Raw genomic sequence first — 288,358 nt, 5'->3', positions numbered from 1 at the left:
GGTCGTTTACTGAGAGAATTCTCAGTTCTGACAGTGCGGGGATTAATCAGTGATGGGTACTAAGTAGTAAACTAAGCAAACTAAACACAAGGTGATTTTTAAGTCCAGAAATGAGAAAAAAGATGAATGAGAGAGAAATGTAATGGAGTACCCATATGATTCATCTGTGACTAATAATCATAAGAATGTAAACTCTGACTCTTGATTTAAAGGGTGGTTTGACAGTGTTGCGAGGATGATGCAGGGACAGGACTTCTGGGGAGGAGCATGAGAGAGCTAAATCTACAGGTGTAAAAAGTAAAAAGTAAATAGGCAATATTTAAAGCAGAAGAAAAAAGAAATAGCAATAAAAGTATGTTTCTAAGAAATATGGAAGTATCAGATTAAACACCTAATAGAGTTGAAAGTGGTTGTGATAGTTAACTTTATGTATCAACATAAAATTAACTATCAGATATCTTTGACTCAGATATTTAGTCAAAGATTATTTCTATGAGGGTGCTTTTGGATGAGATTAACATTTAAATCAGTGGACTTTGAGTAAAGCAGGTTACCTTCCATGATGTGGGTAGGCTTCATCCAATCAGTTGAAGGTCTTCCTAGAACAGAGACTGACTTCCCCAAAACAAGAAATTCTGCCAGCAGACAGCCTTCAAACTTCAACTGCATCATCTCTTCTTCTCTGGCTTTCCAGGACAGCCACTTACCCTGCAGATTTTGGAATTGTCAGCCTCCATAATGGCATGAGCCAATTCCTAAAAATGAATCTCTTTCCCTCTGTAGACACACCCTCTTTGTCCTGTCTTTCTGGAGAACCCTTACCAATACAGTGGATGTCACCTGGAATGGGAATGGGGGTGAGGCACCCAGCAGAAGATAGATTTTTTTTGTTATGAACCTGGTTGACATTTCTGATCTTTTAGACTATGTATATTTGTTACCTTGAGGGAAAAGGATTACAGTTTAAAATGGTTAAAAAGAAAAAGATGATATGCTTTATAATTAGGTGGCCCTGGTTTAAATTCCACCTCTGCCATTTCCTGGCTGTGTGACCTTGGACAAATCTCTCTGAGCCTCAGACTCCCCACTTGTAAGACGGGTCCTGGTAGGATCATCAGGAGGGTTAAATAATCCAATAGATGTAGAGTATGGCTGGCGCATACTCAGAATGAATAAAGGATAGCAGGAATGACAAAGTTACCTTTCCTTTCATTGGCTTCCCCTGGCAGGAACTTGGGTGTTCCTTTCCTTTCGTCAGGATTATTGTTCCAATAAAATACACTGGCATAAAAATTCATTCTCTTGGAAAAGAGTATTTGCCCTTTTAATATTTTATCCCTGATGTGTTTTAGAAGACAAACGCACTTCTGTGTTCTAATTAAAACTCCTTCCAGTGCAGCGCCTGACCCCATGAAGCGAGGTCAGGTCCTGGAGCTGCTATGGATCGATGGCCCGTGGACACCCGCGTGGGGCTGCGGCGGCTCAGCGGCTTCCTGCCATCACTTGCCGGCGCACAAGTGAAATCACTTGCATTGACCTAATGTGTACCTGCTGCCACTCAGAAAACCGAATAAAGACGCGAAGTGGTGGCAGCATGAGAAGCCAGGGAAACGGGTGCTCTCTGGCTGCGTCTCTCGGGTGACCGAGTCCAGGGAAATGCGAGACTGGAAGGGCATTTGCGACCCACGAAGGCGTCGTCCTGTCGGGAAACACGCCTGCCTCTCCGGGGGACGGTTCTTCCCCTGCTTGTGAAATCATCAGAGGCTACCTGGGGGCTAGGATGTCCCTCAGAGGGGTCTGCAAACGCCCTGAAATTGTCTGCAGGCTTTGGTGTGAGCGTGCCTGTGTCTGGGGGGACTTTCAGAAGAGTCTGTGCCCCTCAAAATGTGGCATTGCCTTAAAGAGCTGGCAGCTTCCCCTCTGGGTTCCCTGAATATCACCAGAGTAAATAAGCATGGGGAACTCTGAGATATCGTTGCTGGGATTGGCCGTGGGTGTTGATCTATCCATAGCCCCGGAAGCCCCAGGTGGAAGGTCAGTCCAGCTGCCTTTCTGCTCCCCTGGACTCTTCCCTGCAGCCCCAGCCCTGGACCCAGCCTGACCCTGGGGGGAAGCCTGCCCCCAACCTAGCCCTTCCTCAGGGGCCACCTGTGCCCCGCACAACCAGGGAAGGGAAGTGGGGGAGGGGAAGCCACACTTTGGGGTTAGCACGTGCCCGTACTTTAGAGCATCCATTTACTTCTTACAACACCTGTGACGTGGACATTATTGTCACCGTTTTCTAAAGGATGAAACTAAGTCCCAGAGACTTGCCCAAGATCATTCAGCTACCCCACTGTTGGGTCAGATATGAACTCAGTGCTGACCCCAGAGCCAAGGCTTTTACTGCCCCATGACACACGAGATTTTTTGGGATCCACAATCTACATACTGGCTGTTCAGAACCATTGCATTATATCTGTGATTTCCCCACAGCCATGTTTCCTCATACATTTCAGTATTTACACATCCTGCTTCCACTGTCTAGAGTTCCCTCTTAGCCATTGTTTTCTTGAGAAAAATCTACTCACCCATCGACACTCAGTTCAGTTTTCCTCTGTGCTCTGAAACCCTCTCTGGCCTCCGCCATCCTCCCTGCCCTCCCCGCAACCGCCAGCTCCCGCCACAGCTGATTTAACTCAGTCCTTCTTTCTTCTCAGCTCCCAAAGCATCGCACAAGTACTTTTATTAAAGAACACAGCATATTGGTTGTTCCTTCTCTGTCCTTTTCATTAAAATGGGAACTCCATGAGGAAAAATGCTTTTGTCTTTTTCATCTTGGAAAACAATTTTAAAAATCATATGCAGTCTTCTTCTAGCTATTCAGAACTATTTGTAATTCCCCCAGTGCCATAAGCCTTCCACACCTCCCTGCCCTCTTCGGAGCTGTGGCCCTGCACTGAATACAATACCTGGTACATAAAATGTGCTCAATTAAAGTGTCTGGAATGTTAGTTATTGGAAGGATGGGTTGTTTCCTGAACTATGCAATATCCCTGCTAATCATGTTTCCTTGTCAGCCTTCTCAAACATGTTCTGAATGAGGCAGGACCTTTCCAAACACAGCATATTAGCTCCTGAAGTAATCTCTGCCATTCATTGGAGGAAGCTGGGAGAGATGGAAAGCTTACAGAGCCAGACCTCTCGATCCCTCTTGTGGTGGCAGAAAGAAGCAAGAATGAAAGCAGGAGAATTAGCCTTTCCAGGGAAATGTCCTCTAAACGGAATGGCAACCAAATCGGACAAGATGGATTCAGGGACGTTTTTATTTCTTGATGCAATTGGACAAAACAGCCAGTTTCCATCCTTGTTGCACTCATTTGCTGGGTCTTTATTTGTTGCCAGTTTCGTGGTCCTGTTCCTCTCTCCTCAAAAAGAGATTTGCTGAAGGTTGACTCCCTTCCCATTAAGGTCACCAGAGAGCTGCTGGATGCTGGGAAATAGTAACTTCAGCAGAATGTCAGGGGAGATTTAGTGTAAATGAACTAGGCATTGTGCCCCTCAGTAAAGAGCAGAGCTGACCAAGACCACACATGTGGAGACAGGTGTGGCACCGCAAAGACAAGGGCAGGCTGGACCAGGCCTGGGAGGCCAGATCCTGTTGGGCAAGGAAGAGCCTCCTTGGGAGCCCCAGCAAGTAAGAGGCCCGAGAGGGTGGGAGTTCATTATGGTCCTCCCTACAACCAGCCTCAGCAGGAGCCCCAGACATTCTGTTTTCCATTAATTTGCAGAAATTATCAGCAAAACCCAAGGAGCGATTCATTCAATGACAGAAGAAGAGCAGCGGCAATTTGCAACATGGAGCCAAACAGATACACTCTGCTCTCCTTCAGCGATGTCCCTGAAATGTGCTTTCCCTTTGTCTGGACCGACAGCAGTGTCTGGCCAGACCTCCCACCTCAGTGCCTTCCATTTTCAAAGGGACTTTTAAGTTCTTCACCCTGGGAATGTCCTTTTGTGTGTCACAGAGATTTTCAGGCCACAGGCAGACCACCTCTATGAATGGGTCATGCATTAGGGGGACCTCCAGAAAAGGAAATTAAATAGAAATCCTTTCCAAGTTTTTGCAAAGGTGCCCAGAAATCAAGCTGGTAACTGAATTCTTCCCCTGTTCTTATCTCAAATACAACATGTTTATTGCTCCATGTGTTACATCCAAATGCATAGATTCATATTAGATAAAACCCAGGTCAATTCACTCCTTCACATTTTGGAAAAGGATGTGACACAAACTCAATAACGGTCACTCAGCCTACCACATATCTGCCTGAATGTTAGACATGCGAGCCAGAGCAAGTCACTTTCTGAACCTCATTTTCTTCTTCTACACAATAAAGTGGCACTCAGTGGTCCACAAGGACACCTCCAACTCACTGACATTGTGAGTGTTGCCTATGTGACTAGGGGCAAATTTATTTTCTAACAACTTGCTTCCTTCTAGGTTTTATTAAGATAACGACTTTATGGCTTTATAAAAATCTCTGTACCTTCCTCTCAACTTTGCTGGCAACCTACCTAAAACTGCTCTGAAAAATAGTCTTTAAAAAACAAAAAGAGGGCTTCCCTGGTGGCACAGCGGTTGAGAGTCCGCCTGCCGATGCAGGGGACACAGGTTCGAGCCCCAGTCCAGGAAGATCCCACATGCCGTGGAGCGGCTGAGCCCGTGGGCCATGGCCACTGAGCCTGTGCGTCTGGAGCCTGTGCCTCCGGAGCCTGTGCTCCGCAGCGGGAGAGGCCACAACAGTGAGAGGCCCACATACCCACCCCCCTCCAAAAAGAAAAATAATAATACATATAAGAAATTTAAACAAAATCTGACTGTACACAAAAGAAAAAATATTTTAATCATCCTAAATACTGTTATTTAGATAAGTATCATTAATATTGTTAAACATTATTCTCTACATCTCTTTGTGTGTGTATTCAGATAGAAGGGTAGATAGATAGATGTAAATAATTTTTCAAAAATGGTGTAATATATATAGTCTATATGTTCATTTTTGTAAAAGTATCAAATTTAATATTTTTTAAGTTAACGTGAAAAAGAAATTGAAGTGAAAATGGAAATCCCCTACCACAAGAAATATGTAGTGAAAGATAGAGTGGCAAATGGTCACAATTTCTTTGTCACTTCTCCCACTACTTCTCCATGGCCATGAATCTGAGCTTGGCCTGTGACTGCTTTGACCAATAGAATACTTTGGAAGTGATGCTGTTCCAATTCTGAGCCTAGCCTTTAAGAGAACTAGCAGCTTCTACTTCCTTCTTCTTGGAATCAGCCACCATGCTGCAAGGAAGCCCAAGCAGCTACACAGCAAGGCCAACAAGAAGGAAGACTGAGGCCCCTGGCCAACAGCCACAAGTGAACTCCCAGCCAGCAGCCAACATCAACTTTGCCAGCCAAATGAGGGAGCCATCTTGGAAGTGACTCCTCTAGCCCCAGTTGACACCAGGTGTAGTAGAGATAAACTGTCCCTACTCTGAGCTCTGCCCAAATTGCCAAGTTGTGATCAAACACATGATTGTTGTGTTTTAAGCCACTAAGTTTTGAGATAGTTTGCTATGCAACAGTAGATTACTGAAAAAAAATCCCCCTATAGTTAAGATAAAAAAGAGGGAAAGTTTAAGAATTAAAGTTTCTCAATTATGTATTTCACTTTTAGAATGTCTTGATTGACTCTAGCTATTTAAAAAAAATCCCAAGATTATTTAGTCTTAGTTACATTTTTAAGTGGTAAAACATGTACCATGAGATTTTTTTTACCACATCCCCTCAACTCCTAATTTCATCACTTGGTTGATGGATTTTAACCTCAAGTACTCTGCAAAAAAAAGAGAGAGAGAGAGAGTTTATGGGTACTATCAAATATTGTTTCTCTAATTGTTTTGCTCTCCCAGTCTTTTTGCTTTGCATTTATTGTTATATCAAGCCTTTTCCTTTCTGTCACCTTTTCCCAATTGGTACATGGAGCTAGAATTAAATAATACTGAATCACATAGTGGAAAGTTATTTCCTTTTTATTCTCTTTCAGTTCTATTTAAATCAAGAAGAAAGTCTCAATTCAATACTAGTATATTTTCAACATGTTTCCAAACATATCTACTCTTCCTTTTAACAAAGAGAGAGTATGTCTTAAGTTTCAGCACCTTTAAGAGGCAACAATGTAGAGCTAGAATTTAATCATGTTAATTTATTTTCATTATTTTATTTTATTCTATTTTGCCAAGTTATATTGGTTTTCAACTTACTGAGGCAACATAAAGTTTCCTTTTAAAATAAATTTCTTAGATTAAAAAAGTAAGTTGATTTAAAGAAAATATTAAGTATATAATAGAACAGATGGCACCTGAATGGGACAAAAATCTCGACTCTTAACTCCTTTTTTTGTTGTTGTTATTAAAAATCTGTTCCCAGGCTCTGCTCCACCCATGAGGGTAGGCTGTTACTTGTCGGGGGAGTCCCAGAGCTTGTGCTTCAATGTCAGTCCCAAATCGTTCACTTCCCCACTTCACTCGCCTATCTACCTGAGAATCTCTTTCCACCTCCCCTCCCAAGTGAGAAGCCAGATGAGGAAAGGGGAAGGTGTCTGTGAGCTCAGCTCTGTGTCAATAGTTCCCACACCAGGAGAGGAACTTTGCCTCAGTCCCTGTGCTCTTCTGACTGGCTTCCTGATCCCCTAAGCATCTTGTCTCATTTATTTTCTTTTTTGTCTTCAAGAATGCTAAGTTCCTATTTGTTGCAGGAATAACTAGTGTATGTGTGGTTATGATTGTTCTGACTCCTCTCTTCCTTGTTCTCTTAGGCTGGCATGTCTCCTCCACTCTTTCTGTGACACTTCATGCTTTTCCTCTTCACTCCCTCAGACCACTTTTGTACAGACTGAGAGGGGATCAGACGACTCTCAGGACTCTGTTGACTCCCATTCTTTCCCCAGTAACAACTCTGCCTCACTGAGCTGCACCAGAATCTTCCATTTCTTTCTTTGGCCATCTAATTTTGAAGTTTGTGGCATGAATTTGTAACCACATCATTGTTTATTTGGTATGGGTGAGTTGTTTTGTTATTGTAGTTTTTGCTGGTTTTTCACAATTTTTGCAGAGGAAGAGTCTGTGAGCTTGCTTTTTTAAAGTTCTCTCCTTCCCTTTTTTTTTTCTTTTTTTTTGAAGATCTTTATGATCATTTGAGCTCCATTTGATCTAACCAAAGTGTTGGCCAAGATTTGGGGGCACAAACTAAAAAATCCCTGAATCTCCCCCAAGGTGTTGCAAGGCAATGTGGTTAGTGGAAAGGATAGAGTCTGGATTTTAATCTCAGGTACTTAAGGTACTTAACTTCATCCAGCCTCATTTCTTCACCTATAAAGTGGCTAACTTGGTGCCTGTCAAATAATAAATACTCAGGAAATGTTAGTCCCTTTTTCACTTCCTTCTTTTCTTCTAAACTTTCCCAGTGTCAGGACTGACCAGACACAGAGGTAGTGGAAACCAGCTTTGTTTGTTTGTTTATTCTAGGGATGAAGGATGCAGGGTTTAGTGTAAAGATTGATGTGAAACCAGACTAATCCATGGGGTGGGGGGGGGGGGAAGCCACTTGTTTCCTGTCTGTTATAGAGCCCTGAGAGTAACACATACCTAGGAGCCCTCTGAGATCAAGCAGACTCCATTCTCCTTCCAAGAAAATGAGCCGAGTCAAAGGCATGTGAGAAATAAGACAAAACCTTTGATTGTGGGGATTCCCAAAGGAGCACTGACTGATCCAGCTGAGGCCAGTCTTTGATTTGTTTTAAGTTCTCTAAGCATTTATTCTCTTTTTCTCATGCAAGGTCACACACACATTCACACAAATATGCATGTTTTTACATGTATATACACATTCACACACCACTGTGCACACACATATGAGCACTCACACACACACAGGCACACAGATAGACATACACATTCAACTCACTTTCACATATGTGCAGACACAGACTCACACATACACATACTCTCATGCACACACACGTTCTCCCTCACTCGTTCATACACACATTCCTGTTAAACTCTTTTCCCTATTAAAGGGGAAAAAAATCACTCCTACTCTTAGGCATCAAGAAACAGTATCTCCTCAGTCACAGTAATACACTGAAATGTTATCCTATTTATCACAGTGGCCTGGAAACTAGCCAACTCAATTAAAATGTAGGGACATCCAACTCCAGGGTCTAAAGAAACCAGCCTGGGTGAGAGCAGGAGAGTAACTTATTGCATTCATCCTTCTTACCAAATAACTAAATTTACAGTCTGCTAAATAGATTTGAATCAACACAAAGCCAAACCCCAAATTTTCTATTTGAGTTTTATAAATCTCAGCTATGATCTTTACCACAGGTAATAGAAGCCAAGTTCATTAAAAACACGTGTTAACCTAATTAGACGACTGAGCTAAGTACCCATTCTATGTCGGAGGATGGGTGAATGCACAGGCAAGTGAGGTGGGTGGTTTAATTTCCCCGGGATTGCTGCTGGTAGTGATTTATTTTAGAAAGCCACAGCTTTAATTGTGAATAGCATATGATTTATCACATGTGCCTCATATGCTGTAACGAAAGTATTATTAAGCTCGAAGAGCCCTAAAGTTCCCATGAGCTAAATCAGCAGTAAGCCTGTGTCACTGGGCAGACGATAGGTACCATCTTCTTACCCTGTCATGTCTTCCACTTCATTTAGATGCTCTGTATGGCAGCAGCATCCTTTTTGAGTGCACTCTGGGAATCTCAGGAAGGATGTTGCTAAATCTAATATACACATAAATCTAATAAATACACAGCCGTCCTGGCTGAGCCAACCCAGGTTGCAGAAATGGTGGGCTGGTGACCCCTGTGGCATCTATTTGCATGGGCTGAAGGTGGCAGGAGTTTTGAAGGGCCAGAGGTAGTAGGGTAGCAGAGAAAATGAAGGAAAGGGGCAGTTTCTGTCCCTGCCACAGTCTCCTTACCTTGGCCAGCTCCTGCCAACACTGCAGGCTAATTGTGCCGGAGATCTGATCTCCTATGGAGAAAGGGGTTAGGACAGAAAGCCAAAGGACCAGCTTTAACGAAAGTTCTGGTGAAATTCTGGGCACAACTGAGACTGTGGCAGCCAAGCACAGCCAAGCTGGGAGAGAGGGGTCATTGCCCCTGTTTCTGTAACCACAACATACCAGGGGGGTTTGGCAGGGGCTGTAAAGCTGCAGGAAGCAGCTACAGTGGCGACCTTCAAGGCAAAAGACCTGGTCTCACAAGGGTCACCAGCAGCAGCAGAAGCCAGCAGCCTCCCTCGAGGGCTTCTGCACCATGGGCTCCCAAGCCCATGAGCAGATCAAGCAAAAGAACTCGAGGACCCTCTTTCTGACTACCTGTGAGTTGTCCCTGGAGACTCACAGAAACACCTGGAGGAAACTTCAAGTGGCTGTTGGAATGAAATCCTTCATTCTTCTAGAGAAATTCCAATGTCAATGTCAATGTCACTTCTTTTGTTCCATCCACTGAGAGAAACATGAGACACTCAGACCTACAGTAGACAAATTATCCAAACCTTTATGCTGATACTGTCAGGTGTCTCCCAGTGACCAAGTCCTGGCAAATAGAGTGGAAGTTGGAAAAATATGTGCTACTTTCAGGCCTGGCCCCAAATAATCCCCCATTTGCTATACCCTGTCTCTTTTTCCATCTCTCAGCTGAATGGAGAGGATTCCAAAGACCCAGATAGAGGAGGGCACACAAAGTGGTTCACAAAATGGAAGGAACCCAGCCCCTGAATTTTTCCACAAAGAAAGCTACCAAACCACAAATATTCACACTGGTAGAACACAGGCAAAAAATAAACTTTTATTGTGCTAAGCCACTGAGATTTGGGGATTGTTTATTATAAAAGCTAATGTTGCTTTCCTTACCTACTATACCAGAAAAGTATTATTATCCCTGATCTACAAATGAGGAAATTGAAATTCATAGGGGTTAAGTCAGGGGTTCTCAACAAGCAGTGATTTTTGACTCCCAGGGGAGTTGAGATAGAGCTAGAGATCTCCTATTGGTTCTGTTTCTCTAGGAAACCCTGACTAACACAGCTAACATTTCTGCATTTTTAACGAAGGTAAGACATATATATGTATATACACACGCAAGAGATTGCTACAGTAAAATTCGTGTTCTTCTCTTCCTCCTGAGAACACATCTGGGATACATTCTCCAGTCTGCCTTGCAGTTAGATGTGGTCATATGACTCAGTCTAGCCAACGGAACATGAGCAGAAGTGATGTGCACTTCTTCTAGGCCTCGCCATGGAAAACTCCTATACATACATGCTTCTAGCTGGTTGGGATGGAGACAGCCACATGTTGAAGACAATGCAATTTCTTCAGACTGAGCTCTGCATGACTGCTTGGAGGAGAGTCACCCCAAGAATCTGTTCACCTGCTCCAGATTGTTAAGTGAACAAGAAATATACTTCTACTGTGTACATTAGGGGCCTATTTGTTATACTAGCTAACATATTGCTCTGCAACTTGCTTCTTTCACTTAAAAATATATCTCAGACATTTTTCCATGTCAGTACATACACTGTAATTTCTTAGAAGCCGTGCTTTATTTCCCACAAAGTTATGTTTTGAAATTGAGAGAGAGCTCATATTTGAGAAGTACAGTTCCCATAATGTTTCCATTAAATGATCAGGACATCTTAGAATCAAGGAAATACCACAAATCTTACCTTTTAGGGCTTAACAAAATAATAAAAATTATTGTTGCTGTTAAAAATCCAAATAGCACTGCAGGATTTTAAAGAAAAAGGAAAAGCCTCTGGTATAGCTGAAATGTTCAGACAGAACAGCTCTTCACTTGAAGTTCAAGTTGAGATAGTTTTGCTAATGAAGGGGCAGAATACCCACAATTGAAAGTGCTAGGGCTTGAAGAAATCTGAGATCCCCAACGCATGTAAGCAGGGAAAGCACTGGTTTAAGTAGTCCAGTCATACACAGGTTTAATTCTGGAAACTACTCAGGATATAGTCAACAATTGTAATGAAAAAAAATTTTTAATATTTTATCAGGGTGCTATCCAAATAAAATAAACTTGGAAAAATATCAGAGAGCATTTCTATGAAGGATTTAAGTGTCAAGGCATGAGACAGAGATATAAAATCAATCAATTTGGTGTATCATCTCCAAAAAGATTGAGAATCCCTATTTTTAAGGCCATTATTTCATTCATGTTCAAGAAGAGCTACTAAATTCTTTATCTTCTTATCTCCTGTCAAATTTTCCAAGTTCAATAAACTTCTTTAAATTACAAAGCACATTTAGTAACATATGAGAAATAGAATGCTGGGCCTAGATTCGTGGGTCAGAAGACGTTGCTCTCCTTAAAGGCTTTGGAACTATTATGCACAAAAGGGATTTTTGCAGGACTAACTCCATAAAACATTAAAAGTGAAAAAATAAGCAAGATACACTGAAGTAAAACTTGACCTATTAAAATTAATTTTCTTTATAAAATGCATCTGCTGTTTTCTCTCCAAGGCAGGGAGGGGTTTGTGGCCACTATACAACTCTGTTTTGCCTCTTTTGATGGTTTCTGAGGTCCCCGGAATCCCTAAATTATTCTCTCTGAAATATGTTCTCTTTGGTAGAGCAGAAGTTTTTTCTCACAGAAAGAATTGGTGGTTTAAGAATGCCTTTTTTGGATACAGAATAAAATATTCACCAAACCTTGCCTCCAGATCTCCCTACATCTATTTATGAAAACTTGCCATCAAGTCTTACAATGACAAATAATGTTCCCAGGTGATGGCAAAAAAAACTGATTGACATTATGATTTTTATATTCCCAGTCCAGTTCTTCAAATCCCACAAATCTTTATGTTTGTACAGAAAATGATCCCTGAAATTTTCTTCCTCCTCAATTACTAGTTATACCATAAACATATAATATTCAACTAGAACTCACTATAGAGAGTAGTTTAAAATGTAGCTCACAAGATTTGATAGAGTAAATTCCAGAAGCTCTACACCTAATGTCAGTTCTGATAAGTGAAGAAAATGTAGGTTCTTTGGAAGAAAATGTGGTTTGTAAAGCTGGCTGAACCAACACCTTCAAAATAAGAGAGCCGGCCAGCAACTCACTATTAATAGGCAACATTTATACCCTCAAATCGTGGTTTACTCTGTTGGTGAGTAATGAAAACCATTTGGTTTTTCTGTCCAAGAAATAACAAGTCTTGTTCAAAGAAACTAGTTTTATTTAAAGCTTTGAGATTTAGGGTAGTTTTTTCCCTGGTTGAAAAAGAATAGTCAGCATTAAAAGACTCTTAATTCTTTCTTTACTATAAAAAGCAGAGAACTACTTATTCGCTCAGAGTCCTCTGTGGAACTTGTATTTATTGGAAAGTAGGTAAGAAACTGTCATCACTTCACCAATGTCTAACTTGTTTTTTAAATTTTTTATTTCAGTTATTTAACAAACATATATATATATATAGTGTTTACTTTATGCTAAGCAATGTTCCAAGCAATTTACATATATTAACTCCATTAATCCTCATGATACTTATATAAGATTTTCCTCATTATTTCTTCTTTCCCCCAAATTTAAGATATCAGAGAGTTATTGCTATAGATAGGACTCATATTTCAATGTAAGTCTTTTTGTCCTTTAGGATTACCCCAAGCAGATAGAAATGAAGAAAAATAGAGAGTTAACCTTTAAAATATGATTTGGGGATCAATATCAGTAGATATATAACAAACAGAGAAGTGTCAAAAAGGTAAATATTAAACTCTGATAGAGCTTTTAGTTTGGGAAATTTGTATAAAAATAGGCTAACTTCCAACCATATAAGCTAACCAGCTTATGTTTATTGTATTTAAAAAATCAGAAACTTTTGTCCATAAACCATAAAATGTAATACTACAGATTGTATGCTAGAGTTAACAGAGTGTAGTTAATACAATTTTTACAATGCTTACTTAAGCATTTAGAGAAATATCACTGTGTCGTAGAATGCTATCCTACACGATAGAAGACCAAGGTCCCGCTTTCAGTTCTCCATATGTGTCTTGAGTTGTATCATTTACAACACCTCCCTTAATGAAAATTGAGTGGCCAGATGAATTCCTGAAGTCCCTCCTGTGTAAACCAAGATCTTCTTGCTCATTTCATATCCCAGCTTACCTTCATCCAGCACAGTAGTCCCCAACTATCATTTACAGAACACCAGATTTACACAAAAATAAAGCCTTCTAAGAAAGCATGTTTCAGAAATGCTTCATATTTTGTGGCCTTCCTGGAGATACACAATGTACCAAAGACTCTGAGAAGACCTGCAGTAAATGAACTTGTTGGATTTGCTTAACTGAACTCTAGTGTTCTGAGAACATAGCTGGAACCACTGGTTTATCCAGTGAATTCTGGGCAGCCTGCATCAATGTATGAGGACAAGCACATTGCAGAGAATAGGGTTAGAATTGGCATGTGGGGGCAGGCCAGGGTATTGTTTTTTGGGAGGTTCCTTTGGTGGTGGTGTTCCCTTTTGTTTCTTAGGTGCAGATGTTTGGGTTAATCATACTTCTTAGTTCGTGACCTGTGAGGTTGGGATTTATAGTAAGAAGTACTTCTCTCTCTGTGTATATGTATATATATATATATATATATATATATATATGGTCTTCTCCCCTTTCCTGGCACAGAGCTCCTAAAACCCTTGGAATCTCCTAAGTGATGAGTGATAGATTTCTCTTTTGTTAATAAGCCCCCTTTCTACCACCTGAGTTTATGTTAATAAGGTGACTTTTGGAAAGCCCCTAAGTTTGGGGCTGGTTGCCAGGGAAACCAACCTTGTGATTAGAGGGTTGGTAGTTTCACCCTGTCCCCCTCTAGGGAAGGTACAGGGACGGGATGTTGTGTTAACCACTAAAGGTCAATGATTTAATCAACCATGCCTATATAATGAAACCTCCATAAAAATCCAAAAGGACCAGACTCAGAGAGCTTCCCAGTTGATAAACATGAGGAGGTACTGGGAGAGTGGCATGTCCAAAGAGCTTCCATTGCCCTTTCCCCCACACCTTGCCCTATGCATCTCTTCTGTCTGGCTGTACTTGAATTATATTCTTTTATAATAAACGGGTAATCTAATAAGTAAAATGTTTTCCTGAGTTCTGTGAGCTGCTCTATCAAATTAATTGAACCTGAGGAGGGGATTGTAGAAACTTCCAATTTATAGCCAGTCAGAAGCACAGATAATAACCTGGACTTACAACTGGCATATGAAGTTGGAGAGGTGGGCAGGGAGGAGCAGTCTTGTAGGATCGAGCCATAATCTGTGGGATCTGACATTACCTCCAGGTAGATAGTGTTGTAACTGAATTGAATTGTAGTACACCCAGCTGGTGGCCAGAGAATTTGAGAATGCTTGGTGTGGGAGAAAACCCCACAAATTTGATGGCCAGAAATGAAGTATTGAGTGTAATGTGAGAATAAAAGTACATAGGAAGAATTTTCTTTTACATGACCCATTTCACAATGGTCAAAGTAAGACCCCTCCCTGCTATTTTTTTTTTTTTTTGTGGTACGCGGGCCTCTCACCGTTGTGGCCTCTCCTGTTGCGGGGCACAAGCTCCAGACACGCAGGCTCAGCGGCCATGGCTCACGGGCCTAGCTGGTCCGCGGCATGTGGGATCTTCCCGGACTGGGGCACGAACCCGTGTCCCCTGCATCGGCAGGCAGACTCTTAACCACTGCACCACCAGGGAAGCCCCCTCCCTGCTATTTTTAAAAAATTCATCCCTATTTTAAAATTTACCTTAGATTTATTTTAATTGGTCATGGTAAGATACACAGACACAAAAATGACTATCATGAAGGAAGAAATGTTTGTACTCACAGATCCCTAAAAACAGATCCCTGCATGCCATGCCATGCAGGGCCATACAGGAAGAACCAGAGTAAGTCAGCAGGCAAAGGGAGCAAGAGGACAAGGTGGGCAAGAGCCATTATTGTGGTTTTCGTGCAAAGGCGAGGCAAGGCCAGGTGAGCAGGCTTAGGACTGGCTAGTTTGAATAATTTCTGCAGACGCGGGTTTGAGGGCTGTCTCTTGTAGTCTGGTACCTGGCCCTGGGGTGATTAGGGCAAGTAGACAGTGGCCCTGTGTGTAAGAGCCCTATGAGAACCTGAAAAAGGAGGTGGTTTAGAGTTTGGGCTCAGATTGGTTGATTTGCATATGAAAGGTACACTCCCTGCACTGGCTGGTACTTTGTTTCCTCTCTCTAGGAATTAGCTAGCCCTGGGGTCAGCAAGACCCCAGATATCAAAACATCAGAATAAAAATACATGCTTAATACAATCCCTAATTTTCACTCTCACTCCCTTCCCCCCCATTACAAACTTTTTCTAAAGTATTTGATATATATCCTTGGAATTATAAATATCCTTGTAAAATATGAAGTGAGTTTATGTATATGATTTTAATTTGCATAGACAGTAACAGTTTCTTTCTTCATTCAACACTATGTTTTAAAGAGTCATCTATGTTGCATTATAATCATCTAGTTTTAGTTTGTGGCATTTTAGCTGCAGTATCATATTTCTTAGGCTGAACTTGGCTTACTCATCTCTTAATGGAGGAGTCTTGATTGCTTCCAACTCCTCTCCAGGAACAATGCTTTAATGTTTCCTTACATGAGAATTTCTCTGGAGAGCAATTACTGTGTTGAAGGGCAAGTGGAACATTTAATTTCATTAAGTACTGCAACTTTGCTCTCCAGAGTGGTCGTGCCAGTTTATACCAAAGACACATGACCTGGGAATCCTCATTTCCCCACGTGCACTGACATGGCTGTTTCATGTCATCAAAGAGCATCAGTGTGAGGACTTCCCTGGTGGCACGGTGGTTAAGAATCTGCCTGCCAATGCAGGGGACGTGGGTTCGGGCCCTGGTCCGGGAAGATCCCACATACCATGGAGCAACTAAGCCCGCGAGCCACAACTACTGAGCCCACACACCACAGCTACTGAAGCCCATGCACCTAGAGCCTGTGGTCCACAACAAGAGAAGCCACTGCAATGAGAAGCCCATGTACCACAATGAAGAGTGGTCCCCACTCGCCACAACTAGAGAAAGCCCACGTGCAGCAATGAAGATCCAACACAGCCAAAAAAAAAAAAGATAAAAAATAAAAGGAATTAAACTCTGATAAATGCTAAAAAAAAAAAAAGAGCATCAGTGTGGTTCCAGTTTTAAATTATTGCAACAGTCATAGACAAGCAAGGACAAGATGAGTTGCCCTGCACTCAGTTCTCCTCTTAGACTGTTTCAATTGCTCTCATTGCCAAGAGATTAGATTGTGAACACCGAATTTAACTTCCTGTAGCATCACCTCAGGCTCAAAAGGCTCAGCGGGGTCTCAAGCTGGCTCTGATTTGTTGACATAAACTCCAACAATGGCTTCATCTATGAGTGACAGAATTTATTAATGAAGGAACCAAGAAGAATGAGGGACGTTATTTTAAAGACAATATAGCATCTTCTTGGGTTAGAGAGAAAAACAGTTCAATGAAATTATTACAAAACCAAAGAATAAGAAGGCAGCATAAGGGACTTCCCTGGTGGTCCAATGGGTAAGACTCCATGCTCCCAATGCAGGGAGCCCATGTTTGATCCCTGGTCAGGGAACTAGATCCTGCATGCATGCACAACTGAGTCCACATGCCACAACTAAGAGTCCACATGCTGCAACTAAAAAGAAAGATCCCACATGCCATAACTAAAGATCCTGCATGCTGCAACTAAGACCCGGTGCAGAAGGAAGGCAGGGAGGGAGGGAGGGAGGAAGGAAAAAATATTTTTAAAAAAAGAAGAAGAAGAAGCCAATCTTCTGACTTTAGGAGTCAGATTTTCTCAAGGAGTCAAGGAAGAAGAAGAGTGGTTTTAAAAAACATGCCTCACACTCAGGGCAGTAGAAGATTGAAAATGAAAATAAAGGCTAATTAAACTATAGAAAGAGACAGATTTCCTTTTGAAAAAAACACATAAAACATTGACCAACTTAAACTGGTTTTGCCTTCTTAAATAGGTTGTTGATTAATCAAACCTGGACTTATTTTACAGAAACAGCACTGTGCATATGCAAGAGGGAACCCAGGTCTCCAGGACGATCTCTGAACCAAGAATCTTCAATCTAGGGAACTCAAAGAACAGAACTGGAGATCTTTAAGAAGTACTTCCACAAAGAAAATCTGGCTTCCAGCAGCCTGAGTAGCTCCTAGGGACTAATTCAAGACTAGCCAATCAGCATCCAAGCTTGAAATTCCTCTAACCCCTTAAATTTAACCCCGGGCCTGGATCCAGGAGACAGATTTGAGAGCCTTGCCTCCCGTCTCCTTGTCAGTCGACCTCGCAATAAAGCTCTTTCTTTTCTCAAACTTTGGCTTCTGTGTGGGTTAGTTAGCACGCCTTTGCTCAGTAATACTTTGAAGAAAAGTTGGAATCTCAGAAGAGCAGATGGATTGACATAAAGAGAATGATGGAAATGGGGCAGGGAGGCGGGGAGCAGGGAGTTCTCCATGTTACTAGGTCAGAAAGCGTGGCTGGCACTCAGTGAAATCTAACAGAAGAGATAAGATGAGAGAGAAGACTGGAAAGACTTCGCCAGAAGTAGCTGGGATCTGGGAAACTCTTGAGAAGGGCCCTCTGTAGTGGGCACTGTGTAGTGAGGACAATTGGGGGAATCATCCTGTAGACTGGGACCACTGGACCAAAGAGCTAGGGAAATCTGGACCAATTTTAAGGGAGGAATGCCAGGAATTCACGTAAAACACTTGAGTTTCAGGATGATGCGGTCACTTTGGGAGGAGATGAGATGGGGCCTGTGTCCTGAGGGAATGCACATATTGACCTACAGAATTATTTATGGGAACTAGAGAAGAGTGAGACACGCTAATAACAGAGATCAGGCCTAGCATTGGATGCTGGCCTGACGGGAGACTCTCCTGGCTGGGATGATCTGACAGAAAGGTGAGGATGGTCATGATTTGTGTAATCAAAGATTACATGATTTGGGGCTTCCCTGGTGGCGCAGTGGTTGGGAGTCCGCCTGCCGATGCAGGGGACACGGGTTCGTGCCCCAGTCCGGGAGGATCCCACATGCCGCGGAGCGGCTGGGCCCGTGAGCCATGGCCGCTGAGCCAGCGCGTCCGGAGCCTGTGCTCCACAACGGGAGAGGCCGCAACAGTGAGAGACCCGCGTACCGCAAAAAAAAAAAAAAAAAAAAAAAAAAAGATTACATGATTTGAGCTCAGTTGGACCACATTAATTTCCTATCTTCCTCTCTAGGAGATTTCAAAGACAAAAAAGATAACTATCTTTTTTTTTTTTTGATAACTATCTTTTTAAAATGTCTGACCAAAAGCAAAGAAAAAGAAAAAAAGACAGCATTTAACACCAGCAGGCAGTGCAAACCTTAGGTAGTTAGAGAACAAAATATACCACTTAGGATACAGGTTAAACTTAGAAACTCACTGAGCCTTCCTGAGAGGAGTAGAATAGTAAAGCAAATGAAATGCCAACAGTAGACCATACCTCTATAAAACTTGTAGCAGAAAGAAATGCTGGAATATCTAAAAGCTGGGAGAGACGGGCCTGAGAGCTAGGCATTAGGGGCTTTCCACAGCCGAGGAAGGCCCCGTGTGCCACAGAGTGCAGCGATGAAGCCCTGGGCCAGTCTCAGGTGGTTGGGGGTCTTCAATGGGCCCTGGATCACGGGCTTCAGAAAATCAACCACAGCTTCAGTTCATTAATCTGCTAAAGGCTGAAACAAATGTGGAGATGAAGGAAAAATCTTTCCTACCACAGTGCCTAGAACTCAAATGTTAATTAACCCCACCAACACGTGGGCCCAAGGGCTCCCCTCAACACTCAAAGGCTCACCATCACAGTGTTTTTAAACCCAAGTTCATGTGCCCGAGGCAGAGTAAGGCCAAACAAATGGAAACGTCAGAGTTTGGAGCAGAGAAAGGCTTATTGCAAGGGCCAAGCAAGGGGAATGGGTGGCTCATGCTCAAAAGACCCAAACTCCCTAATGGGCTTCAGGGAAGATGTTTTTATAGGCAAAATTTGGGGTGAGGGCTGCAGGGTGTGTGACCTTCCTCTGACTGGTTGGTGTTGAGGTAACAGAGTGGTGGTCCAGGAATCTCAATCATCAGCCTTCTGGGTCCAAAGAGCCTTAGGTCCACGTGCTAGTGCTCAGCCTGAAATTACCATCCTCTACCTGGTGGGGGCCTTCATTCCTGTAGAAGAACTCAGAGATATGAAGAAAATTTTTCTGCACATCCCTGAGGAGGAACCAGGCCCCTGCCCCATCACTGCACTGTTGTTTCTTTCTGTGTTCCTTCACTCTCCTAATTAGTAACTATTTGAATCTGCCCTTTGGAAATAAGGGAAGGTCTAGGGGGCTGAAAGACTTTTTCCTACAAACAAGAAATGGGGGACATGGAAAGGTTTTTATGCCCAGGAGGGCCCAGAGGGTCCTGCTCAGTCTCAACAGTGCCCAGCAATATTCCAGCAATTCACCATCCCTCTTTGTATTGATCACCATACAAAGCAGACCCCAGCTCACCTGTAAACACCCAGACCCTCATGCTCCTGTGGTTCTTACATTCCCTTCCTTCAGGCTTCCCTAAATCTTCCCCTGTATCCTCCGCCACTCCAGCTGCCCTCAGCCAATAACCCCAGATCCTCTCCCTCTTCTCTGAGCAGATGGGTCACCCTCCTGCCATGGTGGATACCTGGCTCTCCCTTCAGGGTACAGCCTCCCCTGAAATCTTCCCACTGGGCCTAGAGGAGGGGGAGGAGTTCTCCTCATTCATTATGGCCATTTTCCCCACCTCCTCCCAAAAGCCCCTAGCACCTTTTCCTCTCATGCCTGAATAAACTACCCAGGGACTCCTCATACTCACTCCCTCCATTCCTTGAAGAGTTCAGTACTGGGCTCACTGTCTTTCTCTCCACCACTCCTCCCATCATTATCCTTGGAGATTTCCTTCCAATACTCTGGCCTCTCAGCTCCTTGACTCCTCTCCTGCAATGACCTTGTCCTGCCAAACCTCAGCCACCCACTTGCATGGTTATATTCCTTGTCATTACCAATAACTGCACCCCTCCGTGCTTGTAATTGCAAGCATTCTCATCCTGTGCTCACCACTTCCTACTTCCTATTTTTCCACATCATTCACTCTAATCCAACTCCAGAGAGAATTAACAAGATCATGAAAGGTCACTACAGATCCTACAGACTTTAAAAAAAAATAAGAGAATATTATGAACAACTATGTACCAGTTTATTTGACCACTCAGTTGTAATGGAAAACTTTTAAAGAGATAAGATAAAAATGACACAAGAAAAATACGAAAATATCTATATCAAAGAAAAGTAACCCCTAATTAAAATCCTTCCCAAAATGAGAACTCTAGGTCAAATGGAGAATTACTTCAAGCATTTAAGGAGGAAATAATGTCAAATCTACACAAACTCTTTCAGAAGAAAAGAGGAAAAATCAATTGCCATCTCATTTTATGAGGCCAAACATTACCTTGATGCCAAAAAACAGGAAAAGACGGGCTTCCCTCATGGTGCAGTGGTTGAGAGTCTGCCTGCCGATGCAGGGGACACGGGTTCATGCCCCGGTCTGGGAAGATCCCACATGCCGCGGAGGGGCTGGATCCATGAGCCATAGCCACTGAGCCTGCACGTCCGGAGCCTGTGCTCCGCAACAGGAGAGGCCACAACAGTGAGAGGCCCGCGTACTGCAAAAAAAAAAAAAAAAAATCAGGAAAAGACAAAATTAAGCTATAGATTAATATACCTCATGAACATAAAGGTAAAAATTCTCAACAAAATATTAACAAATCTAATTAAACAATTTTTTGAAAGGATAATACACTACAACCAAGTGAAACTTATCCCAGGAATGCAAAATTGGTTTCATATTCAAAAATCAAACAGTGTGGGCTTCCCTGGTGGCGCAGTGGTTGAGAGTCCACCTGCCAACGCAGGGGACACGGGTTCATGCCCCGGTCCAGGAAGATCCCACATGCCGCGGAGCGGCTGGGTCCGTGAGCCATGGCCACTGAGCCTGCGCGTCCAGAGCCTGTGCTCCGCAACGGGAAAGGCCACAACAGTGAGAGGCCCGCGTACCGCAAAAAAAAAAAAAAAAAAAAAAAATCAAACAATGTAATTTACCATGTTAGAATTTAAAAACTCATATGATCATCTCAATAGATACAAAGAGAGCATTTGGCAAAATTCAACAACTGTCCATGATTTTAAAAAACAAAAAACACACTCAACAAGCTGGGAATAGAAGAAAACTTCCCCTACCTGATAAAGAACATCTATGAAAAATCTACAGCTAACATCATACTCAAGGGTGAAAGACTGAATGCTTTCTTTCAAATATCAGGAACAAGACAAAGATCCATTCTTTTTGATTCAACGTTGTACTGGAATTCCAAACCAGTGCAATAAAAGAAAAATAATTGAAGTATATAGATTAGAAAGGAAGAAATAAAATTACTTTTACTTACAGATGACATGTTCATGTACATGGAAAATCCTAAGGCATCTACCAAAAAGTTTCCAGAACTAATGAGTTTAGCAGTGTCACAGGATATAATAAATATTTGAAAATCAATTATTTCTATTAATAGCAATGAACAACTGGAAATTGGAATCTTAAAATGCCATTTACAGCAGTATCAAGAGTATAAGATAGGAATGGATAAAATTAACAAAATTTACACTGAAATTTATCTCTACACTGAACTATAAAACATTGCTGGGAGAAATTAAAGATCTAAATAAAGAGAATTACTATGTCTGTGGATCAGAATATTCTTGAGGTGCCACATCTTCTCAAATTGATCTATAGATTCAACACAATCTGAATTTTAAGGAAGGTTTTTGGTAGAAATTGACAAATTGATTCTAAAATTTATATAGAAATGCAAAGAGCCTATAAGAGCCAAAGAAGTTTTGAAAAAGGAACAAAGTTGGAGGACATGAGCTACCTAATTTCAAGATTCACAATGATCAAGAAAATGTGCTACTGACATTAGGGTAGACATAGAATGATTAGAATATAACAGGATCTAGAAATAGAATTTCAGCCAACTTGGCAAGGTAATTTGATGGGGAAAGGACAGTCTTTTCAACAAGTGGTGCTAGAACTAATGGATATACATATGGAAGGGAAAATGAACCTTGACTCTTCATCACACCATACCAAAAAAAAAAATTAACTTGAAGTAGATCACAGTCCTAAATGTAAACTTTTAAACAATGAAATGTCTAAAGATAACCACAGAAGAAAAATTTTCTCGACCTTAGTGTAAGCAAATATTTGTTAGGAAACAAAAGGCACTAGTCATAAAAAAAATTAATAAAGTGGACTTGATCAAATTTAAAACTTCAGCTCCTCAAGACTCCACTAAGAAAACAAAAAGGTGAGCACTGTCTAGAGTAAGAGAATTCCAAAGGTAAAGTTTACTAAGGCCATAGACTCAGGAAACTTTCCCATCCAATGGAAGAAGATTCTATTTGATAGCTTCCTGGTGTGTTTTACCCTGGCTTTGTTAAATCTGAATTTTACTGAAGATTGACCACTACTTCTCTACAAAGGTATAATGGCATTCAGCAGCAATAATCTGATTCCTGCCCACTCCCCAAACTGGATTTTACACAGCTGGGTAATGAAGCTCAGTGAGGATGACCCCTGAGCTCACTTGCTTGTCTCAGAAATCAGAAATGGAGCCCTTGACTTAAGTGTGGGTCGGTAGGTATGTGTGTGTTCACTTTTGTTTTTTCTTTTTTTATAAAAGCAATGTATGTTCATTATTAATCAGAAAATGCAAATTATCCAAAACTTATTGGTTGCAAGTGACAGAAACTCAGTTTAAATAGCTTAATCAAAAGATTGTTGGATCACCTAACCAGCTCATCCTGAAGCATAATGACCCTAAGAACAGCTGGATCCAAAGCTCCAGTGACAGGTCCAGGTCCAGGTCCACTCTCCACCATCAGCTGTACATCCTTCATTTGGTTGATGAGCTGTATTTTTACCTACTATCCACTGCCTTCTTCAGGAAACCAGTGAGGATAGCCACCCTGAAGTCACACCTTTCCATTTAGCAACTCAAGAGGGAAAAGGCAAGCACCTTTCCAAAACTGTGCACAATCGGGCCAAGAAAAATTAATGATTGATCCTGTCTGAGTCAAGTGCCTTCACCCCTTTCTGCCAGGGGTATGCAAAAATACCAACTATTAATGCAATCTTCATGTTAAGTGAATAGAATGTATATGCCCATTGCCTCTCCCTCCTTATAGAGTACTGTATTGCACTGTCAAGCCTAAACTAGTCTTCATTTGGTCATTTGCTCTTTCATTTGTTCAATAAGCAGCCTGCACTGTGCCATGCCCTGCACTGAGTGCTGAGGATTCAAGATTAGACACAGTCCCTGCCATAAGCTGCTAAACTAGAGGACCCTTCTACAGTTAAAGGAACTTCTACCATTAGAGGCACTTCCATGGGACCAACAGGAGCACCAGTATGGAAATGAATCCTAAAGAAAAAATATTCACATGTACAAATTCTTCCAAGAACCTCAAAATACACTCACTTTTCTCTTGGCTCACAACTGTAGATTGGGCTCTAGAGAATCAGAGAGAAAATCACAATCAAATTAACTGATCTCTCCACCTCCACACAGTTATGTGAGTTTGGATATTTAGTTTTTCTAAGGTATTATTACTCTGGCTTCTAAAGTTACTCAACATCATTTGAAAAACTAATTCCAGCAGGAGTTGTTTGTTAACTAGTATGGACATGTGGGGAGGAATGGTTATTGCAGTCAAGCAGAGCAGGAACTGGGGACACTACAATCATCCCAGAAAATTTCTATTGTATATTTATAAAATTGTCTTTTCTATAATTAGATTGTGTTCAGGAATACAACAAAGATCCCTAGTTGTTCAATTCATAAATACTTTTAACCTACCTGGGTAGTAAGATATTAAAAAAGCTGTATTTGAATGCAGCTCCAAGCTGTAATGTATTTATCACAGCGTGCTGCACAATTCTGCATTTATGTCTTTTGTGTAGATGAAGTTGAATGGATAACAATGAAGACAATCTTAGTGCCAACTATTTTGTGTATATAACTCAACATTTTCTCCAGCCTTGTAAATTAAGTATGGAACTATTAAAGCTAGTATGGAGCCAACATTTTCTGCATTTTTCAAAAGAGATATGATCCTCAACATAGGTACACAGAAGATACAAGCACAAATATAAATATATCCACATTTATATACAATTTATACAAAAGACAAATTGAGGGTCATTTATTTACTTTGGCAAATGGAATGCTCAGCGCAGAATTCCTTAATAACATTAAAGATTGCATTAACTTGGTGCTAAAATTAGATTGAAAATAACAAATTCAATTTTCATGTAGTATCTGAGGCATACATCTGTGTGTAAAGACAGACATACTAGTAAAGATTTGACAATGACATTTTTTTTTCCTGGGAATAGTCCATTCAGAGGGCCACCTGAGCCCCAATCTCCTTTCCAATTCTGTGATGAGCCCATACATTTGCTGATTGCCCTTCAGGTCTTGGATCCAAATTAACATTTGGTTGGTGGCAGTTGTAGGGGAAAAACGTAGCACAGCAGATTGGAAATTTACGAACCTCCTGGAAAAGCTATTTGCTAAGCTCGTGTCAAATCTGCCTGAGAGGCTGTGGCAGCTGCAAAATCGAGGCGCCCCAGGGTACAGATGGTGCTCCTGTCACATGGCCAATGGTTGGCTGGATCCCTTACATCGCAGAGCCCTTCTACCAAGGGAGCTGGGCTCTGCTTCTAAGGCACCTGCACCCCACTCCAGCCACCACCACTGCCATGCAGGGCTGCAGTCTTAACACAGGCACCATGGCAGAGTAGGGTAAGGGCTTATTCTGCTCCTACGTTTACCACAGCACACCATGGCATAGGCTTGGAAGGAGCATGCTCTCCCAGAAGCATCTAGAATACTTAGAAAACTCTTAGTTACTACCCAAAATAGATACCTCCCTCCAGCAATGCAAATCCTTCCCCATCCCACTCAGAAGGTATCAACACTCTAATGGGGCGTCTCTGGCCCCTGCTAATCTGGGTCCATCTGCCTCCATAAGCCTGCACAGAACGTCACCTTTCAACAAGTCCTCTGGCTTCTCCACACAGCTCTGGTTATCCCTCTGCACTGAGTCTTGTCAGTACTTACAGGCTCTCAATTTATTCACTGTCATTGATTCACTTATTCATTCCATATTCATAGAGCACCTACTATGTGATGGGCGCTGGGGATGCAATTATAAGACAGACCTGAACTGGTAAACAAGATAAACAAGCTCCTACATTTAAGACTTTCCATTTAGTCAGGAAGATCAGCAAAGAGGCACATAAGTGATAAGCTAGAGAAGTCAAGATGTTACAGGAAGATTACTAAGCAGACTTGTGAGTCAGAGTCTTCATGGAAGGACTGATGCCTCACTGAAACCTAGTGGGTGTTGGGCAGGTCCAGGGTAGCATGGTGAGGGTGGGCTCAGTAGGGACCCATGCAGAGAGGCCTGAGGGGCCCCAGGGACCATATCCTAGAGAACTGAAACAAGTGCAGAGAGGAGGTGGGACTATAATCATTTGTGCCTCTTTATTTCACTTTTTATGTGCTTTTAAGTTCATGTCTGTCTTCTATCTCATGTACTATTGTCTTCTCTGAAATACCCAATTATTAAGACAGAGCTTAGTAAGCACAGGAAGTGCAATGCTCCATAAAGTGTTATCAAATGGATTACAACTCTTCACAAATGTGCTAAGGAAGAGAGATCTTTCTGTAGCTCCCATATGCTGTCTGTCAGGCTTCCTGTCACTAAGAGACTCAGCCTGGGCACTGGGTGCAGAAGGGATTTCTTAGTGCTTAGAGAACAATGGCCAAATGGTACCCACATCCTTTTTTCTCTGGAATAAGTACATCTGGTGAATAATAAATGACATCCCATCTCCCAGACTTTGAGAGGTAGCAATAACTCATATTCCAGTGCAACAGAAGGGAGGAAGAGGAAAAGAGCAGATTTGAGACATTTTATAATTCATTGATGAACATTTCTCAGGCTTCAGCTTTCTGGGCCTCTGGGAAGGATTCAATACCTGTAACCATGCCATCCTTCTCAAAGCATGCTTCTCTCTTGGCTTCTGAAGCACAACACTCTTATGCTCTCCTTCTTGCTACTCCTTCTCAGTTGTCTTGGTAGGTTCATTTTCCACTCAGCCTTTAGGTTCTGGGAGGACTCAAGGAATATTCCAGGCCCCTTTTCTTGTCTCACTCAATGCTCTCTTCCTTGTGGCACAATATATTTAAAATGATGAAAGGGAAAAACCTACAACCAAGAATACTCTACCTGGCAAGGCTCTCATTCAGATTTGATGGAGAGATCAAAAGTTCTACAGACAAGCAAAAGCTAAAAGAGTTCAGCATCACCAAACCAGCTTTACAAGAAAAGTTAAATGGATTTCTCTAAGCAAAAAAAAAGCCACAACTAGATACATGAAAATTACAAAAGAAGCTCACTGATAAAGGCAAATATATAGTAAAGGTAGTAAGTCATCCATGCACAAAGCTAGTAGGAAGATTAAAAGACAAAAGTAGTAAAAATCATCTATATCTCAAATAGTTAAGAGATGCACAAAACAATTAGTTGTAAAACATGTCAAAAACTAACATGAGAGTAAAAATGCAGTGTTAAAATGAAAATGTGTTTGAAATTAAGAGATTGGCAACTTAAATCATATATGTATACATATATATAAACTCATGGTAACCACAAACCAAAAATCTATAATAGATAAACACATAAAAGACAAAGGAATTCAAACATAACATTAAAGATGGTTATCAAATCACAAGAGAACAAAAGAAGAAAGGAATAAAAAACCTACAAAAACAACCCCCAAACAATTAACAAAATGGCAATAAAAACATACATATCAATAATTACTTTAAATGTAAATGGACTAAATGCTCCAATTAAAACATGTACAGTGGCTGAGTGGATAAAAAACCAAGACCTGTCTATAAGCTGCCAACAAGAGACTCTCTTCAGATCTAAAGACACACACAGACTGAAAGTGAGGAGATGGAAAAAGATATTCCATGCAAATGGAAATCAAAGCTGGGGTAGCAATACTTATTTCAGACAACAGACTTTAAAATACTGTTACAAGAGACAAGGACACTACATAATGATCAAGGGATCAATCCAAGAAGATAACAATTATAAATATATATGCATGCACCCAACATAGGGGCACACAAGTACTTAAAGCAAATATTAAAACATAAAAGGGAGGGACTTCCCTGGTGGCTCAGTGGTTAAGAATCCACCTGCCAATGCAGGGGACATGGGTTTGAGCCCTGGTCCGGGAAGATTTCACATGCCGCGGAGCAACTAAGCCCCTGCACCACAACTACTGGGTTTGTGCTCTTAGCCTGTGAATCACAACTACTGAGGCTGTGTGCCACAACTACTGAAGCCCGTGCACCTAGAGCCCATGGTCCTCAACAAGAGAAGCCCACAATGAGAAGGCTGTGCACCGCAATGAAGAGCAGCCCCCACTCGCCACAACTAGAGAAAGCCCACATGCAGCAACGAAGATCCAATGCAGCCAAAAATAAATAAATAAATAATTTTTTAAAAAGACATAAAGGGGAGGGACTTCCCTGGTGGTCCAGTGGTTAGGACTCAGTGCTTCCACTGCAGGGGGCGTGGGTCCCTGGTTGGGGAACTAAGATCCCACATGCCATGTGGCATGGACAAAAAAACAAAAAAGACATAAAGGGGAGAAATTGACAGTAACACAATAATAGTAGGGGGCTTTAACACCCTGTTTACATCAGTGGACAGGTCATCCAGACAAAATCAATAAGGAAACACAGGCCTTAAATGACACATTAGACTAAATGGACTTAAGAGAAATATAAAGAACATTTCATCCCAAACCAGCAGAATAAACATTCTTTTCAAGTATATGTGGAACATTCTACAAGAATTCTACATGCAAGGCCACAGAACAAACATCAGTAATTTAAGAAAACTGAAATCATATCAAGCATCTTTTCCAACCACAACACTATGAGACTAAACAACAACTACAAGAAAAACTGCAAAAAAAAAAAATCAACACATGGAAGCCAAACAATATGCTACTAAACAACAACTGGATCACTGAAGAAATCAAAGAGGAAATCAAAATGTACATGGAGACAAAGGAAAGTGAAAACACAATGATCCAAAACCTATGGGACGCAGCAAAAGCAGTCCTAAGAGGGAATTTTATAGTGATACAACCTTACCTAAGGAAACAAGGAAAATCTCAAACAACCTAACCCTACACCTAAAGGAGCTAGAAAAGGAAAAACAAAACCCAAAGTTAGTAGAAGGAAAGAAATCATAAAGATCAGAGTAGCAATAAATGAAAGAGAGACTAAAAAATTTAAAAAGATAAATGAAACTAAGATCTGGTTCTTTGAAAAGAAGCAAAATTGATAAACAAAATTGAAAAAACTTTAGCCAGACTCATCAAGGAAAAAGGGCCCAAATCAATAAAAGTCAGAAATGAAAAAGAAGTTACAAATGACTCCACAGAAATACAAAGGATCATAAGGAACTACAACAAACAACTATATGCCAATAAAGTGGACAACCTAGAAGAAATGGACAAATTCCTAGAAATGTACAATCTTTCAAGAATGAACCAGTAAGAAATAGAAAATATGAACAGACCAAGTACCAGTAATGAAATGAATGAAATTGAATCAGTATTTTATTTAAAAGTCCCAACAGGGGCCCGGAGGAAGATGGCGGAAGAGTAAGACGCGGAGATCACCTTCCTCCCCACAGATACATCAGAAATTCATCTACACGTGGAACAACTCCTACAGAACACCTACTGAACGCTGACAGAAGACCTCAGACCCCCCAAAAGGCAAGAAACTCCCCACATACCTGGGTAGGGCAAAAGAAAAAAAGAATAAACAGAGACAATAGGATAGGGACGGGACCTGCACCAGTGGGAGGGAGCCGTGAAGGAGGGAAGGTTTCTACACACTACAAGCCCCTTCGCAGGCGGAGACTGCAGGTGGCGGAGGGGGAAAGCTTCAGAATAGCGGAGGAGAGCACAGCAACAGGGGTGCGGAGGGCAAAGCGGAGAGATTCTGGCACAGAGGACCGGTGCCCTCAGGCACACACCAGCCCGAGAGGCTTGTCTGCTCGGCCGCCGGGGCGGGCGGGGCTGGGAGCTGAGGCTCGGGTATCGGCTTTCAGTCGGAGCGCAGGGAGAGGACTGGGGCTGGCGGCAGGAAGAGAGCCTGAAGGGGTTAGTGCACCACGGCTAGCCCGGAGGGAGTCCGGGGAAAGGGTCTGGAGCTGCCGAAGAGGCAAGAGACTTTTTTCCCTTTTGTTTCCTGGTGCGCGAGGAGAGGGCATTAAGAGGGCTGCTTGGGGAAGCGCCGGAGACAGGCGCAAGCCGCGGGTAAGGCGCGGACCCCGGAGACGGGCGTTGGCCGCCGCCGCCGCCGCCGCCGCCGCCGCCGCCGCCGCCGCCGCCGCCGCCGCCGCCGCCGCCGCCGCCGCCGCCGCCGCCGCCGCCGCCGCGGGGCCTGTGTGCGAGCGCGGGTCACTGTCCGCCCCGCCTTCCGGGGGGCCTGTGCACCCCGCCACTGCCGGAGTCCCGAGACCCGGGGACGGCTTTCCCGGGAAAACGCACGGAGCGCCACGGGCTGCTACAACGTCACGCCGGCCTCTGCCGCCGCAGGCCCGCCCCACACTGCGCGCCCCTCCCTCCCCTCTGCCTGAGTGAGCCAGAGCCCCCGAATCAGCGGCTCCTTTAAACCCGTCCTGTCTGAGCGAAGAACGGACGCCCTCCGGCGACCTACGCGCAGAGGCGGGGCCAGGTCCAAGGCTGAGACCCGGGAGCTGTGAGAGCAGAGACAGGGAAATCTCTCTGTGCAGCCTCGGAGGCAGCGGATTAAAGCTCCATGGTCCATTTGATGTGCCCTGCGTCTGTGGAGTGCATAAATGGACAGCGAATCATCCCAAATTGAGGAAGTGGACTTTGAGGACAAGATTTAAGACTTTCCCCCCTTTTCCTCTTTTTACAGCGAATTATCCCAAATTAAGGAGGTGGACTTAGAGAGCAAGATTTCAGACTTCTCGCCCTTTTCCTCTTTTTACAATGAATTATCCCAAATTGAGGAGGTGGACTTGGAGAGCAAGATTTTTGATTTTTCCCCCTGCTCTCTTTTTGTGAATGTGTATGTGTAATCTTCTGTGTAAGATTCTCTCTGTATAGCTTTGCTTCCACCATATGTCCCAGGATTCTATCTGTCCGTTTTTTTTTCAATAATTACTTTCTAATTTTAATAACGCTACTATATTTCATACTTTATTCTACTTTACCTGCTCTTTCTTTTTTTCCTACCTTCCCTCCCTCCCTCCCTCCGCTCCTCCTTTCCTTCTTTCTTTTTCTTTCCTCCCTCCCTCCCTTCTTCCATTCACTCTTCCTTTTGCTTTCATTCCTCCCTCCCTCCCTCCTTTCTTTCCTTCTTTCTTTCCATCCTTCCTCCCTCCCTCCCTCCTTTCTTTCTTTCTTCCATCCTTCCTTCCTTTCTTACTTCTTCCTTTCTTTCCCTCTCTCTTTCTTTCTTCTACTAATTCTTTCTTTCTACTTTTTCTCCCTGTTATTCTGAGCCGGGTGGATGAAAGGCTCTTGGTGCTGCAGCCAGGAGTCAGTGCTGTGCCTCTGAAGTGGGAGAGCCAACTTCAGGACACGGGTCCACAAGAGACCTCCCAGCTCCACATAATATCAAGCAGCGAAAATCTCCCAGAGATCTCCATCCCAACACCAGCGCCCAGCTTCAGTCAACGACCAGCAAGCTACAGTGCTGGTCACCCTATGCCAAGCAACTAGCAAGGCAGGAACACAACCCCACCCATTAGCAGAGAGGCTACCTAAAAACATAATAAGGCCATAGGCACCCCAAAACACACCACCAGACGTGGACCTGTCCACCAGAAAGACAAGATCGAGCCTCAACCACCAGAACACAGGCATTAGTTTCCCCCACCAGGAAGCCTACACAACCTACTGAAACAACCTTAGCCACTGGGGACAGACACCAAAAACAACGGAAACTACGAATCTGCAGCCTGCAAAAAGGAGACCCCAAACACAGTAACATAAGCAAAATGAGAAGACAGAAAAACACACAGCAGGTGAAGGAGCAAGATAAAAACCTACCAGACCTAACAAATGAAGAGGTAATAGGCAGTCTACCTGAAAAAGAATTCAGAATAATGATGGTAAAGATGATCCAAGATTCTATTTCCAAGATCCATAATCTTGGAAATAGAATAGACAAAATGCAAGAAACAGTTAACAAGGACCTAGAAGAACTAAAGATGAATCAAGCATCGATTAAAAACACAATAAATGAAATGAAAAATACTCTAGATGGGATCAATAGCAGAATAACTGAGGCAGAAGAACGGATAAGTGAGGTGGAAGATAAAATAGTGGAAATAACTGCTGCAGAGCAAAATAAAGAAAAAAGAATGAAAAGAACAGAGGACAGTCTCAGAGACCTCTGGGACAACATTAAACGCACCAACATTTGAATTATAGGGGTTCCAGAAGAAGAAGAGAAAAAGAAAGGGACTGAGAAAATATTTGAAGAGATTATAGTTGAAAACTTCCCTAATATGGGAAAGGAAACAGTTAATCAAGTCCAGGAGGCACAGAGAGTCCCATACAGAATAAATCCAAGGAGAAATACGCCAAGACACATATTAATCAAACTGTCAAAAATTAAACACAAAGAAACCATATTAAAAGCAGCAAGGCAAAAACAACAAATAACACACAAGGGAATCCCCATCAGGTTAACAGCTGATCTCTCAGCAGAAACTCTACAAGCCAGAAGGGAGTGGCAGGACATAATTAAAGTGATGAAGGAGAGAAAGCTGCAACCAAGATTACTCTACCCAGCAAGGATCTCATTCAGATTTGATGGAGAAATTAAAACCTTTACAGACAAGCAAAAGCTGAGAGAGTTCAGCACCACCAAACCAGCTTTACAACAAATGCTAAAGGAACTTCTCTAGGCAAGAAACACAACAGAAGGAATATACCTACAATAATTACAGAGAACAAATTAGTGGCTACCAGTGAGGAGAGGGGAGGAGAGGCAAGCTAGGGGAAGGGGATTAAGAGGTACAAACTACTATGCATAAAATAAATAGGCTACAAGAATATAATGTACAGCACAGAGAATATAGCCAATATTTTATAAATGGAGTATAATCTTTAAAAATTGTGAATCACTATGTTGACACCTGAAGCTTATATAATATGGTAAATCAACTATATCTCAATTTTTTTAAATGTTCTATTCCCAGGAAATGTCTTTGTCACCGTGTCTTCAATGGTTAACACTTACTGATTACTCCCATTCTCTGACTCCAGCTGAAATAGGCTCAGTGTTTGTCACTTTTCAGCTGCTTTGTAGCATCCAAACTCCTTTCTATTCATGGAGAATTCCCCTTCTTATAAGTCTTGGTAGGAAGCAGAGCTGCAATCTGCCAGAGAAGCTGGAGATGTCGGGTAATAAGTCTTCCCCAGCTTACTGAGTAGCTAGGGCTGAGGCCAGTGACCCAGGCTCAGCCAATCAGGGGTTCATTCAGGGACTCAGTCCAGATCTTTCCAAGTGACAAAAGTGAGGATGACACTGTGGCAGCAGCCTCCCAGGACCAGCTCTGGAGTACCAGGATACAAGATGCAACATGCCATGTCAATAGCAGCTGCAGTGGCAATAACAGTATCTTCCCCTCACCTGCCTGCTGGTGATATGTTGGACCAGGTTCTGGACATTGAGCCTTCTTTTGATTCTTTCTGCCCAATTTACAAGCCTGGCTCTGAGGCCTCCTGCTGATTCTGTGAGCTACCCAATATCTGTTCAGTAAATCACTTTTCCACTTAAATAAGCCAGAATTGGTTTCCATTCTGATGGTGGCCTGTCCACCAGTTTCCAACTGGCTCTGTTCTGTCCCACCTTGGTCAGGGATCAAGGCTTTCTAGTTACCAGATATCAGTGGTTTTGAGGTGTGGTCCCCAGACACCTGAAAGTTCCTGAGACAATTTCAGGAGGTCTGCAAGGTAAAAGTTATTTTCAAAAGATTAGAGATATTATTTGTCTTTTTCATGGTGTTACATTTTCACTGATACATAAGCAATGATTGAAACAGCCAGTGCCTTGGCACAAATCAAGGCAATGGCACCAAACTGAAGTAGGAGCATTGTCTTTACCATCATGCCCTCACAGAAAAAAGCCGGATTCACTTAAGAATATCCTTTTTGAATAAAATACTTAGGAGTAAACTTAACCAAAGAGATGGAAGACCTATATGCAAAAAACTATAAAAAATTGGTAAAGGAAATTGAGGATGATTCAAAGACATAGAAAGATATCCCATGCTCTTGGATTGGAAGAATTATTATTGTTAAAATGGCCATACTACCAAAGCAATCTACAGATCTAATGCAATACCTATCAAATTACCCATGACATTTTTCACAGAACTAAAACAAATAATCCTAAAATTTATATGGAACCATAAAAGACCCAGAATGCCAAAGCAATCCTGAGGAAAAAGAACAAAGCTGGAGGCATAACCCTTCCAAACTTCAGACCATACTATAAAGCTACAGTTATCAAAACATCAAGGAATCCAAATCAGAAAAGAAGAAGTAAAGCTGTCACTGTTTGCAGATGACATGATACTATACATAGAGAATCCTAAAGATGCTACCAGAAAACTACTAGAGCTAATCAATGAATTTGGTAAAGTAACAGGATACAAAATTAATGCACAGAAATCTCTGGCATTCCTATACACTAATGATGAAAAATCTGAAAGAGAAATTAGGAAACACTCCCATTTACTGCTACAACAAAAAGAATAAAATATCCAGGAATAAACCTACCTAAGGAGACAAAAGACCTGTATGCAGAAAATTATAAGACCCTGATGAAAGAAATTAAAGATGATACAAACAGATGGAGAGATATACCATGTTCTTGGATTGGAAGAATCAACATTGTGAAAATGACTCTACTACCCAAAGCAATCTACAGATTCAATGCAATCCCTATCAAACTACCATTGGCATTTTTCAGAGAACTAGAACAAAAAATTTCACAATTTGTATGGAAACACAAAAGACCCCGAATAACCAAAGCAAGCTTGAGATGAAAAAATGGAGCTGGAGGAATCAAGCTCCCTGACTTCAGACTATACTACAAAGCTACAGTAATCAAGACAGTATGGTACTGGCACAAAAACAGAAAGATAGATCAATGGAACAGGATAGAAAGCCCAGAGATAAACCCACGCACATATGGTCAACTTATCTTTGATAAAGGAGGCAAGAATATACAGTGGAGAAAAGACAGCCTCTTCAATAAGTGGTGCTGGGAAAACTGGACAGGTACATGTAAAAGTATGAGATTAGAACACTCCCTAACACCATACACAAAAATAAGCTCAAAATGGATTAAAGACCTAAATTTAAGTCCAGAAACTATCAAACTCTTAGAGGAAAACACAGGCAGAACACTCTATGACATAAATCACAGCAAGATCCTTTTTGACCCACCTCCTAGAGAAATGGAAATAAAAACAAAAATAAACAAATGGGACCTAATGAAACTTCAAAGCTTTTGCACAACAAAGGAAACCATAAACAAGACCAAAAGACAACCCTCAGAATGGGAGAAAATATTTGCAAATGAAGCAACTGACAAAGGATTAATCTCCAAAATTTATAAACAGCTCATGCAGCTCAATAACAAAAAAACAAACACACCAATCCAAAAATGGGTAGAAGACCTAAGTAGACATTTCTCCAAAGAAGATATACAGATTGCCAACAAACACATGAAAGAATGCTCAACATCATTAATCATTAGAGAAATGCAAATCAAAACTACAATGAGATATCATCTCACACCAGTCAGAATGGCCATCATCAAAAAATCTACAAACAATAAACGCTGGAGAGGGTGTGGAGAAAAGGGAGCACTCTTGCACTGCTGGTGGGAATGTGAATTGGTACAGCCACTATGGAGAACAGTATGGAGGTTCCTTAAAAAACTACAAATAGAACTACCATACGACCCAGCAATCCCACTACTGGGCATATACCCTGAGAAAACCATAATTCAAAAAGAGTCATGTACCAAAATGTTCATTGCAGCTCTATTTACAATAGCCAGGACATGGAAGCAACCTAAGTGTCCATCATTGGATGAATGGATAAAGAAGATGTGGCACATATATACAATGGAATATTACTCAGCCATAAAAAGAAACGAAATTGAGTTATTTGTAGTGAGGAGGATGGACCCAGAGTCTGTCATACAGAGTGAAGTAAGTCAGAAGAGAAAAACAAATACCGTATGTTAACACATATATATGGAATCTAAGAAAAAAAAAAGAAAGGTCATGAAGGACCTAGGGGTAAGATGGGAATAAAGACACAGGCCTACTGGAGAATGGACTTGAGGATATGGGGAGGGGGAGGGTAAGCTGTGACAAAGTGAGAGAGGGGCATGGACATATATACACTACCAAATGTAAAACAGATAGCTAGTGGGAAGCAGCTGCATAGCACAGGGAGATCAGCTCGGTGCCTTGTGACCACCTAGAGGGGTGGGATAGGGAGGGTGGGAGGGAGGGAGATGCAAGAGGGAAGAGATATGGGAACATAGGTATATGTATAACTGATTCACTTTGTTATAAAGCAGAAACTAACACACCATTGTGAAGCAATTATACTCCAATAAAGATGTTAAAAAAATCATGGTATTGGCACAAAAAATCATAGAGATCAATGGAACAGAATACAGAGCACATGAACAAACCCACACACCTGTGGGCAATTAATCTATGAAAAAATAGGTAAGTATATACAATGGAGAGGGACAGGGATCAAGATGGTGGAGTAAGAAGACAAAGAACTCACCTCCCCCTACAAACACATCAAAAATACATCTACATGGGGAACAATTTTCACTGAAAACCAACTGGAAACCGACAGAAGATATCCTATCAAACCAAAGCTGCAAGAAGGATATCCACATAACCAGGTAGGATGAGGGGGAAAAGGCATCAGAATGGGACTGGCACCCCTGGGAGGGATCTGTAAAGGAAAGAAGGTTCACATGGGCAGAACTTCACCCTGGGAACCCCCTTGCCTGCTGGGAAATCCACTGGACCAGGTAGAGGGCCTAGACTTTACTCACCAGGAGTGTGCAAGTGCTGGCTTGCTAACAATCAGTGCACTGGTGGCTGCCGCCCCGCCATACTTCCCAATCCGAAGGGGTAAATACCTCAGACCACTCCCTCCACACTGCAGCCTAGCACAAGATCAGGGCAGATATTTGGTCTAGCTGCTCAGAGACAGACTGGGATATTCCAGGGTGTGATTCAGTCCAAACCACAGAGACCATAGTCAGTGCACACACAGGGGCAGCAGATAAAACTGGGCAGACATCGTCAACACATGCACCAGGTGGTGCCACATATATGCACAGCAGCCAAGCACTGAATCTTAAGCAGACAGCTCCTGGGAGGGGACTTGATCTAGCTGTGCAGAGACAGCCTGGAGGGCCTGGAGTGTGGTCAAGGGGGACCCACGGAGCCAACTGTCAGTGCTCACGCAGCGGGGGCAGCCATGGAGCTCATTGTCGAAGTGCGCAGGGCCGGGGAATTCCAGCCATAGTGGGCTGCTTCGGTGCATGCACTGGGTGGCACCACAGATTTGCACAGCAGCTAGGCACTGAGGCTCAGGCAGGCAGTCCCTGGGCAGGAGTACTCAGTGGTTCATTTCCCTGAGGGAGTGCTATAGCTCCATCCACTCTACACCGAATCTTTGAGCCAAAACTGGTGCATACAGGTTCTGGGAGAGATCTGGCACAGAGGCAGCCCAGGTCCCAGGCAGCAGCACAGCCACCTCAATTCCTGCAGCCACAGCACCCTGGCCCCCAGCCCCAGCCTATTCCACACCACAGCCTAGCACAAGGTCTGGGTTGAACACAAGAGAGAAAGGCACACGACTTGGGCTGCTTTGGGGCAGAACTGCGGACACCTGCACAGGCAGCACAGAGGTTTACTATGACCACGTGGGCATCACTTGATTCAGCAGTCACCAGCTTTGGGGCAGGGCACACACTCAAGTGCAACAAAGTCTGATAAAACTCAACCATCAGGACTTCTACTCCAACAACTGGAGTTCAGACCCCACCCCTGACAGGGTGGTGATAACCATAGCACAAGGAAAAGGCCCTGCCCCACATCAAGTGCAGGCTCTGAACATCCCAACACCAATCACAATCCCTATCAAGGGGACAATGGCCAGCACACTCTGAGGAAAGACATGGCTGGAATCCATACTAAAACCAGCCTTCACACCAAAAATATTGGACTTATAGTCTACACAGGGACACTCCCCTAAAAACACCCCTCCAAGACCATAGTAGATGTCACTCTCTCCTAAATTCATAGATGCAGAAAGTTAACTAAAATGAAAAAGCAGAGTAACTATTCTCTTTTAAAAAAACAAAATAAATCCCCTGAAAGAACAAATAATGAAACAGACCTCACCAGTCTACCAGACCCTGAGTTCAAAAAGGAGGTAATGGAAATGCTAAAGGAATTAAGAAAACTTTATCGATAGAAATGCAGATCACTGTAATAAGGAACTAGAAATTATAAAGATGAACCAATCTCGAAGCAATGAATAGCAGACTAAATGACACAGAAAAATAAGTGATCTGGAAAGTAGAATAATAGAAATCACCCAATTGGAAGAGCAAACAGAAAGACAAATTAAAAAAAAATGAAAGGAACACAGGAGATCTATGGGATAATATAAAGCATGCCTACCTACGCATAATAGCGGTTCTAGTAGGAGAAAAGAGAAAAAAAGAGACCAAAAATGTATTTGAAGAAATTATGGCTGAAAACTTCCCAAACCTGGAGAAGGAAATAGATATCCAGGTACAGGAAGCACAGAGGGTACCAAACAAGATGAACCCAAACAGACCCACACCAAGACATATAATTAAGATGTCAAGAATTAAAGATAAGATTCTAAAGGTAGCAAGGGAAAAACAAAGAGTCATGTACAAGGGAACCACATAAGGCTATCAGATAATTTCTCTGAAGGAACATTGCAGGCCAGAAGGGAGTGGGATGATATATTCAAAGTCCTGAAAGGGAAAAACCTGCAAACTAGGATACTCTGTCAAGCAAGATTATCATTTAGAAGAAGGAGAGAGACAGAATTTCACAGACATGCAGAAACCAAAAGAATTCAGCAATACTAAACTTACCCTGAAAAATACACTAAAAAAAAAAAAAACCTGAAAGTTTTTCTCTAAATAGAAAAAAAGCAAGAATCTATAGGAGAGGGAAAATAAAAATAGGAAGGGGAAACATATATAAGGATTGAAGATCACTAAAATAAGCCAGGACATAGATTAAGAAACAATCAAAAAAAATTTGTGAAAGCAATTATAATTCTAATTAACAGTAAAGTGATAAACATGAAGATGTAAAATAAGACAACAAAATCACAAAATATGGGGGAGGGGAGTAAAATTATGTAGATCTTTTAGAATCTGTCTGAACTTGTATGACTATCAGTCTAAAGCAAGTACATATAGTCAACATACTTGAAAACCAGGGTAACCACGAATCAAAAACATACAATGGATTCACAAAAACAAAAAAGAAAGGAATCAAGCATACTTCAAAAGAAAACCATCAAACCACAAAAGGAAAAGCAAAAAATAAATAATGAACAAAGAAAAACTACAAAGTCAACTGGAAAACAAGGTTTAAAATGGTAATAAGTACATACCTATCAATAATTACTTTAAATGTCAATGGATGAAATACTCTGGGCCTTCTCTGGTGGTTGAGAATCCGCCTGCCAATGCAGGGGACACGGGTTTGAGTCCTGGTCTGGGAAGATCCCACATGCCATGGAGCAGCTAAGCCTGGGAGCCACAACTACTGAGCCTGTGCTCTAGAACCCGTGAGCCACAATTACTGAGCCCGCATGCTACAGCTACTGAAGCCCACACACCTAGAGCCCATGCTCTGCAACAAAGACAAGCCACTGCAATGAGAAGCCCGCGCACCGCAATGAAGAGTAGCCCCTGCTCACCACAACTAGAGAAAACCCTCACGCAGCAATGAAGACCCAACACGGCCAAAAATAAATAAATACATAAATAAATTTATTTTAAAAAAAGAAATACTCTGATCAAAAGACCATGGAGTGGCAGATTGGGTTAAAAAAACAAGAACCTACAATATGTTGCCTACAATAGACTCACTTCGGGGTGAAAGATGCACACTGAAGATGCCTGACTCTAACGGATCTGTGCCAACGGATCTGCACTGGTGGCTTTGAACACAGTGCCTGAGGGACACACAGGTTGACTGTCTGCATCCCATGGTTGAGGTGAGGCTGAGGGCAGTGCCAACAACTGTGTACTTTCAGTCCACCCAACAGGTGACAAGTGACACCAGAGCACACTTCCCAGTGGAGAGCTTCTGAGGAGGAATACTCAGTGGCTCCTCTCCCAGTGGAAGTGCTCCAGTCCCACTTACCTCACACTGCAGCTCAGGAACATATTGGGGGGTTTCTACCCCAATAACTAGGGAGCAGACCCTGTCCCTGACAGGGACAGAGCAAAGAGGAGGCCCCACTCAACATCCAGTGTAGGCTTTGGTCACCACAGCACCAATCACACACCCTATCAAGGGGATAATGGCCAGCACACACTGAGGAAAGACGCATCCATAATAAAAACAGCCTTCACACCAAAAATATTAGACTCATGGAGACTACACAGGGATGCTCTCACATAAAAACAGCCTTTCAAGACCACAGTAGATAATTGTTTCTCTTGAATTCATAGAGCCTGAGAAGTACAAGTAAAATGAAGAAGCAGAGGAATCACTCCCAATTAAAAGATCAAGAGAATTCCCCTGAAAGAACAAACAATGAAACAGACCTCTCCAGTCTACTAGATCCCAAGTTCAAAAAGGAGGTAATAAAAATACAGAAGGAATTAAGAAAGGCTATCAATAGAAATGTAGATCACTGTAAAAAGGAATTAGAAACTATAATGAAGAGCCAATTAAAATTAGAAAACCCATTTGCTGAGACAAAAGCTGAGCTAAAGGCAATAGACAGCAGGGAATTTCCTGGTGGTCCAGTGGTTAGAACTCCATGCTTACACTGTAGGGGGCACAGGTTTGATCCTTGGTCAGAGAACTAAGATCCCGCAAGCCGTGCAGCCAAAAAAAAAAAAGGCAATAAACAGCAAACTGAATAATGCAGAAGAATGAATAAGTGATCTGGAAGATAGAATAATGGAAATCACCCAATCAGAACAGCAGACAGAAAGACAAATGAAAAAAAAATGAAAGCAACATATGAGACCTACGGGATAATATAAAGTGTGCCAATCTATGCATAATAGGCATCCCAGAAAGAGAAGAAAGAGAAAAGAGATTGAAAATGTATCTGAAGAAATTATGGGGAGTTCCCTGGTGGTGTAGTGGTAAGGATTCTGGAGTTTCACTGCTGCAGCCTGGGTTCAATCCCTTATCAGGGAACTGAGATCCCACAAGCTGCACAGTGGTATGGCCAAAAAAAAAAGAAAGAAGAAATTATGGCTGAAAACTTTCTAAACCTAAAGGAGAAAAGAGAGATCCAGGTACAGGAAGCGCAGAGGGTCCCAAACAAGTGAACCCAAACTGACCTACGCCAAGACATTATAACTAAAATGGCAAAAGTTAAAGAGAGGATTCTAAAGGCAGCAAGAGAAAAACAAAGAGTTAATTACAAGGGAACTCCCATAAAGCTATCAGCTGATTTCTCTACAGAAAAGTTGCAGGCCAGAAGGGAGTGGCAAAGTATATTCAAAGTCCTGAAAGGAAAAAAACCTGCAACCTAGGATACTCTACCCAGCAAGATTATCATTTAGAATGGAAGGAGAGATAAAGAATTTCTCAGATAAGTAAAAACTTTAAAAATACAGCAATACTAAACCTATCCAAAAAGAAATATTGAAAGATCTTCTCTAAATAGAAAAGAAGCAAGAATCTATAGGAAACAGAAATCACATTTGGAAAGTAAATCACTTAAGCCAGTACTCAGATTAAAAAAAAATTTTTTTGTTAAAGTGATAACTAATGAACAACAAAAGGATAAACATAAAGATGTAAAGGAGGACACCAAAATCATAAAATGTTGGGGGAAGTAAGAAAATGTAGATTTTTCTTTTTAGAATGTGTTTGAGCCTACATGACTACCAGTCTAAAGCAAGTAGATATAGTAATGGATTAACATATTTGAAAAACAGGGTAACCACAAGTCAAAGCACGAAATAGATTCACAAAAAGAAAGAAAACACAAGCATAATACAAAAGAAAACCATCAAACCACAAAAGGAAAAATGAAAAGAAAAGGAACAAAGAAATACAATCAACTGGAAAACAAGGTTTAAAATGGCAATAAATACATATCTATCAATAATTACCTTAAATGTCAATGGACTAAATGCTCCAGTCAAAAGACAGAGTGGCAGATTGGGTAACAAAACAAGAGCCTACAATATGCTGCCTACAAGAGACCAACTTGTAGGCAAAGGATACTCATAGATTGAAAGTGAGGGGATGGAAAAAGATATTTCATGCAAATGGAAATGACAGGAAAGCAGGGGTAGCAATACTTGTATCAGACAAAATAGACTTTAAAACAAAGGCCATAAAGAAAGATAAAGGATACTATATAATGATAAAAGGATCAACACAAGAAGAGGCTATTATACTCATTAACATACATGTACCCAATACAGGAACAGCTAAGTATATAAAAAAATATTAATAGAAATAAAGGGAGAAATTGGGAATACAATAATAGTAGGAGACTCCAACACCTCACTGACATCAGTGAACAGATCTTCCAGACAGAAGATAAGGCAACAGAGATCCTAAATGATACAATATAACAGTTATACTTAATTGATATTTTTTCCAAAAAAGAAAACAGAATACACATTCTTTTCAAGTGCACATGGAACATTCTCTAGGATAGACCACAAAATAGGACACAAAACAAGCATCAACAAATTTAAGAGGATAGAAATTATTTCAAGCATCTTTTCTGACCACAACAGCGTGAAACTAGAAATCAACCACAGAAAGAGAAACGAGAAGAAAACAATTACATGGAGACTAAACAACATGCTACTAAAAAACCAATGGATCAACGATTAAATCAAAGAGGAAATTTAAAACTACTTTGAGACAAATGACAATGAAAACATAACCATACAAAATCCATGAAATGCAGCAGAAGCAGTCCTTAGTGGGAATTTCACAGCAATACAGGCTTTCCTCAAAAAAACAAGAAAAATCTTAAACAACCTAACTTACCACCTAAAAGAATTAGAAAAAGAAGAAACAAAACCTAAAGCCAGCAGAAGGAAAGAAATAATAAAGATCAGAGAGGAAATAGAGATTAAAAAACAATAAAATCAAAAAATCAAAAAAACCAAGAGCTGGTCTTTGAAAGGGGAAAAAAAATGACAAACCTCTGGCCAGGCTCACCAAGAAGAAAAGAGGGAGGACACATATAAACAAAATAAGAAATAAAAGAGGAGAAATAACTGATATCGCAGACATTCCAAAAATAATGAGAGAATATTATAAACAATTATATGCCAACAAACTGAACAACTTAGAAATGGACAAGTTTCTAGAAACATACAGCCTGCCAAAACTGAATCAAGAAGAAATAACTCAAACAAACCAATCACTAGAAGTGAAATAGAATCTGTAATTTAAAACAAAACGAAACAACAACAACAAAGTCCTCTGCAAACAAAAGTCCAGGACCAGAGGGATTCATTGGGGAATTCTACCAAACTTACAAAGAAAAACTTATACCTATCCTTCTCAAACTCTTCCAAGCTTTTCCAAAAGATTGAAGAGGAGGGAACATTCTCAAAGTCATTCTATGAAGCCACTATCACCCTGATACCAAAACCAGACAAGACATTACCAAAAAAGAAAATTAAAGGCCAATATCTTTGAATATAGAAGCAAAAATCCTCAACAAAATATTAGCAAACCAAATCTAACAACACATAAAAAAGATCATACACCATGATCAAGTTGGATTCATCCCAGGGTCACAAGGATGGTTCAGCATACACAAATTAATCAATGTGATACACCACATTAACAAAAGAAAAGACAAAAAACACATGATCATCTCAATAGGTACAGAAAAACTTCTGACAAAATTCAACATCCATTCATAATAACTCTTACCACAGTGTGTATAAAGGGAACATATCTCAACATAATAAACCATTCACGACAAACCCACAGCCAACATAATACTCAATGGTGAAAAGCTGAAAGCCTTCCCACTAAAATCTGGAACAAGACAAGGATTCCCACTCTCACCACTTCTATTAAACATAGTATTGGAAGTCCTAGACACAACAGACAAATAAAATGTATCTAAATTGGAAGGGAAGAGGTAAAACTGTCACTATTTGCAAATGACATGATACTCTAATATAGAGAACCCTAAAGATTCCACACAAAAACTATTAGAAATAATAAATTCATCAAGGTATCAGGATACAAGATTAATACACAGAAATCTGTTGCATTTCCTTACATTAACGATGAAATATCAGAAAGAGAAAGTAAGAAACAAAAACAAAAAAAACAATGCTGTTTAAAATCAGTCCAGGGCTTCCCTGGTGGCGCAGCGGTTGAGAGTCTGCCTGCTGATGCAGGGGACATGGGTTCGTGCTCTGGTCCAGGAAGATCCCACATGCCATGGAGCGGCTAGGCCCATAAGCCATGGCCGCTGAGCCTGCGCGTCTGGAGCATGTGCTCTGCAACAGGAGAGGCCACGACAGTGAGAGGCCTGCGTACCACAAAAAAAACAAAACAAAAAAAAAACAGTCCAAAAAATATTAGGACTAAACTTAATTAAGGAAGTGAAAGACCTATACTGAAAACTACAAAAAACTGATAAAGGAAAATGAACATGATTCAAAGACAAGGAAAGATATGCCATCCTCTTGGATTGGAAGAATTAATATTGTTAAAATAGCCATACTACCCAAAGCAATCTATAGATTTAATGGCATCCCTGTCAAAATACCTGTCACATGTTTCACAGAACTGGAACAAATAATCCTAAAATTTGTCTGTAATCACAAGACCCAAAACTACTAAAGCAATCTTAAGGAAAAAGAAGAAAGCTGGAAGCATAACCATCCCAGACCTCAGACAATAATACAAAGCTACAGTAATCAAAACAGAATGGTATTGGCACAAAAACAGAGAAATAGATCAATGGAACAGAACAGAGAGCCTAGAAATAAATCCATACACCTATGGTCAACTAATCTTTGACAAAGAAGGCAAGAATATATAGTAGAGAAAAGACAATCTCTTCAAGTTCTGTTGGGAAAGCTGGACAGCTACATGTAAAGAAATGAAATTAGAACACTCCTCACACCATATACAAAACTAAACTCAAAATGGTTTAAAGAGCTAAATATAAGATGTGACACCATTAAACTCCTAGAAGGGAACATAAGCAAAACATAGGCAAAACATTCAGACATAAATTTGTAGCAATATTTTCTTAGATCAGTCTCCCAAGGCAAAAGAAATAAAAGCAAAAACAAACAACTGGAGGGAATTCTCTGGTGGCCCAGTGGTTAGGACTCCATGCTCTCACTCCTGAGGACCTGGGTTTCATCCCTGGCTGGGGAACTAAAATCCCACAAGCCGCACAGTGTGGCCAAAAATAAATAAATAAAATTGGCCCACTTAAAAAAAAATAATTGGGACCTAATCAAACTTAGAAACTTTTGCACAGCAAAGGAAACCATCAACAAAATGAAAAGACAACCTACAGACTGGGAGGAAATATTTGCAAATGATGCAAATGACAAGGTATTAATTTCCAAAATATACAAACAGTTCATACAACTCAACAACAACAACAAAAACCAACCCAATCAAAAAATGGGCAGAAGACCTAAATATACACTTCCCCAAAGAAGACATACAGATGGCCAACAGGCACATGAAAAGATGCTCAACATCCCTATTAGAGAAATGCAAATCAAAACTACAACAAGGTATTACCTCACACTAATCGGAATGGCTATCATCAGTAAGTCTACAAGTAACAAACGCTGGAGAGGTTATGGAGAAAAGGGAACCTTCGTACACTGTTGGGGGGAATGTAAATTGATGCAGCCACTATGGAAAGCAGTATTGAGTTTCCTTAAACTAAAAATAGAGCTACCACATGATCCAGCAATCCCATTCCTGGGCATGTATCCAGAAAAGAAACCCTAATTCCAAAAGATACATGCACCCCAATGTTTATAGCAGCACTATTTACAATAACCAAGACATGGAAACAACCCAAATGCCCATCAACAGAAAATTGGTTTAAGAAGATGTGGTATATATACAATAGAATATTACTCTACCATAAAAAAGAATGAAATGTTGCCATTTGCAGCAACATGGATGGACCTAGAGAATATCATACTAAGTGGAGTAAGTCATAGAAACACAAATATATGATATTACTTATATGTGGAATCTAAAAAGATAATACAAATGAATCTATATACAAAACAAACCCACAGATAGAAAACAAACTTATGGTTACCAAAGAGGAAAAGTGAGGAGGAGGAGAGATAAATTAGGAGTATGGAGTTAACAGGTACATACTACTATACATAAAATAGATAAGCAACAAGGATTTACTGTGTAACACAGGGAACTATAGTTACTATCTTGTAATAATAACCTGTAATGGAAAATCTGAAAATACATGTAACTGAATCACTTTGCTGTACACCTGAAACTAACAACATTGTAAGTTACCCATACTTCAATTAAAAAATCAAATTAAAGGAATATCCTGTTTGAAAGAGTAAGAATTAATTAAATCTTGACCCTGAAATACACACTTCTTAAAATTCTATTTGTCAAAATGGGAAGCATCCAAAAAGCACTTCTGCTGCTTCCTGAAGTGAGAAGGTTGTCTCCAGGCAAAGCACTTGTGTGGTTATTGAGTTGCAAGCTGAACTAGCCACTTTTTCATGGAATCATCTTTATTTGAAAGACTGACTGATTGACAAGCCATAATTATTCAGAATTGAGTAGATGGAAGACAAATTTTCGAAAATGAACAAGTGAAACTGTCCTTTCAATGAAAACAGAATTTGTAGTCAATGACAAAATTTGCACTCTCAAGCAAATTAGAATTTTGGAAAACTTATTTCCTCAACCTTGTGTTAGAGAAGTCTTAAGTATCAGGAAGCTATCAAATGAAATTGGTTGCAATGGAACGAACATGATTTTTTGATACTGTAAAATGAAATGTACCAACATTTTAAAAATCTGCACAATTCACGAAACCAATATTTTCCAAGTGGCCAATACATGCTGCTAAAAAATCATTCATGAGTAAAAGATCTATTCAAAGTGCAAGATAATAGATTTTCATGTAACTGAGTATGAAAGTTCATTGACATAGATTTAGATTCCACATGACAACTATTAACAAAACCAGAGTGTAATGTCCATTGAAACAATCTTTTTCTCTCTGAAATTACCCTCATTTTTACCAGTATGGCCGAGTTAGGACTAACTTGTTTGCAAAATAAGTCTGGTTAATTTATACATAGGCTCTTTTAAACTGGCTGTGGTGGAACTTTTCATAAGAAATCTCAGACTGAACTCTTAAACTGGCCCTTCAAGGCCAGGAAAGCCACACCAAGGGCTTGTCACAGATTTTGCCTTACAGATTTGGGTGAATTCCTCTCTGAGATCTTGCACCTGTTAGGAGGTGGCCTTACTTACTTACCTGATAAAGCTGCTGGGAACCTAAGAGTTTCCAGTTTCTGGAGAGGGATCAGGTAGAGAGAAAAGACAAATGTTTAATTCTACTTACAGAGGTATAATTTACCAAGTTGCTACAAATAATAATTAGCTTAAGGGGGAAGTCTCCTTACATCTGAAACACAGATTAAAAGCCAGTAATATTTCAGACAAAACCAAAAAATTATAACCACATTCATCAGTTTACCCAATCCCATGTAATTAATCCTTTTTGCTAACAATTTTATGAAATCAGTTTCCATTAGACTTTTTAAATTTCTTCCACTTCAGCAGTATGATCTGAAAGTTATCAGAAACCTGTGCTTGTCAAAGTCCTTTCAATGAATCTTCTTGAAGATAAGCATTTTTGCAAAGCATCAGCGTAACTGTCTATGAATGACAAAAGACTTAAAAAGGCAAGGTTAAAAATCTGATTACAATGTTTTTGACAAGAAGCTCGACCAACTTGCTGTGACATATATTTTAAGATAACAACTAGAATTATGACTGACAACATAGCAGGACATATCCAAATTTCAGAAACTTTAAATAATTTCTAGAATGTCTGTATTAAAAACATTTACCTGTACAGTATAATCTGAGGAGGCTTATCACTCACTTAACAATGCTTCCTGTGTAATTTAACATGCCAAATAATCCTTGTTTACTATTTCTCTCTGAGATGCCTTAGGGACCCTCTGAAGCTTCCCAAAGTTAGCTGGAGGTCAAAAGAACTTTAATTAGAATTTGATAGGATGTTTGTCAAATATCAGAGTTTCAAAATACTTGGTCAAATAGGATCATAGGTCATTATGAATATTTATTAACTTAACCAAAGTGACAAAAGACTTCAAAAGCAAATACAGATTACTTAAAAGCAAGGAAATTCACACAATGTTATAAAAAGCAGCATTCCAAGAAACCTTTGTTCTTTTAACGGAAAGAAACCAAATCTAGTCCTGCAGCAGCCTAGTTTTGATTTTTTTTAAAATCCATTTACCTGATATATTTAATCTGATCCCAGCTTGATCACGCATAAAACTCCTTTTTCAGGGCTCGCTCTCTTTTTTTTCAAACCTTCCATAATTTTCTGTATCCATATTAGTTTTTCCCTTATCTTTCCATCCAGAAACAGCAACCTCTAGGATACAAATTACCCTTTTTTTCCTTTGACAAAAATGTAATTTCATTTTTCACACTTTCTTTTACTAAAAACACACATCTTACCTTCCTGGCATACTGAAATGTTTCCCTTATTTTTAGTAGCTTTAATTACATTTATTATAATTTTTAACCCATAAAAGCCTTAATCTCCAGCAAACACCAAGAAGCAAGAAATTGTGACCTTTCTGTCATACTGGTATTTCCTGACTAGAACTTATGAACATAATCCATAATCTCTATTTGAAATGACCTAGATATTCAATGAAATCCCATCATTTAACTTAGCAAAACTCAAGTTACCAAATATCTGGAGAAAGTATTTTAGATAGACATACCCAAAACATAATTATTCCTAAAAGAGTTCACCTGAAAACTCTTATCTCATTTACTTTTATAACTTATGAAAAGCATACCAAGTTAATTTTTTTCTGACAAACTCTAACAGAAGTAACATGAACTTACCCGCCTTCAGGAAACCTAGGTACAATAAAAGTAAGACATGTCTGTATTGATTAAACCAACAAGTTTAAGCTAGCTTTAATATCAGATATTAATTTAATATTGAATATTTCCTAGATCACGTGAACTTAATTTGTTCTAGCCAGTTACTTTTATATTTAGAAGTATTTAACTTGTACGTGCTTACTTCTAGGCCAGTTAAACAGAGTTCATTTACAAGTTAATTTTTAAATAAAGACAGAACCAGAGATCTCAGTTTTTCCACTTGAGTTTTAAAAGGACTCCTATTTTTCTCAGTCTCAGGGGCTACAGAGGATCAGATAAGTTCCTGAGAGCCCAGGCAGAACATTTTAAAGGCATAGGGAAGGAAATGCAAGTTCCTCCCAGAAAACAAGCTTCCTCTAACTGTATATGCAAAAACGAGCCGTCATGGCCATTTTCAGGGATTTTTTTTCCCCAGTTTCCAAAAATCCAATTCAGTTTAAACAAATAATAGCAATAGTCAATAATACATATCATTTACACATACACCCAAGATAAAAGTCAAACCAATTACAAAAGGCTCACTTTGATACTATAGCAGAGCCATTAGAGCCCATTGTTCTCCCGATCTCAGGGAGTACTGCGGTCAAACAGAGTTACAATTAAAAAAATATTTTTCTTTTATGGGAGCATAGCTGAAGATCTCCCACTTTTGCAAAATACATCCTAGGGGAACTTCAAGCTGGAACAGAGCTGTGATTACCCATACTAAATTATTCATAGCCGGTGTTGTCAAATACCAAGAAAACAAACCAATGCAATGCAAAATGGTCTCTCAGGGTCACAGTTCCCTAGCCCCAGAAAGGGAGATTTCCAACCAGTGCCCCAACAGAGATGAAGCCAAATAACCAAGCCTTAGTCCAAAAGTGAAAATCCCAACCAATGCTCTGCCATAGGCAAAGCTAACGCAATAGGGAAGAATACCCTGGTGTCATCACACAGGAGCTCCGTTACTTACCAAAGACAACTCAACCAGCCAAATCCAGTGCCTTGTTTCCTTTACCACAAAAATCAAAAGCACCATAGGTCAATGACACCCAGTTGGCAGCAAGCACTCAGGGCTGTCCTTGAGACAAATGTGCCCAGGCAGCTGCTGGACAGGACCTGGGAGCCACCAGCAGCCATGGGCCAATGTGCCACAGGCAAGATGTCCTCTCTGGACTGCGGTCCCATACTGGGTGTCAAAATTGTTACCAAACCAAACTTGGGTTTACTGCTCGCCTGTGCACAGTAAAGCCAATCTACTGACACCAGGTTGTGGTGAAGGAAAGTGTAGTGTTTATTGTAAGGCACAAGACAAGGAGTCTTGGAGAACTAGTGCTCAGAAAGCTTGAACTCCCCAGTGGGTTTTGGCAAAACATTTTTAAAGGCAAGGCAAGGGAGGGGAGTTGCAGGGTATATGATAAGCTCACCCACAATTCTCTGATTAGTTGATGGTGAGGTAAATTAAAAAGGTGATAAGTTGTTGCAGATATTTCCTGGTTCCAGCCAGATTCCAGAGGGGATGTGTTCATTTCTTCCATTTGGTGCAGGGTCCTAGCGTCTGCAAAGCAATTCAGGAAATGTGCATCAGATACTATCATTTACGTACTTCAGAGAAGAGCTAAAGCAGAGGATATGGGGAGAGGGGTCTGTCTCGGGAAGGCCCCAGAGGGTCTCGCTAGGTTACGAGACAAGACAAAATCTTTCTCTAACAAAGATCTTTGGTCCCTCTACTCCCTCCTCTCCCATCGAAGTTGATTTGTCACCTTCTGACCACCCTTTCTCCAACCTTGGTCCTAACTGGTCTTTGAGGGCAGAAAACCTCACTCTGCATGCACTCACCAGACATTTTTGTCTGGCCCTTAACCCTGCTGCATCTTTGAGTCTTTGCTTATACGTGGGGTGGGCTAGAGAAGAGAAACCATCCCTTTGGGTACCCTAAGCAGAAGATAGGGAAATGAATAGAAAATAGATTAACATTTCATATAATTCTTACCTACACTTGCAATCCAGAACCCTGACTGTTGAGATGGTTTATGGACCCTCCTCTGAGCCCCTGAGCAATATATCCAGCTGCCTGTTCCATACACAGCTCCTTCTACCAGGAACATTCCCCTCATTCAAAGCTTGACTATCTTTTGCTTTTTACTCAAGTCCTGCTGAACTTTTTTTTTTTTGGCCACAACAAAGATCAGCTTTCGGGATATTACTTCCCCGACCAGGGATTGAACCCTGGCCCACGGCAGTGGAAGCACAGAGTCTTACCACTGGACCACCAGGGAATTCCCAAGTCCTGCTGAACTTAAATGTTAATATCTCAAAGAAGCTTTCTTTTAAGTTCCAGTCTAATTTAGGTCACTTCCCCCCATAGTCCTCCATTCTTTCCCTTCACAGCATTTATCATAATTTTAATCTTTATCTGTGTTTGCTTATTTATCATTTGTCTGTCTCATAAGACTGTGGCCACCAGGAAGTAAGGAACCATGTCTGTTCCACTTAGTTCTATATACCCAATTAAGTGCTTGATGTTAATTTATTTAATAAATTAATGAGGATAGGACTATACCTATAACCCTTTTTAGACCTTCTTTCTATTGTAATCATATAAACCTATAAATTTCCCTCTAAGCCCTGCTTTAGCTGCATGCCACAAATTTTGATATGTTACATTTCTGTTACTTCAGTTAAAGTATTTTCTAACCTCACTCGGTTTCTTTAGTGATATGTAGTTTAGAAGCATGTAGCTTACCTCATATCTTGAGTTTTCCTAAATATCGTATTATTGATTTCTAATATAATTACATGGTGGTCAGAGAACATACTCTATATGATTTCAATTATTTTTGACTTACTGAGACTTGTTTTATGGCCTCATATTATCTATTTTTGTGAACATTCTGTGCTCATTTGAAAAGAATGTGCATTCCGCAATTGTAAGGTGTAGTGTTGTAGTATCAGTTAAGTCCAAGTGGTTGATAGTATTCAGATCATTTGTATCTTTACTGATTTTTTTATTGTTTTCTAGTGGTTTTATCAATTGTTGAGGTTTATGCTTCATGTGTTTTGTTATTAGGCACATAAGCATCTACAACAGTTATGTTTTTAGTGAGTTGATCTTATTATGAAATGTCCCTCCTGTCTCTGCTAATACTTTTCATCTTGAAGTCTGTATCTGATATGTTCTAATTTCTTAAACTGAAGTAAAATAGCTCATTTAAACGCCAACTTTCTTATTCCTTGTTCACATTTTTATCTCTTATTCTCCAATCTCAGTGTAAAGCTGAAAAAAATTAGAAAAGAGGCATGAACCAAAAAAGACTCTTCCTTCTAATGCAGAAAGGAGAAGTGTAACTAAAAGGCTGGCCCATTCCCCCACTTACATCCCTGATGCAGCAGTGCAGCCTCTCCTGGCTCTCCAGGTTTTGCTCTCAAACTTCCTCCCTTGAATGATGAAAAGCAGCTCTACCCATTTCTAACATTTTTATGCCTTTGACTTTATTAAACTTGGGGATTTCAATAATGTATGAAAAGAAAATCATTTCATGGCTAATAAAGCAGTATTGGCAGACAAACTTTTCTGACCAGAGCCTCTGACTGTGAACACAATTGATGCAACTTTAACAAGTGTTTCAGTCCACTGTAGATTCAGAAGAGAACTTTGTGGCACTCTGAGGAAATCAAGTGCAAGGTTAACTGTGATTTTTCTTCATGTGAACTTTTCAGAACATCTTCTATTCCTGTTATAGGAACAGCTGGCAATATAGATCTTTAGACTGTAACCCAGAGGGTTCACAGGGGTTTCCCTGAACATAAATGTTAATAAATTTGGGGGATTTTATTCTTTCAGTAAATTGCTATGGTCTCATTGCAGGAAGAACCTATTGCTAGTCTTAGGTTGTTTTCAGTCTTCTTAGAGGTCTCCAATGCCCCTACTGGATGTCTAAGATCATGAAAAATAAATCAAAACCAATTTCCACATGGCATGGACTTTAAACATCACATCCTATTCTTGTAAGAGCCTCCATGAATGTTTGACTGGCAGCTACTTAGGTGATGGAATTTGAGAGGGCCACAAAAACCCTATCCCAGGAGCAGATGGTCCACCATCAGTTACTCTTTTGAGACATTTTCTTCAGAAGGTTCATGTGACAGTTCACCTGCCACGTTTGCACGGGTAACATTAAGATTTACTAACACATTGGAACATACTTGTTCATCTGATCAATTGGTGGTTCACTAGGCTTCAGTCCCCATCACACTGTTTAAAAAAAAAGTGACAAGCTTAAATCTCTAAACTGTCAATCCAAAGACTGTCTAATACTGTGGTGTCTTATCATCTGCACTCCTTTAAGGCTAACATAGCTGAAAACCAAGCACGGAGCAGCACTGACAAACTTCAACATCTATTGAATTGACTAACTCCCTAGGTATGTTATGGAAAGACTAGGGCATTTTTCAGGAAAGATTGTGACCCCCCAAAATTATAATAAAGATATTTGGGGAAATCTGTTGGACTCATAGAACACTGAGCATTGAATCCCTACCAGGTCTCCCTTGCTGACATTCCCTCCCTGTCTGATGCCTAGTTTGAAGATGTTATAACTCCCTTCACACATTTCCTCGCAGAAGGAAGCCAATTCTACTCATGCCCTTCCCCGCTCCATCGCTCATTGCTTATTGGTCTATAACTAGCGTCAGACTCTAGCACGGCCTGGAAGTAGGGGGCAGAGGGATGGGACGTAATTACAGTTGACCCTTGAATAACAGGGATTTGAACTGCATGGGTCCACTTACATGCAGATTTTTTTCAACAGTAAATACCACAGTGCTACAAGTCAGTGGTGGGTTGAATCCACAGTTTATAAGAAGGAACTGTCTAGGGCTTCCCTGGTGGTGCAGTGGTTGAGAGTCCGCCTGCCGATGCAGGGGACACGGGTTCGTGCCCTGGTCCGGGAGGATCCCACATACCGTGGAGCGGCTGGGCCCGTGAGCCATGGCCACTGAGCCTGCGCGTCCGGAGCCTGCGCTCCGCAATGGGAGGGGCCACAACAGTGAGAGGCCCGCGTACTGCAAAAGAAAAAAAAAAAAAAAGAAGGAACTGTCTATATGGAGGGCCAACCATAAATTATACTGGGATTTTCAACTATGCAGAGGGTCAGGCCCCTTACCCCTGGGCTGTTCAAGGGTCAACTGTACTTAAAGTTAAATCTTCATCATCAAAAGAATTCCAGAGAAGCAGAATCAGATGGAGATGAGCATGCAGAGCTTTTATTAGGAAGTGCTCCGTGGACCATGCCTGTGGAATAGAAGGGACAGAAGCAAAGCTGGGCAGAGAGGTTGAGCTGGTGCACTGCCAGCAAAGGCTTTAACCAGCCCCGTCGCAAGCTTGGGAGCTGGGATGGCCATCTGGAGTTGTTCAAGCTGGGGCCAAGGGTCCAACTTTGACTAACCTAGGCTGTGGCTGCTCCAGGAAGGGGGCGTGACCCAGGGCAGTGCTGTTTTCTTCAGCCTTAAGTGAGCTGCCAGCTGAGGGCCCACTGCCCACAACACTCCCAGCAGCTGAGGAAGTAAGTCCTTCATTCCTAAGAGGGGAGCGGGTGCTGCATCCCAGTGTTTGCCACAAGTGCATAATTTTACATCATTATTTAATCAGGAGTACGCTCACCAGAAATCAGGAGCCAGCGTTCCAGCTCCAGCCACTGTGAGTGGTCCTGATGGCCATGTCAATTGTTGATTTGAAACCTGGATTCAACAGTGCCTTGTGCAAAATGAAACTCCATGGAATAATGGAGGAAAAAATGCAAAAACTTAGGGATATAGAAAAGCTATAGAAAATGTATCATATGTGACCTGCCCATACATCTATTCTATCCTCAGGAGGGCCCAGAAGACAAAAAGACATTGGTGAGTGGAGCACCAGAATCTCCAAACAGCAATTTCATGACTGATTTCCATAAACCAATGATGCAACTGGATGCAGTTGAAATGGGATCCTTGATTTTAATGGAAAAGGAAAGATACCAGAGTAGAAGGAGTTGATTTCAGGCACTTAACGGCCAAAAGCAAGATAATCATGGTAGTTACAACAGACCGCAGGGCTGGAGTGGTAATCAAGGGTCTGACCTGATTTGGTGGGGACTAATTGATTATGTTGCCTACCGACATCAACCCTCTCTGTTCTCTCTAATGAAGACTGCATTTTCATCCTCCTTTTGGCTCTGTGTGGTTATATGACTAGCTTGTGGCCAGTGAGATGTGTGAAGAAAGAAGAGAGGTAGGGCATTTCCAGGGTGTGTCTCTTATCTATTTATTTATTTTTAAATTTATTTATTTATTTTTGGCTGCGTTGGGTCTTCGTTGCTGCGTGCAGGCTTTCTCTAGTTGCAGTGAGCTGAGGCTACTCTTTGTTGGGGTGCACGGGCTTCTCATTATGGTGGCTTCTCTTTATTGCAGAGCACGGGCTCTAGGTGCGCAGGCTCAGTAGTTGTGGCATGCGGGCTTAGTTGCTCCGTGGCATGTGGGATCTTCCCGGGCCAGGGATCAAACCCATGTCTCCTTCATTGGCAGGCGATTCTTAACCACTGAGCCACCAGGGAAGTCCAAGGGTGTGTCTTTTAAAGGGGTCAGGGAGGATGCCATGTTCACTCCCTCCACCCTATGGCATGAAAAATGGACTGGGGAGCAACACCTGAGGCAGGGTGGAGCAACAAGATAGAGTCTAGGTCTCTAGACAACCTCTTAAAGCAGAGCTGCCGTACCAGCCCTAGACTGCCTGCCTTCAGACAGTGACATGAGAAATGGATCACTTCTATCTTAGTCACTGTTGTTTGGGGTCTCTCTTACACACAGAAAAATCTGTATCCTATGTTGTCTAGATGTGGGTACCTAAAAGCATGGCACTGATTTAGCAGATGGCAGGAAAGGATCATTGCATGCTGGAAAACCGGGGATGTTTGTTATGCCACGGCAAGACATTTGGTCAAATTGTCACCTACAACACATTGGGAGGTATGAACCCAGCCTGTGGTTCAGAAGAAATCGTTGAGGGAAAAAATCAGAATATTGGCATATTTGTCCCTTTTAGAATAATCTAGGGGAAACCTAGGCAGTTTGCAGTGAAAGGTGGAAGGCAGTACAACTCTGCCTGCAGCCTGTGCTTGAAGTTGCCTGAGAGTCTGAGAATGTGGGGCTTTTGTGAGTCAAAAACAAAGCTAACTGATTCGAGTCACTGAAGTGAAGCATTTCTAAATTAAGAGATAGCCTTGTAGCAGGAAATAGGTCTGGGACATGGCCCTAACTTTTCTCAAGCATCTCCCTTTGAGATCTCTCTCCAAGACAAGAGAACCACCCAATGGCCCAGAATGTAGGGGCATTGATTTCCCCTACAAACCAGTTGTTTCCGATGGCCTCAAGATAACTGCCATTAAACAGGGCATGGGCTTAGGAATGAATTGAGCATGAAGGTCAGTAGGCAAATGGCCAGAGCTTTCCGACTTAAAAATCTATGTCTAGACAAGAGAGGTGGACGTTGGTACTTGTACCTGCAACTAACCAGAAGCAAATAGACAGAAGGCCAAAGACAACACAAGCCTGACCTGAAAATTCTCGTGACCGGTCCAACTTCAAGTCTGTGACTGTTCAACCTCTAAAGCAGAGTTCCGCACACCTTTTTTTTTTTTTTTTTAATGTTTATTTATTTATGGCTGTGCTGGGCCTTCACTGCAGCATGCGAGCTTCCCTCTAGTCCGCACACCTTTTATGTAAAGGACCAGCTGCTAACTATTTTTAGGCTTTCTGGGCTCTGTGGCCCTGATTCCACTTCCTATGTTTGCAGAATCTGCAGCAGCGCGGATCGTGGTGAGAGGGTGGGCACCTCCCCCCAACAAGACCAGATGCCAACTCCCCCCTCACCCTGGTAGCCAGAGCGTGGGCAGGTCACCTCAATGTAGCCCAACTCTGGGCAAGTGACACAAAGAGGCAGGGCAGTTAGAACTCCCTCAGGTAACTCAGCGGTGCTCCCCATGTCCAGGGGCAGTGGTGTCAGCAGCCTGAGGGGACAGCAGGTCCTAACCTGATCACCCTAGTGTTGTGAGCCTGGTGGAGTCAGAGGTTCTGACCTCTGATTCCTGCTCATTTTCTAAGCCTAATCTCCTCCGCTTTCTGGTCAGTTCTTGAGAAACTTACTATCTTTCCAGTAAATTGCCTTTTTCTGCTCAAGTTAATCCGTCTTTTTGTTGTTTAAAACTAAGAAGCCTGACTGTTACAGTTAAGGATGTCAATTCTGCCGTCATCAGCACAAAGTAACAGTAAATATATGAGATGGTTTGAAATTGCCTAGGGAGAGCACATAGAAGAGAAGTGAGCTGGAGACGGGCCCATGGGAACAGAAGCACGTAGGGAGGGAAAGTGATCTGTACAAGGGGAGTGATATAGTGAATGGAGCAGCGGCAAATTAAGAGATTGTGTGCAAAGAGGTGGAGTTCCAGGTTCAATACTTGGAACTGGAGTTCTACATGTAAATAAGGCCAAAGAGGGTCTGTGACTTTCACAGAGGCCACCAGGGGCTGTGAGCCAGGAAGTCACTGACCTGGTCACAGAGGTCACAGAAGATGGAAATGCTGATGCATTTTCACTGAGCAAGCATTTTTCAGAGTAAACTCCTTCAATCCAATTTAATTAATGCATTTTCCCTATTGTGCAGTTAAATGGTTTCCAAGTTTTTCCATTTTTCATTTTTACAGTCTTGAAATTCATTGGCAACAACTCTTTCCCACTTACATTTTACTTCAAAGTTGATTCATCAGGCTTCCCTGGTGACGCAGTGGTTAAGAATCCGCCTGCCAATGCAGGGAACATGGGTTCGAGCCCTGGTCCAGGAAGATCCCACATGCCATGGAGCAACTAAGCCCGTGCGCCACAACTACTGAGCCTGCGCTCTAGAGCCCGCGAGCCACAACTACTGAGCCCGTGTGCCACAACTACTCAAGCCCTCATGCCTAGAGCCTGTGCTCCACAGCAAGAGAAGCCACCACAATGAGAAGCCCACGCACAGCAATGAAGAGTAGCTCCCACTCGCCACAACTAGAGAAAGCCCACGTGCAGCAACGAAGACACAATGCAGCCAAAAATAAATAAATAAAATAAATAAATTTATTTTTTTAAAAAAGTTGATTCATCATCAACTTCTGCTCCATATATTCTACCCATTAGAGCATCTACAATTGTGAATTTTCTTTTGTGACCATTTTTTCTAATCAAATTCTGTAAACTTGGCCAAGTAGATTTGTTGTCCTGTGAATTTTCAGTCAGTGACAAATTCTATCAAGTGTACCATTGTCAGTTGTATTTAATGACTCTTGGAATAAATTGTGTACACCCTGAGAACTTGTTTTTATTTCTTGGCTAACCCACGAGAAAATTATGAGCAGTGTTAGGATGCAGAGAGAAGCAGAGGGACAGGAGAAGGAAGGCAGGGAGACAGAGAGAGAGAGTGAGTGAGCCCCAGAGGGGAGAGGAGGCATAGGCAGGGATGGCTCCCTGTCTCTAAGACTGCTGCCCAGTAGTTCAGGCCTCTGACTCCTGAGCACATGTAGACTGCAACTGGGGGGGCTGAGTCACTTGTTGGGCCAGGGAGCTGTGCCCTGCATGCCAGCAGGGACCCTTCAGAGCCCTCCAGCCTCTGACCCAGCACCCAGCGATGCCCCGAGGCTGGCAGCTCCACCAGTCTGGACCTCAGAGCCAGGACAGTGCAAAGGAGAGCGATGGACTTGTTGTCTGTGAGAAATAAACCGTTATCGGCTTAACATAAGCCACTGGAATGTGGGGGTTATTTATTACCGCAGCATAACCTGCCTAGTTTGATTATCTATAGCTGTGTGGCTTGTGGCACGGCATTTAACCTCCCTGATTCTCAATTTTCTCATGTAGAAAATAGAGAAAATAAAACTTACTTGCTGGGCTGTTGTAAGGATTAGAAAAATTGAATTTGAAGTGCCCAGTGTATAGTAGACACTCAATAAATAAAACCTTTTTTTTTTTTTAGTTTATTTTTGGCTGCGTCGGGTCTCCGTTGCTGCGTGCGGGCTTTCTCTAGATGCGCCGAGCGGGGGCTACTCTTCGTTGCGGTGTGCGGGCTTCTCATTGCGGTGGCTTCTCTTGTTGTGGAGCACAGGCTCTAGGCGCACAGGCTTCAGTAGTTGTGGCTCACAGGCTCTAGAGCGCAGGCTCAGTAGTTGTGGCACACGGGCTTAGTTGCTCCGTGGCATGTGGGATCCTCCTGGACCAGGACTTGAACCCGTGACCCCTGCATTGGCGGGTGGACTCCTAACCACTGCGCCACCAGGGAGGCCCAATAAAAGCTTTTTAAAATTATTAATAGTATAGCTTAGTATGAATTTCAGTCTGGTTTAATTTGGAAATCAGCTGCCTTGTTTTCACTTCTTTTCCTGAATGCCTGAGGATTCAGCCCACTCTAGCGGCAGGAAGGAATTACCCAGCTCTTTCTTCACCCGAGAAAAAGGGAACAAATTTTTGGATGCCATAGCCTTGAGCTCTGGTTTTCTGGACCATCAAGGCCTACTGTGCAGGAAGGGGGGTCAGAGCTCTTAGTGGGTAGCTCAGGTGAAAGGATAAAGGGCTGGAGGCAGAGGATGGGTTACTGGGTGAGGCGCTTGTACAAGGTCCGATTCCTGGATTCTGATCCCCAGAGACCTCCTCGGCACCTCCTTTCTTGATGGAGGAGCCAGGGGAGCAGATCAAGAGAAAGATTCTGTGAGTGCCAGGAGCCTCCATGCGTCAGAGACAGGCCAGTGCTTCCCCCAAAGAGACCCTTCCCCTGGCTGCACCTAGTGGATTCGGCCTGCAGTAGGGACCACAGCTCTGCCTGAAGCTCAGAAGTCGCCTGTCCTGGAGGAGGGACATGATGCCTGATCCTCCCTGTGATGGCCTCCAGGCCCCCGCCTCCTACCAGTGCCCAGAGCCCACCCTGGACATCCAGTGAGCGATGGTAGGAGGTGAGGGGCTCCCTGCCCTCCATGCCCTTCCTTCCCTCTCTACTTGCTTCTTCCAAACTCCCTCTCAAGGCATTCAGGGACTTTAAGAGCAGAAAGACAGCCGGGTGTGAAGGAATTACAGGTTTAATTTGTTTAGCAAATGCTTTTGCTACTCCTGGAACAAACAGGAGCTTGTGCCTTGATAATTAATCAGAGATTATTGCATGTTTTAAATGATCAGGACCGAACCTGTAAGCTTTTCCTGTATTTATAAACCTGTAGACGTCATTCTAAGCACATTAACAGACAGAAAAACCTAACCGCCTGTCGCTAACATCTGCCCAAATGTCTGGGAGCCCCTCCCTGGGCTCCAGCAGTCCGGCCTATCTGCAGCGCCCCTAGCGGCCTCCCAGCCATTGAGCCTCTGCGGCGCTGTGGTAGTTCTCTCAGTAGTGTCCACTAGAGGGCGCCAGTGCTCTTCAGAAGAAGGAAGCCGACTCCAGGCTTCGCTGAGGCGGCCCGGAGTTGTTATGAGGATACAGAAGGCTCCCACGGCCACACAGCCACCTTGCTTCAAAAATCTTACGTTTACCCAGGTATTTTTTAGACTGAAACCATTTTACATCCCCTGTGGCAGTCCCTCACAGATAATAGTTAAAATAATAATCATGATGTTGATGATGTTTTGTGATGGTCCCTTGCCCAGAGAGTTTTCTGGCCCAGAAGAATCATGCTTTTTGGCTGTTCCTGATAAGATAATCCCTTTATATCTTGTATTTGCATACCTGTCTAACTTTTAAAGTGCTCTTCAGAAACATCTCACTTACCAAGTTCTTTTTTTCTTTTTCTTTTTTTTTTTTTCTTTTTTTGTCCAGGCCATAAGGTTTGTGGGATCTTAGTTCCCCAAACAGGGATTGAACCAGCGCCCTTGGCAGTGAAAGTGAAGAGTCCTAACCACTGGACTGCCAGGGAATTCCCAAAAACATCTCATTTAGACTTCACAAATCTTTTGTTTCCCTCTTTAAAAATTAGCAAACAGATTTGCAGAGATCATTATTACTGTTGTTGGAAAGACAACCCCGGCTAGTAAACAGCACCTGAACTTGGGCTCTCCATCTCCAATCCCTGGCCTTTGCCTCCCCAAATCCTTTGCTTACCCACTTGCTGTGCTTAACGCACACCTTCTCTTTGACATTTTCTGTCAGATAGACATTTACACCTGGGTGAGCACGGACGAGAGTACCGGAACCTTTCCCCACAGCAAGGGGGCGAGAGCGGGTGTAGAAATGGAGCAGTGCGGTGTCATGCTCTTCAGACTGGCATCTGGAGGTGCGGGTTCTGGTCCTCATCCCGCCTGCACCTGGGCGACCCTGGGCACCACATTAACCCCGGTTCCTGAACTGTAAACTGAGGAGGTGGTCTTGGAACCGGGCAGGGGGAGCTGTGGGCTCCTGCGCATGGAAGCCTCTTTTTGTCCCCCCTTTCTTGTAGGCAACTCTCTAGCCTCCACGACCTTCCCTGAGTTCCAAAGGGCGGATTCAAACAGTTGCTAGTCAAGAGAGGAGCAGCCAAGAAACCAACTGAGGCAAGATTAAAGGGACCAGAGAAGCTTATCAAGATTAGGAGACCAACCCCCTGAGACCCTGCACACACCCTCATCTTGTCAGCACCCCCACCCTTGAAGTATTGCTATAAAACTCCTCATCAAATCCTCCTGAGTTGGGACACATAATCTTTCGAAGCACGAGCCTGCTGTGTCCCCTTTGCCTGGCAAAGCAATAAAGCTATCCTCTTCTACTTCACCCAAAACTCTGTTTCCAAGATTCAATTCTGCACCCGGTGCAGAGAGGCCGAGCTTTCAGCATCAGCCTGACTGTAATCTCTGAGGAGGCAGCATGAAGCTCTGTCATTCTGGATAGTGGTTGTCAGGAAGGCAAAAGCCCACCGCTGGGGAGAAAGTGCTCTGGGTTGTGTTGGGGTAAACAGAGTGTGTTTCTGTTACCAATGTTGCAGGAGAGGGAAATGTCACATACTAGGACCTGCAGGAGTCCTTAGGACAGACCGCCAAGGGAGGGTCCTTGGCTTCCCGAAGGAAACAATTCAAGAGCAAGCTAGAGTAAAGGGAAAGCGAGTTTATTTAGAGAAAACACGTTCCATTGGTAGAATGTGGTCATCTCAGAAAGAGAGAGCAGGCCCTGGGTGGTGGGGTGGAAGGTTTTTATGGGTTTAATGATTTCATAAGCTAAGGAGTGGGAGGAATATTCTTGCTATTTCGGGGTAGGGTGGGGATTTCCCAGGAAATGGGCCACTGCCCACTTTTTGGCCTTTTAATGTTCCTCCTGGGAACTGTCATGGCATAAGGGGGAGTGATTTTTGGTATTACAGTGAAGGTATAATGAGCTAAAGGTCAATGCAGACCATTGTCAAAGCCACCTTGGTTCCAGACAGTCTTTATTGCATCCCAACAACTATACCCCTTCTTCACTATCTAGCGTTTGTGTCCTGTCCCTTTCCCTCCTATTTCACCAAGGCTATTGCCCTGAATCATTCCCCTACCCCACCCTCAAATGGAAACTATTACTCTTATCTAAGTTTCAGAAGGAAGCTGCAAAGAGAAACAAGAACCAGTTAGAACCAGCTAGGCCCAAAATGGTGGAAGATTTGACTTTCAGTAGACCTTGAGCCTCATTATACGCTCATTGTAATTCATTAACCTGCTACATGACACACCCACCAGCGCCATGAGTGTTGACGGTTGCCATGACAACCGGAAAAGCCCATACAAGGACTGAAAAGGAGAGCTGCATCAAATTGGGGTCCAAACCACACCCCTGTTCTCAGAGTCATGAATATTCCTCCCTCTTTCCAATTCCCTCCCTTTTACCTCGACTATCCTATATATTTGATGTCTCTGCCCAAATTGGGTTGAGAAGTTGATTTGTGAACTAGTTTCCCACTTCTCCATTCTTTGGCCATTGAACAAAGCTTGTGCTATTCCAGTCTCAGCATTGGTTTTGTTATTGGCTGGGCAAACTAACTGGAAAAAGAACCTCCCTGGCTGAGACAGGGGGTCTTGGCCTGGGCTAGGCCCCCGGTGTGGGTCCAGTCAACCAATTCGGTAACATTTCCACTTATTGGTAAAGCCAGAGCACAGAGCTTCTCACCAAAGCCACTTCTGAGCTCTGCCCCGTCCCTCTCCTCATCATGGCCCATAAACCCCTTCTTGGGAGCCAGAGTTTCCATGCCCAGCACTGCGTGGTTTGATCTGATGATTACTTATGAGAACTAATATCTGAAAGGTCGGAGCCACAGGAGGTGTCCCTGTGCAGCACAAGTGGCAGGCGACCACTGGTGGCTGTGGACATATTCCAGGTGCTGCCCGCATGTCTGCCATTTACTCTTTTATAAATTTATTTTATTGGAACATAGTTGATTTACAATGTTGTGTTAGTTTCAGGTGTACAGAACAGTGATTCGGTTATACATATATATATACATTCTTTTTCATATTCTTTTCCATTATGGTTTCTCATAGGATACAGTAGAACCTTATTGTTTATCCATCCTATATATAATAGTTTGCTGCCATTTACTCTTTATATTAATCCCCACCCCCAAGTCTCAATCCTCAATTCCTCTGGGGGAGCTCTGAGCTGCTTTCATTTCTCCCAGATGCCACACCTGAGGGTAATCCATTGTAGTCAGATTAATTACAAAAGTTGTCTTTTTACTAAAGGAAGTGGGCAGACTCTGGAAGCCTTTCATAATAATAGTCTCACAAGTAAAGGAAAGCACACAGATTCCAAGAACCAATGCCATTTGCATTTTGCTGGCACATGTGAGTATGATTCAAAGACTTAAATCAGGTGGCTTTCAAAAAAATTTTGCTCGTTTATGTTTTTCTGACAAGGATAATCACTCTAATGTGTGGCATTTACATAGTGCTTTTCATCAAGCACCAGCTCAATGTTTCCCTAACGGTTTCCAAAGTCCTCTTTGTCCAAGTTGCTTTGGTTCTTTTTGTTCTCAAGAGGGTTTTCCGGCACCTGTACCTGACTTGTGTCTCTTAAACTCAGGAGGGAGGTGGGCTTTGAGGAGGAGGCTGGGAGCCTTGGGGCCAGTGGCCATTCCCCAGGGTGTCAGGCCCTAGGCACAGTTCCCAGGGGCTCCTAAGGGGCACATTCTGTGTCTCCCAGGCCATGCTTGACTGCCCTAAGGGGGTGGCCCCCCTCGTGGGCTGGGCACTGAGTGTTCCCTCCAGGCTGAGCAGGGATTTGTGGGTCTGCATCCCGGAGGTGCTGCAGACCACAGTAGCGTCCCTGATCTCAGTGCCTGGGGCCCAGCTCTCCTGAAGCAGCCAGCTGCTAACTTGTCGCACCAACTTCCAGCCTCACACCTCTGGCCTCCCCTGGGGGCGGGGGGAGGTGTCTTTCTCTTTGGGGCAGACACCTTAGCTCCCAGGCTCATTCCACATTCTCCAGGAAGCTTGCCCTGGGCAAGGCCAGAAGCCTCCCAGACCTTGGGTGTCAATGGTCTGCAGGAGCCCAGAGCATCCTCCCCACCTCCCCCTTTTTCCCCAGGGCTCTCTGCATGTCAGAGCCCAGGCTCACAGCCCAATCTCTCTTGGGAGCCCCAGGCAGCCAGGGAAGCCAGCGGGGTTGAAAGTCCACAGCTGAGATTACACCATGCTGAACTTTTAATTTCTGGTCTCAGAATCTTCATATAGCTTCCTCTCTCTTTGTCCTCAGGACCTTCCTATGAACTGGGTAAGACTCTGCCGACTGTGTTCCTTACACATGAGGGATCTCTGGCTTGTGAGGTGACCCAGGTCTGAGGTTACACAGCCAGGAGCCTTCAGACTTGCTTCCTCACTCGAAGGCCAGGAAGCTGATGGATGCTGCCCGTCTTCTCCTCTTGTAACCCAGCAGAACCCTACAGGGCCTCCCCAGGACAGACTCCTCCCCCATATCCTCTGCTTTAGCTCCTCTCTGAAGTACCTAGATAATATCTGACACACATTTCCTCAGCTGTTTTACAGATGCTAAAACCCCCAACAAATGGAAGAAATTAACCACTTGATGACCATGAACACTGTAGCCCCCAGAACTATAGGAGCCTGAGGATTGATAATGTTAACCCCTGTGAGCCCACCGTGTTACCTCACCATCAACCAATCAGAAGCGTGCACAAGCTGATCACATGCGCTGGGATGCCCCACCCTCACCTAGCCTTTAAAAATGCTTTCCTGAAACCCATCAGGGAGGGTATTTTGATTTCTCCATCAAATCTGAATGAGATCCTTGCTGGGTAGAGTAATCTTGGTTGCAGGTTTTTCTCCTTCATCACTTTAAATATGTCCTGCCAGTCCCTTCTGGCTTGCAGAGTTTCTGCTGAAAGATCAGCTGTTAACTTTATGGGGATTCCCATGAGTGTTATTTGTTGTTTTTCCCTTGCTGCTTTTAATATGTTTTCTTTGTATTTAATTTTTGATAGTTTGATTAATATGTGTCTTGGCGTGTTTCTCCTTGGATATATCCTATATGGGACTCTCTGTGCTTCCTGGACTTGATTAACTATTTCCTTTCCAATATTAGGGAAGTTTTTAACTATAATCTCTTCAAATATTTTCTCAGTCCCTTTCTTTTTCTCTTCTTCTTCTGGGACCCCTATAATTCGAATGTTGGTGCATTTAATGTTGTCCCAGAGGTCTCTGAGACCTGTCCTCAGTTCTTTTCATTCTTTTTTCTTTATTCTGCTCTGTGGTAGTTATTTCCACTATTTTATCTTCCAGGTCACTTATTTGTTCTTCTGCCTCAGTTATTCTGCTATCGATCCCTTCTAGAGTTTTGGGGTTTTTTTGTTTGTTTTTTTTTGCAGTATGTGGGACTCACTGTTGTGGCCTCTCCCATGGCGGAGCACAGGCTCCGGATGCGCAGGCTCAGCAGCCATGGCTCAGGGGCTTAGCCGCTCCGCGGCATGTGGGATCTTCCCAGACCAGGACATGAACCCATGTCCCCTGCATGGGCAGGTGGACTCTCAACCACTGCGCCACCCGTGAAGCCCTAGAGTATTTTTAATTTCATTTATTGTGTTGTTCATCATTGCTTGTTTCCTCTTTAGTTCTTCTAGGTCCTTGTTAAATGTTTCTTGCATTTTCTCTATTCTATTTCCAAGATTTTGGATCATCTTTACTATCATTATTCTGAATTCTTTTTCAGGTAGACTTTTATTTCCTCTTCACTTGTTAGGTCTGGTGGGTTTTTACCTTGCTCCTTCATCTGCTGTGTGTTTTTCTGTCTTCTCATTTTGCTTAACTTACTGTGTTTGGGGTCTCCTTTTTACAGGCTGCAGGTTCATAGTTCCCGTTGTTTTGGGTGTCTGCCCCCAGTGGGTAAGGTTGGTTCAGTGGGTTGTGTAGGCTTCCTGGTGGAGGGGACTAGTGCCTGTGTTCTGGTGGATGAGGCTAGATCTTGTCTTTCTGGTGGGCAGGTCCATGTCTGGTGGTGTGTTTTGGGGTGTCTGTGGCCTTATTATGATTTTAGGCAGCCTCTCTGCTAATGGGTGGGGTTGTGTTCCTGTCTTGCTAGTTGTTTGGCATAGGGTGTCCAGCACTGTAGCTTGCTGGTCGCTGAGTGAAGCTGGGTCTTGGTGTTGAGATGGAGATCTCTTGGAGATTTTCACCATTTGATATTACATGGAGCTGAGAGGTCTCTTGTGGACCAGTGTCCTGAAGTTGGCTCTCCCACCTCAGAGGCATAGCACTGACTCCTGGCTGGAGCACTAAGAGCCTTTCATCCACATGGCTCAGAATAAAAGGGAGAAAAAGTAGAAAGAAAGAAAGAGGATAAAATAAAATAAAATAAAATAAAGATAAAATAATTAATAAGAAAAAATTTTTTTTAAATAAAAACAAAACAAAAAAAAAACGGAAGGACGGAATCCTAGGACAAATTGTGAAAGCAAAGCTATACAGACAAAATCTCACACCGAAGCATACACATACACACTCACAAAAAGAGGAAAAGGGGAAAAAATAATCTATCTTGCTCCCAAAGTCCACCTCCTCAATTTGGGATGATTTGTTGTCTATTCAGGTATTCCACAGATGCAGGGTACATCAAGTTGATTGTGGAGATTTAATCCGCTGCTCCTGAGGCTGCTGGGAGAAATTTCCCTTTCTCTTCTTTGTTCGCACAGCTCCTGGGATTCAGCTTTGGATTTGGCCCCGCCTCTGCATGTAGGTCTCCTGAGGGCGTCTGGTCTTCGCTCAGACAGGACAGGGTTAAAGGAGCAGCTGATTCGGGGGCTCTGGCTCACTCAGGCCAGGGGGAGGGAGGGGTACAGATGTGGGGCGAGCCTGTGGCGGCAGAGGCCAGCATAACTTTGCACCAGCCTGAGGCATGCCGTGCGTTCTCCCAGGGAAGTTGTCCCTTGATCCCGGGACCCTGGCAGTGGCAGGCTGCACAGGGTCCCAGGAAGGGAGGTGTGGATAGTGACCTGTGCTCGCACACAGGCTTCTTGGTGGCGGCAGCAGCAGCCTTAGCATCTCATGCCCATCTCTGGGGTCCGTGTTGTTAGCCGTGGCTCGCGCCCATCTCTGGAACTCCTTTAAGCAGCACTCTTAATCCCCTCTCATTGCACACCAGGAAACAAAGAGGCAAGAAAAAGTCTCTTGCCTCTTTGGCAGGTCCAGACATTTTCCCCGGACTCCCTCCTGGCTAGCCGTGGTGCACTAGCCCCCTTCAGGCTGCGTTCACGCCGCCAACCCCAGTCCTCTCCCTGAGATCCGACTGAAGCCCAGCTCCCAGTCCCCGCCCACCCCGGCGGGTGAGCAGACAAGGCTCTCTGGCTGGTGAGTGCTGGTTGGCACCGATCCTCTGTGCAGAAATCTCTCCACTTTGTCCTCCACACCCCTGTTGCTGCACTCTCCTCTGCGGCTCTGAAGCTTCCCGCCTCCGCCACCTGCAGTCTCCGCCCGCAAAGGGGCTTCCTAATGTGTGGAAACCTTTCCTCCTTCACAGCTCCCTCCCACTGGTGCAGGTCCTGTCCCTATTCTTTTGTCTCTGTTTTTTCTTTTGCCCTACCCAGGTACGTGGGGAGCTTCTTGCCTTTTGGGAGGTCTGAGGTCCTCTGCCAGCGTTCAGTGGGTGTTCTATAGGAGCAGTTCCACATGTAGATGTATTTCTGATGTATCTGTGGGGAGGAAGGTGATCTCCATGTCTTACTCTTCCGCCATCTTCCTCAACTCCTCCAGGGAGGGTGTTTTGAGCACTAACTGCCCAGGACTCCTTGATTGGTGCCCTGCAATAAATGCAGCACTTTCCTTGACCAAAATCCAGTGTCAGTATGTTACTGAATCCAAGTTCGGTCTGCTCACCGCAGGACAGACCAATAATAGGGAGATGGCGTGTTGAGGCAAGGAAGAGAAACTTTATTCAGAAAGCCGAGTGACTGAGAAGATGGTAGATTAATGTCCCACAGGGTACCATCTTATCGGGGTCTGGATGCCAGTTTCTTTTACAGAACAGAGAGGGGGAGGGGTGAGGAAGTAAAATAAAAAGGTCATAAGGATCAAGATGGCAGACTAGGAGGACGCAAAATTCATGTCTCTGCACAACTAGGGCACCTAACAGGCACCGGTGGGGGACCACGGACACCTAAGGTGACAGGAGGAACCCCCAGCAACCAGCTTGCAGGACTTTGGTTCTCAGGCCGGAGGTCAGACCCGAGCTCCTGTGGTGGGAGCTCTGAGTCCAAACCACTGGCCTAAAAGAGAACTTCAGATACCAGGGAATATTAATTGGAGTGAGGCCTCCCAGAGGTCCTCATCTCAGCATGAAGACCCGACTCTATCCAACTTCCTGCAAACTCCAGTGCTGGACGTCTCAGGCCCAACAACCAGTAAGACAGGCATACAGCCCCACCCATCAAAAAAAGAAGAAGAAATGACAAAAAAATATGTTACAGGGCTTCCCTGGTGGTGCAGTGGTTAAGAATCTGCCTGCCAATTCAGGGGACATGGGTTCGAGCCCTGGTCTGGGAAGATCCCACATGCTGCAGAGCAACTAAGCCTGTGCACCACAACTACTGAGCCTGCGCGCCACAGCTACTGAGCCCAAGTGCCACAACTACTGAAACCCGTGAGCCTAGAGCCAGTGCTCTGCAAAAGAGTAGCCACCGCAATGCACCATAACAAACAGTAGCCCCCACTCACTGCAACTAGAGGAAGCCCACGCACAGCAATGAACACACACCATAGCCAAAAAGTAAATAAATAAAATAAAATTTAAAAAATATATATATGTTACAGACGAAGTAACAAGGTAAAAACCTACAAGACCAAGTAAATGAAGATGAAACAGGCACCTACCTGAAAAAAGAATTCAGAGTAATGATAGTAAACATGATCCAAAATCTTGGAAACAGAATGGAGAAAGTACAAGAGACATTTAACAAGGATCTAGAAGAACTAAAGAGCAAACAAACAGTGATGAACAACACAATAACTGAAATTAAAAATACTCTAGAAGGAATCGGTGGCAGACTAACTGAGGCAGAAGAATGGATAAGTTAGCTGGAAGATAAAATGGTGGAAATAAATGCCAGGGAGCAGAATAAACAAAAAAGAATGAAAAGAATGGAGGACAGTCTCAGAGACCTCTAGGACAACATTAAATGCACCAACATTTGAATTATAGGGGTCCCGGAAGAGAAAGAGTGTCTGAGAAAATATATGAAGAGTTATAGTTGAAAACTTCCCTAACATGGGAAAAGAAATAGTCAGGCAAGTCCAGGAAGCACAGAGAGTCCCATACAGGATAAATCCAAGGAGAAACACACCAAGACACATATTAATCAAACTATCAAAAGTTAAATACAAAGGAAAAATATTAAAAGCAGCAAGGGAAAAGCAACAACTAACATACAAGGGAATCCCCATCAGGTTAACAGCTGATCTTTCAGCAGAAACTCTGCAAGTGAGAAGAGGGTGGCAGGACATATTTAAAGTGATGAAAGGGGAAAAGCTACAACTAAGATTACCCTACCAAGCAAGAATCTCATTCAGATTCAATGGAGAAATTAAAACGTTTACAGACAATCAAAAGCTAAGAGAATTCAGCACCACCAAACCAACTTTACAACAAATGCTAAAGGAACTTCTCTCGGCAGGAAACACAAGAGAAGGAAAAGACCTTAAATAACAAACCACGAACAATTAAGAAAATGGTAATAGGAACATACATATTGATAATTACCTTAAATGTAAATGGATTAAATGCTCCAACCAAAAGACACAGACTGGCTGAATGGATACAAAAACAAGACCCATATATATGCTGTCTATAAGAGACCCACTTCAGACCTAAGGACACATACAGACTGAAAATGAGTGATGGAAAAAGATATTCCATGCAAATGGAAATCAAAAGAAAGCTGGAGTAGCAATTCTCATATCAGACAAAATAGATTTAAAAATAAAGACTATTACAAGAGACAAAGAAGGATACTACATAATGATCAAGGGATCAATCCAAGAAGAAGATATAATAATTGTAAATATTTATGAACCCAACATAGGAGTAGCTCAATACATAAGGCAAATGGTAACAGCCATAAAAGGGGAAATTGAGAGTAACACAATCATAGTAGGGGACTTTAACACCCCACTTTCACCAATGGACAGATCATCCAAAATGAAAATAAATAAGGAAACACAAGCTTTAAATGACACATTAAACATGATGGACTTAATTGATATTTATAGGACATTCCATCCAAAAACAAAAGAATACACTTTCTTCTCAAGTACTCATGGAACATTCTCCAGGATAGACCATATCTTGGGTCACAAATCAAGCCTTGGTAAATTTAAGAAAATTGAAATCATATCAAGTATCTTTTCTGACCACAAGGCTATGAGACTCGATATCAATTACAAGAAAAAAAAACTGAAAAAATACATACAAGCACATGAAGGCTAAACAATATGCTACTAAATAACTAAGAGATCACGGAAGAAATCAAAGAGGAAATCAAAAAATACCTAGAAACAAATGACAATGAAAACATAATGACCAAAAACCTATGGGATGCAGCAAAAGCAGTTCTAAGAGGGAAGCTTACAGCAATACATTCCTACCTCAAGAAACAGAAACAACTCAAATCAACCACCTAACCTTACACCTAAAGTGATTAGAGAAAGAAGAGCAAAAAAAAAAAAACCCAAAGTGAGCAGAAGGAAAGAAATCATAAAGATCAGATCAGAAATAAATGAAAAAGAAATGAAGGAAACAGTAGCAAAGATCAATAAAACTAAAATCTGGTTCTTTGAGAAGATAAACAAAATTGATAAACCATTAGCCAGACTCAGCAAGAAAAAAAGGGAGAAGACTCAAATCAACAGAATTAGAAATGAAAAAGGAAAAGTTAACAACTGACAGTGCAGAAATACAAAGGATCATGAGAGATTACTACAAGCAACTATATGCCAATAAAATGGACAACCTGGAAGAAATGGACAAAGTCTTAGAAAAGTACAACCTTCTGAGAATGAACCAGGAAGAAATAGAAAATATAAACAGACCAATCACAAGTAATGAAATTGAAGCTGTGATTAAAAATCTTCCAACAAACAAAAGCTCAGGACCAGATGGCTTCACAGGAGAATTCTATCAAACATTTAGAGAAGAGCTAACACCTATCCTGCTCAAAGTCTTCCAAAGTATAGCAGAGGGAGGAACGTTCCCAACTCATTTTTTGAAGCCACCATCACCCTGATACCAAAACCAGATAAAGGCGCCACAAAAAAAGAAAACTACAGACCAGTATCACTGATGAATGTAGATGCAAAAATCCTCAACAAAATACTAGCAAACAGAATCCAGCAGTACATTAAAAGGATCATACACCGTGATCAAGTGGGGTTTATCCCAGGAATGCAAGGATTCTTCAATATATGCAAATCAGTCAATGTGATACACCATATTAAGAAATTGAAGGATAAAAACCATATGATAATCTCAATAGATGCAGAAAAAGCCTTCGACAAAATTCAACACCCGTTTATGATAAAAACTCTCCTGAAAGTAGCCATACAGGGAACCTACCCCAACATAATAAAGGTCTTATATGAAAAACCCACAGCCAACATCATTCTTAATGGTGAAAAACTGAAACCATTTCCTCTAAGATCAGGAACAAGACAAGGCTGCTCACTCTCACCACTATTATTCAACATAGTCTTGGAAGTTTTAGCCACAGCAATCAGAGAAGAAAAAGAAATAAAAGGAATCCAAATCAAAAAAGAAGAAGTAAAACTGTCACTGTTTGCAGATGACATTATACTATATATAGAGAATCCTAAAGATGCTACCAGAAACTACTAGAGCTAATCAAGGAATTTGGTAGAGTAGAAGGATACAAAATTCATGTACAGAAATCTCTTGCATTCCTATACACTAATGATGAAAAATCTGAAAGAGAAATTAGGAAACACTCCCACTTACCACTGCAATAAAAAGAACAAAATACCTAGGAATAAACCTACCTAAGGAGACAAAAGACCTGTATGCAGAAAACTATAAGACACTGATAAAAGAAATTAAAGATGATACAAATAGATGGAGAGATACACCGTGTTCTTGCATTAGAAGAATCAACATTGTGAAAAAGATATATTACCCAAAGCAATCAACAGATTCAATGCAATCCTTATCAAATTACCAATGGCAAATTTTTACAGAGCTAGAACAAAAAATTGCACAATTTGTATGGAAACACAAAAGACCCCTAAGAGCAAAAGCAATCTTGAGAAAGCAAAACGGAGCTGGAGGAATCAGGCTCCTTGACTTCAGACTATACTACAAAGCTACAGTAATCAAGACAGTACAGTACTGGCACAAAAACAGAAATATAGATCAAAGGAACAGGATAGAAAGCCCAGAGATAAACCCACACACATATGGTTACCTTATCTTTGATAAAGGAGGCAAGAGTATAAAATGGAGAAAAGACAGCCTCTTCAATAAGTGGTGCTGGGAAAACTGGACAGCTATATGTAAAAAAATGAAATTAGAACACTCCCTAACACCATACACAAAAAGAAACTCAAAATGGATTAGAAACCTAAATGTAACTACAAATACTATAAAACTCTTCGAGGAAAACATAGGCAGAACACTCTATAACATAAATCACAGCAAGATCCCTTTTGACCCACCTCCTAGAGAAACGGAAATAAAAACAAAAATAAACAAATGGGACCTAATGAAACTTCAAAGCTTTTGCACAGCAAAGGAAACCATAAAAAAGAAGAAAAGACAACCCTCAGAATGGGAGAAAATATTTGCAAATGAAGCAACTGACAAAGGATTAATCTCCAAAATATACAAGCAGCTCACACAGCTCAATATCAAAAAAACAAACAACCCAATCCAAAAATGGGCAGAAGACCTAAATAGACATTTCTCCAAAGAAGATATACAGATTGTCAACAAACACATGAAAGGATGCTCAACATCACTAATTAGAGAAATGCAAATCAAAACTGCAATGAGGTATCATCATCTCACACTGGTCAGAATGGCCATCATCAAAAAATCTACTAAGAATAAATGCTGGAGAGGGGCTTCCCTGGTTGCACAGTGTTTAGGAATCCACTTGCCAATGCAGGGGACACAGGTTTGAGCCCTGGTCCAGGAAGATCCCACATGCCACAGAGCAACTAAGCCCATGCGCCACAACTGCTGAGCCTGTGCTCTAGAGCCCGCAAACTGCAACTACTGAACCTGCATGCCACAACTACCGAAGCCCCCACGCCTAGAATCCGTGCTCCGCAATAAAAGAAGCCACCACAATGAGAAGGCTGCGCACTTCAATGAAGAGTAGCACCTGCTCGCCGCAACTAGAGAAAGCCTGCACGCAGCAACAAAGACCCAACACAGCCAAAAAAATAAAATAAAATAAAATAAAATAAAATAAAATAAATGCTGGAGAGGGTGTGTAGAAAAGGGAACACTCTTGCACTGTTGGTGGGAATGTAAATTGGTACAGTCACTATGGAGAACAGTATGGAGGTTCCTTAAAAAACTACAAATAGAACTACCTTTGACCCAGCAATCCCACTACTGGGCATATACCCTGAGAAAACCATAATTCAAAAAGAGTCATGTTCCACAATGTTCATTGCAGCACTATTTACAGTAGCCAGGACATGGAAGCAACCTAAGTGTCCATAGACCAATGAATGGATAAAGAAGATGTGGCACATATATACAATGGAATATTATTCAGCCATAAAAAGAAATGAAATTGAGTTATTTGTAGTGAAGTGGATGGACCTAGAGTCTGTCGTCATACAGAGTGAAGTAAGTCAGAAAGAGAAAAACAAACACAATATGCTAACACATATATATGGAATCTAAAAAAAAAAAGGTTCTGATGAACCTAGGGGCAGGACAGGAATAAAGACGCAGACATAGGGAATGGACTTGAGGACACGGGGAGGGAGAAGGGTAAGCTGGGACAAAGTAAGGGAGTAGCACTGACATATACACAGTACCAAATATAAAATAGCTAGCGGGAAGCAGCTGCATAGCACAGGGAGATCAGCTCAGTACTTTGTGACCGCCTAGAGGGGTGGGATGGGGAAGGTGGAAGGGAGACGCAAGAGTGGGGGGATATGGGGATATATGTATGCATATAGCTAATTCACTTTGTTATGCAGCAGAAACTAACACAACATTATAAAGCAATTATACTGCAATACAGATGTTTATTAAAAAAGGTCATAAGTCTTGAAAAATATCTCCTGGCTTGGCCAGCATCCAGGAGGGGATGTGTTAATTTCTTTTCTACGGCCATTCACAGGTGGGCAGGGTCAGAATGTCTCCCTGTGAGCTAAACAAAGACACTGTAGTTTAACATTCAAGCAGAGGGGCAGGGTTCCCTGAGGCAGGCCATTATGTATGATTATAGTAACAAAAGCAAAGGTTAAAGTAAAAGAATCAGATCCAACATGGAGTCAGATTTTGCTCTTCCCTGTTACAAGTAGAGTAGATTGGCTTTACTCGGACAGGTGAGTGGACCCAAGTTTGGTTTGGTAACACTCTTCCAGGCCCACCCCTCAGAGGGACCCTGAGTGCCACCCTTGGTCCAGAGGGCCTGGGTGAACCCCCACCCCCACCCCATGGGGCTGGCTGAGCCAGTTCAGTCTGGAGGGCGGCTGCAGCTCCAGGGCAGGCCGGGCATATGCAGTGCTGAGAAACTCCCATCCATAAAGTAAAATGTACTTTATTTGAAAAGAAATAGCCTTTAGGGACATCTCTACAACTGAGAGTACAAAATGAGTACAGTTTATCTAAGAATGGCATGAAACAGTTTCTGAGTGATTCCTATGTGCCAGCCACTGTCTTTACTCATGAAATTCTCATAAGGACCCTGTGAGGCAGGTACTCTTACCATTATTCCTATTTTACAGATGAGGAGGCTGAGGCATGAAACGAGCAGGAGCCTGCAGGGCCCTCCTGGGTACAAAAGCCTCTCTGTGTCCCATTTCTTCTTCTTCTTCTTCTTCTTTTTTTTTTTAATATTTATTTATTTAGGATACGCCAGGTCTTAGTTGTAGCACATGGGATCTTCATCACGGCATGTTTTAGTTGTGGCATGTGGCCTTCTTAGTTGCAGCATGCATGTGGGATCTAGTTCCCCAACCAGGGATCGAACAAGGCCCCCTGTTTTGGGAGTGTGGAGTCTTAGCCACTGGACCACCAGGGAAATCCCCCCCATTTCCTATTTGTAGAAAAAGGCTTTAGTCTCCTAGGTCTGAGTTCCAAAGAGTAGATTCAAGCAGGTGCTAATTAGGGAAGTAAGGGGATACAGAAACAAAGGAAAAGCAGTCAAACAATAGTTCAGTGATAAAACAGAGTCCTAGGGATATACATTAACAGTCTGATACGTATCTTTTGAATTGTTCTGCAGGAACTAAAGACCCCCACCCAGGTGGAGGTCAGGCTGAGCACAAGTGTGTAGACCCCAGAGCGGCTGGAACCAGAAGATTGATTGAGATTCCTGCACTACCACCCTGTTACCTCACCACCAACCAATGAAAAGAAAGTCATAACCCCTGCAGCCCTCACCCAAAAACCCTTCCCTGAAAGCCATCAGGGAGTTTGGGTCTTTTGAGCATGAGCCACATGTTCTCCTTGCTGGGCCCTGCGGTAGGTATTTCTATTCTCCAAACTCCAATGTTTTGGTTTGCTTGGCCTCGATGTGCATCAGGCACACAGACTTGGGTTCGGCAACAGGTAGAGAAATAAGTAACTTGCCACAGAACTAGGGTTCAACCCTGTAATCTGGCTCTGAGCCCACACTCTTAACTATTAGATTACACTTCTGAAGATGTCTCACCAAAATGGAAAATATTTGAGAGCTAGAACTGAAACCACACAACTCAGATGGGATTCAAAACCAGTCAGAACTCAGATTGGGACTTGAACCCATGGGCTGGAACTCGAACTCACTGTCTTTTAATTGAGATTGCATACCTGGTCTCAGGACTTAATGAAGCTCAGGTTTTTTGTGTCCCAGCACAGAAGGAGTTCAGCAAGAGGCAAAGTGATAGGTTAGAAGTGAATTTATTGAGAGAGATAACACATTCCGTAGACGGAATGCGGTCCATCTCAAAAGGCAAGAGTGGCCTTGAAATATGGGGTGGTTAGTTTTTATGGGCTGTGTAATTTCATAGGCTAACAAGTGGGAGGATTATTCCAACTATTTTGGAGAAGGGGCAGGGATTTCCACGAATTGGGCCACAGCCCACTCTTTGGCCTTTTATGGTCAGCCTGGGAACTGTCAGGGTGCCCGTAGGAGAGTCATATGAGGCCCAAGGTCCACTGGAAGTCAAATTTTCTGCCATCTTGGGCCTAATCCGTTCTAACCAGTTTATGTCACGTCCTATGGCTATGTCATTTTTTACTTTATTTATTTATTTTTAAACAAATTTATTCATTTATTTTTGGCTGTGTTGTGTCTTCGTTGCTGCGCACGGGCTTTCTCTAGTTGCAGTGAGTGGGGGCTACTCTTCATTGCGGTGTGTAGGCTTCTCATTGTAGTGGCTTCTCTTGTGGAGCACAGGCTCTAGGCATGCGGGCTTCAGTAGTTGTGACACATGGGCTCAGTAGTTGTGGCTCAAGGGCTTAGTTGCTCTGCGGCATGTGGGATCTTCCCGGAATGGGGCTTGAACCCGTGTCCCCTGCATTGGCAGGCAGACTCTTAACCACTGCACCACCAGGGAAGCCCCTATGTCATTCTTTTTAAAGGTTGTGCTCTGCCCCCTTCCCTCCTGTTTCAGAATGAGTTATGAACTAAATAATGCCCAGAGAAATTCAGTGCTAAATAAAAACCATTTGTAGGGGAGAGTGATGGGGGTGAGTGGGGCCCACAGTGAGTCCACACCTCAGGCCCCAAACACAAGGGCAGGCCCCAGGCAGGTGCCCCACAGGATTCTGACAGGGCCCCCCTGTGTCTGCTCATGCTGACTCCCCAGAACTGACCAGGGATTTGATCCTTTTCTCACCTCCTCTCTGCCTCTCCCCTACTTCCTAGAAGCTGTGCTGTTCTCTCTGCAGGACCACAGGTCTCTGAGCATTGTTTATCTTCAGGGCGCTGCTGACTAGGAGCGGGTAAATGTCTGGCCACACCTGGGTCAAAACCAACCCAGTCACCCACAAGCTGCCTGGGATGTTCTGAGTGGGCAAATCAGTGCCCTTCCTGAGCAGTGAGAGTAACTTTGGGTTTGCCTCTTGGTGGGTGTCGAGCCAAAATACACAACCAAGCCAAACATGGAGGGAAGGAAAGATTTCTTACTTGCAGCAAGTAAGAACACTGGGGATCTTTCCCAAAGCAGTATCTCCCCAGCAGCAAAATTGGGGAAGTCTTAAGCTAAGGGTACACGCATATTCATGAAGGGGCTTGAGCAGAGGAGAATTCAGCATAGAATTGGGGCAAAGGTTGAGAGTCCAAGCTTTAGCTGACTGAAGTCACGAGGGTCAGAAAAGGTCAGCAGCATCATCCCTTGGGTTCCAGCCAGTCTGAGGTCTCAGCCTGTAGTCTCCATCCTCCACCTGGGTGGGGGCCTTAGTTCCTGAGGAACAACTCAAAGATAAGTATGGATGGTTATGTATATCCTTTGAGGAGGAACTAGGACTCTTTATCACTGAACTATTGTTTCTTAACTGCTTTTCCTTTGATCTTGCATTCCTTTGTTCCCTTAAGATCATTAACTACTGTTCAAGGGCAAGCATTGTGGCCAGGCTTAGATCCCAAAATGGCTTAAGCCAAAAATGGCTTCTCTTATGTCAAGAAAGCTATGCCTGGTTCTTTCTCCAGGGACCCCCTACCCTATCTGCTTACATTGGGGCATGCCTCCTTTCCTACCACGAGGTTCTATTTTCCTGGACACCTCACCTTGCTGGCCCTTTTCTTCCCTTTCCCTAAGTTCCTTAATTTAATATCTGGATCTGGTTTTCGGTTGAACCATTACCGACAGTGAAGGTGCTGGCTGATAAAGTGGTTATTTCTCCCATGGTGTGAGTATTTTGAAAGGTCTGTGCTAAGAAATCTTGTATCTAGGCGACTGCTTAATACATAGATTGAATGAATGATGAATGAATGAAAGGAGCCTTCCAGAAAGAGCCTTGTTCCTGTTCAGAGTATGGCCTGCCTCACATCTAAGTTTTGGTAGCACAGGAGAGGTAACTGATTTCAGCTAAGCTCCTTGGGTCATAAAAACAAATAGCCTTGCAGGTAACATGGAACCACAACACTGGGAGCCCTGGCGCTGGCCCAGGAAGGGGCAGCACTCGGGGCCAGCCAAGCACATTCCCTCACCCACGGGCCTGGGGCTCATCTCTGAATATCTGCTCAGTTCTCCTTCAGTCTCAGACTCACTGCTGCTTTTTCTCTCCATTTATCTGTTCTCTCCTTTATTTATCTCCTATAGCTCCTGCCTCTTTGTAGCTTCTATTTCTTCATCACTTCAACCTGGCAAGACCCCTCAAAGCCCTATCTCTCCTTCTTGGGCTTGTCCCACAATATGAACATTGATTTTATCCATATTCGCAAATTCAAATGCTTTTTAGACAACCAGACTAAGGCCACCAGGGACAAACCTGGGTCTTGACCTGACAAAGCAGGTTTATTGACCTATGGCAATGTGAGAGAGCTTGAAACCGAGCAGGACCCTGCGGGGCTCCTGGGCACGGAAGCCTTTAATGTCCCCCGTTTCTTGTAGGGAGCAGACCTTCCTTGACCTTCCCTGAGTTCCAAAGGGCAGATTTGAACAGTTCCTAATCAGGGAATGCAGAGACAAGGGAAGAGCAGCCAAGAAACCACCTGAGGCCAGATTAAAGGAACCAGAGAACCTCATCAAGATGAGCAGACCAGGGAGTTCCCTGTTGGTCCAGTGGTTAGGACTCTGTGCTTTTACTGCTGAGGCCCCAGGTTTGATCTCTGATGGGGGAACTAAGATCTCACAAGCCACGCAGTGTGGCCAAAAAATTAATGAATTAAAAAAAATAACCTTAAAAGAAAAAAGACTAGGAGACCACCTGAGACCAGATTAAAGGAGTGCAGGCCCTGCACACACCTTAATCTTGTCAGCAACCCCACCCTTGAACTATTGCTATACAACTCCTGGGTTGGGACACATAGTTTTTCGAGGCAGGAGACTGCTGTGTCCCTCTTTGCCTGGCAAAGCAAGAAAGCTGGCTTTTTCTACTTCACCCAAAACTCTGTCTCCGAGATTCGATTTGGCACCAGTGCACAGAGGCTGAGTTTTCAGAATCAAACTCACACCAGAGGAGGCAGGAGGCATCTCACCAAATGCAGGAGAAATTGAGTAGAATACTGGGGAAGGGTAGAGTGTAGGTGATATTTAAATGAGCAGTATTTTTAGGCTCACAACAAAGCCAGGCTCTAGTGGGAAGGGGTCAAATCAGGTCTGGGCTACAAAGAGAACCAGGGCCCTCTTTCCTCAGAATCGACAAAGCCAGGACAGATGTGGACCACTGTGTCCAGAAAGCCCTTAACTGCAGCTCTGCACCTGGGCTGTAGACCCAGTCTGCCTCCCTGTGTCAAAATGACTGAGACCCTCCAGGTAAGAGGGGATGTTTCATTCGTATTGAAAGAATTTCAGAGTGAGATTTCTGACCATCTATGATTTTAGAGAACAAAGTTTCTCAGTGAGTGAAAACAGTCATTCAAGGAAGGGAGTTATGACATTTTACAGCTTAAGCCTGTCTTTGGGAGACACTGTTTTCCATCAGCTTTTCAGCTTGATTTATCTGTGTCTGTTATTCCAGCATAAATGGCCAAGCAGATTGTTATTTCACTTGGTCCAAGAGGGAGGATCGGATTGGCCCAGTCTATCTCTGCAGGCTGGGGCCCAGCTCAGGCACTGGGTGTCAGCTTGGGATCCCCCCAGCCTGAGTCCCCTAAGTTGGAGCTGGGAATGGGGAGCCATGGGCCCTCTTTAGGGCTGGCCTCCTGCAGGGGCTGTGGGTGCGGCCAAGATCATGTTTGTATGCCTGGCGTGAGGCAAGTAAATCCTGCACATGAAAATGGAGGCTCCAGCTCCAGAGCTGAGGAAAGTCCCTCATACAGATGGCCTGGCTCAGGTTCAAAGCATCAGACCGTCTCTACCAACTGGACCTGCTCCACTGCACCGGTCCAAGTGGAAGGCCTTAGGGTATAGGATAAACTGCTATAACACAAATCTGAAAACACAAGGCCTTAAACAAGATGGAAGTTTCTTGTCCCTCAGGTAACAGTCCAGGAACAGACAGGTGACCTAGGTGGCCAGCTCTGCCATCCTTATGGTTTCCACTTGTAGTCCAAGTGGCAAATGCAGTTCTTGCCAATGCCCCAGCCAACAGGGAGGGGAGAAGCGGGGAGCACACACTCAGTCCTTTTATGTGCAAGATTGGGAGACAGGATATGTTATTTCAGTTCACATCCTGGTGGCAGGGTTGGTCTCATGTGAAGGAGGCTGGGAAATGTCCTTGGCTTGGCAGCCATATGCCCAGGTGAGCCTCTCTTACTGTGGGAAAGCGGAGAGCAGACAGCCCCCAACACTCAGAGACATGGACCTTCAGGCTAGCCTCTTTTAGGCAAAAGCTTCCTCCCCTCTCTTGTCCCATCTTGGTCTCTGAAGGAACCAGAGATTTTAACACCTGAGCCTCCCTGCACCCGGACAAATGGTGAGCGGGCCGTGGATCCTGGCAGGGGTCTCGCTGCTGATGGCGATGAGAGCTTACTTCACCGTGTCCTCCTGCATTGTCCTTCATCACCCAGTCCCCTTGTCCACCCATCCCTGTCGCTTGATTTCAGATGCCTACCCACCCCCTCTTGCCTCCAAAGGGCTTTGGTGGGTGAAGCAGGCACTGCCCCAGGGTCCCAGGAGCACCAGAGCATCCTGAGGCTGGTCGCTGCCTCCAGGGCTTTTCCCAGCCTCCTCCAAACAGCCTGTTCTCTTCTCCCTCCCATGGGCCAAAAGGTGTGGGTCCAGGTGGGGACAGAGGGTACCGAGGCTGTGCTGGCTTTGTGCCCAGCCCCCTCACTGCATGCCCATCTGTGCAGCAGTCTTGGCTCAGTGACTGGCCACACTGGGGAGGCAGCTTTCTTCAGTGTCCAGAGCAAGCAGCAGAAGACAGGTGGTGTCCCAGGTACTGCAAGCACAAGCACAAGTGCCATACCCGACCCAGATGTAGTCCTCCATAGCCGGCACCCACACTTGTCAGCCCTGATCCCCAAGCCCAGGCAGATGCCGCATCCCTGATGTGGTGGACACTCTTCTGACTCATGTCAGGACCAGAGGAAGTGTGTGGACAATGGACCACACACAATTATTGCAGACAGACACCTCCCACCTCAACACTTGCTCTTACGTTCACATGGAGAAATGCCCCAGAGAAAGGAACTCATACTAAGGTAATAGTGACTTACCTGTGCATAGACCTGAAGCCAGTTTCACTGAATTTAAACCTAAGGTCTGCCACTTACTAGCTCTGGGGCCTTGAGCACATTATTTAACCCCTCTGAGTCTTAATTCCTTCATTTATAAAATAGGAGTAATAATGGGAACCCACTTCCTAGTCTTCACAGAGAAGATGAAAAGAATTGCTACATTAAAAGTGCTTATTTTGGGCTTCCCTGGTGGCGCAGTGGTTGAGAGTCCGCCTGCCGATGCAGGGTACGTGGGTTCGTGCCCCGGTCCAGGAAGATCCCACATGCCGCAGAGCGGCTGGGCCCGTGAGCCATGGCCACTGAGCCTGCGCGTCCGGAGCCTGTGCTCCGCAATGGGAGAGGCCACAACAGTGAGAGGCCCGCGTACCGCAAAAAAAAAAAAAAAAAGAAAAAAAAAGTGCTTATTTTTTCTTTTTGGCCATGCAGCTTGCAGGATCTTAGTTTCCCGACCTGGGGCCTAACCTGGGCCCTCGGCAGTGAAAGTGCCGAGTCCTAACCACTGGACCGCCAGTGAATTCCCTAAAAGTGCTTAAAACAGTGCCTAGCACAAAGCATTCAGTAAATGTTGGCTATTGTTACCTTCTAGAGCCCTTTGGATTTTTTTTTTTTTTTTTAGATGTTGGGGGTAGGAGTTTATTAATTAATTTTATTTATTTTTGCTGAGTTGGGTCTTCGTTTCTGTGCGAGGGCTTCCCCTAGTTGTGGCAAGTGGGGACCACTCTTCATCGCGGTGCGTGGGCCTCTCACTATCGCGGCCTCTCCTGTTGCAGAGCATAAGCTCCAGACATGCAGGCTCAGCAGTTGTGGCTCACGGGCCCAGTTGCTCCGTGGCATGTGGGATCTTCCCAGACCAGGGCTCGAACCCGTGTCCCCTGCATCGGCAGGCAGACTCCCAACCACTGCGCCAACAGGGAAGCCCCGGCCTTTGGATTTTAATAACGGATAATGACAATATGTGGCCTTGTGGAAAGACACTCAAGGGGTGGACTCTCACACACCAAGTTCCATGCAGGACTGAAACCCTGACACTTTCTTCCTCTCCAACCCTGCTCTTGCCATCATAGTCTTGGAGGACTTCACTGTCCAGGAGGATGTGCCATCCAATCACTGGCTTCTTGCCACCTGACCTCTTCTCCTCTCTTTCTACTTCTCCTATGTTCATAGTGGGGATATTGTCATTCCAATTTTCTTCACCTTGAAAAATCACTAACTCAAGGGTCCTATTATCTGACCACAACCTTCCATCCTCCCAGCTTGTCTATTCAGCTACCCCAGCTATAACAGATCTTCAACATCATTAAAATATCCTGCCCATCCAGGTAATGTTCTCCTTATCCATCACCTCTTCCTCTCACTACTTCTTTTTTAAAAATAATTTTTATTGGAGTATTTACAATTTACAGTGTTGTGTTAGTTTCAGGTGTACAGCAAAGTGAATCAGTTATACATATACATGTATCTACTCTTTTTTAGATTCTTTTCCCATATAGGCCATTACAGAATATTGAGTTGAGTTCCCTGTGCTATACAGTAGGTCCTTATCAGCTATCTATTTTATATATAGTAGTATATATTAATAAATATATATACTACTATATATATTAACCCCAATCTCCCAATTTATCCCTCCCCCCTTTGTCCCCCCTGGTAACCATAAGTTTGTTTTCTACTTCTATGACTCTCTTTGTCATTACCTCTCTCTTGATTTATGGTTCATCTTAATCTGTGGTTCATCGCATCATTAATTTCAGTCAACATGCTAAACTCCTTTGCCTTCTGTCCTTTTATGCACCAGTCAGGCAAAATCCTAAGCCTGGATAATTCTGCTGTCCCTCTGCTGCCCTCAGCCAGTCAAGCAATGTTAGAGAAAATAAAGACCTGACACTAACATCTGTTAATGACTTACTGTATATCAGGCACTTGCCTAAGTGCTTCTCACATAATAACTCATTTACTTCTTCCAACGATCCTATGAGAAAAGGACTGTAGAGATGAGGCTCAGAGACATTAAGTAACCCATAAAAGTCACACAGTCCAGGTTTCTCTGGCTGAAAAGCCTAAACTCTAATCATTACATTAAATTGCCTCTTACATAAAGTCTCACAAAAAAATCAGATTGCTACCAACTTATAAATTCATGGTCACCAACCTCATCAATGCCTGAGCTATAGCTATTTCACTCTCCACTACAGCTATTTCAAACTTTCATTCTTCTCAAATCTCTGATTTCCTGCCTTACCAGTCCCTTCAAGGTTCTATGCTAGAATAATTCCAAATTTTCAAACACCTGAAAGGACCACAAACTCTGCAGCATTGGCAGTAGCTTGTTTAACCAAATTTGAGGGCTATTCTTGACAGGCAACCAGGTATTATCACTAAAGGCTTTCCCAGTTGAACCAAAGATGATGTCTTCACCTCTTAGATTTGGAGGAGGATGAAGAGGAGGGCACCATTTTTTTAGGTTCAGCAGCCTCGTCAAGTGAAACAAATCTTCAATATCAAAGCAGTAGCAGAGGTCCCACTACTATCCATACTTTAGCATGTGGGTTGGCTACTGTTGCAGGCTCAGACCCAGGAATGTGTCTGTCATCCTCAAACTGAATATTCACCCTCACTACCTATAGGATATTTCATTTCTCTGAAATCACTCAGGAGCTCAGGTTCCTTTATGATTTCAGGAGAAGAGATGACAGCAGTTCCCTGAGCACTACTATGAATTCTCCTACCAGGTACTGTAGAGTCATCATTGTAATATCCATCACCAACCAACCAGATTCTACTATAACCTTCAGTAGCATCATAGGGGTGGCCAAACTCCTACAAGAGTGAGGAATCTCTCATAAAGTATATCACAGCCTGGTTTTGGAAGACCCTCTCCTCTTGCCTCTACCAAATCCCTGGCTATTATTTCTATTCCAGGAAATCCACCTTCTCACTTACCTTGCCTTCTCCTTTACCCTTCAAGCCTCAAGCACATCTCTGAAAACATTTTGGCCTCCTGATCAACGGAAACATTCCTCCAGGAAATTTATGGCTTAAGACCTCCATGAAAACCTCCTGATGGGGGACAGTTGAAGAGAAGTTTAGTGGACAGGCTGAAGAGATTAGATAGCCAGAGTAATAAAGACTACAGATGCCCAGGAACAGAAAATGTCAAGAGGCAGAAATTCATCTTCAAGGACCAGACTCTGCTGTTTATTTAAATGTAGGTAGCAGTAGATAGGGTGGAATGACAAAGAATTAAGAGTCTTCCAGGCATGACAGGCAGTTTTGGAACTCCAGTCTGTACATCCTTACCCAAAACAGATATGTAGGACACTTGAGGCTCACCAATTAGCTGATCTCTTATACAAATTAGCACAGGAATAGTCACATACTGACTCACTTAGTCTGGTCTGACTTGAGAGAAAGGAAAGATACATATGGAAAGTAGAGGAATGGGAATGGAACTGTAATGAGGCACTGGATGATGAGGTCAGCTAAATGGATAATATGAAAAGTCTATGAATATATGGAGACAACAAAAAATGTGTGTTGAAACAAATGTGTTATGCAACACACTCCTTCAGTCAGGTTTTCTTATCTTGGAAGAAGAAAGTGAATAGAAAATGAGTTGGTGAGTAATCCGTTTCTTACTGTTCTTTGGAAGGAATTGGATAAAATAAATTATTTCTTCCTCATATGATTAGAATTAGTTTATAAAGTAACTTTCCTTTGGAATTTTCTTTAATGAAAGATTTTAAATTATAGAACCACTTTCTTTAAAAGTTTTAAGAATCTGTATCACTTTTTATGTCTAGAAATTTTATCTAAATTTTTTAACTTATTGGCAGAATGTTGTCTGTAATATCTATTTTTAAAATTAATGTTAACTTTCTAATTGTAAAATAAAACTGAAATAGAAAAATCACACAAAGGTATACTTCTAGTGAATTTTTTTTTTAAAGTTTAGCAAATTTTGATAAGGTCAGCAACACCTTTGTAACTACTAATTGGAACAATAAATAGCCACCCCAAGAGTCCCTCCATATGCCATCTCACTATCACTGCCCACGGCTAGCTAAATAAATAAATAAATACATAAATAAATAGATAAATAAACCACCATCCTAAGTTATAAGAATCAAGTTTTCAATGACCCAAGAATGCATCTTGAAACAATGTAATTTAGCCTTCCCAATTTTTTTTAACTGGCATGTCTTTTAAACCCCTTTTAATGCACAAATTTCAGTTTCCATCCCTTTTCCTCACAATATATCTGCTGAAGAACAAGGGCATTTTACCCAGAGTTCCACACATTCTGGATTTTGCTGACTGCAAAATGACAATGACATGATGCAATTCATGATGCAATTCACCATGTTCTTCTGTGCTCTGTAATTTCTACAAATTGGCAGTTGGATCCAGAGGCCTCGTCAGATTCAGGTTTGATTCCTTTGGCAAGAACTGTAGGTTGGGTTGTTTGTGTTCTTTCATCAGAAATCATATAATACTTTTCTCCCCACACCATGGCTTGCTCATTGCATAGATCCACTAATTCACTGAGGGCTGAAAAATATTTTGATTCTGTAATTTGATTTCCATTCATTAGCTGAAATAATTTTATAAAGGAATGCTTCCTTCATCTATTACTTGGTTACTCAGAGATACAGTTCATATAGGAAAGACAGGATATAGTATTTGATTCTCTCCACATATTTACCATTTTTCAAGGTAATGAATTGGTTTCCATCATCTTCTAAATGTGACCAATTTTTATATTGTTATGAATTCACAAATATAAATGTATTTTATGGGCTTCAAGCAATTGCAGTTATTCTTTTTGAAATTCAAGTTTGTATCAATTTTAGAAAGTGGAAATCTCTTCACATTGGCTCCTGGGTCCTTTTGATATGACAATAGTAGTCGTTAGCTTCCTTCATTCTCTTGCGTGATAAGATGCTCCAGGCTTATACATTTCTCACACCAAAATTAGAATCAGTCATTTAACAGAAAGTCTGATTAATTTTAGTGGGAACAGTATTTCAAGACCATGAGCTAGCTTGGATATAATGACTTCTTTAGTGGAACAGTTAGGAAAGCAAAATAAACTAAAAAGTATTCTTTTAAAATGAATAATTTACATAAAATAAAATGCATCCATTTAAAGTATATAGTTCAATGAATTTTTACAAATTTATACATTTTTGTAACCACCACCCCAACCAAGGTATAAAACATTTTCATTACCAAAAATGTTATGACCTTTTTCAGTAAATCTACTCCCCCCACCAGAAATCACTGATATAATTTCCATTACCATACATTAGTTTAACCCATTCAAAAGAAATGTATACTTTCCAATTATTAGATACTGTGTTCTTTAAGTCCTCATTGAAATTTATATTTCTGTATGCTTGTTTCAGGTATATCCCTTGTAAACATTAAGTGTATACTTCTTTTTTTTAAGGTAAGAAATGTATTTATTTAGAGAGAAACACTCCACAGAGTGTGGGCCATCTTAGAAGGCAAGAGCGGTAAGTGTATAAATTTTTAAATGTGGTTTGACAAAGCTCCTTTTACTAGGCAGTTTGGCTTGTTTATATTTACTGATTATTAATATTTGGATTTACTTCTATAATATTTTGTGTTATTCATCCTGTTTATTTCCCCCCTTCTCTCCTTACCTGACTTTAGATCTTCCCTCTTTCCCTTTCCTTGCATATATATTACACACTCTATTTTTATTATTTTTAAAAGGTTATTAGTATGCATATTTAACTTAAGGTCTAATAGTGACCAGCATCTTGACTATACTGTCAAACAATTCAAAGCTCTTAAAATGCTCTCGTTTTCAGTTTCTCTTTCCTGCTTGTATACGATTTTAAAAATTAATTAATTATTTATTTATTTTTGGCTGCATTTGGGTCTTCGTTGCTGCACATGGGCCTTCTCTAATTGTGGCAAGCAGGGGCTACTCTTCGTTGCAGTGGGGGTTCTTGTTGCAGTGGCTTCTCTTGTTGTGGATCATGGGCTCTAGGTGCATGTGCTTCAGTAGTTGTGGCATGTGGGTTCAGCAGTTTTGGCTCGTGGGCTCTAGAGCGCAGGCTCAGTAGTTGTGGCTCACGGGCTTAGTTGCTCTGTGGCGTGTGGGATCTTACCGGACCAGGGCTCAAACCTGTGCCCCCTACACTGGCAGGTAGATTCTTAACAACTGCGCCACCAGGGAAATCCCTTATATGCTACTTTTGTTCAGTATTTTATTTCTTATTTCTTATAAGGGGGCTTAATTTTTTCAATATTTATTAAGATATTTCAAATATGACACAATTCACTCATTTAAAGTATACAATTAAATGGTTTTTACTATATTCACAGATAGGTACAATCATTACTACAATCAATTTTAGAACATTTTCATCACCTCCAAAAGAAACTCCATACCCTTTAGCTATCAATCTCTACCCCTAAGCAACCACTAATCTATTTTCTGTCTCTATAGGTTTCCCTGTATAAACATACCACATATTGTTTATACATTAGTCATTGATGGATAGTTGGATTATTTCCACCTTTTGGCTATTAGGAATAATGCTGCTATAAACATTGGTGTACAAGTGTTTGTGTGAAAATATGTTTTCATTTCTGTTATACACTAGGAGTGGAATTGCTTGATAATATGGTAAAGCTATGCTTAATAGTTTGAATAAGTGCTAGACTGTTTTCAAAAGCAGCTGCACCACTTTATGGTCTTATTAGTGGTGTATGAGGGTTCTGATTTCTCCACATGCTCACTCACACTTCTTATTATCTGACTTTTTAACTTCTAGCCATCCTAGGGGTTTTGCTTTGCATTTCCCTGAGGACTGGTGATGTTGAGCCGCTTTTCATGTGCTTATTGGCCATTGTATACCTTCTTTGGAGAAATAGCTGTTCAGATCCTTTACCCATTTCTTAATTGGGTTATTTGCCTTTTTATTACTGAATTTTAAGAGATCTTTATGAATTCTGGATACAAGTCCCTTTTCAGATATATGATTGCAAATATTTTCGTCCATTCTGTGGGTTTTTACTTTCTTGATGGTTGGTATCCATTGAACAAAAATTTTTTTATTTTTTTATTTTATTTTTTTTCTTTCATAATTGAGATTTTATTGGTTGTTTTGAGGATCAGTACACAGACATTTCAATTTGTACACAATTCTCAACATACGTACCAAAAACCTAAAAAAATCATGTAGTTGTGATTCTTTTCTCAACAGTTATTCCAGTGACTTTCCAGCTTAAAATTTGGGGGCAAATTTTCCTTCACAGGATATCAAGTACCAATATCTTCAAATATTGATATGCTGTTACATCGTAAGTCCCACTAATTCACAATTTAATATCATATACACTACATACTCAAATTGTCAATCGTTCACAGCACATTAACAGTTACTAGAAGAACTGGACTACCACGACCAAAGATGTTACAGAGTGCACAAAATTCTGCCCAGGAGAGCCAAGATCAAGGGGTGAGTGGTTTGCTTTAGGAAACAATTCTACCAAAAACAACGTGGGAAGAGAAGTAATTTAAAGTGTTTAAGACATTAAATGCACAGCTGACTCCAAACTGCCGTTAAGTATGCTTTGTATTACAGGATATAAAAGCTACCCTCCATCTGTGGAATGTTAAGCGGACACCCAAGACAATCAAAGCCTCCCATATTCAATATCCCACTATTTTCTGGTTGTACCAAAAAATAAACAACCAGCAAATGATTTCACCTCTTAAAAAAAAGCATTTACACTTAAAAAATGGGATGAGGTGGGATTCCTTCCTTTTTAAAAATGTTTCTAGAGCTACTAAAAAACTTGCATTTACAAAATAGTTGATAAAAATATTCCTCTGGATTGTACAAGAAGGGAGACAGGGACCACTGATAGGACCAGGTGTGTGATATTAATCAGACTTGGCTTCTTTCTCTCCTGCTTCATCAGAAGCTGTGCTCTCCTCATTTTTAGTTTCTCCATTTTCTGCAGGTAAGTCTTCTTTAGTCTCTTGGTTAGCCACTTCAGCCTGTTTTCCCTTTGCTCCCCTTTTCCCTTTTGTTTGCACTTTTTTGTCGGAAGATTTATCCTCTCCTGCTGCCTTTTTTGGCTTCGTTTCCACTTTTGCAGGAGCCGGTTTAGCTGACAACCTCGCCGATCTCCTCTTGGGCTCCTCCTTCGCCGCCCCCTCGGCGGAGCTGACCTTCCTCTTGGGCATCGTGGCGGCGGGGCGGGCGCGTGCCGGGTGCCTGCGGGCCGCGGCACGCCGAGAGCCTTCACGAAACTGGGCTGCCTGGCCGCTTATTTTTAAATTTAAATTTGGTAAGTCAAATTTATCTTTTTGCTGTTGCTGTGCTTTTGGTGTCATGTCTAAGAATTCTTTGCCAAACACAAGGTAATGAAGATTTTCCCCTATGTTGTCTTCTAAAACTTTTATAGTTTAGTTCTTTTATTTACCTCTTTGATACATTTTAATTTTTGTTATGAGGTAAGAGTCCAATTACATTCTTTTGCACGTGGCTATCTGGCTGAACCACTGACATTTGTTGAAAAGACTATTCTTTCCCCATTGAATTGTCTTGGCACTCTTGTTAACAAATCAGTTGACAAGAGATTTACAGGTTTATTTCTGGACTTCCAGTTCTATTCCAATGATCTATTTGTCATGGTGCCCATATTATGATGTCTTATCATTGCTTTGTAATAAGTTTTTGTTCTGTTTTGTTAATTTTTTTGGCCATGCTGCATGGCATGTGGGATGAGTTCCCCGATCAGGGACTGAACCTGCACCCCCTGCATTGGAAGTGTGGATTCTTAACCACTGGACCACCAGGTAAGTCCCTGTAATAAGTGTTGAAATGGGAAGTGTGAAACCTCTTTCATTCTTCTTCAAGATTGTTTTAGCTATTCTGGTCCCTTGCAATTCCATATGAACTTCAGAATTAGCTTGTCAATTTCTACACAGAAGTCATCTTGGATTTTGATAGGGATTACACCAAATCTGTGTATGTTTGAGTATTGCCATATTAACAATGTTAAGTCTTCCGATCCATGAATGAGATGTTTTTCTAAGTACTTAGATCTTTTAATCTTTGATGTTTTATATTTTTCAGAATAAAAGTTTTGCACTTATTTGGTTAAATCTAATTCCTTAGTATTTTATTCTTTTTTGATGCTATTGTAAATGGAACTGTTTTATTTTCAGATCATTTATTGAAAACGTGTAGAAACACAATGGATTTTTATATATTGATCTTTTATCCTGTGACCTTGTTGAACATAATCTTTAGTTCTAGTAGATTCTTAGTGGATTCCCTAGGATTTTCCATATACAAAATCATGTCATCTGTGAATGGAGATACTTTTACTTCATCTTTTCCAATTTACATGCCTTTTCTTTTTCTTGCCTAACTGCCCTGGCTAGAGACTCTAGTACAATGCTGAATAGTAGTAAGAGCAGATATCCATATCTTTTTCCTAATGTTTGAGAGAAAGCACTCATTCTTTTACCACTAAGCATAATATGAGCTGTGGATTTTTCACAGATGCCCTTAATCAGGCTGAGAAAGCTCCTTTCTATTCCCAGTTTGTTGAACCTTTTATTTTTTGTAGCATGAAAGTGTGTTGGATTCTGTCAAGTGCTTTTCTTCCATCTACTGAGATGATGTAATTTGTTTTTTATTGTATTTATGATTGATATTATGTTGACTTTCAGATGTTTAACTAACTTTGCATCCCTCAGATAAATCCTACTTGATCACGGTGTATAATTCTTTTTTATGTTGCTTCATACAGTTAGCTAGTATTTTGTTGATCTGTACATCCCTCACAGGAGATATTGGTTTATAGTCTTAAGATGTCTGGTTTTGGTATCAGGGTAATGTCTCATAAAATTGGTTGGGAAGTGTTCCCTTATCTTCTATTTTTGGGACTATTTTGTGAAAAATTGACATAAATTCTTTAAAATCAGCAGTGAAGCCAACTGAGCTGGGCTTTCCTTTGTGGGTAGTTTTTTTGTTTTTAAAATTACTACTTCAAACTGTTCACTTGTTAGAAGCCTATTCTGCTTGTCTATTCTTTTCTTTAGTCAGTTTCAGTAGTTTTTCTACTAATTTATCCTTTTCATCTAGGTTATCTAATTTGTGGTCATACAATCATTCACTGTATTCTTATAATCCTTTTTTTGGGTTGGGGGGAGAACTAAGATCCCACACAATATGCAGGATCTTAGTTCCCTGACCAGGGATTGAACCCGTGTCCCCTGCAGTAGAAGTGCGGAGTCTTAACAGCTAGAGTGCCAGGGAAGTCCCACAATCCTTTTGTTTCTAATAAGATCAGTAGTAGGAGGGAAACATATACATACTACTACATATAAAATAGATAACCAACAAGGACCTACTGTATAGCACAGGGAACTATACTCAGTATTTTGTAATAACCTATAAGGAAAGAGAATCTGAAGAATATATATATATATATATATATATATATATATATATATATATATATATATATATACACACACACATATGAAATATATATGAAACTGAATAGCTGTGCTGTACACCTGAAACTAACACAATATTGTAAATCAACTATACTTCAATAAAAAAAGACAAAAAGAAATCAGTGGTAATGTCCCATCTTTCATTGGATTCTAGTAATTAGAATTTTTTTTTTCTTGGTTAATCTAGCTAAAAGTTTGTCAATTCTGTTGATCTTTCCAAAGAATTAGCTTTTGGTCTTATTGATTTTTCTCTATTGTTTTTATATTGTGTATTTCATTAATTTCAGCTCTGGTCTTTATTTCCTTCCTTCTGCTTGCTTTAGGTTTACTTTGCTCTTTTTTCAGTGTCTTAAGGTGGAAGGCTAGGCTATTGATTCAAATTCTTTTTCTTAACATAGGCATTTATAGCTACAAATTTCCCTCTAAGCAATGTTAGGTGAATTTCATAAGTTGTTATATTTTATTGTGTCATTTTTATTCATCTCAAAGTACTTCCTGATTTCCCTTGATTTCTTCTTTGATCCACTGGTTATTTAGGAGTGTTGTGTTTAATAACCCACATATTTGTAATTTTTCTCAAACATTTTTCTATTGATTTCTGATTTCACTCCATTGTTGATGAAAAACATTTTGCATTACTTCTATCCTCTTAAAGTTATTGAGGTTTGGTTTATAGTTTAGCACATGATCTCTCCTGCAGAACATTCAGGTGCCCTTGAGAAGAATGTATATTCTGTTGTCTGTAAAGAGTAGTGTTTTACAGATGTCTGTTAGATCAGTTGGTTTACAGTGTTGTTGGTCTTGTTTCATTGCTGGTCTTCTGCCTAGTTGTTACACCCATTATCGAAAGTGGGATATTGAAATCTCCAACCATTACTGTTGTACTGTCTATTTCTCCCTTCATGTGTCAGTTTTTTGCTTTCTTGTAGTTTCGTGCTGTTAATAGGTATATATAGAATTGTTAAACCTCCATAGTGTGGACTGACACTTATTACTTTATAAAATGTCCCTCATACCATTTTTGTTCTAAAGTCTATTATGTCTCAAAGTATAGCCACTGCAGCTTTCTTGAGGTTGCTCTTTGCAGGACACTTCTTATTCCCTTCTATTATTTCAATCTATTTGTATCTTTGAATCTAAAGTGTATCTCCTGTAGACAGTATATAATTATTTTATCCAGTCTGACAATCTCAGTCATTTGATTGGATTGCTTAATCCAGTCCCATTTATTGTTATTAATATCATTGCATTAATGCCTAAAATTTTACTTTCTGCTTTCTATGTCTCATGTCTTTTGTTCTTCTATTCCTCCTTTAATGCTTTCTTTTGCTTTAAATGAATATTTTCCAAAGTAGTATTTTAATGCCTTTAATGAATTTTCACTGTACTTTTTGAGGGTTTTAAAAAGTTTTTCTGGGCTTTACCATATACATCTTATCATGATCAGCTACAGATTTCCTAAGCTAATTCCATAGGAACATTACTCTTATATAGCTCTATTCCTGTTTCCTCCTTTTTGTAATATTATACATAAAATTCCATTAATGTTACAAACCCAACAATACTATTATAATTATTTAACCTTCTTAAATGTTGACAACATGGGTTTGAACTGCATTCCATTTACACATGGAATTTTTTCAATAAACACATATTATAGTACTACACAATCCACAGTTGGTTGAGTCCATGGATGCAGAGCTGCAGATATGGAGGGCCAACTATAATGTTATACATGGATTTTCAAATGCAAGAAGGGTCAGTGCCCCTAACCCCACGTTGTTCAAGGGTCAACTGTATAGCAATTTCCTTATGCTAATACAATTCCTACCCACCTCCTTTATGTTGTTACTAGCAAGTATAATACACATACATTTCAGTATGGGCCCAATGACATATACATATTCTTTTATACAGCTGCTTTTTATAACAATTAAAGAAAATATACATTTATGCTGTCTTCTATAATTAGAGAATTATACAATATCTTATATAATTATCTTTACTGTTATGGATTCAAATTACCACATGGTGTCATTTGCTTTCAACCTTAACTCCTTTTTAAGTATTTCTTGTAAGGCAAGTCTGCTAGCAACAAATTCTCTCAAATCTTGTTTTATCTGAGAAAGTCTTTATTTAATCTTTATTTATGAAAGACACCTTTGCTGGATATAGCATTCTTGACTGACATTTTTTTCGTTTGAGCATTCTGAATATGTTACCCATGGCCTTCTGGCCTCCACTGTTACTGTTGAAGTCAATTGTTAACCTTGCTCCCTTGAAGGTAGTTGTTTTTCTCTTGCTGCTTTCAAAATATTGTCTTTAACTTTTTTTTTTTTTTTTTTTGCGGTACGCGGGCCTCTCACTGTTGTGGCCTCTCCCGTTGCGGAGCACAGACTCCGGATGTGCAGGTTCAGAGGCCATGGCTCACGGGCCCAGCCGGTCCGCGGCATGTGGGATCTTCCCTGACCGGGGCACGAACCCGTGTTCCCTGCATCGGCAGGCAGACTCTCAACCACTGCACCACCAGGGAAGCCCTAACTTTCAGCACTTTTAAATTTGATGTGTCTGAGGATTTCTTTATCATACTTGGGGTTCTCTAAAGTTCCTGGATGTATAAAGTTATTGTTTTGCAGTACTTGGGGAACTTTCTTCGAATATTTTTACTTCTCCTTTCTCTCCTCTCCTTCTGGTATTCCCATTTTGCATATGCTGGTGTGCTTTTATGGTATTCCACATTTCTCTGAAGCTGTATTCATTTTTCTTCATTTCTTTTTATCTCTATTGATCCATCTTCAAGTTCATCTATTCTTTCTTCTTGCAGTTCAAGTATACTGTGGAGCCTCTCTAGTGAATTTTTAAAATTGTACTTTGCAACTCTGGAATTTCTATTTGGTTCTTTTTTTTTTCCTTTTTTGCGGTACGCGGGCCTCTCACTGTTGTGGCCTCTCCCGTTGCGGAGCACAGGCTCCAGACGCACAGGCTCAGCGGCCATGGCTCACGGGCCCAGCCGCTGCACGGCATGTGGGATCCTCCCGGACTGGGGCACGAACCCATGTCCCCTGCACTGGCAGGAGGACTCCCAATCACTGCGCCACCAGGGAAGCCCTATTTGGTTCTTTTTAGTATCTGTCTCCTTATTGATATTCTCCATTCGATGTGACATGGTCATATTTTCGTTTAGTTTTTACCATGGTTTCCTTTAGTTCTACTTTCAAGTGTCTCTCTTATAAATCCAACATCTTGTCACTCTCACAGGCAGCTTCTGTTGCCTGCTTTATTTCCAGTGTATGAGTTATACTTTCCTATTTCTTTGCATAATTATTGTTTGTCAGGGACTGAAGATTTTAGATAATATATTGTAGCAATGGGTCCTTCCCCTCCCTCACCCCCAGGGATTGTTATTTGTTTAGTGACTGGCTGTATTTTTAGTGAAATGTACTCCTTCCCCTCTCCCAGCATTAAGCTTTTGATGTATCTCCTCAAGAAGGCACAGATTTGTATATAATCACATTTTCCTTGGGGTTTGGTAGGGCTCCCTTGTTTCTTTGACCATGCCCAGCTGTTAAACTCAGATACCTGCCAGCTGCTGTATTGTTTTCAACAATGTTGTGGTGCATAAAATGCTCTATAAATGAATCCAATCATATTGTCTCCTTTAAAGGCATAGAGGTGTTTGAAACTTATCTCAGGATGGCTCCTTCAATCTGCCTTATTCCATGGTCTTCTCCTGCAAACTAGTTTACCTACAGTTTAGACTGTATTTTGAATTTCTTCTCAGTTGCTTTTTGCTACAACCTCTAGTGTTGTGCTCTCATGTTTGAAGTTATTGATGCTCTGTTGCAAATGAAGCCTTCTTTCAGCAGAGATTAGGAGATATTGGTTTCATAAACTGCTTCTCCAAGGTAAAATCTCTAAGCCAAGCACAGTCCAATCTCTAGTCCACGCATAGCTTGAACAGTGTCAAACTTTTGAGTGACAGGCCTACTCCAGAAGCTCAGTGGTGGAAGTGGAAAAGCAGCCTGAGGCCTCAGCTTGTCTCTCCTGGCATGGAACCACCACTTCATGAGCCAGGGCAGAGGTGATCAGTGTCCCAGTATTCTAAGCATGACACACTCAAGGTGGAGCCTCCATTCTCTGAGTGCAGACTGAATAGAAGAAGGGAGCTCCCACTTCTCAGCCACACTCAAGACTTAACCTCAGCAACAGGTAGCTGGGGGCAGGATGAGAAAGACTGATATCCTCCTTTTCCCAGGTAGAGAGCCTTCCAATTGGGAGCTGTGGGAGAGGAAGCCTGTGTTTTTGGCTGCAGCAAAGAGCTGACATGTCACAGAGCTGACAAAGGGGTGGGGGTCTTGGTTCAAGTATTATAGATTCTAAACATTCGAACAGAATTTTCATAGGTTTTCTTGAAGAGATGTTTCTTCACCTGCTGTTCACACACAGAACCATATTCAGAGGCTTTATGTGTTTTATTTTGTTAATAATTTTGGGGGACTTGCCTGGTCCAGTGGTTAAGAATCTGTCTTCCAATGCAGGGGATGCGGGTTTGATCCCTGGTCGGGAACTAAGATCCCACATGCTGCAGGGCAACTAAGCCCACAGGCCACAACTACTGAACTAGAGAGCCCGCATGCTGCAACTACAGAGCCCATACGTCCTGAAGCCCACTCACCACTACAGAACCCTCGTGCTCTGGAGCCTATTCACCACAATGAAAGATCCTGTGTGCCACAGCTAAGACCAGACACAGCCAAAAATGAAATAAAAATTTAAAAAACGGTGTTTTTTTGCCAGTTTCTGGGGAGCGAGGAAGTAGAGCTCCTCATGCTGTCGTGCTGTAAATCATTCAGTTCTTCTTTTAACTTGCAAAAATTGACATCAATATTGTTTTACAAAGTTTACTTTACCCTCATTAACCATTTTCTTTGCTCACTATTCCTTCTTGTGTCTTAGATCTTCTTTCTGCTTTTCTTGGAGTAAACACTTAAGACATTCATTTAATGAAGATATATTGGTAGTAAGCTTTTTTTTTTTTTTGCTGTATGCGGGCCTCTCACTGTTGTGGCCTCTCCTGTTGTGGAGCACAGGCTCTGGACACGCAGGCTCAGTGGACATGGCTCATGGGCCCAGCCGCTCCGCAGCATGTGGGATCCTCCCAGACCGGGGCACGAACCCTCATCCGCTGCATTGGCAGGTGGACTCTCAACCACTGTGCCACCAGGGAAGCCCAGTAGTAAGCTCTTTTTAGCCAAAACGTCCTTCCCTTTTTTTCTTGATAGTTTTGTTGGGTACAGAATTCTAGGCTAACAGCTTCCTCTCAGTATCTAAAATATTATTCCACTGTCTTCTGGTTTTTACTGTTGTTCTTAAGTACTTGTAAGGACTAATTACTGTTACTTCTAGGTAAGGTCTTCTCTTGCTCCTTTAAGACCCTCTATTTTGGTGGTCTGCTTCATAAGGGTATTGCTCTGACTTCTCACTTTTGTAGGTTCTAGACTTTATCTTCCAGAACTTAGCTCAGATCTAGCTATTGACTTATTTCCCAGACTCCACAAATTTGAGGATGTTTGACTTTAATCAAATTTTTAAATTCTCAGCCAAAATACCTTCAAATATCATCCATAACCATTCTATCACCTCCTTCTCATACACTATTAGATGTTCACTGACCTTCTCCACATGTTCTTGATGTCCTTTAACCTCTCCTTCACACCCTCTGTCTCTGTAATGCACTGCATTCTGTATAATTGCATCTTGGTCTTTTATCTGTTGTTTTTCGTGTCCAAATGTTTTACTTTTTTTTTTCTTGCGGTACGCGGACCTCTCACTGTTGTGGCCTCTCCCGTTGCGGAGCACAGGCTCCGGACGTGCAGGCTCAGTGGCCATGGCTCATGGGCCCAGCCGCTCCGCGGCATGTGGGATCTTCCCAGACCGGGGCACGAACCCGTGTCCCCTGCATCGGCAGGCGGACTCTCAACCACTGCGCCACCAGGGAAGCCCTACTGTTTCAGTCTTACTGATCATTTTCCTTCTCATGCGCTCTTGTTATCCCCCACCTCCACCATTTTTAATACTCTTGTTCCTTCTCAATTTGTTGATGTTCTCTTCTTTTCCCTGTATTGTATTTCAATGAATCTAAGCCATTAAGTATTGAAGGATACACCATTTTTTCTGTACCACTAACATAACCAAAATATACAATGCCATCTAAATTTTAGAGATGTTAATTTTTAAAAATGTCTTTGAACACATTCATCCAATAATTCAATATCTGCCATCGTTAGAGGTCAAAACCTACTGTTTCTCCTGATTTTAAAAAAATAATTTCTCATTTTTGTGACTCTGAATATGAGTCCAAGACTATTGGAACACTACCTATGAAAATTATTTGAGATTGGGTCTAAAGTGCTTTCTGTAAGAGAGTATTAACATTAATTCTGTTAAGTGTCTAAAGCCACTTCTAACCTGAAACAACTTTAATTTTTCTGACTCCATAAAAGTATGAGTCTGGGGCTTCCCTGGTGGCGCAGTGGTTGAGAGTCCGCCTGCCGATGCAAGGGACACGGGTTCGTGCCCCAGTCCGGGAAGATCCCACATGCCGCGGAGTGGCTAGGCCCATGAGCCATGGCCACTGAGCCTGCGTGTCCGGAGCCTGTGCTCCGCAACGGGAGAGGCCACAACAGTGAGAGGCCTGCGTACCACCAAAAAAAAAAAAAGGTATGAGCCTGTGTTGGCTTGTGGGTTCAAATTCTCTGGGAAGATTTTTTGTCTTCCCTCCACCCAGTTCTCTCTCTGAGGTAGGCTATCCTGGTTCATTCCTTCACTGAGTATATCATATTTTAAGGTCCCAGGTTTTGGAAGAGTATCTCACTCAGACTTCACACTTATGTAGGCCCTATGCTTTGTCACCATTTTAAAGTTTGGCTCATTCCAAAGTCCTCAGGACACCTGGAGCAGTTGTCTTCTTTAATGCTTACTTCTCTGGATTCATGCTTTTTGTCCTCCCCACCCCAAATTAATTTATTTTGAAAAATTTTAAGTCTCCAGAAGTTTGAAACAATACAATACGCATCCATCTACCCTTAACTGATTTCAGCAGTTGTTATTCTGCCACATTTGCACTATCATACACACACACATTTTGCCTAACCATTTACAATAATAAAATACTTCATCCCTACATATTACAGCATGCCATCTCCTAAGAAGATTTCCAATATAAGCACAAATCTATTATCACACCTAAGGAAATTAAACATTCCATATCACTTAAGAGTTCATACAAATTTCCACAGCTGTGCCTAAAATGTCTTTAATGACGGGGATTATTTAATTCAAGATCAAATCACAGTTCATGCATTTCATGTCACTGTTTGATCCAGAATAGTCTCCATACCTGTTTTACACAGCAGTTACTTTAATAATTCACATCAGGCATCTCTGTAAATGTCCTATATTCCACTTTTGTCTATTTCACATGATTAGATTCAGGTCAAGTCAAATACTTTTGGCAAAAATGCTACAGGTGATAGGGTGGAGCTTTGAGCATCTTTCTTCTTTCCTGGCTTAGCAATGCATTTAAAGAAGGTTTTTGTTTGTTTTTAAGTGAATCTTATCCAGCATTTCAGATGTTTGAACCACCAGAGTTCCTCAGGGCATGCAGTCTGCGATACTGTCAGAAACTGATGTCGCTATGTATTGCCTTTCCAAATCAACAACAGTAACATATTTGTAAATGAAAGAACAGTGATATATTTACCACCACCTGAGCCCAAGTAATATGAAAAGGGTAAGCTTGAGACAAAACCTGGCATTAGGTACTGTATCCTACCAATTCATTTTTTGCATTTTTTATTTCCTAAAAATCTAGAGCAAAATATGGGTATATGCTGAGATCTAGAAGTCTAAGGACCAATTAAATTAGTGAAGGACAAGTTTAACTGCTTAAGAGTTGAGGATAGATTTAAAAGCCTTGGGGTCCTGTACTGAAGTCTCTTCTTGTTTCATCAGTAAAAAGGGAGAAATTATATTTATAACCTTCCCCCTTTTCATCCCAATAGCAGGAAGAAGAAACAGGAAAAAGGAAGCTATATGGTTGTTGAGAACTTACTATGTGTCAACCCTGTGGCTACAAAGGATCTTGTGTCCATAGCAATTCCATGAGCTGCATATGACTATCTCCATTTCACAACACAAATAATCAAAGTAAAACTCTGGGTTCACAAAGATCAGTAAATCTATCACTTCAAATCAAAAGGTTTAAACCAAAGTCTCCCCAATGGCCAAAATCCATGCTTTTTCCACTACACGAAATACATCTAGAAAGATGATAATTTGGAAGTTTCATTCTGATATTTTACTTGATTATTCATGGCCATAAGCTCTGTATAACCTAAAGAAAAACCAAAGTCATATTTCTTGAAAGAACAGTCTACACTCAGTCATTAATCTAACCCACTGAACTCTTGCTGCTGCTCAAACTGGAGCAGGTCTTACCAAGGTCATCTATGGCTTCTGCATTCCTAAATTCAATAGCCACTTTAGCATTACTTCATCTCTTGCTCCAATACTTTATCACTGATACTTCATACCCCTTCTTGCCACCTTTTTCTCTTGTCTTCCATTATAGCTCTCCTGGCTTTCTTCCATGACTAATCCATGGTATACCTGTGGAGTCTTTTTTCCTACTCCTTAAATGTTGTCGCCTCTGCTATCATTAAGTATTCTACCCTTCTCATTGTATAAATTTCCTAAGCAATACCATACGCTTACATTGTTTTAGTTACCAACTATTATGCAAGTGACTCAACTCTGACATTTGTTTACTGAATGCCTACTGTGTGCTAGCATGCCTACCGTGTGCTAGGCATTCAGTGATGAATAAAACAGACGTGATTCCTGATGCACCTTACAGGTTCTATCTGCAGCCCAAGAATTTTTTGTAAGCACCAGAACTATGACCTACCTGCACCTTAATTTTCCAGAGGTACCTTAAACTCAACAAATCCCCAAGTCTTTTCCTCTCTCCCCCCTTTATTATTTTAATAGGTACCACATAAAATACGCCGTAGGCAACTGCGTGGCCTCAGTTATTGGTCTATTTCACTTTTTAAATCTCTAAAATTTGACTGCTATTTTCCATCTCCACTGCCAGACAGCTAGTTCAGGGCTCACCTAGATTACTCAAAGCCTACAATTGTCTCTCCACTACCAATCTCCTAACTCATTCTTCATAATTAAAATGATCTTTCAAAAAGGCATGCCTGATTATGTCAACTCACCAAGTCCCATCGTGCTTAATATTTTTCAGGGGCTCCTTCTTGCCCTCAGTGAAAGCCCCAAACCCTTTAACATGACTTTCAAACCCCTCTGCTTGAAAAGGACCCTGCTCATTTCTCCAGCTTAGTATTTTACTACTCCAACTTACATTCTATTCCAGACTCTATTCCAGCCAAACTGAACTTTTCAGGTCCTGGAATACATAGATGTTCTCTTTCTTTTTTAGGCTTCTGTATATTTATTCTCTTTTCCTTTTCTCTTTCACCTGGTCCTATCTTTTATGAGTGAGAGAGATCACTTCCCTGACCAACAAAATTTGGGGTTAGATCCTTTCCTATGTGTTAATCCCTATCATAGCACTCATCATTCTCCAACAGAGTCTAAACACGTGAGGGAAGGGACTGTATTTTATCTTGTTCATGACAATATCTCCAGTGCCTCACACAGAATATAAATTTTTAAAATAAATTTAAATGATTAAGTATCAACTCAAAGAGGAAGAAAAAAAAGAAATTCATTTGAAAACTTTTTCAATTTTCTAATTTAATAGAAATAACCAAAACAATGTGGCTTTCAAACAAAGCTTTAAACTAATCTAATACAACTTCTACAACACATTCCAGAGCATTATAACAAGAAATATTTACAGGCAGCTAATGTATTAAATAACCATGAAAAGAAAATCTTGCTTTTATTACACACCAGCAAAAAACACAGGAACGGAACAATTAGAAACTGCAACCTTGTTTAAAAAAATTAAATATGATTATTTAGAGAATACAATACCACAGAAACAGCACTTTTTCTTTCAGAATCATATTGACGGGTAGTTAACTATGTGCAAAAATAATAGTAATTGTAATATTAGTAATAATAATAATGAGGGGAGAAGAGTTGAAATACTGGAAGCAAGGAACTAGTAAGGATGTGAATTTAACCCTTTCGTGTGTAGGTATGTCTACATAGAAAATCAACAGGCTTTCAGATTGCACAAATCTTTTTGTTATAGGCTTATATACATGTTTCACTGTGATTTAAAACATAGTTAATACCTACATTTTTCAGACCAGGAGCAGACATGCATTTCGTTCTTAAGATTGAAATTTAGGCCATACTTGAAAGGGAGTATTGCAGTGGCACTTAAAAAATCATTTCAGTGCCTTCCCACATACAAATTTGGTGAATTTAAAAGAACAACATTTTTAATTTTAAAGATCACTTGCTTTCTAGAAAAGGGCTAAACTTAATTTTGTACATTTTGTAGTTTGATCATAACAAATATATCCAAATTGACTTATTTCCGAAGATAATTTTGTTTCTCAGATACAATAAAAAATATATAAAAGACCACGAAGGCAAACACAAGGAACTAAATGGAAGAAATGTTATACATGCATTTTGACCAAATAAAAGAAACCATTATATCCAAGAGTACATGTTGAAATCTGAAAGGTCTATGTAAACTGTGGCATATAAATTTTTTTCTTAAAAAAGTACCTTCAATTCTTTTACTCAAATGCCTACTTTTAAAAAAATATGCAACTTTCCCCAATTTTTAAAATAAAATGCCACAATATATTGTCATTAGCTCCAGCATACATTAAATTCCTTAATTTTTAAAAGATAGACTGGGTGATATGCATACAAACTTTCCTATAAAATCACCATCCAGGAGAGGATTATGACATGCTATTAGGCAACAGACTTAAAGCAGTGTTATTGCTTTATCAAGGAGGAGATAACTGTGAGAAAAATAAAACAGCCAGGTCTGGTATCTGATCAAGCTGCAATACACTTTAAACCTTGGATCATCTCCAGCAGATTATTAATATAGATGGTATAAGAATTCATGGTATGAATTAAAACTTGATTGTTTTAATTAGGGAAGTTGGCGAGGTTAGATTTTATAAAACTACTCACTGATCCAAAGTTAAGTATGCAAATAAGCAGTGCTGACCTCAAGAAATGAGATTTTTATACTTCATGTGTTGTATGTGAGTGGGCATGGGTAAAGGACTTTAAAAGGCCAAGAGAGAGGGGGCCATAGCATCTACTCCCATTTTGAATACTAAGAGACTGTTTAATAACGTATGGTAGGCCACAACTCAGGAGCATAGTCAGAAAACCTAAGTCTACTGGCTTATTAAAACTAATCACTAATAGTTATATGGCAGGATACCTGCTGAGGTAATCGGTAAATCTATAGTTTGCACACCATAAATCTTTTGCTTCTATTTAAAAGCATTATTTCTTTGGATTAACTAAAAATCTCAAAGTGTTACAACAAAAAATTAGAATTAACTAACTTTAAAATTTATTTAAAATTCCCTTATATAAGAATAGAAGTCAGAAAGTACCTTGTTGATTCCAAAAAGAATAATTTCAACAGTGGATTCAAAGCCTTAACCTTTCTCTGTGGTAATGATTTGATGTTTCAATATAGAGCATGACCTACAATTTAACCATACTTTGGAACACATACATGCTTCACCTTGCAAAGCAATTCCTTCACTCAGTGCTAAAAAAAAGACAAATTTAAGCCAGAGGAACAGACTGAGGAACACTTTGTTCTTAGTGAAAATGAAAAATGGAGTGTGGTGAAAGTTTGCAAGCTTTTAAGGAAACATTTAACATCTACAAATAAAAAATACTGCCTTTTAACAAAGAATACAAATATAAGGGAGTATCAAAACAAACTGCCTTCAGGGATCAATATTCAATGTTTGTCTTTTTAAAACATAAATGAGCAGGAAAACATGTAAGATATCTGAATATCAATTAAAATTTTTATACTTTTTTACAGTCATATTAGTGCTGAACAAATCAGCTTAGAAACACAACGATAAATGTGCAAGAAAAAAGCTTTAAAGAAATCTAAAGTGAATACCTTCACTTAAACGTGGTTTGTTGCTAGCTATATAATTTAATAGTAATTCCTCAGCTGTATGAACTACCTTCTGTTAAGAGAAATGAAGCCTGTTAAATGCTGGCAATAAGTAGCTTTTTAAGAACTAATCTTAAATTAAAAGAAAACAAAAACGCCATCTAACATGGAAATGTTTTGAATGAAACACATTACCTTTAAGGCCACAAATATCAAGAAATAAATATTTACTTAAAATTTTTGTTTCTGCCCCCGTTGGTAAAACCTATTACCTAAGACTCGTGAAAAGGATTCATATGAAGAGCAAGGATAAAATATTAGAACTCAGTGGCTTGGCAAAATGAAGTTATACTGTTACTCATCACTTTCCAAAAATGTGCCCTTCGGTAAGTCTCCTGATAAACTGAAATCATTAATGTTGTGGGAAAGAGGAAAATGCACACAGATAAAGGCATTTTTAAACAATTTTCTCCTTTTTATAAGAAACCTGTTCTTAAGAACTTAAAATTTGAGTAAAATTATAAAAGTTTGGTATATGTTTTGAAGTCTAACTTATAAGGAAACTGAAAAAGAAGCTAAAAGAAAGCCACAGAATGAAGTCAACAGCAATAATAAAACCAATATACCATCAGAAGGCTTGAATCATATTCATTTTTATCCCCACCACTTGTTAAGAAAAGAAAAACAACCCAAAGAAATTTGTATAATAACTTCTTTAGAGCACTTTATTTGATTCAATATGCACTAAAAAATATTAACCTCTTAGACAATTATGTCAAATAATTTTTTCTGAGTAGTCTACTGTCTGAACTGTTCAAGCTGAATTTTTAAAAAGGCAAATGATTTGCCACAAATCTGCTGATGTCTGAAAAATATCTAATGGCAAGTCTTGTATTTTGGTCACTTTACATTCTAACATGTCCATACAAAAGTAGGACTAAAATTTTTAACTCAACAAAAGAGAAGCCTGTACACAATCTAGAACACGCATCTTGGATCTGAGCATCACAAATGAAGAGAAGAAAAATGAAACAGAGCCAAGGTGGTTTATCTGCCTCGGGCGCTAAAATCAGAGTAGTAAAGGTGGGTTTACTCCAGTAACCATTCAAGTGGGGATTGATTGGCTCATTTTCAGGATATACTTACAGGTCTCTTCTACGTCCTTTAAGCCCCCAGTCCATGCAAATGTCCCACTTGGTGGACAGATGAGTACTCTAACCCCACCGGGTTTATTTCAATATTTTGATATTTTAATAATAAGCTGCTTCTGAAGATTTTCTGAGAAGTCTGTTCTCTATTAAAATAAGATAGAACCTCAAAATATGAATGTGAACATTAGAAATAGACAGCATATATTACAAACCCATTCTTGATAGGAACATTAGTAAGAATACATATTAGCTTAAAAAACAGGCTCAGCAAATGTTGCTGATCTGCCAGAAGTTTTAGTTCACTATTTACAAATAAGACAAAGTGAAATACAGAAAATTTTACACATTTGGTAGTTGACAGATTACTGTTTGCCAATAGTGGTCTATCAGAAAACCGATATGAAGGAAGACTGGATAAGAGCCAGCTGTCACCTTCTCAATCAAATTTTAAATGTACAGAAAACTAGATTAATTTTCAAACAAACATTCTACCTTTCACAGGAATAACTATGATCAGATGATTTGATCTGGAAGTGCAATTCTGTGGAAGTGTCTTCTGGAAATGACTACTGTAAATGATCTGCTACTGAAAAGTTACCATATTTATTTCAGTAGAACATTAAAGTTGATTAAATGATGATCAATGGTCATGTTTCCTAGACTCTTAAGTATGAACAGAAAATAAACTACTGTTGAGTTCTTTAAACCAATATAAAACTAAGGCCCAACAGCATCAAAATGAGAGAAAATATAACAGTATGATGCAATGCACATCTGCACTGACATCAAAGTGGAATCTGAGCAACTTTGATTTTTAACTAGAAAATAAGCCAGTATGTATATGTGTGGAGGGGGAGGCATAAAAGTTGGTTTAATAATTGTGCACTCTACTCCAAAGAGACAATTTAACCAGTGACATGACCCTTAAGTACTTGAACACTCAGTATCTGCACCAATCAATACCAAGTGATCATCAACATCTGCCCATTCTAACAATCAGAACCATTCTCTGTGGTAACAGAAATCTTCAAGTCATTTTACTTTCACTTTTGTTTTTACTTTTAAAGTTGCAAATAGAGTCCTTCCCCCCTTTCTTGACAAGAATGTGTTTTCTGTCCATTATTTCAATCTAATACTGTGTAAAAGCTATTAGCTTCTTCAAGGAGGTGCCCACTGTAGGCAGGATATTCCAGCAATACTTAAATAAAAGTTTTTCATTCTTTTCTTTTTTTAAACAATTGATTTAAGTTCATGTCATTTTACTTTATATGTACTGGTCTCTCATCTGACTTTAGGCGTTTTCTGCGGGGCTGTATAAAGTCTTCATCAGAGTCCTCAGTTACCTCACCATCATCCTCTTCCTGCTCAAACTCTGGCAAAGGTGCGAAGGTCCTGTCTGAGTAGATCTCTGTGAGTTTATCTTCAAAGTACAATGCAACTGCTTTCCCTGCCTGAGCTACTTCTGAATCAGCCTGCAAGCAAAAGATAGGAATATTCACCTATTGGTAATGCATATTCCTTCACCAAGTTTGCATGGTCTGAAAAGCTTACCTTCAAATTAATCTCTTGTGTTTCTGCATAAACTTGAACAACTTTCATCATCTAAAAAGGATACCAGAGTCAAAAAAAAAAGGGAAATTATAATCCTTTCTAAAGTTATAAGACTGCATAGGATTGGCGACGAAAGTCAGCCATACTAGGAGGAACAAATTGCTATGACCAGATCAAGTGCTTTCTAAAATTATACAGAACATGGACCCCCTTTCTTAACAAAGCTGTTACTAAAGCTACTGCAAAATTGTCTCAAATTCTGAATTAGTGAGGTCAACCTGAGTAGGAGTTGGTTTGAATACATCAATATATTTAAGAGAAAAATATTTGTGAAAAAAATGATATAAGAAATATTTTTTTAAAAACTGCCAAACTTTCAACAACCACTAAGTCAGAATTCTATCTGTATGGCAATTTGTTAATCATAATTTAGTTAACTATTTTTAAAGCAGATAAAATAAGTCTTCTTCCTGGCAAATGTTAGCTATGGTTCATGAAGGTATACTTAATTGAAAATAATTTAACTGAATTAGAAAATAAGACAAGAAACTTGGGACTGTATTAATTTAACTTCAAGTGAGTGAGGTTTTACTATATTCTCTGTGGCACATTGCTATAAAGGTGACCAGAATTTGTCACCTAATAAGAAAATTTTTTTTTTATTTTAAAAAGTCACCTAAATGCTTCCAGAGGCAACTATGAGTACACTTTAAATGATTCAATTTGAATTTTTAATAACATTACTATGGCACCCAAATTTTATCAGCAATAAAGATTTTAGTAGTAATCTTTTTGAAGATTTTGTGGATTCTCATCCATTTTCTTCTCTTATAATAATGAAGATATTCCTGAACAATAAGAGACTTGAGCTTCCCAAAGATAAGAAAAATTTCCTTGAAGGAGGTAAATATCTATCACATTTCTTCTAAAGGTATGGATAGCTCATCTTTATTCTCAAAAAAATACGTAACCAAAGTTAATGAAAGTCACATTGCTGAGATCAGATAACTCAACATTATACACTCTGGGCTACTATTCAAGATGAGCCACGTGAGTTTATAATTTTAAGGTTCTATATTTATATGGTCAATAACAAAATCAAAGGACACTGGTACAAATGTCTTTCCTAAATGTACCCAAAATGTAGGCTTGTCTGTAATCATTTCCCACAAAATATACTTAACTACAGACTATCTTCTATACTTATCTCAACCCTCAACATGTACAGAAAGGGATATCCAATAATATTCTTAATTTATTACATTATATTTAAGTATATACTTCAAATTATACACAGTAAACTTTCTTCTTTGGAGCTGTGGATGCAATCAAATTTTACTTTTGACAGAACTGAAGCAGAATAAATTTTAAAAATCAACTTAGAAAAATCTCTTGGCAGGAAAAACAAAATCCAATAACCAAGTAAGCAAACAAATAAAAACTACTAATCCAAGACTCTATAGTTTGGAAGCTAACATACTTCATTAAACCTTTCACAGTTCTTGAAGATCAAACGAACATCAGCCACAAAGTCATCTGGGATTTGGTAGTGTTGGGAATGTTTTTTCTGAAGCTTCTTTTTCACGGTGGATAAATCCATAGGTTTCTTTATAATTTTATAGTAGTTTGGTATCTAAAGAAACAAATAAGGATAGATAAGGATTCTCAAAAAAATGCTGAAGTGTTTAATTTGAAAATGCAAAGCATATTAATTTTAGAGAAAAACATATGTTGATTGAGCCAGCTGCATGCAAATTTTGAGTATAATGAATTGTACTTTAAGTCTTCTGCCACAAGCACATCATGAAAATCAAATCATATGCAGAATATGTGGCAGTGTCCATGGTTAGTGAAGGACCCAAAGTTCTATCTTTAATAAGAAAATTTGGAAAAAAAAGCAATCAGCAAGGGTAGCTAACCACTAGTGTTAAGGACAAATCTAGCCCATCAGAACTGTATGACTCCTGTTTTTTTTTAAAAAAGGGAAAAAGATTACAAAATGTATTGTTATTATTAGAGTATGGTATCTTTTAGAGGATAAAACCTTGTATCACAGAGAACTCTGGACATAACAATAGAGGGGAAAAGACTGTAGTAACACAAGATAAATTTTAATTAATCATTTAGGATTATACTTGGGAGTTCTGGCTGCAACTCTTGGCCAAAAATTTGTATCCTTGCAAAATAACTGAACATGGAGAAACTATTTAAATAGTTCATGAAAAGAAAACATTGCAAAGTAATCTTCTACTGTAAAGTCCCTAAACTTGAAGAACAGACAGACAGACTTCCTGGTATCAGATGATTACTATCTGAACAAAACATCTTCCTTGTATCTAGATCTTTTGTACTTTAAAATCCATTCCTGAGCCTACCCAGTAAACAAATTACTATTCACTGCTCTATAACAGGCCTGGTATCCAATATTATCTTAATTCAACAACTGACGGCAAGTAAATATGTGTTGCATATTCTTATCCCATTTATAAGGCACTGAGCATCCCTGATATTCCTTTTACTATGGAATTTTAGAGCCTTTACTCCTTACAAAAATCTCTTGTAAGATAAACAAAGGGCATTGGCTTGCAAATTTTCCCACAGTCTTCTCTTAATCTTGAATGTTCATAAAAGAGGGCTTATGAAGCAGAACAAGTATGCAAGGTTCAACTTCACACTTTTATTCAAATTAATACTTTTATAGAGTTATTTTCTCCCTAAGATATAGATCCTAGAATCAATCATAGAACTGGAACCTTAGAAATAATTTAGTTCAATATTCCCACTGTACAGTTAAAAAAGTAGAGGCAGGGCTTCCCTGGTGGCGCAGTGGTTGAGAGTCCGCCTGCAGATGCAGGGGACACGGGTTCATGCCCCGGTCTGGGAAGATCCCACATGCCGCGAAGTGGCTGGGCCCGTGAGCCATGGCCGCTGAGCCTGCGTGTCTGGAGCCTGTGCTCCGCAACGGGAGAGGCCACAACAGTGAGGGGCCCGCGTACCACAAAATAAAAAAAAAAAAAAAAGTAGAGGCAGAAAATTATGTAATTTCCCCAGTTATAAGGCTGGTTAATGGCAGAACTAGGAAAAGTTAAGTCTTCTGATTCCTAGTTCAAGACTCTTTCCATTATACCTGTACCTGTATCCTTTATGTCCATTTTAAAAGTATTGGGCTGTAACAGCTTTTGGAAAAACCCAAACGAACTTTTTGGCCAACCCAATAAAAGAGGAAGTGGAAATTAAATTCATTAAGTTTTTATCACAGCAACGGTCTTTAAAAACAAACTGCAATTTTAACAAGTGAATCTCATAGCCATTTAGCCCTAATAACATCACAAGTACTTCTTATTACTCAGAAATTTTATCAGGTACTATGCTAACACATTTTACACAGGTTATTGTACAGAATCCTTGAAATAACCCAATGAGGGAAGAAACAGTATTAGAAAAGAGAATTTGAGCACCTTGGTTGAGGAGATTATTCAAGCCTGAGTTTTAACATTAGCAGTCTAAGGCCACAGCCCATACTCTTAAGTATTATACTAAAACTTCTTAAACAGGAAGGTACTAAGGTAAACAACTCACCGAAGCAGGAACTGGCTCCTGGAATTCAATACTTAATTCATGGCAATAGAGGTAAAGCAGAAGACGTTCACACTTCTGGCCCAAGAAAAGAAAAGAAAACCCATGAAATGTTTTCCCTCTAAAAAGATATTCTTAAGAATGAGAACTTTGGGCTTCCCTGGTGGCACAGTGGTTGAGAGTCCGCCTGCCGATGCAGGGGACACGGGTTCGTGCCCCAGTCTGGGAGGATCCCGCATGCCGCGGAGCGGCTGGGCCCGTGAGCTATGGCCGCTGAGCCTGTGCGTCCGGAGCCTGTGCTCCACAACGGGAGAGGCCACAGCAGTGAGAGGCCCGCGTACCGCAAAAAAAAAAAAAGAATGAGAACTTTATCAGTACAAAGCATTATTACAACGCACTGAAGATAAACCTCCTACATACTAGCTATCCAACTAAATATATACCCAAAGAAAACTACCTTGTTTTCTATTTAGGTTTGAGACTATGACTATCTTCTGTCCTACTTTAAATGAACTTATCAAAGACAGAGTGCCTTTGTTCTTATCTGATAACTCAGGTAATTTACCTACTATTACCTCTTAACTATTTATACAAATAGAAAGGAGTCATTAAAGCAACATACAGCATTTTGTACAACAATTTATGATTGTTGCTACTCATTCTAATTCCCTGAGGCAGGCAAGACACATGCTATTCCCTTTCTTGAAAGGATTCTGCTCAGGCTCAAAATTAAATAAAAACTGTCTGTGTCTTCTCAGTCCAATTCTAGAATTTTGTTATACAATCAGAAGTAAATTGATATGCATTTTACATTTATAGTGTTTATATGCTTAAACTTCTTTTTAATATCCGTTTTTATATTCTAAACACATACCTTCTCCTCAAAGATAGTGGAAGATGGATTTTGCAAGTTTATACATTAGATCAAAGCCAAATGTAACTGTAATGACCACAGAAGTACATGAAAGATATTTTGTCTTTGTAGATCAGACTATAGACCAGATCAGCAGAAATCTGAGTGAAATGATGAGAGGATTCTGGATTTCATTCTTAATATGATGAGATGCTATTAGAAGATTTTAAGCAAGGAAGTGATAGACCTGTTTACATATTTTAAAAAGAATACTATGTACTGCATAGAAAATGGATTGTAAGGGGGCAAGAGTAGAATCAGGGAGTTCAGTGAAGAGATATTACAATAGTGCAGATGAAAAACTATGATGGCTGTCTCAGAAGGTAATGGTTGGGGGAAGTGAGAAAATGGTATTATAGTCATTCCTGATTCTTCTATTTTTAACAGATTTCTGGCTTGAGCAACAGAGATGACTAGTGGTACCATTTGATGATGGGAATTACTGAGAGAGGGATGCAGTTTTTTATGTCATTATTTTCTTGCTTTTATTGCTTTTGCTTTAAAAAATAATAATAATAAATAAATAAATTTATTTATTTATTTTTGTCCGCATTGGGTTTTCATTACTGTGTGGGGGCTTTCTCTAGTTGTGGCGAGCAGGGGCTACTCTTTGTTGCGGTGCACAGGCTTCTCATTGGGGTGGCATGTCTTTGTTGCAGAGCATGGGCTCTAGTAGGCACATGGGCTTCAGTAGTTGTCGCTCACAGGCTCTAGAGTGCAGGTTCAGTAGTTGTGGCGCACAGGCTTAGTTGCTCCACAGCATGTGGGATCTTCCCGGACCAGGGCTTCAACCCATGTCCCCTGCACTGGCAGGTGGATTCTTAACCACTGTACCACCAGGGAAGTCCCCTGCTTTTGCTTTTTGAAGGAGAGGATTAGAAATCAAGATTTTGGCTGGGAAATGTTAAGTATGAGGAAGCTAGATATAAGAGCCTAGAGCTGAGGGCTACAGATAAAGATTTCAGAAATTATGAACATACTATCAGATAATGATATTAAAAAATGAAAATTTATCAGGTTATATGTATATTACACTGAAAAAAAAAAAAAGACGTATAGCCACAACTACAGAATCCCTAATAATAAATCAACTTATTTGACACTTACCCTTTGGTCCACGGGGCTTAACCCCTGTGCAGTTTTCCCCTTCTTACTATGTTGCAAATTATCACAATCATATTCAACTTCTGGTTTCCCAATATCTCTGCAAAATGTGCATATCCAGTCCCCACTAAAGAAGGAAATAGGCAATTAGTCCATGTAATTATAACAAAACCCACTCTAGGGAAGCTAGTTCCCTAGAGGTAAGTCTCCAGTTTCTTTGTTTTCTTTCCTTTCCAGTTTTTGTGGAAAAGAGAGGTACTATTTTTGCCACATCTCATAAAGTGAAGTTATGTGATAAAAGCTTCCCCAAATGTTTCCATTCTTCAACTGATTACCTTCTGGAAAGCAATATAACCCCACTATCTCTATTCAAAAGGTGTCTGTCTCTTCATAGCACAAAGCTGATGATCAGCACTTGCAGCATAAGACCAATTCTCAATACCCCAGTATGACCATGACAGTGACCTCATATGCATGAAGAAGAAAGGAGTACACGATACAGTCCCTCGGGTATATTGTACTGTTTTGGCATGTATTAAAGATGCCAAAAATATAACAATTACTTTTTCATGGCCAGTCTTTTAAATCTGCTCAGTCAATAGTTTTTTGTATCAGGATTTCTATCAAACCATAAACTCCAATTTGATTACTTCAAATGCATTCTCCCCTTTCTCTCCCCCATCATATATATATTCTAAGTCTAGGGATTATATTAAAACTGTGTCAACAGTTTCAATTCCTTCCAAAGCATCTGCCTTTGAGAGAAAGCTTTCAGTGGCAAAATTCTAACGTTCCAGCAGATGTTACTATCCAACGGAAACAAAAATATGAAAAGCCTTAATTTCAAGACCAAAATGCCAATTTTTTTTCTAAAAGAGTAAAGAAAAAGAAGGTCCTTAATACATCTGTGGCAGAGGACTACACCTTCTAAGATTTAGGTAAGAATTACAATGCTTCAGAAAAATATTCTGGCACTGTTCATATATCCACTACTTTTCTAATACTAAAGGCTGAATTTTTCAGAAAGGGTAGCATTAATCAACTAAAATCATTACTTCTCAGGAATCGGAGAAAAAATGTGAATCTTTCATCTATAGGCAGAAAGAAGCTGGGTTTTCCCAAGGACACTGGTTTATTTTCAATTAAAAAACCAGGGGGTTAGGGTAGGGGAAGAAGGAAGGCTTAAAGAAATAAGTATGATTCTACTATTTTATGGTCTCTGAAATCAATTTGAGACAAAATACCACGAACATAAATATGTTAAATGGAAGGGAAGAAAAAGAGCTTTTCTAATCCAAACTCTACTACTCATAGATGCAGAAAACTAATCCCTAAAAATCAGTGAACCACCCAAGCTAATTAAGTGAGTTCACTACAGAATTACGACCAGACTACAGGTATCGTAACCCAGCCCATTTGTTCTGCTGTATTAGCTGGAATCATCAGCTTGCACTGGATGCTCATCAATGAATGTTTTAATACTTGAAATCAGACTTAGCTGCCAAGGGGGTCTATATAGTCTGAGGACAATGCTCATATGTTGCCCCAATCTTTATCTTTACCGTACCATCTTCTCTTCTAAATAATGAATTCAGTAACTGTCCGTCCCAAAGTTAATGACTAAAAGACATTCCAAACAGGAAAATTTGAGAAAGTTGAGAAATCTGCACACTGTGCTTCAGGCAGGCACTACCAACTAACAGCTTCCAGTAGTCAAGATGAAGCTATTCCTCAAAAAATCCAAGACAATAAAGGTATTTTTACAAAGTACTTGTTTTTTTTTCTTTAAAGTGTCTTTCAAGAGCTTTCAAACATTAGAAAAGCAAGTTTTTGGTAAGATCCAATAGAGTTGCCTCAAACTGAATACTATTCATAAATAAAGCCATTATTATAGACCCTATTAAAATTGATGGCAATAGATTAAAAAATTATCTTCAAGAGGAAATCAACTAAGTTTCTCAATACCCTAGTCTCTTGCACCTCATAATTTACAGGTTTATCTAATTTGCTTATATTAAGTATAAATTGAAGGCCAGGAAATAGTCTTTTTTTTTTTTAACGTTAATGCACAACTTAGATCTTGGACATTTCTTCATTCAGCTGTTAATTTCTCTAGAAGGTAATGGAGTAATAGGCAGTCATTAAGAAGGCCATCTGCCCTGAATACTTTTGTTACTTATTTAGCTTATAAAAATAAACAACAAAAAATCATAGTTATTTCACTTGTACCTTGGAAAGCTCAGAAGTGTTGGAACATGACAAGTTAGATGAAAGACCTTTGGACATTTTTCACAGCACAAGAGATCCCCTCCATTTTGGCAGACAGCACACCAATCTTCATTTGGGTCATCATCTTTGCTGCTGCCATCTCCTCCAATCCTGGCCGACCTGTGCATGAGACTTCGAACTGGGGACTTTCCATTAACAAGGCTGTTGAGCCCTGACTGTTTGCAGCTTTCATTCACATCTGCAGGTTCAGTTTTCACGTGGTTTTCCAGGCCTGCTAATGCGCCCAACTCACTCTCCAGATGCAGGCTACTTGAAAGAGGTGGTGTCAAGCTACTCTCAGGACTGCTCAACTAAAACAAAGCAAGGACAAATTCTTGAAGAATCATTTAATCTATACTGTTCGCAGTGTGTGCGTGCATGCATGTGTGCCTCAGAGTGTTTAACGTTTTGTCAACATGTATATACAACATGAAATACTGACATAACTTAAAATTATTTTGGAATTTGCTATTATTTATTATAAAATTATTTGAAATCATATTAGTAACATAAAAGAATGAAAATAACCCCAAAGTTATTCAGACATGTTAATGTATGATTTTAGGGAGCAGTCTCTGTAATACTGGTTCACTTGGATAATAAAGGAATTAATTAAACTGTTAAGCACATTGATTGGGAAGTGAGCATAGGGTTATACTTTTCCTGTAGAGAGCTGACAATTATACACTATTTTTCACTCAACAATCTGTCTCACAGCTTTTTCTTCCCCTTTATATTGGCTTTTTTAACCATTTCTTTTAATTGAAGTATAGTTAATTCACAATGTTGTTAGTTACAGGTGTACAGCAAATTGATTCAGTTATATATACATATGTGTATATATATGTGTGTGTATACACACACACACACATTTTTTTCAGATTCTTTTCCATTATAGCTTATTACAAGATATTGAATATAGTTCACTGTACTACACAGTAGGTCCTTATTCTCACATAGCTTTTGAAAAGCATTTTGAAATATTCTTCTGCCCACTTATCATTCTACTAATATAGGAAGGTTGTGACAATGTAAAATCTTTCACCACCATTTTGCACTGTTTTTAGGGGGTACTTTCCAAACCAAGTTCTGAATGAAGAGATAACAGTACTCTCTAAATCTACATAGTTGAAATTTCTATGTGCCAACCATGTAGAAAATGAGATGTAAGTGTAGGTAGGAAGAAAAAACCAAGATCAAAATTTCTAAATAAGAAGGGACTTGGGCCTTCCTTCATTCTATACTATAAATTTTATAAAATGTTCTACCTGAGGAATTCTAAAATGGTTAATAATTCATAAGCCAAAGGCAATCTTCTCATCACAAAACTCTGTGAGCATTAAACTTCTTTCATGTCAGCGGTCACAATCCTGAGCTCACCGGTCCAGGGAAAATAGCCAAGGATTTTTGCAGCTTGAGTCTCAATGTGACTATTGAAATTATTAATAAATTCAGAACAAGTCAGAACCCAATTTAGAATCATGGCAAAAATAATGACCGATTACAAACTAAAAGTTGAAACAAGTCCTTAATACAAGTAAGTCTTTTCTCATCAATTACAGTTGACACTTAGATGAAAAAATTCAGTTAGAAAAAGAGATATCTGCATTATACCACGCATAAAAATTCAAAAATGAATACAGGTCCACAGGACCACTAACCAGACTAATACACGCAGAGGTGGAAGAATCAGTGAAGTGACCTCCTTAAATCCCTGACAGATTCCACTGGGAACTTACCATGCAGGCACTCCTCCTGCCATCCTCTGTCTTTTCCTGTTTCACAGCTCCTGAAAAGCTACATATTTCATCTTCAGTGCCAGGTTCTTGCTTGACCTTCACTTGATCAGACTTGAAACTAAGACCTGTCTTCTCAGCAGTTCTTCCTGAAGACCCACAGCTAACAAAAACAACAAATAAAGGTCACATATGTTTGACTGTATGGTGTACATAAAAACAATTATATGAAAAGTTTGTTAAGTTATATGAAATGTTCATTAAACTGAAAACAATTTATTAACTTTATAGCAGATAAGGATACTTCATAATGCAATTAAAAGGAGTGTATTATAAACTTGGCTTAAAGTTTTTAAAAAACGTAGGTCAAACTTTCAGAAGACCTGAAAAATACATTTTATGGTCTGAGGCACTTATATCACTTAAGGAATCTAGTAAACAATCATTTTGTCTAGGCTATTAGTATAGTGATTGCTTCTCTCTATAATATAAGAAGTTTAAATTCTTCTCTACCCCCAAACATCTGAAGGAAACCTCAATAACAGTGGTTCATGAAGTGTCCTCAAAGGAATCACTGTTTCAGCTTTTGAGTCCTTATCTGAATTAATGGGATAATAGGCTAAGAGGACAGGTACATGACTAATTGGTTCTATCTAGTCCAAGCAAAACCACTGGCAAGAAAAGTGAATAACTAAGTCTGTATTACTGTCGAAAATGAAAACCTTTTTCACTCAATTTGTACTTTTCTTCTAAAACTACTGATTATTTAAAGTATAATTTAAAAGCCAAGCAAGTATATAATATAGAACCAGTCTTCAAAATGCATACACACATATATATATATACAAATACAGAACATTCATATATCTGAAATAAAATCTTTCTTACATTGCACTAAATTATTCAAACTAAAGAATAAAAATCAGTCATTTATTACATTTACCTTTAACACACACACACACTCTTTCCACACTATCATTTCTTTTTCTTAATTCTTTTTTTTTTAAGATTTATTTATTTATTATTTATTTATTTAATTTATTTTTGGCTTCCTTGGGTGTTAGCTGCGGTACACGGGATCTTTCATTGTGGCGAGCGGGCTCTTCGTTGCAGTGCACGGGCTTCTCCCTAGTTGGGGAGCGCAGGCTTCAGGACATGTGGGCTCTGTAGTTTGCAGCACACAGGCTCTCTAGTTGAAGCACATGAACTCAGTAGTTGCGGCACACGGGCTTAGTTGCCCCATGGCATGTTAGTTCCCTGACCAGGGATCAAACCCGCGTCCCCTGCATTGTAAGGCAGATTCTTTACCCACTGGACCACCAGGGAAATCCCCCACACTACCATTTCTTAGCTCTCTGTCCACCAAAAAGGCATAAGAAACTATGAACAATTCAGGAGCAGTGAGTGCCCCTAGTACCCAGAAGACTGTCTTGAAGCACCATTTCCCCACTAACATGACCAGGATTTCCTAGAGAAATTTCTGATTTCAGGTCCGAGGCAAGAAATGTACAAGATGAACCTGGAATATCAGGACAGGCAACAAGAATGCTTTCAACAACTACTGGGGTTACAGCAAAAGAACTATGAAGCCAACTTGGAAAAGTTCTGATAGGACAAATATGGAACAATTTAAGCTTCAATAAAAATAACAACTATAATTTTAGAACATATAAAATATGTTTAAATATATAAGCCCATAAAGTTAATAACATTCATTGGTCACTGTTGGAGGGTGCTGGGAATCAACTCATTATTATAAAAATAGGTAAATAAAGAGAAAGTATCAATTTATTCTGTCCTTCCCATAATCAAATAGCTGATGGCAGAAAATTTCTCTTTACAGAAGTATTCTAAACTAATAAACAAAGAAGGTATGATACAATAATTAAAATATCATTTTTAAACTAGTAAAAAAAAAAAAAAAGAGCTAAGGCAATGATCATTAATGGGCGTTATCACAAAAGAATCAACAAAAGCAACCAGACATTTTGTGACCCTGAAAGAAGTACACATCACCACAATGAAGTATTCTCCCTACCCCTCTCCCTCAAATCAAACCTGAATCTAATCAAACCTCCTGATCTAAATACCAATATAGAGAAAAAAACAGAAGGTAGTGTATTTAAATGACAAGATGGGGAAATGAGGAAAACTCTGTAAGAAAAACAACACATTTCTTCAACAAATACACTGAGTTTGACCTTGATATATGGGTTGATGGCAATGTATAGTGCCTATCTGAATCTGATTCAAAGAAACAATTAAAAAAAAGCATTTATGAGAAAAACTGGGAAATCTGAACATTAACTAGAGCTCTACTGATTATTAGAGAGTCAGCTATTAAATTTTTTTAGGTGTGATAATGGTTCCATAGTTATAAAACTTTTAAATTCTTACCTTTAAGTGATATATACTGAAAAAAACACAAGTAAAATGATAAAATGTCTGAGATTTATCTCGAAATAATTTAGAACGGGGGGAATGGGTAGGAGTATAGAAGAAATAAGACTGGCCATAACTTGATCATTGTTGAAGATGGGTGAAAAGTATACAGGAGTTCATTATAATAATCTACTTTTTAGAATACGTATTTGAAATTTTTCTTGATAAAAAGAAAAAATAAAGCTATTAATAATGTAAATACTCACCTGCCTCGACTACCAGTACTAGAAGTACTAGGGGGTCTCACAGGTGTGTGAGAATTGGATAAACCTGAAAAATAATAAGTCAAAATGAATAACTATGCAGGTAAGAAAATTCAGAATTCTACCGACTAATTACAGAATTCAAGTATCATAAGGTAATTCAGCAATTCCTGGAAATCAGCCCTTGTCTTAGTCTCTAAGTTAAGGATTTCATATGTTATTGTTGACAGCTATCAATCAGTTTCTCTCAGCTGAGCCCAGATACCATTCTCAGAATCCTCTCAGAGCACCACTATTCAATCAACGGAAACTACCGTTATCAAGAGAAAGCTATTTGCTGTCCCATGCATTTGGTAAATATCTACCTAGATTCCTATTAATTATTCTTCCTTTTAAAAGTCCTGGAATACTTATATTAAACCTCAAAAATAATATGATGCAAAAAATGTATTAATGATGCATCACATGAAAAACCCACATTTAGAGCTGAACTACTCTTACTGTAGAAATAATGAGGTGGTATGTTTCAGTAAGAAACCATGAATATATCCCATAACCACTTCTGCACTGTCAATCTATTTGGAGATGCTTTAATCACTCATTCATGTAATAGGGTTAATAAAACTGGGATTTTGGAAGAGGTCTATAGCTCAGGACCTGATTAGTCACATTTTAATGGTTTCCAGTAAATTTTAAGTTTTTAACTGCAAATTGAAAATTCACTTGCCCTTCCTCAATTCTTGCTTTTTAAACAAACTTTCAATTTTTTCATTATTTAACAAAGTGTTTTAAACTTGGATTTAAACCAAAGAATTCTTCAAATGACAACCTGTATTGTAAAATAGAAGGCATAGAAATTAAATTCATCTACAAATCCAGCAAAAAACATGAATATAACTGGGGGTTGAGGGAGGGGTACATTAGAGTTCTGAACAGTGTACACTACAGATATATATTATTATTTCAGTTTGCTGAAGCTTGCCCGCAGTATTGAAAGAAAAATAATTAGAACAATCAGGAAAAAAAAATGTTACTGCAATGGTTAAGTATATGTCTCAACTTGGCTAGAATATGGTACCCAGTTGTTTGGCCAAACACCAATCCAGATGCTGCTGCAATGGTATTTTTTAGATGTCGCTGACACTTAAATCAGTAGACTCTGAGTAAAACATAATGAGAGTGGGCCTCTAATTAGTTGAAGACCTTAAGAGAAAAGACTGAGGTCACCAGAGCAAGAAGGAATTTTGCCTCGATTCAAGACTAGCATCAATTCTTCCCTTTGTCTCCACCCTGCTAACTGCCCTGCAGGTTTCAGAATTGCCAGCCCTAACAATCAAGTGGACCAATTAATTCCTTAACCTCTGTCTTCTCTCTCTCTCTCTCTACACACACCTCTCTCCTATTGGTGCTATTTCTCTGGAGAACCCTAATACATATACCGAGAGATACTTTTTTAAGGTGTTAAAGAAATGAGACAGTACCTCAGTTGACTTTACCTGATGATCCTGGAGATAGGGCAGAGGGTCCTGGGGAGGGATTCATGGTGCTTGTGGGCTGTGGGGGTAGGTGACTGCCTGAGATGTATCTACTTAGTAGATTATCTAAACTACTTGAACCAGCATCTTCCAACTAAAGAAAAAGAACAAAAAGATAAATATGCTTTGATTAAAAAAGAGAAGTTATTAATTTCATTAGTATAATCATTTATGCTCACAGTTTACTAATAAACAGATTACCTTATATCAAACTTGGCTTAATTGTTGCTTCCTTATGCTCCCTCGAGGACCCAAATAGTATACAGTTTATGTGAATATAGCTATAATTAATATGCTTCAGTAAATGATTGGGAGCTCAAGACAAAACCCAATAACCCACTAAATCCTTTGTGTTTTACTATGAAAATACCTCTGACACACTCTTACATTTTTGCCTTTTTTCAAGGTTGATGCAGGATCCTGTTTTCAGCATCCTGCCCCTAGTATCAGTATCCACGGTCCTGCCAGAATCATTCAACTAAGTAGGTACAGAATCATGTCAGTACCTAACTTAAGTGCTTTGAAAAGTCTATATACTCAACGGAAAGCCTTTAGCCTGGGATATAAGTTCCCTTATTACACACAAAAAAGCCAGCAGTCAACAGGAAAACTGAGCCCTTTTCGCACTTTATATGCAGAAGGTTAAAGCCAGAGGAGCTCGCACTGTGACTGTGAGCTGGTTCCCAATTTGAATATCAGTCCCCTGTTTTTAAACATCCCACCCACAATGAAGAACTGTGATGATGAAATGAGAAAATATTTATGTAAGAAATAGTAACAAACACTACTTAATTATGAAAATTACCTTAAGAAAAATTTTATACTATTCCATATCAGAGATAGTTAAACTATTCTTACTTAAGTAACTGCTAATCTTCTTGCTTACTGATCTACTTTTACCCACACCTGCCTCTTTTAATCTTCTACTAGAGGCAAGATTACTTTTTAGGCAAATCTACTTCTCATTCAAAACAGAAAACTGGGGACTTCCTGAGTGGTCCAGTGGTTAAGAATCCGTCTTGCAATACAGAGGACACCAGTCGATACCTGGTTGGGGAACTAAGATCCCACATGGCATGTGGCAACTAAGCCTGCACACCGCGACTACAGAGCCCATGAGCTCTGGAGCCCGCGTGCCACAACTAGAGAGCCTGCGTGACGCAACTACTGAGCGAGTGCACTCTGGAGCCCAAGCGCCACAACTAGAGAGAAGCCCGCGAACCACAACGGAAGATCCCACATGCCCAACTAAGACCCAATGCAGCCAAAAATTAAATAAATAAATAAATATTTAAAACAAACAAAAAAACAGGAAGCTGAACATATACATTTACTTCTCACTCTCCTCTCAAAATCACACTGATTTTCAAGGCTATAAAACAGGAAAGAATGGCATCAAAGTAGAAACTCTGAAGAAAACTATAGACACAAACCAAGGTAGGATTGGATTGATATAAAAATGATCAGAATAAAGCAGCTCACAACACATTACAGGCAAGGGAGGACTCTCCTAAAGTAAATTGTTCTCATCATAAATATAAGTTGACCTTATCAAAAAAGTGGGTACAGAGGGAATGTACCTCAATATAATAAGGGCCATTTATGATATGCCCACAGCTAACATCACACCTAACAGTGAAAAGCTGAAGAAGTGAAAGCTTCTCCTGTAAGATCAGGAACAAGACAAGGATGCCCACTCTCACCACTTTTATTCAACATAGTATTAGAAGTCCTAGCCAGAGAATTAGACAAGAAATAAAAGGCATCCAAATTGGAAAAAAAGAAATCAAACTGTCACTGTTTGCAGATGACATGATATTATATATAGAAAATCCTAAAGACTCCACCAAAAAACTGTAAGAATAAATGAATTCAGTAAAGTTGCAAGACACAAAATCAATATATGAAAATCTGCTGCATTTCTATATACTAATAATGAACTATCAGAAAGAGAAATTAAAAAAACAATCCCAGGAGAGTTCCCTGGTGGCCTAGTGGTTAGGATGCCAGGCTTTCACTACCAGGCCCAGGTTCAACCCCTGGTCAGGGAAATGAGATTCTGCAAGCCATGTGGTGTGGCCAAATAAAGCACATCACACACACACACACACACAGAAAAAGAGAAAGAAAAAAAGAAAACAATCCCGTTTAAAATCACATGAAAAAGCATAAACTACCCAGAAATAAATTCAACCAAGGAGGTCAAAGATATCTACACTGAAAACTGTGAAACACTGATAAAAGAAACTGAAGAAGACACAAATAAATGTAAAGATACTCTGGGCTCATGGATTAGAAGAATTAATATTATTAAAATGTCCATAATACCCAAAGCAATCTACAAATTCAATGCAATCCCTATCAAAATTCCAACGGTATTTTTCACAGAAATAGAACAATCCTACAATTTCTGTGGAACCACAAAAAAACCAAATAGCCAAAGAAATCTTGAGAAAGAAGAAAGCTGGAGGCATCGCAGGCCAGGATATCAAACTATATTACAAAGCTACAGTAATCAAAACAGTATGGTGTTGGCATAAAACCAGACATACAGATCAATGGAACAAAATAAAGAGGCCAGAAATAAACCTACACCTATATGGTCAGTTAATTTTAGACAAAGGAGCCAAGAATATACAAAGGGGAAAGGACAGTCTCTTCAATAAACAACGTTGGACAGTTGGAAAACTGGACAGCCACATGCAAAAGAATGGAATCAGACTACTATCTTATACCATACACAGAAATCAACACAAAAGGGATTAAAGAACTGAAATGTAAGACCTGAAACCATAAAACTTCTATAAGAAAACATAGGCAGTAAGCTCCTGGATGTTGATTTTGGCAATCATCTTTTGGATCTGATTCCAAAAGCAAAAATAAACAAGTGGGACTACATCAAACTAAAGAGCTTTTGCACAGCAAGGAAACCATCAACAAAATGAAAAGGAAACTTACTGAATGAGAGAAAATATTCACAAATCATATATCTGATAAAGGGTTAATATCCAAAATACATAAAGAACTCATACAACTCAATAGCAAAAAATCAAACAATCCAGGGACTTCCCTGGAGTCCAGTGGTTAAGACTCTGTGCTTCCACTGCAGAGGGTGTGGATTCGACCCCTGGCTGGGGAACTAAGATCCTGCATGCTGCAAGGCACAGCCAAAAAAACAAAACAAAAAAACCCTCAAACAATCCAATTAAAAATTGGGCAGAGGGACTTCCCTGGTGGTCCAGTGGTAGAGAATCCACCTTCCACTGCAGGGGACGCAGGTTCGATCCCTGGTCGGGGAACTAAGATCCCACGTGTGCGAAGCAACTAAGCCTGCACGACACAACCACTGAGCTCATGCACCTCAATGAGAGACCGGGCATGCTGCAAACTACAGAGCCCTCACACTCTGGACCCTGAGCATCACAAGCACAGAGCCCACATGCCCTGGAGCCTGCATGCCACAACTAGAGAGAGAAAACCCGCAAGCCACAACTAGAGAGAAGCCTGCATGCCACAACGAAGAACCTGCACCACAACGAAAGATCCTGTGTGCCACAACTAAGACCCAACGCAGCCAAAACAAACAAACAAACAAACAAAAAATTGGACAGAGCACCTGAATAGACATTTTTCCAAAGAAGACATAGAGATGACCAGCAGGTACATGCAAAGGTGCACAACATCACTAATCATCAGGGAAATGCAAATCAAAACCACGACAAGCTATCACCTCACCCCAGTTAGAATGGCTATTAAAAAGACAAGAGATAACAAGTGTTGGTAATGATGTAGAGAAAAAGGAACCTTGTGCACTGTAGTGGTAATGTAAATTGGTACATCCACTATGGAAAACAGTATAGAAATTTCTTTAAAAATAAAAAATAGAACTATCATATGATCCAGCAATTCCACTCCTGGGTATTTATATGAAGAAAAAAAAAGAAACAAAAACACTAACTTAAAAAAAAATTTTATTTATGTTTTTGGCTGCACTGCACGGCATGCAGGATCTTAGTTCCCAGACCAAAGATCGAACCCATGCCCCCTGCAGTGGAAGTACAGAGTCTTAACCACTGGACCACCAGGGAAGTCCCCCAAAACACAAATTTGAAATATATATGCACCCCCATGTTCACTGCAACATTATTTATAATAACAAAGTTATGGAAGCAACCTAAGTGTCCATCAACAGATGAACAGATAAAGCTACAGATGAATGAATAAAGAATATGTGCTATATCTATATACACAATGGAATATTAGCCATAAAAAAAAAGGAAACCTTGTCACTTGTGACAATATGGATGGACCTCAAGGCATTGAGCTAAGTGAGATAAGTCAGAGAAAGACAAATACCATATGATCTCAGTTATATGTGGAATTTAAAAACAAACAAACAAACAAACAAACATAGAATCAAGCTTGTAAATAGAGAGATAGATCTGTGGTTGCAAGAGTTGGTAGGCGGGTGAAATGGGTGAAAGGAATCAAAAGGTACAAACTTCTAGTTATAAAATAAATCATAGGGAGGTAATGTACAGCATCATGACTATAATTAATACTCTACTGTATATCTGAAAGTTGCTAAGAGAGAAAATCTTCAAAGCCCTCATCTCATACACACAAAATTTTTACACTATGTATGGTGACTGATGTTAACTAGAATTACTGTGATAATCATTTTGCAATGTATACAAATATCAAATTACTATGTTGAACAACTGAAAATAATATATGTTACATGTCAATTATACCTCAATTTAAAAAAAGGTAAACAGGCCTTTCTCAGAAAAGCCCTTTAAAAACCTCATCTCAAAGACATAAAAGGCTAAAGGTGAGAGTTTGCCATGGGCTAGCTAGAGGGACGATTAAGAGATATTAGGAGTTGCGCCTGCTCAGTGGTCAGAGCTACTGGCCAAGGATTCACTTGTAAGCTGTAACTACAGGAAAATCCCTAGCTGCAACTAGAGTTAACTAGAGGATTTGTGAAGAGGGGCAGTTCCTAACATGGGCCACAGATAAAATTTGCGCTATATCTCACCTAAACATAAAGGAGGAGAGGATGATTCAAAACAGACATGAAAGTCACAAGTTACCTACTTCTACTCCCACTCCCACTCCTTTTATTCTCTCCCACCTGCGATTTATATCTCTGGCCAGAGAGACAATCCTAAGGCTAGAAGAGTGGAAAGATTAGGAAGAGGCAAACCGCCAAGTACATAAAAGGGCTTCCCTGATGCCACTACAGCACCAACATGGAAATGCTAGCTTAAGTATTTACCTCGATATTTCACCAGACATGGATGAAGAGTCACTATAAATAAAGTTAGAAGTCTAACGGGAAAAATATTAATTCACATATTCATTGAACCAATGTTTTTTAAGCATCCTTAAATAACTGCATGGAATAGGTAAGTATTATGTAAATAATTTCTATGAATTCAAAGGAAAAAGACAATCCACAAAAAAATTCAAATAATCAGTGAACCTGAGAAAAGATAACAAACCACATGAATAAAAGAAATATAAATGAAATAACCAAACATCATTTTTACCTATCATATTGGTAAAGATGGAAGACAGCCAGTACTGGGGACACAGTACAGAAATGGGTATTCTATAACATTTAAATTTACATGTGAATATCTGAAAGATGCACATTGTTTTCCCAAGACTTCGTATTATCCAGTATAGTATCCAGATAAATTAAGTACATATTTTCCAAATACAGAAAATTGTTTACAAAGAATTTAATATATTAGAATACTACATCTATTAATTATAATCTAATCTGAACAGATTCTAATATTCATTTAGCTACTGAAAAAGTATTTAGGTTCATCATGTATCCCCTCAAGGTCAAAATTACTACCACATATTATAACTCCATTGGAGACGGATAGTAGAGTGAAATACAAAATAATTCAAGTTGAGAGAATTCTCTTTAAATCAACTTCTACTCTATACTGGATAGCTGTAATGATCAGTATTAAGATATATCAAACAAATACCTGAAATTGCTTTGTATTTATTTCCTGTCTGTGTTGCATAGTTAATGCTACTTTGTCTGCTTGCTGTGTAACCTCCCCCAGGATTCTTTTCTTTTCCCTATACCATGGAAACTACAGGATAGGAGAAAAAGTAGATGATTCTTCAAGAGATGACAGGTTTGCTTCCCTTTCTAGTTTTGATTAATACGGTTAACTACTTCTTACTGTGGTTGTACTTTTGTGGTACCCACCTCTAATTGCTCTTAAAAGCAGGTGACAATAACGAGCGTTGGCAAGGATGTGGAAAAATTGAAATCCTCATACACTGACACTGTTGGTGGGAATGTAACATGGTGCACCCACTGTGGAAAAGAGTTTGGCAGTTCCTCAAAAACTTAAACATACAATATGACCCTGAAATTCCACTCCTAGAAATTTACATAGAGAACTGGTAACCTACAAGTTCACAAAAACTTACACACAGAAGTTCATAGCAGCATTATTCCTAATAGCCAAGAAGTGGAAACCCATCAACTGATGGATGAAGGAACAAATGTGGTATATTCACAGAACGGAATATTCAGCCATAAGAAGGAATTAAGTACTGATACATGCTTCAACGTGTTTGGACCTGATAAACATTATGCTAAGATAAAGAAGCCAGACACAAAAGGCCATATATTGCATCATTCCATTCATACAAAATGTCCAGAATAGGCAAATCCATAAAAACAAAGTAAATTTGTGATTTCCAAGGGTTGGGAAAGAGGGAAATGGAGAGTGGACTGCAAATGGGTAGTTTCTTTTGGGGTGATGAAAATGTTCTGGATTAGTCAGTGGTGATAGTTGCACAATCTTGTGAATGTACTAAGAACCACTGACTGAATTGTATGTACATTTTTTAAAGTTGGATTTTATGGGTATGTGAATTATATCTCAGTTTTTTAAAGCAGTCAATACTTTAATAAATCAGTAAATAAAAATAAGGTTAGGCATTATGTCTGCAAGGAAGAGACGGTTCATAAGAGAAGGTATGGATTCTGCTCCTTCTACCCCACTTTAAAAAACTAAAGATGGGAGGGGATATATTCTGGAGCCTCTTGTCTTGATTTCAAAGTTCTTCTGGGAAAAGATGACAAGGAAAATCTAATAATGACCCATTTCCCTTATGATGCCCAGCTTTTCAAAGATGTGGAGCATCCATCCTTCCTCTGTCTGCTCTCTGTGGCAGTGGCCCTAGCAGATTATGTTAAGTTTGACATGAGCAACCTTTCTTTTCCATTTGAAAGTTTCTTAAGAATTGGAACAAAGTCTTGTTTCTTTTTATCTTCAATGTCCAGGCACTTTAGCATGAGTGCTTAGTAAAACTTAAATGACTCCTTTAATACTGTACCTACCTCTCTCTGGTTGCCCAAAGGCCCTTAATACTCTACCTTTCCAGGCCTATGATCTCAAACCACCTCCTTGCTATCTTTATGGACAGAAGTGGGGAGAGAACTGGACTTTCTCAGTTCAGTAATCAGGAGCTAGGCTCTGAATTCCAACTTACCCATTTACTGGGTGACACTGAGAAAGTCACTAACCACTCTTACTCTCTTCCATGAAATAGGGATATTATATATCATATAAGATGATTTCAAGCATTAAACTGAAAGTTTATAAATTATAAGCTTACAACTTATAAATTTTACTTTTTATTGATATTTTCCAAAATTTTCCATTCTATATAGTAGTCCAGTACTCTCAACACCACTACAGAGGCTTCCCTGGTGGCACAGTGGTTAAGAATCCGCCTGCCAATGCAGGGGACACGTGTTCGATCCCTGGTCCGGGAAGATCTCACATACCACAGAGCAAGTAAGCCTGTGTGCCACAACTACTGAAGCCCACACGTGCCACCAACTACTGAAGCCCGCGAACCTAGAGCCCGTGCTCCTCAACAAGAGAAGCCACCGCAGTGAGAAGCCTGCGCACCGCAACGAAGAGTAGAGAGTCACGGGTCCTAGTGTCTTAGTAATTTCACTGCTCCTTGTTCCCATGGTGACCCCTGACTCTGAATAACTCATACAATGCTTGAAATGACCCAGTACAACCTTCAAGTTTTATATTTACATTTAAAAATAAAATGCTTCTAATTCAAATGAATTTATGAAATTTCAGAAGGCACTGAATGATATTTTTCTTCAGGAAAACGCTACAGGTGAAAGGGACAAGACAGCTCAGAGGCCCTTCCCATTCCACCTTCTACTCCTCATTATTACTTCCTCTCTCAGTAAGCACCGCCCCCCCCGGCCACATGTCTAATATCTAGACCTTCCAATCTCTTCCTTTCTCAGTACAACCTGTTTGCACCCAGGGTTGACTATCCCTTTTGCACCTAATAGAAGACTGACAAAAATTTAACTGTGTTTTGGTACTGGGTCTCCTCTCTGGATCTAAACCTACATCAGAAGTGCTTCATTTAACACGAAGTTTGCCTGCTGGCAGATGACAGAAAGATCAGCAAAGCTGACACTCTGTAGCTTTAAAATACTGAGGAGTGTTAGTTTTAGCACACATAACTTTTTAAAATTCAAATTATTTATACTCTACTTTTTGGAAATTTCAAAAAAAATATTGCTCCTGAATTTAAAAAAACAAAAACAACCAGAAATATATACTCTAAGTCCCTAATTAACACAAGGTTTTAAATCTCTCACTCAACTTAAATACAAACCTGTATGGGTGGAATATCTGGCAGCGACGGAAGGTTTTCTGGATTGGTAACTGAAGGAATTAGTTCTATTGCTGTAACAGATGGGCTGGTGGGACCTCGATTTGCATTTGCCATAGTAGCTGTAGTAGGGCTGGTTGGATTGACTGGGTTGTTGTGCACCGACACAACAGGAAAGGGTCCAGCATGCCCTGGGTTTGAGTGCTGTTAGGAAAAAAGATGTTATCATTACTTGATCTGCCAGGATATCCAAATATGAACAATACCTTGACAACAAGTTTCAGTTTAGGAAGGATACACAAGTTCAGAGTTTGATACCTCTGGCTGAGAGACAAAGAAGTAGGCCCTCTCAAACTTATGCAGGAAAAATAAAATTCAAACTTATCATTTTTCTATTTATTTTTGTGTAGTATTTAGAAAAAAATAGACTTGCCAATGATTGTACCCTGTCAGACTGGTGATATGGTTTTACTTCATAACAAAGATCTATACATAAATAGATGACCTGGAAGCCCCTAAGGTTTCCAAACATCAGACCAGGAAAGCCACTGTTCAGCCTATATTTCACTTTGACACTTTTGTCTTTTTTTAAATAAAAATAATTGTATAATTGTGTATTATGTAACTGATATGGTAGAAAGAACAATGAATTTACAAATGGAAACGTTGGTATCAATTTCTGACTCTTAATACTATGTGACTTTAGGCCAAATCACAATCTTGGTAATTGAGAAATGTGGATAATGATGAATGAAAATGGATACCTGTCTTTATGAGGAGTGTTATGAGGATCATTTAAGATAGTACACAGATTAAAATCTTTGGGAAATAAATTACTATACACATATAAATCATCTGAAGTATTTAAAAACTTAAAATTCTAACATTCAGTGACTTTTGTAGGGGCCCAAAAGTCTAAGGACAATGTTCTGAGATGGTTGGTTAATCCAATTATGTAGCTTCTGCACCTTTCCAAAGGGTGTACCTGCCCCCTGGTAATACTTGAAGGCTTTCCAAGTACACTAAGGGGTACATGGATATGTGAATACTTTTAAGGAAATTAAAGTCTAGGTAGTCGACCTTCATATATACTTTTTTCCTAAAGAAAACCCAATTTACCTAAAAATGTGCCATGGTTTGTGAGTTCTTTTTTCCAACTACTTCTTTCACAACTGCCCTTCTCCTCCAAAAACAAAATACAAAACAACACATCTTTAACTCATTCCCAATCTTATCTAGCATATTGTCCCAGGGTGAAAAACAAAACAAACAAAAAATCTTCTGAAGAGACAGACAAAGGTACAGTTGAAAATAAAGGTGTCAAGTTGCTGACAAAGTGCCTGGCTCTGAAACCCGGGTAATCTTTGAGTGGGTTCTGATACTTGGTGATCAACAAAAACAAAGAAAGACCTGAAGAAGTTGTCAACTGATAAAAAAAGATTTTAAAAATCGTTTTGAATTCCCAGATACAAATTTTTGTGAACAAGTTTCCTGAGCATCACATAAAAACAACAACAACAACAAAAAACCAGTAATAAAAATCGGCGTCGAATTCTGACTTACTCTAACAGTACAAGGTAACAGACATACAAACATGCATAAATGAAGGAAGGGGAAAGTCTTCATGTATCTAATAAAGAAATGTATATCTGAAAGAATTTTATTTTTGTTTCCTAATAATCTTAAACCATGTAAATATATTGTTTAAACAACTGTATGGGAATAATTGTAATGAAAATTTGGTCTAAAGAAAAAGTTTTAAAGTTTAATAACTGCATTATAAACTGGAAATTTAAGAATTTTCAAATTGCAACAGACATCTTTCCAGCAGAAAACTGCAACAAACTGATTCACAAGTCTATCAAACTTGGGAATATCTTAAATCTGTATCTTAAATATATTAAGATAAAATTCTGTAAAAGTAGAACAGAAATTCAAGTCCATAGGGAAAAGGGAGTATATAATTTTGACTTTCAAAAAAGAACTTGCCTCTGTATTTGGGACTCCAGTGGATCCACTTACAAGAATAATGTAAGGGTTTTACTTTATAATGTCAATATTTACAATATGCTAAACAGTATGTCCTTTGCAACTACTTAAACTTGTAATGGAAGTTTTAAATGTCAACCTTCAAATGTGAGGGAGTGTGTATTTTTCAAAAGTCTTTCTGGAGGTAACTGGGCCAAAAAGTTGAAGGATCGCTGATCTAGCACTTCAGTGTGCAGATCGATCTGAGTCAGTAAAAGTTCACATATTTATGAGTACTCCCCTCCTGGAAATTTTGATTCAGTGGATATGGTTCAGAATCTATTTCAGACATGGTTCCCCAGTCATTCTGATGGTCTTTAAATCATGCTTTGAGAAACATCACTCTGACAATTATAAAATGACCTTTATTTTTTATATAACTAGAAATCCTATGCAAAAGTAGCTTCATATTTATAATCTACCTCCTATACAAATATAATCTACTATTCAAGCAAAGATTAGAAAACATGCCTCTAAACACACTTATTTTTAAGAGTAGGTATATCCATCCTAAAAGGAACAATACTGAGTGAAGAGAAAAAAACAAAGTCAAAATGTCACATTAAAAGAGCAGAGGAACAATTTTAGGAAATGAAAGTTGTAATCTTAATTCTACCATTGTCTCTTATGATTGTGGGTACATAACAAGCTCCTTTGTTTTTCACTTCTGTAAAATGAATCAGTTGGACTAGATCAGAGATTCTCAACCCAAAGTATACAATGGGTTTAATGACATCAAAGAAACTCTTAAAATTTAATAAAAATTTATCGACATTTCTCCAAAGAAGACATACAGATTGCCAACAAACACATGAAAAGATGCTCAACACCACTAATCATTAGAGAAATGCAAATCAAAACCACAATGAGGTATCACCTCACACTGGTTAGAATGGCCATCATCAAAAAATCTACAAACAATAAATGCTGGGGAGGATGTGGAGAAAAGGGAACCCTCCTATACTGCTGACGGGAATGTAAATAGATACAGCCACTATGGAGAAGAGTACGGAGATTCCTTAAAAAACGAAAAACAGAACTGCCATATGACCCAGCAATCCAACTACTGGGCATATACCCTGAGAAAACCATAATTGAAAAAGAGTCATGTACCACAATGTTCACTGCAGCACTATTTACAATAGCCAGGACATGGAAGCAACCTAAATGTCCATCGACAGATGAACAGATAAAGAAGATGTGGCACACACACACAATGGAATATTACTCAGCCATAAAAAGGAACGAAATTGAGTTATTTGTAGTGAGGTAGTGAGGTGGATGAAGTCTGTATGAATCTGTTGTACAGAGTGAAGTAAGTCAGAAAGAGAAAAACAAATAGCATATGCTAACGCATACATACGGAATCTAAAAAAAATGGTACTGACGAACCTAGTGTCAGGGCAGGAATAAAGATGCAGATATAGAGAATGGAGTTGAGGACACATCAGGGTTGGGGGGGGAAGCTGGGATGAAGTGAGAGAGTAGCACTGACATATATACACTACCAAATGCAAAATGGATGGCTAGTGGGAAGCAGCTGCATAGCACAGGGAGATCAGCTCAGTGCTTTGTGACCACTTAGAGGGGTGGGATAGGGAGGGTGGGAGGGAGGCTCAAGAGGATGGGATATGGAGATATATGTATACATATAGCTGATTCACTGTGTTGTACAGCAGAAACTAACACAACATTGTAAAGCAATTATCCAATAAAGATGTGAAAAAAGAATTTAATAAAAATTGTATGTATATTTTTCTGGGACAAGAAGATACACAGCATTAATCAAATTCTCAAACGTATCAATGACCACCCCTCCCTCCACCCCACAACTGATTAAGAAAACTGTTGTCTTTTAGTTTTAAAATTATATGATTCTTACAAATGGAACTCTAGGCATACTTGTCTTTGGAGGTGTGGCTGCATCATGGAATACTGAGGGCCACTGTGCCTGGGTATCCCTGGTATTCGGGCAGCATTCTGAGCCAATCTCATCTGATGGGCTTGGAAAGCTCCACAGTTCATGTTGCCTCTTTGCATTGCTTGCACACTGATCAATCTTGGAGGCTGCAAAAGGCAGAAATTGCATTTATGTAATAATATTTATAAATTTATCTTTCAATTATAAAACGTTATGATAATAATTTTGTCAGGATAGAAGGGCATAAAGTAAAAAGTGTAAGTCATTTTCCTCATCTCTTGCCCAAATCTCCTTCTCTCAGTATATATGTTTTAAAGCCTATCAGCATTAACTTAATCAACCCTGGATTAATATTTTTGATTTGGATGGGAGGGAGCAGGAAAGATACAGGGATGGAAATGATTTGAACAAAAGCCTAAAGAACATGTCAGATCTTAGGAGGGAACAACATGGCTCCTTGGCCCAAAACCACATGTTTAAACAAAAAAGATCTGGTATAGAGGCATAAAAATGTGTATACCTCCACAGTACTAGTGAGTTAATTTTGTTTCCCATCGTAAGTATTTACTTCTTGTCCTTCCTCACACCTCCCCCACATCCCTGCCATACCCAAGGCAAATGTTTAAACTGACCTTTGACCTCCGTCCCCATCAGTAACTTTGAAATGTGTAACTCATCTATATAGGACAGAGTGTAGTCTCAAGGTCTTCATAATTTATACCAATAGTGCAGTGATATAATAATACTCGCCTGTTGTTGTAACATCTGAGGGGCTGCTTGTCTAGGGTGCTGCTGTGTTGTTGCTGTTGTTGTTGGTACAGGTGCAGGTGGCTGCTGCATCCTCATCTGTTGCAACTGCTGATGTTTCTGTGCATACACTTGTTGTTGCATGTGCTGGAGTCGAAGCTGTGCTAAGTTAATCTGTCCAGGGGTTTTACTAATGTGGTTTGTCCCTGGTGGAACTTGCCCAACTACAACATTAGGAGTATAACCAGGAGCTGGTTTACTCTCTATTACTAGATTACCTGAAGGATTTAAAAAATGAGAATAATTTGCATGTAATCAACTAACATCTACTTTGTGGGTTAATCATTATATTTTCCCCTTTCCTCTGACAACTATCACCACTCAAAGTTTCCAACAGCACAGCAGGGATGGGAGCTAGGTTTAAAGATGATGAAGATCAGAAACCTAATATAGTCCAAAGCCAATTAATTGACTTTTGATTACTCAGAATAATATATTATCTGCCCTTATTTTTGACACAGATGTTCAGAAAATTAAAGAGCTGAAAGAGACAGTATTAGAGGAGGCCCATCTAGGCAGTCTAAATCATCTCTAGCCTGAGAAGATTCAAGGATACTCAAGATTGCTAATACTGATTCCACCTGTCTTTGGATTGTCAAAATGTGCAGGGCAGAGTACTATATTGCTACAAAACTGTCTTCTGTGGAAATGCTGAATGTTTTAAACTACTTATACCCTTGGAGATGACAAATTCTCCTTCCTTTTTATAGAGCCAGGTACTTTCTAGGTATAGAAGGCAAATTTTAGTAAGGTTTGATCTAAGGTAGAGTTGGCAAACCTTTTTCCTGTAATGAGCCAGATACTTTAGGCTTTGCAGGCCACATAAAATCTGTCGTATACCCTGTTTTTTACTTGTTTGCTTTTACAACCCTTTAAAATGTAAAAACCAAACTTAGGTACCACGTCACACAAAAATAGTTTGCTGATGCCTGATCTAAAGGTATAGCAAATGAATATACACAAAGATTACATTTTTTTACAAAAGGCCAGCCACTTCTGCTTTTACAGCTTCCAATGGTGAGGACTTGACTATTCTGAAAATGAGTTTAATCCATCTGTAGACAGCTCTAATTGTTGGTTAGTTTTGGGGGGGTTTTCTTTTACTTTAAATTGAGCTGGTTTTGTATGTCTATCTGTAACTTAAGGCCCTTCGGTCCACACTGTGGAGTAACAAAAGCAAAGTCCATTTGTCTTCCATGTGAAAAGAGCTACTCTTATCTTTCAAACATTCCTCAGAACATGGCATTCGGACACATCAGCATACTGGATGGAGGTCCTCCTCAAGTGGGCAATTTTGTACAATTAATACATAAGCTATTAAGCATGTAAGAAATTCTTCCAAAGACTAAAGACCCATTTGGTAAGTTTCTGATATGTAACACTCAATATCAACTTTAAAAGATGTGGGGAAAAAGTTAGAAATGATATGTAATTTAAAAAACTATACAACATTCTTAAAGTATATATATAATTATATATACTTAAAGATGTAATGAACATAGCTGAAGTAAGTTTCCAATGAAGAACAAATTTTCCAAAAAGTTTACATGTTAGAATGAAGTTTAAAAACTTTAAGTATCTAATTTGTTGTAGATGCTTTCTCCTCCTAATTCAGTGTTCCAAGTTATAGCCATAAAACGAATTATTTCTCACCTAAATTGACTACGTTCTTTGCCCAGAAGGTGGGATCACAATGGAAACGTATTGCTCCATTAGCAGCAGGGACAGGATCACACCGTGCTTTCAAAATATGGCGCAATTGAAAAGTAATCTAAAAGGGAAAAAATTCATATTAGTCTTAAAATTAAATATCACTTGAGAAAACATACAAGATAAAGACATGAAAGCTCATGCAGCCCCACAGTGTCCATCTCAGATGAGACAGTATCAGTGTTTAAAAACCGATATTAGCAATCGAAGGCACATGCTTGAATTTCTGCCATTTCTGGTGATAAACTACATTATACTACTAGGTATCTCCAAAACCTATGATTGACTCAAGACTTACTGTATGATTCCATTTATATGAAATTCTAGAAAATGAGAGAAATCAGACTAATGGTTGCCTAAGGCCAGGGACAGAGAAAAATAAGAAAACTTTTGTGGGTGACGGAAATTTTCTGTATTTTGAGGTGATGGTGATAACTTACTAAAATTCAAAATCTATACTTTAAACAGGTGCAGTTCACTGAATGTAAATGATATCTTAATAAAGTCAATTTAAAGAAAAATAAGATACTATGTGTCTCACCAGTCGCTTGCTGTACAGTAGTGCCGTGCTGCTACCACTAGCAATTGCCCAGTTTGTAAAGTTCATAACATGCTTCACCTGCCGGGAAAGGCCTGTGATGTCATTCTGTTGCTGTAGTAACTTCATCTGTCTTTCTTTTGTAACATTCTGAAACAGAACAAGAGGTTCACTGAAGAATTCTGTATAAAAAAATCAACTCATAATTTCTATTGCAAGTGAACACAATACCTGTATTTCTTTTTAAAAATGGGATAACTTAATAAGCTCCTCATTATTTAATGAGTCTATGATCAAGGAAAAAGTCACTAACAAAAGTGGGACCAAAACTTAGTTCTATAGTCGTCCAAAATAGACATTCCACATACAGAAATTAATGTTAGTGATATCTCCCCTTTCCTTCAGAAGATGAAGAGCCTTTGTTAAAAATAGTATTAGGCTAATCTAATATATAGAGCCTATGACATATGAGCTGACCTTTAGAAATAATTTTATATAAGCCTAACACACTTCTCAGGCCAAAGAAAATTTTGTGGTGCATGGCATGAGGCTGAAGTTAAAATCTCTTATTTTCAACATTTAAGACCAAAGGAGAAAGATGAATTCCAGAGCTCTAAGAGTAGAGCTAGGGAAGCTTCTTATATGACAAAAGTTCATAAAGAACAAGGGAGTAAGTGAGGGTGGAAGGAAAGACCAATTTGAGGAAAGTGCTGCAAAGGAAAAATAAACTGCTTTCTGGGAACAAAAATTCCCAGAAGGGACAGGTGATGTCCTATGTCCTTTGACATTCAGCATACTGAACAACTTGCCTCTTCGTTCTTAACCACTTTCTTACAAAAATGACTCAACTGGGTTTACTGAACAATTTTTTCCCTAAGGAAATAAGTTACTCATTTTATAATGTAAATCAATGGATAAAAATATTCAAATGACGGAAGTTTCATTTACAACTTCCCTGGAAATCATCCCTTTTATAAAGCTTATAGGAAAACCTCTATCTTACAAAGTTTAGAAACACAGTGCACTAGAAGACATCTACTGCTTAAATCATTAGCATGTTAGAAATATGTGGCAGATTTATCAGTAGGTATTTGTGTATATTTTAGCATTAAGAGGCATCTTTTTAATTCAAAAGTTCTTGAAATGGTTTCAGAACATTACTTTAGACCTATAATTAAAATGTATTTACTGTAAGTTAAAAGGTATCAAAAATAATTGCTTGCTCATGCTCTCCATTTACAAGGTCCTTCTGAAAACAAAAATCTATTAGGATTAACTGCAACTCAGCTGGATATACAACAGTCACAAGAGACCTCAAAATTTAACAATATGTGTGAGAGTACTTTTAATTTCACAATTGTGTCTCAATGGCAAGATGTATTTCAAAAGACAGAAATTCAGAAATAATTCTCTGTTGACATTTATTTTATTTATATGTAACTGTGTCTAGTATTTCAACAATTTTCTATGAAGGAATGGAACAGAAAAAAAATCTATGAAAAATTTGAGGTTAATAGTAATTAAAAGTTAAATAATCAAATATTCATGTAATTTAAATTGTGACTATTCAATGGTGCTTTAAACATAACCCCGTATCATCTAAGCCAACTTAAAAGCACAAAATTTTGAGAACCAGCCAACTATGGTCAGTAGAGTCTTTGATTAAAACTTAATTTAGATTTCACAAATTGACTGGATTCTCATCTAGAAATTTACATTCAAATATTACTCTCAATATACAACACAAAGACCTAGTATAACAAAATTATGAGTAAATTTAAAGTTTAAGTTTCAAAATGAGCAGCATTTTAAGCAAAACTATGGAACATTTAAAAAATAAAGTGAAAAACACACATGAGTCAGTAAGACTCCCAATACACATTCATATGTAAAAGTTAAATTGAGAACCTATCTTGTAGGGAGGAGAAGAGAGAATGTGGCAGGTCAGCTTTGTCTTTATTTATATCACATTTGAGTAATAATTCTTTCATTCCTAAGAGAACAACACTATCTCCTAATTGATACATCTCAAGTGTTAAATTGGGCTGCAAAGTAACTAACTTGAAAAAGGCCTATTTTCCAACAAAAAACACACAAAAAATTTTTTTTAATTGACTTTACTTTCATACCCACACCCAACCAACCTAAAAGAGCTTTCAATAAACATTAAAAAACAGCTAAAGAGCAAGAGAAGCAGTTTTTGTTTTATTTTGGCTTTGAATCATACCTCTAGCTGCTGTAACAGAGATTTTCCTTTCTTATTAATTTCATTGATAAGGGTGAAAATGGCCACTTTAATTTCCTGTTCTACTCGTTTGTTAGTCTCATTTACTTCTTTTATCCTGAATAAGAGAAATGCATCATTAGGTTATAGACTTATCCTATGTCTCTGAATTACCAACTGTTACAGAAATTCATCCAACTGGGCACTTAACCGAGTAACTAAAATTAAACCTTTGTCAAATGTACAACTTATGTTTTGGCAGACCTGACCACTCAATTTGGTCCAAACAAGTTATGTATGTAGACAAAGAATGGATTAAATATTTATTAATTTTAAATTAAGTTCATAAAGGACAGTTTATTAATCTAGATGGCAATCTCCTTTAGTTTCTATGACGTGAATGTGATACACAAACAACCGACATCAGTGATTGCTGGTTAGTTTCAAATATGGCACATTGTTCTTGAGAAGCATTAAGATTAAACAGAACCAATGTGCAAAAAAAAATGTTGCAACCAACACTACTATTATCTTTTGAAACAAGAGGAAGCTTAGACGCATTTAGTTTCACTAAAACTACTTCAAATGTGAATTCAGATACACCCCTCTTCCATAGGTTTTTCTCAAAATGATTTCCTACTGTATACGGTTAAGGGAATAAAACATTTTCATTCCTTTTTTAAAAAACAGCTGTTAGATGTTTTAGAAACAGGTATAAGCTCCCATGTAGTTATGAAAGTTTTGGTTGTAAATATGAAATAGCCAATACCTTGCTATTTATAAAATAGGAAGAGAAGAATTCTACTAATATAACTACATAAAATGTTAAACAATCATAAGATGGTAACTTTAAACTTTTATACATTCTACTTCTGTACAAACTATAACTGACACTTTCAACTGCTAAAACTGCCTTTCATTTACCAAATTCAAATTTGAATAACTTGAATACACTGGGTCAAAAATGTAGTTTTCCCTCCTTTGCACGTCAGGCACTGATTTAAAAATTTTATTCAATTTTGTCCTTATCTTATTAAAATGAGTGGAAGACATTTTTAAAAATTAGAATGCTGATCACTAGTGGTAAGAACACATGACCTTAAAACGATTTAGCCAAAGGTTGAAACCATTAAGCATGCTGAAAACAAACTCCCCTGGATTTAAGCATGTATATGTTCAATTGTGAAGGCAGCAAAAAAAATGAATGTACATTAAAAAATGGAGAAAGGTCATTGAAGAATCTAACAGGAGAACTATAGACATTTTATTACTTTAATACTTTTTTTTTAAAGCTTTCTGGAGATGAAATAATCTCCCCAACCCTTGGCAATCTTGTAAACTTCACTTCTCTACACAGATTCAGGAACATATATACAAAATATACGTATAAAAATATTGGATTGCCATATGAATTATCTCACTATCCTTTCTCTGGAAAGGACATCCATCTGTAATTTATAAGAAGACAGTTATCCTCTCCAATATCATCTACAATATATCAGCAATATAAAAAACATCCTGACGTATCCACAAGAACTAACCATGACTAGTGTATATCTATATATTTACATATTAACTACAACCTCTGAGGAGCCTTTATTTTCCTTTGGTATCACTTTTTAAGATGAAAGTTATAAATTCTTACTAATATCTAATGTACTATTTTATAATGTATCAATAATATACAATGTACTATTCATTCATTCATCTTCAATACTTTTTGAGTATTTACTATGTGTCATTTTAAATCATCATAAATTAATTTTAATACTCTACAAGTCTCAATATTTGTGAATCTGAAGAATAAACACATATCAACCCTATTCATACCTCTAGGAACATATGGGTTTTAATTATGCCAGCTCCAAGTGTTTGTCTTTAAGGACTCCTTTAAGAGTCCTAATCTTCTTAACTTACTCACTATGGAACTTAGTCCCACTTTGCGGCATACAGGATCTTAGTTCCCTGACCAGAGATTGAACCCGTGCCCCCTGCAGTGGAAGCATGGAGTCTTAACCACTGGATGGCCAGAGAAGTCCCAGTCCTCCTTGCTTTATCAATAAATTTAGTTTATTCAGAAACGAACGAAAACAGGATTTTTAAAAACTGATAGTGTTATTGATAAAAATAACAAAAGCTACAATTTGAGGGTTTACTATATGCCAGAAACTGTGTTCTCATAATAATACCACTAAGATAAGTACTGTTTTTAATGCTTGTTTTACAGATGGAAAATTAATTTGTCCACCACTGTTCATACTCTCTCCTGTCTTCCACACAGTCTCTAGTTAAAATTTTATAATTCAACTCTCTACATATTAATTGGTTTTTCTACATTTAACTAAAGCTGACAAAGACTAGAGTAGAGTCATATTAATTATAAAATAGTCAAAGATGTATCCTAAAAGAGTATTCAAAATTTGAAGCAATTAAATTCTCTTTAATTAACAATGATCATAATCCAAACTCAAACATATCATTTACTCCTCCAAAACAATGTTTATTATATATGCTTAATACAGAAGAAAAACAATTTAAACTGGACCCATCGTGTTTACTAATCCTTAAACTGAAATTATAGTTTTAAGGAAACACACTTACCTATTCTGCACCTGAGTAGCTGCAAAATGAACATAATTCTTCTTCTCAAGAAGCTTAGCCAGTAGATTCTCAATTGCACCTTTCTGGTTTTGAAAAGCTTCTTCTAAAAATTGATATCTTTAAAACAAAAACAAAAATTACATTTAAAATGGAAAATTTACGATTACGATTTGGAAATGAAAAACTGCTGCATGAGTCAATCTTGAATCTTTACTTAAATGATCAACATTCTATGCTGGCCACACATGCCCTATGTTACCAGCAACTTTTAACTACCAATCCCCTTTCCCTCTTAACCTGACACTGTGAAGCCACTATTAAGACCAAAAAAATTACTCAAAACTGTTCAAGTGCTCTTAAATTAGAGTTTTGATTCAGGATTGCATTTTTATAAAAATCTAAATACTGGTGTAAGCTGTATACATTTTAAATCATAAAATACAACCACATTGTACAAAATACTTGCAAAGGTGGGAAAACCACCCACAGTTCCAACAACATAAAATCGCTACTATTGTAATATCTAGTTCCTTAGTCTTTTCAGTCACAATGTATGTGCAACTCTGCATCTGACTTTATTCTTTATCTTGTCTTCGCAATTACCACTTGAAATAATTTTTCAGTTCTAGACTGTAAATATTGTCAAACTTTTCCAAAAGGGTTATATCAATTAAAAATATGACCAACACCAGAGTTTTATTTTAATTTTGTCAACAAAGTGGTATATGTTAAGATTTGCTAAAATTATAATAGTGAAAATTAGACAGTACAAGACTACAGTTCTTTGTTTGCTAGGAAGGCAGAAAGGTTTTCTTTGCTAGTTTTATTACCTCTGTGTAAATTGCTCATTAAGTCAACAAGTATTTTAGGGCTTCTTCTATATGCCAGGGATACATGGGTAAAAAAAAATCCATTATTGTTCATATTTTCATAATAAATAGGCACAAATATGAAATGATACTACACTGTGAAATGAGCTATACTGGAGGCGTACATAGTCTGCAATAAGAACACAGTGTCTATGATGAAATAAATCAAAGACAATACAAATAGATGGAGAGATATACCATGACTATACACCCAAAACAACCTACAGATTCAATGTGATCCCTATCAAATTAGCAATGGCATTTTTCACAGAACTAGAACAAAAATTTTTTACAATTTGTATGAAAACACAAAAGACCCCGAAGAGCCAAAGCAATCTTGAGAAAGAAAAACAGAGCTGGAGGAATCAGGCTCCCTGACTTCAGACTATACTACAAAGCTACAGTAATCAAGACAGTAGGGTACTGGCACAAAAACAGAAAGATAGATCAATGGAACAGTATAGAAAGCCCAGAGATAAACCCACACACATATGGTCACCTTATCTTTGATAAAGGAGGCAGGAATGTACAGTGGAGAAAGGACAGCCTCTTCATTAAGTGGTGCTGGGAAAACTGGACAGGGCCATGTAAAAGTATGAGATTAGATCACTCCCTAACACCATACACAAAAATAAGCTCAAAATGGATTAAAGACCTAAATGTAAGGCCAGAAACTATCAAACTCTTAGAGGAAAACATAGGCAGAACACTCTATGACATAAATCACAGCAAGATCCTTTTTGACCCACCTCCTAGAGAAATGGAAATAAAAACAAAAATAAACAAATGGGACCTAATGAAACTTCAATGCTTTTACACAGCAAAGGAAACCATAAACAAGATGAAAAAACAACCCTCAGAATAGAAGAAAATATTTTCAAATGAAGCAACTGACAAAGGATTAATCTCCAGAATATACAAGCAGCTCATGCACCTCAGTATCAAAAAAACAAACAAACCAATACAAAAATGGGCAGAAGACCTAAATAGACATTTCTCCAAGGAAGACATACAGATTGCCAACAAACACATGAAAAGGTGCTTAACATCACTAATCATTAGAGAAATGCAAATTAACACCACAATGAGGTATCACCTCACACCGGTCAGAATGGCCATCACCAAAAAATCTACAAATGATAAATGCTGGAGAGGGTGTGGAGGAAAGGGAACCCTCCTGCACCATTAGTGGGAATGTAAATGGATACAGCCACTATGGAGAACAGTATGGAGATTCCTTAAAAAACTAAAAACAGAACTACCATACGACCCAGCAATCCCACTACTGGGCATATACCCTGAGAAAACCATAATTCAAAAAGAGTCATGTACCACAATGTTCATTACAGCAATATTTACAATAGCCAGGACATGGAAGCAACCTAAGTGTCCATCGACAGATGAATGGATAAAGAAGATGTGGCACATATATACAATGAAATAGTACTCAGCCATAAAAAGGAACGAAATTAAGTTATTTGTAGTGAGGTGGATGGACCTAGAGTCTGTCATACAGAGTGAAGTAAGTCAGAAAGAGAAAAACAAATACCGTATGCTAACGCATATATATGGAATCTAGAAAAACGATACTGATGATCCTAGGGGCAGGACAGGAATAAAGATGCAGACGTAGAGAATGGACTTGAGGACACAGGGACAGTGAAGGGTAAGCTGGAATGAAGTGAGAGAGTGGCATGGACATATATACACTACCAAATGTAAAACAGATAGCTAGTGGGAAGCAGCCACATAGCACAGGGAGATCAGCTTGGCACTTTGTGACAACCTAGAGGGGTGGGATAGGGAGGTTGGGCGGGAGGCTCAAGAGGGAGGGGATATGGGGATATATGTATACATATAGCTGATTCACTTTGTTGTACAGCAGAAACTAACACAACACTGTAAAGCAATTATACATCAATAAAGATGTATTAAAAAAAAAAGGAACACAGTGTCTAAATCTGCCTCAACACCAAGGAATGCTTCACAGAGAAGTCAGAACAGAATTATCCTATGCTAACTGAAGAGGCATATTTGGAGAACAACAAATACTTCAACATACCTAGAGAAAGCCGTGAAAAGATCAGAATGTGAGACAATAATAAAATCCAGAACCAGACTGTGAAGAGCTGGGTATACCATGCTAATTTTTGGATTTTCGTTTTTCAGTAATAGGAAACCCTTGAAGAATTCCAACCAAGATGTAATAATCAGACTTACATTCCAGGAAAATCATCAGACAGAAATATAAAAGATCTGAAGAAGAGAGATGGGGAAGACTAGCTAGAACTCTAAGACAGTAGCTCAGATGAGTTATCAGGGTATGGTACTAATTGGTATAGCTGAATAAACAAACTTGAACAATGGACTCTGTCACAGAGATCAGCATCTTTGGTGATTTGAAAGTTTAACTGGAGCCATATAAAGTAACATCCATGGTTTAACCTAAAAACTGAATGCCTAGCTAAGGCAAAGTCAAGAAAAGATCACCGGGGCTTCCCTGGTGGTGCAGTGGTTGAGAGTCTGCCTGCCGATGCAGGGGACACGGGTTCGGGCCCTGGTCTGGGAGGATCCCACATGCCGCGGAGCGGCTGGGCCCGTGAGCCACAACTACTGAGCCTGCGCGTCTGGAGCCTATGCTCCACAACAAGAGAGGCCGCGATAGTGAGAGGCCCGCGCACCGCGATGAAGAGTGGCCCCCACTTGCCACAACTAGAGAAAGCCCTCGCACAGAAACGAAGACCCAACACAGCAAAAATACATTAATTAATTAATAAACTCCTACCCCCAACATCTTCTAAAAAAAAAAAAAAAAAGAAAGAAAAGATCACCGGAAATGAGAAGTTCAAGGTACAGACAAAGTTATAATTGTCTATGTGGACACAAATCATTAAAGTAAAAGCAGAAATTGAGATGAAGAGGAAGCCTATGAGCATCTAGATGTTTGGGCCTTCAGTGAAGGTCTCGGTTAAGGTAAATATAGGAGGAAAGGCTATGAAGTTGTTAACAAAAGGAAAGTTTGCTAAATGGAGGGGATCAAGAAGTAAAGGAAAAATTGAGAGAATTAGAAGGCAAAATTTAGAGCAACAGGGGGATTGTTGTTATACAGAACAGCTGGCTAATGGGGATTTTATTTTGTGTACTAAGAATTTTTTATTGTAGTAAAATACACATAACAAAACAAATCATTTTACGTTTTAAGAATATTTTTAAAGCAAAAAAAACTGCCTACAATGTAAAGTCTAGCACATTATAACTTGTGTGATATATTAATTAAACAGCACAAAAGCATGTGAGTATTTTAATTTAAAAGGCTTTTAAAAGAGGTTCTACTGTTACATAGGTGAGCAAAGACTATTCCTTCATTGAAGAAACACTGAAGGAACAACATTTGATTTATTTCCTATACCATAATTTCTCTGTGTCCAAAATGAAATACTTTGTTTAATCTGTACAGATGAAGCAGGAATATGAGATTTCCATGCTAACCCTTTTGACATAAGCTTACATTGTGAGGAAGAAAAGATCTTCTGACCCAGAGTTTAATTATGTCAGCAAATAAGAAGGCATTTGGCAGAAAGGTCAACAAGTATCATAACTCACAAAATTTTAATTCATAAAATTTAACCCTGCACACTTTTATTTCTTTTATCAACTCAAAATAAATATTTCAGAATCCTGCTTCTAGAAATGTCTTGCTGTATTCATATGAACAAGTAGCAAGCAAACACACCATGATACACCTAGGTGAAAGCATGTGTCTGTCCTTTCCTCCCCTCATACAGGAGTTGACATCTGCACTGGATGTTAAAGGATGAGTAAGAGCTTTCTAGGTAAACAAACTTGGGAGGAAGGTAAGAGCTTTCACTGGGGGGAAAAATCTGAATGTACAAAAGTACACAGTTCTGAGGCCACCTGTCATTTTCAGGGCTAAGGAAAAGAAGACAAAGCTGGAAGAGATGGGGAGGTACCAAATGTTAAAGAGCACTGTAAATTTTGCTGGAGTTGGACTCATATAATAAATAATAGTGAACCATCAAGATATTGATAAAACAGTGACAATCAGGCTTGTTTCTTTTCACTTGAATAAACTTCAACTGTATTATTAGAAGAAAGATACTAACTACAGCTTGAAAAACAAAAGAATATGGAAGTAGTTTTGGCTACAAGCTACTTCTGATTCTCTTAGCTAAAAGAATAAACTAACACTGAATTTTCTTTTTTGAACTGATCAAAGTAATAGCTGAAATACTTCAGAAATGGGGGGAAAGAATAACCAATAAATGGATTAAGCATAATTTTGTTAATATGTAAATATATCAAGCAATTTCTTAGATTTTAATCCTGCATATGAAGCAGTGATTCTTAACATGGAAGTCTTAGCCACATTGAGCTATTTTCAGTATTTCAAAATGTCTAGGTAAAAATTATGCACGCCCATGATTTACTTATGATGGGCCTTCTAAGTTAAGACTTTCTGTGCTTCTGGCTAGAATTATAGAAACTCAGTATAACATATATACCACTGATTATCATGTTTTGGAGAGAATCATCATGCTTATATATGTGTGTGTATGTGTGTGTGTATAATTTATTGAGAAATAAATTATTATTTAATGCAGTTTGCTAAGAAGTTTTTGAAGAGAGGGCTCTCTTAAGTATGGGAAATGAATAAAAGGGTTTTTTTTTTCAGGTTGAGAATCACTTAGCTATTAACTGCAAACTGTAACTTTTAAATGCACATTTAGAGTCTTACTAGGTTCTGAGTTGTACAAGGATGCTACTCTATTTGCCAATTACAGTATTATTCTTAGTAACTGTCAGAGTGTTTAACAATTGATAAGATTTTACTCTGGCACTTCTAGGGAAATATATCATCTTAGTTTGTATCCAAATTGACTATCTACAGAAACATTTTTTAAAGCTGATATGTAGTAATTCTGACTCAGTTTCTTTCTTAATTCAGTTATTCCATAAAATTTCATAAATAAGAATTACATAAAATTACATAAATTTTCAAGCATATATTAAACTACAGATTCAACCCCACTGAACCTATCATCCACTTGCAAAGAGCATCCATTTATAGCCAATTTTGTCAATATACCCACCTACTCTATCCTCAAGATTACTCTTAAAAAATTCCAAACATCATATTTTATCTAAGCATTTATCAGTCTAGAAATGACAACAATTAGCCTGTTTTGAGAACTTACTCTGTTTTCAGGCACTTCGTGAAGTATCTGACATGGATTCTCTCATTAAATCTTTAGAAAGACTTAATGACTAGGTACTATTACTGTCTGCACAGTAATAGATGACTTGGACAACTTTCTATGTCTCAGTTCTTCAGAAAAATGTGTTAATATTCATCACATTTATCTTACAGGACTATTCCAAGAATTAAATTGATCGAAACAACACAAAGCACTTAACAGTACTTTGCTCACTAAAGCACAGTAAGAGCTTAAAGCCAGTTATCACCGCTATTTTTTTTTTTTTTTTTTTGCGGTATGCGGGCCTCTCACTGTTGTGGCCTCTCCCATTGCGGAGCACAGGCTCCGGACGCGCAGGCTCAGCGGCCATGGCTCACGGGCCCAGCCGCTCCACGGCATGTATCACCGCTATTTTTAGCAATAATTTTAAATGATTTGCACTGTTAAAATAAAAAACTTCAATCCTTCAACAACAGCAAAAAGCCTACAATGTATATAAAGACATCATAAGAGTGCTTTTGAGAATTTTTAAATGAGGCTATCTATGTTCCTCATTCAAGACAATATATGAAAGGGAGATGATTATGTCATAAAGGTTCAGCAAGAGCTGCAGACAGCATGCACTCTGAGCAACCATGATGAGAACCAAAAGGGTAGAAATCTCAAGAAAGCTTCGGGAAGATATCAGGATTCTCACATAAATAGAACAAGAAACAAAAGCCAACTGTAATTAAATCTCAAAAGGAACACAGTGACAACTGATGTTTCAGTTACTTAAGACTTCATTAGTAGAACAGGCTGTTACTTTATATTGCTGCCTTTCTTCAAATTCACTAATCTTTTCTTCTGTAACATCTAATCTGCTATTAATCCCATCTGAAATCAAACACAGAAAAAAACTGGGGGAGGGGACAAAAGAGGAACAGTGAGTTTTAGGACAACTGTAATAACACTAATATATGTATGAGTCGCATCCCCAAATGGGAAGGGAGAGGGAACAGGGAAAAAATATTGGAAGAAATTATAACAATGGAGTAAAATTTCCCAAATTTGATGAAAACTATAAAACCTATATAGATCTAAGAAGCTCAACATCCTCCAAGCACAGGAAACATTAAAAAAATTACACAACGGTATATTATTTCCAAACAGCTTAAAGCCAATAATAAGAAAAAAAAAAATTAAGTTCCTAGAGGGAAAAAGATACACTAGAACAGAGGAATAAAGATAGAACAGTAGACTTCTCAATGGAAACAATGCAAGCCACGATAGAGTAGAGCAACATCTTTAAAGTACTGAAAGAAAACTGTCAGCCTAGAATTGGTTACACAGCAAAAACAGCTTTCATATATGAAGGTGAAACTTTTGGGGATGATACATATGTTCATTATTTTGATTGTGATGATGGTTTCACATAACTATGCCACCATAAGGCAGAGATCTAAAGGAGCTATGAGCTCAATGTAAGGATGTAATAAGAGTAACCTGCTCCTCTACCAACCTTACAGGACTAAAAGAAAGTTACAATAATGCTGTGGAAGAGGAGAGGGAAGAACCCTTAGAAGTAGCAGTCATAAAGCACCCAATGTGGATTTTTAGACAAAGTGCACATCATCTGGTTGTCCGAAACAACTTCATTCTGGATATTTAATGGTCCCAACCTGGCAGTGCTTGTATGCACTGGCAAAAGGAAATTCAAACCTTTACTGAAGAAAGCATCATAATTCTGGACAAAGTATGTGCATAAATAATTTTCAAGGAAAATGAGAAGTTCATAGTTTAAAATAGCCATATATATATAAAGAAACAAAGCACCTTGAGCAACAGAAAAACAAAGAGGAAGAAAAGACCCACTAACAAAAGCAAAATATCTCTACTTACTATATTTAAGGAATGAAACACAAGCTACAACTATTTTTAAATGGGGGTAAAGAATACAGAGGACTTCTAACTTTTTGGGGCAACTCCCTGTGAATCTCAAAAACAAAACAAAAAAATCTCATATCTCAAAATATAATGTTTTAAAAGGGGGAGTAACAGATTTAAATTTTTTTAAGTGCAATGAATGGATTTTAATGAAAGCTTAACATAACCAAAGAGAATATTCATAAACTGAGACTGTTCAGAAGAAAACGCCTGTTTTACATTTAGAAATAAAAAAAAAAACAAAAGGGGAAATACGTAAGTTAAGAGACATGGAGAATGGTATAAGGGAGTCTAACATACAGAGGTTAGAGTTCCAGAAGGAAAGACAAGAACACAACAGATGCATTACTTGGTGAGATTACTGATTGAAAGACACAGTCCAAAGATTGAGAAAACCAAATCAAAAGAGGTAATCCTAAAAAGCAGTCAGAAAATGAAGACAGGTTACCTTCAAAAGAATAACAGGTAGAATGTTTGCTGAACTCTTAAGGGCAAAAAGGCAATGTACTTGTACAACCAATGTGCTAATAACAATAAAAAAAAATTGACAACCTATACATAAACTGCTATACAAAGCAAAAATATATTTCAAAAAATGAAAGCAAAATGGAGATATTTTTAGACAAACTAAAACAAAATTCACTGCCAGGGGACGTTTAGTGAAGATTCTAAAAATAATAAACTTCAGGCGAGGAAGATGAATCAAGGTAGAAGGTCTGAGAAGGTGGAAGGAAAAAAGCAGAAAGTGGGGAAAAAAGTGAAATAAATCTGTGAAACACTATACTGTACACTTTTAACTTACACAATATTGTACATCAACTATACTTCAATTAAAAAACAATTTTAAAGAGTAAAAAAAAGTGAAGTAAATCTAAAACACTATATAAACTCAATAATAGTGTATTGAACAGGGGTAAGAAAACAAAGAATTGAAATACATTATAATTACAAGGAGAGTAAAGGAGAGAGAGGAATAAAGTTTTTAAAAATTTTTTAACTGAGGTACAGTTGATGTACAATATTTTGTTTCAGGGGTACAACAAAGTGATTCACAATTTTCAAAGGTTATATTCCATTTAGTTATTATAAAATATTGGTTATACTCCCTGTGTTGTACTACATATCCTTGTAGCTTATTTCTTTTATACCTAGTAGTTTGTACCTCTTACTCCCCTAGGCCTAATAACCTCTCCCCACTTCCCTCTTCTCACTGATAACCACTAGTTTGGTTATCTATATCTCTATACCTGTGAGTCTTTTTCTTTTTCGTTATGTTCATTGGTCTGTTTTAATTTTTAGATTCCACATATAAGTGATATCATACAGTATTTTGTCTTTCTCTGTTTGACCTACTTCACTTAGCATAATACCCTCCAAGTCTATCCACGTTGTTGAAAATCGCAAAATTTCATTCTTTTTTATGGCTGAGTAATATTCCTCTGTGTGTGTGTGTGTGTGTGTGTGTGTACACACACACACACATTATATCCTCTTTTTCCATTCATCTGTTGATGGACACTTAGGTTGCTTCCATATCTCTAGCAATTGTAAATAATGCTGCTATGAATGCTGGGGTGCATGTATCTTTCCAAATTAGTGTTTCCATTTTCTTCAGATATATTCCCAGAAGTAGAACTGCTGTATCATATGGTAGTTCTATTTTTAGTTTTTTTGAGGAATCTCCATACTGTTTTCCAAAGTGGCTGCAGCAATTTACATGCCCACTAACAGTGTTAAGAGGGCTCCCTTTTCTCCACATGCTCACCAACATTTATTATTTGTGGTCTTTTTGATAATAGCCATTCTGACAGGTGTGAGGTGATATCTTATTGTGGTTTTGATTTGCATTTCTCTAATGATTAACGATGTTGAGCATCTTTTCATGTGCCTGTTGGTCATCTGTATGTCCTCTTTGGAAAAATGTCTATTCAGGTCTTCTGCCCATTTTTTAATCAAGCTGCTTGGTTTTTTTGGTTTTTTTTTTTGATGTTGAGTGGTATGAGCTGTTCATATATTTTGGACATTAACCCCTTATCAGTCATATCACTTGCAAATATTTTCTTCCATTCAAAAGGTTGTCCTTTTGTTTTGTTGATGGTTTCCTTTGCTGTATAAAAGCTTTTAAATTTGACTAGGTCCCATTTGTTTACTTTTGCTTTTGTTTTCTCTGCCTTAGGAGACAGATCCAAAGAAATACTGCTACAGTTTACAACAAAGAGTGTTCTGCCTATGTTTTGTTCTAGGAGTTCTATGGTTTTTGGTCTTACATTTAGGTCTTTAATCCATTTTGAGTTTATTTTTGTACATGGTGTTACAGAATGTTCTAATTTCATTCCTTTACATGTAGCTGCCCAGTTTTCCCAGCACCACTTACTGAAGAGGCTGTCTTTTCTCCAGTGTATATTCTTGCCTGCTTTGTCGTAGATTAACTGACCATAAGTGTGTGGGTTGATTTCTGGGCTCGCCATTCTGTTCCATTGATCTGTGTCCATTTTTGTGCTGCTTTGATTACTATAGCTTTGTAGTACACTCTGCAGTCAGGGAGTGTGATACCTCGAGCTCTGTTCTTTCTCAAGATTGTTTTGGCTATTCAAGGTCTTTTGTGTTTCCCTACAATTTTTAAAATTGTTTGTTCGAGTTAACTCTGTGGAAATTATCCTTGGTATTTTGATAGGGGTCGCACTGAATCTCTAGAGTGCCTTGGGTAGTATGGTCATTTTAACAATACTGACTCTTCCAATCCATGAACACGGTATACCTTTCCACCTGTTTGTACCCTCTTCAATTTCTTTCACCAGTGCCTTATAGAAAGGGTCGGTCCCCAACCGGGCCGTACAGCAGGAGGTGAGTGGCAGGCGAGTGAGTAAAGCTTCATCTGTATTTACATCTGCTCCCCATGGCTCACATTACCACCTGAGCTCCACCTCCTGACAGATCAGCAGCAGCATTTGATTCTCACAGGAGCACGACGAACCCTACTGTGAACTACACACGTGACGGACGTAGGTTGCGTGCTCCTTTTGAGAACCTAATGCCTGATGATCTGAGGTGGGGCTGAGGTGGTGATGCTAGCGCTGGGGAGCGGCTGCAAATACAGATTATCATTAGCAGAGAGATGTGACTGCACAGAGACCATAATAAATCAACTGCTTGCAGACTCATATCAAAACCCTATCAGTGGGCTTCCCTGGTGGCGCAGTGGTTGAGAATCCGCCTGCCGATGCAGGGGACATGGGTTCGTGCCCCGGTCTGGGAAGATCCCACATGCCGCGGAGCGGCTAGGCCTGTGAGCCATGGCCGCTGACCCTGAGCGTCCGGAGCCTGTGCTCCGCAACGGGAGAGGCCACAACAGTGAGAGGCCCGCGTACCGCAAAAAAAAACAAAAACAAACAAAAAAAAACCCTATCAGTGAGTGGCAAGTGGCAAGTTGCATCTTAAAGAGTAGACTGGACATAAGCAACACACTTTGGGTGTCACTGTCTCCCATCACCCTCACATGGGACCATCTAGCTGCAGGAAAACAAGCTCAGAGCTCCCACTGATTCTGCATTATGGTGAGTTGTATAATTATTTCATTATATATTACAATGTAATAATAGTAGAAATAAAGTGCACAATAAATGTAATGGGCTTGAATCATCCCCAAACCATCACCCCACCCCCACCCCCGGCCCAGGTTCAAGGAAAATTGTCTACCATGAAACTGGTCCCTGGTGCCAAAAAGGTTAGAGACTGCTGCCTTATAGCACGGGCCTTTTATCTCCTTAGTAGGCTTATTTCTAAATATTTTATTCTTTTTAATGTGATTATAAATGGGATTGTTCCCATAATTTCCCTTTCTGATAGTTCGTTGTTTGTGTATAGAAATGCAACAGATTTCTGATATTAATTTTGTACCCTGCAACTTTACTGAACTCATTGATGGGCTCTAGTAGTTTTTTGGTGGGGAATGAAGTTTTAAAGTGGTCTGAAATTATTAGGCAGTGGGTGATCATATTAAGTACAGACTTTGATAAGTAACAATTAAGAGGAAAAAACAGTATGAATAACTTTGGAGCTAGTAAAATGGGAGGAATGGAATTATGAAAAATACTTAGCCAATCCAAAAGAAGGAAAAAAAAGGAAAAATAAAATGGGAAGGAAAATAAGAAATGATGAAATGGTAGATTTAAATGAAAATATAAGTACAGTTGAACCTTGAACAATGCAGGGGTTAATCTGCATATAACTTACAGTCAGCACTCCCAATTCAGGGTACCTCTGCATGCAGGGATTCAACCAACCAGACTGTGCAGCACTGTAGTATTTACTATTGAAAATATCCACGCATAAGCGGACCTATGCAGTTCAAACCCATGTTGTTCAATGGTCAACTGTACTTACATTACATTTAAGTCACGAAGTCAGCTAAAGAATAAAGATTCTTAGGCTTAATTTTGAAAAATCCAACCATATTTGTTCATAAGCAACAAATCCAGAACACAAGGATAACAGCAAAGTAGAAAGTAAAAATGAAAGGAAAAAGGTATACCATGCAATTCACTAACCAAAAGAAAGCTGGCAAACAAGACAAAATTCAAGGCTAACATAAGAGACAGGTCAACTCAAATGGCTCAATTCACCAGTAAAATCATTTTAAGTATGTTCCTGACAACATAGCTTAAATGTATAGAGAGCAGTGATAAAACAAGAAGAATTTAAGAAATTGAGAATCATAATTGGAAATTTTAACACATCTCTTAGTAAAAGAACAAACAGAAGACCTGAGGCTATAGATAGAACACAACATACTTGAGGACTACTATACCTGAGTGTAGAACACTACCTGAAGTACAATATACATTCTTTTCAAATACACACAGAACCTTCAAAGAAAGCAATTTTATACTAGGCCAGAGGTCAGAAAACTTTTCGTGTAAAGGTCCAGACAGTACATATTTTTAAGTTTGCAGACTCTAAGGCCTCTAACACAACTGCTCATCTGTTCCTCTGCCTTCATAGTAAAGAGAGAAGCCATGGTAGCATGATTGGATTTGGTCTATAGGTCACAGTTTACCAACGGGTGGGTGCACTAGCCCATAAAGTGTTAACAAATTTCAAAAGACTGAAATAATACAAGCCACATACTCTAACCACAATGCAAATAAATTAAAACTCAAAGGGGGGAAAAGAAAAAGATAAGTTTTCCATGTGTTTGGAAGTTAAAAAACAAAAAACTATTCTATAACCAATCCACTGTTCAAAGAAGAAATTATAATGGAAACTAGAAAATATTTTGAATTAAACTGTCAAAATTCCACGTAACAAACTGTAAGATAGGACTATGGCAGTACTTAACAGGAAATTAACATTTATTAGGAAAAGGGATGAAATTTAGTAAGCCAAGCATTCATCTCAAGAAGGGAGAAGATAGGGACTTCCCTGGTGGCACAGTGGTTAAGAATCTGCCTGCCAATGCAGGCGACACAGGTTCTATCCCTGGTTTGAGAAGATACCACATGCCGCAGGGCAACTAAGCCCATGCACCACAACTACTCAGCCTGCACTCTGTAGGGCCTGCGAGCCACAACTACTGAGCCCACGTGCTGCAACTACTGAAGCCCGCGGGCCTAGAGCCCACGCTCCACAACAAGAGAAGCCACCACAATGAGAAGCCCGCGAACCTAAACGAAGAGTAGCCCCTGCTTGCCACAACTAGAGAAAGACCACACGCAGCAACAAAGACACAACGCAGCCAAAAATTAATTAACTTAAAAAAAAAGAATGGAGAAAATAAACTTAAAAGCTTTTTCACAGCAAAGGAAACTGTAAACAAAAGAAAAAGACAACTCTCATAATGGGAGAAAATATTTGCAAACAAAGTAACTGACAAGGGATTAATCTCCAAAACATACAAACAACTCATGCAGCTCAGTATCAAAAAAAACAAACAACCCAATCAAAAAATGGGCAGAAGATCTAAACAGACACTGCTCCAAAGAAGACATACAGATGGCTAAAAAGCACAATGAAAAGATGCTCAACATCACTATTAGAGAAATGCAAATCAAAAGTATAATGAGGTATCACTTGACACTGGTCAGAATGGCCATCATCAAAAAATCTACAAACAATAAATGCTGGAGAGGGTGTGGAGAAAAGGGAACCCTCCTACACTACTGGTGGGAATGTATAATAAATTGGTACAGCCACTATGGAGAACAGTATGGAGGTTCCTTAATAAATTAAAAATAGAGCTACCAAGTGATCCAGCAATCCCACTCCTGGGCACATACCTGGAAAAAACCATAATTCAAAAAGATACACGCACCCCAATGTTCACTGCAGCACTATTTACAGCAGCCAGGACATGAAAGTAACTTAAATGTCCATCAACAGAAGAATGGATAAAGATGTGGTACACACACACACACACACACACACACACACACACACGATGGATTATTACTCAGCCATAAAAAAGAACAAAATCATGCCATTTGCAGCAATATGGATGGACCTAGAGATTGTCATACTGAGTAAGTCAAAGACAAATATCATATGAAATCGCTTATATGTGGAATCTAAAAAAAATGGTACGAATGAACTTATTTACACAACAGAAATAAAGTCACAGGTGTAGTAAACAAACTTATGATTACCGGGGGGTAAGGGAGAGGAGGGATAAATTGGGAGATTGGGACTGACAATATACACACTACTATATACAAAATAGATAACTAATAAGGACCACAATTACTGAGCCTGCATGCTGCAACTACTGAAGTCCGCGCGCCTAGAGCCCGCGCTCCGCAATGAGAAGCCTGCGCACCTCAACAAAGAGTAGCCCCTGCTCGCTGCAACTAGAGAAAGCCCTCGCGCAGCAACGAAGACCCAGCAGAGACAAAAATAAATAAATAAATAAATAAATAAATTAAAAGATATTAATAAAACCTGGTATCAAGAAATTTGAAATTTTAGACAAAGTGGACAAATTTATAAAAAAATAACTTTGCAAAACTGATAGAAGAAACAGAAAACCCGAACCACAGAGAATCTGAATCTATGTTAAAAAATAAATATAACCACAAAATTCCTATCCAAAATACATACCCTAGAGAAACAAACGCACGTGTGTCCCAGGAGACGGGAAGGAATGTTTTTATTTTTTATACTAGCCAAAACTAGAAACAACCCGAATTACTATCAATAAAAGAATGAATTAACTATAGCCAAGAGGTTCCCAAACTTTTTCAGATCATGGTGCCATTTAGCATCTCAGCAGTTTTTTTTCACAGAACTAAAAAAAATACTTAACAAAAATCCAGATTTTTAAAGATATTTTAGTTATTCTTTAAACCGTACTTTTAGATACTTTTCTGTGTGTGTGTGTACGTGTGTGTATATATACATATATATATATATATATATCTTGTGATTTTTTAAAGACTTTTTAAAAGTATCCAGTCAATGAATTCTTCTATTTGCCCTAAGCATTCAAAGGGTAGAAACACCACAGTAAACAAGACAAAATAGGGTCCCCTTCTTCATTTCCTTACATTCTAATTAATCAGAAAACCAAAACTTAAATAGACTGATGTGACAGAGAGGATATGGATGGTTAAAAATTCTAGACTAGGTATAGAGAAAAAGGTTCTTTAAGAGTGACATTTATGCTAAGATCTCAAAGATAAGAACTAGCCATACAGAGATCAGAGATGAACCATAAATGACGAGAGGCAGGTTTGCATTGCTGCAAAGAAAAGTGACCAACCAATACTTTTCTTACTTTTGTAATAATTTTACCAATTAACAACATTTTTACCAACATACATCTCAACCTATCTGTCCCTTTGCCAAATGGATAACTGATGACTCTGAATGTTTCTTTCTCAAATATTCTCTCCCGATATTCCTCTTTTTCAATCTCTCTTAGCCATACCCAGTTCTTTTTCTAGTCATAAGCAATCATTCTGCCAGGTGACTGACTCACTGAACCTATGCATTCCTCAGATAGTTTGATAGATCCACAAACTATGATATTAAAATTAACAAGGTTTTTTTCAGCAAACCCAAAATGAATTAACTATTTTTGGAGGTAACTGCTGAAATGAACTGCTATTGAACCATATACTCAGTCTCAAGTCTCATAAAGACTCCCAAAACAGCAAGGACAATCTCAGTTTTTGTATTATTGTACAGTCCTCACCTAGCATGGTACCTGGTACATGGTGAGCACTCAAATACCTACTGAACAAATGAGCTGAATGAATACTGAACTTAAGTTCAATAAACAAGCTGCTTTTTCTCTGACAATAAATGCACCTCATGAAAACAATATGTTTGGATAGGAAATCTTGATTTGTTGCCATAGCCCTTCCTGAGAAGACTGATGGTAGATAGGAATTTATATGTCATTTCTACTAGCTAGTTGGATCACATCTGAAAGGCTTTTTTGAACTTTAGGAGAATTTACAGCAAAACTAAAAACCCAGTTTGGCAAAAGTTCTTCTGAAGTAGTTGTTCTCAATCTCCACTGAATAACAAAAACCACCTGGGATGATTTACCAGTATTCCTAATATACTGTAAAAAAATTTTTGATACCCAGGATGTCATTTAAGATTCTTATTTAACCAGTCTAGAGCCAGACTAAGGCATCTGTATTTTTTTTTAAAGCTCCATAGGTAGTTCTAATATACATATAGGATTGAGAATATATTCTCTAAACCTAATCTATCCATTCATTTGTCCTCCCGGTTTCTTTTTCCCCAGCACCAGTAAGTCTTTATTCATTGAATTTTCCCAGGGAAAAGAAGGGGAAGGGAAAAGGATCAGCATGTGTGTTACAAAATGATAGCAAATGGGAAAGGAAGTACCTGGCACAGCAAAATCAACCATCAAATAGAACACTCCCCCAGTTGGAGTCGCCAAAGCTCAAGCAGGCTCAGTCTCCTGCAGTTCAGGAATGTGGGGAAGGGATGAGGGAAAGAACAGACAGGTACATGCTTTTCTACCCTCCTTCCCTCCCCATAAATTCAAGATTTCACACAAAGTTTTGGTTTCTAGCAGTAAACATGGAATTACATTCATCCGTCTCCTATTAAACAATCTTGTGGCCACTTTACATAAGTTTCTTTCACCTGCATAAAAGTTCCTGAGTGACATGGATATACATTCATCTTTCCTTCTGTGGTCTCCCGACCCCACTTTCTACATGGAAGACCCCCTCATTGCTTCTCTCTACCCTAGAATTAGAGATTAAAGTAGGTTTTAATCCATCCAAAGACAACAGTCTGTTTGGCATGAATCACATCAAGGAATGGTCATGATTCAAGAGACTGGGAACAAGGGATGGAGAGTTCTTACTTCAGGATTTGTACACAAATCATTTAACTGCAGATACTACACAAATTAAATGTATGGTGTATGGGCTGTTTGTGGGGGGGAGGAGGGGCATGATGGGGAAATAGAGGAGGGGGTAGGAATCTAGTGTTTAGGACAGAAACTCGTGTTCGAAATAGGAGAAGGGGAACACAAAATAAAGTGTGGTTCAAGAGCCCCCCCAATTCAAGAAGAGAGGCCCCCAAGCTTATGTTTCAGATCTTTCTGCCTGGTGCAGAACCTTTTGTCAAAGATGCTTTGGCTACTTTTCTCAATATAAAAAGAAGTTTGTAAACAATAAAACCCCAAAAGAACATGGAAAAGATCAACACATTATATTTACACAAACTAGGCCACCTAGCAATCACCAAATCAGCTACTTGTGAAGTCCTATGAAATCCAAATACAATAACTAGAGGGGGGCAGCAATTGGCAGAGATAAGAACCCAGGATCAGACGTACATCACCCAATGAGTTCTACTGCATTTGACCCGTTACAACAGTGAGGTGGGTTTGCAGTGATCTCACAGCATGTAAACGACACCCACTCTCCTTTAGCTACCATGACACTAATAACTGCTGCAGCAGGGCAGGACACTGGCTCTGGTAACCACAAAGAAGCCATCGCTGATGGTCTCTCTGGAAGCCAAGGAGGAAAGGTCCAGAATTGTTAAAGGTTAAGGATCTTGTCCTTGCTTCATATATCCATACCTGGGCAGCCCAAGATGAGTACAGAGGCATCGTTCTTAAAACCTATCCTTACCAACTCACATTTTTTTTACAAAAACACACACTTATACCCTGTTGTGCATATAGGCCTAGGCTAATCCAGTGAAGGATGGATCTAGTATGTAAAGCGAGTCCTGTGCCCTGGGATTAGAGGTCTGGAACAGGAGCCCTTTATCACACATACAGACGGGCCTTCGCCTAATCTTGGCTTCCCCTCTCTGCGCCTTTTACCTGGCCCAGCCTCTCCTAACCTCTCTGCACCACCTTTTCCTGTTCAGACTAATTTCCAATCTTTCAGTAGAAGGAGACCAAGTCATGGGGCAACCCAGTTAAAACCTAGTCTCCCATGAAACACTTAAGATGGAGGAGTTTCAAGAGGACACTATGAAAATCCAGCTCTAGTTGGCAAAAATGAGGTAGCTCAATAGGCTATATACTCCAAATAGTTGTTCTCTCTGGTGATACAGTAACAAAAAGTATTCCTGCTGTGCAGACTCGGAGCTGCTGCCAACTTATCCCTGAGACTGCTCACATACCTCCTAAGAACACAGTGCAGGAATGAGGGCCTTAGATTAAAGTACACAAAAATACAAAACTAGAATATTTATATTATGGAAAAAAAAGTTAAATGCACAAGATACGTCATCCCCAAACAGCTAGCGCAGTTGGCATCCTGGAGAAAGTGGGACGCAAGGTACAGTCATCCGAGGGAGCAAATAAATAAAATTGTACTGGCCCAGAATGGGGTAGGAGTGAGCTTAGAAGCAGCAGGTCTGCAGCTGTTCCCTCAACCACCCCTTTCACCTATCATCACACAACTCACTGCTTGGGACAGTTCTCAGCACCCTATCCCAAGAAGGGGTTATGAGAGACAAGATGTGGAAAACCCTGCCTTACCCCTGAGATATTCCCTCCCAAAGAATGTAGTGGCTTGCGGTTTGGGTCCATCAATCTGGTCTCATGCTTAATCTTTTCACTTTGGCATGGGAAATATTATTCCATATCCTTCTTTAAGAGTACAACAGGGCTTCCCTGGTGGCGCAGTGGTTGAGAGTCCACCTGCCGATGCAGGGGACACGGGTTCGTGCCCTGGTCCGGGAGGATCCCACATGCCGCGGAGCGGCTGGCCCAGGCTGGGCCCACGGGCCATGGCCACTGAGCCTGCGCGTCTGGAGCCTGTGCTCCACAACGGTTGAGGCCACAATGGTGAGAGGCCCACGTACCGCAAAAAAAAAAAAAAAAAAAAAAAAAAGAGTACAACAACTTCCTTATCCAGGTCACTTTCAAAAGCTGGAGATTCTGGGGGTGGAGACTCAGATAAAGCATGCAGGGAGGGTTATGAGATAAAACATGAAGGGAGGGTTACCCTGCAAAGCCCTCACGTGCATCTGGATAGAGCATGATTGGAGTTCCTTTGCCTCACCCCTTCCCCCCACCAAGAGGGAAGAGGGGGTGATGTTGTGGACCCCTGCCCGAGATACATGGCAGTGCTAGCCGCCCCTACCCACCCTGTCCCCACTTTCTCCACGCTGCCAATTGATGCCTGCTCCTCAAAACTTCCTGATCAGGCTTCCCTGGTGGCGCAGTGGTTGAGAGTCCGCCTGCCGATGCAGGGAACATGGGTTCGTGCCCCGGTCCGAGAAGAGCCCACACGCCGCAGAGCAGCTGGGTCCGTGAGCCATGGCCGCTGGGCCTGCGTGTCCGGAGCCTGTGCTCCGCAACGGGAGAGGCCACAACAGTGAGAGGCCCGTGTATCACAAAAAACAAAAAACAAAAACAAAAACAAAAAATTTCCTGATCACAAAACGTCCATCCATTTTTTAAAATTTAAAAGCCTAATTCCAAGCAAAGGTATTTCTTTAGGAAAATATTTTAGAGAAATTTCACTTATATAGTTCCAGTCAAGTGACCGTCACTATAAACTATACTTCTGTTACTCTTTAACAAAAATGTCTGATATTAGATTCTAAGCAACCACACTCTCTTAAACCATATTGATCCTCAAAAACAATCTACAAACACCCTTCTCTAACTATACAGAAAACTGCAATCAGGGATTAGAAAATATTAAGGTGGAACAAAGGTGACTTCCACTATTAACCATGACAGAATAACTGGCACCAGACTAGCCCTGCCACCAAAAACTATAAAACAAGACAGAAATACATGATACAACTAAATTCAATCATTGGACTACATGCAGAAAAATTCTGCAGTTCCTTAGAGAGCACCTGTCTGTCTGTACAATTACATGATAACAGCACAGAGGGCTGGAGACTAAGCAGAACACAGAAGTCTCTCTGTGCTGAGGAGGCAGAAATTAGGGCTTGGGACAACCTGAGCCACTGAAATCCATGGAGCAAGGCACTAGAATGGAAGGAGCTGTGTGGGGTGAGATTGGGGAGTGGGGGTGAAGGGAGAAGGAAAAGTGAATTCCTCCTTCCTCCCAAGTCCTTAGCCAACATCTGGGCTGTACATACACAGGATGAAATTATGCAAGGATTAACAGAGAGCAGCTGCTATAAAGTTGACACTGTAAGACAGAAACTAGAGGTCAAGCAGTTCTGGGAGACAGAATTCCAGCTGAGCCAGGGGAGGAACTGATTTTTTTCAACTCCCCAGGCATCTACCTGAGAAATCAGAAAGCCTACACATTAAATGAAAGGACTATACTTGGAATCATTTCTATCCTAGGCCTATCCTGTCCTAACAAAACCTAAAATCAAGCCTTCACAAGATCTTCCAAGAAATAGATTTTAGAAGTTGAGAGGGGCTTGGGAAATACCTTGGCTTTCCGAAGATCCTTCTTAACAAAGGATAAAACCAAGCTTACACAAGATCAAGGTGATCAGCCAGTAATTTAACTGCCTGCTAGAACAACAATCAACAGTCTGCAGAGGAGGATAAAAGAATTCAGAGTTTCTATAATATATCATCCACAATGTTCAAATCTCAATTAAAAATCACTAGGTATTCCAAGAAACAGGAAAGTATGACTCAAAGGAAAGAAAAACATATTCAATAGGCACTGTCACCAAGATAGTCCAAATGCTGTATTTAGCAAAGATCTCAAATGGGCTACTGGATATTTATTTAAAATTTAAATGAAAACAGGTTCTTAATGAATGAATTGATAATAAATCCCAGCAGAGAAATAGAAAGTATTTTAAAAAATGGAAATTCTAGAAAAGTATAATAATTGAAATAACTCACTGGATGGGTCTGGTAGCAAATGGGAGATGACTGAAGAAAGGGTGAGTGAAAATGAACACAAATGAAAAGTTATAAAATCTGAAGAAGGGGGAGAATAGACTGAAGGAAAATGAACAAAGCCTCAGGGACCTGTGTGACAAAATCAAGGGTCTAACATACGTGTAACTGGTGTCCCAGAAGACAGTAAGAATGTGGAGAGAAAATTTTCTTTAAATGGCCAACTTTCCAAATTTGATGAAAACCATAAACTTATAGGTACAAGAAGTTCAGTGAAACACACACAGGATGAACAGAATGAAATACATACCTAAAAACATCATGGTTCAAATGGTGAAGACCAAAGAAAATCTTGAAAGCAGCCAGAGAACTGTCAAACAACATTCAGGCAAGAACAGTATGAATGATATAATTAAAAACAAAGATGGCCAGAATACAAAGTAATGACAGCTTTTAAATGTTGAAAGAAGAAACCGTGAATCCAGAATTCTATAAATAGTGCAAATATCCCTCCAAACTGAGGATGTTCCAATGAATGGAAGCTAAGAGTATTCATTGCCAACAGATCTACAAAACAAGAAATGCTGAAGAATATTCTTCAAGACAAAGGAACATGATAAAAGATGTAGAGAAACAGTAATGGTAATAAATAGGTAAATATAAAAGACTGGGCTTTTATTTTCTCTCCTCATAATTTCCTTAAGAGTCTAAACATTAAAAAAAACACTGGAAGGTAGGGTTTATAATGCATTTATGAATAAATGATACAGCATTAGTACAAAGGATGAGGATTTGATAAACGGAATTATTCTTTTGTAAGGTTATTTGTGAAGTAAGAAATAGTACAATATTTTAAGTAGGCTTTAAGTTAAAGCTGCGTATCATTAGCCCTAGAGCAATCACTGAAAATAATAAAGAGGTACACCTTAAAAAGCCAAAAGTAGAAATAAAATGAAATACCAAAAAAGCTTTAACTTAAAAGATGGAAGGAAAGAAACAAAAGAACAAAACACAAGAGAAAATAAAAACCAAAAAGTTAAACCTAACCTTATCACTAAATACATTAAATGTAACAGGATTAAACATTCCAATTAAAAGAGCAAGAGCTTCCAATTAAAAGAGAGAGCAAGGAGCCTATAAGTTTATGGTTTTCATCAAATTTGGAAAGTTGGCCATTTAAAGAGCAAGGAGCCCTCAACTATTTATGCAATAAAAATACACAACATATAATTGATAATTCCTATATTCAGGCAGCACCTCTTTTTTCCCTCTATCTATATTAACAAATATTTGTTCAATAGATGAAATGTCTAAATTTGTGTCAAATACTGTTATAGGCTCCTGGGACTTAGTGAATAAAACAAAGACACCTACCCTCATGAAGCTTACATTCTAATGGGAAGAACACAAAAAATAAAAAGCTATAAATTATAGAATATGTTTAGAAGGTGATAAGTGCTCTATATAAAAAAATACAGAGCAGGATAAGGCAGATTAGGAGTGAAGGGGCAAAATGCAATTTTAAATACAGTGATCAGAGTAGATGTCACTGGCAAAGCTACATTTAAACAGAGACTTGACGGATATATGAAAGTTAGCTATGCAAACGGGTGGAGCAAGAAAGTTCTAGCTAGAGAAAATAGGCAGGTAACAGCATCTCTGGCATGTTTTAGAATCAGCAAGAAAGCCAGTGTAGCTGTAGCAGAGTGAGAGGTAAGAATAGTAACAGATGAAATACGTGTATATAGGCCTCTATAAAGAATCTGACTTTTACTATTACTGAACAGGAGAACCACTACTTCTGGGCAGGGAAAAGTCTGATTTGAGATTCACTCCAGTGGTTCTGTTAAGAATAAACTGAAGAGGGACAATATTAGAAGCATGGGGATGATTTAGGAGACTACTGTAGTAATTCATACAAGAAATGATGGTGGCTGAGACCAGGCTAGTAGCAATGGAGCTAACAGCAATGAGGCAGTAGAAGTTGTGGGATTCGGGGATATATTTTAAAGGTGGAGCCAAAAAGATGTTCTGGTATGTTTGGGTTTGGGTATGAGAAAACAGTGGAGTCAAGGATGATGCCAAGATTTCTGGCCTATGCAACAAAAAAAATGCAATTGCAACAAATTGAGATGGGGCAAGGTTGCCAGTGAAAAAGGTTGGGAGAAGGTATCAGCTCAATTTTGGATAAACAGTTGACCCGTGAACAATGCAGAGGTTAGAGACTCCAACTGACCGTGCAGTCGAAAATCCAAGTATGACTTTTCAGTTGACCTGATCCATGATTCCAATTCTGCGGATTCAACCAACCTTGGATTGTGTAGCACTGTAGTATGTATTTAGTGAAAAAAATCCACATATAAGTGGACCCACATAATTCAAACCCATGCTGTTAAAGGGTTCACTGTATTATATGAGAAAACAGACACTCACGTAGAAATGTTATAGTCTGTAGAACAGACAAATCTGAAAGTTCAGGAGACAGTACTAAGCCAGAAATAGGAATTTGAACATCACCAGCATATGGATGGTATTTAAAGCCATAAGACTGTAGTGGCAGATCATGGAGTAAGGCCTGGCACATTCAAAATTAGGAATCCAGAAAAATGAGCAAATGAGACTTGAGAAGAAGTAATCAGCGTGGTAAAAGAAAAACTGAAAGAATGTGGTCTCCTGGTAGCGAAGTAAATGAAATGTATTAAGGGAATGATCAGCCATGTCAAATGTTGCTAATATATAAGGTATTAAGATGATGACTGAGAAATGACCTTTAGGTTTAGTAATGCAATGGTTATTGGTGACCTTGAAAAGAACACCGTTGGGAGAATGCTGATAGTCAAACATGTATATTTAAGAGAATGGGACAGGAGAAAATGGAGACCATGATTATAAGCAATACTTTCAAAAAGTTTTGCTGCAAAGAGCAACAGGGGCCGTTGCTAGCAGGTTAAAAGTAGGTTAAAGAGAAAGTTTTGTGTTTTCCTTCATTTTAAAGATGGAAGAAAAAATAGCAGAATATTGAAATACTGATGGGAGTGACTGCTAGAGACTGAAAAAACTGAAACCGGCAGAGAAAAGGCCAAACTGTTGAAGCAATGTCCCCACCTACATAAAATGAGATGGAATCTAAGTGTGTATTAATTGGAGCAACTGGCTTTATAGAGGAAGAGAGTTTAATTAAGATAAGACAGAATTGTAAAAATGTGGGTACAAGTGTTTGCAAAGAAGTAAATGTGGTAAAGGGAGTCTGCACAAGTACTCTTTTGATTGTTTCATTTTTCTCAATAAAGTAGGAAGCAGTACGAATATTTGGGAGTGAGAATAGAGGGTGAAAGTTGGACATTTAAGACAGAAAAGGTGTGAATGCACAGTACGATTGCCAGGCAACATTAGGGTCTATCTGAGGTTAAGTGGTCATGAATTGAGAGTGAGACCAGCTGGTGTCATTATGTGTTTTTTCTCCTGTGATATTCCACTGCATAAGCAAAGCATGATGGAAGTTGAATTTAATCAGGATGGTGGTTTTGCCAAGGGAGTTCAACCAAGTGGGATATGGGAGTGAAGGCTAAAAGCAAGGGAGTGAAAATGATCAGCCATTAAATTAAACTGAAAATTGGTTAAGTGAGAACATAAAGAAATGAGGTAAAGTGAAAGGGTAGTACAATCAATGGATTAAAATAAGTCACTGTACAGTGAATAACTGCTAAAGTCTGGTACTGAGCAGAATGAGCTAGAATGATGGGATATGTGTTTACAAAGAGGAATGCTTAAAACTGAACATAATTATTGGAAATGCCAAGGTCTGATATATGGTCTCAGGTGTGAGTGGCAATGTAGAGGGCATAAACCTTAGAAAGGAGTTCAAAAAACAAAGACCAGAGTGTCAGAAGGATCAAATCTAAGTATATTAAAATTGCCAGGAATTAAGACAATAATAGAATACCACAGATTGCCACTGAGTTAGGAACTAAAGTCTGTAAGAGATAAAGTGGAATGACCCAAGGGTTTTATGTGACAGTATCAATGAGGGACAAGAATGATGGCACTTGAGATTAACATTTAGAGATTTTCAGGGAGGAAGGAGGAAGAATGGTCTAAAAAATAGCAAAGAGAAGACCTACCTCATATCTCCAGGCCTAGTAATACATGGGATGTCAAAGAAAAAACAGCCATGGGGCTTCCCTGGTGGCCCAGTGGTTGAGAGTGCTCCTGCCGATGTAGGGGACACGGGTTCATGCCCCGGTCCGGGAAGATCCCACATGCCGCGGAGCGGCTGGGCCCGTGAGCCATGGCTGCTGAGCCTGCGCGTCCAGAGCCTGTGCTCTGCAACGGGAGAGGCCACAACAGTGAGAGGCCCACGTACCGCAAAAAAACAAACAAACAAACAAACAAAACAGCCACCAGTTAAAAAGACTGCAGAGGAAGCAATGTCCTAGAGCCCTGTTTCCATTATAGCAAAGGAGGTACAGAAAGGGATCAAAAAGGAGGTTGAGGATATAGAAATCCTGCTGATGACAAACCATGAATCACAGAGAACAAAGTAGCAGAAACTGCCACGTGGGAGCCTTATGGGAATTAAAGCATGGCAGATGAGGGGAGACCTGGGAGTGTGGGGCTTTTCTTGGATGACAAATAGGGATAAAGAACATAATAATATTAGTCCTAGCAGATTTAAAGCAGATAATAATGGAGAAATTGCAAATATTGGTGGTAAACAGGGGTGGGGCCTAGGGCTTTCTCTTTTAATCTGTTAATGGAGAAGAAATTCTAGTTCTAGCAAGTCAACCACATCTTCACTCCAGATGAGGATAGAAGAGTCAGAATTGTGTGGTCTTAGAATGTGAAGGTTTAGTCATGACCCTCATTTCGGGAGACGCAAACTCACTCCAAATGTATATGTTACATCTTGCCTCATGATGACAGAGTGAAGGGAACAGAGAAGCTCTGAGAAGGTACACTAAGTGTGAGGACCTTCTCCATCTGTGATGATGGGGGCAGAAGGTCTACGGGATGCCTTCCAAAATGACAGGCCTTTATTATATAGCTTTATCAATTAAACACAGTTAAGAATTCAACACATACCACCATCCTCCCTACTTCTATCAAGCCCAATCTGATTTTATCATAAAATAGTCAGTGTTACTACAAGATCTCAAATTTAATATGGCCAAAACTTAACTATCAACTCCCTAAATACACCTAACAAACCATGTCTTCCCACAGTCTTCCACACCTCAGTAAATTCAATCCTAATCTTCCATTACTCTTGGTAAACTGAAAGCCAAAACTCTTGGTGTTATTGGTAACTCATACAACCCATATATCAGCAAATCCACATTATCTTTTTCAGGCATCAAATCCAAGTTCAAAATATATTTAGGACTGGATTATATCTTTATATCTCCAGTGTTAGTCTAAACCACCATTATTTCTTGCCAAAATTATTGAGAACAACCTCCTAACTTAAGCTCGTGATTCTGTCCTTGCTCTTTCTTTAATCTCTCCTCACTAGAGCAAGTGCGATCCTTTTAAAACAATCAGTCAAATTATTCCACTGCTCAAAAGACTGAGCATGTGACTCAGAGTAAAAAGCAACACTCTTACCATAACTTACAAATCACTGAATAATTTGGCCCTTCCTGCCCCTGAACTCATCTGATAGCAACCTTCTTGTTAACTGCACTCAGACCTTACAGTCACTCAAAGATGTCAAATATGCTACTATCTCTGGCCCTTTGCACTTGCTTTCTCTCTACCTGAAGCATGTTCCTCACTACCAAATTTAAGCAAAGCCTGCTCCCATTCTTCCTTCAGTCTCTACTCAAATCCCACTTCATCACCGAAGCCTTTTGAAACCACCCTAATTTAAAATAAAAACCTACAAACCTGCAGGCTCACATGCTCTGTTCCAAATTCCCAGCTTTATTGTTCTCTATGACAATTACCACCTGATATATTCACTATTTGTTTGACTCTACCATGAAAAATTAAGTCCTTGGGGACAGTGACTTGACTTTGTTCACTGAAATATACCATGCCTGGCACTCAATAAGCATGCAACTATTTGTTGAATTAATAAATGATTGTAAACATTGTCCACAGATGAGCCAAGGAGTATAAGAGTAATTTCTTTTCTTGAACTTTTTTTTTTGCAATTGACTTAATTCTCAATGTACTGATTCCTAATGCTTCTCATGTTCCATCAGGTATGTTAAAAACTTGTCAATATTATTTTTCAAATGACCTAATATAACAAACTTAATAGAAGTGGTTCCATTTTTTTCCTGGAGACATCTTTAATGGGGTCCTTAGTCCTCATGCTTCAGTCTAAACTAGCTCCTGCACAGCTGTCATTCTGGGCATTCCCATTCACTTTCTTGGTTTATTAACATTTCTGTGGATCACATTCTCTAATAGCTCTCCAGAAAGAGGTGTATGGGAGGCAGTTTCTGAATCCTTGCATGCTGAAAAATGTCTACAGCTTACTCTCACACTGACTAAGTTTAGATATAGAATTCTAGGTTGAAAATCTTTCCCTCTCACCCCACAACTTTTTTAAAAATTTTTTTATCACCCCCCCAACTTTTGAAGTTACATTTCCAGCATCTTCTACCTCCTAGTATTGCTATTTTTAAAGATCATATTTAGATTTCCATTTCATTGCAGGTAACCTACTTCGATTCTTTGGAAACTCTGTTGATCTTCATTTTAACCCATAGCATATAGTCATTTTATGATGATAATACACAGCTTTGATAGAAGCCTTTTACTATCAGCATACTGAGCATTAAATGGGTCATTTCAGATTGGCAATTCTAGGTTTGTAGGAGAATTTCTTGTATTATTTATTTGATAATTTCTTTCATTTCTTTTTCTATAATTTGTACTAACTGGCAGTTGATCGCCTATAATTTTTAAATCTTTTTAAAATCTTCTTATTTTCTAGGAGACTAAATAGAATTTATCTACCAAACCTACTGATTTTTTTCACCTATCATACTTCCAAGAGCTCTTTCTTCTTTTAATTTTTTTTGGGGGTGGGGTGCCACATTGCTCGGCTTGTGGGATCTTAGCTCCCAGAACAGGCATCAAACCCGACCAGGGATCGGACCTGCACTCCCTGAAGTAGAAGCAGAAGCGTGGAGTCTTAATCACCTGACCTCTGGGGAAGTCCTTTTAATTACTCCTTTTGTGGAGATTCTATCCTTAATTTGTGACCAGTAGCTTGCCATTTTTCAGAACATCATAATTTTTATTTCACACTTCCTTTTGCCCTTGTATTATGTTATGTCCTTTCATGTGGGTAGCTGTGTCAATCAGAAACATGTACAGCTGTAGGGACTAACAGTGGCTCATATAACAAGACCAAATGTAGGCAGTTGATGGTGTTAGTTTAACAACATCAAAATTAGAATCACTGAGATAATCCTGGCTTTATCCTCATGGTATATAATGGTGTCAGAATTCCAGGCATCACATCCAAATTCAAGGAAGGAAAAAGGAGCAAGATGGATGACACCAGCAACATCTGTCCCTTTTGTCAGGAAGGTAAAAACTTTCTGAAAATCACCCTCTAAACAGAATTCTGTTTCTATTTTGGGGGCATAAACTGTGGATCAGAGGTACCCTAACACCAGGAATGCTGAGAAAGGAAATACTTAGATTTTACAGTCTCTATATTTGAAGCCAGACAATGAGAGAGAGAAGTTGAGAATTCTCAACTATGCCACAATGGATGGCATATCATAGTGGCTCTCATCAAATGTCAGATGATCCTTCCATCCATTCATATCCTTTTATATTTAAATATACTTTAATATTTTAGTATTTACTTATTTACTTATTTATTTGGCTGCAATGGGTCTTAGATGTGGCACACGGGATCTTCGTTTCGACATGCAAACTCTTAGTTGAGGCATGTGGGATCTAGTTTCCTGATCAGGGATCAAACCCAGGCCCCCTGCACTGGGAATGGGGAGTCTTAGCCACTGGATGACCAAGAAAGTCCCTAAATATACTTTAAAACTGCTCAGAGTCATGTGTGAGAGAGAGAGAGCAGAACTTATGAACTGATGGGCTTCACTGTAAGGCAATCTTTTTCATCAGAAATGAACCCCAAATGGCAACATTAGGAGGCCTCTTCTAATTATTCACTTTCTCCAGAGAGTGACAAAGCCTCTAATTCCAGAAAGCAGAGTAGGGAAGAATAGTGAAATGGAAAAGTTCACTACTGGCAATCTGGAAGCAAGTCGAGGTAAGTGAACGTCTCACAGTTTAGTGTGCAGATTGATCCTTTAATCTCCCCAATTTCAGCCAAGTACCTTATCCCCACCCTCAATCTAGACCTAATATCCCCACGTCCAGGGCCTCTGATTTTACTTATCCAGAGAATAAGCCCAACTTTTGTGATACCTATCACCTCTAGATCCTGAGCCACCATAGGTTTCTGGGAAATAAATCAAGTAGCTTCCTTTATATCTCATTTGCATGCCCTTGGGTTGTAGTTGGCAACTCTACTAGGTAAATTATCAGATCCAACAAATATTCAATCCATTTCCCTGGTTTTGAAAAATTAACTGAAACCTACATTGGTGTCTCTTCTCTCATTCTTGTCCTTTATAAGTCTATACATTTTTTATTCATGTACTGTGAAGAGAATTACTAGAAGGAGGAGGGATAATGCCATGGTTTAGCTAGAAACCATGAAGTGCTTTGAGGTACAAAATTTCATAAAGTTCTATAGATGTTTTCCTTTTTGAAAACAACTTACGAGGCCATAAAGAAAACCAAAGATCTCAATAAAGTGTTTTTTTAAAAAACAAAAAAAATAGGGAATTCCCTGGTGGTCCAGTAGTTAGGACTCAGGGCTTTCACTGCTGAGGGTCCAGGTTCAACCCCTGGTTGGGGAATTCCCACAAGCCCCCCAGCATGGCCACAAATAAATGAAATGTAACAGACTATTATTGAGCCCTTACTGTGTTAAGCACTTTACAGGTACAATTCTCAACTCAATCCTCATAGCCATCTTATAAGGAAGGTACTACATTTTCTCCATTTGATGATATATACTCACACACACACACCAAAGTTCATTATCTGTATCACTATACTATGCAATAATCACCTTTAAAAGGGTGGGTGGGTGGCAGGGGACCCAAAATTCTTAAATAGAGTAGGTAAGTCAATAATGATTCTGGAATGAGGCTAAATTTTAATCAAAGAAAAATTCACAGGTTTCCCTGGTGGCTCAGTGGTTAAGAATCCTCCTGCCAATGCAGGGGACACAGGTTTGAACCCTGGTCCGGGAAGATCCCACATACCACGGAGCAACTAAGCCCGTGTGCCACAACTACTGAGCCCACGTGCCACAACTACTGAAGCCTGTGCGCCTAGAGCCTGTGCTCTGCCACGAGAAGCCACTGCAATAAGAAGCCCAGGCACTGCAACGAAGAGTAGCCCCCACTCGCCACAACTAGAGAAAGCCCGCGTGCAGCAATGAGACCCAATGCAACAATAGATAGATAGATAAATAAATAAATGAAAAATTCACATCTTTTTGATACAGTCAAGATTCAACATAAGAACCTAAAAGAAATACAACGAAAGCTAAGCAAAGAATAAAAATAAAAGAGAACTGTGAGAGTTAGAATATTTTAAAAAAGAATAAACAATTTCAAAAACTGGATCACTAAAATGACCAATAGGGACTTCCCTAGGTCCAGTGGTTAAGAATTCACCTTTCAATGTAGGGGGTGCAGGTTCGATCCCTGGTCAGGGAGCTAAGATCCCACATGCCTCGCAGCCAAAAAACCAAAATATAAAACAGAGCAATATTGTAACAAATTCAGTAATGACTTTTAAAATCGTCCACAACAAAAAAATCTTAAAAAAATAAAATAAAATGACCAATAAAGAGGCTCAAATCTATGGCTAGGCTAATAAAGAATAAGGAAATAAACTCAGCTATTCAACATTATAAACAAGAAAGAGATAGAAACACAGACTTTTGTAAAATCTTTATGGTCTACTTCTAAGCAAGTATGTTTTAATTTATTTTTTATTTATTTTTAAACTTTTCTTAATGGCTTTTTTTTAAAAATTATTTATTTATTTAATTTATTTATTTTTGGCTGCGTTGGGTCTTCATTGCTGTATGTGGGCTTTCTCTAGTTGCAGTGAGCAGGGGCTACTGTTTGTTGTGGTGCATGGGCTTCTCATTGTGGTGGCTTCTCTTGTTGTGGAGCACAGGCTCTAGGCGCGTGGGCTTCAGTAGTTGTGGCTCGCGGGCTCAGTAGTTGTGGCTCGCGGGCCCTAGAGCGCAGGCTCAGTAGTTGTGGCGCACGGGCTTAGTTGCTCTGCAGCACGTGGGATCTTCCCAGACCAGGGCTCGAACCCGTGTCCCCTGCAATGGCAGGTGGATTCTTAACCACTGCACCATCAGGGAAGCCCAAAAGTATGTTTTTAAAACCTCTACTAACTGGTGGGATTTTCTAAGAAAATATATATTATCATAATTGTGTGAGTGACTCAAGAAGAGGTGGGAAACTCGACCTGATCAATAAGCATGTGAGAAGCTAAGCCCCTTAAAGAACTAGCCCTAAAAGGCCTGAAGTCCAGACAGGGAAACGGGGTGGGTAAGATGGAACGAAAGTGTTAGGGAAGACAAGGCACAGAAGTAAACTGGCTTTTAGAAGTAGTTCTCCTGACAGTGTTCTGTAAGTTAAGAAATAGCATTTGTGGGCTTCCCTGGTGGCGTAGTGGTTGAGAGTCCGCCTGCCGATGCAGGGGACACAGGTTCGTGCCTCGGTCCGGGAAGATCCCACATGCTGCGCTCCGCAACGGGAGAGGCCACAACAGTGAGAGGCCCTCATACCGCCAAAAAAAAGGAATAGCATTTGTAAAGGCAGAGAAGTTTAAGACAGGGGGTTACCTACTGTAAGAGTGCAAATAGGAGATAACAGATTGTGTACTAAAGAATTTAACCTTGCCCCAAGAGAAGTCTGGCCTTTGCCCTCAGCAGCTGGGAGGGGTCTCTAAGCCCTTGAACTGTACTGTCTGACAAAAGTATCTTTGTTTACTTGGGCCATATGCTAATGATATGATTTATGGTAGGGTGTTCAGGTCACACAGTATCAGCTCAGCCTCAGGAGGGGCTGGAAACCAGTCAATCATGTGGCCAGTGAACTACATCTACGTGACAGAGTTCCAAAAAAAATTCTGGACACCAAGGCTCATGCAAGCCTCCTTGGTTGGCAATATTCTCTTCATGCTGTCACATATCATTGCTAGGAGGAGTTAACTACATTAAGAATTCCACTGAGGGGGCTTCCCTGGTGGTCCAGTGGGTGGGACTCCCCCCTCCCAGCACTGGAGTCCCATGTTCGATCCGTGGTCAGGGAACTAGACCTTGCACGCATGCCACAGCTAAGGGTTGGCATGCCACAACTGAAGATCCCATGCGCCGCAGCTGGGACTCAGCACAGCCAAAATAAATGGATGAATAAATAAATATTAAACAAAAAAAAAGAATTCCACTGAGAAGACACAATTGGAAGTTCCACATTTAGAACTCTCCTAGACTACTCTGCTCCATGTCTTTCCCTTGGATGATTTTAATCTGTATCCTTTCACTGTAATAAATGTTAACTGTCAGTATACATCTTTCAGTGAGTTCTAAGAAATTACTGAATCTGAGGGTAGTCTTAAGAAATCCTGAACTTGCAACTGATGTCAGAAGTGAGAATGAATAAGATAAATTAAAAAAAAAAGCACAAATGGTTTTGGGGATCCCCAAATTCTGCAGTTGGTGTCAGAAGTGAGGGAGGACCTGTGAATTGTTCCCTAACTTCATAGTTGGCCTCAAAAGTGAGATTCACTAGAACCATCCTGACTCATTGAAACTTTTGGTTGGGAAGAGGAAGGAAAAGATGACAAGGGTTTTGAACCTTTGATTCCTGGATGACTATCTAGTCACTCATGGTATGGAACTACAGCTGCAGGTATTAGAGGTAAAAGTTACCAACACAAAGAACTTAGAAACTGTTGCTCCAACTCCCTGGATAAACAAGGAAATGCAAACTAGTAAGAAACAAGGTAATTAAACAATTCCTTGGTTATTGTTATCTGTAGCAGCTAAAATGAAGAGTGTATTGGGACAGATCCTGACACTGGGCAAAGTTTAGATTTCAGCCAGTCTGAGCTACAGCCACTAGCCTCAGAGCCATTCCAAAGGGAAAAATTAATGCTGGGAAAATAGACAGCACCTCTATGACTTCCAGTCACAAAGTAGTCCGGGTTGAGGAAAGACAAAATCAAGAAACTAATGAAACCAGAGTTTACAATGCTAAGGAATTATCTCATTTTGTGGATTGACATTGTATGCTTCCTGAAAAAAACCTTTACTAAAATATTGTAAGAGTGACTGATTACTTAGAGGCAGTATTGTTGATTTTGAATGCTGCAGAATAGAACAGCAATGTTTGAGCTGATGCAGGACCCACAGCTCACTATGGAACCACAGATGGCTATACATAATCTAGACACACAGCAGGTGATTCCTGAGGGGACAGCTAGCTTGGTGGACTGGATAAAAGCCCCTGTGAGGTTTTTTTTACTCTCAGACAGGTGATTGTCCTTCTCCTATAAATGCCAAATAGAACTCCCCAGAAGAACTGGTTGATATGCTTCTTACGCAAGCCACGCCAGATTAGCATTATGCAGAGCAGGATGTTCGTCTACTGAGGATTAGCATTATGCAGAGCAGGATGTTCTTCGTCTACTGAGTATGTCTCCTACTAAGGTCAAGGTAAATAATGTGATTAAGGGGGACCCTTGTACATGGGCACCCCCATGTAATTTTACTGCTGCAAAACCTAGCAATAATCTGAGAAGCCTCATTAGATTTGTCTCAGCTTTATGGGCCTTACAGATGTTAAGAAAACTAGTGATTCATGAGAAAATAGGGAAAGACAAAGAGGAGAGTCAAGGGATTTACCCCAGCAGGATGGAAATCTTTAGGTGGCTGTTAAAAAGGGAGGGGGGGAAGGTGGTGAATAAGGCAGACAATGATGGGGTTGAAACAAAGGTCTTAAAGTAGCACTCTTGGAGGTTGGGTGGACCAATGGGAGCCACTGCTGGTCCCCAACATTAAAGGGTATTAAACAACTGTTGTATTTACCCCAGCATGAAGAAATTTTAAAAGCTGGAGGGCAAAGATGACAATGAGAAACCTGACCTTGTACTGCCTGGAGCAACGAATCCATGGATCAATCGACCTGAAAACTGAAGGAGAGGCCAGGGTCTTCTGGCTCAAACCCCAGCTGGAAAACACAAGGCAATATGCACTTGTGTGGGTAAAACAGCCAGGGGGTGGATAAGAGACATTTCCGGGACTCCCTGACATGGGAGCCCAATGTGATACGATTCTAAAACCTGCTGAAGACCTAATGGGAGCTAAGGTTAGATTGGGAGGAGAGGGATGGTTGATAGGATTAAGGTGATGAAGGTTGGAATATATGAACAGACTTTATGTGAAGTAGTTACATCTCTCCTTTATGTGACTATGTCACTGGAATGGATATTATGTCTGACTGGTACTGTAAAACAGAAGACATGCAGGTTCACCTTCAGGTGAGTCTTGATTAGACATGGTACATGGAAACCACTAAAACTGTCCAAGTCCAGGGACTCCCCTGGTGGTCTGGTGGCTAAGACTCCACGTTCCCAATGCAGGGGGCCCGGGTTCGATCCCTGGGTAAGGAACTAGATCCCACATGCCGCAACTAAGAGTTTGCATGCCGCTACTAAAGATCCCGCATGCCGCAACTTGAAGATTCCCACATGTCGCAACTTGAAGATCCCACGTGCCACGACTAAGACCTGGCACAGCAAAATACATACATACATAAATATTTTTTTAAAAAAACAAAACTGGCCAAGTCCACAGAAGTTGTAGACCTGAGACAGTATAGGATACCTAATGGATAAAATGAGATTACAACTTTAATGACAAATTAGAAGCTGGAGTGCTAGTACCAATGAATTCTTTATACAATAACCATGTGTAACCTGTGAAAAAAAGCAAATGTTTCATCAAGAGTAACAGCAGACTATTAAAGTTTGAATAAAGTAGTGCCACCATAGCATCAGCAGTCCTTGATATGGTTTCAACAATACAAAAAATATATACAGCAGACTAAAAAAGAGTGGCACTCAGTGACTGAACATGCAAATTTTTTTTTCTAACTCTGAAAAAGAGCCAACAGCAATTTTCCTTGATGTGGAAGGACCCTAATTTATGTTTACTATACTGCCACAGGGTTATTTCAATTCACCAGCTCACTGGTATGATTTGTTTAGAAGAGATTTAGACTTGATGCAGGTCCTGAGTGTAAAAATATTCTATATTAATTTCATGATAATATCAGAAACTAAAGATGAAGGTAAGACTGACTCAGATGCAATTGCGACACACATGACCACCAGAAGCTCCTGCTAAATATAGCAAAGGTCCAAGGACCTGTCCAAACTGGTGAAATTCTTAGGAATAACCTAGGCAGGAGCCACCCATGACATTCCACAGGTGAAAAAAAATAAACTGCTTCTGCCACCTATCCCTAGAACTAAACAAGAAGCCAACATTTGGTTGGTATATTTGAATTTTAAAGAACACACACTCCATATCTGGGAATATTACCAGCACCAATCAATACAACTACCCAAAAGAAGGTCATATTTGAACGGGGGCCTGAACAAAGGCAGGCCATGTCTGAACTGCAAAAAGCAGTCTTTCTCATGATGCTTTTGGGCCCCTGTGATCCACATTCGGACATGATTTTGGAAGTGTGAGCAACACGTACCTACACAGATTGAAACTTATGGCAAAAACCTCTCAGTGCCACTCAGCAGAGACCCACCAGGATTTTGGACCAGAGAAATTCTGGATACCATGGTAAAATTTATGTCATTTAAGAGAAAATTACTAGCTTGCCATTCGGCACTGAGACTGACTCTATGACTGAAGGACACAAAATAACCATGAAACCTGAAATACTCATAATGTCTTGGGTGACAGGGGAACACTCTAATGAGGAAGGCAAGGCCCAGAAGCATTCCACATAAATAGAGATGGTCTGTGCAGGAACATGCAACCAGGAGGATGCAACGAAGTATTTATTGTATTTATGAGCAGGTAGCTGGCCTCTTTTCCTCTAAATATAACTTTTGAACCACCAGAGGAGCTGCTGAATGCTATGATCACATAGGTGGTGCTCTATAAAGTCTATTAGCTAACAAAGAGCTGCTTGGTTTATGGATGGTGGTTCCAAGGTGAACAGAAAGCATCCTGTTTACAAGGCCACCACTCTAACTGAAGACGGTATAAGTAATAACAAATCATATTAATGAGGTGGACTGCATGCTGTTATCCCCTATGTTTGGGTTTTTATTGAACTCTGCAGCTGGTATTAGAAGAGAGGGTGGTCTTGTGGACTGTTTCCTAACTTTTGTACAGATGATAAAGAGAAAGAAACTGGTAAGACTTAATAATGAACACTTTAAACTTTGACTATGGGGTATCTTTGAAGAGTGTTTTTAAAGGGGGTGGGGTGAGTGGGGTTTAACTACATGTTAGCCAAATGATACTGGCAGCAATGTGGACAGAATGAATTTGACAATATAAAACTCAAAACAGGGAGACTAGTTGTAAATGTGCTATGGTAACAGGAACCTAGGCTTTTAAGTCCAATGCCATTGGTTCCACCAGTCTATCCAGGAAAATTACAGTGTGAACAAACGAAAGAAAAGGGAAGAACATTCAAGAGGTAATTAGGACTTGGATATGAGTAGTAAAGGAAAGTGGTGAAGGAAAGGGAAGAATGGATCATGGTTAAACTTTGAGAGGAGTGGCTGAAGCTATTCGTTCACAGGATAAAGGATGCCATGTTCCTATTCTTTCTGTTTCGCACCATCAATGTAAAAAGCCATAAGAAATCTAAACACTCAAAGATCTGACTGCAGCTGTGAGAAAGTAATTTAATGTCTTACTGAGATTACAAGACAAGAGTAAGATTTGGACCTCAGGTGAAGGCATTCACAAGATTAGTCAGCTCAAGCACAACATGAGCCAATTCATAGGTAAGATGAGACATTTTGTAACAAAGGATACGAAAGTTTAAAGTAGCATTTCTACACAAATGTTCTGTAGAACAGTAAGAGGTGCCTTGGAAAAGAAAAAAGAGCATTACCTCTATGAGGTCAAGTTTGAAAGGTTCCATACACTGTATTCTATATTCTGAATACCACATGGGAGGAAATGAGCATATGGACTAAAATAGATCTGGAGTCCAAATGCCTGTGTTCAAATCCTGGCTCTACCACTTATGGGGACACCTTGTACAGATTACTAAAGCTTTCTGTGAGAACTCTCGCTCACCTTTAAAACAGTCAGGATATCAGTACCAACACTGTATGGGTGGTTGGTGTGAATTAAACAAACATGCACCATTAGGAAAACTGCCTGGCACAAACTACAGATGCAATACTTGTTAGTAAAAAGAATTAATGTATCCCCTTCTTTTAGAGGATTCCAAAAAATTCCAATGGCTCTAATGAACTAAAAGGTCTAAGACATCCTAGAGTTAAACAACAAATATTTAAGTATGGTTAATCAAACTTAACATCTGACTAGAAATTTCAGTACTTTCCAGAACAGTTCAGATGTAACAGGCTGGTGATAAGTGAATACTATTGTATCCTGAGGGTAAAAGAAGGTTGAAAGACAAAGCTATGTATTAATGAATTAGTAATTATGCTACTTAGATGCTTATAAATCCCTAGTTTTTCTACAAACTGTAGATCCAATATGAAAGCAGTATATTTATGCTTTGATGTTAAAATGGGTATCACTTAGCAACAGCCCAGAGCCTAAATCCCACAGAACACTTGAAAAAAAGTGTATTTGAACCAGAGGCATTGCATACAAAGAAATAATATAACTCCATTCTTGCAACCCAAATCCACGTACTGATACATTTTCAACAAATATCCATAAAACAATTAAATATGAATATGGAAACCATTAAATAATTTATCAAAAATATATCTTGCTCTAAGACATAAAACACAAAACTGATAATTTTAAAAAGCTAACAAAATTATAGAATAAATACTTGCTTTAGGAAAAATAATTTGACAAGAACTTTTTATAATATTTCTTGATAAGCAATTATGACTTCTGTACCTATGTTCTTTGTGTTCCAATAGCTGACAGTCTCTACATGTCAGCCTATCACATGTTTCACAGAAAAGTTTCAACTGTTCTTGTTTGTGTACAGGGCAGAAAACAGGGCGCTGACCAGATGCTCCAACAGACTCTGCAGTAAAATAAAACACATATTTTTAAACTAAACAAGATTTTTGTCTAACTTTCTAAATTCTTACTGATATTGGTATCAAAAGCTTATAAAGATAAGTAAAAATGCTATAGAGGAAAAAGAGGAAGATTAATAGTAATCATTAAAACTGCTTCTATCTTACCTGAGACATCTTCTTTCTTCCTGATCAAGTGATCTTTAGTGAATTTTACTCTTTGATGTGCTTCAATACATGTCTTACATAGCCACTCTCCACATTCTACACAAAAGCCAACTGCACTTGCATTGTCTTCACAACTAGTACATACCTAAAGGAGGAAATAAATACTAAGCTACATTAAATTTACAAAATATAGATCCACAAAACAAAAAGGTGAAAACTTTCTAACTTGCTGTTAAATATACTAATTCACTGTACCCGGAATAAAATTGTTTTGTTATCCATTTCTCTTCAACAAAATCCTTTCCCTTCCAGATCAAACATTCAGGTAGGTAAAAAAAAGTCTCAGAACACAAAGTCTATACAAGATTTGAATCTTTAAGTAATGACTTTTAATCTAATTTAACCAGGTCTGAGGGTGTAGAATAAAGGTACCCTTCATTTTCAATTTGAAAGATGAAACTAAGGCATAACTACCCTAAATTATGTAACAATTCAAGCATGTTTTCTTATAATTCATATTTTCATATCAAGATAGGAATATAAAGAAAAATTGAGAAGCATACCTGTTCTGATTTCTCATCAGAACTGCTAGGAGCTTCAGATGTATCTTTCACAAAATAATTATCCACAAGGTCTATCTGTCTGCATTCTTGGCGGCATACTGGGCACCGTATTACACCAACTACAACACAAAACAACAACATTAAGAAATATTCTTCAGAAAAAATAAGGAAATTGTTCATGATGCCTACATGGGAACTACTCATTCATATATCATAAACAAGAACAAAGAAATGAGCATTAAGAGCTGAGTAAAGTAAGTTATTCCACTAAGTTATTACACTGGGGAAAATGATACCTTATTTAGGAAGAGAAAATAAGCATTAATATGCAAAAAAACTTTAAGGTGCTTCGCTATTACACTATGTGGTTGTAATAACGGCCCCCAAAGATATCTAGGTCCTAATGCTTGGAAAACCTGTGTCACTTTATACAGCAAAGGAGATTTTGCGAGTGTGATTAAATTAAGGATCTTGAAATGGGTATGCTGTCCTGGATTATCTGATAGGCCATAAATGTCATCACAAGTGATCTAACAAGATGGAGGCAGAAGAAGATTAGACTACAGAAGAGGAGAAGGCAGTTGACAATGAAAGCAGAGATTAGAGTAATGTGCTTTGGAAACAGAGACACAGCCAAGGAATGCAGGTGGCTACTATAAGCTGGAAAAAAAGAAAAAGAAAAAGAAAATGGATTCTCTCCTCAGAGCCTTCAGAAGGAACAAGACCTGCCGACACTGACTCTAACACAGTAAAACTGATTTCAAACTTCAGCCTTGAAGAACAGTAAGAAAATAAAATGTATGTTGTTTTAAGACACAAGTTTATGGCAATTGTTACAGCAGAAATAGAAATACACAATCTATCATCTTATAAATTCTGACTTTGTTCAGAACTACTTGAATTCATGCTAATGTGGGAAGAAAGATTATCTGTGATGTAACCTGCTAGTGTTCTAGCATCTATCAGAACAAATAAACCTGCCGAGGTTAACATATGGAAGTTAAATTTAACTGTAAAATAGCATCACAGTCAACACAACAAACTGACTACTATATGTCAGCCATAAACTTGAGAACAGCATATGACTCAATCCTTGCTTTTAAGAAAGGGTTCAAGACTAGGATATAATTTTTACAGTCTATACTATGCACAACTATAGGACGCACCATACAAAGACAAGGCTATAAACAGTCCAAAGAGCTGTGCATACAGGAGGTACAAGCTCAGTGGTAGTGAGACTTAGGTGGTGGGTAGAAGGAACTATATACTCTACTTACCACTGTGTGTGTGTGTGTGTGTGTGTGCGTGTGTTTGTGTGGGCATTCACATTTGTGTATGTAATCCACTCCATTTTCTTTGAAACTTCTAAAATTAAAATATGGGAGAATTCCTGTATGTGCAATGATAAAATTTTTGAAAATTTTAGGAAATCAAAAATTCTCCATGCTCCACCTTGATTTATGCTTGAGTTATGTGCTATATTTCCTTTGAAATCTTTGGTTATCAGTAGTTTTACTAAAATTTTAAAGAATCCACTTTCATCTGCTTTCTGCATTTCTTAATATAGGTTCGTAAGACACAGCTTGTTGACAGCATAGTTTCCTAAATGCTGCAGGTTTGCAGCCATTACCACTTCAAAGAGGTTTGAATGAAGGAAATTTTTTTCCTTGTTGAAACAGTTCCTGTTTCTATAGAAACTTCATTTCTAGATTAACCTGTGATGGATGTGCTACCATAATTCAAGTATATAGTTCTTTTTTTTTTTTTTTTTTATCTATCAACTACTCATTGTCATCCACTAGTAAAGACATTAAAGATGCAGCAAGCATCCAGAGGGCAGACAGCAGAAGCAAGAAAAACTACAATCCTGCAGCCTGTGGAACAAAAACCAAATTTACAGAAAGACAAGATGAAAAGACAGAGGGCTATGTACCAGATGAAGGAATAAGATAAAACACCAGAAAAACAACTAAATGGAGATAGGCAGCCTTCCAGAAAAAGAATTCAGAATAATGATAGTGAAGATGATCCAGGACCTCAGAAAAAGAATGGAGACAAAGATCAAGAAGATGCAAGAAGGGCTTCCCTGGGGGCACAGTGGTTGAGAGTCCGCCTGCCGATGCAGGGGACACGGGTTCGTGCCCCGGTCTGGGAAGATCCCACATGCTGCAGAGCGGCTGGGCCTGTGAGCCATGGCCGCTGAGCCTGCGCGTCTGGAGCCTGTGCTCCGCAATGGGAGAGGCCACAACAGTGAGAGGCCGGCATACCACCAAAAAAAAAGAAGATGCAAGAAATGCTTAACAAAGACCTAGAAGAATTAAAGAACACGTAGAAGAACTAAAGAACAAAAAACAGAGATGAACGATAACTAAAATGAAAAAAACACTAGAAGGAATCAATAGCAGAATAAATGAGGCAGAAGAACGGATAAGTGACCTGATAGACAGAATGGTAGAATTCACTGCTGAGGAACAGAATAAAGAAAAAAGAATGAAAAGAAATGAAGACAGCCTAAGAGACCTTGGGGACAACATTAAATGCAACAACATTTGCATTATAGGGGTCCCAGAAGGAGAAGAGAGAGAGAAAGGACCCAAGAAAATATTTCAGGAGATTATAGTCGAAAACTTACCTAAAATGGGAAAGGAAATAGCCACCCAAGTCCAGGAAACACAGAGAGTCCCAGGCAGGATAAACCCAAGGAGAAACATGCCAAGACACACAGTAATCAAATTGATAAAAATTAAAGTCAAAGAAAAATTATTGAAAGCAACAAGGGAAAAATGACAAATAGCATACAAGGGAACTCCCATGAGGTTAATAGCTGATTTCTCAGCAGAAACTCTACAAGCCAAAATGGAGTGGCATGACATACTTAAAGTGATGAAAGGGAAGAACCTACAACCAAGATTACTCTATCTGGCAAGGGTCTCATTTAGATTCGATGGAGTAATCAAAAGCTTTACAGACAAGCAAAAGCTAAGAGAATTCAGCACCACCAAACCAACTCTACAACAAATGCTAAAGGAACTTCTCTAAGTGGGAAACACAAGAGTGGAAAAGGACCTACAAAGACAAACCCATAACAATTAAGAAAATGGTAAAAGGAACATACATATCGATAACTACCTTAAACGTGAATGGATTAAATGCTCCAACCAAAAGACACAGGCTTGCTGAATGGACACAAAAACAAGATCCATATATAAGCTGTCTACAAGATACCCACTTCAGACCCAGGGACACATTCAGACCGAAAGTGAGGAGACGGAAAAAGATATTCTATGCAAATGGAAATCAAACGAAAGCTGAAGTAGCAATACTCATATCAGATAAAATAGACTTTAAAATAAAGAATGTTACAAGAGACAAGGAAGGACAATACATAATGATCAAGGGATCAATCCAAGAAGAAGATATAACAATTATAAATATATACGCTCCCAACATAGGAGCACCTCAATACATAAGGCAACTGCTAACAGCTATAAAAGAGGAAATCGACAGTAACACAATAATAATGGGAGACTTTAACACCTCACTTACACCAACAGACAGATCATCCAAAATGAAAATAAATAAGGAAACAGAAACTTTAAGTGACCCAATAGACCAGATAGATTTAATTGATATTTATAGGACGTTCTATCCAAAAACAGATTACACTTTGTTCTCAAGTGCGCACGGAACATTCTCCAGGATAGATCACATCTTGGGTCACAAATCAAGCCTCAGTAAATTTAAGAAAATTGAAATCATATCAAGCATCTTTGCTGACCACAACACTATGAGATGAGAAATCAATTACAGGGGAAAAAAAACCGTAAAAAACACAAACATATAGAGTATAAACAATACGTTACTAAATAACCAAGAGATGACTGAAGAAATCAAAGAGGAAATCAAAAAATACCTAGAGACAAATGACAAGGAAAACACGACGATCCAAAACCTATGGGATGCAGCAAGAGCACTTCTAAGAGGGAAGTTTATAGCTATACAAGCCTACCTCAAGAAACAAGAAATACCTCAAATAAACAATCTAGCCTTACATCTAAAGGAACTAGAGAAAGAAGAACAAACAAAACCCACAGTTAGCAGAAGGAAAGAAATCATAAAGATCACAGCAGAAATAAATGAAATAGAAACAAAGAAACCAGTAGCAAAGATCAATAAAAGTAAAAGCTGGTTCTTTGAGAAGACAAACAAAATTGATAAACCATTAGCCAGACTCATCTAGAAAAAGAGGGAGAGGACTCAAATAAAATCAATAAAATCAGAAATGAACAAGGAGAAGTTACAGCAGACACCACAGAAATACAAAGCATCCTAAGAGACTACTACAAGCCACTCTATGCCAGTAAAATGGACAACCTGGAAGAAATGGACAAATTCTTAGAAAGGTATAACCTTCCAAGACTGAACCAGGAAGAAATAGAAACTATGAACAGACCAATCACAAGTAATGAAATTGAAACTGTGATTAAAAATCTTCCAACAAACAAAAGTCCAGACCAGATGGCTTCACAGGTGAATTCTATCAAACATTTAGAGAAGAGCTAACACCCATCCTTCTCAAACTCTTCCAAAAAATTGCAGAGGTAGGAACACTCCCAAACTCATTCTATGAGGCCACCATCATCCTGATACCAAAACCAGACAAAGATAATACAAAAAGAGAAAATTACAAACCATATCACTGATGAATACAGATGCAAAAATCCTCAACAAAATACTAGCAAAGAGAATCCAACAACACATTAGAAGGATCATACATCATGATCAAGTGAGATTTATCCAAGGGATGCAAGGTTTCTTCAATATACTCAAATCAATGTGATACACCATATTAACAAATTGGAGAATAAAAACCATATGATCATCTCAATAGATGCACAAAAAGCTTTCGACAAAATTCAACACCCATTTATGATAAAAACCCTCCAGAAAATAGGCAGAGAGGGAACTTACCTCAACATAATAAAGGCCATATATGACAAACACAGCCAACATCATTCTCAATGGTGAAAAACTGAAACCATTTCTTCTAAGATCAGGAACAAGACAAGGTTGCCCACTCTTGCCACTATTATTCAACATAACTTTGGAAGTTTTAGCCATGGCAATCAGAGAAGAAAAAGAAATAAAAGGAATCCAAATCGGAAAAGAAGAAGTAAAATTGTCACTCTCTCCAGATGACATAATACTATACATAGAGAATCCTAAAGATGCCACCAGAAAACTACTAGAGCTAATCAATGAATGTGGTAAAGTTGCAGTATACAAAATGAATGCACAGAAATCTCTTGCATTGCTATCACTAATGATGAAAAATCTGAAAGCAAAATTAAGGAAACACTCCCATTTACCACTGCAACAAAAAGAATAAAATACCTAGGCATAAACCTACCTAGGGAGACAAAAGACCTGTATGCAGAAAACTATAAGACACTGATGAAAGAAATTAAAGATCATACCAACAGATGGAGAGATATGCCATGTTCTTGGATTGGAAGAATCAATATTGTGAAAATGACCATACTACCCAAAGCAATCTACAGATTCAATGCAATCCCTATTAAGTTACCAATGGCACTTTTTACAGAACTAGAACAAAACATCTTAAAATTTGTATGGAGACACAAAAGACCCCGAATAGCCAAAGCAGTCTTGAGGAAAAATAAACGGAGCTGGAGGAATCAGACTCCCTGACTTCAGACTATACTACAAAGCTACAGTAATCAAGACAATATGGTACTGGCACAAAAACAGAAATATGTATCAATGGAACAGGATAGAAAGCCCACAGATAAACCCACGCACCTATGGTCAACTAATCTATGACAAAGGAGGCAAGGATACACAAGAAAAGACAGCCTCTTCAATAAGTGGTGCTGGGAAAACTGGAAAGCTACATGTAAAAGAATGAAATTAGAGCACTCCCTAACACCATACACAAAAACAAATTCAAAATGGATTAGAGACCTAAATGTAAGACTGGACACTATAAAACTCTTAGAGGACAACATAGGAAGAACACTCTTTGACATAAATCAAAACAAGATCTTTTTGATCCACCTCCTAGAGAAATGGAAATAAAAACAAAAATAAACAAATGGGACCTAATGAAACTTAAAAGCTTTTGCAAAACAAAAGAAATTAAAAGAAGACGAAAAGACAACCCTCAGAATGGGAGAAAACATTTGCAAACGAATCAGTGGACAAAGGATTAGTCTCCCAAATATATAAACAGCTCATGCAGGTCAATATTAAAAAAACAAACAACCCAATCAAAAAATGGGCAGAAGACCTCAACAGACATCTCTCCAAAGAAGATAGATAGATGGCCAAGAAGCACATGAAAAGCTGCTCAACATCACTAATTAGAGAAATGCAAATCAAAACTACAATGAGGTATCACCTCACACCAGTTAGAATGGGCATCATCAGAAAATCTAAAAACAACAAATGCTGGATAGGGTGTGGAGAAAAGGGAATCCTCTTGCACTGTTGGTGGGAATGTAAATTGATACAGCCACTATGGAGAACAGTATGGAGGTTCCTTAAAAAACTAAAAATAGAATTACCATATGACCCAGCAATCCCACCATTGGGCATATACCCAGAGAAAACCATAATTCAAAAAGACACATGCACCCCAATATTCACTGCAGCACTATTTACAATAGCCAGGTCATGGAAGCAACCTAAATGCCTATCGACAGACAAATGGATAAAGAAAATGTGGTACATATATACAGTACAATATTACTCAGCCATAAAAAGGAACGAAATTTGGTCATTTGTAGAGATGTGGGTGGATCTAGAGGTCATACAGAATGAACTTAACTCAGAAAGAGAAAAACAAATATCGTATATTAAAGCATATATGTGGAACCTAGAAAAAATGGTACAGATGAACCAGTTTGCAGGGCAGAAATAGAGACACAGATGTAGAGAACAAATGTATGGACACCAAGGGGGAAAGTGGCGGGGTGGGGGTGGGGGGGGATGAATTGGGCGATTGGGATTGACATGTATACACTAACATGTATAAAATGGATAACTAATAAGAACCTGCTGTATAAGAAAATAAAATTCAAAATTCAAGAAAAAAGATGCAGCAAGCTTATTTTCTAAATGAAACAGGCATTCATATTTATTATTGCACTTTTGGTTATGCAAACACTTCGATGATATAAACGTTTTTGTCCCCCATAAATCTGGTCAGAAATCACTTTTGATTTTGTTGATTAAGTTAAACAATCTACAGTAGGATAGAGTACTAGGTACAAGTGGTACAAACTAAGATAAAAGACTACAATAAAAATGCTAGATCTTAAAATAGAAACTGGTTTATGCACTAAACATTTTGTGCTCTGGTCTAATACTAACATGTCAGGACTTCCCTGGTGGTCCAGTGGTTAAGACTCTGGCCTCCACTGCAGGGGGAATAGGTTTGATCCTGGTTGGGGAACTGAGATCAGTTCCCTGCATGCCGTGCTGCATGGCCAAAAATTTAAAAAATAAAAATAAAAATCCTGTCATTAAAAAAACAAACAAACATGATGTCTGTGTAAAATGACAAAAAGAACCAGTGTTGAATCACGTTATATTTCTTGTCATTCTGCATTATCCCAGATTGCTAAATGTGTTCTTTCCAAGAAGTTTGATTGAATTACTGTATACATTTCCTGTCCTATGTGACAGTTCTGTCACTGTTAGAGATTTCAGTAATTAAAGTGGGAAACAGAAGCTTAGGTTATTTTCCTTATCAAAACTATGTTCCCTGGAGCCACATTGTTATGATGGTTTTCATGCTCCTATATACTGGATGTCTTAAGGTGAGTGCAGTTCAGGGGATCCTTTCTAATTACAGGAAGGTACTTCTTTCCTTCAACACTGTGATCTGACCTGTGACAAATCTGTACTATACACTATGTAAATGGCTAAGAAGTCAATTGCAAACCAACTGAATGTACAAAATCTTAGTGCAGGTGCTGAAATCTCTTCAGAATAGTCATCATGATGTCAAAGTTTCGAAATCTGCAAGCATCAAGTGTCAATCAAAACTAAAGATGAAACACTAGTGCATACTGAATTCTCATCCTTTAGGTGTACTTCCTTTTTAGATTTTTTGGTTCTCAGCAATTTTTACCATACTGTTTCATTTAAATTTCCCATATACTAACTTCGTTTGTGTGACTGAAATAAAACTGCAGTATATTAAAAAAAAAGGGTTCAAGACTAGTATATGATTTTTATAGTTTATACCACGCACAACTATAAGAAGCAGCATACAAAGACAAGGATATAAACAGTCCAAGAGTTGTACATATAGGAGGTATAGCTCAGTCGTAGAGCATCTGACTGCAAACAGTTGTACATATACAAACTACAGTAATTTATATGGTAGTTGTAATGGAAAATGAAAACAAAATGTCATGCTAAAAGCAGGAATATCAGTCCCTCAGCAGACATACATACATTGGTAAAACAAACTCAAATTTACCATTACATATGAAAACAAAATATTGTTTTTATAATACGAAATGCATACAAAGATCCTGCTCAAAGGAAATGCATAAAAACAATTTTTCGAATCAAAGGAAAAAACAGTATGGTCAGGAGAAAGGGGGAAATGAATATAGATATTTTTACATCTAAGATGGCATGAATCAAAAACTATCGTAGAGTGACTTCCCTGGTGGGCCAGTGGTTAAGAATCTGCCTTCCAATGCAGGGGAAGCAGGTTCAATCCCTAGTTGGGAAACTAAGATCCCACGTGCCATGGGGCAACTAAGCCCATGTGCCTCAACTACCAAGCCTGCACACCACAACTATAGAGCCCGTGCACCACAACTAGAGAGAAGTCTGCACACCACAATGAAAGATCCTGCATGCCACAGCTAAGACCCAATGCAGCCAATAAATAAATGAATGAATGAATGAATAAATAAATAAATATTTTTTAAAAATCCTGGAAACCTACAGCATAACTACAGAGGAGATGAGGATAAGTAATTTAGGAGCAAAAATACACGAGCAACTAACTTCTTACAGTGAATAAGGTAAGTTTTTACTGAAGAGGTGACATTTATACATGGTCTTGAAGAATCAACATGCATTCACTAACGTGCAAGAAAAAGTATGCTTGGTTGGCCTGGGTTCATTAAACCCCACACATTCCTAAGGAAGGCCTTCAACACTAACCCTTGATGGGCATATGGGAGATGGCCTTTGAACTCTTGGAATATTATGCCTGATGAAAGCGTTTCTGTTTGCCTCAGGCCTTGGGCCATCTGTATTCAGTTTGACCTGTGGGGTTGGCTGAAGTCCAAGTAGGTGTTATCAGTTCTGTGGATGCTGCATCCCTATATGACTGAGTCTTCAATAAAAACCCCAGACAAGGGCTTCCCTGGTGGCGTAGTGGTTAAGAATCCAATGGCCAATGCAGGGGACACGGGTTTGACCCCTGGTCTGGCACAATCTCACATGCCAGGGAGCAACTAAGCCCGTGTGCCACAACTACTGAGCCTGAGCGCCTAGAGCCTGTGCTCCGTAACAAGAGAAGCCACCGCAATGAAAAGCCTGCACACCGCAACGAAGAATAGTCACCACTCACCACAACTAGAGAAAAGCCCACGCGCAGCAACGAAGACCCAACCAATGCAGCCAAAAATCAAATAAATAAGTAAATTTATTTAAAAAAAACCCAGACACAGAGGTTCATGTGAGCTTCCCTGGTTGGCAATACTCCTCCTGCATATTGTCATACATTGTAACTGGGAGAATTAAGAATCTCCCTGTGCAACTCCACTGAAAGGAGACACCTGGATGCTTGCATCTGCTTTCTCCTGGATTTTACACCATGCACTTCTTCTCTTTGCTAATTTTAATCTGTATCCTTTCACTGCAATAAAATCAACCATGAGTATAAGAGCTTTTCTTAATTCTGTGAGTCCTTCCAGCAAATCACTGAACCTGAGGATGGTCTTGGGGACCCCCAACAAAACAAGGAAAGGAAGAAACAGCATGCAAACCAAGAAGAGAAGGTGCGAAGTTCACAAATGGAAAAAAAGAATAGGAGTCTATAGATAGAAAACTATATGTATATATAATTATATATATGTAAAATATTGAGAAGGTTCTTAAGAAATTTGTAACATCTTTTTTTTTTTTGCATTACGCAGGCCTCTCACTGTTGTGGCCTCTCCCGTTGCGGAGCACAGGCTCCGGATGCGCAGGCTCAGCGGCCATGGCTCACGGGCCCAGCCGCTCCGCGGCATGTGGGATCCTCCCAGACCGGGGCACGAATCCGTGTCCCCTGTATCGGCAGGTGGACTCTCAACCACTGAGCCACCAGGGAAGCCCTGTAACATCTTAATGAAGGAATATCTCTGAAGGAATATCTCTGAAGAGACATTCTGTTCTGAGCAAGAAACATTCAATATATAAAAGTATCCATTATACTTTTATGTATGATTTGATGCAAGTCATACCAGGTTTTGTTTTTTGAACTCAATAAGCTGATTCTTAGATTCTTACCATTTCTACTTCTACCTGGCAAGCTGACATCACAGTTTATGACTTTTTATCTTTTTCAAAAAATGTAGATGGCAAAAGGATACCTAAACATTGCAGAAGAAACACAACCCAAAGTACAGGAGGAATAGAGGGATACATTTGAGAAAGACTCTTATTTGCCATAAAGGTTTTCAGAGAAGCTTGGAATTCAGAAATCTAAGGCATGAAAGAACCCCCAATGAGACACAGGAAAATTTAAGTCTGCAGACCATCAGACAAACCCATTCTTATGCTGACTACTTACTTCTGTCAGATTACCCAGCAGCCAAGGTGTCTTACCACCAAAACAAAAAGACTTGAAGCTTCTTTAGGGATCTTTCTGCTATTTACTTCTATATTTATAAATAAATTTTTAAATTATATAAATGTTTGTGTTGAAAATGTGAGTCATTTTCCATTCGAGTTTATGAGTAACAATGCCCTTGTAATTAGTGATCAGATGAGCGTGCTCCTGACTCAATCACTCAGTACTAGTTGTCATGTTGAGTTTTGATTACTATGCAAAACTGAAACCCAAACTTCAAAGCCAAAGCTACCGACCAAGTTTTTTTGTTTTGTTTTTTTAAATTTTTATTTATTTATTTTCATTTTTGGCTGTGCTGGGTCTTCGTTTCTGTGCGTGGGCTTTCTCTAGTTGGGGCGAGCGGGGGCCACTCTTCATCGCGGTGCGCAGGCCTCTCACTGTTGCGGCCTCTCTTGTTGCGGAGCACAGGCTCCAGACGCGCAGGCTCAGTAGTTGTGGCACACGGGCCTAGTTGCTCTGCGGCATGTGGGACCTTCCCAGACCAGGGCACGAACCCGTGTCCCCTACATTGGCAGGCAGATTCTCAACCACTGTGCCACCAGGGAAGCCCCTACTGACCAAGTTTTATGCATAACGTCTCTAGAACTGATTTCATTACTTCAAAGTTCTGAGAGACTCATTCATACCTATTAGATTAATTTCTTTTAAGTGTCAATTTACTAAAATGTGTAATTTATTGGGGGGGGTGTTTAAAGGCTAAAATAGACAAGTCTACAAACTAGTTTATCTCCACAGTGTTGTTAACTGGAATTTAGCTTCATTAAATTGGTGGACTTCTATTCAAGATGGATCACTAAGCAGATCTAAGACCACCTGACCCCCAACTCAAACACAGAAATGGCTAACATATAACAAATTAAAGGTCTAAAAATATATAACTGAGTCTACAACCAAGAAGTCAAAATTTGAAGTGCCATAAACAAAAAGGGCACTCAAAGCCTAAGTGGTAAGGCAGTGATGTAAGTGGGCCACAGGGGTTATCGTTACCACCGTTGGGAAAAGGAAGACAAAGGTTAAAAGTTGAAACTGAACTCCCTCAATAAAGCCATAGGGCAGGCTTTAAGTACTCTAAAACCTAAAATCCTTGCCAGCCGTGGAGTCATCCACAAGAAGTCTGAACACAAACAAGCTTCCTGCATAGATACATAACCAAAGTGTGTACTACCTGCACAGTACATAGAAAGGCCAAGTCAAGAAACTAATAAGAAGCTTGTCTAGGAGTAGCTTCCAGGTTGGTGAACTTGGGGATATTCAGGAAGAGTGACATACTTAGTGAGCATGGAAGGTCCACACCTTTTCCCACATACCTTGCCCTATGCATCTCTTCCATCTGGCTGTTCCTGAGCTATATTCTTTTATAATAACTGGTAATCTATCCAATGCCGGATGACTTAGAAGTTCATGTAGTGATGCAATCTCCAGCCCTGAACCTTCGTGTCCTGGCACCAGTTCTTCTGAGATTTCAGAAACACTGAATGGAAAACTGGAAGTAAATCTATTATGAACCAGAAGGAACCCAAGGAAACCAGTCCATCATACTAGTCATCTTTCCCAAGGCTGAACTCAACGTTTCTCTTCTGTTCTCTATCCTATAAGTTCAAGTTCTTATTTAAAATCTCCTTTTAATCAACTCAGAACTCCAAACAAAATGTCCACGAAGCAGAAGTCATTATTTTTGCCTAACAGCTAGTTGTTTTCCTGGGATTCTTCTTTAGGTAAGTAAATTCACATATTCATTCAACAACAACAAAAAGAAGCTTGTCTGGACCCTTACAAACACAAAACCATCTCATTAGAACTCCTCCCAACCCAAGGCACAAGTGGAACTCCAACTGAAGATAAGCTCATAAATAAAACTACAATGCACATGAAGAAATTTCAGTACTATTACAGTCAACAAATACAATAAACCAAGAAGTAGAAACCTAATCCACAGAAGACAATCAGTCTGATAAAGACTTCAAATATGTGTAAAATTTTCACAAAGTGACAAATGGGATCTATGAAAATGGGTAGATCTGAAAAAGAATCAAGAAAATAAAATTATTGAATAAACTCACAACACGAGTTAAATAATAAGTGATAACTGTAAAACAAAATTATCAAGGTAGAAGATAGATATGAAGAAATCACATAGAATTCAACAGAGATAAGGAGAGATAGAAACCACAAAATAGAAGAAGCAAGCTAAAGAACTGAATGAGACTTTCTGGCGGTGACAACCTCCCCACAAGAACAAGCCTCTCACAAAGGATCTCCTTCATCCCTCTCCAGAAAAGAAGAAGAAACATAAGAAGAAGCACCTGGTGCAGAGCCCCAATTCCTATTTCATGGATGTGAAATGCTCAAGATGCTATAAAATCACCACTGTCTTTAGCCATGCACAAACATTTTTTTGTGTTGGCTGCTCTACTATCTTCTGCCAGCCTACAGAAGGAAAAAGCAAGGCTTACAGAAGGATGCTCCTTCAGACAGAAGCAGCACTAAAATCACCCTGAATCAAGATGAATGGGAAACCATCCCAATAAATACATTTTGGATACTAAAAAAAAAAAAAAAAAAAAAAGAAGGCGGGGGGGACTGAATAAGAAACTCTAACGTGTCAAATAGAAGTTCTAAAAGTTCATGAAGGAACTGAAGTAGAGATGCTAAAGAGATAATAGCTGGAAATTTCAGAACTAAAGAAATGAACCCTCAGATTGCAATCCAAGTCCTGAGCAGGGTAAATAAAAATAAATGTGCACACATAAACATAGCAAAAATGAAGAACTTTTTTTTTTTTTTTGGCAGTGCCATGTGGCTTGCAGGACCTCAGTTCCCTGACCAGGGACTGAACTCAGGCCACGGCAGTGAAAAGCCCAGAATCCTAACCACTAGGCCACCAGGGAACTCCCGAAAAAAACTCTTAATAACTACTAGTAATAGAAGAAAATCAGACTTACACCTGACCTCATCAGTAAAAAAAAAACTGTCAAAAGATAACAGGAATGTTTATCTTCAAAGCTGTTAGAGAAAATAACAGTCAACCAGCAATCTGTATCCTGATTAATATTATTCAAGAATATAAGCAAATCAAATTATCAGACATATAACAGTACTTATTCATTGCTGTAAGAATAAAGCATTAGACTGAACCCATATAAAACTGCCAGTATTTGACCACTTGTGACCTGCAAATATGGTAATTTTATACAGTTCAACCTGATATTTAAGAACATGGAAAAATACTTAGAAGTTACAAAAATTAATGAGCAAAGGCATCAATAAAACATATTGATATCTAAATGCATGGGCTAAAAGTAAATATTATATAAAAGAGAGATTAAAAAATTAAATTAAAATACCAAAATATAATAATCTGTTCTATTATAATTGAACTTCAGCTTTAAAAAATCATTCTAATTACAATATGAATGGAAAATTGAGATATGATTAAAATTATGTCAATTAAAATAAGGTAAAAACCTTACCTTAACAAAATAAGCAAAGGCCTTGAAATTCAATCACACAAACTGGAGAGTCAAATTTCAGAAATTCCAGGCATCTCTATTAGTTGGCACCTTTTTTTCCAGTCTGATTCACATAAATTGGCTCAGGAGACACTGGGGACACAGGAACTCTCTGCCACCCCACAATCCTTGTCAGATGTTTCCCAGCCCAACTTTGCTCTACCTTGTACTTCTGCCCTTATCCCAGGAAGAATTTTAACCTGCCTGTTTGAAAACAAAGGCTGTGTTGGGGACAGGAAATAATCAAATTATATCTATATTTGCATTAGTACAAGGTTTTACTGTAAGATCAGGTAGTATTTACTGGGAAATTTATATGTATTAGTTCATTCAGTCCTCGTAACAGCTTTGTAAAGTAGGTTCAATTACTATCCCCACTTCAAAGGTGAAAAAACTGAGGTTCAGAGAGATTAGATAATGTTCTCAAGCTATTTGACAATGTAAATGGAGGGGAGAGGAGACCAAGGTCTGAAATCTAAATGTCTAAACCTACAGCCAATGCTCTTAAAACCTATGCTAAACTAGCCCTCTAATTAAAAGGCTGGTCTATTAGTAACAAAATAAGAGACCAAACTAAGGAAATCATAAGAGAAACGTAGATGATAATTTAGAGGCAGAACTGATTTACTTAATGAATGAATATGTGAAGATGGAGAGGTAACAGTTATAGCAAGGGAAGAAATTTGAAATTCTAGATGATTTGCAAGTTTCTGGCATGGGTAATTCATGGATAATTACACAATTATTCAAAATGAGGGAAAAGTAATTTTAGCCAGAATGTAATGAATAAGTTTCGGATAGACTGTTTAGCATAGTTCTAGAACTGAAGAGTGTGAATCACCAGCATATAAGTATTTCAAATCTGAAGTGCAGTTATGATTAGTGAAGGGAGAATAGGATCAAGGACAACACCCCTGTGTACACCAATATTTATGGGTTAAGCAAAAGAAAAGGAGGTCTCAGATTTAGGAGACAAATTCCAAACATCTTCAACTGCAAATCACAAGTACATTTTACATGAAACACATACATGTAGCTGAAATAAATGAAATCAAACAAGGGTCAACTACTTTTTCCATTAACCACTCATGATCCTGTTGTGCCTGTAGCAATTTACTTTTAGAATCACACACTATCCTTAAGTATCAGCTGACTCTTGGCATAACCTAACAATCTTTTTATTCAGCCCTAGTTCTCTTTCCCATACCATGGAGTAGTTAGTTCAAATCTTCAATCATCAATTCCCCTCCTTTCCCTTAGAAAGTAATTATGAATGAAAAAATACAGACACGTTTTTCAGGTGGAGAAGGGAGTGGAAGGGAATTTACACCTATGGCCTCTAATTACCTAAGTGGGAGGCCAGATCAAGTGATGAGGGTGAGTCTTGTGAGTTGACTGTTGAAAGTCTGAATTGAATAATTCAGGGAACAGGAAAAAGAGGCTGGAGAGAATAAGATTAGTGGGTAGTGTCAAGAGCCCCAAGTTTGAAAGGTATAACCATTCCCAATGCTAATTCCTCCCTTCACCTTGCACCTATCTCCTGTTCATCTCTATTCCTTCCTTGTGTGCACACAATAGTAGGCACCTAGGAAGAAGTACATATTTGCTAAGAAGAAAGAAGGCAAAAAATAACTAGATCCTGAAGCAACAAGTCACTGATCTTTTCCACAGAAATTTTTTAACAGTGGAGATAGCAGCACAAAGATTTGTATATGAATACGGGGGAGCTAGAAATATGAAATGTTAAATATGTTGCCCATTCTTACAAAACAAGCTGTCAATAAAGAGAGCGAAAGAATGGAGAGGCAGAATAAAGTAGTATACTGCTTTATACAGGAAAAAATTGGAGATATAATACAGAAAATAACTAAATTAATTTATAATCAAATTGGCTTAACCCTACAAACTAATACCATACAGAATGTGTATTTAAATTATTAGTAGTACGTATCCAGTAAGTCTGCACAAGTCAGTTTTACCACTGTGGTGATCAGTTTGTAATGTATAAAAATATCGAATCACTGTCGTACACCTGAAACTAATGTAATACTGTAAGTCAATTATGCAAAAAACTGAACACTTGTCATGTACAAAAGAATATTTATAACACATATGCAGGCTGAGCACAATAAAAGAAAAACTCGAAAAGCCGAAAAAAAAATTTTTTTTTACCACTAAATATAGAACTGGCTTAAGCTGAAGTCATAGTTATATATGGCCACTTATGTGCACAAATGATCATATAAGACCTAACACTGATTATCAAACTTAAAAATATATTTAGGAAATACAGTAATTAAGCATGGATGTTATCATAAAGCTTCTTGGTATTCTTTAAGCTTCCTAATTCTTAAAGATAGATCTTTAAATTAAAATTCAAAAACCTAACATACTCAGAAAATTATGAGTAAATTCATTACCAAATATAGCAATCTAATTCCAGTACTCAGCATTGTTTGAAATAAGGTTGAAGTTTTTTCAATATTAAGAGAAACTTGTGTAAAAAATAACATACTTTTAAACTGGTAATGGGGGCAAGTTACACCCTGCTAGCTACGAAAAAGCACAGTTTAAAAAATAATAAACAGTTCAGCCAATAACTTATTAAGAATGATTTTTATACGTCTAAAGGAAAAGAAGGAGAAAGCTATAGAGATAGTATTTGTACTACAAAGCATAAAATATAAACCACCTGGTCCTTTACAGAAAAAGTACTGAACATATAGTTTGAAAAAATGATTTTTCACTAACTCACGAACTTCAAGATAGTTCTTGAATTCAAGTATTCAAATCCAAAACTAAAGGAATTCTGAGTCTTCTTTGTGGATACAGCTCACAGGAGAGAGGGCTTCAATCTGTGTATACATACATGTGCTTACTTGCATGCACCTAGGTTTTCTTTACTCTCTTTTCATGGGGGAAGGAGGCATGGAACTGAAAAGTCCTAGTGGAACCTGGAGCCTTCACTATGAAGAGCCAGGATTCCATGGCTGCCTGGTTCACCGCATCTACTTATTCATTGCCTCCTTTAGGAGGCCATCTGAATTTTGCACTGACAGGCTCAGTCAGTCAGTCCCTTGATCATGAGGACTGTTCCAACCCCAGCTGTACAAGCTGAGCAGGGAAACAGTAAGGCTCTGCTACTCTTGGACTAAGGTAATTAATTTGAAAATGTATTTATTAAAGGGCAGCTGAAACAAAGTTTATCATGTCTTTCATGGTCTGCTAGTTCACCACTGACCAATAAAACCACCCCCCACAAAACTGACCCTGTAAAGGGAGCCATACTCATGAATAGGCAAAGAATAAGTATATTCCATCTGAGGAGGTTCAGTAACTTGAGGGAGACCAAGGTGAACAATCAGAACCAGCTGACTGGCTCCTACTGAGGCAGAACTAGTGGAAGAAACAAAAGAGAACTTGACTAGAAAAAAAAAAAAAGCTTACTCGAGAAATGCAATTAGAATATACATTGCAAGTACAAAAAAAAGAGCTCTGCTAAAATTAAATAAATGTGATTTTCATTTATAAAAACAGAAGACCTGAAAGAAAAAAAAAGGTAACTTCTAAGAAGCAAATTAATCAAATTAAGAAACATACCTAAAACAAAAGAAAGGTTTAAAGAGAAAAGAATAAACAAATAAATATCAGCAAATGGAGGTGGGTGGAAGGAGGTAGAACCAAAAAAAAAGAGGAAAAACAGTATAGCATTAGATAAGTCTAATTTGACCTCAAAAAGCATTAAATAGGACAAGGAGAAATTTTATTTAACAGTGAAGTGTACAATCCATAAACTGTCATAAACTTTTATGCAACAAACAGGATGCCAGCTACAAACAAAAAGTAAAAATATGTGAATATACACAAACCTAATGGTAAAACATAAAATATAGTGGCTCTTGAACTCATATATCCTTATCTAAATTCTGAAATCCAGAAAATTTTGATGAAAGTTTAGTTTCAAAACACATTTAGGGGAAAAGACCTGACCTGAACTGGCATGAAGCTATATCTTTATGTCCCTACTAAGTGTAAATACTGCTGCAAAATATTAAGGTATTTCATTACAAGGACACTACCACAGACCCTGCTGAAAGGTTAAGTACCTCTTTCCTCTCTAAAATATGAAAATTTATGTATCCCAATAGGCACTTGACACAAAGCTGAATCCATGAATGGAATCTTTTAACATAAAAATAATAAAATATTTTTGTTTTCATATGTCCATAAAACTTTAATCATGTAACCTGGCCATGACAAAAAAAAGTAAAAGGTTTTACTGACTATATATATGGACATAATCCAATAACTCATAAATAAATAAATAAATAAATAAATAAATAAATAAATAAATAAATAAATAACTAACTAACTAACTAACTAACTAACTAACTAACCTCCCCACCCCACAAAAGAACTGAAATGATTCCTAAATAAGAAATGATATTCTGGCTCAAACAGGAAATTTTTAAGTGAAAAAAATTTTAAACTACCAAAATGGAGAATATTTTATAACTTTTTATTTTATAACAAATTATCACTCAGCAAAATACAAAGGGAGGAAAATATTTGGCCTTTGTGCCTTTTCTTATAACAATTAATGAACATGAACTTATCTTTTAAAGATACACATAGTTACAGTTAAACTACTGAAGTCAAAGAAATTTTTGAAAGAAGTAAGAAAAAAGTGACTCCTGATGTATAAGGGAACGACAATAAGATTAACAGTAGACTTCGCAGAAACAACAGAGGCCAGAAAGCAATGGGATGACATATTTCAAAGTGGTGAAAGAAAAAATTACCAACCAAGAATTCTATATTCATCAAAACTAACCTACAAAAATGAAAATGAAATAAAGAAATCCTCATATAATCATGGGTTGAGAGAATTCATTTCAAGTTGACCTGTCTTAAAAGAAGATCCTCAGGTTGAAAGAAAGTGTCCTCAGATAGTAACTCAAATGCCTATAGAAATAAACAGCACAGGTAAGGTTAACTAAGCTGGTAAATGTATTAAAGAATATAAACTTATTTGTTCTCTTCCCTTAACTGATTTTTTTAAAGTTGCATAAAACAATAATAGCACAAAGGAGGAGAGAGGAAATGGAGTCACACTGGCTAGCACCAGGACATAACACCAAACCATAACCCAAACCCCCAAAGAAATTAGAGTACCAAAAATGGTAAATATATACAGGTTAATAGGAAAGACTATGTATTTTTTTCTTTCTTCTCTTCTTTAAAAACCATAAAAGTGTATAAACTATGACTATAACAGTATTGCTGGGTTTATAGCATGTAAGTGGAACATATGTAACAACAGTAGCACAAAGGAAGGAAAAGGTAATAAAGCAGCCATACTGGAGAAAGTTTCTATATTTTACTGAAATCAAGTTAGTACTAATCTAAAGTAGACTGTGATAAACTAAGAGACATACTGGAATCTCTAGAGCAATCACTAACAAAGGAATTAAAATGGAACACTATGAAGTATCTATGTAATACAAAAGAACGCAAATAAGGAAGAACCAAGGAACAAAAAAATACATTACATAGGAAACAAATAGCAAAACAACTAACACAGATTTGATCATATAAATAACGATAGTAAATGAGAATAAATTAAGCACTCCAATCAAAAGGTAAGATTGCCACACTAGATACCAAAAAAAAAAAGATTAAATATATGCTGCTTACAAGAGACACACTTTAGAGATCAAAGACATAAATAGGATGAAAGAAAAAAAGATGCAAAAAACATGTCATGGAAACTGTTACTATGCAAGAGCTGGAGTAGCTACACTAATATCAGATAAAATAGTTTTCAAGAAAAAAGTTACTAGACACAAACTGAACATTTTATAATTATAAAAATGTCAATTCTAAGGAAGATATAATTATAACCATATGTGCACCTAACAAGACTGCTACAAAATATATAAGAAAAGCCTAGTAGAACTGAAGGGAGATGGACAAAACAAAGCACAAAGATGAACAAATGAGTGGGGGAAAAAACACACAGGCCCACTACCTGTGAAACATTATCAAGTGGTTTAATATATGTGTAACTGGAATTCCAGAGAGGATATAAAAAAAGATCAGAAAATATTTTTTAAATATTTTTAAGAGAAAATGGTCAAATTTTCTCCAACTTTAACAAAAATTTAATAATCTCTGAGGATTATACCTCTAAATAAAACCATGCCAGGAACTCCCCAGCAGTCCAGTGATTAAGACTCGGCACTTCCAACGCAGGGGGTGAGGGTTCGAACCCTGTTCAGGGAACTAAGATCCCACATGCAGCATGGTGTGGCCAAAAAAACAAAACAAAACAAAAAAACAAACAAAGAACAACCCACACCAAAGCACATCATAAAATCAATTGCTATAAACTAATAATAAAGAGTACACCCTAACAGCAGAGTAGGGGAAAAGACACATTACATACAAAGGAACAAAGATAACAATGACAGCACACCTTTCATTAGAAACTACAGAAGCCAGAAGCTGTTAATGGAATGCCATCTTTAAAGCAGTGAAAGCAAAGAAAACAGACACATGAATAAACAAACCAACTGAAATTACAAACTACAGGGGGGAACACAAACAGCAAAGATTACAGACATAGAATTAGTGTATAAATATAAAATGAATGTTTAATGTAATAAAAACAGAATAGCATTAATTATGACCAAGGGAAAACAATACAAAAATAGATTGAAAAAAACCCCCCAGAAATTAAGAAACAAAAACAACTAAGTAATAAATTTAAAAGCATTAAAATGAATGGAGACCATGACAAAGATAAAAGTATAATGAAACTTTTCAGTACACTTTTGAATGGAATTAAAAAAAAATAACAAGGAAGTAAATAACACAATACATTCTGGAATAAAAACATATGTTTTTAGTATTAGTGTAGAATACTGACAAAATTTAATCTTGTATTTAGTTACCAAAAACAAACAAGAAAAAAACTTCCAATTCAGACTGTACTGATTTGTACAGTCCACATCTTGATTATGACCCAATGAAAATGTTTACAAAGTAAAAATAAAGGAAATGGTCACATACACAAAAGGCAAAAGAAAAATGGATTCCAGTTGGAAATACAAACTAAAATTACAAGCTCTCCAGAAAACAGTGTAGCAGAAACAGCTAATACTCAAAGACATTAAATCTATCCTATCTTTCAACCTAAATGTCTATCAACAGATGAATGGATAAAGAAGATGTAGTATATATATACAATGGAATATTATTCAGCCATAAATAATGAAATAATGCCTTTTTCAGCAACAGAGATGGACCTAGAGATTATATTAAATGAAGTGAGACAAAGACAAATATCATATGATAACGCTTATATGTGGAATCTAAAACAATGATACAAACTTATTTACAAAATAGAAATAGACTCACAGACATAGAAAACAAACTTATGGTTACCAAAGGGGATGGGGGGGTAAATTAGGAGTTTGGAATTAACATATTAACATTACTATACATAAAACAGACAAACAATGGGAATTCCCTGGTTGCCTAGTGGTTAGGATTCTGGGCTTTCACTGCCATGGCCCAGGTTCAATCCCTGATCAGGGAACTGAGATCCTGCAAGCCACACACCATTTTTAAATTTCCAAATCAAGATGGTTTTACAGAAGAGTAATGTTTAAATAACAGACCAGCATTCCATTATTATTTAAGCTAATCTACAAAAAGAGTGAAAAAAGGAAAATTCCCAATTCATTTTAAAGTCCAACATTACTTTAACATTAAAAGTTGGCAAAAACAACGCAAAAGAAGAAAATGGCAGATTATTCTAACATACTGATTAAAATATTGAATAAAATACAAGTTGATCATAATATTCTTCTGACAGATTACCAGATAGATTACTAAACTTCATATAGGAATTCAAGGATTATTCGACAGCAAAGATATTAACAAAATAATCATATTAAAACAACTAAAGGAGAAAACCATACGGTTATATAAGTAGATGCTAAAGTGGCATATGATAAAATTCAGATAATAAAAACTCTAAGGAATAGAAGCAAACAACTTAAATATGAAAAGAATCATTTCCCCCAAACCATCAAATAGCATTCAAAAATAGCAAAACATTAAAAAACTTTTCAAGTCAGAAACTAACAAGCACGAGTCATCAAAAAGGCAATACAACAAAATAATGCCCCAAACTCTAGAACCAGACTAATTAGGATTAAATTCTAAGCCCATCCCCTTCTGCACTGTGTGACTTTGGGTTAGCTTGTTAACCTTGGAGTCTAGGTTTCCCATTTGTAAAATAAGGATCGTAATAGTACCTACCTCAAGGGATGTTGGAAGAGCACATGGATTAACAAATGTAAACTCCAACACACAGTAAGTACTCAGAAAATGGTAGCTATTATTATAAGTTACAATTTGTCTCAAAGATTTTACAGCATCACTGTGTAACAGACCTTTCTATAATAATGGAAATGTGCTATATCTGTACTGTCCAGTGCAGCAGCCAATATAACAAGTGGCCACTGAGCACTTCAAAAGGTGCTCAGCGTAACTAACAAAATAAATTTTTTAATTTTAGTTAGCTAAAATTTAAATAACCACAAGTAAGTAGCGGCAACAGTACAGGACAATTCAGACCTAGAAAAAATATCTGAGATATGACTTTTTTTAAAAAAGACTAAAACTTTTTCAATTTTTGAGAAAATAAAATTTATAAGCAGCTCATGCAGCTCAATAACAAAAAAACAAACAACCCAATCCAAAAATGGGCAGAAGACCTAAATAGACATTTCTCCACAGAAGATATACAGACTGCCAACAAACACATGAAAGGATGCTCAACATCTTTACTCATTAGAGAAATGCAAATCAAAACTACAATGAGATATCATCTCACACCAGTCAGAATGGCCATCATCAAAAAATCTAGAAACCATAAATGCTGGAGAGGGTGTGGAAAAAAGGGAACACTCTTGCACTGCTGGTGGGAATGTGAATTGGTACAGCCCCTATGGAGAACGGTATGGAGGTTCCTTAAAAAACTACAAATAGAACTACCATATGACCCAGCAATCCCACTACTGGGCATATACCCTGAGAAAACCATAATTCAAAAAGAGACATGTACCAAAATGTTCATAGCAGCCCTATTTACAATAGCCCGGAGATGGAAACAACCTAAGTGTCCATCATCGGATGAATGGGTAAAGAAGATGTGGCACATATATACAATGGATATTACTCAGCCATAAAAAGAAACGAAATTGAGCTATTTGTAATGAGGTGGATGGACCTAGAGCCTGTCATACAGTGAAGTAAGTCAGAAAGAGAAAGACAAATACTGTATGCTGACACATATATATGGAATTTAAGAAAAAAAAATGTCATGAAGAACATAGGAGTAAGACAGGAATAAAGACACAGACCTACTAGAGAATGGACTTGAGGATATGGGGAGGGGGAAGGGTAAGCTGTGACAAAATGAGAGAGCGGCATGGACATATATACACTACCAAATGTAAAATAGATAGCTAGTGGGAAGCAGCCGCATAGCACAGGGAGATCAGCTCGGTGCTTTGTGACTGCCTGGAGGGGTGGGATAGGGAGGGTGGGAGGGAGACGCAAAAGGGAGGGGATATGGGAACATATGTATATATATAACTGATTAAATTTGTTATAAAGCAAAAAAAAAAAAAAAATATATATATATATATATATATATATATATATGCTAGATGAGTAACTGAACGGATGGGTGTCAGGTTCCCTGAAATAAAGAAGCCCACAACCTCAGCAAGTGGTAGGCTTACCAGGACAGAGTCTAGATCCCATTACAGAGGCCACCTGGAGAAGACCTAGGGGCCTGCAAGCTGTCCAAAGATGGAGGTGAGGGGAAGAGCGTGGACCCACATGCAGCTGGTTCTGAGAGGGAGGATGATGTCCATGAAGCCACTGGTTAGAGGCCCCTAGGTACAGCTGAGAAAGCAAGGTGCAACCTAAGCTCCATCTCTGCCAGCTCTTACGCGGGCCTCTCACTCTTGTGGCCTCTCCCATTGCAAAGCACAGGCTCCGGACACACAGGCTCAGTGGCCATGGCTCACAGGCCTAGCCACTCTGTGGCATGTGGGATCCTCCCAGACCGGGACACGAACCCACGTCCCCTGCATTGGCAGGTGGACTCTCAACCACTGCACCACCAGGCTTCAGGATTGTAATTCTTCTTGCTTCTGGTGTCTGCCCTCTGGTGGATGAGGCTATCTAAGAGGCTTGTCTGCCTTGCATCAGCCAAACACAAGTAGAAACTTCAGCATGAGTGGAAGATCACCTTTCTGGGCCAGAGAGCTGGGCAAAGAAGGGTGAAGAATCAATCTGGAGGGGAAATGCAAAAGAACCATCATGGATAGGTGTATCATAAAGGTCAGGAAGATGTGTCTGGATGAATTGCAGGGACCTAAACTCTGTCTACTTCAGGCTCCCTTAGTTCCGGGATGGAGAGTGGGGAAATGGCCAATACTTGCTCCTGGATGACAACCGAGGAGCTGATTCTTCGGTGGAATGGAATCAAACAGATCCTGGTTTGAATCCTGGGTATGTGCCCTTGGGCAAGCTATCTAGCCTGCTGTGCATTCACTTCCTCATCTGTAAAATGAGCATGAGTATAGTATCAGCCTCCATGGGGCTGCTGTATGTGTTCCATGCCAAGGTACATCAAGCTGCACACCCAGTACAATCAACTGTCAATTTTTTAATTATCTGGTGCTGTAGACCCCCCAGACCTTTCCCAGTGGACCCCATGAGCATTCGACTATGATGCTTTTACAATGTATAAATGAGTTGCTGTCTTATTCAAAAAAAAAAAAAAAATTGACAGCTAGCCAACTTCCACTAATGGAAGAATGAAAAGTGAATCCTCGGAATTCCCTGGTGGCACAGTGGTTAAGAATCCGCCTGCCAATGCAAGAGACACGGGTTCGATCCCTGGTCCAGGAAGATCTCACATGCTGTGGAGCAACTAAGTCTGTGTGCCGCAATTACTGAACCTGCGCTCTAGAGCCCGTGTGCCACAACTACTGAAACCCGCACACCTAGAGCCTGTGCTCTGCAACAAGAGAAGCCACCGCAATGAAAAGCGCACACACCGCAACGAAGAGTACTCCTCTCGCCATAACTAGAGAAAGCCCGTGCACAGCAACGAAGACCCAACGCAGCCAAAAAAAGAGCGAATCCTCCCCTAAAAACTTGACAAAACTGTCACACATGAAGAGCCCACCTATTTCAAAGCACTGGGAAACAACCATTATGAGACAAAATGCAGTGCTTATTCTACAAAAAACTGCTAGAGTTTCTGGTAAAAACAGTGGAAGGCACTGGCCTTCTTGCCTGAGGATGATCCTAAAAACAGCAGCTTTGTTCCCGTACCATATACAAAAATAAACTCAAAATGCATTAAAGACCTAAGTGTAAGACCAGACACAATAAAACTAAAACAAAACACAGAACACTCTTTGACATAAATGGTAGCAATATTTTTTGGATCTGTCTCCTAAGGCAAAGGAAACAAAACCAAAAATAAACAAATGGGACCTAATTAAACTTAAAAGCTTTTGCCCAGCAAAGGAAACCACCAACAAAACAAAAAGACAACCTACTGAATGGGAGAAAATATTTGTAAATGATATGACCGATAAGGGGTTAATATCCAAAATATATACACGGCTCATATAACTCAATATCAAAGGAAAAAAACCCAATTAAAAAAAATTGGCAGAAGACCTGAATAGACATTTTTCCAAACAAGATATACAGATGGCTGACAGGCACATGAAAAGATGCTCAACATCACTAATCACGAGAGAAATGCATATCAAAACCACAATGAGGTATCACCTCACATCTGTCAGAATGGCTATTATCAAAAGGACCACAACAAATGTTGGTGAGAATGTGGAGAAAAGGGAACCCTCCTACACTGTTAGTGGGAATGTAAATTGCTGCAGCCACTTTGGAAAACAGTATAGAAGTTCCTTAAAAAACTAAAAATAGGGGGCTTCCCTGGTGGCGCAGTGGTTGAGAATCTGCCTGATAATGCAGGGGACACGGGTTTGAGCCCTGGTCTGGGAGGATCCCACATGCCACGGAGCAACTAGTCCCGTGAGCCACAACTACTGAGCCTGCGCGTCTGGAGCCTGTGCTCCACAACAAGAGAGGCCGCGATAGTGAGAGGCCCGTGCACCGCGATGAAGAGTGGCCCCTGCTTGCCACAACTAGAGAAAGCCCTTGCACAGAAACGAAGACCCAACACAGCAAAAATAAATTAATTAATTAATAAACTCCTACCCCCAACAAAAAAAAAAAAAAGAAGAAGAAGAACATTCACTTAAAAAAAAACTAAAAATAGAACTACTATATGATCCAGCAATTCTACTCCTGGGAGTATATCTGAAGAAAATGAAAACACTAATTTGAAAAGATACATGCACTCCAATGTTCATAGCAGCATTATTTACAATGGCCAGGATATGGACGCAACCTAAGTGTCCATCAATGGATGAATGGATAAAGAAGAACTGGAAAAAAAAATACACACACACACACACACACACACACACACACACACAATGGAATACTATTCAGCCATAAAAAAAAGAATGAAATCCTGACATTTACAACAACATGGATGGACCTGGAATGTACTGTGCTTAGTGAAGTAAGTCAAACAGAAAGACAAATACTGTATGTTATCACTTACATGCTGAATCTAAAAAATAAAACAATGAATGGATATAACAAACAGAAACAGACTCACAGATATGGAAAACATATCAGTAGGGAGAGTGAAGGAGGAGGGGCAAGATAAAGGTAGGTGATTAGGAGGCACAAACTACTATGTATATAATAAATAAGCTACAAGAAGATATTGTACAGCCCAGAGAAAACAGCCATATTTTATAATAACATTTTTGTTTTTTATTTTTCTTGTTTTTCTTTATATAATAACTTTGAATGGAGTACAATCTATAAAAATATTTATTCACTCTGTTGTACACCTGAAACTAATGTAACACTGTAAATCAACTATACTTCAATTTAAAAAAAAAGCAAAATAGCAGCTTTGCTGCCATATGAAGCAGGATCAATTAGGTCAGGAGGGCAAATGTGAGCAGAACATTTGCCAGCTAAAAGTAGGTATCCAAGTTAGGAAAGAACAGCTTCCCTATACTGTAGCAGCAGCACATTCAGAAGATTAATATAAGACACTTAAAATGAGAGAGTCACAGAAGAACTAAGACAAACTCTCCACACATAGCTGGCTAACTAAAAGGGACACCCAAGAAAGCCCAGTAAAAATGAAAGGCCAAGTGAGACTAAAAACTGGCTACAACTTTTAATGTGTTTCCCAAACTAAACAGAGACGGATCATCAGTGGTGTGAGGCTGATAGGCTCAAGGTATTTGACCACAACTTCCACCCAAAGCACTGGCTGAACACCAAGCTATGCAGATACAGAAGCGAACCCTAGGAAGTCAGGCTAAATGATTAAAGTAAAAATACTGAAAAGAGATATCAGTGGCTGTAAGCTGTACAGACTCCATACTTCAAGCAAGTTACTAAAAAATACCAACAACCCACAGAAAAATAAAGCAGAATTCATAGTTGCTACAATATAATATAATCTAATTGACAAAACATACAAAGAAACAGAAAAGTGTGACTGAACCTGATGGTGGAGGGGTGGGGGGTGGGGAATCAGTCAACTAATCAACTGAGTCCAGACACTGGAGTTAGAAGACAAAGATTTCAAAGCAGCTAAGAATAAAGGTACTAAATAAAATACGATGGCAGTACTCAACATACAGGAAGTCTCAAGAGAGAACTAGGAACTATAATAACAATCCATAAGATGAAAAGTACAATATCCAAAATAAAAATTTCATCATACAGCTACGCTCAATAGTAGACCTGAGAGACTTCCCTGGTGGTCCGATGGCTAAGATTCCACACTCCCAATGCAGGGGGCCCGGGTTCAATCCCTGGTCAACGAACTAGGTCCCACATGCATGCCTCAACTAAGAGTTTGCATGCCGCAACTAAAGATCCTGCACGTAGCAACGAAGATCCCACATGCCACAACTAAGACCTGGCGCAGCAAAATAAATAAGTAAATACATTTTTAAAAAACTGTTAGAAAAACTGCAGACTTGAGTGAGCCTGTAGGTATCCAATCCTTAAAAGAGGGAAAAGACCAAAAAAAAAAAAAAGAAAAAAAAAGAAACGGCTTCTCAGAGACCAGGGAGACAAGATCAAGAATCCCAACATAAATGTAGTGGAAGTCCCAAGAGATGAAGAGTAAGGAGTAGGAAAAACGTTTGAGGAAATAATGAGCCAAAAACATCCTAAACTTGATGAAATACATTAATCTGCAGAGTCAAAAGGTGGAAGAACTCTCAAGCATAATAAAACAGAGAATCAAACCTTCATTTATCATACTCAAAACTGCTGAAAGGCAAAGGTTTTCAAAGAAAATCTTGAAAGCAGCAAGAGAAAAACAATTCATCACACACAGAGAAACAATAATGCTGACATCTGACTTTTCATCAGAAACAATGGAGACCAGAAAGCAATGAAATGACATATTTAAAGTAACTGAAAGACTGTAAAAACAAGAATTCTATATAAATCAAAAATATTCTTCAATATGAAAGCAAAATAAAGAAATCCTCAGATAAACAAAAATTAATAGAATGTCGCTAGCATATGTGTACCACAAAAAATACTAAATGAAGCCCATTCAGGCTGAAAAGAACTGAAATCAGACTATAACCTGAATCCACAGGATGGAAATGAGGAGCATTAGAAATGGTAAACATGGGAAACACAAAAGACTATTTTTTCCTCTTAATTTCTTAAAAAAAAAAAACCATAAGATTGTTTAAAGCAATAATCAGAACAATGTACTGATAGTTTTTTTTTTTTTTTTTTTTTTTTTTTTTTTTGAGGTATGCGGGCCTCTCACTGCTGTGGCCTCTCCCGTCGCGGAGCACAGGCTCCGGACGCGCAGGCTCAGCGGCCATGGCTCACGGGCCCAGCCGCTCCGCGGCATGTGGGATCCTCCCAGACCGGGGCACGAACCCGTGTCCCCTGCATTGGCAGGCGGACTCTCAACCACTGCGCCACCAGGGAAGCCCAATACTGATAGTTTTTAAACATACAAATGAAATAATATGACAATAGTTACAAAGAAGAGAAATGGATCTATAGCAAAGTTGCTACATTTTAACAAAATTGATACAGTATTACCTTGAAGTGGCATGTAATAAACTAGACATATAATTGCTAGAGCTAAAACAAAAACAAAGTAGAAACAAAATGAGAGAAAACTTTAAAGAACGTTGAAAATACTGGTGAACACAAAAGATTTAGTAAAAGGAACCAAAAACTGACATGACAAAGATAGAAAACAAACACCCTAAATCCAACCATATCATTACTTACATTAAATATAAGTGGACTAAGCACTCCAATAAAAAGGCAGAGGTTAGACTGGGTAAAACACAACTATGTGGCATCTTAAATATTCAGACCCAGAGACTCAACAGGATGAAAGGGAAAAAAAGGAAAAAGATATACCATGAAGATAATAAACATAAGAGAGGTGGAGTGGTTATATTAACATCAGGAAAAACACTCTCAGTAAAACGTATTACTAAACACAAAGATAAACATTTTATATGCTAAAGGACCAATACATCAGAAATGTCTAACAATTATACATGTATATGCACCTAAAAAATACATTAAGCAAAACTAATAGAATGCGGGAATTCCCTGGTGGTCCAGTGTTAGGGCTCCGAGCTTCCAGTGCAGGAGGCACAGGTTTGATCTCCGGTTGGGGAACTAAGATCCCACATGCAGCACAGTGCAGCTAAAAAAAAAACAAACAAAATAAAACCAAAAAAACCTAACAGAATGAAAGGAGAAATGGACAATTCAACAATGTCAGATGGAGATTGCAATACTCATTTCTCAGAAACTGATATCTTAGTAAAATATAAAAGCCTTGAACAACACTGTAACCAACTTGATGTAACTGATCTACACAAACACTCCACACAAAGACAGTAGAATACAAATTCTACTAAAGCACAAATGAAACATTCTCAAGGACAGAGCATGTATTAGTCCAAAGATGGGCACTAATACTAAGGCCCATGGGCCAAATCAAGCCCAGTCTGTTTCTGTATGGCCCACAGGCTAAGCAGTAGTTTACATTTTTCAAACAGTTCTGAGAGGATTTTTACCTCCTGACACCAAATACCTGGTATCTTTTCTAACACCACTTCTCCAACTCTCTGACACCAACTGGGTGTATAACAATTCAATTCAGTCCCGACCTTAACTACCTGTAGTTAGCATTAAACTCCACAAATGGAAGGGCTGTCTCACAAGACTGCCCCTACTACAGATGCCAGTCACAAGTCCTAGGTTGACACCAGTACTTCTGACAAACCAGCGATAAAATTCAAAGGGTTTCCACAATTCCCTCTTCAGGTTCAATTACAAAATGACTCAGAACTCAGCAAAGTGCTTAAATTACTATTACTGATTTATTATAAAGGAAACAACTCAGAAACAGATAAAAAACATTCATAAGGGCTTCCCTGGTGGCGCAGTGGTTGAGAGTCCACCTGCTGATGCAGGGGACTCGGGTTCGTGCCCCAGTCCGGGAAGATCCCACACGCCGCGGAGCGGCTGGGCCCGTGAGCCATGGCCGCTGAGCCTGCGCGTCCGGAGCCTGTGCTCTGCAACAGGAGAGGCCACAGCAGTAAGAGGCCCGCGTACCGCAAAAAAAAAAAAAAGACATTCATAAGATAACGAATAGGGAGGAATGAGCACAGAGCTTCCTCTCCAGGCATACTACTTTACCAACCCCTGGATGTCTGCACCAGCCCAAAGCTCTCCAAACCCCATTGTTTAGTTTTTCTGGAGGTTCCATTACATCAGCATGACTGACTAAATCACTGCACATTTGTGACTGATCTCTATCTCCAGACTCTCTGCCCTCCCTAGAGGTCCAGGAATTTCAGCCCCACCCTCTAATCGCATGGTTGGTTTCTCCTAGCAGCACTCATCCTGAAGCTATCTAGTAGGCCTACTTAGTTGTTTTCTTACCATAACTTCAGGTATGGTTAAAAGGGATCTTTTATAAATAATGAAAGAAGCACCTATCATCTCTATCACTCCGTCTTAAGTTCTGTGTCAGGAATGAGGGTCAAAGCCCAAACATATTTTTTTTCTTTAGCCACACAGCTCGTGGGATCTTAGATCCCCATCCAGGGATTGAACCCGTGCTCTCGGCAGTGAAAGTGCTGAGTCCTAACCACTGGATAACCAGGGAATTCCTACCAAACACATAATTCAAATTGTCTGGGGGGAAGAGGAAGTAGGCCACAACAGAGACCTTGTGTGGTATATAAAGCCTGAAATACATATTATCTGGCCCTTTAAAGAAATACTTTGCCAACCCCTGTGCTGGTTAATAAGACAAATCTCAATAATTTGAAAGGGTTTGAAATTCATAGTATGTCCTCCTACCACAATTAAATTTAATAAGAAAGTAACAACAGGGGCTTCCCTGGTGGCGTAGTGGTTGGGAATCCGCCTGCCGACGCAGGGGACGCGGGTTCGTGCCCCAGTCCGGGAGGATCCCACATGCTGCAGAAAGGCTGGGCCCGTGAGCCATGGCCACTGGACCTGCATGTCTGGAGCTTGTGCTCCGCAACGGGAGAGGCCACAGCGGTGAGAGGCCCACGTACCGCAAAAAAAAAAAAAAAAAAAAAGAAAAGAAAGTAACAACAGAAAGAAAACTGGAGAGCCCAAATTTTTTTAAAGCTTAACAACCAAATTCTAAATAACTCATGGGTAAAAGAAATCACAAGGACTATTAGAAAATATACTGAATTGAATAAAACTTAAAATTAATATGTATAAATTCACAGGATGCAGTTAAAGCACTACTTAAGAGTCCAAAAGAAATTCTGGCAAATGTTCTATATCTGCTATGTCCAATGGGGTAGCCACTAGACACATGAGCTTAGTGAACACCTAAAATGTGAATACAATGACTGAGGAACTCAATCTAATACTTTATTTAACTTTAATTTTAATATTAATAGTCACACATGGGTGTTAGGTAACACATTTGATGGCACAGGCTTAGAGAAAAATTTTTTTCATTCATTCATTTATTTATTTATGGCTGTGTTGGGTCTTTGTTGCTGTGTGTGGGTTTTCTCTAGTTGCGGCAAGTGGGGGCTACACTTCATTGCGGCGCGCGGGCTTCTCATTGCGGTGGCTTCTCTTGTTGTGGAGCACGGGCTCTAGGCACGTAGGCTTAAGGAGTTGTGGCTCACGGGCTCTAGAGCACAGGCTCAGTAATTACGGCGCACAGGCTTAGTTGCTCCACAGCATGTGGGATCTTCCCGGACCAGGGATCGAACCCATGTCCCCTGCACTGGCAGGCGGATTCTTAACCACTGAGCCACCAGGGAAGTCCCGAGAGAAATTTATAGCTTTACAAATATACTAGAGGACTTCCCTGGTGGCAAAGTGGTTAAGAATATGCCTGCCAATGCAGAGGACAGGGGTTCGATCCCTGGTCCGGGAAGATCCCACATGCCGTGAAGCAACTAAGCCCATGTGCCACAACTACTGAGCCTGCAGTCTACAGCCCGCGAGCCACAACCACTGAAGCCCACATGCCCTAGAGCTGGAGTGCTGCAACTACTGAGCCTATGCGCTGCAACTACTGAAACCCATGCACGTAGAACCCGTGCTCTACAACAAGAGAAGCCACCGCAGTGAGAAGCCTGCACACCACAATGGAGACTAGATCCCACTCACTGCAACTAAAGCCCACACGCAACAATGAAGATCTGACACAGCCAAAAAAAAAAAAAAAAACTAGAAAGGCAAAGTAATTTTTAACCAATAATCTGAACATGTAAATCAGATTCTGCAAATCAACCCAAATTAAATAGACTGAAATAAAGATCAGAGTACCTATCAGTGGAGGGAAAGAGGATAAAACCAAAAGATGGTTCTTTAAAAAGATCAACAAAATTGATAATTAGCTGAATGGCAGGGATAAGGTGCAGGTAAGGAAAAGAAGGGAGAAAGGGAAGAGAAGAAAAAGAGGAAGAGATTTGAGGTGGGGGTACAGAGACACACACTGACATAGATTGATTTAGAGGTAAAAAAGAAAAAAGATTACCAAAATCAACAGTATAAAACAGAGGACTTAACAACAAACCCTACAGAAATGAAAAAAATTAAAGGAATATTATTAAAGTTTTTATACCTAGTTAGACAATTTAAATGAATCAAATTTCTAGACAAATACTAACTACCAAAACTGGCTCAAGGAAACAGAGAAACTGAATATACTAATACCAAATAAAGAAACTGGATAAGTAATTTAAATCTTCTAGAAAAGAAAGTCCAGGCCTGGTTGGTTGCTTCAATGGTAAATTTTCTTAAGGAAGAAATAATACAAACCTTACACAAACTCTTTAAGAAATAAAGAAGTCACAACTAGGGCACCTACCAGGCACCAGTAGGGGACCACGGACACCTTAGGAGACGTGAAGAACCCCCAGTGACCAGGTAGGACGTGGGGCTTGGGGGGAATGAAGGGGGAGGAGAAGTGGAGGCAGAAAGGGACTGGCGCCCCTGAGGGGTGGCTGGGGGAGAGGAAGGGATCCCACGCCCAAAGGGGGAAATTGGGGAACCACTGGGAGGAGGGCAAAGGATCAAAAGGGAGCATTAGCCACGTTTCCCATGCCCACTTGGACCCCCAGGAACCTGTTGAGATCCTGAGCCTGATCCTCTGCCCACCTAGGCTCCCTACAGCCACACAGGTCCTGAGGGAGTGGAGAGGGAAGGAGGAGCAAAATTAAAGGCCAGAACTCCAGGACTGGCATTCCTGAGGGGTGGCTGGGGGAGGGAAGGAGTTCCTACACCCAGTGGGACCCACCCACGGTTAGGGAATCCAGCAGCCCAGCGGCAATGGGAGACCCTGGGGGAGATGGTGGGGACAGGTAAGAAGGAATGGAATGAAACGGGGTCCGTGCTTTCCCTGTGCAATTAGGCACCGAGAAGCCAGTTGGGCTCCCAGACCTTATTCTCTTCCCTCGGAGCCACGCTCCTGCCGTGCAGAGGCCAAGCCACACCCCCAACAAGAGCCCTACCACTACACTAGGAGACCCCCTCCAAGGAGCTGGGCCTAAACGGCACCCACACAACCTCACTCAGGGCCCTACCTCCAAACTCCAGAACACCACTCCAGGGGCCCTCCTTCGCACGTGCTACCTCTCCCCTTCTGGGCAGATCCTAAAGAGAGGCCCCGCCCCACGCTTGAACATCACCCTGCACTAGGCCCTGCCCAGGACCCCCCCACCGGCCTACGCCCAAATGTCACCACCCCCACCCCACGTAGGTCCCACCCCACTCAACATCTCACCCCTAAGTTCTACACCCACCACTGCCTAAACTCCGCCCCCACAGCCAAGGATTTTTTTTTTCTGTTTTCCTCTTTTAGATTCGGATTCTGTTTTACCTTGTTGATTCTTTTATATTTTTATTTTTCCTAATAAATCTCTTATTTTTCTAATTTTATTTTGTTCTTTATACTTTGTTAGTGATCTCTCCTTTTAGATTGTCCCCCCCTTCTTTTGCTTTCTGTTGTGGTTTTATTTTATCTTGCTGAAATTGTTTCAATTATAGTTTTATTTTTCCTAATATATATTTTATCTTTCTAACTTTATTTTGCTCTTTATTCTTTGATATTGTACTGCTCCTTTTTTTTTCTAGCTTTCTTTCTTTGAATCTTGCAGGATCTTGGTTCCCAGGCCAGAGGTCAAACCCAAGCTCCTGTGGTGGAAGCTCCGAGTCCAAACCAATGGACTAACGGAGAACCTCAGACACCAGAAAATATCAATCAGAGTGAGGCCTACCGGAGGTCCTCATCCCAGCATCAAGACCCGGCTCTATCCAACTGCCTGCAAACTCGAGTGCTGGATGTCTCAGGCCAAACAACCAGTAAGACAGGAATACAGTGCCACCCATAAAAAAAAAAAAAAAAAAAAAAAAAAAAAAACTGAACAGCAAAATAATTTGTTACAGATGAATAAGCAAAGTAAAAACCTACAAAACCAAATAAATGAAGACAAAATAGGCTACCTACCTGAAAAAGAATTCAGAGTAATGATAGTAAAGATGATCCAAAATCTCGGTAACAGAATGGAAAAAATAAACATTTAAGAAGGATCTAAAAGAACTAAAGAGCAAACAAACAGTGATGAATAACACAATTACTGAAATTAAAAATACTCCAGAAGGAATCAATAAAAGAATAAGAGAGGCAGCAAAATGGATAAGTGAGCTGGAAGAAAAAATGGTGGAAATAACTGCCAGGGAGCACAATAAAGAAAAAAGAATGAACAGAAAGGAGGACAGTCTCAGAGACCTCTGGAACATCATTAAACGCACCAACACTCAAATTACAGAGGTCCCAGAAGAAGAAGAGAGGAAGAAAGGGTCTGAGAAAATATTTGAAGAGATTATTGTCGAAAACTTCCGTAACATGGGAATGGAAACAGTCAATCAAGTCCAGGAAGCAAAGAGAGTACCATAAAGGATAAACCCAAAGAGAAACACGCTGAGACACATATTAATCAAACTATAAAAAATTAAATACAATGACAAAATATTGAAAGCACCAAGGGAAAAGCAACAAATAACATAAAAGGGAATCCCCAGACGGTTAACAGCTGATTTTTCGGCAGGAACTCTGCAAGCCAGAAGGGAGTGGCAGGACACATTTGAAGTGATGAAAGGGAAAAACCTAAAACCAAGATTACTCTACCCAGCAAGGATCTCATTCAGATTCCACGGAGAAATTAAAACCTTACATACAAGCAAAAATTAAGAGAATTCAGCACCACCAAACCAGCTTTACAACAAAAGCTAAAGGAATTTCTCTAGGCAGGAAACACAAGAGAAGGAAAAGACCTACAATAACAAACCCAAAACAATTAAGAAAATGGTAATAGGAACATATATATCAATAACTATCTTAAATGTAAATGGATTAAATGCTCCAACCAAACCACATAGATTGGCTGAATGGATACAAAAACAAGACCCTTATATATGCCGTCTACAAGAGACCCAAATCAGACCTAGGGACACATGCAGACTGAAAGTGAAGGGATGGAAAAAGACATTCCCTGCAAATGGAAATCAAAAGAAAGCTGGGGTCGCAATTCTCATATCAGATAAAATAGACATTAAAATAAAGACTATTACAAGAGACAAAGGAGAACACTACATAATGATCAAGGGATTAATCCAAGAAAAATATATAACAATTGTAAATATTTATGCACCCAACATAGAAGCAATGCAATACATAAAGGAAATGGTAACACCCATAGAAGGGGAAATCAACAGTAACACAACAATACTAGGGGACATTAACACCCCACTTTCACCCAATGGACAGATCATCCAAGATGAAAATAAATAAGGAAACAAGTTTTAAATGATACATTAAACAAGATGTACTTAACTGGTATTTACAGGACATTCCATTTAAAAATGACAGAATACACTTCCTTCTCAAGTGCTCATGGAACATTCTCCAGGAGAGACCATATCTTGGGTCACAAATCAAGCCTTGGTAAATGTAAGAAAACTGAAATCGTACCAAGTATCTTTTCCGACCACAACACTATGAGAATAGATACCAATTAAGGGAAAAAACTGTAAAAAACTACAAATACATGGAGGCTAAACAGTACACTACTAAATAACCAAGAGATCACTGAAGAAATCAAAGAGGAAATCAAAAAATACCCAGCAACAAATGACAATGAAAATATGACGACCCGAAACCTATGGCATGCAGCAAGAGCAGTTCTAAGAGGGAAATTTATAGCAATATAATCCTACCTCAAGAAACAAGAAAAATCTCAAACAACCTAACCTTACACCTAAAGCAGTTAGAGAAAGAACAAAAAATCCCGAAAGTTAGCAGACGGAAAGATCAGATCAGAAAAAATGGAAAAAAAAAAAAAAGAAAGAAACAATAGCAAAGATCAATAAAACTAAAAGCTGCTTCTTTGAGAAGATGAACAAAATTGATCAACCATTGGTCAGACTCACCAAGAAAAAAGGGAGAAGACTCAAATCAACAGAATTAGAAATGAAAAGAAGTAACAACTGACACTTCAGAAATACAAAGGATCATGAGAGATTACTGTAAGCAACTATATGCCAATAAAATGGATAACTTGGAAGAAATGGACAAATTATTAGAAAAGCACAACCTTCCAAGACTGAACCAGGAAGAAATAGAAAATATAAACAGACCAATCACAAGCACTGAAATTGAAACTGTGATTAAAAATCTTCCAACAAACAAAAGCTCAGGACCAGATGGCTTCACAGGCGAATTCTATCAAACATTTAGACAAGAGCTAACACCTATCCTTCTCAAACTCTTCCAAAATATAGCAAAGGCGGGAACACTCCCAAACTCATTCTATAAAGCCACCATCACCCTGATACCAAAACCAAAGATGTCACAAAAGAAGAAAACTACAAGCCAATATCTCTGATGAACATAGATGCAAAAATCCTCAGCAAAATATGAGAAAACGGAATCCAACAGCACATTAAAAGGACCATACACCATGATCAAGTGGGGTTTATCCCAGGAATGCAAGGATTCTTCAATATACGCATATCAATGTGATACAGGATATTAACAAATGGAAGGATAAAAACATATGATAATCTCAATAAATGCAAAAAAAGCTTTCAACAAAATTCAACACCCATTTATGATAAAAACTCTCCAGAAAGTAGGCATAAGGAAAACCTACCTCAATATAATAAAGGCCATATGTGACAAACCCACAGCCAACATCGTTCTCAATGGTTAAAAACTGAAACCATTTCTTCTAAGATCAGGAACAAGACAAGGTTGCCCACTATCGCCACTATTATTCAACATAGTTTTGGAAGTTCTAGCCACATCAATCATAGAACAAAAAGAAATAAAAGGAATCCAAATCAGACAAAAAGATGTAAAATTGTCACTGTTTGCAGATGACATGATACTATACATAGAGAATCCTAAAGATGCCACCAGAAAACTACTACAACTAATCAATGAATTTGGTAAAGTTGTAGGGTACAAAATGAATGCACAGATATCTCTTGCATTGCTATACACTAATGATGAAAAATCTGAAACAGAAATTAACACTCCCATTTACAACTGCAAGAAAAAGAATAAAATACCTAGGAATAAACCTGTCTAAGGAGACAAAAGACCTGTATGCAAAAAACTATAAGATACTGATGAAAGAAATTTAAGTTGATACAAACAGATGGAGAGGTATACTATGTTCTTGGATTGGAAGAATCAACATTGTGAATATGACTATATTACCCAAAGCAATTTACAGATACAATGCAATCCAATCAAACTACCAATGGCATTTTTCACAGAACTAGAACAAAAAATTGCACAATTTGTATGGAAACACAAAACACCCTGAATAGCCAAAACAGTCTTGAGAAAGAAACAGAGAGCTGGAATCAGGCCCCCTGACATCAAACGATACTACAAAGCTACAGTAATCAAGACAGTATGGTACTGGCACAAAAACAGTAATATAGATCAATGGAACAGGATAGAAAGCCCAGAGATAAACACATGCACATATGGTCACCTTACTTTTGATAAAGGAAGCAGGAGTATACAATGGAGAAAAGACAGCCTCTTCAATAAGTGGTGCTGGGAAAACTGGACAGCTACATGTAAAAGAATGAAATTAGAACACTCCCTATCACCATGCACAAAAATAAACTCAAAGTGGATTAAAGACCTAAATGTAAGGCCAGACACTATAAAACTCTTAGACGAAAACACAAGCAGAACACTCTATAACATAAATCACAGCAAAATCCTTTCTGACCCACCTCCTAGAGAAATGGAAACAAAATCAAAATTTAACAAATGGGGCCTAATGAAACTTAAAAGCTTTTACACAGCAAAGGAAACCATAAAAAAGATGAAAAGACAACCCTCAGAATGGGAGAAAATACTTGCAAACCTAGCAACTGAGAAAGGATTAATCTGCAAAATCTACAAGCAGCTCATGCAGCTCAATAGCAAAAAAACAAACAACCCAATCCAAAAATGGGCAGAAGACCTAAATAGACATTTCTCCAAAGAAGACATACAGATTGCCAACAAACATGAAAACATGCTCAACATCACTAATCATCAGAGAAATGTGCATCAAAACTACAATAAGGTATCACCTCACACTGGTCAGAATGGCCATCATCAAAAAATCTACAAACAATGCTGGAGAGGGTTGGAGAAAAGGGAAACCTCTTGCACTGTTGGTGGGAATGTAAATTGGTACAGCAACTATGGAGAACAGTATGGAGGTTCCTTAAAAAACTAAAAATAGAACTACCATACGACCCAGCAATCCCACTACTGGGTATATACCCTGAGAAAACCATAATTCAAAAAGAATCATGTACCACAAACTTCACTGCAGCACTATTTACAATAACCAGGACTTGGAAACAACTTAAGTGTCCATCAGCAGATGAATGGATAAAGAAGATGTGGCACATATATACAATGGAATATTACTCAGCCATAAAAAGAAACAAAATTGAGTTATTTGTAGTGGGGTGAAAGGACCCAGTAGAGTCTGTCATACACAGTGAAGTAAGTCAGAAAGAGAGAAACAAATACCATATCCTAACATATATATATGGAATCTTAAAAAAAAAAAAAAAAAAAGGTTGTGATGAACCTAGGGGCAGGACAAGAATAAAGACACAGACGTACAGAATGGACTTGAGGACATGGGAAGGGGAAGGGGAAGGTGGGATGAAGTAAGAGAGTAACACTGACATATATACACTACCAAATGTAAAACAGACAGCTAGTGGGAAGCAGCTGCATTGCACAGGGATATCAGCTCAGTGCTCTGCGATCATCTAGAGGGGTGGGATAAGGAGGGTGGGAGGGGGACGCAAGAGGGAGGGTATATGGGGATATACGTATGCATATAGCTGATCCACTATGTTATAAAGCAGAAACTAACACAACATTGTAAAGCAATTATACTCCAATCAAGATGTTAAAAATAAAAAAATTAAGGAGAAGAAAATTCATAATTCGTTTTAAGAGGCCATGTTATCAAAGACATAAGATGACAGAGACATCACAGACACTATATCCCCAGAAAATTAGACTGGAGAACAGAAATGTAATAGAAGAGGAGACAAGGATCATTCTCAAGCTTCTTGCTTAGGAATAAGAAGAATAAAAAAGGGCTTACAAGAGGAGATTAAATAACTTTTGAGACAAGTTCAATTTTAAATATGGCAAATCTGAAACGCATCTGGGTCATTCAAGAAAAAGGCAGTTGTGTTAAAACTGTGCTTGAGTGAGACTGCATGATGATAATATAATGTTTTATTCTGAAGTAATGGCCTACCTGACAAGACTTCCTGTACTCTTAATAGCTTCTTAGCTGATATGTATTTTTACATTTCCTGGTAAAAATGATGTAGTAAGTGTTTAATATGTTAGTAATTTATGGGTTTTAATGAGTTACCATTACATAAGCATTTATCTTGTTCAAAATTCTAATCATGTCCATGTTCTAGTAATTCAAAATAATTATAAAAGACGAAATGGTGGAAAAATATTATAGCCAAATACCCTTGACCACAACTCTCTGACCTGTAAATTTTCCCATTTGCAAAAATAAATTATATCGGGAATTCCCTGGTGGGCCAGTGGTTAGGACTCCAAGCTCTCACTGCTGAGGGCCCGGGGTTTGATCACTGGTCGGGGAACTAAAATCCCACAAGCCACGTGATGCAGCCAAAAAACAAATAAAAATAAAAATAAGTAAGTAAATAATAAATTATATTGATCATCCCTTCAATTGTTAAAATTAAGTGCTTATTCAAGTCTCCCAAACCCAAACATGATACCCTGAGATCAGAAATCATCTAACACTGCCTTGCATAGAACAGGAATTGAAGCTAGAATTCAATGAGTCATGATTCTGTAATTTCACACCTATAAAGTGTAAAATGTCAGGACCTAAAGAAATCCTCAGTATATCCACTTCAACAAATAGTGTTGGGAAAACTGGATTGCCACATGGAGAAGAATGAAACTGGACCCCTGTCTTACACCATACACAAAAATCAACTCAAAGTGAATTAAAGATATAAATTTAAAATCAGAAACTATAAAACTCAAAACATAGGGGGTAATAAGTTCCTTGACATCAGTCTTGGCAATAGTTTTAATGGCTTTCATCAAAAAGACAGATAAGTGTTGGTGAGGATGTGGAGAAAAGCAAACCCCTGTGCACTGATGGTACAGCCATTATGAAAAACAGTATGGAGGTTTCTCAAAAAATTAGAAACAGAACTACCATATGATCCAGCAATCCCACTTCTGGGTATATATCCAAAAAAAATTAAAAAGAAAATGGGATATCAAAGAGAAACCTGCACTCCCATGTTCATGGAAGCATTATTCACAATAGCCAACATAGGGAAACAACCTAAGTGTCCATCATCAGATAAATGGCTAAGGAAAATGTGGCATGTGTGTATACATACATACATACATGCATACAAACAGTCTCACACATACACACACACACACAAAATGGAATAGTATTCAGCCATGAGAAAGAAGGAAATCCTGCCACTTGTTACAACATGGATAAACCTAAGTGAAATAAACCAGACAAAGACAAATACTGCATGGTATCACTTATATATGGAAGCTAAAAAAAAAAAAAAAATTTAAGTCAAACTCAAAGAAACAGTAGAGAAGTGGTTGTCAGAGCCCAGGGTGAAGAATACAGGAAGAGAGAGAGGTTTGTAAAAGGATACAAATTCTCCGCTCTAAGATGAATAAGAACTGAAAATCTAATGTACAACATGGTGACTATAGTTGCTAACACTGTATTATATAATTGAATTTCCTTAGGGAGTAGAACTTAAATATTCTCACCTATAAATATAAAAACATGAGATGATGGATGTGTTATTACTGAATAGACGGGGAGGGATCCTTTCACGATATATATGTACATCAAATCATTATGGTGTACATTTTAAATATCTTACAATTTGTCAAATATACCTCAATAAAGCTGAAAAAAAGGGAAAAAATCCTCATTATCTCCACTGTCGTGATCTTAAACAAATGACATTTTAGTTGAAGCAGATATTTTTTCTTACCTAAACTACTAAAAATAACTCCTACCCTCCATGTCAGAGGGCAGTAACAGGGAGCTGAACTTCCACACCCACGTGGCAATAACAAGAAGGAATAAGACAGTGGAAGGTGAGGCAAGTCATCACTCTACTTCCAGTCTCTGCTAGGCTAAAGTCTCAGGAGGGTAGATGAGATTCCACCCTTATCCTGCAACAAAAAGGTGGTATGAGTCAGCCCTATGCTTCCTCTTTCCCTCGTGTCAGTGGGGCTGAGTGGAACTGAGCAGACATGGCAACAAAGTTGTATGAGTTCATATCTCATTTTGGGGAACTGAAATTTCACCTCATCCATTTGCAACAAGGCAGTGAAAGTCAGCACTCCAAATCTGCTGGAATGGTGACAGTAGAGCTCAGTGAGAAGCTGAACATACACATCCATTTAATCAGCATGTCCTTTCACAGGAAGACTACTTGCTTAAAAAGATTAAATATGACCTCAAGTATCAGAACATAATATCCAAAACATCACAATATACTAAAAAATCAGTCAAACTAACAACGAGAAATATCTAATTTAAATCAAAAAAGACAACTGATGTATGCTCAAGAGAATCAGATGTTAGAACTGTATGACAAAGAATTTAAAGATATCAACATAAAAGGGCTTCAAAAAGCAATTACAAATTATCTTGAAACAAATTTTAAAACAGACCAAAGAAACAGAAGTTACAGAAAAAGCCAAATGGTAATGATATAACTAAAAAATACAAGAACCAAACCTTTATTATAAACAGCCTCAATAGTAAAGTGAAAATGACAGAGAATAAAATCACTGAACTTCAGACCAAATCAATATAATTTACCCAAAATAGACGAAAAAAAATTCAACAGTCTCAAGGACCTATGGGACAATAAGAAAACAGCTAACATTCATATCACTGGCATCCCAGGAGAGGAGTGGAACTTAAAAAGTATTTCAACAAATGATGGCTGCAAATATCCCAAATTTGCCAAGACATAAACCTACAGAATGAAAATCCTTAAAAATTCCAAACAGGATAAATCCAAAGAAATCTACACCAAGACCCGTCATTAAGTTCTGAAAGCTTACAGGCAAAGAAAAAACCATGAAAGCAGCCAGTGATTGCATTACAAGGGAACATCAAATTCAAACGGCAGTGGATTCCTCAGTGAAGGACAGAAGGAACTCGTACAATGTTGTTCAAAGGCTAAAACAAAAGAATGCAACCACAAATCCTGTACGCAATAAGAAGTATCCTTCAGGAGTGAACTAGAATTAAAAAGGCCTTCTCACGAAGCACACTACAAAAATTTGTCACTGGCAAACCTACCTTTAACATATGATTAAAGGAAGTTTGCTAAACAGAGAAGACTTGTTAACAGAAGGAACTTCGATTTTCAGAAAAGAACACTGGAATGGCTAAGAATGAGGGTAAACATAATACTTCTCATGAGTGCCTTAAATCTTATATGATAGCCGATGTTACAATTACAACATTATCTCACAAGGTGCTATATGTAGAAGAAATATTTAAAAACAATCCTATTTTACAACTAGGAAGGATAAAACGATCTAAATAGAAGTAAAGTTTCCGTACTCAGCTCCAAATGGTAAATCATCAATATAAATAGACTCTAAGTTAAAAATGAGCATTACAATATTTAGAACAACCACTAAGAAACTACTCAAGCACTATACAAAACTATATAAAACTATACGCACACAACACAAATAAAGATGGAATCTTAAAAAAAAAAAGTTTAGGTAACCCACTTGAAGGCAAGAAAAGAAACACAGAGGACTCAAACAAAAAAATAAGACATTTAATCCCTAGCATATCAATAAGTGCCTTAAAACGTAAATAGTCTAAATACACGAATTAAAAGACAAAGACTGGCAGAATGGATAAGTTTAAAACATGATCCAACAATATATTCTCTAAAAGAAATCACTTCAAACAAAAGACATAAGTACACTGAAAGCAAAAAGACAGGAAAAGACACACCATGAAGATACTAATTTTCTTAAAAAGCAGGACAGGAACAATGTTTGAAAAGGTAGCGGGAGGAGCTCTGCAGATGCCTTGCTGGGGAAATAACCATAATTGGGAAAAATGATTTTTTTTAAAATAACCATTTAGGGCTTCCCTGGTGGTGCAGTGGTTGAGAGTCCGCCTGCTGATGCAGGGGACATGGGTTCATGCACCAGTCCGGGAGGATCCTACGTGTCATGGAGCAGCTGGGCCCGTGAGCCATGGCCGCTGAGCCTGCGCATCCGGAGCCTGTGCTCCGCAACGGGAGGCCACAACAGTGAGAGGCCCGCGTACTACCAAAAAAAATAATAATAATAACCATTTAAAATCTCTGGAAATTGTCCTAAGAGCATACAGTTTTAAAAAAGAAAGAAACATTTACTTAAGAAAAGCTACTAGATCTTGGTAGATAAAACAGCAAATCCGTGGCACTGAAGCCACAACCCACTCCCCAGCTCCCCACCAACTCAACACAATGAAAGCAACACTCCAGGTAGATACGACCAAAAAGACCTTTCCCACAGGCTCCAAGTCAAGGTCTACGATACCTTCCCCAAAAGGGGCAGGCCATCAGCATTTCTCATCCTGCACAGTTCTGGACTACAAATGCTAAATTCAAGGCAGTGCAACCAAGGGTCAGGAGTTCCCTTTCTCCACACAGCCCAAATATATAAGGCACAACTCTATCCCAGGCACAGTAGGACTAAAATACTGTGGCAGTTGGCTGACTTGCTTGGAATGCAGAGGCTCCATGCCTAAGAGAGGCAAGCCAATAAGACCAGAGACAACTGTACTTCACCTAGTATCCTGCTCATACAGTAGGGAAGTCACCCCAAGAAATGAGGCACTGGCCCCACCTACAGCTTCAGAGCAGTGACTCAGAGAATTTACACAGGGGAAGAACAAAAAGCTCTGAAGTTCCTCCGAGAAGAACTGACTTTACTTGGAATAGAATATGCAAAAGTTCAAACCTAAGAGCACTTCCTGAAAAAAAATTTTGGTGGCAAGCAACTAAGAGGAAGTTGAACTAATGATGAAAAATCTGAAAGAGAAATTAAGGAAACACTCCCATTTACCACTGCAACAAAAAGAATAAAATACCTAGGAACAAATCTACCTACGGAAACAAGAGACCTGTAGGCAGAAAACTATAAGACACTGATGAAAGAAATTAAAGATGATACAAACAGATGGAGAGATATACCATGCTCTTAGATTGGAAGAATCAACACTGTGAAAATGACTATACTACCCAAACCTATCTACAGATTCAATGTAATCCTTATCAAACTATCAATGGCATTTTTCACAGAACTAGAACAAAAAGTTGCACAATTTGTATGGAAACATAAAGACCCTGAATAGCAAAAGCAATCTTGAGAAAGACAAATGGAGCTGAAGGAATCAGGCTCCCGGACTTCAGACTATACTACAAAGCTACAGTAATCAAGACAGTATGGTACTGACACAACAACAGAAATATAGATCAATGGAACAGGATAGAAAGTCCATAGATAAACCTATGCACATATGGTCACCTTACCTTTGAGAAAGAAGGCAAGAATATACAATGGAGAAAAGACAGCCTCTTCAGTAAGTGGTGCTAGGAAAACTGGACAGTTACACGTAAAAGAATGAAATTAGAACACTCCCTGACACCATACACAAAAATAAACTCAAAATGGATTAAAGACCTAAATGTAAGGCCAGACACTATAAAACTCTTAAGAGGGGCTTCCCTGGTGGCGCAGTGGTTGAGAGTCCGCCTGCCGATGCAGGGGACACGGGTTCGTGCCCCGGTCCGGGAAGATTCCACATGCCGTGGAGCGGCTGGGCCCGTGAGCCATGACCGCTGCCCCTGCGTGTCCGGAGCCTGTGCTCCGCACCGGGAGAGGCCACAACAGTGAGAGGCCCGCGTACCGAAAAAAAAAAAAAAAAAAAAACTCTTAAGAGGATAACATAAGCAGAATACTCTATGACATAAATCACAGCAAGATCCTTTTTGACCCACCTCCTAGAGAAATGGAAACAAAATCAAAATTAAACAAATGGGACCTAATGAAACTTAAAAACTTTTGCACAACAAAGGAAACCATATAAAAGATGAAAAGACAACCCTCAGAATGAAACAATATATTTGCAAATGAAGCAACTGACAAAGGATTAATCTCCAAAGTTTACAAGCAGCTCATGCAGCTCAATATCAAAAAAACAAACAACCCAATCCAAAAATGGGCAGAAGACCTAAATAGACATTTCTCCAAAGAAGATATAAGGATTGCCAACAAACACATGAAAGGATGCTCAGCATCACTAATCATTTGAGAAACGCAAATCAAAACTACATGAGGGGGCTTCCCTGGTGGCGCAGTGGTTGAGAGTCCGCCTGCCGATGCAGGGGACACGGGTTCGTGCCCTGGTCCGGGAAGATCCCACATGCCGCGGAGCGGCTGGGCCCGTGAGCCATGGCCATTGGGCCTGCACGTCCGGAGCCTGTGCTCCACAACGGGAGAGGCCACAACAGTGAGAGGCCCGCATACCGCAAAAAAAAAAAAAAAAAAAAAAAAAAAAAAAAACTACATGAGGTATCACCTCACACCAGTCAGAATGGCCATCATCAAAAAATCTACAAACGATAAATGCTGGAGAGGGTGTAGAGAAAAGGGAACCCCCTTGCTCTGTTGGTGTCATTGTAAATTGGTACAGCCACTATGGAGAACAGTATGGAGACTCCTGAAAAAACAGAATAGAACTACCATACGACCCAGCAATCCCACTACTGGGCATATACTCTGAGAAAACCATAATTCAAAAAGAGTCGTGTACCACAATGTTCACTGCAGTTGTATTTACAATTGCCGGGACATGAAAGCAAGCTAAGTGTCCACTGACAGATGAATGGATAAAGATGATGTGGCACATATATATACAATGAAATATTACTCAGCCATAAAAAGAAACGAAATTGAGTTATTTGTAGTGAGGTGGATGGACCTAGAGACTGTCATACAGAGTGAAGTAAGTCAGAAAGAGAAAAACAAAATGCCATATGCTAACACATATATATGGAATCTAAAAAACAAAAAAAGGTTCTCAAGAACTTAGGGACAGAACAGGATTAAAGATGCAGACGTAGAGAATGGACTTGAGGACCGGGGAGGGGGCAGGGTAAGCTGGGACGAAGTGAGAGAGTGGCATGGACATATATACACTACCAAATGTAAAACAGACAGCTACTGGGAAACAGCCGCATAGCACAGGGAGATCAGCTCAGTGCTTTGTGTCCACCTAGAGGGTTGGGATAGGGAGGGTGGGAGGGAGGTGCAAGAGGGAGGAGATATGGGGATATTTGTATACGTACAGCTGATTCACTATGTTATACAGCAGAAACTAACACACCACTGTAAAGCGATTATATTCCAATAAAAATGTTTAAAAAATTGATGTAGAAATAAAATATACATTAAAAAATGAAAAAAAATAAGAGGAAGTTGATAACGTTCATGAGAAAAATAAGCTAAACCACAGGCCAAATGTTTATCAGGGACCCAAGGAACCTGAACCTAAAAAGGAGCCCACCTGGGGTCATAACAAACCTCAAAGACAACCTCAAAAACTACCTTGGAAAGGGGTCTGAATTTCATTGTAACAGACTATGGAAAAAGTTATGTCCCAGGGCACTGTCAGAAACAACAGAGAAGGACTTCCCTGGTGGTGCAGTGGTTAAGAATCTGCCTGCCAATTCAAGGGACACAGCCTCAATCCCCAGTCCGGAAAGATCCCACACGCCGTGGAGCAACTAAGCCCATGAGCCACAAATACTGAGCCCACATGCCACAACTCCTGAAGCCCATGCACCTAGAACCTATGCTCCGCAACAAGAGAACCCACCATAATGAGAAGCCCACACACCGCAATGAAGAGTAGCACCCCTCGCTGCAACTAGAGAAAGCCTGCGGGCAGCAACAAAGACCCAATGCAGCCAAAAATAAATAAACAAATAAATAAATTTATTAAAGGAAAAAAAGAAAGAAACAACAGAGCCACCAGACCACGATTAGCAGAGCCTAACAGCTTGGTATGATATCAAGAGAGACAGAGAGCTTAACAGGTCAAGAAAATAAACAAAGAGCCCACCTAAAATCATGATATCCCAGGTTGACTACACATGCCCAAGATTAAGCCCTCTGACAAGAGATAGCAGAGGCTTCACACTGTAGTGGAAAATAAAGCTGACTTCACTAAAATGATCCTGTCCAGTCACTAAACAAATAAACCAATTGGCAGCCCTGGGGGTGGGGGAGATTAGTATCACAAAAGAAGTCAGAAATGGAAAAATGGAAGAACAAAGAATATGAGAAAAAGCCAAATGGTAGGCATAAATGCAAGTATATCAACAGTAACATTAAGTGTAAATGGATTAAACAATCCAACCAAAAGACAGTGATTGTTAGGCTGGATTAAAAACAAAAATAAGACCCAACTACACACTGTTTACAAAAGACAGTACATAAATAGGCTCAAAGCAGAAGGGTAAGAAAAGATACAAACAGCAACCATAAGAAAGATAATGGCTATACTAATTACAGTACTTCCTAATCCCCAGAGTCTGTTGAAGAATGAAAGACCAATGTACAAAACTCAATTATATTTTTATGCAGTGAATGACTAAGGAACATGAAGTAACAGACAATTTAAAAAAAATGAAATTAAGAAGACAATTTCACTTGCAAGAGCATTAGAAAGAACACAGTACAGTTGACCCTGAACTGCATGGGTTTGAATAGCACTTATACATGGCTTTTTTTTTAAATTGTTTTTAAAAAAAATTTCGGCTGCATTGGGTCTTTGTTGCTGTACACGAGCTTTTTCTCTAGTTGTGGCGAGCGGGGGCTACTCTTCGTTGCAGTGTGCGGGCTTCTCACTGCAATGGCTTCTCTTGTTGCGGAACACGGGCTCTAGGCGCGTGGGCTTCTGTAGTTGTGGCTCACGGGCTCTAGAGCGCAGGCTCAGTAGTTGTGGAGCACGGGCTTAGTTGCTCTGTGGCATGTGGGATCTTCTTGGACCAGGGCTCGAACCCATGTCCCTGCATTGGCAGGCAGATTCTTAACCACTGCATCACCAGGGAAGCCCATGGATTTTTTTCCAGTAGCAAATACTACAGTACCACACAATTCATGGTTGGTTGAATCTACAGATGCAGAACCGTGGATATGGAGGAAACAAACTGCTTACACGCAGGGTCAACTGTAAGTTATACACAGATTTTTGCCTGCTCAGAGGATTGGCACCCCAAACCCCATAATGTTCAAGGGTAAACTGTACTTAGAAATAAATTTCTTAGAGCATAAAATCTGTATTCTGAAAACTATAACATATTGTTGAAAGAAATTACAGAAGACCTAAATACAGGCATACCTCGAGATATTGTGGGTTTGGTTCCAGACCATCATAATAAAGTGAGTATCACAATAAAGCAAGTCACACAAATTTTTTGGTTTCCAGGTGCATATAAAAGTTATGTTTATACTACACTGTAGTCTATTAAGTGTGCAACAGCATTACATATTTTAAAAAATGTACATACACATACCTTAATTTAAAAATACTTTACTGCTGAAAATGCTAACCATCATCTGAGCCTTCAGCAAGTCGTAATCTTTTTGCTGGTGGAGGGTTTGAAATACTGCAAAAATTACCAAAATATGACAGATACATGAAGTGTGCAAATGCTGTTGGAAAAATGGTGCTGACTGACTTGCTTGATGCAGGGTTACCACAAAACTTCAATCTGTAAAAAAACGCAGTATCTACAAAGCACAACAAAGCAAGGTATGCCTGTAAATGTAAAGATGTCCCAGATTCATGAATCAGAAAACTTAATATTAAGATGGCAAAACTCCTCAAAACTGGCTTACAAATTCAACACAATTTCTATCAAAATCCCAGATGACTTTTTTGTAGAAATCAACAGGCCAATATTTGACTTTCCAAATTCATATGGAAAGTCAAGGGACCTAGAAGAGAAGAGCTAAAATAATCTTGAAAAAGAACAAAGATGGAGACTTACTACCAATTTCAAATCTTACTACAAAACTACAATGAGCAACACAATTTGGTTCAGGCATAAGGATGCACAAAAACAGTCATCCCCCAGTATTCATGGGGGATTCGTAACAGGACCCTCATGGATACCAAAATCCGCAGATGCTCAAGTTCCTTTTAAAAAATGAAATAATATTTGTATATAACCCACACACATCCTTCCATACACTTTAAATCATCTTTCGATTTCTTATAATACCTAATACAATGTAAATGCTATGTAAATAGTTGTAAATACAATGTAAATGCTATGTAACTAGTTGCCAGGGTGGTTTTGCACTTTGCAACTTCCTGAAAAATTTTTTCCAAATATTTTCTACCTGCAGTTGGTTGAATCCATAGCTGTGAAAGCTGCAGATATGGAGGTCCAACTGTAGATGAATGCAATGGAACTGAGAGTCCCAAAATAAAAATTCACTTAGACAATTCAACAGGGAAAGAATAGCCCTTTCAATAAACGGTACTGGGACAGGTGTTCCCTGATGGCCTAGTGGTTAGAATGCTTGGCTTTCACTGCTGTGGCCCAGGTTCAATCCCTGGTCAGGGAACTGAGATCCCACAAGCCTTGAGGTGTGGCCAAAAAATAAACTAATTTTTTAAAAAAATGGTACAGGGACAACGAATACGCAGATTAAAAAAAAACTGAAGCTGGATCTTTACCTCACACACAAATTTTACACACAAAAATTATTCAAGTGCATCATGGATCCAAAAGTAAGAGATAAAACTGTAAAGCTCTTTTAAAAAAAAGTACATTTTCATGATCTTGGGTTAGGAAATGGTATTTTAGATACGACATTAAACACAAAAGCACAGGAAAAAAATATTAAATTGGACTTCAGCACAAAAGTTTTTGTGCTGTCAACAGTATGAATGCAATTCATGCCAAAGAGATGTACACTTAATAATGGATAAAGAGGCAAATTTTGTTACATCTTTTTCTACAATAAAAAAGTTTAAAAAAAATAGCAAGATGTTAAAAAAAATTGTGTGGCAAATGATACCATTGAAAAAATGAAAGACAGAAGATACATTCAAGTCAGATATAAGGGTTTACTAGCCAGAATATATAAAGAACTCTGACAACCTAATAACAGCAAGTAATCCAATTAAATAATGGGCAAAAGTCGGAACAGACATTTCCTCAAAGAAGATATACTAATACAGTAAATAAGCACTTGAGAAGATGCTCAACATTATTAGCCATCAGGAAAATGCACATCAAAACCACAATGAGACACTATCTCACACCCACTGGGATGCCTCTAATAAAAAAGACAGAATAACAACTGTTAGGAAGATTATGGGGAAAAAAATGTAACCTTCATACACATTGCTAATGGAATACTGCAAAATATTAGACACATTGGAAAATAGGCAGTTCCTCAAAAGACTAAGTATAGAGTTACAATATAACCCCAAAATTCCACTCCCAAATATATATACAAGAAAAGTTGGGAATTTCCTGGTGGCACAGTGGTTAAGAATCCGCCAGCCAATTCAGGGGACACGGGTTCGATCCCTGGTCTGGGAAGATCCCACATGCCAAGGAGCAACTAAGCCTGTGATCCACAACTACTGAGCCTGCGTTCTAGAGCCCACAAGCCAAAACTACTGAAGCCCGAGTACCTAGAGCCCGTGCTCCACAACAAGAGAAGCCACCTCAATGAGAAGCCCGGCCTGCACACCACAACGAAGAGTAGCCATCCACTCGCCACAACTAGAGAAAGCTCACCCACAGCAACAAAGACCCAATGCGGCCAAAAAAAAAAAAAATCTGTTAACCTTTAAAAAGAAAAGAAAAGTTAAAACAGGTACTTCCCTGGTAGCACAGTGGAGAGGACTCCGAGCTCCCAATGCAGAGGGCCCAAGTTCGATCCCTGATCAGGGAACTAGATCCCACATGCATGCTGCAACTAAGAGTTTGCATGCTACAACTAAGGATCCTGCGAGCCACAACTAAGGAGCCCACCTGCTGCAACTAAGACCTGGGGCAACCAAATAAATAAATAAATTTTTTTAAGAAAAAAGGAAAAGTTAAAACATACGTTCATGCAAAAACTTGTACAAAAACATTCACAGCAACATTATTCATAATAGTCCAAAAAGGGGAAGGAACTCAAATGTCCATCAACCGATAAATAAACAAAACATAGGACAGCCATAAAATGGAGTATTATTCAAGCCGAAAAAGAATAATGTGGGACTTCCCTGGTGGTCCAGTGGCTAAGACACCGCGCTCCCAATGCAGGGGGCCCTGGTCAGGGAACTAGATCCAATACGCCACAACTAGAGATCCCACATGCCGTAACTAAAACTAGAAGATCCAGCTTAGATAGATTAGATAGACAGATCTTTTTTTAAAAAAAGAATAATGTGCTAACACTGCTACAGCATGTATGAACCTTGAAAGCTTTGTGCCAAATAAAAGAAGTTACAGGGATTCCCTGGCAGTCCAGTGGTTAGGACTTGGCACTCTCACTGCGGGGGCCCCGGGTTCAATCCCTGGTTGTGGAACTAAGATCCTGTAAGTCAAGGGACGCAGCCAAATTTAAAAAAAAAAAAAAAAAAAAGCAGCAGTCACGTAAGACTATATACTCCATGATCCCATTTATATGAAGTGTGCAGAACAGGCAAATCTATAGACACAAAAAAGTAGATCAGTGGTTGTCTAGATCTGGGAGTGGGTATTATGGGTAAATGGGGAGTGACCATTAATGGGTACAGGGTTTCTTTTTAGGGTAATAAAAATGTTCTAAAATTGAGGTGATGGTTACACAACTCTGTGAATATGCTAAAAACCGTTGAGCTGTACACTTCAAATGTATTAATTACAATCACCCCTCCATATCAGCAGGTTCCTCATCTGCAGATTCAACCAACCATGGATAAAAAACATTCAAAAAGAAAAAACTTCCAGAAAATTCCAAAAAGCAAAACTTTAATTTGCCACGTGCTGTCAACTATTTACATAGCATTTACATTGTGTTAGATGTTATAAGTAATCTAGAGATAACTTAAAGTACATAAAAGAACAGGTTACATGCAAATACTATAGATTTCAGAACAAAAAATAAAATATCTCCAAGATACAATTTTAAATGAAAAAATTGGGGACCTCCCTGGTGGTCCAGTGGGTTAAGACTCCAAACTCCTGATGCAGTGGGCCTGGGTTCGATCCCTGGTTGGGGAACTAGATCCCACAAGGATGCCACAACTAAACATGCTGCAACGAAGATCCCGCGTGCCTCAACTAAGACCCGTCCCAGCCAAAATGAATAAATCTTTAAAAAAAAATAAATGAAAAATTTTAATGTTTCCATTTACATAAAACAGAAAAATGATTTGGGGTTTTCTTTTTCTTTTATTTTTTCTTTTTTTAAACTTTTTATTTTATATTGGAGTATAGCCAATTAACAATGTTGTGATAGTTTCAGGTGCACAGCAAAGGGACTCGGCTATACATATGCATGTACCCATTCTCCCCCAAACTCCCCTCCCATCCAGGCTGCCACATAACATTGAGCAGAGTCCCCTGTGCTATATAGTAGGTCCTTTTTGGTTATCCATTTTAAACACAGCAGTGTGATTTTTATTTGTATTTACATAGGGTTAGGTCTCATTATTCACAGTAGTTATGTTTTATAAAGTTGCTACAAAAAGGAATTAGTGGATACTGAACCATCACTAGGAGAAACACAGGGTTAGGTTCCTGCGAGAGTCTGGTGAGAACATTTAAATCAACCAATCAATACACTACCTTGTTTTATGTGTATTTGTTTAATATATTTTAGTTAATATATTGGGTTTGCCAAAATGTTCGTTCGGTTTTTTCCATATGATGGCTCTAGGAGCACTTAGTTGTTTTTAACTTCATTCGAAACAGTTTTGTTAGACTGTATTGTGACAGCTGTCATATCAGCATGCATTAAAAAAAACATCAAAATTGGTGCATTTTGTGTAGCCATTTTAATATTGAAGATGGAAGAAAAAAGCAACATTTTTGGCCTATTATGCTTTATTATTTCAAGAAAGGTAAAAACGCAACTGAAATGCAAAAAAAGATTTGTGCAGTGTATAGAGAAGGTGCTGTGACTGACTGAATATGTCAAAAGTGGTTTGCGAAGTTTCATGCTGGAGATTTCTCACTGGATGATGATCCACGGTCGGGTAGACCAGTTGAAGTTGATAGCGATCAAATCAAGACACTGAGAAACTCAACATTATACCATACGGGAGACAGCCGACATACTCAAAATATCCAAATCAAGCGTTGAAAATCATTTGCACCAGCTTGGTTATGTTAATCGCTTTGATGTTTGGGTTCCACATAAGTTAAGCGAAAAAAACCTTCATGACCGTATTTCTGCATGCAATTCTCTACTGAAACGTGACAAAAACTTTCCAATTTTAAAACAACTTGTGATGGGCAATGAAAAGTGGATACTGCACAATAATATGGAATGGAAGAGATCGTGAGGCAAGTGAAATGAACCACCACAAACCACACCAAAGGCCAGTCTTCATCCAAAGAAGGTGATGTTGTGTACATGGTGGGATTGGAAGAGAGTCCTCTATTATGAGCTCCTTCCGGAAAACCAAACGATTAATTCCAACAAGTACTGCTCCCAATTAAACCAACTGAAAGCAGCACTCGACGAAAAGCATCCGGAATTAGTCAACAGAAAACGCATAATCTACCATCAGAATGACGCAAGACTGCATGTTTCTTTGATGACCAGGCAAAACTGTTACAGCTTGGCTGGGAAGTTCTGATTCATCTGCCATATTCACCAGACATTGAATCTTTGAACTTCCATTTATTTCGGTCTTTAAAAATTCTCTTAATGGAAAAAACTTCAATTCCCTGGAAGACTGTAAAAGGCATCTGTAACAGTTCTTTGCTCAAAAAGATAAAACGTTTTGGGAACACAGAATTATGAAGTTGCCTAAAAAATGGCAGAAGGTAGTGGAACAAAATGATGAATATGTTGTTCAATAAAGTTCTTGATGAAAATGAAAAATGTGCCTTTAAAAAATATATTTATTTATTTATTTGGCTGTGCCAGGTCTTAGTTGCAGCAGGTGGGCTCCTTAGTTGTGGCTCACAGGCTCCTTAGTTGTGGCATGCAAACTCTTAGTTGCAGCATGCATGTGGGATCTAGTTCCCTGGCCAGGGACTGAACCCGGCCCCCTGCATTTGGAGCACGGAGTCTTAACTACTGCGCCATCAGGGAAGTCCCAAATGTGTCTTTTATTTTTACTTTAAAACCAAAGGAACTTTTTGGCCAACCCAATATAATCTTAGTTCATTAACACTGAATTCAAGCCCAAAGCACTATAACTCCAATAATACTATAAATCTCTGAAAAAAGCTTATCTAACATGTATTTTCTCAATAAAGCACACAGTCTTCTTGCACTTAAGAATACTAGACAGGGAATTCCCTGGCAGTCCAGTGGTTAGGACTCTGTGCTTTCACCGTCAGGGCCCGGGTTCAATCCCTGGTGGGAGAACTAAGATCCCAAAAGCCAGGGATGTGGAGTGCAGCAAAACAAAAACAAAAACAAAAAATCCTCAAGAGCACTTCCCCTCTATGCTTGGGGGCCATTTTAAGCAGTGAAATCACCAACCAAAAAAGCACAAAAATGAGAAAAGCATGAAACAAAACAGACCACAAGAAGGACCAGAGTTTCCAGCATGAAAGCTGAAAAGACGGCAGAATATTACCATGTTCTCCCTAAGCTTGGAACATGTGCATGGAACAACTGGAATTTTTTGCCACTTTGCACGTGTCACAAATGAGAAAGTGCCACAATTACTGATTTGGGGGTTACAAATAAATTTTAGTGAGTAGATAAATTCTAAAATACAGAATTCACAAATACTGAGAATTGAGTCTATATAGTTTTTAAATCTCTGGAAGGAAAAACAAAGTTTTTTAAAGTACTTTTTTATTGTGGTAAAAATACATATACATAAAATTTGCCATTTTAACCATTTTCAGGTATCCAATTTTACAGCACTGAACTACATTCACAAAGTTACGTAACTATCTAACCATCACTGCCAAACTGTCTTCCAAAGTGGCAGCACCACCTTACATTCCCACCAGCAATGTACAAGAGTTCTAATTTCTCCATATCCTTGCCAACACTTTGATTTCTTTATTAGACACACCCTAGTAGATGTGAAGTGGTATCTCATGATTTTGATTTACATCTCTAATGACTAATGATCATCTTTTCACGTGTTTATTGGCCACATGTCTTCTTTGGAGAATTGTCTATTCAGATCTTTTTGCTCATTATTTAATTGAATTTTGTCTGAATTATGTTGTAAGCATTCTTTATATATTCCAGGTACTAGATTCTTATCTGAGTCTCCTATTCTTGTAGGTTGTTTTTTCATCTTCTTGATAATGTCCTTTGATGTACAAAATTTTAATTTTGATTAAGTCCAGTTTATCAACTTTTTCATTTGTTACTCATGCTTTTGGTGTTATATTAAGAATACACTACCAAATCCAAAGTCATGAAAATTTATCTCTATGTTTTCTTTTGAGAGTTTTATGGGTTTATCTTCTATATTTAGGTTGTTGGTCCATTTTGAGTTCATTTTTTTAATATGGTGGGAGGCAGGGGTCCAACGTCATTCTTTTGCATGTGGAAAATCCAGTTGTTCCAACATCATTTGTTGAAGAAACTATTCCTTCCCCCACTAAATGGATTTGGCACCCCTGTCAAAAATCATCTGGATGTACTGGGAGGACAAATAGACTATTAACACATGTTATATATTGGGGGAGATAGGAACTGGATGAGGACAAGGAATAGAAAGAAGGCTTCTCACTATTTAGCTCTGTATACTTTTTAAATGTTTGCGCCATGTGAAAGTACTACTTATTCAAAAGCTAAAATAAATTCAAGTTTTAAAAATACAATTAAATAGACAAGCCACAGAATAGGATGTATATCTGACAAAGGACTCATGCTTGGAATATATAAAGAACTCCACGAAAACATCTGGGAAAAGGCAGACAACCCATAGGAAAAAAAAGTATGGGCACAACTTGAACAGGTATATCACAATAAAAGATATCCAAAGGCCAGTAAACATAAAAAAGCGTGCTCAATTTTACAGTTTACCAGGGAAGTGCAAATTAAACTGCAATGCTATCCCATTACACTACACACCCATCAGAATGGCTAAAATGTCAAAGACAGATAATGTTATGTTTTAGTAAGAATATAAAGCAATTAATCTCCAACACTACTGCCAGAAGTGTAAACTGATATAACCACTTAAGAAAACTGTTTGGCAATATCTAGTAAAGCTGAACTCATGTGCAACTTATGACTCGGCAAGTCCACGCTAAGATACGTAATCAACAGAATGTGTGCATATGTTCCCCAAAAGACATGTTAAATGAACACATTCATAATAGTAAAAAACTATAAACTCAAATGTCCACTGACATTTGAATGGATGAATAAATTTTAGTACATTTATACAATGAATGCTGTGAAGACAATGAACAAACTACAATCATAAGCAATGTGAATAATCTCACAATGTTGAGCAAAAGCAGTCAGTCAAAAACTAGTACATACTGTTTAGTTCTACTTAAATAAAATTTTAACACAGGCATATTAACCCATAGTATTAGAAGTTAGGTTCACAGGTAGTAACAGGAAGGGGACACAAAGAGTACAGGCTTATAGGGTGCTAATAACGTACTTTCTCATTCTGGTTGCTAGACTTACAAATGAGTTTATGCGTATTTACTGAACTATATGCTTTTGATTTTTATACTTTCATTTATGTATATTTCAATAGCACATTTACTTTAAAAATTGCACACATCATTAAAAGTAAACCAATATTTTAGTCTCCCATCGCAAAACTACTCTGTATGAGCAAATCTGTTTACTACCTTGACCATGCTCTCTACTGAAAAGGCAAAGTTTTCATACAACTTTTCTTTGGCATGAGATTGTCTTTTCCCAAGCTTCTGCAAGGATTAAGCAAGTTGTGTTTTGTTTTATGTCACATTAAATGACCCACTGGACTCAACAGTTAGATCAAACAGACATCAAATGTGCCACCATAACGAAAATTAATTTCACACTGTTCAGAATCTGGCAGTAGACCTGTGAAGTGCTCAAGTGTAACATGACGCTATGACACATCAACTGAGAACCATTCACCTAATTCCATTTTGAACATGTAAAAACTTGAGTGTTTTTAGAAGTGAGAAGAACAGGTAGGTAAATTTCAGAAGTATGTTATAATATGGGTTTGGTACAGAATTAGTAAAATTCTGAAGGCACCTATACCATCAGTTAAGCAGACTTTTGTGAACTTGCTAATCACCATTTTTCAGCATTTCAATCACTTTACCAAATCTGACTAGACAATTCTCTTACTTTTTCCCTTACTAGTAAAAATACTAGTCATTCTAATGATGCTTAATTCTTTTTTTTTTATTTTTTTTTTGAGGCAAAGAATACAACTTTATTTGGGAAGCCAGCAGACCTAGAAGATGGCAGACTAGTGTCTCTGAAAAACCATCTTCTAATGATGCTTAATTCTTATTAAAATATTACATCGCTTACTGAAACACTCTAAAGGAAAAAGTTTACATAAATAGTTAAGCTTTTAAAACTATGATTTATAACTAATTATAAATTAATTATATCCAACTCAGATAAAAGTAACTAATCAGATTCCGAATAAGGGCAAAGGTAGAAAACTGGCAGTCTGGTATCATCTGATCAGGAAGGAGTATTTTTTAAGTTTAAATTTTACTGCTTTTAGGCAAGGCAAGCTTTGATACTCCGTAAGCCTTACACTAGGATGCCCCTGAAGGCATCTATCTGAGGCTGGTCTATTCTCCCCACACGGGAGAGCCACTTTTAGGTAAAATTTTACCTCTCTGCCTCAGTTCATTTGTTTAAAAAACAAAAGAGAATAATATTACCTGAGAAAATTTTTATAAGCAAATAAAATAACCTAAAAAAAATTTAAACTGAAGCTGATATTATTCTACAGGTAAGGAACATGAAGTCTAGTCAGATTCAAATAAACCTACCCTTATCTAATTCTCTCCTGCCATTACTAATTCAGATAACCCACCTTGAAACCATACAACAAAGTAGGGAATGGAAAACAGAGAAAGAAAATTGGATCAAAGTTAAAACAGCCTGGATTACAGCCAAAAGCCTAAGAGCCAAAATCAGTCACACTGTATGCACATGAGAAAGGGGACCATCACCTGCCAACCAACATTAAGAGCAAAAGCTGTGAATTTCAGCCATGACTAATCTCTACTTCTAAGCCATATTTCAAAGTAAAAAACAGTGGTTTCATTTTTTTACTTTTAAGAAATTCTGCCACGATGAAATATTTCATTCTAAATTTTCTAATTTATCTGTCCAATGCTTTCCTGTGAATTGGGAATATCATGTCCCATACTTAGTCTGGTATTGTCCACATATGTTATACTTTTTTAGCAAAGCTATATGGTAAAAGTGCATAACATACACTTTGCCATTAAAGGAAAATAACCCACATTCCACTGTGTCTTAAAAGTGTGACATTTTAAATCCACAATTCTCTTGTTTGAAAAGATAAGTATGCACTGGTAACAAATATTTTTGTAAATGTCATGCTATACTTACACATATGCCTATCAATTGATAACTATTTCACTGCAATCTGTAGTGCACCAAAAGTCATTACAAAGCAATAAATAACACACAGAGTCTTTGTCACAACTACTCATTTTGCCACTGTAGCATGAAAGCAGTCATACACAATACATAAACAAACGGGCTTAAATGTCTCCCAAAAATTTAACATGAAAACAAATTTGAATTTCATAAAATTTTCACATCACAAAGTATTCTTCTTTTGATTTTTTTTCAATGATTTAAAAATGTAAAAATCATTCCTAGCCCACAAGTCATATAAAACCAGGCAGCACGAAGGTGGCATAATAGGAGGACATGGAATTTGCATCTCCTCACAACTAGGGCACCTACCAGGAACCGGTGGGGGACCATGGTCTCCTAAGGGCACAGGAGGAACCCCCAGCGACTGGTTGTTTCACACATAGTTTTACTTTTCCTAACATATTTTTTATCTTTCTAATTTTTTTTTATTCTTTGATATCGTACTGCTCCTTTTTTTCTTTCATTTTTTTTTTAACTGTGCCACGAAGCTTGCAGGATCGTGGTTCTCGGGCCAGAGGTTGGGCCCGAGCTCCTGTGGTGGGAGTTCCGAGTCCAAACCACTGGACTAACAGAGAACCTCAGAGGTCACGGAATATCAATCAGAGAAAGGCCACCCGGAGGTCCTCATCTCAGCACCAAGACCCAGCTCAATCCAACTGCCTGCAAACTCCAGTGCTGGATGTCTCAGGCCAAACAACCAGTAAGACAGGAATACAGCACCAACAGTTTAAAAAAAAAAAAAAAAAAAAAAAAAAAATATATATATATATATATATGTATGTTACAGAGGAAGGAGCAAGGTAAAAACCTACAAGACCAAATAAATGAAGACAAAATAGGCAACCTACCTGAAAAAGAATTCAGAGTAATGATAGTAAAGATGATCCAAAATCTCAGTAACAGAATAGAGAAAATACAAAAAACATTTAACAAGGATCTAGAAGAACTAAAGAGCAAACAGTGATGAACAACACAATTACTGAAATTAAAAATACTCGAGTAGGAATCAATAAAAGAATAACTGAGGCAGAAGAACGGATAAATGAGCTGGAAGATAAAATGGTGGAAATAACTGCCAGGGAGCAGAATAAAGAAAAAAGAATGAACAGAAAAGAGGACAGTCTCAGAGACCTCTGGAACAACATTAAACGCACCAACACTCAAATTACAGAGGTCCCAGAAGAAGAAAAGAAGAAAGGGTCTGAGAAAATATTTGAAAAGATTATAGTAGAAAACTTCCCTAACATGGGAAAGGAAACAGTCAATCAAGTCCAGGAAGCAAAGAGAGTACCATAAAGGATAAACCCAAAGAGAGACACGCTGAGACACATATTAATTAAACTATCAAAAATTAAATACAAAGAAAAATACTGAAAGCAGCAAGGGAAAAACAACAAATAACATAAAAGGGGATCCCCAGAAAGTTAACAACTGATCTTTTGGCAGAAACTCTGCAAGCCAGAAGGGAGTGGAAGGATGTATTTAAAGTGATGAAAGGGAAAAACCTACAACAAAGATTACTCTACCCAGCAAGGATCTCATTCAGATTCCACGGAGAAATTAAAACCTTTACAGACAAGCAAAAGTTAAGAGAATTGAGCACCACCAAACCAGCTCTACAACAAATGCTAAAGGAACTTCTCTAGGCAGAAAACACAAGAGAAGGAGAAGACCTATAATAACAAACCCAGAACAATTAAGAAAATGGTAATACGGACATACATATCAATAACTACATTAAATGTAAATGGATTAAGTGCTCCAACCAAAAGACACAGACTGGCTGAATGGATACAAAAACAAGGCCCGTACATATGCTGTCTACCAGAGACCCAAATCAGACCCAGGGACGCATACAGAATGAAATCGAGGGCATGGAGAAAGACATTCCATGCAAATGGAAATCAAAAGAAAGCTAGAATAGCAATTCTCATATCAGACAAAGCAGACATTAAAATAAAAACTACTGCAAGAGACAATGAAGGACACTACATAAAGATCAAGGAATCAATCCAAGAAGAAGACATAACAATTGTAAATATTTATGCACCCAATACAGGAGCACTTCAATACATAGAGCAAATGGTAACACCCATAAAAGGGGAAATCAACAGTAACAAAATAATACTACGGGTCGTTAACACCCCACTTTCACCAATGGACAGATCATCCAAAGTGAAAATAAATAAGGAAACACAAGCTTTAAAAGACACATTAAATAAGATGGACTTAATTGATATTTATAGGACATTCCATCCAAAAACAACAGAATACACTTTCTTGTCAAGTGCTCATGGAACACTCTCCAGGACAGACCATATCTTGGGTCACAAATCAAGCCTTGGTAAATTTAAGAAAACTGAAATCGTATCAAGTATCTTTTCTGAACACAACGCTATGAGGCTAAATATCAGTTACAGAAAGAAAACTGTAAAAAAATACAAACACATGGAGGCTAAACAATACGCTACTAAATAACCAAGACATCACTGAAGAAATCAAAGAGGAAATCAAAAAATACCCAGAAACAAATGACAATGAAAACACGATAACCCAAAACCTATGGGATGCAGCAAAAGCAGTTCTAAGCGGGAAGATCATAGGAATACAATCCTACCTCAAGAAACAAAAAAAATCTCAAATAAACAACCTAAACTTACACTTAAAGCAATTAGAGAAAGGAGAACAAAAAAAACCCAAAGTTAGCAGAAGGAAACATCATAAAGATCAGAACAGAAATAAATGAAAAAGAAATGAAAGAAACAATAGCAAAGATCAATCAAACTAAAAGCTGGTTCTTTGAGAAGATAAACAAAATTGTTCAACCGCTGGTCAAACTCATCAAGAAAAAAGGGAGAAGACTCAAATCAACACAATTAGAGATGAAAAAGGAGAAGTAACAACTGACACTGCAGAAATACAAAGGATCATGAGAGATTACTACAAGCAACTATATGGCAATAAAATGGATAACTTGGAAGAAATAAACAAATTCTTAGAAAAGCACAACCTTCCAAGACTGAATCAGGAAAAAATAGAAAATATAAACAGACCAATCACAAGCACTGAAATTGCAACTGTGATTAAAAAATTCCAACAAACCAATGCCCAGGACCAGATGGCTTCACAGGCAAATTTTATCATTTAGAGAAGAGGTAACACCTATCCTTCTCAAACTCTTCCAAAATATAAAAGACGGAGGAGCACTCCCAAACTCATTCTATACAGCCACCATCACCCTGATACCAAAACCAAAGATGTCACAAAAAAAGAAACTACAGGCCAGGGCTTCCCTAGTGGCGCAGTGGCTGAGAGTCCGCCTGCCAATGCAGGGGACATGGGTTCATGCCCCGGTCCGGGAAGATCCCCCATGCCACAGAGCGGCTGGGCCCGTGAGCCATGGCCGCTGAGCCTGTGCATCTGGAGTCTGTGCTCCGCAACAGGAGAGGCCACAACAGTGAGAGACCCGCGTACCACAAAAAAAAAAAAAAAAAAAAAAAATCCTCAACAAAATACTAGCAAACAGAATCCAACAGCACATTAAAAGAATCATACACCATGATCAAGTAGGGTTTATCCCAGGAATGTAAGGGTTCTTCAATATATGCAAATCAATCAGTGTGATACACCATATTAACAAACTGAAGCATAAAAACTATATGATAATCTCAATAGATGCAGAAAGAGCTTTCAACAAAATTCAACACCCATTTATGATAAAAACTTGCCAGAAAATAGGCATAGAGAGAACCTACCTCAACATAATAAAGGCCATATATGACACACCTACAGCCAACATTGTTCTCAATGGTGAAAAACTGAAACCATTTCCTCTAAGATCAGGAACAAGACAAGGATGTCCACTCTCACCACTACCGTTCAACACAGTTTTGGAAGTTTTAGCCAAAGCAATCAGAGAAGAAAAAGAAATAAAAGGAATCCAAATTGGAAAAGAAGTAATTGGCACTGCTTGCAGATGACATGACACTATACACAGAGAATCCTAAAGATGCAACCAGATAACTACTAGAGCTAATCAATGAATTTGGTAAAGTAGCAGGATACAAAATGTATGCACAGAAATCTCTTGCATTCCTATACACTAATGATGAAAAATCTGAAAGAGAAATTAAGGAAACACTCCCATTTACCACTGCAACAAAAAGAATAAAATACCTAAGAATAAACCTACCTAAAGAAAGAAAAGACCTGTATGCAGAACACATAAGACACTGATGAAAGAAATTAAAGATGATACAAACAGATGGAGAGATGTACCATGTTCTTGGGTTGGAAGAATTAACATTGTGAAAATGACTATACTACCCAAACCTATCTACAGATTCAGTGCAATCCCTATCAAACTACCAATGGCATTTTTCACAGACCTAGAAAAAATTGCAAAATTTGTATGGAAACACAAAAGACCCCAAATAGCCAAAGCAATCTTGAGAACGAAAAACGGAGCTGGAGGAATCAGGCTCCCTGACTTCAGACTCTACTACAAAGCTACAGTAATCAAGACAGTATGGTACTGGCACAAAAACAAAAATATAGATCAATGGAACAGGACAGAAAGCCCAGAGATAAACCCACGCACACATGGTCACCTTATCTTTGATAAAGGAGGCAAGAGTATACAATTGCGAAAAGACAACCTCTTCAATAAGTGGTGCTGGGAAAACAGGACAGCTACATATAAAGGAATGAAATTAGAACGCTACCTAACACCAGATATAAAAATACTGAAAATGGATTAATGACCTAAATGTAAGGTTATAAAACTTAGAGGAAAACAGAGGCAGAACAGTCTATGACAAAAATCACAGCAAAATCCTTTTTTGATCCACCTCCTAGAGAAGTGGAAATAAAAACAAAAATAAACAAATTGGACCTAATGAAACTTAAAAGCTTTTGCACAGCAAAGGAAACCGTAAAAACAGATGAAAAGGCAACCCTCAGAATGGGAGAAAATATTTGCAAACGAAGCAACTTACAAAGGATTAATCTCCAAAATATACAAGCACCTCATGCAGCTCAATATCAAAAAAACAAACAACCCAATCCAAAAATGGGCAGAAGAACTAAATAGCCATTTCTCCAAAGATATACATACAGATTGCCAACAAACACATAAAAAGATGCTCAACATCACTAATCATTAGAGAAATGCAAATCAAAACTACAGTGAGGTATCACCTCACACCAGTCAGAGTGGCCATCATCAAAAAATCTACAAACAAGGGCTTCCCTGGTGGTGCAGTGGTTGAGAGTCCGCCTGCTGATTCAAGGGATGCGGGTTCATGCCCCAGTCTGGGAAGATCCCACATGCCGTGGAGCGGCTGGGCCCGTGGGCCATGGCTGCTGGGCCTGTGCGTCTGGAGTCTGTGCTCCGCAGCGGGAGAGGCCACAGCGGTGAGAGGCCCGCGTACCGCAAAAAAAAAAAAAAAAAAAAAAAATCTACAAACAATAAACACTAGAGAGGGTGTGGAGAAAAAGGAACCCTCTTGCACTGTTCGTGGGAATGTAAACTGATATAGCCACTACGGAGAACAGTATGGAGGTTCCTTAAAAAACCAAACATAAGGGCTTCCCTGGTGGCGTAGCAGTTAAGAATCTATCTGCCAATGCAGGGGACACAGTTTCGAGCCCTGGTCTGGGAAGATCCCACATGCCGCGGAGCAACTAAGCTCGTGTACCACAACCACTGAGCCTGCGCTCTAGAGCCTATGAGCCTCAACTACTGAAGCCCGCAAGCCTAGAGCCTGTGTTCCTCAACGAGAAGCCACCACAATGAGAAGCCCATGCACCTCAAGGAAGAGTAGCCCCCACTGCTGCAACTAGAGAAAGCCCGCACGCAGCAACAAAGACCCAACTCAGCCATAAATAAATAAATAAATAAATAAATAAATAAATAAATAAATAAATAAATAAATAAATATTTTTTTAGAAACTAAAAATAGAACTACCATATGACCCAGCAATCCCACTACTGGGCATATACTGTGAGAAAACCATAATTCAAAAAGAATCATGTAGGGCTTCCCTGGTGGTGCAGTGGTTGAGAATCTGCTTGCCAATACAGAGGACACGGGTTCGAGCCCGGGTCTGGGAAGACCCCACATGCAGCAGAGCAACTGGGCCCGTGAGCCACAACTACTGAGCCTGCACGTCTGGAGCCTGTGCTCCGCAACGAGAGGCTGCAACAGTGAGAGGCCCACGCACCACGATGAAAAGTGGCCCCCGCTCGCTGCAACTAGAGAAAGCCCTCGCACAGAAACAAAGACCCAACACAGCCAAAAATAAAAAAAATAAAAAATAAAAGAGTCATGTACCACAATGTTCACTGCAGCACTATTTACAATAGCCAGGACACGGAAGCAACTTAAATGTCCTTCGACAGTGGTATAGATAAAGAAGATGTGACACATATATACAATGGAATATTACTCAGCCCTAAAAAGAAACGAAATTGAGTTATCTGTACGAGGTGGATGGACCTAGAGTCTGTCACACAGAGTGAAGTATGACAAAGAGCAAAACAAATAGAGTATCCTAACACATATATATGGAATCTAAAAAAAAAAAAAGGTTCTGATGAACCTAGGGGCAGGACAGGAATAACATGCAGATGCAGAGAATAGACTTGAGGCCACAGGGAGGGGGAAGGGTAAAGCTGGGACGAAGTGAGAGAGTAACACTGACATACCTACGCTACCAAATGTAAAACAGATAGCTAGTGGGAAGCAGCAGCATCGCACAGGGAGATCAGCTCGGTGCTTTGCGACCACCTAGAGGGGTGGGATAGGGAGGGTGGAAGGGAGACGCAAGGTGGGGGGATATGGGGATATACGTATGCATGTAACTGGTTCACTTTGTTACATAGCGGAAACTAACACAACATTGTAAAGCTATTATACTCCAATAAAGATATTGAAAAATGACAACAACAACAACCAGGCAGCAGGTTAGATTTGGCCCATGGGCAGTATTTTGCCAACCCCTGATCTAAAGTAAGGTCCAACAATTAACAAGCACAGAACTTCCAATTAGCATTTTATTGCCTCACTCAAATAGGCAAAGAACCAAAGATTATCCACTGTTTAAGGAAGCCTTTGAGACAAGAAGAGATAAAGATAGAAAGAAAAAAACAAAGTTAGAAAATAAAGTCAAGGACTTCCCTAGTGGCGCAGTGGTTAAGACTCCCGTGCTCCCAATGTAGGGGGCCTGGGTTTGATCCCTGGTCAGGGAACTAGATCCCACATGCATGCTGCAACTAAGAGTTCACATGCTGCAACTAAGACCCAATACAACCAAATAAATAAATAAACCAATATTTTTTTTTTAAAAAAAGAGAAAGGGAAGTAAGAATATAAAGTCAAGGTGATCTTTCAGAATGTCAGTTGAATAAGAAAGTAAAGAGAAGGGGAATTCCCTGTTGGTCCAGTGGTTAAGACTTGGCACTTTCACTGCCGAGAGCCCCGGTTCCATCCCTGGTTAGGGAACTAAGATTCCACAGGCGGCTCGGTGAGGCCAGAAAAAAAAAAGAAAGAAAGAAAGAAAAGAGAAGGAAAGCATAAAAGAAAACGTAGGAGAGAGTACGAACCCACGAGCTCCAACATTCAAATAGAAACAGTTCCAAAACGAGTGAGGGAAAGCGGGGCTTGAAGGGGAAGGGCATGAAGAGAGAGGGTCCTTATGAAAATATTTTTTAAGTTTAAACTTTTTCTTACTATAAATGAAGAGTAGAAGACTAACAGAAAAAGCACAGTGAACTTTTAAAAACGATTAAAGGAAAAAAAATAGAAACAATCACTGTATTCCAGGAAAGGATGAAGAAATATTAAAAGGTTCCAAGAAGAGGTAAATAATAAAACCCAATTGGGGTTGTACCAGGGAGCAAAATCAGACTAGCATGAGCAACACTGACTACTTTAAAACACGGGAAGAGATACCTTCAAAGATCTGAGGAAAAACAAATTTTAACCTGGAATTCCATATCCAGTCAAACTACCATTTAAATAGAAGAAAAAAAATAAAGAGCTTCAAAAATGCAAAGGCTCCGAAATTTTACTCTTAACAATTCTTTCTTAGTATGTACAAACAAGGGAGTAAACAAAGAATGGGGAAGCCTGTGTAAAATAATTAGAAGCAAAACTCTCCTCATAAGGCAGGCTTGAAAGATTACACCCTCAGTTAGAAGGGTGCATAAGCAAATAATAATGATAGTAAAACTTTTTAAAAAAATAAATCAATTAGCATAGAAAAAAAAAAAAACTGTCACTCCCTGGTTTCAGAGTGAGGGAAAAAATTTTCTCCTGAGAAGTTTCAAATACAGGTTAGCCTATAAGGTAAACTCTAAATCAACAACTGCCAGTTCTAAGAAACACCAAACTAAAAATTAACATCAGTGAATTTTCACTGGTGGTACCTGACAGAAGCAAGGGCAAAATACTCTTTGGAGGCTTGTTTCCAAAAACCAGGTCTGGCAGGGTTCATAGTTAAAGCCCTAGTAAACACACTCAAACTCCAAAACTATAAAACACTGGAGAACACCATCTACAATAATCAGGAATAGGCAGAAGCAAGTAATAGTAAAACAGGACCTCAAGAACTTTAGATAATGGAATTATCAACTATAAATATGAAATCAGTACACTTCAGATATTTAAAAAATAAGAAGTAAAATGAAAAACAAGAAAACAAAGCAAACTCAGCTAAATGTAATTTAAGGGAAACCATTTATAGTAAAAACAAAATACAAAATATATCAGAATAACTCATAAAAGACGTGCAAGACTTTGCTAGGAAAAAAGCTATATAATATTCAAAAATAAAAGATTTAAGCAAATGGAAAGGCATGCAATGTTTCTGAACAGGCAGATACCATATTGTAAAGATAGCATTTTCTCCCAAATTAATCTATATATTCAAAGCAATTCCAACAAAAATGCTGACAAGTTTCTAAAATGAACTTTCACAACATGAATCTAATGTGTTTAAGAGCTAAAAGCCAAGATCAGTCAAGATAATCTTTAAGATGAACAAGGTATATGTGGAGGCGGATGAAATTACCTTAATGAATAACAAAGTTTACTATAGCTTTATAATAAGCAATAAAGGCAGAAAAATGGGGGGAAAACTGATTTTTAAAAAACCTCTCATATATCAAAAGACAGCTCTCTAAAGAGTAAAGGAAAAAGTCAAGTGTATTAGTTTATTGCTGTGTAACAAACTACCCCAAAACTTAATGGGGTAAAACAATAATTCCTTATCTTTCAGTTTCTTTGAGTCAGGAATCTGGGAGTGATATGGCAAGTGGTTCTCTCTGAGCCTCTAATGAGGCTGCAGTCAGATGTCAGCCAGGACTGCAGTCACCTGAAAGCCTGACCATGCTGGAATATCCACCTCCAAAGTGGCCCATTCCCATGGCTGGGACGTTGGTGCTGGATGTTAAAAGACCCCAGTTCTTTACAGAACTGCAAGAGTGATAGTTGTTTTCGCCTAGAACAAGGAATCCAAAGAGTAAGGAAAAAGCTGTATACCTTTAATGAAGCCTCAGAAGTCACTGTTAATTCTGCTATACTCTTTTGGTCACCCAAACAAGCTCTGAGTCCCTGTGAGCAGAGACTAAAGAAGGGTGTGAATACCAGAAGAGAAGAACACTGGGGCCACCTCAGAGGCTGGCTACCACACTAAGCCATAGTAGGCTAAGAATAAATCTTCAATTTACATAACCAACAAAGGATGAGTATGTAGACCTTATCAAGAATTCTTGTAAATCAAAACAAAAAAACGTTAGCAAACTAAAAAAAATATAAGACATGTGGACAAGTAATTCACAGAAGCAACAACATAAATCGCACGTAACAAGCATTCAAAAAGTATTTTTCCAGGGCTTCCCTGGTGGCGCAGTGGTTGAGAGTCCGCCTGCCGATGCAGGGGGCACGGGTTCGTGCCCCGGTCCGGGAGGATCCCACATGCTGCGGAGCGGCTGGGCCCGTGAGCCATGGCTGCTGAGCCTGCGAGTCCGGAGCCTGTGCTCCGCAACGGGAGAGGCCGCAACAGTCAGACGCCTGCGTACCGCAAAAAAAAAAAAAAAAAAAAAAGATGCATTTTTCCCTAGAACCACATAATTCATGCTATTTACGTATCATAAAGGCATATAATTTAAATATTTTTCTAAAAATGATGCATTTATGTTCATTCATCCTTGTTTTTTCCCACTTCCCCTTGAGACCAATGTCCATTCTGGAAGCTGGCTAAGGATGAAGGTACAATTTGTGGCCACAGAGGAGACACAGATTAATGTATCCAACACCATGATCCCAACCTCAGAACTTGTCCTCTGGAAAATAAAATGATAGAACTCAGTCAAGCAGTAATATATATGAAAAAAAAATCAGCAGATCTACAGCACGCTATTTACAAAAGGTCAATTTTAGTTATTAAGTACTTTTTTCCTCTTTACATTTACATTTTGGGCAAGCTCTTTATGAACTGTGATGGGTACCCCAAAATGAAGGACTATAAATGCATGAATCTGCCACCTTCTACTATTCCATGGTCTGACGCTCTTCTTAATGACTTTACATTATTACTTGGTTATAGCCCCTTTAAAGAAGCAGGTCTCTGGACTTCCCTGGTGGCGCAGTGGTTGAGAGTCCGCCTGCCGATGCAGGGGACACGGGTTCGCGCCCCGGTCCGGGAAGATCCCACATGCCGCAGAGTGGCTGCGCCCGTGAGCCATGACCCCTGAGCCTGCGTGTCCGGAGCCTGTGCTCCGCAACGGGAGAGGCCACAACAGTGAGAGGCCCGCGTACCGCAAAAAAAAAAAAAAAGCAGGTCTCAAACTTTTTGGTCTCAGAATCCCTCTTACATTCTTAATCATCAAGGATCTAAAAAGCTTTTGTTCAGATGGGTTTTATCCATCTATGTGTACAGTATTAGAAATAAAAACTGAGGATTTTAAAATATTTTATTTAATATTGTAATAAATAATTGTTAATAGCAAGTTAATAATCTGTTTCATTAAAATTAAATATTTTATTAATTCATTTAAAAATAAACACATTAAAAAATAAATAAAAATAAACACACTGCATGTTTAAATAACATTTTTAACAGAAATAACTAATTTCCAAAACCAAAAAATTTTTTAGTAAAGAGTGGCACTGATTTCACTTTTAAATCTCTTTAATGTTTAGTTTAATAGAAGATGTCTGTATATATGCTTTTGCATTTAATCTGTTGTGAGAGATTGTTTTGTTTGAAGACTATAAAGAAAACTTGGCCTCATATAACCATGTACTTAAGAAAAGGGAAGAGTATTTTAATAGTCTTTTCAGACAATCTGTGGATATTCTTCTTTGATACACTCAAAAAATTTAAAGTGTTTTTATTTATCTCTTAAACATCAGTTGCAATGTGAAATTTCAAACTATAGAGATGAACTTTTACTACACCCTTACATTAAAATCTATTGGTCTACTCTGCACTTTGAATCTTTTTCTTACGCCTGATTTTGTAACATGATGCATTGGTCATTTGGGAAATACTGGTTCACTATGTAGATCTTCCAAATGTTGACATTTCATTGCACAATATCAAAAAAAAAAACACTGTTAATATCACTACCAATCTCATCAGAAAAGGCTTTAAATATTGAGAAGCTGTCAAGCTCATGGTGGCATATACAAGCTTCCCAAAAATCCTAATTTTCATTTAAAAGCTCAATTTTTATCATTGGCAACATATAACAACATCAGTTGTTTCTCTTGAAGTGACAAGGCTCAATTCATTCAGTTTTAAGAAAATATCTGCCAAATATCCATTCTTGAAAAACACAGTTTGTTACTCATTCTTTCAAGTAAAAATTATTTTCCAAGAAAAAAAGCAGCTAATTCAACTTGGAATTCAAACAACTGCACAAGTACTTTTCTTATTGCACTTCCGTCTGCAGCAGAAGCACTTTATGCATTATCCCATTTCTTCACACAGAATATTAAGGATAAAGATTTTAAAAATAGGGACGTCCCTGGTGGTCCAGTGGGTACGACTCCGTTCCCGATGCGTGGGGCCCAGATTCAATCCCTGGTCGGGGAACTAGATCCTGCACGCCGCAACTAAGAAGTCCGCATGCCACAACTAAGACCCGGTGCAGCCAAAATAAATAAACTAATTTAAAAAAAAAATTTAAAAACAAGTTTCACTGCTTCATCAAGGACATAAAAGTAAAACTAACGTAATTTTTGTTGGTGGCGGTGGTTTTACTCTAAGTATGTGATGGTAAAGTTACAATAACTTTTAGAGTGCTTCGGAGGCACTATCTTAATTCCTGCTAAGGTGCCAAGCAGTCTTACCCATCATTGCTTTTGTATTATTTATACAAATGTCAGAACAGTGAATAAGGCAAATAATGAATCAGTGTTATAATGAAAACAGTTTCAACTCTGCCAACACCTGAAAGGGTATCAGAGACAATCCCCCCTACCCCCCAACTCAGAGTTTCATGGACCAACTTTGAGAATCTACTTTAAGGTACTATTCTCATTTAGTGTCTGCTAAGAGGAGTATATATAAGGAAATGAAAAGCAGTTAGACTCCCCTAACTGAAATTTTTGGTGTACAGATATTAGACCTTGTAAAAACTTAGGATTTAGAACATTAGTTTACAAGTTTTTACACTGTAAGTTTTAGGCAGCTGAAGAGAGGTTTGGAATACAAATGACTTTCTCTGGTGTGCTGTACTTCATTAGATGTCAGAAAAACCTAGAAAAACACCAACAATTTGCCTTCCTGCCTCTTCTTTTCTGCTTACTGTGAGATAGAGGTAATCACAAAGGCAACAGCAGTACAATTTATTGGGGGCTTACCAGGCGCCAGGCACTCTATGAAGCAATTTACAATGTATTAACTCATTTAATCCTCACAATTAACACTATGAAATAGGTATTATTATTAGTACTCTCAATTTATGGATGTTAAGTAACATCCACAGTCATTCTAGTAGTATATAGAGCTCAAAAATGAATGCTGGCAGTCTGACTACTGAATTGTGTACATTTCACCAACCACAATGCCATAAGATATTAAAAAGTGTTTTTCTTTGATACGTCTTTAATGACTGATTGCTGATGACTATGTTATCATTCAAAAACTCAAGCATGTTTATGTCAAACAGAGCATTAGAGAAAGTAGGACCTAAAAAAATCCCGAATCAGATAAGCCACACCCAGAACTAGCAAACTGTTAAATATTACATGTACTCCTGGGACAAGAACTTCCAAGAGCTCAAACAGATGATTCCCCTGAGTGGCTCACCATGCTCAGTGATAAAACAGAACCACTGTGAGGAGATGCTCTTCACACTATACCCAGAGGTATTTCCTCCCACTTACCACATGACTGTTGCCATCTCAGACTTTCCACAAAAAGTTGAAGATTCAGAAACAGAATCATTTTTCTACGTTGATTATTCCCCACAAAAGGTAAGAATATTAAACTTATGTAGATGTAAAAAGTTAGCATAAAAGACAATAACAGAATCACAGAGAATTTTACTGGATAGGAGCTCAACTTCATATTGCAAACCTGGAGAGGCTGTCTAGGTGACTTGCCCAAGGCTACACAGCATATTAACAGCAGAAACCGATGCAAGTTACTCCCAGTCCAGATAATCATCCACATCACCATGCTGTCTATGCCTTACTACAAAAGTCTCACCTCCTTCAAGAGTTCATTTGAGAGGTTGTTCAGATGCATCAATACATATTTGTATTTTTACTGATACATTATAGATTTGTACATACCCACTACTGATAACTATTCTGACTGAACCTGAAATAAACCTAAAAAAAATAAAATAAAAATCACAAAAGCACTTTAAAAAGCTCACAACTGAGATTCAACAAATACTAACTAAATTATCTATTTTGATTTTCCTAATATTCCAACAGCACATAAATCAGTCTTTCTCCTCAAAATATTTAAATCCATGTCTCTCAAAGTGTGGCAGGTTCCAGAATCAGAATCACATGATACTTGTTAAAAATTCAAATCCTAGTGTCATCCCCAAGTCAATTGAAACAGTCTCTGAAACTCCCAAAATGGTATTTTAAAAAGCCCTCCAGATGATTCTTATTCATCCAAAAGCTATTTATTGAACATTCACTCTACAATATTCTAGTGGGAAACAAGGAACAAACGAGTAAACAAAAACAAGTAAACATTCTGGATTTTAGTTGTCCTATGAAGAAATAAAGGTAATATGTCAAAGAGTGACCTGGAGGACTACAACTGTCCCTCAGCAATCTCAGGGGATTGGTTCCAAAACCCCCATCAGATACAGAGAGCCAACTGTACCTTAAAAGAGGCAGCCAGACACAGAATTTTCAGGGCAGTGAAAATACTGTGTATGATATTATAATGACGAATACATGTCATTATACATTTGTTCAAACCCTCAGATTGTACAACACTAATAGTGAACCCTAACATAAACTGTGGACTCTGGGTGATTATGATATAGGGCCATCAACTCGAAAAAATGTACCACACTAGTGAGGGATGTTGATAATGGGAGAAGCTATGTAGGTCTGGGGAGAAGGAATATATGGGAAATCTCCATATCTTCCGTTTAATTTTGCTGTAAACCTAAAACTGCTCTTTAAAAATAAAGCCCTAAAAAAAAAAAAAAAGTGATCAAGAGAAGGTCTTTTTGCAGAGGCAACATTTGAAGTGAGGAGCCCTTCACTTAAAAACAGTGGTTCTCTTGGGGTTTTCCTGGTGGCGCAGTGGTTAAGAATCCACCTGCCAATGCAGGGGACATGGGTTTGAGCCCTAGTCTGGGAAGGTCCTACATACCACAGAGCAACTAAGCCCCTGTGACACAACTACTGAGTCTGCACTCTAGAGCCCACATGCCAGAACTACAGAGCCCACGTGCCGCAACTACTGAACCCCGCATGCCTAGAGCCCATGCTCTGCAACAAGAGAAGCCACCGTAACGAGAAGCCCGTGCACCGCAACGAAGAGTAGCCCCCGCTCACCGCCACTAGAGAAAGCCCGCACGCAGCCATGAAGACACAACACAGCCATAAATACATAAATAAATAAATTTTATATATATATAAAAAGAATAGTGGTTCTCAAACTTAGTGTGCATCAAAATCACCTGGAGGACTTACTAAAAATGATTTCTGGTTAGAAGGTCTTGAGTGGGGCCCAAGAATTTGCATTCCTAACAAGATTGCAAATGATGCTGATGCTGCTAGTCCAGAAACCACACTTGGAGAATCATCGATCTAAAGGGAACACCTAAAGGGTTTGAATAACTCTGGTGTGTTAGAGAAACAGAAAAAAAGTCCATTAGAAGGGAGGGTAATGTCATTGTTTCGGGACCACTTAAGATGGCAAATTAAACTACTGTCTATGGATACCCAGACCAGAAATGGAATCACAGGTTGTTCAGTAATACCTTACATTTGCAAAGCATTTCACAGTTTATAAAAGCATTTTCACTTTCATTATTTAATACGATTTAGTGAGATATAAGTGAAGGACTATTAGCTACATGTAGAGATAAAGAAACTGAAGGACAGAAACATGAACCTGAGGGAACCAGAAAACAATTAAGGGGCAGAACTATGTCCCCTGACTCCAAATCCAGTGTTACTTCCAGAACAGCATGTTCGATTTTTTTAAACAGCAAAGCAAAGGATACATACAGGAGTTAATACTAAGTTACTTTCTAGACTCCCTGCCTAAAAACATGATGGCTTCCAGACTTAAATTCGTTTTAGATACCAGTTAGAAAGCAACACTGCCTTAAAATTGACAGTATTTAGTCCCATCTACTTATTTCTCCTAGTTCAAAAACAAAAGATGGAGAAATGAAGAGGGAATTTACACACTATTATTCTCTCTCCTGCATAAGTAACACAGAGCTAATTTCATAACCTCAGTGCCTCAGCCACATCAATCAAACACAATTTTCATCTTGTGTTTACTCTAAATCTCTCACCTAACCCAGGTTCCCACAAGAACACTGAATCCTACATGTCTTACTACACTCAGTGAGGCCATGAGCAGTTAGTTATACACCCATTATCCACCCTCTATATACCCATTATCATTTATAATCTTCTCCATCAATCAAACCGTTACTCTTAACATTCTTATCTGCAGATCTCAATAATACTTCAAACCCCAAACTGAAATCACTATATCCTCCCTCCATCCCACACACACCTGCTTCTGTGCCTGAATTCTTTTATCTGCATTAATAGCACTGCCACCCATCAAACAAGAAACCTGGAACTTGGCCTAGACACGTGTCTCTCTCACTCCAATCTCACTTGGCCTCTCATATCCATTCCCACAGCTACTTACAATTAGTTACCACTAACAATAAACTAGCTGCCATTTCACTAATAACTAGCACGTACTAGTCACTTAACACACTTCATTCTATCAATAACTGTATGAGGTAGGTAATTTTGTCCTTGTAAAATTAATCTGTCCAAGTAACAAGTAGGAAGTGACAAAGTAGGCATCCAAACTCAAATGTTTCTCCCAAAGTCTATACCTTTCCCCCATACCAAAACACTTCCTTCTTTAACACCTTATATCAGTCCTTTACTACCTACTCCAAATGCTAATTTCTCCCCTAGATTACTGCCAGGATTCTCCTAACTGGCCCTGCCTTGGATCTTTTCTTCCCTTACCCTTCAATGTGCCCCCAAGTGATCTTTCTAGATCACAAATGTGATCCTTTTATCTTCCCGATATAAAAATCTGTTAAGGACTCCCTTTAATCTATCTACACTGTACAGGATACATTCTACAGGATGAATCCCAAACCCTTTAGTACAGTTCCACAATCCCTTCCTTACCTGAAGTTCCAAAATTCAAAAGCTTTGAAATTTTAAAGTTTTTTCATAACTCTGCAACAAAACCCACCCTGAATTGCAGGAGGTTATTCGTCTATCCCATTAGAATGATATTCACTGTAGAAACATTAATATTTGATAATGAGTTGTTAACCCAGACCCCGCTGGAGTGTTAGAGACCTTACCAGGAAAAAGAAAAATTTCCAACCTATTCTGATGTCTAAAACACACCTGGTCTCAAGGGTTTCAGATAAGGCACTGCAGACCCCCTACCTATTCAGCCCATCAAACCAACTTAATTTCCACCAATCACCTTACACATCGCTTAGCTCCAGGGATGTGTAAGGTGCTCTGTGCCCTGAAAACTCTCCAACCCAGGGAGCTACTCACCCTTCAAGAAACCTACTCAAGGGTTTCCTTTTCAGTGAAGTTTCCTTGACCTTCTCTTGACTGTGCCACAACCACTGTACCAAGGACCCACCTCCACTGCTGTACCTTATATGTTTGTTTCCCCTATGTTGGACTGTGAATGAGCTCTTCATGGAGTATTTTATCCAATTCTATCTAGCACAATATCCGGAACACTAAGTGTTCATTAATGTACAATGAACTGAAATTCATGCCCAGTTCTCCCTCACTCCCAATTCCCTTCAAAGTTCATTTCTCCTTCACCCCTAAACCTCAAGATTTTTCCCTACCCATGCAGGCCCCTCACAGCTATTTTGCTTCCAGAGTTCCTCCTTCTCAATGTCATCCTATAATTACTCTCTACCAGATGCCTTCTCGTAGCCCCAAATTCTCTAATGCCCTTTAACCTCCCTAGTCCTTCTTTCCCCTAGCTTTGAACAGATCAAATCCTCTCCCTCTAAGGCAATTCATCCTCAGTGCCCTTATCTCTTAACTACTGCCTCAACACCTCTCGCGCCTAGGCCTTCCCTCCAAAATGCTTCTCACAAGCGGATTCCCAGACCCCCTCTTCTCTCGCAGTCCGTTCCACCCGCTCCCGAACCTGCGCTCGGCCAGAGTCCACCCCTTCCCGGCCCGTATCCGCACATCGCGAACCTCCCCTGCAGCCGGTGTCCCCTCCCCCAGCCTCCCGCAGCCGGCACCCCTCCCTTCACCTTCCCCGTATCTCTGGAGGTCCAGCTTCTCGGGAAACTGTCCCAGGAGTGTCTTTCACCTCAGACCCCTTAGGATTACGCCGGTCCGAGCAGCCCCGGGCCCGAACACCTCCGTCCCCAGATCCTCCTCGGCACCGCGAATCCCTTTCGGCCCAGACCTCGGGTCGGGCCTCCCGCTCACCTTGCTGGATGTCGCCGTTGCTGCCCCCCGGGATGGGCACGTTGAGTTGGCGCTCGGGCTCCGGCAGACAGCGCAGGCAGAAAGAGTGAAGACAGGGCAGCAGCTTGGGCTCCGCCTCACGCCGGCTCTGCAGGCTCTGCTGACACACGGCGCAGGTGTCCAGGAGCGAGGCTGGCGGTCCAGGAGGCGGCCCCGCCGAGGGACCCGGAGCAGGAACCGAAGCCGGAGCTGGGGCCGGCGTCGATACCGCCCCCCCGAGAATTCCAGAGCCCACTGAGGCTGCAGGGGCTGAGGCAGCCGGGGCCGAGCCCGAGGAGGCCGCGGCCACCCCCCCGTCGTCGGGCCCGGCCGCGCCGCTCTCCGCGCCGGCCCTGCCGCCTTCCTCCTCCTCCTCCTCCACCAGCACCGCGGCGAGAGGCGGCTCCGCCTCCTGCGCCGCGGGCCCGGCGGCCCCGGCAGTTACCGGCGCGCTGCTGCTGCCCCCGCCGCCGCTCTCAGCCTCGCCACCGCCTTTGTTTTCCGCCATGTTTTCCTCTTTGAACCCGCCGGACCGCCCCGCGCCGCCCGCCGCCGCCGCCGCCGCCGCCGCCCCCAGCCCCAGCCGCAGCCGCAGCGAGAGCGGCCGCCGAGAGCGAGCAGGCAAGCTAACGAAGAAACGAGAACGCGCGCGCACGCGGCGCCCCCACCCTCGCGTCGCGCGGTTGCAGGAGGGCGGGCGCGGCGCGCGCACGTACGCAGGACGTCCTCCGGAGGGAGGCGGGAACTTGGGGCGCGGGCGCGCAGACGTCCTGGCCGCCCTTCCTGACCTCAGTGGCCGGCGCGTGGAGTCCGCCCCGTTGCAGTTCGGCTCGCAGTGAGCGTTTAAAGTCAGAGGCTCTCGACGCTGAACTACCTTTGGTCGAGGTGGTTAAGAGCTCGGCCGCGGCGATGGTGCAGGGAAGAGCGGGCAAGGGTGGGAGGCCGGGGCTGGTTCCTGAGTAGTGTCTCTTGGGCGGCGAGGTCCCCAGAGGCGGGCGCGTCTCCGCCGAAACCTCACTCGGCGCGGGGTCAGACGCCTTGGCCTCCTGGCTCCGAGGTGCTCTGGGTCTCTGTGCTTTAACTGGCTTTAACTGGCCACGTTCCTTTGGATGGTTGTGTCTCAGGGGAGCAGTAAAATGAGGATTTTTGTTTTTAACTGGTGGCGTACCAGAAATAGGCTGAAAAGACCCAGAGAGGAAAAACAGCTATTTTAACAGCTATTTTTAGCTTCTTAAGGTGATTGATTCTCTGACGTTGCTATGCTTCAGAAAACCAATCAACTGAGAAGCTTTTTCAAAGCAGAGCTGTTCCAGGACCACACCCCAGACCTACATCAGGAAATGGGGGTGAGCTCATGAATGTTGAAAGCGCTTTGGCTGATTCTGATGTGCGTCAGTTTGGGGAGTCACGATCTAACCAATATTATGTCCTGAGAGTCTCACTTAGTGCCCCGGCGGGAGTTGGGTTGCAAATGCCTGAACAGTGTCGGTAATAGACGCTTTCAGGAAGGGTCTTTATTGAGAAACGAGTACTACGGCTGTTTTAATGTTAGGATTGTGAAGTGCTTTCCTCTTCTGACAGTGTTCCCAAGAAACCGTTATTCTTGAGCTGGTAAAAGTCCTTAAAAGAAACCACCTCGAAACATTTTTCATTTATTCGTTAAAAAATAGTGACCTCGGGCTTCCCTGGTGGCGCAGTAGTTGAGAGTCCGCCTGCCGATGCAGGGGACGCGGGTTCGTGCCCCGGTCCGGGAAGATCCCACATGCCGCGAAGCGGCTGGGCCCGTGAGCCACGGCTACTGAGCCTGCGCGTCCGGAGCCTGTGCTCCGCAATGGGAGAGGCCACAACAGTGAGAGGCCCGCGTACCGCAAAAAAAAAAAAAAAAATAGTGACCTCTTACTTTGAGTAGTGTTTTAGAGATGCTAGGATTACAGCAAAGAACAAAGGAGATCCTTACTTTCGAGGAGTTTGCAATCTGGAGGAAGAGTGACATAAATATATGCAGGGAGGGATAAATGCTATGAAGAAAAAAAAGCAGAGTAAAAGAGATTAGAGATGATTGGGGAAGGCCTCGGCTGATAGGTGAAGAAGCTTGTGGTTCTCTTGCAGAAAGAGTGTTCCAGGCAGAGGAACAAACAGTAAGTACAAAGGGCCTGAGGCACAGTCTTGGCTTGTAAGTGGAACAGCAAAGAGTCTGTGTGGCTGGAGTGGCTTGAAGGGGGAAAAAGTAGTAGAATATGACATAATAGAATTAAAGGAGCCAGGTCATATACAGAAATGGCCTTCAACTTTTTAAACTTCTGTGCCCTGGAAAAGAACTTTGAAAAACTATTTTCTCCCTCGAACATTATAAGTTGACTCTTAACATTTTTCATCAGGAGTGTAAATAGTTGCAAAGAGTGCCATTTCTGACATTTTGCAATACCAACATTTTTTAATTGTCACATTACTTTTAAATCTATCCAATGGAAAGGTAAACAAGTAGTTTAACAAACATCGTCATCCTTTTTTTTTTTTTTTTTTTTTTGGTACGCGGGCCTCTCACTGTTGTGGCCTCTCCCGTTGCAGAGCACAGGCTCCGAATGCGGAGGCTCAGCAGCCATGGCGCACGAGCCCAGCCGCTCCGCAGCATGTGGGATCTTCCCGGACCAGGGCATGAACCCATGTCCCCTGCATCGGCAGGCGGACTCTCAACCACTGTGCCACCAGGGAAGCCCTGTCATCCATTTTAAAAGTACATGATCAAAAATGTTCTATTTCATTAAATAAATATTAAACATGAAAAGTAAAATGTTAATTGGGACTGTCTTTTAATGAGATGACATAGTTTTTTTTAGTTTGTGTAGGCATGGATGTATATAACATTACTAGGAAGAGATAAAGTCCTGTATCAATTCCATTTTTCATTTTTATTGACATAAGCACTGCATTAAAAAATGCATGTATACATATGTGTATATATATGAATTAATATAAAATTTAATATCTTAAAACTATCCTTGTGTACCCTTTGGAAAAATTTCCTCCACTGTAGTACCCGAATACTCATGCTCCAGTTTTAAGATGCTGAGTGAGATAGGAAATCTTGGATGAGTTTTGATCAAAGACTTAAAGTTGTGAAAAGAGTCACTGTGGCTGTTTACTGTAGAAATGACTTGTAGGGGGTCAGAGTGGAAGAAGGAAGACCAGTTAGGCTGCTAATACAATAATATTTCAGCCAAGGAATAATGGTGGATTGAACCAGAGTGGTATCTGTACAGGTGGTGAAAACTAAGGTGTATATATAATAAAGAGCAATAAAGACTTTTCTCCAAATTCACTTCAAAAAAACAAATTAGTGGACCAAATTTCTCAACCAAAATCTTTGTTTCCTTGCATTATTCTTAACCTTTTGATGCCTGCTACCACTTGCCTTTGTTAAAATCTAGTACAAGGGAATTCCCTGATGGTCCAGTGGTTAGGACTTCATGTTTCCATTACAGGGAGCATGGGTTTGGCACATGCCACACAGCACAGCCAAAAAAAAAAAAATACTATAAAAATCTAGTATAAAAGTGCTTGGTTTTTTTAACACTTAAAAATTTTTATTTATTTACTTATTTATTTTTGGCAGCATTGGGTCTTCATTGCTGCATGCAGGCTTTCTCTAGTTGCAGTGAGCAGGGACTACTCTTCGTTGTGGTGCGCGGGCTTCTCATTGCAGTGGCTTCTCTTGTGGAGCACGGGCTCTAGGCGCGTGGGCTTCAGTAGTTGTGGCACACGGGCTCAGTAGTTGTGGCTCACAGGCTCTAGAGTGCAGGCTCAGTAGTTGTGGCTCACAGGCTTAGTTGCCCTGCAGCAAGTGGGATCTTCCCGGACCAGGGCTCGAACCTGTGTCCTCTGCATTGGCAGGCGGATTCTTAACCACTGCACCAACAGGGAAGCCCAAAAGTGTTGTTTTTGAAAACGATATAATTTTATAGAGAGCAAACTATCCCCCCACCAATATAATTTACTGTGTGCTCTGAGAATGCAGTGCCTGGAATTAAATTGTCATGGAGTACTTGGGGACATTGAATCAGCTACATTCTCGATTTGCAATGGGAACCCAGAAATCTTGCAGGAGAAATTGTGAAATCCTAAGGCTGACGTATGATATGGACACACCTGTCTGATGGAGAGACTGCATTGCATGGAGGTTGAGTCTGTGCTGGAGCCAGAATGCCTAGTTTGAAAACTCGTTCCACCACCTACTAGCTGTGTGATTTGGGGTAACTTACTTCGCTTGCCTCAGTTTCCTCATTTGTAAAAGGACTTTTGTTACTAGTAGGATCTATTTCAAGGTTGACAGTTAAATATTTGTAAAGTGCTAACCGTATCTGACGCGTGGTAAACATGAATGTAAAAGTAGACAGACCTAAAGGTTCATGAAGGGAACAGAACTGGAGGGAGAAACAAAGATACCTCAGAGAGAAATCTCAAGAAGAGAAACCATGCTGTGGGCTGAACTGAGCAGCGAGTATAAGGATCCAGCCATTCCCCTAACCTAGGCTATCTTTTACCCCTGACCCGCTTGCCCAAACATAAGAAAAACAGAGAGTTCTGAAATAAAGGAGAGCTATCAGTAGATGCCTAGTAGCTCTGCTGTGGAGAAAACTGCCCTGATATTGCTGGTAACCAGAAGTGAAAAGAACTTTACAATTGTCCAGAAAAGAGAAAGAGCACTGGGAATGACATAGCCAGGTGAGCAATGGTGAGAGCACAGCAGGTTGGCAACAGTGAGGCAGAGTAGCCCAAGAATAGCGTGAAGGTTTGCAATGGCTGGTTCTGCCACTCTTGGACAGAGCAACTCTGGTCATCAGCAGGAATGGAAGAGGTCATCAAGACCAGCAGAGGAATGCTGAGCTGCGGTTAAAATCTGGGGCATTTCTGGGGAATCCCAGTGGTTAAGACTCCACGCTTTCACTGCCAAGGGCTCAGGTTCAGTCCCTGGTCAGAAAATTAAGATCCTACAAGCCACGTGGCGCAGCTAAAAAAAAAAAAAAGATTCGGGGAATTTCTGTTAATGTGCCGTATTAGCAATCATGAGTGGGTAAGGCCAGGGGATATAAAGGGGACATCTTGTGATTTAAAGTTCACTTCTCTGAACACAGGTACATAAGCACATGTACCTTGGATTAGCATATCCTTGCACTTAGCAGGAAGTCCAACTTCAGAGCAAGGACCTTCCTAAAGCACATGTCAAAAAACCAAAATTAAAATGGGTGATGTTGAGAAGGGCAAGATTTTTGTCCAGAAATATGCCCAGTGCCACACCGTGGAAAAGAAAGGCAAGCATAATAAATGGTCCTGGATGGAAGACAGGTCACGCCCCTGGGATTCTCTTACACTGATGCCAACAAGAACAAGGGCATCACCTGGGGAGAAATGTACTTGGAGAATCCTAAGAAGTACATCCCTGGAAAAAAATGATCTTCCCTGGCATTAAGAAGAAGACAGAAAGGGCAGACTTGATAGCTTATCTCAAAGCTTCTAATGAGTAATAGTTGGCCCACTGCCTTATTTTCTTATAAAACAGAAATGTCTCAACTTCTTTTATGTGTAACGTATTTAAATTGATCTCATATACCAGAATTCAGATCATGAGTGGCTGAAAGAATATTTTTTTGGATAGTCCTGATTTAAATAAGATGGCTGTGGTTAAATTAATATGATCAGCTTTTTGAATTTTGATAGGAATTCCAGTTCAGCAAGTACTGTTACTGTTTCCCTCTTCTAAAGGTATAATTAGACTTGATTGGTAATATCGAACTTTTCACAACGATGGTGAATGCCATCTCAAAACATATAGGATATTGGTTTTAATTTAGGTTTATAGAACTGATTATATGAGTATAATATTTAAATACTGGGAAAATCGCTTTGTTGTCTCATACAATTGAGCAAGACTCACCTGCATTTCAGTTTGTGTTCATTAGGCTTTAAAGGGCTGAAGACAAGGTAGAAATATCCATTTTATCTTTTTGGTCTTAACTATGCCAATCCAAAATTCCCTGTATCCAAAATGTTGCCTTTGGGGAATTCCCTGGCAGTCCAGTGGTTAGGATTCCACGCTCTCATTGCCTAGGGCCCAGGTTCAGTCCCTGGTCTGGGAACTAAGACTCCACAAGCCACGCAGTGCGTCCAAAAAGAAAAGAGAAAAATAAATAAAAATAAACAAATAAGTAAAATGTTGCCTTTTACTTAATGAAAGGCATTTTAGTGTGGTTTATGTAAAATATCAAAGAATATTTAACACTTCTCACATTTTATAGATGATCTATAAGGTCAGAGGCTTTTATTTTTATTTTTTATTTTATTTTATTTATTTTATTTTTTTAGCTGTGCCTAAAACCAGCTTGCATCATTCTTCTATCAGAATCAAAGCTGTTTCTTTAATTATGTGGCTCCACATACATCTCTCCTGGATAGAAGAATCTTCCCAGTCTGTTCCTGCCTCAATTCCCATAGAATATTTTAGGCATGTCAGCTGGTCAGAGGCTTTTAAAAGTCAGTGTGACAAGATATAATAGCAAGTTAAACTTTGCTTTTAAATCCTTTACTATATGAGTGAGACTGAGTTATAATTCAGGATTGTCTTTAAACAACTATTCAAAACGACATGAAACTATAAAACTCCTGTATATATGTGATTGGTAATGGTGTCTTTGCAAACTCATTAGTGTATTAAAGTAGAGGAGATATACCATCAGCACAAATTTGTAGATTTTGTGATCATAAGGCTTAAGATAATTAAAAACAAGATCTTAGAACAAATAAAGTTCACTTCTCAGCATTTCATGATGTTGTGCAAAGCGCCCTTTGACTTCCAGGTGCCAAGTTGTCTGAGTTTGAGAACCACTAGTACCAAGAAAAGAGGGACAAATGGCAGAGTTCTGAGTCTAATTGCTAGCTCTTTGGCTTTTCTATGTTTCTAAGGCCTTCCGGGGGCACATTGTTAATCCCAGTAATAAACAGGACATTTGAACAGCAGTTTACAGTTTACAAAGTGATTTCACACACATTATCTCTAATTCTTGCAACCAGTAAGATACATTCCAATTTAGACACTAAACAGACTTCATAATATGAGTGTACTGTAATATATTAGCTGTCTGTTCTTACACAATAAGGTTGTTTTCAACTTTTTGCTATTATAAACAATACTGGGATAAGCATTGTGATGAATAATACTTTGCACGTCTATAGTTATTTTTTATGACTATTCCTAAAGATAGAATTGCTGATTCAACAAGTATACCCATTGTAAAAAATTTTAATATATAAATTCAAAGGGTTCTTATTAGGTTATTAAATAACTAGATTATGTTTGATGTATTTTGCTACTATAAATAAAGGTAAATTAACCTGCAATCTTTTTTTTCAAATTTGTTTCTCTGTCTAAAGTTCTCTGTTTCCTCACATCCCACTTATTCCTCAATCTAATCTGGCCTGGCTTCCCATTTCCATCACTCTACTAAAACAGCTCTTGCTAAGGTCATCAAGGACCTCCATTTTTTTAAATCCAGTAGACATATTTTATTCCTAACCTTACTTGTTTTCTCCAAGGGATTTCACACCTTTGACAATCCCCCCTTCTAGAATCACTTACTTCCATGGCTTTCATGACACCATACTCTGGTGATTTTCTTCCTACCTCTTGGACTGCTGTTTTTCTTTTACATACTGTGTCAGGGTCCCCAAAAACAGACTAGAAGAACTCATAGGACTCAGAAAAGTTGGTATGCTCATGGTTATGGTGTATTACAGTGAAATGATACAGATTAAAATCAGCAAAGGTAAAAGGTCCATGGAGAAAATTCCAGAAGAAAACAGGCACAAGGTTCCAGGTGTCTCCTCCCAGTGGAGTTGCACAGGCACTAATTCTCCCAGCAATGATGTGTGGCAACACTTTTGTGCAGTGTTGCCAAACAGGGAAGTTCACCCAAGCCTTGGTATACGGGGTTTTTATTTTGGGGGAAGGTCTGTCCCATAAGCATGGATCACCCACATAACTGACCTCAGCTGCTCAAATTCCAGCCCACAGAGGTCAAACTGATACATCATGCTCCAAGGCCTCAGGCATACTAAAACAGATGATCAGCATAAATCACATTGATAGCTTAAACTATTCACTCAAAGTGATACAGTGTGGCCCAAGGCCTCAGGCATACAAACCATTCTTACAGGCGGAGTATTCCAAGGGCTCAGAGGTTATCATCTCCCAGGAGTCAATCAAGAACAGTTCTAAAAACAAGACTTTCTTTGGAGTGTGCAGGGTTTGATCAATACAGGCCTACAAAGTTAGCACTTTGCTGTACTCAGACTTATTCAGTGTTGGGCTTTCTGAAATATCAGCTCTAGAACCCCTTCTCTTCTCAATCAATTTTCTTCCCCTAGGCAAACTCATCCATGCTTCAGCTTCATTTGCCGTCCATACAGTAACTCCCAAGTGTATGACTTTAGCCCAGGTCAGTTAATATCTCCACGTGAATGTCTCAAAGGCACTGCAAAGTCAGCATGTCCAAGACTTAGTAATCTTTTCCCCAAACCTCCTCATCTTCTTCCACATTCCCTATCTCAATAAATGGTGTTTTGAGCTAGAAAGAAAGATATTTAGAAGATACATTAACTGATTTTATTGACAGATTACATACAGGAGGGGGTCGTCCTTAAAACCTACAACTTCTTACCACTCATATCTAATCTTTTACCCAGTCCTGTCAATTTGACTTTCTAAATATTTCTCCACATCCCTCCATTTCCACTGTCACCACCCTAAGTCAGCTTACCACCCTCAAGATATCACAAGTCACATGTACTGTGACTCCCCTATAATTCACTGTCTAAACTGGAGTTGAGTAATCTTTTCAAAGGAAACTGATCCCTGCTTCCCCAATCCTTATCTTCATGGCTTTCTCTTACTCTTAGGATGAAAAACAAAATCCCTAAGGGCCAATAAGGCCCCGTTTCATCTGGCCTAGACTACCTCTCTGGCCATACAATGTCCCACTTTTCCCTTGCTTTCTACATTCTGGCTACATTGGCCTTTCAATTTCTTCACTGTGCCATGCTCTCTCTTGCCTCAGGGCCTTTGCACATTCTGTACTCCAAGTGAAATGATTGCTTCTCCTACCACCACCACCACCACCACTACCACCCACTTTGCAGAGTTAATGCCTACTCAAACTTGAGGTCTGAGCTCAAGCAGTACTTCCTCAGAAAGCTCCTGTCTAGATCAGTTTTTTTTGCTGGATATCCTCATTGATCCCTCTTTCTGGGACTTCCCTGGTGGCGCAGTGGTTAAGAATCTGCCTGCCAATGCAGGGGACATGGGTTTGAGCCCTGGTCTGGGAAGATCCCACATACCGCGGAGCAACTAAGCCCGTGTGCCACAACTACTGAGCCTGTGCTCTAGAGCCCATGCTCAGCAACAAGAGAAGCCACCACAGTGAGAAGCCCATGCACCGCAACAAAGAGTAGCCCCCGCTCACCCCAACTAGAGAAGGCCTGTGAGCAGCAACGAAGACTCAAGGCAGCAAAAAATAAAAAATAAAGTAAAACTAAAAAAAGATTCCTCGGGCTTCCCTGGTGGTGCAGTGGTTGAAAATCCGCCTGCCAGTGCAGGGGACATGGGTTTGAGCCCTGGTCCAGGAAGATCCCACATGCCGCGGAGCAACTAAGCCTGTGCGCCACAACTACTGAACCTGCACTCTAGAGCCCACGAGCCACAACTACTGAGCCCATGTGCCACAACTACTGAAGCCCACGTGCTTAGAGCCCGTGCTCTGCAACAAGAGAAGCCACCGCAACAAGAAGCCTGCACACCGCAACAAAGAGTAGCCCCCGCTCACCGCAACTAGAGAAAGCCCGTGCGCAGCGACAAAGACCCAATGCATCCAGAAACAATAAGTAAATAATTTTTTTTTAATTAAAAAAAAAAAAGATCCCTCTTCATAGCTACTTGTAAGGACCAGTATAGCATAATGGTTAAGAGCAGGGGCCAGACAATTTGGGTTTGAATTCCAACTCTATCACTTACTGGCTGTATGACCTTGGACAAGTTACTTAACCTCTCTCTGACTCAGTTTCATTTCTGCAAGTGGGTATAATAGTGGTGGGCATAATAAAACTATATACATATTATAGTACATATAATACATTATTTATGATTAAATTAATGCATGGAAAGAGTTTGGAATAGGGACCAACAAATATGAGTACATAATATTTCATTTTATCATTAAGGTCTCAATTTGCAATAATGCATTCATTAGTGTGATTATCTGATTGATATTTGTCTCATTAAGCTCCATGAAATCAGGGATGATATCTGTTTCTGCTTATCATTTTATTCATGGTACCTGGCACATGGGTGCTCATAAATATTCAATAAATTAATAAGTGATTTTTAAAAAATTAATTTATTTTGGCTGTGCAGGCTTCTCTAGTTGCGACACACAGGCTTAGTTGCAGTATATGGGATCTTAATTCCCCAACCAGGGACCTAACCTAGGCCCCCTGCATTGGGAGTGTGGAGTCTTAACCACTGGACCACCAGGGAAGTCCCAATAAGTGATTTTTAGAAGTAGAATTATATTGGATCAAAAAAATGTACATATTAAATGTTTTCTGATCAAAGGAAGGTTTATCTTTGTTTATAAGAAGGAAGAGACTTGGCCATTTTTCTGCTTAAAGAAAAGAACTAATAATAATCCAGAATTTGAAAATAAAGGAAATAAAGGAAACTTTTACCAAAGCAGACTCCCTAAGAATCTGGGAGGAAATAGGATATAGAACACATGATGGGGAAATTAGCCTTGGAATAAGAGAAAGAATATCACTGCCTGGAAATTATGGGAAAGAAGATAGAGTACTGTGGAGATGTAGGTAATTTTGTGCCTTAGGGGATGTGGATAGAAGAGTAGGAAAAGCCTGTGTAGCCTCTGAGAAAGAAGCAAGGCTGTATGCTGAGAGAGGGGCATCAGTAAGGTTAGTTGGGCAGTTAGAATTCTTTTGGCTGCAAGTAACAAAAGATGGTGGAAAGAAGGGTTATTGCGAAGGCAATCAGCATTGTCTATTATAACTGATAAATATGAAAAATAGTCACTGAGCTCTTCTTCTTACCCGTTTCTTTTCCCTTCCCCAGCCATTCTGCCCAGAAACCATTAAGTGGGATCAACAATGTGGGTATTTGTGCCTGAGAGGGAGAGCAGCTGTGCTCAAGGGCAGAGTCAGAGACTAAGCAGGGTTACCCCCTGGGGAGAGGGGTCAGCCTCTGCAGGATGAAGAGAGAGGCTTCTACATGGGAGGTTGGGCCATCAGGAGTTTGGAGAACAAGCAGGGTGAAGAGTGTGTCCATGCAGGGGATTATCACCCAGCACAGACAGTCAAAGCCAGAGAAGAGTGGCTTATCACCCAGCATGGGACGTCAGAGCCAGCACAGGGTGAGGAGGGTGGCCAACACAGGGGGATGGCCTGGCCCTGGCATCAGAGCCCACGATGGATGGGGAAGGCATCTGTGTAGAAGGAAGGCCCAGTGTAGGGTTTTAGGCTCTGAGCAGGGCCAGGAAGACATCCAATGGGAGAACAGCTTTGCATGGGCAGGGGTTAGCCCAGCATAGGGTAGCCTGAGAGGGTTAAGAAGGGCATCAGTGCAGGAACGGAGCCCGTCATAATGTGTCAGAGCCTTGGTGGGGTGAGGACATCCTCCTCAGTTACAAATATGGAAAGAGAAAACTAGAACAAACTCCGCAATGCTGGGTTGGAATTGTGGTATCTATGTGTCCTCATGGGTGTCAATATATAGAGATAGTTATAGAAATAAATACATAAATGAGACATAAATGTATAATTGTATATGTATGTATATATAATGGAAGCAAAAATTTTACCTCTACCCTCTTAAGGTCTCTGGTTGGGCCTGAGAATTAAATTGACATAAGACAGATTAAGGGACTTCCCTGGTGGTCCAATGGGTAAGACTCCATGCTCCCAATGCAGGGGGCCCGGGTTCAATCCCTGGTTGGGGAACTAGATCCCACATGCATGCCACAACTAAGAGTTTGCATGCCGCAACTAAGAGTCCACATGCTGCAACTGAGTCTGCATGCCACAACTAAGAAGTACACATGCCACAACTAAAGATCCTGCATGCCACAACAAAGATCTGGGGCAGCCTAAATAAATAAATAAATAAATATTTTTAAAAAAAACATTAAGAGGAGAAAAGCATACAGATTTATGTAATATAAGTTTTACGTGACTTGGGAGCCCTCATAAGGAAATGACCCAAAGCAATGATGAAACCTAAGGGCTTATATATTAAGTTGAACAAAGAAAGGCAATTGTGGAAGAGTAACTTAAATATATGGGGAGACTAAAGGAAGATAAGAGTTATTTTAACAAGATCTGTTGTACACAATTTTCTCAGCATCAACTCCCTATCTCTGGTGATAAGAATGTGTCTTTCCTCCTGGTATAAGGAATACATCTTTTACATGGGGGTTTCATCTCCTGCTTTCAGGTATAAAAGGGGAAGTCAGAACACCCTTCCTGCACCTGCTGTTTTTTAAGAATATTTTGTTCAAAATAATCCTTAGGCCATAGCACATAAATCCTTAGCACATTTTGGGGTGGCATATTCTGCCAGCCTTTACATATTTACGTGGATGTATGTGTGTGTACGTAGAACATATATTCCTTAGGTCTCTCCACTGAGAGGCTTGGGAGCAACAATACCCCAATAGCAACAAATACACCTAGCACATATTGTACATCAACAATACTTCAGTAAAAAAATTAAATTAAAAAATAAAATTAAAGTAGATGTTACAGATTCACAGCCCCTCATTTACAATTCTAAAACTTCACAGGTTTTAAAAATCAGAAGTTTTTTGTTTTTGTAATTTTGGGCAGTAAAACCTAAAGTCTGCTAAAAAATAATAATAATAATAATAATAATAATAATAATAATAATAATAATACACCTAGCACCCAGATCCTAGCTCTTAAATACCCTTCTCTTTTAAAAAGAACTAGAGCCCTTTGGTGAAATGGCTGATTCCAAGCCTACAGCAGAGAAAACAGAAGATGAGCCTGGAATATTTTATTGTTGCAGGTAAGGAAGTCTTCATAAAATGATGGTAACACGTTAAAAGGTAAGAAAAGCCAGCTTTAATAAGTTTTGAGTAGCCAAATCTGGAACAATTTGAGTATCAAAATAAGTAATGATAGGAACAGATTATAACCCACTGAATAAAATAGGAAACCATGAATCCAAACTGATGAAAATAAATAAATAAATCAAAAGTTTGTTGAGGAAATTTTATTAACATAGCCTCAAAGTTTACATATTTGCATAATTTAGTATCTCATTTATATACTTAACGTAGTGTCAAAATATTACAAAATATTTATTAATTACAAAGAAAAAAGGAGTAACTTTTTAGTGGAGAAGAGTATCAGACACTGCCTTAATCACGAATTGAATTTAAGCCACCAGTAATGAGACAAATCAAAACTATATTAGGATGGCATGAGAACACAGAACACAATTCTTTTACATTCCTGTTAAAATTGTATAACCTGCATCTAGTCATGAGGAAGCATCACATAAACACAAACTGAGAGATAGTCTACAAAATAGCATGTCTCCAATATTCAAAATTCCAAGGTCATTTGGAAACCACGTTAAGAAGATGGCAAAGCTGCAATATGGAAGAAGCATGGGATCTTGAATCACTATCTATCTACTGATCAGGACCATTGGTTTTGGAATTTATGGGAGTGATAATTAAACTTCTGCTTGAGCCACTATTCACTTGGAGGACCAAAAGAAAAACTATCAAGGTCACAAACATCAAGGAGAGACTGAGGAACTATTCCAGATTGAAGGAAATTTAAAAGACTGACAAAATGCAAATCAAAACCACAATGAGATACCACTTCACATACATTAGGATGGCTATTATCAAAAGAAAAGAGAAGAAAAAAAGAAAACAAGTGTTGGCTTTTATGTAGAGAAATTGGAACCCTTGTGCATTGCTGATGGGAATGTGAAAAGGTGCAGCCACTCTGGAAAACAATATGGCACTTCCTCAAAAAATTATACTTAGAATTACCATGTGATCCAGCATTACCACTTCTGGGTATACACCCAAAAGAACTGAAAGCAGGAACTTGAACAGATATTTGTACATCAATGTTCATAGCATTATTCACAATACCTAAAAGTTGGAAACAACTCGTGTCCACTGATAAATGAATGTATAAACAAAATGTGGTACATACATACCATGGAATATTATTTAGCCTTAAGAAGAAAGGAAACTCTGACACATGCAACAACATGGATTAAACTTGAAGACATTATGCTAAGTGAAAAAAGCCAAACACAAAAAGACAAATATTGTATGATTACACTTATGTGAAGTACCTAGAATAGTCAGATTCATAGAGACAGAAAGCAGAATGGTGGTTGCCATGGTGTGGGAAGGAAAAAAAATGGAGAATTATTGCTTCATGGGTATGAAGTTTCATTTTGGAAAGACGGAAAAGTTCTGGAGATAGATGGTGGCGATGGTTGCACAAAATGTGAATATTCATGCCACTGAGCTGTATATTTTTAAATGGTTAAAATGGTAAATTTGTTTTGATACAAAGGACATTTCTGGATCAACTGGTAAAACTTAAATGGGTCTGAGGTAGTAGTGATGTATGGTCTTGATAGTTGTGCTGTGGCTACTTAGGAGAATATCCTCATTTGTAGGAAATACTTGAAAATATTTGAGAATGATGGGGCATCTCTGTTTGCTCTCAAATGAGTCAGAAAAAGAAAAACACATTTTTCTGCTGTGCTTATAACTCTTTAACATACTTAAGATTATTTCCCCCCAAAATTTAAAGGTAAAATTAAAAGTGGAAATTAGCAGTGGTCTGTTAAATAGTTGAGAAAAATGAATCCTGGGTTAGTTTTACCACCAGGATTTAAGCACAGGTCTCCTAGATTATAGCCTTGGAGCACTTTCACATAAAGTCAATACAATGTTAATAAAGACTCCATTGTAGTACGTATTTTTGTATATATGGTGTTTTATTTGTTAAAGGTTTGCTTTTTCTAACTACCTAGCACATTACTGTGTTATGAATCACCATTCTCTAGACAATGTATCCTTAGGAAAGATAGCCATAACTTAATTATAAGGAAAACAGAATGGAAATAGGAAACCAAGGCTGATGGACAAAAAATTGTGTCTGTATTCTAAAACTAACTACAAATGATTTAAAAAAATTTTTTTTTGTTATTTTGTATTATACTTGTCATAGAAATGTGTGGGTTTACTAGAGGAAGTTAGTTACAACTAACTTCCCTTAGTTGTAAATATACTATGGTCAATAGAAAGTGCTGCCTACCTTTTTTTTTTTTTTTTTTTTTTTTTTTGCGGTACACGGGCCTCTCACTGTTGTGGCCTCTCCCGTTGTGGAGCACAGGCTCCGGACGCGCAGGCTCAGCGGGCATGGCTCACGGGCCCAGCTGCTCCGCGGCATGTGGGATCTTCCCGGACCGGGGCACGAACCCATGTCCCCTGCATCGGCTGGCAGACTCTCAACCACTGCGCCACCAGGGAAGCCCTGCCTACCTATTTTAAATTACTTTTATATTTTATTTGGCCTTAAAAAGGTTGTCTTTTATTATGTAAATATACAAATTAATCACTGAAAGGAATGGTCCAGGGATTGGACCATTTGGAATTGGCATAGAATTTCTAAGTAGATTGATGGCTAATGTCACTGAAAAAGCAGGGAAAAATTGGGATCCGGAAATGGCCTTGGTGGATAGGTGGGATGGTCTGGGGCAATTCTTCTCAAGTTAATGGACAGAGGGAAGATGTCAAAGGTCAGGGGCCAAATCTGGCCTGCTTTTGCATGGTCCCAGAAGGTAAGAATGATTTTAATGGATGAATATTTGCAACTGATCAGAGCCCCCAATTAATTAATGTTATTCCTAAAAAAAAAATCATTCTTCTCGTTAGTAGACCTTTTATATAAAAACCCACGTAATATCCTTGAGTTTGCCACTTGGCCTTCAAAGTCTAAAATATTTACTATCTGCCCCTTTACAGAAATGTTTGCTGAGCCTTGTTCTAGAGGTAGAAAAATGGTCTATGTTCATGTGAAGAATGGAGTTGCAGCAAAAGTTGGAATTCTTGACAGACTCAATTATTTGTGAAGAGTTGTCTGCCGAGAGTGATGGAAAAGTGGCTGATAGGGAATAAAATAGTTGAAAAGTTTTGAAATAATTGCTGTGGGAAGTGCCCACATATGATAAAGGGACAGTTCAAATCATGGGGAAGAGTTAGATCTTAATAAGTGATGTTTGTGCAACTGGCTAGTCATACACAGCAAAAAGAAAATTAGGTCGTTACCTCACTCCTTTGCCAAATAACTGTGGATAGATGAAAATTAGAAATGTGACAGAATGAAAACATTAAAGTACCAAAAGGAAGTTTGGGTAAATGTCTTTTATAAATTTGGTATGAGAAATGTCTTTTGAATCTTGATGAAGATTTAAGAAATAAAAGTTGAGGTCGTACCTTTGACTACATAAAAAATTTAAAACAGGTATAGCCCTCCTCCCTTAAAAAAAAGATATTCAAGGCTAAAAAACAATTCACAAATGGAAAAATATGTACACAACATACATGATAAAGGATTAAGATCGTATCTCTTAACAGTATTTTTTATTGTTTATTTTTAAATTTTTAATCAGATGAAGTTGATATTCTTTGTTCTATGAAGGCTGTCTTAGTTATGCAGATGTAATTGGTGAAGGCACCCACTGTCCTGCAAGAAGATTCTAACAAAACTTTTTGGTGTGTTGAACTTCCATGGTGGTGCAGTGGTTAAGAATCCGCCTGCGGGCTTCCCTGGTGGCGCAGTGGTTGAGAGTCTGCCTGCCGATGCAGGGGACACGGGTTTGTGCCCCGGTCTGGGAAGATCCCACATGCCGCGGAGCGGCTGGGCCCGTGAGCCATGGCCGCTGAGCCTGCACGTCCAGAGCCTGTGCTCCGCAACGGGAGAGGCCACAACAGTGAGAGGCCCACTTACCGCAAAAAAAAAAAAAAAAAAAAAAAGTATCCGCCTGCTAATGCAGGGGAAACGGGTTCAAGCCCTGGTCCAGGAAGATCCCACGTGCCGCAGAACAACTAAGCCCATGTGCCACAACTATTGAGCCCGGGTGCTGCAACTGCTGAAGCCCATGCACCTGGAGCCTGTGCTCCGCAACAAGAGAAGCCACCGCAATGAGAAGCCCGCGCACCACAACGAAGAGTAGCCCTCACTCGCCGCAACTAGAGAAAGCTCGCGTGCAGCAGCAAAGACCCAACACAGCCATAAATAAATAAATTAAATTAAAAAAAAAACTTTTTGGTGTGTGTGTGTGTTTCTTTCCAATTAACAGCTGCCTCACCTTAGTTTTACCTAGTGGGTCACTGGGGAGGATGTGAATCATTTTGCCTTAGAAGCCTGGTACCCATAGGGAAGAGGAGACCAAAAACCCTTTATGCTCACCAAGATCTGAAGTTAAGGAGAATTTATGTGGATGTGCAAACACTCATTGGCAAAGGAGGACTGAGTAGACACAAGTTCTAGTTCTCTCTGTATTTGGCTATTAAAAGAGGTGCCCTTTAGGCTGAGTAAGCCCCCCTCAGTATTCTTGGAAATCAGTGGAGACGAGGGAAAACCACAGTGGAGAAAACTAGACTTTCTTCTAATAGGGCATGTGGCAGGCCTTGAAAATTAATGGATGTACTTGACCACATTTGTACCATGAGTTTGTGGAGCAGATCATACTAGTTACACTAGTATAGAAAGAACTCTTTTAAAAATCAAGAATAAAAGTCCTACTGAATAGCACAGGGAACTATATTTAATATCCTGTGATAAACCATAACGGAAAAGAATATAAAAAAAAGATGTCTAAAATTAAAAAAAAGAAAGCTACTGAACCACCACCCCCCAAAAAAAAGAAGAAAAAAGCATTCAATATAGAATAAACAAAAAGCGTGACCAACCAATCATATGAGAATAAAAATAAATGCATATTAAATGCATGAAAATGTCAAAGGTGCATGGGTAATCGAAAGAACTATACAAATAAAAAGTGACATTATTTGTCACAGATCAGATGGTTCAAGAAAATATTATTCAGTGTTGTAGATGTGCAAAAAATATATATATATTCCCATGTACTGTAAGTTAAGTGGTATAACACATTGTCATTCTGTATTAAAAAATAGTATATATATTTGTTTAATTTTAGAAAATAAATAGAAGAGGGATTTCTAAGGAAATAATTGGGCAAGCACCCAAAGATATGAGAACATTTGTTGTAGAGTTGTTAGATAGTATATACAACTCATGAGTACAATAAATTAATTTGTGCCTTGGAGTAGAGTTCAGTAAAAGAGATTGGTGCAATGCCTTCCAAATTTATGGGAGTCCTACAATTTCCCTTTTTTTTATGTCTATATTATTGAAAGCTCATTTACTGCCCTCCACTACCAAGTCCTACCCCCAGCTATGCCTAAGTTGCTGGAAATGCTGTCAGGTATTCTTAACAAGAACAAAAGAAAGCAGTATCAAAGTTGAATGAGAAGGAAAGAAAAAGAGGGTTAAACCAAGAGTAACCATCAGATCCATTAAACTATAACTTGCTTAAAAATAATAAACTAACCTGCTTTCACTGATCAAGCTCGCTTTGTTTTTACAAAAACTTGCATATCCTCCAAGCGTCATGTAGCCTAAACAATGTCACGAATCTTAAGATGTTTGCCCAAGTTGTTTTTCAGGAACTTAGTCAGCTGTTGTTCATTTCGAGCTAGTTAAGACTTGCTGGGACCATGGACCCTCCAACTGGACACGCACAAGTGTCCAATTGATGATGACCTTTTGACATCAGAGGGCCAAAAACTCCACCTTCAGCACATGGCTAATGCCGCCATTTTCTAAAAATGTGTCGAGGCTTCCCTGGTGGCACAGTGGTTAAGAATCCACCTGCCAGTGCAGGGGACACGGGTTCGAGCCCTGATCCAGGAAGATCCCATATGCCGCGGAGCAACTAAGACCGTGTGCCACAACTACTGAGCCTGTGCACTAGAGCCCACGAGCCACCACTACTGAGCCCATGTGCCACAACTACTGAAGCCCAAATGCCTAGAGCCCATGCTCCGCAACAAGAGAAGCCACCGCAATGAGAAGCCCGCGCACCACAACAAAGTGTAGCCCCTGCTCGCCACAACTAGAGAAAGCCTGCGCACAGCACCAAAGACCCAAAACAGCCATAAATAAATAAATATAAATAAATTTTTAAATAAATAAAAATGTGTCCAATGAAGAAGCATGTAGCTTAGTTTCGCCTGTGCGAAACTTTACCTCATCTTTTCCTTATTTCCAATCACAGTGTTTGGCTTGCTGTGTGTCAGGCAAAGGAACTTGGCCTGGTAACAGGAAGAAGTGGGATTTTCCAGTCTACAAAAATTTTGACTGTCTATGGCTATAAGGAACTGAAGGATGCCTCCTGGTCTTTTGTATTAGCACGAGGGAAATCCTAGTGGGCTTCACATGAAATGTAAATATGATTTAATCATTTCTAGAAAGCAAACTATTTACCGACCCTTTCCAGGTCATTACTAACAGCTCCACTTGGACCAATTCATATGCACTTGTTCTTTATGTATAATGGAAACCATATTATAACTTATCATCTAAACCAAAATGCTTGAGAATGAAAGGGGATGCTGTTAATAATTATGCTGTGATTGTCCTAGGAAAACCAGGGCAAACAGTCACCCTATTTATATACCATATGATTTTGCCATGCTGCAGGGGGAAAACAGATCTAATTGAGTTCAGATATTAGTAGATGTAAATTGAAGTAAATTGAAGCACAAATCAGATAGATAGCTACCTAGCTAGAGGAATATTGATTTGTGAAAGTTGTAGAGACACATGGCACAATAATTTTAATAGATATCCATTTTGTAGTATAATACAGTCCACTAAATTTTCTTTTTACCTGGCTTCTACTTCACAAATAGGCTGATTTTATTACAATGACTTTAACAATTTTGAAAAATGCTGTTGCTAGTTCTTTAGACTCTTGTCCTTTTGTTACCAAACCAGGTTCACTTGCCCCATAGACGCCAAGGTTTGCAGCAGAGATAGGGTTTATTCATGAGACAGCCAAGCAAGGAGACAAGGAGAGCAAATCTCAAATCCAGCTCTCCCAAAGGCGAGGGGTTTTGAATATTTATGGATAAAGAGCATAGAGTGGTCAGAGGTGCAGGGGAAGGTGACTGGAGGTAAGAAAAGAGGAAGTGAGGTAAGTGTTGCTCTGCACAGGTGCAACTGGGCTTCATGCTCCTTCGTAGGATGTATGTTCAGAAAATGGCGGTGTTAGCATGATCTAAGGGTAGAATTTTGGCCCTCTGACTCAATAGGTCACCTATGGAACACTCAAGCAGGCCCGGTTAATGGGTCCATGGTCTCAACCGGCTTGATGTGGACAAGAGCTGACTCACTTCCTGAAAAACAGTTTGAGCACACATCTTAAGACACGTCAGAGATGCTATCTATAAGGGGGTGGTGAAGGGAGTCTTGTGATACATTGTCTAAGCTACGTGAAGCTTGAAGGGCATGCAGTTTTGCAAGCTTGATCAGTGAAGACAGATTACAGTTTACTATTTACTAGACAAGGAAGTTAGTTTAATGGATATAACTAATGACCATCCTCAGTTTCACTTTTACATATTTTAAAATCTAAAAGGGAAGGAGTGGCAGATACAATAGATAGGCTCATTCAGCCTTCATTTCAAACCCTTTTTTGCTTACCTTAATCTACCATAGAGGCTTGTGCTCCCAGACCCTCTTGTTGCTAGGTGTGACCATGTGCCTCAATTCAGGCTAATGAGAGTTAAGTGGAAGTCTGCTGCTTCTTATTCCTTTTCCTTCTTCCTGTTTGGAATGTATAAAATATTTGATGCACAGCATCCATTAGCAAGAAAGCAGAACAGGACTGCTAACGAAGTGGTTTCTTCTTACTGTATGTGTGCGTTGGTTTTTTTTGGAAAAAATGTGTACATATTTGTATTTCTCCTTTTTTATTTTACAAAACTCAGCACACCATATATATTATTTTGTGGCTTACAATTTCACTCCTCATTAGTACAGAGATCTTCCTTTTTCTTTTTAATGGCCACATAGTATTCCATTCTGTGAATTTTAAAATCAAACCTCAAATTTGAATAAAAAGAAAAACAAACTTCCAGTCCTTCCCTCCCCACCCCCAGAAGGACTATGAGTTTGGGATTAGCAGATGCAAACTATTATATATAGGATGGATAAACAACAGGTCCTACAGTATAGCACAGGGAACTATATTCAGTATCCTGTGATAAACCATAATGGAAAAGGATATGAAAAAGAATATATATATATATATGTATAACTGAGTCACTTTGCTGTACAGAAGAAATTAAACACAACATTGTAAATCAACTATACTTCAATAAAATTAAAAAAAGAAAAACAAATAAACTTAATTGTATATAAAATGATATAACCTCAGGGACTTCCCTGGTGGCGCAGTGGTTAAGAATCCGCGTGCCAACGCAGGGGACATGTGTTCGATCCCTGGTCCGGGAAGATCCCACATGCCGTGGAGCAACTAAGCCCATGCGCCACAACTACTGATGCCCACGCACCTAGAGCCCGTGCTCCGCAACAAGAGAAGCCACCACAATGAGAAGCCTGTGCACCACAACAAAGAGTAGCCCCTGCTCACTGCAACTAGAGAAAGCCCATGTGCAGCAACAAAGACCCAACGCAGCCAAAAATAAATAAATAAAATAAATAAATTTTTTAATGCTTAAAAAATACTTTATAAAATGATATAACCTCAGAAAGAAAAATAATTCAAATAATTTTGAGTACAGGTTTCTCACTGTACACATTTAGTGGGGTATGATTTGAAGACAACTAAAATGAAATCTTAAAATTCTACTTAGAAGATTTGTTGTTGGTAGTGATATTGGTGTTGCAACTCTGAAACTCTTGTGCATAATATAAGGAAGAGCAAATAATTGATATTGAGACCCTGGGTTTTCTCTGTGGGAGAAGGAAAATAAAATATGGAATGGGGGCAAGTGAGGAAAGACCTTGTGATGTTTGGTTTTTGTTTTGTTTTATTTTTAAGTGCATTTCCTAGCTTTGTCCACTGAAAAGGGCTAGAAGCAATGACAACCCAGAACAATTTCTAAATATTATTCTCCACTATAAAGAATCAGAACTCCTTAAAGAAATGGCTGAGGGCTTCCCTGGTGACGCAGTGGTTGAGAGTCCGCCTGCCGATGCAGGGGACACGGGTTCGTGCCCCGGTCCGGGAGGATCCCACATGCCGCGGAGCGGCTGGGCCCGTGAGCCATGGCCGTTGAGCCTGCGCGTCCGGAGCCTGTGCTCCGCAACGGGAGAGGCCACAACAGTGAGAGGCCCACATACCGCAAAAAAAAAAAAAAAAAAAAAAAAGAAATGGCTGAAACCAGCTCTGGGGCAGAGAAAGCACAAGGTAAGCCTGCAGTGTTTGGCTGTGCCAGAAAGCAAGGAACTGTTCAAAGACTATTGGGAACAAAAGGACAAAGAAGCCAATGTGAAGGATCTCCCACTGTCCAAATTTGAGACAATATGGGAATCAAACAGCATAACGATGGTAAAGGATTATAACATGCTAGGATTTTTTTTTTAATTCCACAAGTTCACAGTGACATGAGAGAGAGGGAGAGAAGCAGATGCTGTTGATGCCTTTTTCCACATTACCCTCAACCCCCTTGAATTCTTTTCTATCCACAGTTCCCATCATTCTGACAGATGCCCACCTTTCTGCTCTGCCTGAGGTCTTTCTCAGGAACCACTTAGAGTGTATGGCTGCTGAGGGAGGCAATGGGAAAGTGCAGAGGGTTAGGAATGGGGGGATAGTTAATACATCCAGGGCAGCTCTTAACTAACAGGTGTTGGGATTAGCAGCACAATTATAAGGAATTCAAACATCGTTTCTCAGTGGGACTGAGCCCCAATTATCCACAGCAGAACTGTTCATTGATAAACCATTTACTGGCTTTTCCTCCTTGCCCTGTCTAACTTTCCCCATCTCCTCTGTTCCTCTGGTATCATCTCCCAAATAAACTACCCACAACCAGGTTTCTGTGTCAGGGTTTGCTTTGGAAGGACAAAAAGTAAGAGTTAAAGAGACTAGATAAAGGGGGAAAGGGTAAGCTTGTATTATAGAAGAATGTCAGCTAATACATATAAAAGGAATGATAGAATTGGGAAAATCACCATTTTGCAACCTCGAATTAAAATTTGATTCAGGCAAGAACTGTTAATTTATGCTAAAATTATTATGAAAGGTTAATAGGAAACAAGATATTCACATGGTCTCAAAGTACCACCCACCCCTCAGATTACTTAATGATTACAAGGAGATACATGTGTTAAGTGGAAAGACTGGTCACCGCCTCTACCAAGTTGTATTAGTCAGCTCAGGCTGCTATAACAAAATACCATAGATTGGGTGGCTTAAATAACAGGAATTTATCTTCACAGTTCTGGAGGCTGGGAAGTCAAGATCAAGGTCCTGGCCAAACTGGTTCCTGGTGAGAGCTCTTTTCCTGACTTGTAAATGGTCACCTGCTTGCTGTATCCTCACATGACAGAGAGAGAGAGAGAGAGGCAAACTCTTTGGTGTTTGTTTGTTTGTTGTTGTTGTTGTTGTTTGCAGCACGCGGGCCTCTCACTGTTGTGGCCTCTCCCATTGCGGAGCACAGGCTCCGGACGCGCAGGCTCAGCGGCCATGGCTCACGGGCCCAGCCGCTCCGCAGCATGTGGGATCTTCCCTGACCGGGGCACGAACCCGTGTCCCCTGCATCGGCAGGCGGACTCCCAACCACTGTGCCACCAGGGAAGCCCTTGGTGTTTCTTTTTTTAAGGACACTAATCCCACAATAAGGACTTCATCTTCATGATCTTATCTAAACGTAATTACCTCCCAAAGTCTTCATCTTCAAATACCATCATTTTGGGGGTTAGGGCTTTAACTTATGAATTTTGGTGGGACACAGTTCGGTTCATAACACCAGAGATCACACTTAACATCACAATAATTGGGTAACCTAACATTATGTGCCTTCTGATTTTATGCAAAAAAGGGTACAACATGTATTTTTGCTAAAATATTTCATTTATTGCACTAATGGAGAAACAAAGAAATAAATCCTGGGACTTCCCTGGTGGTCTACTGGTTAAGACTCTGCACTCCCAATGCAGGGGGACGGGTTCCATCCCTGATCAGGGAACTAGATCCCACATGCCGCAACTAAGACCCGGCACAGCCAAATAAATAAAAATAAATAAATATTTAAAAAGAAAGAAAGAAAGAAATCCTGAATGTGGAACGTTCTACAAGAAAACTGCCCCAGACTCTTCAAACAGCCTAATTAAACATTTTTAAAAAGCCAGGAGAACTGTTCTAAAACTTTAAAAGAGTAAAGTGACATAACACCAAATGTAAATTGTGAACCTTGAAAAAAAAAAGCAACTATAAAAAAGACATTTTACAGACAATTGGGAACATTTAAATATGAACCTAATATTAGATGATTAGACATTATTGTTGATTTTCCTAGATGTGATAAAAGTAATGTGGTGGTAGGAGAATATCCTTATTCTCAGGACAAGCATGCTTTACCCCATTTACTTAGGGGTAAAGTAATATAATATCCACAACTTACTTCCAAAAGGTTTAGCAATAATAAATGAAGTAATAAACCATTTAAAAAATAATAAATAGATTAAAAATTAAAAAATAAGGCAAGTGTGACAGAATGTTAGCAACTGGTGAATCTACGTGAAAAATGTTCATTGTGCTATTCTTTTAAGTTTTCTATAGGTTTGAAATTTTTTTAAAAACCGAAAAAAGGTAAATATTATATAGAAGCCATATAAATGTTGTTTTTGTTGTCAAAGTGGAAAAATGGATCCTTGTGAATGCCTTTATTCCAAGTCTCCCAGGCCAATGTGTCATCTCTTTCATGCTCTATGATGCTGAATTCTAGGGCTTCAATAAAAAGCTTCTCTGGGACTTCCCTGGTGGCGCAGTGGTTAATAATCCACCTGCTGATGCAGGGGATAAGGGTTTGAGCCCTGGCCGGGGAAGATCCCACATGCTGCGGAGCAACTAAGCCCGTGCGCCACAACTACTGAGCCTGCACACCTAGAGCCCACGCTCCGCAACGAGAGAAGCCACCGCAATGAGAAATGAGAAGCCCACACCGCAACGAATAGTAGCCCCCGCTCACCACAACTAGAGAAAGCCCGCGTGCAGCAACGAAGATCCAATGCAGCCAAAAATTAATTAATTAATTAATTAATTTTTAAAAAAGTTTCTCTAACTCTTGACCACTCCCCTTAAAAGGTACTAGGTCATTCCTAATGTTTCAGTATTATGAATATATTTTATGTATTATTCCTTTTATATCCTTAAATACTTGCTTAGAATATCTGCCATTAATTCTAAGGATCCTTAATTAAATGATAGTTTCTACTTCAGAAGGCAATCACTACCACAGGTCCATGGTTACCAGTTACATGGTTCCTTTTAGACCTGGTTCTGTGCAGATTCATGTTACCCAACTTCAAGTTCACTTTCCCTGCTATTCAGCAGTTCTCTAGTCAGCTCCTTTTAACTTACTGTAAAGCAAACAATATGTTTTTTTAAGACATCAGTTTCTTAAGCCCTCATTACACAACTATGCCTTCCTTTTCCTAAAATTAATATTTATTGACAAGTAATACAAGAACATGTTATCTTTATAAAATGGTGGAACATTGCAAGTTTAACTAACTTGTGACCATTTATATTTTCTGCTTATTCTGTACTAGGCACTATTCTAGTATACATAAAAAAGACAAAAATCCTTGCTCTCGTGGAATTTACATGCTAACATGGGGAAGCCAGACCCTGGATTATTTAAAATATATAATTCATGATTGTTCTAAGAGCTATAAAGAAAACAAGGCAGGAAAGAGGAAAAGGGACTGCAGAAGAGATTATTTTGTGCAGTGTTCTGTAGTTTAGCCTTTCACCTCTTTGGTTAAATTTATTCCTAGGAATTTTATCCTTTTGGATGGTATTATAAATGAAATTGTTTTCTTAGTTTTCTTTTCAGATTGTTTGTTGCTAATATATAGAAACACAACTGATTTTTGTGTATTGATCTTGTATCCTGCAACTTTACTGAATTCATTTATTAGCTCTAATAGTTTTTCTGTGGATACTTTAGGATTGTCTATGTGTAAGATCATGTCATCTGCAAATACGGATAGTTTTACTTCTTCCTTTCCAATTTGGATGACTTTTATTTCTTCTTCTTGCCTAATTTCTTTGGCTGGAACTTCCAGTCCAAGGTTGAAGTGACAAAAACAACTATCCTTGACTTGTTCCTGATCTTAGAGGGAAAAGCTTTCAGTCTTTACCATTGAGTATGATGCTAGATCTCAGACTTTTGTAAATGTCCTTTATTAGGTTGAGGAAATTCCCTTCTATTGGTAATGTATGCTCTGGAGTTGGATTATATTGTTATAAAGTATATTATTGGGGCAATTGGTAAAACTTGAATGGGGTCTGAGGTTTACATAGTGTTAATTTCCTGATTTTGATGATTGTAATGTAGTTATATAGGAGAACAACCTGTTTGTAGGAATCACACACCAAACTGTTCAGGAGAGTTGTGCATCATATGCTCAAATGAAAGTTCTCTGTACTATTCTTGTTATATATCTTGAAATATATTTTTCTGTGAGTTCAAAATTACTTCAAAATAAGTATATTTCTTAAGTAAACATTTTTGTTCAAAGAAACCCACCATAGACAAAGTTTAACAAATGACTGAATGAGATATTTGCAATCTAAATTCAATAAGGGATTAATATCTAGAATACAAGTAAACTCTGGTATATTAACAGGGAAAAAAATCAGCAACCCCTACAGAAGAATGAACAAAGGATATGAAGAGATAATTTAGAGAAGAAGAAACTCAAAAAGCTACTAAGCCTATCAAGAAATGCTCAGATTCATTGATAATTGGACACATTTAATTTGGGACAAAACTGATATGTCATTTTAGTTACTGTATTAACTGGGAACCTTCATGCCCTGCTAGTGGGGAATGTAGCCTGGTGCACCCTTGTGGAAAGCACATTTGCTCAGATTAGTCAAACTAAAGGTAACCGTCCTCTATGTCCGACAGTTTCCCTCCTGGGTATATATCTCAAATTCTCCCATGGGCCTATGCAAGGAAATATATAAGGATATTCACTGCAGTGTTATTTGTGATCATGAATAACTGGAGGCTGTCTGGGTGTCCCTGCCTGGGAGAGGGGGTACTTACCATGGAGATCCATGCAGAAGTTGGTAGCAACAGACTAGTTATATAGCTAGCAACATGGATGGTTCTTTAAAACATGTTTTTAAGTAAAAATCATAAGAAACTGAATGATACTGTACATTTTAAAATGGTGAAGATAGTAAATTTTATGGGTTTTTTTTATCACAATAAAAAAAAAGACGAAATGAGAGGTACTACAAAACATGATTTTCCATCTTTGTTAACTAAAAATAACTCATACTAAAAAGCTGTATACATTTTGTAAGAACAAATACAAATAAAAAGATGTACTTTAAAAATAACTATTTAAATTATTTATCATCTGTTCTAATTCCTCTGCTTCCTTAGATAGATGTGATTTCCTCCCCTATTTTTTCTTCCTTTTTGGCTAGTTCTACTCTCTTTATTTTAACCCGCGAGTGCATGTTTCCCTGGGTGTGATGGCCACGTCTTTTGGGCACTGCCTACTGGGAAAGGTTGGAAAGCCAGACCATAGTCTTTGTCAACCCAGAGAAATTTAAGTAGAGAGAAGGGGAGGAGTCCTAGGTGCTACAAAACTAGTGAAGCACACCACCTCCCCTTGGTCTAAGCAGCAATTCAGCATTTGGACTTCACTGTCAAACCCTGTGGGAGAAGAACCACTAGGAGGAAGTATTCCCTGGATTGTCATCTACCAGCCATGGTGGTTTGGAGAGTAAGAGAGTAGGAGTAGTGCCCATGGCTAGCCCACCCCCACTGCTTTCCTAACTCTTCACTCTAGCAGGGTTTTGTACTGCGATAAATTCATCCCTGGACCGGAAATACTGGACAGTAGAGATTTCTGCAATAAAGGTTGTCAATGATTGTTCCAGTGCCAAGGGTATGGACAGGCAAGACGAATGTAAGTTGTTTTTCTCCAAGTTACCCTCTTAGAGCCAAGACAACACTCTCTGTTCTAGGATGCACCAGCACTACCACCTAGATCCCCCCAACACACACAC

General features: G+C 39.4%; 2 protein-coding genes and 2 pseudogenes across 5 annotated transcripts; 2 read left to right on the top strand and 2 right to left on the bottom strand.

Annotated features, from left to right (window-relative positions):
• Window positions 1-89,108: 89,108 nt before the first annotated feature.
• LOC308612687 (non-histone chromosomal protein HMG-14-like) lies at window positions 89,109-90,181 on the bottom strand. The gene has a single exon (XM_081225335.1). The coding sequence runs from the start codon at window positions 90,116-90,118 to the stop codon at window positions 89,813-89,815; it is 306 nt and encodes a 101-aa protein (XP_081081461.1). The 5' UTR covers window positions 90,119-90,181; the 3' UTR covers window positions 89,109-89,812.
• A 15,604-nt stretch (window positions 90,182-105,785) lies between these two features.
• On the bottom strand, window positions 105,786-260,419 carry TRIM33 (tripartite motif containing 33). 2 transcript variants are annotated; one of them, XM_081225550.1, is made up of 20 exons: window positions 259,846-260,419; window positions 180,994-181,112; window positions 180,431-180,575; window positions 180,135-180,267; window positions 141,585-141,701; window positions 138,987-139,101; window positions 136,763-136,909; window positions 136,165-136,282; window positions 134,455-134,729; window positions 133,686-133,850; window positions 129,759-129,959; window positions 121,014-121,146; window positions 119,521-119,584; window positions 116,876-117,035; window positions 115,098-115,447; window positions 112,872-112,995; window positions 110,855-110,929; window positions 108,756-108,908; window positions 107,276-107,326; window positions 105,786-107,196 (listed from the first exon to the last, which is right to left on the bottom strand). In XM_081225550.1, exons 1-20 carry the CDS (start codon window positions 260,369-260,371, stop codon window positions 106,984-106,986), a joined length of 3,384 nt encoding a protein of 1,127 aa, XP_081081676.1. In that variant the 5' UTR covers window positions 260,372-260,419; the 3' UTR covers window positions 105,786-106,983. The 2 variants fall into 2 exon arrangements, with proteins under 2 accessions (XP_081081676.1, XP_081081677.1); XM_081225551.1 differs by lacking the exon at window positions 107,276-107,326.
• Window positions 194,135-194,812, top strand: LOC308612821 (small ribosomal subunit protein eS27-like; annotated as a pseudogene). Its single transcript has one exon. The product of its transcript is annotated as a small ribosomal subunit protein eS27-like (transcript).
• A 4,650-nt stretch (window positions 260,420-265,069) lies between the features above and the next one.
• On the top strand, window positions 265,070-265,707 carry LOC308612686 (cytochrome c-like; annotated as a pseudogene). Its single transcript has one exon. The product of its transcript is annotated as a cytochrome c-like (transcript).
• The last annotated feature ends 22,651 nt before the right edge of the window (window positions 265,708-288,358 follow it).

This window comes from Mesoplodon bidens (genome assembly GCF_964165515.1).
Source record: "Mesoplodon bidens genome assembly, chromosome: 2".
In the NCBI taxonomy this organism is placed as follows: Eukaryota; Metazoa; Chordata; class Mammalia; order Artiodactyla; family Ziphiidae; genus Mesoplodon; species Mesoplodon bidens.
This window is presented reverse-complemented; position numbering and strand designations above follow the sequence as displayed.

Excerpts from the sequence above, each read along its gene's own strand:
- TRIM33 (XM_081225550.1), bottom strand. The coding sequence starts at position 260,371 with ATGGCGGAAAACAAAGGCGGTGGCGAGGCTGAGAGCGGCGGCGGGGGC. Across the intron at positions 141,702-180,134 it reads TTGGAACACAAAGAACATAG|ATATCAATTTTTAGAAGAAG; the intron begins GTACAGAAGTCA and ends TTTGTTTTAAAG. Across the intron at positions 139,102-141,584 it reads GCTACTCAGGTGCAGAATAG|GATAAAAGAAGTAAATGAGA; the intron begins GTAAGTGTGTTT and ends TCTCTTATTCAG.
- LOC308612687 (XM_081225335.1), bottom strand. The coding sequence starts at position 90,118 with ATGCCCAAGAGGAAGGTCAGCTCCGCCGAGGGGGCGGCGAAGGAGGAG.